This window comes from Ochotona princeps, chromosome 1 (assembly GCF_030435755.1).
Source record: "Ochotona princeps isolate mOchPri1 chromosome 1, mOchPri1.hap1, whole genome shotgun sequence".
Taxonomy (NCBI): domain Eukaryota; kingdom Metazoa; phylum Chordata; class Mammalia; order Lagomorpha; family Ochotonidae; genus Ochotona; species Ochotona princeps.
In genome coordinates, this window is record NC_080832.1 from 122,562,338 (window position 1) to 122,787,451 (window position 225,114).

Consider the following 225,114-nt stretch of genomic DNA (forward strand, 5'->3'; position numbering starts at 1 on the left):
ACCTCTGACCAAGTGGGCGCACTCTGGTTAAGTCAGCACAAACTTTCTTTAGGAACTTGGAGTTGTAGTTGGTCAAGGTGATCCTCCTTCAGGGAATGGCCACAGCTGGTTCCATGGAGCCTCTTTCTGGGGTCTTACACAGCCCTAGCTGCAGCAAGGTTTCCCCATTGACTGGTTACTCCATGAGAGCCAGGAACAAAGGTGATTCAGGCTCAGGGGCTGGCAAGAGAACACTAACTATGGAGCCTTCCTTGGCTGGCCTGGGTCTGTTCTTTTCCATTGTCCTTTAATAAACAGCATGGAAGACGTTCCTTGAGTGCAGCTTCAGCTGCCATGTCTTTAGCCTTCCTAGAAACAGATTCCCTTCGATACATGACAGTCTGCAGACTATGACTAAGGAAAGAGAGACTATGGTTACAGCTTTAAAAGACAGGGTCACAGTTTTGGGCATGGGCAGGCTGGCTGAAGAGTAGGACCAGAGACAATCTCAAGCAATTATACCAAAGCACTCTCCTCTTAGGGCACAAAGTGATCCATGGAGAGAGAAATGACTCACATGTGATCAAAGAGCTGAGTTAGGAATCTCACTTCTCTGGTTTTGCACCATCAAGAACATTTACAATTTTACTATAAAGCATCACATCATTGTTTGTCCACATATTCTCTATGGGAACCTTCAACAACACACATTGTAGAGCATGAATCAGCCCAAACGACTTCTAATAACAAGATGCACAGACTAAATATGAGGCCTCAAGTATAGCAGGATTGCAAAACACAGACAGCGTTGGAACTGGGGGGGAAACGGAGCTCTGGTCAAACCAGCTGCATGACTGAGCGAATCTCTTAATTCTCTATGACTCTTAAGCTGCAAAATGACTAGCAGTGGAAGGATCCGTTATGTTATAGTCCTTTCCACTTCTTTTTTTTTTTTTAAGATTTATTATTATTGGAAAGCCGGATATACAGAGGAGGAGAGACAGAGAGGAAGATCTTCCATCCGATGTTTCACTCCCCAAGTGAGCCGCAACGGGCCGGTGCACGCCAATTCAAAGCTGGGAACCAGGAACCTCTTCCGGGTCTCCCACATGCTTGCAGGGTCCCATGGCTTTGGGCCGTCCTCGACTGCTTTCCCAGGCCACAAGCAGGGAGCTGGATGGGAAGTGGAGCTGCCGGGATTAGAACCAGCACCCATATGGGATCCCGGGGCTTTCAAGGCGAGGACTTAAGCCGCTAGGCCACGCTGCCGGGCCCCCTTTCCACTTCTAAGATGATGCTTTAATTCCTGCTAGACAAACGATCATACAATAATGATCTGTTAGTCTTCTACATAAAAGGGAAAAAACTGAAAATGCTACCATATTTTCTCACTATGAGTATGTCTAAGGGTTATTCAAGTAATGCTGAATTTCTTGGTAAAGATTAAAAAATGAAGACTTAACAAATCACTACTCTATAGCTTCTCACTGTGGCCAAGCATACCCTGCCTGTACGCATCATACAAACAAAAGCACAGTGAATTCATACTTTGATTCAGAAAGCTTTTCATAAAGATTTATTTAGATTTTATTTTTATTGGAAAGGCAGATACACAGAGAGAAGGAGAGACAAAGATCTTCTGCCCACTGGTTCACTCCCCAGCTTCAACTGCTGGAGCTGAGCCGATCCAAAGCCAGGAGTCAAGAGCTTCTTCTGGGTCTCCCACGCGGGTGCAGGGTCCCAAGGCTTTGGACTGTCCTCGACTGCTTTCCCAGGCCACAGGCAGGGAGCCGGATGAGAACCAGCACCCAAATGGTATCCCAACACATGCAAGGTGAGGACTTCAGCCACTAGGCTACTGCGCCAGGCTCCAGATTTATTTTACCTAAACAAAAATGGAAACACGATCTGTAACAATGCTGAGTAACAATTTGATATTTTCACACTTTAAACTGAAAGTTAGTGGTTTATGATGGGAATTTTGGATTAAAATATCTCATCACCGTTCTTCCAGCTTCCAGTTCATTCAACAGATATGCTGCTAACATCATTTCTGAGCCAGGCACCACACAATGGTGGGTCAAACTGAGATAGTATTTGTTTCAGTGGATGTTAGAGTCTGTTCTCTGATCTAGAGGAAGCTAAACGAGGACTTCTTTAGGGCTGTGTGTGTACATAATAAAACCACACAATCCTCCCAATTTTAAAAATCAATCTAAAAAATAAGGCAGCTCTACAAAAAGGAGACCTTAATCCATGTGTAACTTTCAACCTGTACACATGACAGAGGCAAAAGTTGGTACAATGGGTACAATGGTTGTAAAGACAGAATCCTTGAACTACAGCAATGTGTGTACTCCATGAGTCACAAACAGGGCTCCAGGAGGAAGGCAAGCCCTATCATTATTCTTAGCAACCAGACGGAAGATAGAGAAATAAAAAGGAGGAGTACTATATTCAAACTCTGACTTCTAGCCCTCTGCGACTAACATTTTGTATGAGACACTAGTAAAAAAAAAAAAAAGTTAATCTATCTATTTGAAAGAGTTAGAGAGAAAAAGAGAGGTCTTCCATCTCCTGGCTTCTTCCAGGTCTCTCATTGGGATGCAGGGGCACAAGGATTTGGGCAATCCTCTGTTGCTTTTCCAGGTACACCAGCAAGGGGCTGGATCCAAAGTGGAGCCACCGGGGTTCAAACTGGCACCCATATGGGAAGTCAGCACCAAAAAGGCAGCTTTATCTGCTAAACCACAGCGCTGGACTCACAACTTTTTATACTTTCATGTATTGGCTACAAAATCTTTTTGGCTTTCATCACTTTATAAAGCATGGTTCTGAGATTCTCTACAGGACTAATTCTAGACATCACTCCTGTCAGTTACCAAGGTCTTGGTTGCTGTTGCTGTTGTTGTTGTTGCTGTTGCTGGGTACAACGTGAAAAGCAAAATTCTACAGGCTATTTTCCTTGTAAGGGAGTAAAGGAGATTTCTTTAAAGTTAGACTCCACTTATCTTTCCACCAAAAATACAATGAAATGAAAGTTCTCAATAGTCATCTTTGAAAAATAGCGTTGTCAATCCTCACTCTTTATTTAACAAGTCTATCAACGTATCTTTATGTATTTCAAAGGCAGAGTGAAGGAAATGGACAGAGAGGGAGGATGGAAGGGAGGGAGAAAGACAGAGAGAGAGAGAGAGAGAGAGAGAGAGAGAGAGAGAGAGAGGTAGAAACAGTACATGGGCAGCTTGACCCTTCAGGCGTCTCCACACCACAGGCAGATTAGATGGAGGCCAACTCCATCTGGGTCTCCCATGTGGGTGGTAGGGACCTATGTGCTTGACATGTAATCTGCCGTCTCCTCCTGCTGGAGTAGACCTTAGCAAGAAGCTGGATCAGAAGCAGAGGCCAAGCTTGGGGACAGTCCCATGCAGCAGCCTCATCCACTAGCATTTCTCATTCATGCAACTAGAAACCAAAGCCTAAGGGCTTGTGTGATATGAACTTCGATTATTACAGACTTAGGGGGAAAAAAAACACAAAAAAACAAAATATGGGCTTCTCTGTAGCAGAACCAGGAAAAACACATCAACCCATACTAGCAAGGAAGGAAAAATGATCATAAAGCCAGTGTCCTCCACTGTGTAACTATGAGTCTTTGGAGATTGTTGCCTATTTTGATAACAAGAGGAGCAGATGGAGTCTAAGATAAGAGAATCAAACACATTGGGAAAGAAAACAGGGAAAGGATCGCTTCTGTAAGGAACAGCCGAATGCCAATTTTTATGTACTGGCTTCTTTCAAAATATTCAATCACACCTAATAATTGGCAGAGAACACAAAAAGGCTCTCACTGGCAAGCTGCTGCATTCACTCCCCCCAGGTTTCACGGCCATTTGGAGCTGCTAGCAGCAACAAGGGAAAAAAACCCCAGGGAGACCAGAAATGTTCAATTACACCCCTACCCCTCCTGCGTCCACACCTCTCTGCTATTAATAGAGTTTTGCCATGTGGGTTAGGGAAAAGGATCCTTAAGAACATCAAAGGAACATTTTTCTAACATTTCTCTGTTAGAGTACTGAAGGATTTTTTTATTAAGAAAAAATACCAACTATCAAATCCATTTGATGTTTCCTGAATGCTTTTCATTTAATAAGCTTTTCAATGGTTTGTTAGAACTGAGAGCATGTCTCACAGAATAAGATAGATGCTTTATGAAATTCACACAAAAGAAGAATGTTCATTCTTGCTTTCCACTGACTTCAATTTTTAATTTTTTAAAAAACATTTGGCTTTTCATTTTTGTCTCAATATCATACTCATTTAAATACAAATGTGTAACTCGTCGCTTCTTATAGAAGTCACAGTGGTGGCAGTATGTGTACTTTTTCACAATAGTTCCATCTTTAAGTCACATGTAATAACTTCCAGGATAGATGAAATTGAGTTTCACTGTCTGTCCTGTCCATAGATAGTTCAGTCAAATTCCAAGTGATTTATTTTTTATGAATTACTAAAATGTATAGAATGGACCACCTCTGGCAGGCCTTTGTTCCACAAATGTTTAAGCACTTGGCACTTACCTAGGACTCTACCTGCTGCTGGGTGCACCAGATGAAAGCAGTACATGGATCTCCTGCCTTTTGGAGAGGTAATCAATCAGAGAGGATGGCAAGTCAACAACAGCCTTTTGATAAATGGTTTGCATGGTGAGTCTGGAGGACTCACATAAGAGGACGAGCTGGGACATAACCTGGGAATCAAGGGAGGCTTCCAGGGAAGTGTGATTACCAGGGAGGGTAAAAAGAAACAATACATGCTCTTCCAAAAAAAAAAAAAAGTCAGCTTCAAACTAAAAAAAGTCTGTGGCCACGTGTTGTCCCAACCCATTTAATTAGGACACATTTTCTGGAGGAGATAAACCTTGAGCATAATTCTCGGATAAGGCAGTTGCAGCCTTAGCATCAAAGACCAAGTCCTGTCTCCCCTCTGCTTTATTCTACACAGACAGAAAGCAAACTGTGTCTGTAGGACAATCATAGAAGAAACATTGCTAAACATACCTGAGCCAATTAAGGAAAATAAAAATAGAGATGATAGAGTGAGCACATACTTCCTTGAAAAAAGCATATCCGATGCCTCTTGACTGATGTGGGCTTCTGTGTAGGCCATGGGACTTCTGGTAGGTGATTCCTCAAATAACATTGTAGAAGGTTGATCCTTAATGTTATCGTCAAGAGCTCTGCCAGGTGAGTATTACCTTTAGCTTATGAACAAGCAAGCTTGAAGTTTCACAAAGTGTCCCCATCACACAGACGGTGGGTTTCTGGACTGCAATTTCATCGACCTGTGCTTGTTTGTTACTGTTGGCCTTGACTGCTTCCAACACCACGCACTAACATGAAAATTACAAGGTGAGTTTATTTTGAACCAGAAAAACTCAAATCCATACATCATTTTTTCATAAGATGCATTTTCCATGAAATTTTAGAAGACGCTTGGAGTGCCTAGATCTCCAAATAAGCTTGTTTTGCTTATTGTATCAACAGACTTATTATATCAAAATAAACAAGGAGGAGAATTGTTAGAAGGCAGTTTACATGCTAGAACATCTATTATGGGAAGGGAATAAGAAGAAGAGAGAAAGAAATTCTGACTGAAGACAACGCTTGGGAAACCTCCATCTATATCAAGTGCCTGGGTGTAGCTCCACTTCTGATCCAGCTTCCTGCTAAAGCACATTCTGGGAGGCAGCAGTGACCTCTCCAGTACCTGTGTCCCGCCATCCTCCTGGGAGATCCAGACAGCGTTGGTGGCTGTTGGATTGGTCCTGGCCCAAGTTAGGCTGCTGCTAGTATTTAGGGAACAAATCAGTGGATAAAACATTCTCCATCGCTCTGCCTTCTAAATAAATAAATGAATAAATGAATAAATAAATGAAGAAAGAATAGGCAAAAGGCTAATGTTAACAGTGTAAGAGTGGCTTCTAGAATGAACCACTTGGCACACTGTGAGTGATGTGCAGTTCTTTAAATAAGGATGCCAGGATTCTTCCCCACAATCAGTACCAGGAGGAAACTTTTGAGGTAAAGCTGCTCCATTTCTTTTATTTTCATAGGATAAACAAATTAATGCCTTAAAAGGAACAAAAATCATTATTCCATTTTGAGCCTTAAAATACATCGGTGCATTTGTGTCATCAAAAAGGGAATAAACCATTCCCAGCAATGAATTTTTGTGATCAAATAACACGCTCTTTCTCCTTTTTGTTTCCCATCTTTTTCCTGTTATATTACATTGAGCTCTAATATAGATACTATGTGTCTTCGCTATATTTACTATGCGTAAGCCACTTACAATAGGTAATAACACACACACTTTTTTAAAAAGTTTGTCAAAAAACAGAACTGAAATATTCTTATTTTTGCATAATACTCATTATAAATGGACTTTTTGAAGACCCCTTGATAAGATTACAAACTTCATTTTGATGCCAAAAAAATGATTACTTCCACGAATTTTTTCAAGTAGTCTTTTTATACTTCAGGTCTAAAACCCGCAGATCAAATCCAGCTTACTGCTTGTTTCTGTAACCTAAATTTGATTTATTAATATTCATTTCCCTTGAAAAGGAGATATGCAGCAAGCTCCCATCTGCCGCTTCACTCCCCAGATGGCCGCAACAGACAGGGCTGTGCTGGGCCAAAGTCAGGAACCTGCAGCTCTGTCCATAATTCCCACACGGATGGCAGGGATCCAACCACTTGAGCCATGTCAGGGTTCACATTAGCAAGAAGATGGAACGGGAAGCAGAGCGTGGCTCTGAACCCCAGCACCCTGATATGGGATGTGGGTGTCTAGAGAGGCAACGCAATCACTGCTCGTTGGAAAATGGCCACATTTACCATTTGCATGCTGTCAGTGACTGGTTTCCTAGTCATACCAGAGCAGCTGTAATGGGGATTTACACACCCTGCAAGGTTCTAATGTGTTCTCTACTTGATTCTGAGTGCCAGTGCCCACTCAGCCATTGATGTCTACAAGTAGAGGACCTCATCATTCGTTTCTAAAGTTTGTACTCCTTCATTCACTTTTATTTATTTGTTAATCAACCAAGGTGTGTGAAACAGTGTCTCTGTACCTGACCCCCCCAGGTGCAGAAGGTTTTAGAGGTTCCTGTGCAAACAAACTAACAGCACATTATACCAACGCTGTCCATCAGGGAGGGGACAAGTGTGGAGGAAGCTCTACAGGTGTCACCGACATGAGATCAGGTGAAGCCTCTGGGAGCTCTCATTCTGGGCGCTGACCTAAGGTGGCTGATGTGCTAACTGTTGAAAGACTGATGTTGACAAGCTCTAGGGATGGTTTCATGACTTCACCAAAGCAGTCTTGTTAGTGTTAGAACTGCAATATTATCAACGTGCTGGCAATGTTTTGGAAGAGCTGGCCCCTAAGTGTGAGAACAGGGGAGCTCATCATCTCCAAACCTCCAGGAGGAAGGTTCCCAGCTCCTCCCCCAAGTGAGAAGGCCTGGATAGTGTTCAGTATTAGCACAGTAACAAGCACTGTCACCCAACAGCTAACTGTGCTCTGGGTGCCTTTATCCAGTAAGAACCTCAAAAGCTCATTGGTCTGTGTTGGACCTCGTAATGGGAGAATCCAGTTACAAATGTGAACAGAAAGCAAACACTTGTACTTATCTAAAATAAACAAAGGAGGGCACATTAAGCAAGTGGGATCATCATCTTGCTTTTTCCATCAGTGGCAGTGGACAAATATGAATAATATTTATTATGTAAGTGAATAACTAGGAATTAGGCCTAACTACAGCTACATCAGCATAAATGGCACTTAAAAATTGGATTCTGATCCATTAAATACTTACCTCTCTAATTATGAATGAAAATGAAAACAACAAAAAATATATATTCTTAATGGGGGAGAATGGGGAGCGAGGAAGGGAAAGTGGATGAGAAAATCCCTATATCTTCAAATCTGCACCATGAAAAATAATAACAAATAAAAATATTTTTAAAAATTTAGCAACCTAACCAATGAAACACGACTTACGTCGAACAATTTCAATGTGATCAGTTTCTTTTTAATCGCAGCATAAACACTGGATTTACCAGCTGCGATTTACATGTAAATTATGCATCTGTCCATTAAAGAATGTTACTAAATTACGCTAACATTTTTCTTCACTTAAGTGATTTCAAATTAACTTTTTTTTGGTACAGCATTGCAATTAAATATTTAAATGATTGTACAGTGACCTAAATGAAATAAGCAGTCAAACATGTTCATTTCTAAAAAATTAAATTATTTCATTTTGGAAGGAGCAACAGACCAAGGTAATCTTTCATTTTAAAATTTTCCACTGATGTTTTATTTAATTAAGAAAGATTGCTAGTGAGGTTGGAGATCTTCACAATCGATGTGACTGGGGTGGGGGGAGACTCTCCCAGAAAACGTGATCTATCATTTACAACATCAGGAAATCCACTCTGCTTTCGCTTGATAAGCTGTATTTATACGCTGCAATGAAAACACGGCTGGATTAACAAAAAAGAAGATGATTGATGGATTTCTTGGCTCTGAAAGCATTAGAGGGATTTTTTGTTTGTTTGTTTTGTTTTGACTGTAGTCTTGGGTTGCAAGCAGAAAGCACTGCATGATAACATATGTATCTAAATAGCTCTAAATATTTTTTTAAATGGTAACTGCAAACATAAAACCCTCACACTTAAATTTTCTCTTGCTTTTTCCATGTGCCCAAGAAACCCACTGCCAGAAGTGTACAGCAGCCCACATTGTCTGTATCCCATGTAGGCAAGCTTCTTGTTTACTTAGAACCGCACAATGTGTTCTTGCAAAAGAAAATTAATTTCAAATCCAAAAGGCAGGATAATAACTACCATCAGCAGTCAATGGGAACAGAAGGAAACTGCAGTTTAAGCATAGCAAGTATATATTCAAGAACAAGAAAAATCAAAGCATTCTTGAATATACCTTGCTTTAAATTCTTCTCCTGGTGGATTTTCACATGATCATTAAAAAAAAAAATCTTTGCTGAAAAAAAATGTATTAAAGTCTACAGAGACTTGGAGATCCAGAAGAGGAGGGGTAGAATAGGTCATCTTATAAAATAGGTTGTGTGAGTTCTTTCCACGCCATGCATTACAACAGCATCAAGAAACATAACCACTAGATGAATTCTACAGATATATTTTCTTCTGGAGAAAAATCCATGGCTTCCCATACACAGCAAACAGAGAGAGCAGAGCAAAAAGGAGCAGGAAATTTCATCCACAAACATAAACCTCGTTTTTGAAAGGAGAGCCAAACCCAAAATAGCACTGAAATATATATATGTGTGTGTGTATATATAGAGTAATAAAAATGGTATATATATTTTTTCTGTCTAAATCTGGAATCCTGACTATCTTGCTTTAAACAAGCCAGGGATGGCGAGCTTCAATCTGTTTGGATAGAAAAGAATTTATATAAATGTTTTGTTCAAGCCCAAAAGGGAAAGAGTTTAAATATACAGTGTATGAAAGATGCATGCCCAGCTTCAAAACAGTTTTAGTGCACGCCTTCCCTGCGGTCTTCCAGCTGAAATCTCCTGCCATTTGCAACATCGTTTCAAGTATTCTTCCCCCAACCCTCCATCCTAAGAGATTAAGCAAAATTTCGAAACTGTCCTGTTCCCCTCCCTTTCATGATCTGGGCTGGGGGTGGGGCATGGGCGCGTGAAGGGGGAGGAGCAAGAAGGTGAAAGAACAAATGGAAACAAAATCTGTGTTTTGCACTCTTTCTCTGCAGTGGAGAAAGAAAAACGAGGCAGATCAATCTGTATAATACTAAACCAAATCTCTTTAATTCCAGTCGGCTTTTATCATTCAGTCACTGGGTCTGCGTGTGGAAAAATTCATGCTAATTCCCCCTAGCAACAGTCTCAGCCTATCAGGGGACTTTATGTACCATGCAGCTGCCAGCCAGAGAGAATAACTCTAAGTAGGTCAGGCCTGTATTTCTAAAAATGCTACGGTCTAGTGACCCCACTGTCCCGTCTGCCTGCCCTGCCCCATAATAACCTCAATTGCTTGGTGACACAATGACATACTATCCTGTTGGAGAGCAATCACATCATGCTACATTATTCTGCTGCGAGCCTGACTGCTGGGTGAAGGACCCTCGGAGAGGCAGCATTAATCAAGCAGCCATTCATGTCCAGCAGCACTTCACTCCCGAAATGGGGACTGCATTAATGACCAGCTGTTTGAACTAACACAAACAAAATAATGTCTTCCACCCTGTTGGGTGCTCAGAATACACTATTCTGATGTGGCAGGTTCCGTTTCTGGACTAAATCGAAGATGTAAATTAAACGGGCTCAGACAATGTCACTTTTGGCAACTCAAAGCGAGTATATTTAAATTATATTACACGCGATTCAAAAAGCAATTGATTATATATGCAGCTATCTCGGCCTACAATTTTCCCTAATCCACATTAAAAAAAAAAAAGCTAAACGTATACATGGGTAACACAGCACACGTACACATTTTACTCAGGAAGCCAAATGCACAGAGCTGAACTAAAGCTGACTTCTCTCCGGGCAGGGAAACAAAGCAGGTCAGAAGGCATTGTGCAGCGTGAACACAAATACAAATACAACATGAATGCCACGGAGCAGCAATGAAAACCAATAACAGTAAACAGGCCAAGCTTCCTGACCAATCAGCACCTCCCAGGAGCTTTTTGTGAGCCTGTGGCAGCCCCAACATCTCCCAGCACCAGAGACAGGGGACGGGAGGGGGGTGCCTGGGGAGGAGAGGATGAACACGGCCTTGGAATCCCAACATCTGCACTCACACTTCCCGCAGGACTGCTCTCAGAGACTGCTCCGAGGCTTCGAGACAATGAGAGCCCCACAAGGTTTAAACTAGGGCTGTCCACAAATATCAGAACCCCAGAGTCATTTCTGAATTGTAACATGGGTTCGCTGGAATTTAACAGACTGTATAAAATCTTCCAATTCTTTCTGTTGCAAGGCACGAGGGGAGGTGACAGTGCTGTGCGGGTGCGGACTCGGGAGCCTGGCGGTGCAATTTCTGGCTTTTTGGTAGAAATACCTCCTAGGGATACAGCTTGCGCGATGAAGCTGCATTTTTAAGGGCTTGCAGCTTGATTTAATGAACATGCTGTCCCCACACACAGACTCCATCCTGGACAAATTTGGCAGACTTCAGCAACACTTCCATACATGTAATCCATCAGTAGGAGATTTACAAACACAGAACACTCCTTGCTCTGTCTGCCCTGGTTTGAACTGGGCTGGATATCTTGGTTATGACTATCTCCCTCACTTTTGTGGCACACATCACAGTTATTCTTGGAGCAACGCAGTCACTGATGCAACCAGGAACCGCTAATTACAAGCTGCTGACATTCTGCTTGTCTCTGCAGCTTTGAAGTTCTGGTTTTCTCTTACGGGTTTGCAGTTTCGTTCTCTTTCCCTCACCACCACCACAGCCTCTTACTCCCTCTTGTTGGATTCTTTTCATGGTAGCTTCAGCCCTCCTGGACTTGCACGAGGACTAGCTGGAGGAAGGTGCCAGCACGCTCAGGTTCTTTCACTGGCTGCCTCTCTCACTTGCGAGGGCACACACACACACACACACACTCCACTATAGCTTGGAGTACAGTAACAAGATCCTCAGGCAGCCCCACCCATAGGAATGCATCAACAGCTGGCCAAACATAATCCAGCACACAGAGCTTCCTTTGTAGAAGGGGTAACAAACAGTGCAACGAGCAGACAGGCGGCCCAGGAGAGCTCCCCTTGACAACTGGGGAGGGAGGGTTAGAGCCAATTGCCCAGCATCCAAGCACAGCCCACTGAATCTCCGGCAAGCCTCAAGCACTCACACCCAGCTCACCAGAGGCTCTGGGGAGTTGCCCAGCTCTCCCCAGCAGCAAGTCAGAGGCCAGTTTTCTCCATGGTGACCACGGCCAGTCTCTGCTTAAGGCACACACCCCTCAAAATGCAACGCGGCCAACTCCCAGGTCGCATCAGTAGCATGTGTGCACCTGTGTGGAAACATTAGCTGACAGCCACTAGGACCACCTCTAATCCTCAGGAAAAGCTTCTCTTGTTTAAAACATAGACTACCCCTGACTTTCTAAAACATGTAAATAGATCACTGTATTCATCTCCACTGAGCAGTTAGCATCTGAAGCCTGTGGTAGCCAGCTGGTCTCAAAGTCATCTGGGATGCATTTATTTTGATTAAATTGATCAGATTTCTATTTACAGGACAGACTTTTTCACCATACTGAATACAGCTGTGTTTACAGGGATTTGCAGAAGAAGAAGAAAACAAAATCCCGCAATCATGGCTAGCAACGCACGGCACACTCGGCACTTCAAGGAGTTAATACTGAGGGGCTTGCTGTCATGTTTGGGAGCAAATTCTGCATGCAGCTGCCTTTGCCATGCTTTCTGGCTGGTCAGGAAGTGGGTGTTGAAGTGGAGCTGAAAACACAAGCTGCAATCAAGTCCAATCCAGCAAAGGGACAGACTTCCTGTGTAAAATGATGAGAAATCCGCCCTCCCCCCGTCCACCACGGCTCTACACACACGCACATGCATTTAAATCCATGTGGCAAGGTTGCTGTATCTCTGGGGACACTGTTGCAGCCACCTAGCTCATCAGTTTCGGCGTTGACAGCCCCGGGGACATCCAGACTGCAATTTACAGTTCCTCCATCCATGTACCGGGTTATAAATTATGCCATCCTCCCTAGGATGAGAACGTGCAGTGAGTAGCAGAAAAATCACCCCGCACTCGGCCTCTCTTGCTTTCCACGCGCACCCTCACTCTGCATTTCTCCAACTCTGCCTCGTCAGACAGACACATCCGATACCTGGTTTATCCGTCTTCAGCTCCATTCTCGGGTAAAATGCCACCATATCTCAGCCTGGGCTGTTTCCCCCGCACCCATCCCTGGGAGAGGCCGAACTGGGTGCACGCGTTGCTGGGTACTGCATGTGTAGTATTCCTAACTCTCCCTTCCCGGGTCCTTTGCGTTCTCCTAGCCGTCCCACCCTGGGTCTTCTGTAGCCTTGCCCTACCCTCCAGGTCTCCTCATCCAGCTGCGAGGAGACCCTGGCCGGAGCTTGGCCAGCAGGTCTTCCTCGTGCGCAGTGCGGCAGATGCACACGGTCCGGACTGGGGCGCAGGTTGGCGAAGCCCGGGTAGGAGATGACAGAAGCAGCTCAGGTAACCCACGAAAGCTCGGCGTACCCATGGCGATGCAGCCCTGGAACTGTGAAGAAAGACGGTCTGGTTTCAGAATATAAAAAAAGAAAAAAGAAAAAAAAACCATACATACACACAAAACAGCGCAGCTCGGCGCCTGCGGGAGTGGAAAAAAAAAAACAGACATAAACCATATTTTTAAAAAATGAGTGAAAATCAAATTTCAAAAAAACAAAAAGAAGACAGAGATCAGAGTACTTCGTGCGACTTTTATTTCTCGGTGTATTGGCCTCCCCGCCCCCTCCAAAATCTCTCCTGTCCCCGAGCCACTGTCTGTCCATGAGTGCCGAGTCACAAAGGCTGACGCGCCGAGGTGCCGCAGAGCCAGCATCACATGAGCAGGCACATGACGAAGCGGAGTCGGCTGCTGATGTGGTCAACTCTTCCGTGAGGCAGAGGGGTGGGGGGTAAGAGGGAGACCAACCTCCAGTGAGTCCTGCCCCTCGCTCTCGCTGCCAGGAGGAAATTTCCTTAAAAGAACAATGAGAAGAAATGCGTGGGGGATCCGCGCAGACTTTTACACATGCACACTTATCTAGACTAGGGAGACCAGGGATACTTGAAGCCATTCCAAGCATGCTGTACCGCACACACTAGCTGGATGGCAGCAGTATTATTCCTAGTTTGTGTTAGTCGAAGCTCATTCCACTTAAGTGGATTCCTGAAAAGCGCACACCATGTCTTCATAGCATGATCGGGCTTGGAAAACCAATTCTATTATCTTTCCCTGCAATCTGTATCTGAACCTGCATGCTGAATAATTTATTTTTAGACTAATCAGATGCTTACCAAGACCACTCCCTCTTGTCCGCGAGAGGCACAGGCAACATTATTCACCCAATGGGAAAACCTCGTCCCTTCTTAGTGGGAAGCAAGGAGACTGCTTTCACCATCTTTTTTTTTTTTTTAAACAAAGCAATTATGTATTTAAAGGTACACAAACACTCAGCAATCAAGTATTCTTACTAGTCGTCACTGAAAACCAGTGACAGCTTCTGCTTCATTGAACTGACATGTCACTTCTTTGCTGCGTGGCATCTCAGGCCGGCATACAGGGATGACATTTTTCTAATGCTGCTCATGGCTGCAGCTGGAGGCCTTAAGCCACATGGATGCTGCCACTTCCCTGCACGGGAGAGCTGGAGCTCAGGTACCTTTCTCCTGAGGTCCTGGAATGCTAGGAATACTGTACTCCATATGCTAAGACACGCAGGATGGACAGCCGGAGGAACGATAGATTCAATCAGCCATCGGAGAATTAAATAAGTTGCCTATTTGCTACATCTTTTCCAAGATATGAGAGGGATGTCTTTTTAGGGAAACAAAATGATGATGTCAGATAACTAGAGACAGCTGTTAACAGATGATGGTAACTGTACAATGGGTCTTATCTAACACGTAAATATTAAGGAGAGTGGCTGTGAGTCTGTTCAACTTGTACTGAGCCTTGCACTGTGGCTCTCCAGACCTGTTCCCAGACACTGAGGGGTGCATAGTTGAGGGGTCTGGCCATTTTGGAGCCCAAGGTCTAGCAACTGCACACATCATAGTTCCTTTTCAAAATAATTCTCTCCCAATTTGAATACTACAACAGCTAAACAAGGAAGAAATAGAGCAGTCACTTGTTCACCCATCTCTTTCCATTCCCTCATTTGCCACGTTTTTGGATACTTCCTTTACAAACTACCCTGAAGGACAAAAATTCCCTCACACTTGGGACCTTCTCGCTGGCCTCCTTCCTGCCAGCAGCCTATCATTGAACTGGTCCTCTTAAGCCACCATGTCCACGGTGGTCAAGACACACTTTGTCCAAAACCAGGGAGGGCTCTTTCATTCTCCACATTTGTATGCTACACTGCTCTCAGATTCGACTTTGAATCCTCTCTATACACTCTCCACCCAACTAGAAAAGAAAAGAAAAAAATATATATAGTTAGCTTATTTTTGCTACTAAGCAGACAGAGTACTCTAAGAAAAACAAAGACTCATGAAGAACTATTATGGCCTTGGAGAATGTATAATCCAGAGTGTCTGCTAGTTTTACAATTGACACCAACTCTTTATCATCTGCTGCTAGCCATTACTTGAAGTTCTTTTTCCCATAAAATTAATAAGTAGGCCTAATTCTACCTGCTAAATGGAGGTTGGATAAATAGTGTCAGCGATGGACAAAATGGGGAGCAATACATCTACCTAAATGTCTGGGAAAGCTCCTGGGGCCTACTAGGCTTTGCAGTGAGTTATGAAATGTGGGGGTACAGTTTGGATATTAACAGTATTAGCAATGGTGATGGCCAAAAACGCATACTTATCTGCTAAGATATTCAATGCACTTTAGATATATGGATCTGCTTAATCTTAACACATCTGGGAAGAGTTTTTTTTTTTTTTTTTAGTTATTTTCAGTTGTTTAGAAATAAGCAAAAAGAGAAATTAAAGAAGTCCAAAACCACACAGCAACTACGTGGTAAGGTATATCATGTCTCAAGCACAAGCTCTTAACCAACATGCTGTCTTGAACACAAACAGTGAGAGGAAAACCATAGAGTTGAGAACATACCTGAAGGTGTATGGAGGGATCACCGTGGATCAAGTATTATTTTAGTATCAGGGGACTAATTGAGGAGAGCCATATGATAAAGCTAAGCCTCACTTGCTCCTCAGCAGACATGGAAACATCCACCAGACCCAGGCCTATTGAGTGTGGTGTCTGTATCTGGGAGTCGTGGGGATGGCAGGAAGTTGAGGATCAGGAATGTCACAAAGAGGCTTGTAGACCAGCCTGATTACATGGGGATGCTGGCTTGAGTCTGCTACTGGCAGCAGACTTGGGATAAATGTGGAGGCTTAATGAAGAAAGACATGACATTACTGAGGAACTCTTGGGAAGGAGGGAACATGAAGATGGCAAAGTTTACTCCATGGTTTTTACAGACTGAGTAAACAAGAAAGTAAATACGAAAAATAGTTGCTTGAGCTCAGGAGATAGGTCATTAAGCTATTTTGCCAACAGCTTGTAGAATGCTTGTTTGACTTTTTAAAATAATGAAAGAATACACATGGAAGCAGTGGAGGTAGAAAAGATGCCACATATCAGTATGACCTCAACAGAGCACAAAGTATCCAGGCGGTACAGGTAGCTTGTTCTCCATCAGGACATCACACAGACAGCAGCAGACTTTGTCTCTACTTTAGCCTCATTTTTCTGGGGCACCTGCTTCCCCCCACCTGGTACCACAAGTGTTGCTCTTCAGATCATCCTTGGTCAGGCTGTCTGACACCACTGTGCTTCTGCACCTTGATCCATCCCCTCTGGTGGGCATGCCCATCCAGTCCAGGCCTGCTCCCTAATTGACATACGTCACTATCAAGGCAATAAAACAAATGTGCTAATGCACTCTGGCAGTCTTATTTTTTTTTCTTAATAGCAAAATAAGAACCCACTGAAGTTTATCAGCTTCCTCATGCAAACTTAGCCAAGCAGAATACTATATCAATGAACACACTATTTGCAAACTTAATGACGGTTAATACGATATACTGCTTCTGGCTCTGAAAGTAAAAAGGGGTGTTATTGCCTCATAATGGGGGAAAAGTGTTAATAATTTTTTTCATCAGTAGTAATGAATTAAGATTGATATATCTTAAAGAAGGCTAGGATATCATCTCTAAGTAAAGTTCAAGAGCAATATTAGATAACTTAGGTATTTTAAGAGTCAGCTTATATGTAGAGGACAAAACAAAAGGGGAGAGGGAACTAAAGAAGAATTTATATTGAAAATATTTTTATTTATATTTGTTTGGATTAACCATACTAATTAATCTCGAAATATTAAGAAGCAAAGGTAAAGCTCATTTCGAGTAACAAGATAAATATAGACAACATCACTGCTTAATGCAAGGACACTCACACAAATGGGTTACAAGGAGCGGCTAAGCAGGGTTAAAAGAATGAAATGCTATCTGGACCCTTAAAGAACTTTCCAGACACTGATCCAGGAAGCCACATCCCTTCCTTTGATAATGGAGAGCCACTGCATGTGGTGATAGTAAAAAAACCAGTAGAAGTTAGTGAAAAATGGATATGGCTTCTTAAAAGCAAGCCAATTCATCTAAGCCATGTTGAGACTTTATCGTAAAGGAGATAGTTTGCTTGACTGGAATATTCAATGAATGGGGGGCCAGCACCATGGCTCAACAATTTAATCCTCCCGTATTAGCTCTGGTTCATGCCCTGGCTGCTTCACTTCCAGTCCAGCTCCCTGCTTATGGCTTGGGAAAGCAGGAGTGGATGGCTAAAATCCTTGCCATCCTGTACCTCACATGGGAGACCACAGGAAGTAGCTCCCGGTTCCTGGCTTTGGAGCACCTCAGCTCTGGCGGCTGCAGCCATCTGGGGAGCGAACCAGCCAATGGGAAGACCTTTCTGTGTCTTTCCTTCTCTCTACAAATCTGTCAAATAATATTAGATAAATCTTCATTTTTTAAAAAAACAAATATTCAATGAGTGTGACTATCTTTCAGGTAGGTAAGAATGTCATGGCTTATGCTTTACCCCTGCAAGTCTAGCAAATATTAATAATGGAAATGACAGTATAGAGAAAAGAAGGGCACGCTGGTCTGGTTAGCAAGATGCTAGAGGACTTAAAATTACATGCCCTGTTTTCTAACCCCACCAAAATGGTTGCTGAATTAAGATTAGCTCTTCACAAAGCAGACTGGCAGAATGACTAATTGCTGGCTGCTGGGAGAGGGCTGATTTCCCCTTTCTATAACCAGGCATTACTACTGTGGTCCATTTCAAAGAGGCCAAGTGGCAAGTTCAAGGTGGAAGGACTGTGTTTGTACACCTGTGAGTGGTTTGACCTTAGGCTTTGCAGAGAACTGTCAGGAAGTCAGTTTTTCCATGCTCTTTACAGTAAACAAAGACAGTGTGGCCGGACTCCAAATGTTTCAGAAGGTCAGGGACCAAACTGCCTCAAAGACAAAGACTGCTTCCAGAAATTGAAACGCAAAATAGATGTGAGCGCCATCAACATTCCAAACTACGCTCCTGCTCATTCTCAGTGCTTGCTTCAAACAATGTGACACATACCCAGCATAGACACATAATAGAAATAGAAGCAAGGAAACCCCAGGTGCTGGAAAGCACCTCAAAGGTCATGAGGTCTGACGGCAAATCTAAATTGTGAATGCTGCCCTTTTAAATATCTCCTCCATTTAATCACACAGGCTCACAGAGAACACCTCCAGTGAGAGAAATCACAGTGTGTGGGGAGTGTGGGGAGAGGCAGGCCACTCCATCTGACCATTGCAACAGCCTGATTACTGCAAAGCCCTGGACCAGAAGGTTGGATCCCATGGCCGTGGAAGCCTCTCTCTATCTTCTGCTGATCGATCCTGAGTTTAGAAGTTTGGGAGCACAAGGGTCACATGTCTTCCACGTGATGGTCCACTGGATATTAGAAGGCATCTATCATTGGCCAGGTTGTCTTTCTCTGCACAGAATAGTTTCTGTTTCTTTCGCCATCACACTGTGACTTCAACTCTATTCCACACCCCATTGCACAGCCTACAGATGTATTCTGGCTTATCAGTACTGTTTCGAACACTGTGTCACACAAAACAGAAAGTAAGGACTCACAGTGTGTAGTAAAAATGCTACTTTCTTCATTCTAGAAGAGCATACCTCACTGTAGCCTGATATGCCACTGCTTGCTTTGCGGCACACTGTATCAAGGACGCCTGTACCTCTGTCAACATTTTGCACCTAACTCACACTGCTATTATCTTCAACATCTTTATGTATTTATTTGTTTTTGTTTTGCTCTCACTTGTGCTTATCACATACGAAAAGATTCTGCAGTATTCAAAACTTTTTTTTTTAAAGGGAAGGAAGTAAGGCCCAGTGTGGCAGCCTTGTAGCTAAATACTCGTATGTGCTAGAATCCCATATGGGTGCTGGTTTGTATCCTGACTGCTCCAACTTCCCATCCAGCTACCTGCTTATGGCATGGGAAAGCAGAACAAGACTTCCCAAAAGACTTAGGACCCTGCCACCCATGTGGGAGATCCAGAAGAAGTTCTTGGCTCCTGGCTTTGGACTGGCTCAGCTCTAGCCATTGTAGCCACTTGGGGAGTGAACCAGTGGCTGGAAGAGCTTTCTCTCTATATCTCCTTTTCTCTGTATATCTATCTTGCCAATAAAAAAAATAAAATAAATCTTTAAAAAAATAAGAAAGAAGGAAGTAGTGGGGGCTGGTGCTGTACTATAGTACATTAAGTCTCCACCAGCGGTGCTGGCATCCCGTACAGGACGTCCCGGCTGTTAGGATCCCTTCTACTCCACTTCTTATCCAACTCCCTGCTTATGGCCTGGGAAATCAGCCGAGGATGGTCCAGGTGCCACGTGAGAGACCCAAAAGATCCTGGCTCCTGCCTTCAGATCAGCTCAGTTCCAGAAATTGTGGCCATCTGGGGAGTGAACCAGAAGATAAATTTTTCTCTCCATTCTCTCTCTAAACCTGTGTTTGACATAAAAATAAATTTTTTAAAGGAAGGAAGCACTAAACTGTGAAGACCACACGGAAGCATTGATAAATGCTCATACCTCTTCCATGGGAGGGTATGAGGTATTAGTGTTGTTGGCAAGAAATATATGAATTTCCAATTCAGATTCTTGCTTCCTGCACATAGAGAGAAACACTAAATATAGACTAGTACCATGTACTAGTACTAGGAACAGAGTCTGTTTCACAGTGAAGCAATAAACTCACCCGTAGGTATATATGAGTATGTGCTGCCTTACACAGAGAATGGAAGGCCATTCAACTTGGATGGGCAGTTGGGACTTTTCAGTTAGCTGAATTCAACCAAAAACCTCGACCTTGGGTGAGAGGCCCATGAGGGTGCTCTGTTGGGTAGGGGGTGTTCTCCACAGTTGTCAAAAAATAAGAGTGGCCAGTGCCATACAATGTGGTGTGACGCTTGAGACGCAGTGAGTGTGAGCCAGAGAATTGGGCCAACAGGAGTGGGCCAAAGAGGAGTGGACCCCTAAATGACAGAGAGAGAGAGAGAGAGAAAGAGAGACAGAGAGACAGACCTAGGACACAATCTGTGAGAGGCAGAAAGCTCCATTCCAGAACTGTTCACAAGGGAAAGTGAACTCTCTCCTTTTAAAGAGCAGGGTTGTACCTCCACTGGATACAGAAGAGGAACCAGAGATGAGGTCTGCGCATGTGCACTGGACTTGAACATGTTAGGTGCATCCTGGCAAAGTGAGTGTGCCAAACCAATAGTAAAAGAAACAGCACTATTTTACAAGGTACAGAATTACAGCTTGCCTGAATTCTAACTGCCTAGTTATAGCATATCATTAGAAGGCGATGGATATACCTACTGTTTTTCATTCCCAACAACAATGCATAGAATGAAATAATTCTGGTTACCTGAAAGAGCCTGACTTAGTAGGAAGGACATGGAGCTGGAAGTCAAATGTTCCACATTGTGGAATCCACTTGGCCATGAAGTGCATTTGTTGATCTGCTATTCCCTAAGCCTGAGCTGCCTTAGTTGCAAAGACAGAACCTTGACAAAAGCACTCAGAACCACAAGCAAGCAGTTTTATGTTTCAGTGAAATTTTAATTAGATTGTTTTTTTAAAACATCTATTCTTTAACACAATAAAGTACTAAAATACTAATCCCTTACAGTTTCCCACACTGAAATGAAGTACATTTTGCATTCAATTGTGTCTCAGAATAAGTCATACAATGGCATCTTCACTCACCAGAATATTTTGAAGTTCAGAGCTATATACATAAAAATATGCCAACTAGTTAAGTGGGCTAATTCTGGCTGGGAACTCAGGAATTCTACCTTCTGATGAAATACCTGTTTCAAATACATGAACCAATTACCGAGAGCCACGGGATAAGGAATAAATGTCATCATGTGATATCATCACTTTCCTATAATCCAAATGTCTTCTTAACATGTCTTTAATTAACTGTACAGGGAGAACCCTTAGGTTGAAAAGATCTGGTTTCCTTCATTTTTTTAACCCAGAGCCATGACAACAGAGTGGTTTGATGGCACTCGGCAGGATTCACAAAGAGCTACTATTTGCACTCTGAGAGAAACGGGAAGAAATGATACGTGTAGTCATACCTAGGGAATACCAGCACTTCCTAGGATCTTGTGTTCGAGCACGATTAACTCCATGGTGAGATCTGAAGATGTAGCCAGCCCTCCTAACATCAATCGGGAAGAGAAGAATAGCTCTTCTCTGTTATGAATAGCTTTTCCTGTTAGGAGACCATGCAACACACTGGTCAAAGTACTAAAAAATAAAAATAGATAATGTAGGTTTTTCTGTTTTTCTATTTTGGGGCCTAGCCTTTGCCCCTCTGAAGCAAGAAGGTTTTCAAGAGTTCAGACTCACACAGTTTTTATATGTCAGAAAAGCAGCACCACTTTTTCTTTTTTGGCTTTTTAAGATATTCCAGTTTTGACCCATAAAACTATATACTCTAGGATCCCATAGGTGTGACATGAGACCACCCTGTACTCTCTCTCATTCTTAGATGTCTTACTGCACAGTTCCCAGGGCAATCATACTGCCTCTGTCAGGCAAGGAATATTCCCACTAGCATCTGGGCTGAAAAAGTATGGTCATGCAGCACTCCAAGCAGGTTTGAATAAAAGACACAGTCACATAACTGCACAGATGTAAGCACTGATGTGCACATGGACAGATGACTTTTGATATCTGCAAAATACAGCTGGGGTGGTAGTGATGGAGGTGCAACCCACTAATCCTCCACCCAATGGCACCGACATCCCATATGGGGCACCAGTTTGTACTCTGGATACTCCACTTCTGATCCATCTCTCTGCTTATGGTCTGAGAAGGCAGTAGAGGATGGCTCAGGTCCTTGGGCTCCTGTACCCATGTGAGAAACCTGGAACAGACTCCTGGCTCCCAATTTTGGAATGGCTCAGTTCTAGACATTGTGGCCACTGGGGGGAGCAAGCCAGCAGATGGAAGGCCCTCTCTCTATCTCCTCCTATCTCTGTTAAAATATATATTTTTAAATTTATATATATCTATTAAAATGTATCATTATATACACACACACACACATAGTGCACATACCTGGGTAGAAAACTGTCTATTAGCACTGAAGGTGACCAAAGTTGTCAACATTGGTTGACTGGCTATCAAGATACTTCAGATGTAATGAGCACAAATGACCCTGTCTCCATACAAACAGGAAGGCAAGACTTGTAGAAGACCCTTCAAAATAGTTAAAATGCCCATGTCCAGGATGCCAAAACCCCTTCAAACTATAGAGGAGGGTTACTATTGTTAGTGAGACGGTCCTTGTTGAAGCAAGGCCCTTTGTATCGAATGCCCCCTTCTCTAATTCACTCAAGATCAGTGTATGACATTATGGTGTCTGTGGAATGTAAAGACACATGGGGAATAAAGAAATGCTAAAACCAGAACGACACGAAAGAGATGCTAATATCTGTTACCATTTGCCTCAAAGCACAGTTTATATAAAATGAATCCCATGAGATCAAAAGCTTAAAAATTTTTTTGAAAAAGAAATTCTGTACAAGGATTTAAAAAATTTTTTTTTGTTATTATTGGAAAGCAGGTCAGCTTTACAGAGAGGACAGATAGAAAGGTCTTCCTGTTTACTGATTCTTTCCCCAAGTGGCCACAATGGCCCGAGCTGAGCTGATCCAAAGCCAGGAGCCAGGAGTTTCTTCCAGGTCTCCCACATGGATACAGGGTCCCAAGGCTTTGGCCTGTCCTTGACTGCTTTCCTAGGCCACAAGCAGGGAGCTGGATGAGAAGCCGAGCCGCTGGGACTTGAATGGATACCCATGCGGAATGCCACAAGGCGAGGATTTATTCCCTGAGCCATTGTAGTGTTCCTTGGACAATTTGCTATTACCTGCTATACAAGAGGCAACATTCTGCGTATTCCACATTTGCTGAGTTAGACACTATTTTTTATCTCCATTGTACAGATGAGGAAATTGTGGCCACAGAGAAGTAAAGTAACTTGAACAAGGTCATATAATCAAAAAGTGGGGAGACTGGTTGCAAACATAGGCTACGAGGTGCCCTGGAGTTGGCATCCTGTCTCCCTTCTTTCTCCCTTTTACCACCTGGAAACCAAACCAAAGGCAGATCCCATCCGGGTCTGCCCAAGTCTCTTCAGATAATTTGTAGGAAACAGACTGCCAAATGTTAAGAAAGAAAAAGAACATTTTTAATCACATGTTTCCAACAATGAGCCCTATTCTATTAGTAACCTAAAGATCGGCATCTTAAAAATTAAAGTGGCACACAAAGACTGAAAGATAACACAGATCATTGGCAACACTGACTAGAAAATCAGGCAAATATACAAATCAACCTGTGAGACTAAGCCGTGACTGGGAGCAGCAGAAATCAGGAATCGGTGAGATAATAAGATGAAGCCAACAAACCCATTAGCCATAACACTGATGAGAATATCTCATCGTACATGATACAGAACCAGCCTTTGTAAAGGAGGTTCAGAAACATTCTATCTATCTATATATCCATCCATCCATCTATCCATCCATCCATCCATCCATCCATCCATCCATCCATCCATCCATCCGTTTTACTACAGAGAGAAAGAGAGCTCCCATCTGCTGGTTTACTCCCCAAACGCCTGCAATGGCTGATGCTGAGGCAGGTCAAAACGAGAAGCCAGGAACTAAATCCGAGTGTACCATGTGGGTGGTGAAGGCCCAAAACCTTGAGGTGTTTCCTGCCACCTTCCAGGATCTATACTGGTAGGAGATGGGAATCAGGCTGAGCCAGGAACTGAATCCATTCATTTTGATATGGTATGTGGGAATCTCAATGGGGGATGTTAATCATTGAGTCAAATGCCCACCTCTACTTAATTTTATACCAGCTCTGCCAGGGGATCTTCACCAAGCAGGTCTTCACAGAAAACTACTGTGAAAAAACTCTGCATGGATTTCAAAATTTTTATCCCACTATAACCTTATTTTTAATTCCATTTTTCTAATCATTTTTAAGTACCTCTATATTATTATTCTTACTTTTCAAATGAGGAAATGGAGATCTGTAGAGAGTCAATAACCACCAGAAGACAGATTTGTTAACATGCAACTAAGGCAAGCTTATGATCTGATTTGGCTAGAAACCTTGTGTTCCTGAGATGAGAGTCATAATGCAGATCAAACCGAAACATTCTCTAAATCAGGAAAGACTGGTAAAGAGGTCTGGGCAAACAACAGATTCAAGCTCCAGGCATGTGAGTCATTAGAAATAGCACTGTTGGGCAGCACTAGGATCACGGGGTCACAGATCAAGGGCTGCCTGCTCTCTGGCTACGGGCATTAGCCTGGCGCCTGCTGAAAGTAACCGTCACCTTTGATTGGAATCAGAGTTGTTCGGTCAACGAATAAAATTAGCTCCTGCAAAGCCTCTGGGGAATTAATTCGAGCAAAAATATAAATGCACGGTCACACAGGGAGAGCCTTGACAAAGTCCGAACACAACTTAGAGCATCGAGAGTAAAGATTGGGAGGGGCCAAACAAGCTGGACAAAATGTAGGACCCTACACCTGCAAGGGACAAAGCATGATGAGCAGCTGAAGAAAAGATGGCAAAGTCTGGATGCAGAAAAATGACGATCAGATGAACCACCTGCTTTATGTAAAGCTCCAAATAACGAGATCACAGTGGACAGCCACTCAAACACTGCCCTCATAACACAGAGCATTACTGAGAATAACTCAATTCACAAGGGCTCAAGGCAGCCAATACTTGATAGCCTGTCAGAGAAAACAGAACAGTAATTACAGAAAAGAATCATATCCTCAGAAAAAAACAAAAATGAATCAGGCTAAGTTTGTAAAGTCTGTCTTACAGACACACTGTCTGGATGTAGGTCCTCAAAAATACTGGTTTTAATTTTATGCCAATTTATTTAGTGAACCTAATGATTCTGTTCTGTTACTTCTAAACTGGATATACCCTATGACTCATAGCATCTTACAACATTTCAACTTTCCTACACGATCTTAAGAAATCATAATCACAGAAGATAGTTATTTTTCAAAAATTAAATGGTGATGTAATGGTTCCAGTGCCTGCTGTAGAAAACAATCAACCTTATGACAATTGCATTAAAAAAAAAGACTTCTAACTCCAATCTACTTGAGGTCATTTTAAAGCAAAAACAAGTGGAATTTACGACAAAGCGAGTTTCAATAAATAAGAATGAGATTAAATTGAAAAACAATCACAGAATGAAAATTTCAATGTTTAAAAAATGTGGACATTTTTCAGATGTACCAGAAAATGGCTAAGATACTATAGATTCCCAGTTTCTTCTATCATTAATATGTTTATCATATTTTTAACATTAACAAATCAATGGAGTATTATTAGCTAAAGCTCATATTGTTTTATTGAGTTTTTGACCTAAATTTTTTTGTTCCAGGATATCACATTTATTTGTCATGCTCTCTTAGGTTATTTCTTAGACTTTCCTTTTTCTTTTTTTTTTCCTTCCTCTTGTTTTTTTCTATGATTTTAGCAGTTTGAGCTACAAGGATTCGATAGAATGTTCTCCAGCTGGAGACTGTCCACTTGTTTTTCTTGGGGTGACTGAGCTTTGGGTTCAGGGGAGGAATTCTGACAAAGCATTGTTCTGATAATGTCATTGCCGCATCAGGGTGTAGCTCACCCACAAGCCCTCCTTTGCTGCCATGAACCTGAACCTTCTGACTGGGGCAGTGGTGGACACATTTCTCCCCAGCAAAGGCGCTCTTCCTCTCGTCTGGTTCCTTTGGAAGGAAGTCACTGTTTGCACACCCCACCCATACAGAGCAGAACTCTGTTCTACCCACTTATGGGCACACATAAATAATTTGAAATTCTGCAGAGGAAAACTGTCTCTTTTCTTCCATGTATTTATTTATTGAAAAATTTCATATAAGCACAGACTTATGGGTATTTATTTTACACTTTGGGATATAACCTAATAATACCACAACAGAAGAATTTTTAATGAAGATAAATTTAAATTAATTGCTAAAATGAGCCTGGCCACTTTCAACTCCTGCCCAAGAAGAGAATGTGGGTGTGGAGGGTGGATCAAAGTGCTTGGATGCATGAGGGCCTCAACAGTTATGAAACTAAGGATCAGCAGGAGGACATTTCACTATTCAATTTTACAGAGAAAATGGGGATAGGTACACTAATTCCAGGGAACTTTCTTTCCCTATTGAAAACATACAAGATAAAACTCAATGCATGGGAGGCTAAAATAACTGTATTTACAGACTACACATTTCTACACATATAAGAACCAAAAGATTCAATAAAGAGACTATAAGAACACATAGGAGATTTTGGCAAGGTAGTAGGATACAAAATCGATGAATATAAACTGATGGCCTTGGTATATACAAACAACTCCATGGCTGAGAAAGAATTTGTAAGAACACTCCTACATAAAACAGCAGAGAAGAAGTTTAAGTACAATGGAATAAGTCTAACCAAGATAAAGGATCAGTAACAAAAATGACAAAGCATTAAAAAAGGAAATAAATGAAGATGTTATTAAAAGATAGGAAAAAATATCATGTTCCTGGATTTGGTAGAATCAATCTTATCAAAATGTCAGTGATACTGAAAGTCATGCAGATTCAATGTGATATCAGTGAAAATCCTAACAACACATCTTCTCAGAGTTTCTCAGGTGATTAAAAAAAAGTTCATCTGGAAATGCCAGAAACCACTAATAGCCAAAGCTGTCTTGAAGAAAAAAATAAAGCTGGAGGAATCATAATTCCAGACCTTAAGACATACTACAGGGCAGTGGTCATCAAAACAGTCTGGTACTGGCACAAAAATAGAGAAGATCAATGGAACAGAGGAAAAGTCCCAGAAGTGAGCCCTAACATGCACAGTGAACTAACTTCAACAAAAAATAACCCAGGGAATAAGGTTGGTCTCTTCAACAAATGCTATTGGGATAACTGGATAGCAGACTGCAGAAGTAAGAAGCAAGATCCCCACCTGTCACCTTATATAAAAGTCAGCTCTAAAAAGATCAAGGACCTAACTCTGCACCCAGAAACCATCAAACTACTAGAGGAAAACATAGGAAGCACTCAACAAGATATATGCATTGGTAAAGACTTCTTAGGAAAGACACCCAAAACACAGGTAATCAAAGCCAAAATAAACAAATGGGACTATATCAAGCTAAAAAGCTTCTGTACAACAAAGGAAATGATCAACAAAGTGAAGAGATTACCAACAGAATGGGAGAAAATCTTTGCATACTACTAACTGATAGTGTTCTAACATCCAGGATTTACAAACAGCTTCAGAAACTCAATGGTAGAAAACAAAGAACCCTGTGAAGAAATGGATGAAGAAAATGAGTACGAATTTTTCCAAAGAACTATTTCAAATGGCTAACAGACATATGAAAAAAATGCTCAGGTTATCTAGGTATTAGGGAAATGCAAATAAAAACCACATTGAGGTTCCACTTACTTCCAGTGAGAATGGCCTACACTCAGAAATCTAACAACACCTGCTGTTGAGGATGTAGTGAAAAAGCTACCCTACTCCTTTGTTGGTGGGAGTGTAGGCTAGTGCAGTCACTACATAAGTCAGTATGGAAAAGTGCTAAGATAACTGAAAATTGAGCTCCTGAATGACCCAACTATCCCTTTTCTGGGAATATATTCAAAGGAAGTGAAATCTGCATACAACAAAGCAAACTGTATCCCTGTAATTACTGCAGCAAAACACACAACAGCAAAGACTTGCGAACAACCTAGATATTTGTTGAAAGAGAAATAGATAAATCAACTGTGGTACATGTATTCCATGGACTACTACACAGCCATTAAAAAGAATGAAATTCCATTATTTGCAATGAAGTGGTCCCAATTGGTGACCATTATGCTTAGCAAAATAAGCCAGCCCCAGAGGACAAATATCATATGATCTCTCAATGTAGAGAAACCTTCATACAAAACACAAAATAAATAGATATGGTAAACAAATATATACACATGTTTTCATAAATGAACTATATATCAGAGACTAGGATACCTGGAAGTGAAGAACAAGGCATTATACATCTCTTCTCCTGAATAAAAGGGAGGACTCCCAACAAAACCGTTAAATAGACCTTGATAATTTGCTAGATTATCTCCTATTACCTATATTTACTCTGCTGTCTATGATAGCCTTAGAGAGCAGAATGTAGGACTTCTGACTGCTACTGAAAGACTACACTATCGTAACAACATGATGGAAAATGGTAGGAGGAGAGAATGAGGAGGGAGGAAGGAGAGTGGGAGGTAGGAATCTAGATACTTATAAAACTTTATTACAGAAAATAATAACATTAAAATAAGAGATCATTAGAATGCACATTGAAAATTTATACTATGAGCTCCACACAGATTTCAAATGCATTGATACAATTTAATGCATTATATCAAAATGTATTAAAACATGCTTTTTAATTCTATTTTTTTTTCATGAACTTTCAAATATTCCTTTGTGTAGTCGGTGGTTTCAGGTTCACTTTGTCATGATTACTGCATTTTATAAGTCAGATTCTGGGTCAATACCTCCTCCTCTTAGAAATAACTATGATGGTGTCAAGAGATACCATCTAACATGCTATACAACTGCACCTATTCTACATATAATTGTAAAAAATACATGCTGTTTTACAATTTAAAATACAGGTAGTGTAAAACTTTTCCGCATAGGAATACAATTGGGAAATGAATTTGATATTTTTGACTCTGACTATATATCATTCATCAGCACCAGTTAAAAATAAAAAATGCATACTGAGATATCATAATGAAAAACTAAGAAAGCAGTAGGGCAGAAATATAACCTGGAAAGAGACAGATACTGAAAAATTTATTTTGCATGTCCTTTCTACGAATATTTACAAAAATACTTTGTTAGTTACCATGCTAAGATTGAGTTTATGAGAGTACTTTAAACATTTATGAAAAATGAGCTTTAAAATATGCTTAATTTGGTATAAAGATTGGAAGCCCATGCACAGAGAAGTCTTGAAAAAGGATTATATTATATATACTGAAAAGACTATGTAGATATTTCAAGAATTCTTTGCTTCACCATAAACCTATCTTTAATTCCATTCCCACAAATTTCTGAAGTCCCCTTGCATTACACTAATACCACAGAGAATCATAAGAGAAAGGGTTAATTCGGCACGACTATATTGCTCAAACCCTGCATATCCCAAGGTCTCCAGGACTGGTTTCAGCTGTGCCATCGCTGAGTCTGTGGCTGAGGTAAGAGTATCTTTGTACACCTGTAGGTTTAGGCCACATCAGACAGTTTATGGAAACAATGCAATTTGTACTGACTGGTTTTTCACACCTGAGTCCTTGGCCTCTGCTTTGTCACTTTGACCTCTGGGAACCTTGGGACTGGGTAGTTAAGGTGCTGCAAGGCTACTCAATGGAGTACCAACAAATATCCTGAACACAAGGTTCAGGTGAGGTGGGCTTCCTGGGCTCACAAACTTCACACATGGTGTTGCACATTGTGACTGAAAGAACTAAGTATTGTTCCCATGATTCCACTGCGAGCGGACATCTAGTGTCTTAGGGTTGTATCTTCCTCAACTCCACCATATCCACCTTCCTTCTATTGATTGCAATCTGGATCCTTTCATAGTACTCAACTGTAGTCAATACCCTCATCAAAAATGAGGATATTGCTGGAAAGTCTCCTCAACAATTACATTAAAATTTGAGACACATATTCTGAAGAAGAATAAAGTGTGGGAGGCTATATTGCAGTGATATAAAATAGATTACAGGGTTAGAGAACCATCCTGAAAAAAAGTGATGTCTAATTTGAGATCTAATGGATACCAGTAGTTGGGACAGTGGAGAGCACTTGGCTCAGTGAACTGAACAAATCAGCCCTTATTTGTCAGGCAGAGTAGGATGTGTGAAAGTCACAGAAAGCACACAGGTGTGCAAGATGAAGGAAGAGAGATGGGAGATGCTGAGCAGGGCTCCACGTGAGTGGTCATTACCCTTAGAGTCATGGGAAGGCAGGGGGCAAATGCCGGCAACATGGGGCATAACTCATGGGGGTGGTGATAACTAAAGAAAAAAACATGGACACCTTAGTTTTCATAAAACTCAACATGCATGATGATGATCTTTAGCTAGTTTGGTTACACTGGACACGCTAAAAAACTGAAGGAGGGAAAAGATGAAAAGGTCTGGTGGCAAAATGAAAACAACACAAACAAAAGCGATGCTGGGGGTGGTGTCCACCTTGACGGCCTGAGCAAATGACAAGATGGTCAGGATACACATCGAGTCAAGAAATACTAGAAGAGACCACTTTTATTTGGAGGGGGAGGAGTAGCTACTGGGCAAGAAGTACCAAAATACTAAGCACTAAGTCTTGGGTCCTTTGAGTTTGATAGACTTTGAGATCTGAGAGGGGAGATGTATACAAGCTGCTGAACACGTGCGCATGTAGCTGATACAAATTCATGCTTCATCCACAACTACAGCCATGTGGTCAAGGAGCATCTCCTGCTTGCCAAACATGCCTTTAAACACTGTGGGAAGTCTCCTTATCTTCACAATAACCAGACAGGAAGGTCTCACACTGGGATCATTCTTCCTTAGCTTACAAGGGAACCTTGAGAATTTACTTCGCCCAGCCGAATAGCTAGGACAAACCCAAAGCATTCAATCCCTGTGCTGTCACTTTCCACGTTACATCAGTCCTCGCAGTAAGCCAGGGAAGGAGGACATCCAATTTGGAAACAGTGGGGAGTAAGCGAACAGGTATTTTGAGGATAACTGAGTGATTGAGGAGAGAATTGAGTATATACCGCTAGCATTACTGGTAGGACGAGACAGCGGCATATTGCAGAAGCCGAGACAAGCTCAGAAGCACGATGATCTTTAGTGAGTCTGCTGTGAAGCTGGCTAAGGAATTCCCAACATCACAACACTTTGAACTTACAAAAAGCTGTTGATGGAGTGATAGAAATGGGAGTTAAGTTAGAGAGGGTGAATGGGGAATCAGGAGGTAAAGACATGGAACGTGTTCAACAACCATGCCCACAAAGGAAAGGAGACACAGCTGAACCTGCGGAGGGCAAGGGAGGCAACCAGAGGTCGTTTGAGAGTGAGTCGGCAGAGTTGTAATCAAGTTGTAAAGTTAGTGGAAAGGATCCATTAGCGAGGGACTTGTTGAGCAGACAGGAGAGAAAAGGTTACGTGCATAGTGCGAGTTCCCTCGGCAGTCAGAGTGGGACAGATGGGAACAGACTTTCGCGTATGCACGCAGAGCCAGCAAGGCAAACGATGCTCTGTGTGATGCGCGCTGTGGAAACCGGGACTAGATCCAGCCCCGCCCACTTGCCTGCTTTGCTCTCTTACCATTCTCACGTGGGTGCCCTTTCGCTTTGGCTCTCCCTGCCTGCTTTCTAACTCCACCTGCCACTTCCCAATCACGTCAGACACTTGGCACATGCTATCCTTTCTGTTCAGACTATGCCACACTTTTCTCAAGGTCCCAACTTAGATCCAGTTTCTAGTCCAATGAAGGTGTCCAATAAACGGCTCTCAGTAAATTGTGTGCCAAACAGTTATAAAAATAAAAATTTGAGCCCAACGTGGTAGCCCAGTGGCTAAAGTCCTCACATTGCACACAACAGGATCCCATATGGGTGCCGGTTCTAATCCCAGCAGCCCCGCTTCCCATCCAGCTCCCTACTTGTGGCCTGGGAAAGCAGTTGAGGACGGCCCAAATCCTTGGGACCCTGCACCCACATGAGAGACCTTAAAGAAGCTCTTGGTTCCTGGCTTTGGATCAGCACAGCTCTGGCCGTTGCAGCTCCTTTGGGAGTGAATCATCGGAAGGAAGATCATCCTCTCTGTCTCTCCTCCTCTCTGTATATCTTTGTAATAAAAATAAATAAATCTCAAAAAAAATTCTCTGAAACTTAGTATGATTTTGGATACTTTAATGTGCTTCTGCTTTTGATCACCAACATTATATTTTTATCAATATGAATTTGAATTATATTTAATGATACTATAGTGCAATATTCAGTTCTAATGTTAGTTATAATTTCATATCTACGTTCATATTGATACAAGACTATATGTCCATGCTTTTATTCCTTTATAAAACATATTTTCAAAAACATATTTTCAGGCAAACACCTGTACTTAGTATCTTAATTTTCTCCAGCCCAAAAGGCAACATGAAAAGACACATTAAAATCAGATTGTCCATCTACTTCAGTAAGATATGCAGCTGTCAAATCAACCAGACATTTTTTGTCAGTGGGATAAATGCATATTTTTACACAAGACAAGCTACATCTACAGATGGGTGAATCCTACAGTTTTTTTTTTTTAAATGTAGATGGCAATAAAAGCCAGAGCAGTGATTCCCAGAGCTTGGGAGTAGAATAAAGGGACTTGCTCAATATGTCAGGAAGACACTGGGCAGAGAAGGGAAGAAAGTCATCCACAATCTGACTGGCTGTAGGACTCTGTGTTAGTGGGTAGCTAGAAGAGCTTGCGAAAGTAGTCTTAGTGAAGGACACACACCATAGTTGGTGAGGCTGATGTTTGGACACACTGAACCTGGGTTCAAATTTCAGCTCTCTAGTTGAATTCTTCAGCACTAAACAACTGACTAGAACTAATCCCTCAACCTCTCTAAATTTCATTTCCTGTATTAATAAAATGGAGATACTGTAAAATGCATGAGTAGCTCAAAATTCCTTTTCAGGGTTTGTGAGAACTGTGCAGATAAATCTTTTCGCACATGACTTGTTCACAATAGTTGCTCAATTTATCAGTAACTTTACTGACAACGTCCAAGTCTTTTATTCCAGACTTCCTCTCCACCAGACTGCATACATTGGCATCAATAACACTTGCCATTGTAATTTTCCTTTCTGTATTTTCTTAAGTCAGTAACCTGGTTATATTTATAGAGCCTTTCTCAAAACAGGACACAATACTTTGATTATTCTTCTGATTAGCAAATTCTAACTGCTTTACAGTCCTGCCTCTTGGGTTTTTCCCAGAGAGCACTATGATTAGCATCTAGGAGTTTTGCAATCTCTTTAGTTGTACATTTATAGAAAATTTCTGGCCAACAATTATTCATAATAAATCATATTTGTTAGCTGGTAAATGTATTCTATTTAACTCTTAAAAAGCTATCTAATATCCAAGTTATTGGGATTTACCTCTTCAGCATGCCACAAAATTGGCAACAATGTTTAAATATCATCAATAATTAAAATGGGACCAGGTGGCGGATTCTTTGGACTCATATATAACAAGATTCACAAGAAAAAGCTCTGGAAAAAAATGGTTAGAGCTGTAAGCTTCTGCTTGCATTGTCATTGCTGAATCAATGACAGTTGATTTAACAGAGGAAGAAAAATAACCAACTGATATGTACAAGGCCCATTCTGAAGATATCTGAAGTGCAGATAGCCAGTTCCACCTGCAAATCTAGCTGGCAGCAGCATGGAACAGACAAGAGATTCAAGGCCTGTAGGACAGCTGTGAGCAGAAACCCAAAATGTATCCGCTGCGGTGGGCAAGAATTAGACTAAGACAGGGACCAGTGCATTTGCATCTAAAGGACATGCCTAATTATCTAGGCCTTATCCATCTGTCCTTGTAATAAAACAATCTTCAAAGGAGTGTTTCCATCAGTGCACACTGCACAACCTCCTCAATGGGCCAATCAATCCTTGAAAAGGAGAGAATTAATGAATATAGTGCACATATAAAACAGGGCGCATTTTCTACCATGGTACATGATGCTAAATAGTCACAGATATGCAGGAATTTCATTCATGGACAGAGCTGACAGGCTTGGACACCTGGAGACATCTTTATACAATAACACCAAGGAAACAACAGTTGAGGTTTCAAAAAATCCTTCTGGGGATAATAAGAAATCCAAATTCTAGCATTACAATCATTTGTTAAACTAGCATTTTTCTTTTACAAAACAACACACAAATGGGTGTCCATGACTAAGGTAAATCTAATCAAGCTTAGAGATTAAGGCACAAATACCTGAAAAGGGCAGATTATTACTGATGAGGTGAAAAGTCAGAAATTTGATGTGCACGCTTCACAACACAACTCTTCACAAGACAGAAGTTTGAGCAACGCCCCCAGTTCCTAGAATGGTTCAATCTTTAATATGCAAACTCAGATATTAAAATATTATATAATGGAAAACGAACCCAAGAGGACTGATAATCAGATTTGTTGTGAATTTTCTGTATATTGAATGAATGAAGATAGAAATTAAAGATTAATATGTACATTTACATGATTTCATTTTTGTAAACGGCAAAAGTGCATTTAAAAAATAAATAAATAAATGTCAAAAAAAGAAAAAGAAGTCCTCGATTATTCCAAAAAGGTAACAAATACAATGCCTGTCAAGAATTTTCTCCTTTCATAATTTACGAGCCGTTAGTGCAGAATTTGGGGATGCAGAGTGTGGGCGGTTTGAGGCCTTTAGCCTTGCAGTTTAAGGCACAGCACAGCATATCAGAGAGACTGGGTTCAACAGCAGTATCTTCCTTTGACTCCAACTTTCTGCTAAGGCAGACTTGGGGAGGGAGTAATGATGACCCAAGTACTTGGGTTCCTGTCACCCATGTGAGAGACCTAGATGAAGTCCCAGGCTTCTGGCTTCTGCCTGGCCTAGACACAGCTGTTACAGGGTACTTCAGGAGTGATCTTCTGGGTAGAAGACCCCTCTCTCCCAAACCTTTCCAATCAATCGATCAATCAATCAAGTTAATTATAGTGGAAAGAGACATTGGCCACAGTTATTCACCGGTCTACGAATTTGCTGGTGTTGAAGACAAGGAATCAGGAAGAAAAAAATCATAATCTATGCAGACACACTTTCAAGAACCTAGTAACTGTGAGTAAATAAGTGGGATGAAGGCGAAACTCAAGTGTGCTTATTGGCTGAAGAGAGGAGCAGAAGAATGAAAAAGACTGGAAAGACTGAGACCAAGGAGAGAAGAATTCAGTAACAGAATCAGAGTAACAAGTGACAATTTCTATGAGATAAGACAGAAAGAAAATGCTTTACAAATATGCATAATATTGCAAGTGGAGGACACAAAACATGAGGGAGATACTACTTCAGGGAATTTCATCTTCTCAATTACAAAGCAAAGCCACAGTGGCTGGGAAGATCATGTCGTGTGTTACCAGTGGAGGTGGGCCTGGCAGGTTTCTCTGAAGAGACACCAGAGCACATTACGCAGTACAGTGCATTAAACGACAAAGCTCAGTCACTACACACTGAATGAATGGATTCAGTGTGCAGAATGGAAGCACACGGAACAACACGGAACAAACGGCGACCAGTCAAAGTCAAAATCACTTTAAAGATATATGAGAGGGATTGGGGTAGCACATTGGTTTCTATTCATGACCTGGCTACCCTCCTTCTGACCCAGTTCCCTGGGAATGCACCTGGGAAAGCAACAGAAAATGGCTCAAGTATCTGAGCATCTGCTAAGCATGTGGAAGACTTGGAGAAAGGTCCTGGCTCCTGGCTTTGGTTTGATTCCGTTCCAACCATTGTGGCTACTTTGGGAAGTGAACTAGTGGAAAGAAGATTTCTGTCTCTCCCTCTGTATAATTCTGTTTTTCAACTAAATAAATTAATTAATTTTAGAAAAAGGTATCTGAGAAAAAGAAAGCCCAAATGTTGTAATTTATTTATTTACGTGCCCTAATGGATGATCTTAGATGACCGGCAGTGACCCCCTCAGGAGCTGTTCCACTCAGCAGCCCTTTGGAAACAAGTATCTATTCAATGAATAAGTAATTACTGACAGCTGGCAGATATGACATGCAACTTTCTTAACCAACATCCAATACTCCTACCAGAAAAATTAGTTAATGACATTGTCAGCTGGTCACCTGGACTCTGTGGGCCACACAAAAGAGAAAGGAATGACAACTGGGACCAGCGACCCACTTCATGACATGAGTCATTCCAGATAAGCTAGAGGGCCAGCTAATCTGTGCTTTGTGTCTACTTTCTCACATTCAAAAGCATTTAAACCTGGGAACAAAAATCCCTTTCAATTCAAAATAATGGCCAGTTAAAAACAATGGGAAAAGGAAGGCGTACTGTTAAATTTCTCCTAAGACAGGAGCTGGATTCCCAGCAACGTGGGTGACATGATGGGTTACAGATGCTGTGTTCAGGTGTCTTCTGAATTCGCATTATATCTAATAAATCACAGTTTGTTCACTTGTCCTGTTAAGACTGTATTCCACCTTGCCAGGTCTGAATAATTTGTATAAAATTGATTGCTACAGTTTTCACTAGAAGCCCTAATTGCATTCCTGGTATAACTTAAAATGATAACCTTATCTTAATTAGTAGCATCATGCAGAAATGCTTTTGAAAGCCTCTGAGAATTAACCTGCATTTTTAAACAGAAGCCCTGGGGCTTAGGAAAAAAAAAAAGATTCCTGTTGAATACATGAGCCAACGTCAATTCATCAAAACTACAAAAGAAAATAATCACATTGCGAGAGAGACTAGGCAAGACAGCTAGCCGGCTAACCCCTCCTCTGACCAAACAGTCTGCATTTCTCATCGTGGAATCACGCACAATATAATTCTGATGCTGAAACCCCTGTGACAGTCGCTGATTGCTGAGACCTAGAGAAGAGCTGCTCTCAAGTTATTCCAATGACACTCATACTCAGTAATGAGTGGAACCCTACAATGGTGGGAACGAGTAGACAAACAGATGGAGAGAAGGGACTGTCTTCACAACGGGCCTCATTACCACACAGATCCCCTCCACACCTGCAATGGGCTCCTCCCCCAATCAATGTTGCTTCAATCAATCCTGGATCTCATTAGCCATTCCAAGAATGCAAGTACCCCTTATCTGACATGTCCATACTTAAGAATGTCTGAGAGAAACTCCCCAAAGAAAAGTTTTCTATGGAAGAGGCTATGATCTGTATGCTTTCCCAATAATTGCTTTCAGCAAGTGAGGTACTATAGCTCCCCCCTGATAATCACTGGCTAATAATAATACAGCACATCCGGACATAAGAAAATTAACATTTCAAACAATTATGTTTAACCATGCTATGGCAAAATCAAAGATTTGCAGTAAGTCATTACTGTAAACACTCAAAGTAAATGTTATAGATTTTCAATTTGATGCTTGCAAATTGAGCAGCCTCTAAATAAACATTATACAGCTTGGACCTGGCTCCTGAAATTAACATCCAACAGAAAAATTGGGCAGATTTCTTTATTATTCCAAGCCATAATGACTGCCCCCCTCAGAAATGTTAACTGTAACACTTCAAAAAGTCAAAGGAAAAATAAATTAACAAAACATATATTTTGGTGTAAGAAATGTTGAAATCTATACATAGTTTTCTTAAGCTATGTGTTCTCTATGATTTTTTGTAGATCTTTTATATGTACAGTTTTCAAAAAATACTTGTACCAGAATAAGCCTACCTTATCACTCCATATCGCATGAACTTGATGAAGTACTCCTACTGATGCTATTTCAAGACAGTTACTCTCTCGAGCTTGGCCTCAGAAGCCAATCACTTCTTATAAACCAGTACCACTTGGGGAGTAATTGCCTTCCTATAATATAATTTGGCACTTCCATATTTGGAAATGCGCATGACTCAAAAATTTAAAAAAAGGAATCTTCTCCTGATTAGAAATTTTAAAACAGCTTTATCTAAATGTAAAGATTTAGTGTTCACAGAAAATACATTACTTCATTATTAATATAAATGGATATAAAATTAGTAGAAAGCAATACATATAAACACTTCTAACATTTTATTGAGGAGGATTAAAATTCCTTCTAGCTTCACTGGTAATCATGAAGGCAGTAAAATTAAACAGGGAAAAACAGGTGCATGTTGGGTATTAGTCCCAAAAGATGCCGTTTTTAGATTGTCAGTGCTCTTTCCAAAAGCATTAAAACAATTTTTAAAAACTGCCTACTAAGTGGAAGATTTTGTTTTTTGTTATTATAGGTGAAAGCCAGCTTCAAGACAGAAAAACAGTTCAGATTGAGCTCTTTAGCAATAAGACAGTTCTACAGAGAAATATTACTGTGTATGCCACATATGGCTTAAATTTACATAAGTAAATTATCCATACTCTGAAATGTGCATATTCCTGGGCACATTTCCTGTTATTTAAAACTATCTCCAGGCTCCAGTAAGGAGATTAAAAACTAAACATATATTAACACTGTGAAGATCCAGGCTGAAAAAAAAAGTGTAAGAGATATTTTAATCAGCAGCTATTTCAAATTGAGTGACCCCAAATCTGTTTAACGAGATTGTTCTAAAGAAAGTCTTCATATAATTTAACCTGCTTTTAGCTTCATTGATGTGACAGCCATATACTGATAGCATCTTCAGGTTGCAAATCCTGTCTTTTTACAATTGCAGCTATGGTCTCATTTACAACATTAACGTGCTTCATTGGGACTGCATGAAAATCTTCAATTATTTTCACACAATCTATGGAACACTGCTGCTAATTCTAATACCCAGGACACACAGTCATCATAACCTCTGCTGTGATCCTAACCAGGATTCTTCAAACTCCTTTTAAATGCATTAATCACTCCTCTGAAAGTCACGCTGCTTGCTTTTAACAAAGACAATGTATGTTACTGGGATGATACCACTGCACATGGAATCATTAAGGGAAGACAGACCAGAATTTATGATTAACCCTTAGACGGCAGGGCACTATTTTAAACATCAAATTCACAATCTACAGGGACAGTGGCCAAAGCAGAGGCACCATGAAAGACTTGTAATTAGCATCCATCAAGGTGACACTGCTGTTGACACCTTTATTACTTTAAATACACCAATCAAAGAGTTCTGCATTGAGATGGAAAGCTTGATAGGCAACTGCACACAGAAAACATCCTGAAGAGGGGACAACTTCAAATGATCAGTTGTAAAGGTTAAAAAAAAAAAGTACTGGCATTAGACAAGAGTAGGGGAGGGGGAACTCATACGTAGATTGTAAACAAAAGAACTCACCCAAGAGACTCAGGTGGCCTTTGGGTGCATGCCTCATTGCCAGGCGCTGCTCCAAATAAACATACAACCACACGCGCCTTCTGTGTAACCCACAGGACATGCTTAATTGGGATGAAAAAAATGATAATGACTCACAGAACCACTGGTTTCAGGCTACTCGGCCCTGCAAATAAAGAGCCCACTACTCTGGCTTGACATTGACTCATGATCCAGCCCTCTCCATATTGATGCCTGTGAATACGGAAGATGAAGGGAGAGCTACACCTGACGGTATTTACACAATCACAATCGGGGCTGTCAATACCACCTAATTCCATCAGTGTTCACTTTCACAACACACAGACTCCAAAATATGTGGTTATTATTACTGCTCATATAAATATTTCCTTCTTAATGAACAAGAAGCTGCTCAGTGTCTTGGCCACCCCTAGAGCCCATATGGCACTATACCTTGATTACTGCGACTCTTTAAAAGGTGCTCTTCTCTTCTCCAGAGTTTCTGGCTGATTCAGTGTTCACAAAAAGAATTCTTGAGGTAAAGGGCACAGACCTTGAAGAAAGAATGGGAAATCATTTTCAGATAACAAAGTCTAACTTGGAATCAATTCAGAATTATGGATGCAGACTTGGCAAGGCTTGTCCCACGGGTACAACTTCATCTTTGCCAAATGAGATTATAATAGCAAAGGCTTTCATTAGGAAGATGATGAGCCCCCACAATCATTTTGGCTCCAAAGTTCAACTTTATTGATAAGTTCCTTAATTGGTGTGCCCATCACTAGGTTAAAAAAATACATTACATTTTCTCTGAATTAGACATCTGCCTCTTAAAAAAAAAACACCTTGTGTGTATCCATCAAAAAATGGGCAGAATTGAAGGGAATCAGCTATGCCTCTCTCCAAGGAATAATAATAATTTTTAAAAAGGACAGGAGAATTAGGAGAGAGTGACAGAGCTGGAACAACTGGAAGGGGCAAGTATCTCAAGGTACAGTGCCTACGATTCTCTGAAAAGAGAAGTAACTGAACATCAACACATCTTCCATTTTCATTTCATGGACAAGGAAAAACCTTTCCAGTGTAGCACAGTTACCTTAGACAGGAAAACCAGTTAGAAAAATGATATGCCTTGGCTACTGAAAATCCCTCTAGTTTAAGACAATATTGATCAGATCACTCCTAAGTCACTACAATGCTGCAAGTTTTCCAATGTGCCAGTACTCTGAACTCTTGCAAATGACGACAGTCAATTGTTGTAGCTCTTCTAGAACCATAGGCCAGTTCAACTGGTCGGGACTAACACTGTATCAAGCTGCTGTACACACACTACATTTTGCATCAACCTATGAGTTAGGCGCCATGATTTCCATTTTACAGAAAAAGTAATAGGCTAAGAAAAGGTAATAACCCTTCCAGGCGGCATGTAGATGATTGGCTTCTCTGCTGATTCAGTACCAATTCCAGTATGCTACACTGGCCCTAACTTGCTTCCAAATGCTCCACTAGGCTTGTTTTAATTAATTAACAAGCGAAACCAGCATTTATGGATGATTATCTACAGAAAACACAAAGTTTTTTTAACCCCATTCTGTCCTATTTGCATGCATCTCTAGTTATTTTGAAAGATCTTTTGATCTCCAAACATGTCCAGTAACTCAAATACTGACCATCGCAATTTGATACTTTATAGACATATACTACCAAATCTTTTATCTTTCTATTGGTATAAGCACTTTTAAAATAATAGGAGGGAACATGTGCAGATACACACATGAATAATACATAGACATTATACACACACATATGTTCATTCATATGCATCGCATACCTACATACACATAAATATTTAGAAAACAAAAACCTGGGCTGGGTGCAATAGCCTAGAGGCTAAAGTCCTTGCCTGGAACGCACCGGGATCCCATTCGGGCACCTGTTCTAATCACGCAGCCTCACTTCCCATTTAGCTCCCTGCTTGTGGCCTGGGAGGGCAGTTGACGACAGCCCAAAGCCTTGGGACCCTGCATCCATGTGAGAGACACAGAAGCAGCTCCTGGCTCCTGGCTTCGGATTGGCTCAGCTCTGGTCATCGTGGTCACTTGGGGAGCGAATCAACGGAGAGAAGATCATCCTCTTTGTCTCTCCTCTTCTCTGTATATCTGACTTTTCAATAAACATAAAGTAAATCTTTTAAAAAAAACATAAGCCTTAGAGAATACTTCTACCAAGAAAAGATGTTGCACAAAGTACCAGTAAAACGTGTAGTCAATATGAAAGATGTTTTTTACTTTGACTCCATTTTGCCTTGTTTAGGAACAGGTCACTCCTAATCCAAGATTTTGGTTTTCACTGCTAGAGCCATTTGGTTCTTACTGATGCACAAGAAACATTGAAGGTTTAAAATACTTTAGGAGGCTGACCTTATCACAGAGGGAAGAATGGACAGACACAAAACGCCAGCTAGTCATGAGTCAACGACAGCCTCTGCACTATCAAAGACCTTTATGTTGAGTCTTCAACAAAGGAACGTGGTAGGAACGAGGTTCCAGGACAGGGAAATGACACAGAACCTGAGGGTCATTTCCTCATCAGAGGACACAACCTTGCTAAAACTTGCTGGATATGTACACAAAACTTCCAAATACACACAAACTGGACAATTCCTAACATTCTAGATCAAATTCCTACATTCTAGATCAAAAGGTGGAAAACAAGCCTGGCAAATCCTTTCCTGTTTACTTGGACAGTTCAAAGCTTATTGGCCAGAAGGTATTGTTAGTATCATTTTTGCGTGAAAAAAAGGAGAAGAAAAAAGGGTAACACTGGAGAACAGTGGGAAAGAAACAGAAAACAGTAGCTGCATGCTAAATACATAAAATGTGTTATATAAAAAAAAAGCCACTCTCACACACACACATACAAAAACACATTAGAAAGATAATGAAACTGTACATCTACCAATAATGGGAGGAAGGGGCTCCAAGAATTCCAACATCTCAACAACTGCACTCCCCTTACAATGTTGCAATGCGTCACCGCTTCTATGGCCCCCAGAAACAACAAGTTTCCAAACCCTAGCCTGAAGTTAACCACCTGACATAGTCCATGTGACCTTGTGGAGGTTTTTCCGCGGGTTTTTTAGTGTTTTTTTTTATACAGGAAGGAATATTTCACATCATATTTACATATTGAGCAAAAGGAGTCTTATCAGCAAGTAAAATGGGCTATGGTTATCAAGAACACCGAGTTAATTACCAAATCATACAGAAAAATCTGATCAATCAAATGGGCTTTTTTTTAATCAACAGAAATGTGATCCCGTTCTGGCAACACACATCCTAACAAGTCATTTTGAATTGTATATGCACGTTGTGCTGTCATTTTTCTGAGGTGATGGGGAAGGTGATTTAATTGCTTTAACTTGAGCATGCCTTACAGTTGTCTTAACTGCATCAGATAATGACCAGTTAACTGTATGCAGGCAACTTTTCACACCTGTCTCCCTGTCCTCTGTGGTGAGCAGTGTACACAGATCAGGAAAATTCTGCTTCGGGGAGAGGAATTTTAAAATGTAAATATTAGGTATGACGATAGTGTTTAATAAGATATAATTATACATTATAATATTTTATTATAATGTAATACACATTATATAATTAAAATACTTTAATAAGTTATCGCTTGCAAAGCCCACATTCCATATTGGAGTGTCAGTTCAGGTCCCAGATATTCACGTCCCTCTCTGTACCCCTCACCATCCGTTCCCCTCTGCTTCCTCCCCTCGGTGTAACTCGGTCTTGCAAATACATAAATACACTTTATAAAACAAACAAAGGCAAGTTTGCTTAGATAGTAATCATGGGACTGGTAGAGATACAACACTGCCTCTTGAACCCTAATGAAGAATACAAATCCCTCAGGAGGAAAAATCTGCTTTGATAAGTATCTCTCAGAGACACACACAAACCAGTTTACCCATAAACTGGGCTGGTTACAAAACACAGTGGCAATAAAAAAAAAAAAAAACAATCAAAACTAGCACCGAAGAAAACCCTCGAGATCTATTTCTACAATCACAACCAACAAATTCAACCACAGTGAATACAGTAAACAAAAGAGTTCATGCTGAAAAGTAACACCCCAACATATCCAGAGGCATAAATCCCCGAGCCTCAAGGTCCTAATGAGAAGAGCACTGATCTGGTACCTAAGATCTAGATTTCAGATCTTACCTGCTGGAGCAAGGCAAAGAAAAACACGCATCAGGGCTAGTGCTCAAGAATGCCAAGTCTAAGTTCACTGACTCTGGACGTGAGATGGTCTCTCTCCCTCTGGACTGAAGCTTCCCAGTGGTGTACGGTTGTCTGACAAAAACATACGTGCTCTTGGCCCTCCTTTGAATCCTCTTTTGTTTTTGTCCATTACATGGCCAAATTCACTCTGCCTCAAAATAAGAGTGGGTCACTTTTAATTTAATGGTGAAATAAACCCTCTGGAACTCATGCATTATTGACATTGCTACAGAATACCGATACTGCATTTATAAAATATTGATTCATTTTTAATTCTTTTTCGTGAGTTGCGAAAAGATCAGAATGAGTAGCTCTGTTGTTTTTGTTTTGCCTAGAGTAAATATCATGAACACAGACTGTCCTAGCAATGCTTGACCAAACAAATGAATCAGTTACAAGCTGGAGAACAAATAATATTTCCATTTTAAATACATCTTGATAACATATACATTAATGTTTCTTTAAAAACAAAAGACTCTGACGAATGGCCCTGCCCATTCTGTTACAAACATATCACACATGTGGTTCTCAGGGGCAAACAAAACAAGGCTCAATACAGCAGCACTTCCCTTCCCTGGGTAGGGAGAAAACCTGAGCTACATGTCGTCTCTTTCTCGCTCACCAGCTACCTCCTCTCACACAAGTCTTCAAGTTTTCTCACCTGAAACATGGCGTAAGACTATTGACATTACCTCACTGTGTTATGATAAGGAATAGATAAAAGGGTCTATGTGAAGACATGGTGTTGTTCCCCAGGAAACATTACAGACACATACATAACACACAGGAACAGTATACATGTGTAAGTTACAAACACCGAGGAAAGCAGATGAATGTGGTTGATGTGAAATGCACTCAGGATAACACAGATGTAGAGCAAGTAATTCTCCGAGTTATTTTTCCCATCACATAACTGACTTCGTGTTGCTCAAAAGCCTTCTCTCTCACTAGATGGTAAAAATACAAAAAGAAACAAACAAAAAAAATCTGAAGCTTGTTCATTTGGGATAACAGGTTCTTCGGGAAATTGCCCATTTGGGGTAGATTTGCAGTGCAATCTTTCTCATCGTTTCCTGCATTCCCTCTACTGAGGCATGCTGACACCTACTGCATGGCAAGTTCTTCTGCAGTGGTGGCCGGAGGAGCACCTGCTCTCATCCTTGCCCTCCCTGGGGGGCAGGGACAGGCTGGAGCACCACAGAGCGCACTGGCCTCTGTTATCATGGCACATTTCTGAAATGTTGAGGATGGTCTCTCAGATTGTTCTGTCATATCACCTGATTGGCTGAGACCCTTCTCTCAGTTCTCACTGACGCTGAGACTTGGCCATGTCCTTGTCAGGATCCAATTTGCAGAGGGGCACCCAATAGTCTCTGTTGAAGATGTCCAGTGCCTCATGTTACTGGGACACTCCTGGTAATTCCAGTCCATCATCTCCCATCCCATCAGAACATGTGGGTCGATTCTAAGAAAGGAGGTTTCTGGAGGATAGGTGAGAACACTAGTTTTTCTACTGACAGGTAACTCTCCCACCCTTGTATCCTGCAGGGTTGTCTAGAGAGTCCCAAGAGAGAAAGAGAAAGAGGAACACGAAATTGCTCTCATTTGTTGAGTCACTTCTAAATGCCCATGAGGGCTGGGACTGGGCGAGGCTGGGGCTGAGAACCAAGAACTCAGTCCAGGTTTAGAAGGAGTGGCAGGAAACAAATCACTTGGGCCATCACCACTGCTTCCCAGGGTCTGCATCAGCAGAAAGGTGGAATCAGGCTAGAATCAGGAGTGGGGTCAGGACATTCACTCGGACACTCTAATATGGAATGTCATCATCCCAAATGGATCTTTAACCTCTGTGCCAAGCACCCAGCCCTGTCTGCCTTTTATTGCTTTGCCATTGATCCCTGTCATTCATTTATTGTCAAGCAGCACTTAGCATGACCTAATTGGCCTTCCCTTCCCTTCCCTTGTAGTTGAATCTTGCCTTACATAACCTCCAATTTCAGGTCCTCAGGCCTACTTCTTAATAGGTAAATGGAAGCTTTATAGTTTGCAACAGGTTCTGGCTTTCCTAAGAACTTCTCTGATCACAGCACATTGACACATTTGTTCTAGAATTTGCATGGTATCCACTCTGTCCCTAAAGCAACAAAGGTTGTTGATGCCACCATTGGGTCTACAAACAACAAAGTGAAAAGAAATTTTTTTTTTAAACATCATGAAATGGTTCAAACTTTTGTTCTCACATCATCAACTAGGCAGTTTAGGGTTGTGAGAGATTTCAGGAGCTTGTTGAATCAAAGGAAGAAAGATAACTGTGAAATAATAATGTTTTGGATTCAATGCTTCTAACATACTATATAATATAGAAATATTTAGTAAGGAAAATAAAAAGCCACAGCTATTTTTCCTCTTAGTTGGGGGGGGAGTGTTTACATATCCCATTATGGAATTATACATATGCTAATTAAATGCTAATGAAAATATAAAAATTATATGAAAATTCCAAATTTAAAAATTTACCAAATATTCACAAAAGACAAAAGAAAATTCCACTTAAAAGCAGTTTGTACCATCTTCTTGTTCATGTGCAAACGTCCAACATGCTTAAACTTCTCATATCTGTTGTTGTGTAGTCTAAATCAGCTGTAAATATATTACCTTAAATTGTGTTAGTAGTTTGTCAAAAATTCTCTTACGGATGACAGTAACTTCATATGACCGCAAGTATTTTCATGGTCTCCCACTTGAAGCAATAAATTCCTCGAAAAACTGAGTGGCCCTCCATAAACACTATCTATAGGGTAATTAGCTCCTGCTCAATCATTAGTACCTAAGAGCTGTATTTCCCATGGTAGAGATGCTGTTTCCTATCTTACCTTTTTTTTTTTTTTTTTGCAACTGTGTTCCCAAAAGTGCTTGACAAAGGCATTCTACCCAACCCTGCACCTGAAGGAACACAAAGAACACAAAGGAACACACTCCACTGCCACTAACCAACCTTTTCCGGCACAGGCTCAACAGAGACACCCAATGGGTTAATCAGCACAAGTTCCAATTCTTTCCTCCAGGTTTCTGTGCCCTCCAGCAACACACTGGCTTTAGCATCTGGCAGACATATGTGGAAAACGAGGGCAAATATGGTCCATAAAGTTAGCTTAGTTTTTTTTTTTCCTGCGACCCACTGTGGACAGCCAATGCAAATTCCCAATGGCAATTCAATTTCCACATGAAACCTTTAATTTTTTAGTAACATGTGTTAGCACTTAAGATATAGGAATGGGCTTTAAAAAAAATGACAAATGCATTGCACTTGTTTCAATGGAGGGAGTGAATACTTACAACAACGTGGTCATTAAGGCAATAGACCCAGCACATAACTCCTCACTTGCAGTCAAGGATTAAGAAAAACCTAAGGATGATGATGAACCAGGCACAGGCAAAGGACCTTGTGCATGGAGCAGAGTAACTAGCCATTATGATCAAATCTCTCATGTTATGGAGACCCCATGGCTTTAGTTGAAATTCCAGGAATTCTAGACACTTTATAGGAGTTTCATCCAATGTGCATATTGATAATAAACTTAAATGTTTACTTTTTTCCCATGCTGTTGAGATTTTGAGGCATCTACTATTCTAGGAAACGGTAATAGAGACATGAAAGTTTAGACAGTAGACAACTTAAAAGCTATCACTGTTATCTAATATATCTAGGAGAAATCCTAAAAGCCTGCTGTCTTGATTTTCAGCCTGGCTTTCAAAGCTTTCTTTCACACAGTATCTCTGCAATGTCAAGTATGATGGAATGATTGAGTTACTGTGGATGTTACATGTTTCTGTATTAGAGTGACAGTTGTTCATTGCAGTGTTACCAAAAAGCTGGATTCTGACAGTATGTAACTGAACATACACCCACTTAAAAAAAATCACACAGGAAGATGGATCTAGGATAGATAGGGCTTTAAACTCATATAAAAGGGCATATTGAAACTGAGCAAATTGTTTCTGAGAGCAGCCAATAAATTATAAGGGTCTGCTGCAAAGGCTCAGTGGCTACACTCTCATCTTGTATGTGACAGGACCCCATATGGGCGCCAGTTCATGTCCCAGTTACTCCACTTCCCTTTCAGCTCCCTCTGCTTGTGGCCTGGAAAAGCAGTGGAGGATGACACAAAGCCCTGCGACCCTGCACACGCATTGGAGATCTGGAAGAAGCTCCTGGCTCCTGGCTTCGCATTGGCTCATCTCTGACTGTTGCAGCCACTTGAGCAGTGATCCAGTAGACAAAAGATCTTTCTCTCTGTCTTTCCTTCTCTCTGCAAATTTGCCTTTCCAATAAAAATAAATAAATCTTTTTTTGAAAAAACAAAACATACTCCAGATATATCATAAATCATCTTATACCACCTTAGCTTGGCTTTATTTAAAAAAAAAAAACATATTTGAAAGGCAGAGAAAGCTTCCAGCCCCTGGTTCACTCCACAAATGCTTGGGAAACATGAACAAAATGCAGGGCGCTCAAGCAGGGACTCAGCCAAGGGAGCTTCTGCCCGCTACAGCCCAGGGTGCACAGCAGGAAGAAGCTTTAATCAAGAAACCTGCTCTCAAACCCAGGCACCCTGAAAGGGGAAACAGGTGTTTCAAGTAACATTTCAACTGCTACATCAAATACCTACCCTTCATTCTCTCTCATAGCATCACATTTCCACATAATAGTGGCACTTTCACTTTTTCATATAAATATGCTAAAATTGCTTTTGTCTCGAGAATCACCACTGTTCCAGGTTACCCACACACCAGTCTTTCTGTTGTCTATACCTCGGGAACAGGCAGAGTATTTTTACTGATCCATCTCTTCACTTTATATCAGTTTGGGTGTCCTATGAGTTATGATTCCAATTGCTGTAATTCTGGTGAAACTGTTTATCGCTAGAGTAATAGATGATTTTTCAAAGTGTGAAAAACAATGCACACTTGCCATTCTTCCATGGTTCAACAGTTCTGCTAAGTGTAGCTTTGGGAATTTTGCACCTTCTTTCTTAAAATCACCCTCTCCCTTGGGCACTTGTGTCAATTCCAGGATGACCCACTTTTCTGATCTTCATGCTTTCTCAGCATGCCTTCGTTCTAGCCTGTGTACTGCACAGTGGTTATGAGTGCTTTAGTGCCAAACTATCAGGGCTGACAAGTCAGTTTAACCTGTTTCCTGGTTCTGAGACTTTGGGCAGCAGAGTGATCCTCTATGCCCTTAGAACGTGATGTACACATTAGGGATCGTAGCTTTACCACCTGTCAGCTGTCAGGATGTTGGAGGCTAGTGGCCATGTGTCTGCTGGTCTGATTAATTGGACTGATACTGAACCCCAGGTTTTTGAAAGAGAGAAGGTCCATCTCCACCTGCAGGACTGGGGCCAAGAAGTCTCCCTACCACATAATCCAGGATTGGAAGGATTTTTCTGTGCCTCGATTCAAGTGCAATAAATTTCCACTGTAGTGTTAGTGACAAGATTTATTGCTTGACCCCATGAAGCTTAAAACTTTTATTCCATAGCACATAGACATGAAGACAACATGAGTGGGACTTAATGTTTTTCTCTCCCTGGATACTCCACTCTCAAGCATACACATGGACCCATCTTCCCATGATTCTTGCCCTGGCTTTTTAACACATCACTTGGACATCTGCGATAAAAACCCAGGAATGATCATAAATCCTCCTGATGTCTGCTCTTCACAGGAATGTTATTTTCTCTTATAAGCCTTTTATCATGTTTTTAGCTAAGTTCTTCCTACCAGTGTCTTATGCCATCAGTTCCAAATAAGCAAAGGATGGCCCCTCACTGTTTCTTACATGGATTTGAATAGTTGCCTTAACGCATCAGTGCACTCATGGGTTCATAACCATTCAACTTTTTTTTTGCAAATTTTCAACCATTTTGCTATTGTAAGAATACCAACGGTGCTCTTTTACAGCTTTCTACATCCTAAGTAGATACCAAAGATGTCGATCTTTCAACCAAAGCTCTGACACACTTCAACAAAGGAGTGTCCATGAGTAATGCTAGAACAACTGGTTACTTATTTGGGGACAATAACGAACCTTTTTCCAGACCTCACATCTTACACAAAGAAAAGCATCCTGGGCTCTCATGATCTGAACTTGGGTCTATGCTTATGACTGTAAAACATGAAATGCCCTAGAGAATACAATCAACACTGATAATGTCAGAAAAAAAAAACACAACAAATGAGCCTCAGTAAAATTAGAATATCTGTTCTTTGAAAGACACCATTAAAAACATGAATAGCTAAACTACAGGCTGGAAGAAAATATTTGCAATGCACATAAATGACAAAGAACTTCTCTCTAACTCCTACAACTCAATAATAAAAGACAAACAACTCAATTCAAAATAAGAACAAAAAAGTTGAATAGGCATTTTACAAAGGAATATATATGAATAGCCAAAAAGCACATGAAATAGCATTTACCATCATTAGTCATTATAGAAATGCAAAACAAAACCACATGAAATACCACTGCACACCCACTCCAATGGCTACAATTTAGTAGACAGATGACACACATTTTGATGAGGATATGAAAAAAACAGAGTACTCCTACACTCCTCGTGGGTGGGAGAAAATGGCAACATCTCTTTGGGAAGTAGCAAAGAAATCTCTGATGAACCCTTCGGTACTGACCCAAGAGAAATGTAAGCATATGTAAGTGAAAATTCTAGTACAAACGTTTCCATTTCTAATGGCCTAACTGGAAACAGTCCAAACACCATCAACCGACACACAATACACAAATGGTATTACGTCCAGAAAACAGAACGTAACATAGAGGAATCATCACAACAGAGCAACCTCGTGGATAAACACCAAAAGCCCTGGGAGGAACAAAGCAAACCACCCACTAGAGTACATGGTGTGTGATTGCTCACAGTTTCAGAACACACAAAACCAATTCATGGTGATGAAACCAGAACAGTGATGGTCCCAGGGTACAAGCATGACAGAAGTGAGCGGGGGAAGGCAGGAGCCATCTTTCTTTGGAGACACAAAAGTTCCATAAATGACAGTGGTGCAGGTTATCTCAGTACACACATTCATCAAAACTCATCAAAGTGTCTGGGCAGGATTGATTCAATTTAAAATCCATAAATGTGGAAATTGTAACTCGGTTAAAAAGCTAAATGTGAATATGTAAATATATAGACGCAAGGTTTCCTTGACGACTCTAGAGGAAATGGCACCTCCACCTCCTTTTCTTTCTGCCTGATGAAGCCACAGTTAGTATTCATCACAACACACATAAATATTTCACATCCTGGTTTGTGCCTATCTATATACTGACCCTTTGTCTATTAGAGTATAAGCTTCTTGGGAGGTGTCTGGTACAATGGTTAAGACTCCATCTGGGACACTCATGGTCCATGCTGCAGAGCGTGACTTGGACTCCCAGCTCTGATCCCTGCTATGTGCACCATGGGAGACAGTGGTAACAGTTCAAATCACTGGGTTCCTGACTCTGATGTGGGAGACCCTAACTGTGAGTACATGGAGAGTGAAGCAGTAGACAAAAGATTTTCTCTCTCTCACCATTTCAAATATAATATTTCAAGAATCTATACTTAAAACATAAATAAGAAAAATTAATTTTTTGCAAGCTGAAAAGGGTGCAAGTTTCCTGAAAGCAATTTTGAGAGTGTGCTATTCAACATCCAATGATAATGACTATATAAAAGGCAATGAACTAAGCCAGTTGAGGGGTGAGCTTTGGTTTGTTCTCTTGGTTTTGACTTCTTCTTCACTTGACTAATAGGCAGGCTGAAAATTCCTAAGAGATAAGGCAGCGCACTTTTAATACAAATGGACTATACCGAACAGTAATTAAGTGTAAGCAGTAAGCTTCAGGGAGATGAACAGTGTAAGATAGCATAAAACTCACGGTGGGTGGAAACTTTATTTTGAGACCTACTTCCAAACACAGCAACAAGAGGAGGAGGCAGATCACACATGGACCAAACACATTCTCTTAACTGGCTCAGTCACAGGGATTGCCTAATTTCCTCAAGCTCAAGATTTGGCCTTAATTCCACGGCTAGTGGGAATTCATTATAAGCCTACTTTCTAGGATTAAAGTGCTATAACAGTTTCAGATAGATGGAGAATTTTGAGCTAGCTCCTGTACAAGAATTTACAGATTTCTAAATACTTAGATCCTGTCTATACCTCATCCAAAATCATGTTAGCAAGATCCACGCTCAAATACAGTGATAGCTCGCAGGAGCATCACACAATCCTTTAGGCCATCATGGGCAGCACTAATAATATTTCTTCTACTTCAAGATTCCTTTAAAAGTAAGGAATAAATGAGTTGTCTTCAAAGAAGTGATAGAGTGCCAAGCTTTCAAAACAAAGGTGCCCAGGACTCCTGTCAAACATATAAACGATTGGATATTTTTAACCAGGAATAGAATAATACAAACACACTCCACTCCATTCCACTCTCCCTTCTGAGAATATATGTATTGTTCCTAAACATTCTTAAATGAATTTAAGTGGTAACTTAAATGGAATTAAAAGAAAATGAAAATTCCCCCCCAAAATTGTGAAGTCTTATAAAAGAAGAAAATGGAAGGGAAGGATAAAAAGTTTTCTGATGGGATTTTGGGAGAAGACACATATATACTTTATAATGTAGGGATTATCCAAGGGTCAGGAAAATGAATGCTCAGTAGTCTATTATAATGTAGACTTTTAAAATGCCTATGACCATCACAACCACTATTTAAATTAGATTAAATGGATTTCTTGAGCTAATGCAAATATAATTTCTTTGAGTATAACAATCCAATATCACTAATATAATTTGAGACATAATTCATTAGACATTTGTAGAAGCAACATCTGACCCCAAGAACATAAGAAAATATTCCAATATGAACAATTCATATTAACAAATAATGCTGTAGTAATGATCATGCATCTAGTTCATGGGCAGAAAGATTCAGAACGTTTTAGGCTGATTCACAGCACTAGGAAAAAATGCGTCATTCTAAACGTCTCCTTTAATATCAGTTGTAAATTACTGATGTCCATGCTGGAGAGGGTGTAACACGTTTCTATCACTATGGTAGGTTTTAGAGATTTGTGGACATATATCCCTTACTCCCCTGTATTACTGATCAAAATTTTTTCAGTTGAGAAAATAGCACAGTATTATCTCTCCGAAGCTCCAGCTCTAAGGAAACTAACTAAATAAGAAAAACTGCAAAGTTCAGTATCTAATCGGACTCATTACTGCCTTTTATTCATGGTCACTGCCAAGGCTTACCCTCCATTAGGAGGATTTGCCCAGCCTCATCTGTTTACTCCAATCTGGCTTCTATCTGAAATGAAAAGGGTCACTTGTAAAGCAGAAAATGCATGCGCACACAGAAAAAAAAAAAGAGTGTGTTGATAGTTCAGAATATTTTTTTTTGAAAAGAAGTCTTTCTTCTTGCTCTTTGAAAAGACCAGCAATCCCCCAAACTGTCTTTTAATGCCACAGCAGAGGCAGAATTGCTGTGTTCCAAATGTTCTCTTTCACCCAGGTTTTAATCATGCTGTGCCCTTACAAATTCCACAGGATGATAAATTTCCAATAGCATACACCAAGACACATGCCTTGTCTGTCTCTACTTCTCACTTACTTCCTTATTAATGAGTTATATTTTAAAATGCATAAATAGACACATGAGGACATATTTTTGTAATTAATCAGCTTCAACCTTGAGATTGAACTGACTCAGACCCAGACGCCTAGCAGGCACTGCATTAGAAAGGACACTGTCAATTAGGTGATTACACAGACTGGTTACTGTCCTCACTCTTACTGGGAGTCAGTAACATTAACTAGTCAGAGTGACCAATAGCTGGTCCAGCTTTGCATTCATTCAGAACTCTGGTTGAAATGCCAGACACAGTCCCAGAGCCCACAAGCTGAGCCGACAAACTGACAGTCTCTAAGGGTTCCTGCCTGGGCCAAGATCTGAACCAGGAAGCAGGCAGAACTCCCATCTGCTGTCCATCTGCCATCCTGCCCCTATCAGGAAAGGTTATACCATGAGCTGCAGACAGATGGGCACTGCAAAGATCTATTAGTGGGAGGAAAAGAGAATCTGAGACGATTAGAATAATGACCTTTGATTCAACATGGAAATCCCAGTAGTAATGAAAACCATGCATAATTTCAAGGTTCTTAAATTGTATAAAACAGAGGCTGTGTCTTTGTCAACAATAAACATATTTGTACTCCACACACCAATTTGAGCACCATGTAACCTAGAAGAAAAGGTAAGAGTGCAGTGCATCTTCCTTTCAAACTGTTTTTCTCAATGACACATCAGTGAATTTTTAATAATGTCATTAACTAATAAAACAGAAACCCTCTATATGTTTTCTGGTGTGTATGTTCATCAAAAGCTTATTCCATATAAACAGGAAACCAGCCTAAGCCAGCTCATGTATTAAACAAAAAGCTTTAAGACATAAAGGGAATTGTAAAGTCCTGAGCTGAAGTTAAGTGTGTGTTATGTTTCCATAGCAAAAACAGATTTTGCAAGACAAATATACACCCTAGACAAAGGCAGTTATTCAGCCCATTCTGCATAGAATGTGCACCTATCACGCACCAGGCAAAGTCTAGGTGCCAGGGACAAACAGATGAGGAAGACTCAAAAGGGCTTAGTATCCAAGAAGTGTACAGCGTCACGGGGAGACTAACAACTCACTGTTTACCCCAGTGTAATGCAAAAACACTCGAGAAGGATACAGAAGCACATGTCTGAGCCTTGAGACAGGGTCACCTAAATCATTCAGAAATAATGGGAGATTTGTATTGCAGTCCATTTTAGTTTTCAAATATTTTTTACTAAATTTACAAAGTAACTTTCTTGGAGTTCATACAGTTGAATCAAATATATTTTGAGGAGTGGAAAAGAATCTTTCAAAAATTAAAACTTTTAGTGTAATTTTTACATTTTGAGAGCATTTAGTAGCAAATTAACTTCTAAAAGTTGACATGCAACAGAATTCCAATGAGCAAGTTACAATATGAGTTTTCTCTATGATAAAACCATGAGTTGTGTCTATGTACAGTGAGTTTGTTTGTGATAACAAATGAGAACTATCTGCAGAGAAGACTATGTAAGAAGGTTTTAAAGATCTTTATTCATAACAGCTCATACATGGAGGCAAGCCAAATGGTCAGCAAGAGAAAACTGGGTGGTCCAATCGGGGCATACAGATACAATTAAATAACTCTCAATGGTGGAAATGAAAGAACACACAACACATGGATGAGTCTCAAACACACGTAACAACACATACCATGAATCCAGCATGTGGACTCAAAAGACAGGCAATGAACCTGCACTGGGAGGATAATTAGCCCTTTCAGAAGGATGGAGGGTTGTAAAAGGAAAGGGATATGAAAGAGGATTCAAAGATATCAGCAATGTTTATCATCTTCTGAGGTTACATATTTGAAATGTGCATACCTACCTGAAAAGCCACTTCACACTGATCTTTTGTGTGTACTTGACTGAATGCGAACTATATCTCAATGGCTAAAATGTAAGCAATCGAGGTTTTATTTTGGCATATATATGTGTATATATATATATATGTCAAAAAATTTAATCATGTAAGTATGTTTTTTTAAATTCCTGTAGCCATGTAAAAACACATCCAGTTATATTCTATATCACTTTACAAATAATAATATAAACTCAGATTTTGGCATTCGTGTACTATAATCTTTCAAAGCACAAACAAGAATAACAAATGTTTGGAAAGCACCCATTCAGAAACGCTCCCATCTCAATTACACTGCTCTCCTTATCTGAGCTCTGTTAAAATAACTTCATCCAAACCTAGGTCAGAAGGGTATCTGAAACATACGGACCATGCTTCACTTTATCACGGTCCACACATCCTTTTATTTTTTTAAAGAACAATTTAATTTCACTGTTACATAAAATGGTCTTGTAGCCCTTATTTTCCATTTCCTGAAATGAAAAAAAGTAAAATCCCTAATACAATTCAATCAGTCTCTAATTATTCTATGGAAAAAATACTGTATTATTTCCCAAACTCACCTTTTTCAAACACAAGAATACATCCTCTGATTTTTATATTTTATCCTTTACACAAACTCAACTTAAAGGAATTTATAAATGCCTTACTTTTTGTACTTAACAAGAAGAAACATTCACGAACATTAATTTGAAATCGTTTTTGTAAGTAAAACTTACATTAGAATCACCAAACAGTATCCGTAAGAAGGAACTTCAATAATACTTAAGGATTACTTATACATTAATTGAACAATTTCATTCTAAGTTAATATACAGCTTGACTAAGATGGTTCCAAGCACTTCACATATGTAATCAATTTCATCTTTAACAATCCAGGGAAAGAAAACATAGCATTGCCATCCTCGCCTCTGGAATAATAAGTATATGGAATAGCTGGAATGAGGAATCAAGGGGAAGAACACACAGCAGCTATTTCTTCAAATGTGTGAATGTGTGTGTGCACATAGGGCACAGCTCAACAACTACTTCTGCTCTTCTCTGTGTAAGTTTCCCATGAAGAGAGAACTTGTTTGCGCATAATCGTTAGGCTAATTTTAAAAAGGCAGGTTCTATGCACTGACCTATAAGTAAATTATATTCTGGGAAAAACATTCAGTGTGCTTATCATTCATCCAAGGTCGGGTGAGCCCACCATAGCTCACTGCTCATGCTGATTACAATCGGCAACTCTAAGTGTGTAAGTGTGTACAGAGGCACACACCAATAAAAGCTCAGAAGAGAGGCAAAAACTTAGGAAAACGTCCTGTATATGAATGAATTTCTCATTTTACTTGCAAATGATTCCTGGGTAAAACACAAAATACTGCGGAGGACAGAGAATATTCTGAACTGTATGTGATCAAAAACAACTTCTGAAAGTTGTATGAAGAAGCTAAAGAGGGCTGAGAGATACACATTTTACTATAAATGCTTGTCTTAAAAAGAAATCAATGAATGATCTAAGATTCAGCCATAAAATGGAACAAATTAAATCCAAAGTAGATGAACAAAAAAGAATAAAAAACATAAATCAAGAGAAGAGAAAATAGATAAAATCCAATACCTGATTATTTGAAAAGATTTTGAAAAGTTGACCAAACCCTGGTAGAAGATTCTGAAAAGCAGAGATGACAGAAGGATAAGTTTCAGTATAAATTTCAGGAATGAAAGAGAGTCTACCTCCAAGTTCTAACACAAGTTAAAAGAACAGGATGGTACAACAATGCTACTTCATTATATGCGATAAATCCATTGAATTGCAAAAATCTGGAAAAATACACCTATAAAAATTGACAAAATAAAAGTATAAAATACAAAATAAATAAAAAATAAGACACATGAAAAGATGTTCATATATATATATATATATGTGTGTGTGTGTGTGTGTGTGTGTGTATATATATGAAATTTGAAAAACTCCAGGTCAAAATGTTCCTATGTTGATAAAGAGCAACTGGGAAAAAACCAACAACCAGTGTCACACTTAAGGTTAAAAACTGAAGACTTTAAATGATGGAGAAATACATCAAGCTCCTGGGAGGGCAGGATCAACAGCATCCAAATGTCCACATGACCGAAAGTATTACACGTATTCAATGTGATACCAATCAAAATCCCAGCAACCATTCTTCACAAATCTGGAAAAGAAAATTCATCTGGAAACACAAGAAACCACTAATAGCCAAAACTATCCTGGAGAATATGAATCTAGGTGAATGAATCACAAATTCAGATCTTAAGCTATAGTACAGGGCAGTGATAATCAGAAAAGCCTGGTGATTGTACCAAAACAGAAAGGAAGATAAATGGGGCAGAACAGAAACACACAAGACAGCCTACAGATGTACAGAACACTAATTGTTAATAAGAGAATAGAAGCGCCCAGCACGGTAGCCTAGCAGCTAAAATCCTTGCCTTATATATGCCTGGATTCCTTATGGGCACCGGTTCTAATCCCAGCAGCCCCAGTTCCTATCCAGCTCCCTGCTTGTGGCCTGGGAAAGCAGTCAAGGACGGCCCAAAGCCTTGGGACCCTGCAGTGGCTTGGGAGAAATGAAGGCGGCTCTTGGCTCCTGGTTTCATACCAGCTCAGCTCTGGCCATTGTAGCTGCTTCGGGTTTGAATCAGCAGGCAGAAGATCTTCCTTTCTCTCTTCCCCTCCTATCTGTATATCTGACTTTCCAATAAAATTAAAGAGAGAGAACAGAAAACAAACCAGAGACGAATGGTGGTCTTATCAGCAAATGTTGCTGGAACAATTGCCTGCAGAAGTAAGAAGCGAAACCCCCCACCTGTCACCATACACAATAATCAAATCTGAATGGATAAAGACCTACATCTACACCCAGAAACCAGTAAAGTGTTGGAGGAAAACATAGGAAGCACTCTACAAGAGACAGGCATTGTCAAAGACTTCTTAGAAAAGCCACCAAAAGCACAGGCAATCAAATCCAAAATAAACAAACCAAGAAGCTTCTGATCAGCAAAGGAAATGATCAACAAGGTGAAAAAGCCAGACTGGGAGAAAACCTTTCCACACTACACAACTGATAGGGGACTAATATCCAGGATATACAAAGAGCTCCAGAAACACAACAGCGACACAACAAATAACCCTGTGAAGAAAAGTGTGAGGGAAATGAGCATTTGTCAAGGAAACAACATCAAACGGCTAATAGACACATGAAAAGGTGTTCAAGACCCCCTAGCAATAAATGAAATACAAATAAGAACAACACTGAGGTTCTACTTAATTCCAGTGAGAATGGCATACTACAGAAACCTACTAACAATGGCTGATGAGGATTTGGGGACAGAGGTACCCTGAACTATTGCTGCTGGAATTGTAGACTTCAACCACTAGGAAGTCAGTATGGAGAGTGCTCAGGCAACTGAAGAGTCATCTATCATTTCACCCAGCAATCCTACCCCTGGGAATATATCCAGAAGAAGTGATAAATACATTTGAGAAGATAAACTGCATCACTATATTCATTGCAGCACAACTGACAATAACAAAGACATGGAAGCCACCTAGATACCAAATGAAAGCGGACTGGATAAGAAAACTGTGGTATAGCTACTCCATGGAATACTACTCAGTCATGAAAAAGGATAAATTAACTGGAGACCATTGCACTCAGTGAAATAAGCCATTCCCCAAAGGGCAAATATCATACACTCTATGATATAAGATAACTTTCATCCAAAATAAAGATAAAGTAAATAAGCATACACATACAATTTTACAAATAAAGGATGTAATGGAAATGAGAGTGCCAAAGAAGATTGACAGTACACAACTCTACTCCTGAATAAAACGGGCTCCCAATAAAACTGCTGAATATGCGATTGATAGTATACAACTCTACTCCTGAATAAAACGGGCTCCCAATAAAACTGCTAAATACACCTACTTAACTAAATACTGGACTCTCTCCCTTGCTTATACCTACAATGTCATGACACACGCAAAAAGCAGAATGCTGGAGTAAAGACTGTGACTTAAGGACTGTTCCATTGTAAGACAAGGACGACAATGGGGAGGGAGAAGATAGAGGGAAACGAGAAAGCCCCACACCTACAAAACTGCAAAATGGAAAATAAGAACTTAGAGAAATAAGCGCCACTTAAAACATATTTAGACATATGATGACAGAAAACTTTCCCTAACTAAAGATAGACATAAATCAGAAAGCACAGTGTATTTCAAGGAAAATCAACACAGAATATTCTACCTCAATAAATTATAACGCATTCATCACAATTCATAGATTAAAACCAATCATGTGGAGAACCAGGGATAAGAAGCAAAAGAGAAGCAAGTGAAAGGCAACAAGTAAGAAATGATTCGAATATAGTAATAGGTCTGCTATATTAATATCATAATTGCTAAACTCATAGATGATGCATTTCTAGCTCATGGATTTTATTAAAATTCTCTTCCAAATTACGAAAATTTTAGTGTTCATTTGTAAAATCAAGTGTGTAAACATAGGAAACATTTGAAAAGAAAGTAAAACTTCACATATCAGATGTTATAAAATGGCAACAGACAGAATAGTGAGATACTAGCGCTAGGCAAGGCAAAAAATGGAATTCTGGTTAAAAGAGAAATGCTTATTCTACTCCACTATTACAAACTTAACAGAGCCTCTTCATGTTCAAGTTTCAGATCAGAGGTCACCTTCTCTGTAAAGTCAGCAACTTCCCCTATTGTTTTTGTTATACCTGATTATATCCTTGTGTACTTGCTTGACTAATCTGTGTAAGCTAGAAATACAGTAATGAAATAAAATGCATTGTAACTTATATTACTTATTACTTCAATGACTGACATGCTATAGAGACCCAATCTTTTTTTAAGATTTATTTATTTATTTATTTATTTATTTATTTATTTATTTATTTGAAAGTAGGATATTCAAAGATGCAGAGAGACAGAGGAAGATCCGTCCACTGATTTACTCCCCAAGTGGCCACACCAGCCCGCGTGGGTGCAGGGGCCCAAGGCTTTGGGCCGTCCTCAACTGCTTTCCCAGGCCACAAGCAGGGAGCTGGATGGGAAGCAGGACTACCAGGACACGAACCAGCATCCATATGGGATCCTGGTGCATTCAAAACGAGGACTTTAGCCACTAGGCTACCATGCCAGGCCTGTCCCAATCTTTTTTGAGTAAATTAAAACAGGTTGATGGAAGAGAATAAACTTGAATCATAGACGTGTACTCAAACCATTAAGAGTGGGACTGATAACTTTAAAACTCCAACTAAACAAGACCTTTTACAATAGGTGACAGTTCCTGGAAGAAAAATAGCAAATAATAAAAAAATAATATCAACCAGTAAGTATTTGCATGTCCCATGCTCTATGTTCATATGCACAGAGAATCCCCAGGAACCCATAAAAACTAGGAAAAGTAATGAAATAATGTGACCATGTACAGGATAAAGGTGAATATTTCCAAAGTATTCCACAAAGATACAAAAGCAGTATTGTTTTAAAAATCCCTTTTACAGTAGTGATCAATAATGCATATGTCCACCAAAAGACTTGCACACAAGCGATCATGGCAGCTCTGTTCCAATCCATCCACTGAAATGTCTAACAAACAGGAGAATCGAGTAAGCCAAGTACAGCAAATTCCTTCACACCATGGAGTACTGTTGGGCAGAAGGAAAAAGAGAAGGAAGAAAAAAGCTGATACATTCACCAACATAAATGTATTACAAAAACCACCTGGAGAGAGGCTTTGGGCACTACAGAAATCTTATATTTTTTTCCATTTTTTAATTTTCTTTTGACAATCTTTACATAGTTAATTTGGGTAAAAAGGTTCAAGCGCTATAGGATAGTGGGTAAGACTATTATTTCCATATTGCTTCCATCATGTATCTGAGGTAAAGTGGGATATTGAGGGAGAAGCCCCACCCAGTTTCCCACCCACCCCAAGTCCCAGATGTGGGGCATGTTCTGAGATACTTGTTCAAGTGGTTTTGATAGTTCACCAGTTCTGAATTGCTGCCAATCTCGCCACTCCAAACACGATGAGGTTGTTGAAGAATCCACTGATTGACACAGTCCATCATAGAGTCTCCATTTGCCCGGTATTTCGCTTCCAACATATAGCTGAGGTGGTTGATTGACTTGTTCTGTCTTCTGTCGTTTCTTGGTTAGGGTTCTGAGTCTGGCAGTTCGATTGGGGAGATCCCCAAAGAAACTTTGTCTGAGGTGTTCCCAAACCATATTCTTGTGTGTACTAGCAAGTACAGGGCCCAGCACAGTCCATCACCCCGATCAGCTGGTGGATGCAATTGCTGGGTTGGTTCTGTTTCCATCCCTGTCTTCCACTGGAACCAATGGGTGTTGCAGTCTAGCCTGGTTCTGCCCAGCACATGCTCGGTCCTCACGTAAACCAGTGGGAGCTGCAGCCTAGTTGGAGCGACCCACAATAACCCCCACCAGGCCTGCCCCATACCCTGGTTTGCCAGTATGTGTAGCAGACTAGTCCAGTCTGTCTCACATCCCATTTGGCTCTCGTACATGTTGATGGGTATTGAAGCTTAGATCCATCTAACCAGCTCAACCATCAAGCCCTCACGGGTGTTGTTGGGTGCCTCTCTGTCTAGCCACCCCAGCCCCTGCCCTAGTTTTCGTGCCCTCTCATGGTATTGGTAACCTAAGAGGGAGGAACACACTATTTCCCTCCCAGGTCTCTCACTCCCGGATTATGCACTCTCCAGGTGGTCCTGTGGTTTGACTTGACAGATTTAGCTCCAAGTGCCCACGTCTCATTTCCAGCTGTGGCTCCTCAGTCCAGCTGCCTGCTAACACTCTCCCTGGGCAACAGCAGGGATAGTTGAAGCATCTGGATTCCTGGCATACACATGTGAGATCTGGATTGAGTTCCCATCACTTAGCTTTGGGCACAGATCAGTTGCCATTATCCCAGGCTTTTGTGACAGAAGGAGCAGAGGGGAGCTCTCTCTCCCTCATCCTCCTCCTCCTCATCATCATATGTCAAAGAACATATCTGACAAGATGACACTTAGGGACGCTGCTTCAAAAGGCCTCTCTGGTAGTGTGCTGCAGTGAGCTAACCAGCCTTGTGTAATGCCAGTGTTCTCAACTGGAGTGTCCGAGTTGCAGCTGCTTCACTTTGAATCCTGCTTCCTGGTACTGAACCTGGGAAAGCAGCAGGCAATAACCCATAGGTCCCTGGCACCTATGTAGGCATCCAGGACGAAGTTCCTGGCTCCTGATGTCCAACCTGGCCCAGCCTGGCTGTTGTATTCCTCTGGGAAGTGAACCAGCAGATAGAATCTCCCTCTAGCTGTCTTTCCATCTTGTCTCTCTACCTTCCAAATAAATTTTTTAAATCCTATTTTGACAAAATGCGATACTGCATATGGTTTACATACTTTCATTTAGTTAGCCCCCACAGAACATCTACAATTGAGATGCTAACTATTTCTAACTTAGATCATACCATTGAATATCAGTTAAGGAGGATCTATAAAACTCTTCAGCAGTGTTCAGGAGATTGACAAAGGTGAAGACTTTCAGGGGCCAGTGATGTGGTATTTCAGGTTAAGTGGCCACCTGCGATGCCTGCACCCCATGAGTGCCAGTTGGACTCTCAGCTGCTTCAATTCCGACCTAATTCCCTATGAATGAAATAGGAAAACAACCAATTTACTAGGGTCCAGAAACCATATAGGAGAGCCACATGGCATTCTAGGCTCCTGGCTTTAGCTTGGCTCCAGCTGTTGTGGTCATCCAGGGAGCGAACCAGTGGATGGAAGGCCTCTTTCTGTCTTCCCCTCACTCTCTGCAACACTGATATTCAAATAAGTGAATCATTTTTTAAAATGTGATGACATTTATGAAAGGGGACACTTTAGCACACAACTACAATCTTATGTGTGCATGTTATAATCCAAAAGATCTAAGCCTAAGTACCTTCTCTAAGTAAAACTAGACATACCATATTTCTTAATGTCCTAATAGGGAAACAGCACTAACACTTTGTATTACCATCCGACACTTATTCCTGAAGTGCTTCCATAGCTATTGAATGGAGGTAATTATGATGAGGCAATTTCCTAACTGGCTCATGTCTGTAAAACACTGTTATATGGCAAGACTTTGCTACTATCTAGCTCTGTGACCTTGAGCTTGGCTCTGGGCTTCCATTTCCTCACCAATAAAAGAAAATGAGCAGGTTGGGGTTATCTCTTAACTCTTTCAACTTGGACATTTGCTTTATTATGTTCCTCTAATAAGGAAAGCAGGATCAAAGCAAGACACGGAGGGAAGTTCAGGGAATTGAACAAGTCAAAAGACTTGGGATCAGAGTTTCAGGCGCTGCCCACCTGGCCCCCAACTCCTTCCACTGCTGCAGGCTGCTCTCTAAGAGAAGGGTGTATGGACAGGATACGTGCCCACCATCTACAAGATTGTGTTGAATTTCTGCTTTTAGAGGGGAACAGAAAAACCACACAAAGTCATGGGCTTAAGATGCTAAGACACTTAGCCTTTCGTTTTTGCACCTAAAACTCCCAGGGCATGAGCTGAGAGAGAAAAATAATTCTTTGAGAAACTCAGCATTTTACTATGGTATTTATCTTTTATAGATATGCAATAAATGTGTGATCACTAACCTGACTACGGGCACTTCTCCTCTCAAGAAACAAGTGTTTACGGAAAGGTCAGCTTACTAAAGAATTAAAGAGTCCTCACAGAGCCCAAATCAAAGCCAGAGTCTCACACTCTCGTCCTATTTGGTTTATTTCTGTTGATTTGACAGATGCACAGAACTTGTGCACCTGTTCATTCAGCCCCCAAATGCTAGCAATGGTCAGGTCAGGTCCCCCATATTAGCAACCCTGGGATCCAATAACTTGAGAAATCTGCTGCCTCCCAGGGTGCCCATCAATAGGAATCTGAAATCCAGAGCAGAGTGAGGACTTGAACCCAGGTACTTGGAAACAAGTTGCAAGCATCTTAAGCAGCATAACTGTCTGGAGAGAAGCTTGTCCCTAACCTTTTTTTCCCTTGGCTTAGAGGTATTTGCATTTGAAAAGGAACAGGGAACGTAGCCTCAGGAGAAGATGTGGAACTGCCACCTGAATGCTAGTATTAGCTCAGTTACTTCATAACCTTGCATGTCAAAGAACTGGGATTTCAATGACTTCACCTGCAAAGGCAAGATCATGAAAAAATTTCATACAGACAGAAAAATTGAAAGAATTGCCCAGTGAAAAACAAAATTTGCCTCTACTTACACAGCTTAATGAACATTTGGTTAAGTTTGCTTTCTATCAAATATCTATTCATTAAAAATCCCTCTATCCTTTCCTCAATCTATTTTTTCAAACATTTCATTTCAAAGTTGGTTTGATATTCACTTTACCTATAAAACATTATTTGTAAACTGCTTTGTAATGTTTGACATGAAAAAGTTGTAGAGTGTAGTACACAAATTTGAACCGTGCCATAAAACAGGTTCTGACAAGCGGAAAGGTGTGCACCGTACAAGACTCCAGCAGGAGGGGGACATCACTCTTACCCTCCTGCCACTTCTTAGTCAGTCCCTGTCCCATCCCTCCTGTACTATTTTCATGAAAATAAATTTTGCCTTTTTACTAACTTCATATGAATGGAATCACACCGCAGGTACATCTTCTATAAGGGTACTTGCACGACAAAAACTGGGGGGGGGGGAGAGGGAGGTGAATTTACCTATGTTACTGTATACATTTGAAATGACTCAAGAAGGGTTCCCACCCCTTTTTATGACTGACAAAAATCCCTTATATGAATCCCACAGTTTACTCAACTTTCATCTTGATGAATACCAGGACTATTTCTCCTTCTGGCACTTCTAAATTAAGCTGTCACAAATCTTGAGGTATAAGTCCTTTTGTTTTTCTTTGGGAAAGACCTAGAAGTGAAATTACACGTACCAGGGAAAGTACATGATGACATCAAAAGGAATTTCCAGACTTCTGCCCATTGGGGTTGCACATTGACTGCGTACTCTGTAACATTTAAGAGTTTCAGTTGCTCCGCATGTTCACCAACAACTGCCTTTAGTCTTTTATAAATTAAAAATTTAACTTTGGAAGTCATTTTAAAATTGATTTAAATATTTTTTGTGAAAGTTACAGAGAAAGAGAGAGGAACAGAGAGAGAGAGAGAGACTCTTCTATCCACTGGTTCACTCCCCAAATGATTGCAATGGCCAATGAATGGCCAGGCCAAACCCAGGGTCCAGCTTCTTGCAGGTGTCTCACATGGGAGGTCAGGGTAAAGATACTGAGCATCCTTCTGTGCTTTTCCAGGTACATTAGCAGGGAGCTAGATTGGAAGTACAGCAGCCGGGATATGAACCGGTGTCTAAGGGGATGCCCACATCGTGTGCAGTGCCTTTCCCCATAATACAAAAATACTCATTTTTAAATTTAGGCACCTATTGCAGTGAATGTCTCACTGTGATTTCATTTGTATGTCCTGAATGAGAACTATTTTTCATGTTTACTTTCCATCTTTATATTCACATAACAAATACTTTCCCTTAGTGAACTCTGATCAAGGCTTCTGCTTCTTTTTCGTTTATTTTCAAAATATTTACTGAGTCATTTTTTGACTGCCTGAAAGAATGACAGAAAGACAGAAAGAATCTTCCACTGACAGCTGTTCTACTCCCCAAAACAGCCATGATGGTTGGGGTTCCTTCTGGACAACATTAGGAACCCAGAAATCTGGGTCTCCCACATGGGTGATGGGGGCCCAAGCACTTGGGTCATGAAATGTCTTTATTATGCAACTGTAAACATATTTTATATATTTTGGATATCAATCATCTGCCACATATGCATTTTGCCAATTTCTTACAATACCTGCTGACTAGTTCAAATTTTCAATTTTGAATTAAGTTTAATCACAGTGTTTATGGTGTTTGCTTTCTGTGGCTAATGAAAGTTTTGCTCACTCTATCATTGCAGGCATTCTATTTTTTTCTTGTAAAAGTTTTACTATTTTGCCTTCATTTTTATGTCTTTGAACTATCTCAAATGGTGTGAATGATGTAAGGTAATGTGAGTGGTGTGAGGTAAGGGTTTGTGTGCCAGTTTTAACAGTCCTAATTTCTAAAATACTTTCCTCTCTGCTAAGATTTGAATGTGTTGACAACTTCTACGGAAATATCAGTTGATTACACAAGGCTGAGTGCATTGGTGGGCTCACAACTCTGTTCCATAGGTTTGTTCCACTCTTTTGATCAGAACTTGCAAAATTTTTAATATTGAGGCATTGTAATGTGATTACATCATGCATTAGACTTCTTCCATTCTAGGTTCTCAGTCTAGTTGCTTTCTCTACTGCAGCTCTAAGGCAAACTTATATAAAATTCAGGAACACCTTGTGTTTCTACAGAATAAGACAAATGGGGACTCATTTAATTTAATATGAAGATCAATCTGTAAGTAACATCTCTTGCGTATTTTGGTTCCCTTTCATTACTCTCAGCACTATTTTGTACTGTTTATAAGCTTTGCAAATATTTTGAAAAAGTTCCCTGAAGTACTCTGTTTTTACCAACCCAAGTGTGTAATCTCAAAATTATTTTCCATTTCTTCACTCTAGCATGGGAAAACACATTTGATTTTTAGCACAATGTATTCTGTAAACTTACTAATTTCATTTTGTTATAATTGTTTTATAATTTTTTTATAGAAAATTTATTTATTTTTCATTTTTCATGGTACTGTTCCTTAGGCTCAGGGATTTCCCCTTCCACCCATGTCATCTGGGAACCAAGAAAGTTTGACTATGTTGTCCCCAATTTGTATTTTTTTATTTCACTTTAATTATACTAACAATGGTTTCCAATACACTAACAGCTAAAAGAAACAACAGTAGGTATCCTTGTTTACTACCAACCTTAGGGTTGAAAACATTCGGGCATTCTCATTCAGTATAATGCCAGCTGTGCAGTTTGCGCTGATCGACTTCAACAGATTAAAGTTCTCCGTGTCATTCTTTGGTTCAAGTGCTGCTTATAAATCAACATTTTATTCTGTCAAATATTACTTAAATCATCCTATATTTTTCACCTTTTTCGTCTGTTTTTTCTGAGCTACAACATTTTTGTCATAGTTAACTGCCTACCATACACAAATACAACTTGTTTATAAAGTATTATCATTTTTATGAATGGCTCCACCTTATTTCCTGTCATTTTGTTAAGATATGTACTTTTTAAATTTCTAGCTTTAATTTTGGAATCACAGAGTTAACATATCTACATAGAATGCTGTCTCCCCACATCATCTAATTTCAGGGAGACTTTGCCGAAGCTTGGGGTTATCTCTTTCTTAATGTTTAACGGTAGCGTTAGCATCTGACTACAACGACCTTTAAATAAACACTGTAACCTCTTACTGTGCTGTCATAGTTCATTTTCATCACATCTCCTTTTTTATAATAACTCTTCAATAATTACAAAGCCCCATTTTATACATGTAAAACTTTATACTTGGGAGAAACAAAGTAACTTGTACAAGGAAATGCAGCTAATTACCCAGTTACAAATATTCAGGTATGTTTGTGAAGCTTGCACCATATCACTGAAATGCATGGTGGCTTGGAAGGCGGTGAGATAGGAGTTAAGAAACTGTTCCAATTATCCAGCACTTGGGCCCAGCAGTGTGGCCTAGCGGCTAAAGTCCTCACCTTGAATGCCCCGGGATCCCATATGGGCGCCAGTTCTAATCCTAGCAGCTCCACTTCCCATCCAGCTCCCTGTTTGTGGCCTGGGAAGGCAGTCAAGGATGGCCCAGAGCCTTGGGACCCTACCCTGCACCTGTGTGGGAGACCCGGAAGAGCTCCAGGGATCCTGGCTTCGGATCGGCACAGCACCAGCCGTTGCGTTTACATGGGGAGTGAATCCCTGGACAGAAGATCTTCCTCTCTGTATATCAGACTTTGTAATGAAAATAAAATGAATCTTTAAAAAAAAATTATGCAGCACCTGTGGAAGGAACAAGTGTCTGCTCATCATCACTTCCTGTTTCAAGACAAGAAAGAAGTTTTCCTCTAAAACGCATCGCTTTCAATGTCCACTAATCTAATTCTTCAAAGGGAGAAAGCAAGGGGACAAAAAAGTCCTTTATGGTAACTCACAACCACCAATCACATCATGTTTGCTGCAACCCATTTTTATCTCAATATTTTCTGTATGCAACTGTGTTACCTACAGTCTCTAATTATGTGAAATAAGTTACTAGCTCTGTTCATTCCTTCAGTACTAGTTCTCTATCATATACAGCGCAAGAGACACTTATTTACATTACATTATACAGTGGTGTGCCAATAAAGAAACAAGAAAACCTATAAAGAAAATCATCTTTGTGCAGCATGAATTGCCAAAAAATGTTCAAAACAAATATATCTCCCTACTTGATCCAATGCTAAAAACAAACAGGACAGATCTTCAGTTTCGGTAACCCCAAAGAGGCAGATCATATTTGTTTTTCAAGATGAGATATTTCATTGTGTAATGGATTTAGATCATGAGTCAAAATGAAAGAGAATAAAAACAAACATCATTGGATCAGGCGCACAGGCAAATGGATTGTGCATTGACATAGCTAAGTCTGAGCACTGTGTGAGAAAAAGAAGGAGGCGTGTGGTCCCAGCACAGGTTCTCTGATATCATTTCCTTTCTTCGTTTAAACATATCAAATGAACAAAAAGCAATGAGTGAACGATTCAGTTTTTCTTTTTAGGAAATAAACTCTATCCAGCCATGTTTCTCAGTCACCTTAAACATATGACTTAAAATCACTCCAAGTTTCTCAGGAAACAGGGCTAGGGGGAAAAAAATTGTTGATAGCATTGTTTTGATAGTGTATCCAGCTGTTTATGGCTTTTCATTTTTTCCATAAACCTAACTGCTATCAGTATATGTAAAGTTCCTAACACTTTCTTCTGGGGAATACTTCACAGAAGAAAAATGCTTTCTTTGGAATTTACAGATGCCATTTAGTCTAATTTTTCAGCAAGGGTTTGTCTGGTTAGATTATGAGACTTTTTTTTTATCCTGGAGAGCCAACAGCAAGAGACTGTCTCCCATGCTGTCAGAAAGCTGCAGTTATAGTTTCATTGCTTGGGAGAAACACATAATGTAACAGGCAAAATGTCAAGTGGGTGGAGGAGCCACTAGCCCACCCACCCCTCTAGGGGGATCCCTATAAAAAGGCATTCTAGAGGATAAGACACTACATCGCACGTTGGGTTTCAAAAAATAGTGCAAGAAGACAGATGGGGGCTGGAGTTTACGGAATGGGATTCACACGCATAGTGCCCACCCAGCCAGCATGGGCTCCCAGCACCTGAGAGGCCCAGAGATGATTTCGGCAGGAGTTATTTGGGGAAAACAGAGGAGGCACAGGCACTGGGAGGACTGTCTGCAAAAAGGCATGACAATTAGGAGCTGGTTTAGAGAGAAGGAAACAGGGACAAAGAAAAGAAAATGGGGACTTCCACAAGTCTTTCTGCACTGAGTTTTTGTCTCTCAGATTAGTGCATCTATTGCTAAAGCAAGACGTGTCGCCACCGCCCAGTAGCAGTGACACTGAAACAACGCAGCAAACTCTTGAGGGTCCGGGAAAAGCCCGCAACCGGACCCCTAAAGCGGCTGCGTTTAAAACCTTCTCTCCGCTGCACCTGTATCCATTGGTCTAAGCTTTCCTACCCGCTTCTTCCGCCATCCTTCCTCCCGTTTTCCACCACCCTTCTTCCCACATTCTTCCCTTACTCTCTGCTTCATTCCCCAGTCTCCTCATCGCCCCCCCCCCCCCGTCTTTCTTCGTCGTCGTCTATTCCATCCGTCCGTCCTCTGTCTTTGTCCGTCTGCCCTCCCACTAGCTTTTTCCTGCTACTTTTATATAGTTCTCCACCAATCACTTCTCCCTGTGGGTCCACTTGGCGCTACGTGATAGGCCAATAATCACCTTGGGGGAACTAGTCTATCCTGTTTACCTGCTGGCGAGACCAACTCCACCTCCTGGCCCTGGGCCAGCCACCATCTTGCAACGGCCCCTCCCAGTCCCAGGAGCGGCTTTAGCACCCTGCTCCCCACAAAGATGCTGGTCAGGATTCAATTTTTGTGATGGGTATTTGGTGTAGCCGTTGAGATATGCCCCCATCCCACATCGGAGGGCTTGGGCTTGTGTCCCAACTGCTCTCTGATTGCAGCTTCCTGCTTGCACACATCCCAGGAAACAGTGACAGGAGCTCCAGTACTTGGGTCCCTGCCACCTACATGAGAAACTAGGCTTAAGTTCCAGAAGCCTGGTCCAGCCTGGCTGTTGTAGACATTTGGAGATTGAACCAGAAGATGAAAGCTCTTTCTGTCTCAGTCTAAGAAATACAATTAATCTTTTTTTAAATAGTACTTAATTATTAATGATAAATGCTGCATTTGCGCCACGTATCCTTCAATACAATATCCTATTCCTTTATTGGTTTATTCAGAACACATTTTTTAATAGCTCAAGAGTTTATTTTTTTCCTACAAATGGCCTTAAATTTAGGTGAATCTGTATTTGTAAAAGTTCACATTTTTAGCTACCAATGTCCCAAAGGATATAACTTATATAAGGATTCACTGGAGGACTGAACTATGTCTCGAATTCATGTAGTACTTAATATGAATTCATTAAGAAAATATTTTTCAGCTGTCTGTTCCACAGGAAAGTGTAGTGAAATAACAGTAGGCAAATTATGACTCCTTTTGGGAGGCTGTTTCTTCCATTACGCAATTACATAAAATATCTACTTCACATGGCTGTGAGAAACATGAGAGCTACATGAAGCTTTTGAGTAGTGACTAAGAAGAGGCAGCATCTATGAGTTATCTGTTGCTGTTACACTAGTGACTACAAACAGTAGTATTTTTTCCTTTTCTTAGATTTAAAATTTTTATTTAAAAGGCAAAGTTACAGTGATACACGCACACACACACACACACACACACACACACAGTGAGTGAGAATGAGAAATAGAGAGAGAGAATCTTCATTCCACTGGTTCTCTCCCCGATGGCTGCAATGGCCAGAGCTGAGCCAATCCAAAGAGATTGGATCCCAGCGTTCAAAAATGGTCTATTCCTACTATCTCTTAGATTAAAAATAATTGCTAGATATTTAGTGTTTCTGTTGCTTTCACGGAACGATGTTCAGCAGCTGGGAGTGGTGGGGGTGGGCAAACACTTGACTTTACCCAATCCTACAGAACCCTGTTAAGAGTCACACGGTAGCTACAGAGTATGCACTTTGTGGTTAGTTTAACATGGAAAATATATCTACACAACAGGATAACGGAGTACAAGATAAAAAAAAACCATAAACTATCTCAATAACATTTACATTGGTTATACATAAAATAGTGTGCTGGATATATAAGACACTAAAATGAGTTGTTTTACATTTTTGTTGTGGTTTACATTTGAAGTCTGTAATCTGTTCTGGGCTAAGCCAGTGAGAGAAGATCACAAAGAAGGAGGGCATTAGATCAATGCAGGGCCAGAACAATGACAAGCGACACCTTCCTTGTCCCCGGACAGCCCACATCCCAGAATGATGCCAACACTGGCAAGGAGAACCAATAGACTGCCAATCGTTTCATAGAAAAGGGTTTGTTCAATATCAATAAGCATTTATAATGTCACATCTATGAGTGGATGTGAGTGGATGATGCTGAGCTGTGCAGATGATAAGCTTTCAATTGGTAAACAGCTGGTAGCGAGTATTGGACATTTCGCAGCTAAATGATACAGACACAATAACCACTACCTCAGTAGCCACAACCGAAAACCACAGGCAAATGGTCCATTTACATGATTGGCAAACCATGGCCCCTGTGCCAAATCCAGCATGTAAACTTTTTTTTTTTAAGACTGATTTACTATTTTATTGGAAAAGCAGATATACAGAGAGGAAGAGAGACAGAGAGAGGAAGATACTCTGTCCAATGATTCACTCCCCAAGTGGACACAATGGCCAGAGATGAGCCAATCTGAAGCCAGGAGCCTGGAACCTCCTCCAGGTCTCCCACGCAGGTGCAGGGTCCCAAGGCTTTGGGCCGTCCTTGACTTCTTTCCCAGGCCACAAGCAGGGAGCTGAATGGGAAGTGGAGCTGCTGGGATTAGAACCGGTGCCCATATGGGATCCCGGGGCATTCAAGGTGAAGACTTTAGCCAATAGGCTACCTCGCTGGGCCCTGTTTTGTGCTTTTAAGATTTATTTATTTTCATGGGGAAGTGAGACTTACAGAGAGAAGGAGAGACAGAGACAAATATCTTCCATCTACTGGTTTACTCCCTAAGTGGCCGCAACGAGTGTAGGTGAACCCATCCAAAGCCAGGAGCCAGGAGCTTCTTCCAGGTCTCCCACGCATGTGCAGGGTCCCAAAGTCTTCTTTTTAAAGTTTTATTGGAACATAGCTCTAGTCATTCATGGCTATTATCCCCTATGGCTGTTTTTACATCAAACAGCAGAGTTTAAAAGTTGTGTGAAGGGACAGCATGGGTGGGAAGAGTGTAATATCTACTATAGGGAAATTCACAGAAGTCTCTGCCCAACAGACAATACTACCAAAGGTGCTATCCTTATAAATCATTTTACATTTTTCCTATTTGAAATTCTCAATGGCTTTCTAAATACCTCAGGAAAGTGACAATAAAAGAGTTCTCCCTGCTGCCTGATCTTACACCCTCCAGCTCCTTCATACTTCTCACTGTGCCCCTAAAGGTCTCCTCGCTGGGTCTCTAATCGGCTAAATGAGGTCTTGCTTCAAGGCCTCCATACTTACTGCTCCTTTAGCCTGGAAGGTTCTTCCCCTAGAGACCTACCAGGTTCCTGTGTTAAGTGCCACGGACCACACAACATTAGGAACCAAACACCCGGCCCTCCCCCCAGTTCCCTGCTTTATGTTTCCCCATAGTACCTATCAATTAAGTCTTTGGTTGTCAACTTTCCAATGAGAAACTAACTCCTTGAAGGTGCGTATTTTTGTCTGTTTTGAGGATGCTGAAAATGAAGCACCTAGAATACTTCTAGTACCCAAAACACATAAAGCCATGACTTCACAAGGCATTGTTTTTCTCTAATTGTACAGGGTAAGGTGGACAAGATGTAGTTCCTGTTCCGAAAGGTAAGAAATCTAGTCACCAATTAATTGGAAAATAAATACCACGAGAAGGAGGAAGAACCTAAGTATTTGTTGTTCATCCTGCCAGCCTGCTATTCTTCGTCCTGTACTATGTTAACGACTGCATCCAACCATGAATTTAACTATGCCTCTGCCCAGTAATAGAAATGTTGGTAATCTAGGGCAAAGTACTCCTGTCTGAAGAAAGCGGCTGTCTCCAACTCTAATCAAGGATGAAATGCCACCTTGCGAAGGAGTTGTAAAGGATGGAAGCAGAGAACCTGCTCCAGCTGGGAAACTAAGAATGAAGATGTTTCAGAATTTCTGATGGTTTGGGCCATAAAGGAATTCTTCTCAAGGAAATCTTGAAGAACCGTAAGCTAGATAAAGTCTCCTCTTTCTGAAATGTGCAGAGACAAGTCCCCATTTCTGCCACTTACCTCCATTTTTCCAGGCAACAGGATCAACTTTTCATTTTTTTTAAAGACTTATTTATTTATTTGAAAGGCAAAGTTAGCGAGGCAGAGAGAGACAAATACAATGAAAGATATCCCGTCCACCCTCCAGTTCACCCCCCAAACAGATATAACAGCTAGGGCTGGGCTAGGCTGAAGCCAGCAACCTGGATCTCCATTCAGGTTTCAGAGATCTAAGCACTTGCACCAACTTCTGCTGCTTTCCCAGGTGTGCCGGCAGGGAGCTGGATGAGAAGCGGAGCAGCTGTGGCTCATATGGGATGCTACTGCTTCGGTCAGCTTAATCCATTCATCCCAACACCATGTCCCCTTTCTCCCTGTAGATAAGTTTTCTTAGAACACAACTAGAAGACTTCCAGAAATGGGGCTTCAGTTTTCTCTCTTCTTACAAATCCAAAACTATGACCAAAAGTTAGAAAAAAATGAGGAATAGAAAAATTGGGAATTTGGCTTGATCAAATTACATTCGCCGAATCATGCATAATGAGGGGAAGTGGAAGACTTGTGAGTAACAGAGGAAACGTGGCAGACTCACACAAACAGTAATGAGACATCCATCCTCACCTGGACTCCTGGCTGCGTCTTAGTCATTTGAGGCATTTATTTATTATTATTAAAGAGTGGCCAAGGTAAATAAAAACACAGACAGCACCAAAAGTAAACTGATCAAGATGCTAATCTACAGACAGAGTGGATACACAGCCAGGCAGGGCCAGGAATTTTACAGCTCTGACTCAAAGGCATGTATCCATAGTAGTCTTCCATCCTTCCCTTCCTGGCTAACATCCCATTAATAATTATTGGACATAGGCCTCTGGAAGACATGCAATGTCTATTTGTCTTTGGACTTGGTTTGGATGCTCATTATCTGAGATTACCTCAAAAGTTAAGTGATAAATCAATATCATTTATGAGCATGAAACAGAAGGAAAACAATGCAATGGATTTAAATCATCCTAAAGTACTGACACTGTCTTGTAATACAGAAAGTTATTTACGTAACATGTGGGCATTCTAAGTTGCATGTAATGGTTTAATCAAAAAAATTCAAAATTGGGCCCAGCGGCATGGCCTAGGGCTAAAGTCCTCGCCTTGAACGTGCTAGGATCCCTGATGGGCGTCGGTTCTAATCCTGGCAGCCCCATTTCCCATCCAGCTCCCTGCTTATGGCCTGGGAAAGCAGTTGAGAACAGCCCAAAGCCTTTGGACACTGCACCTGTTGGGAGACCTGGAAGAAGTTCCTGGATCCTGGCTTCAGATCGGCATAGCACCAGCCATTGCGGTCACTTGGGGAGTGAATCATCAGACGGAAGATCTTCCTCTCTGTCTCTCCTCCTCTCTGTATATCTGACTTTGCAATAAAAATAAAATAAATCTTTAAAAAAATTCAAAATTGTTATGTACATACGTAATTCACACACATATTTCACATTCAGTGTGTACCCGAGCAACTAAGTTGTTTTTCAAAGTGTCACACTGAATTAGCTTGTCTCCACTGCTTCTACTATTTGCACCGTATGAGACCTTCTAGACAATCACTTAAGAAACAGCATTCAACCTCAGAGAAGAACTTCACCTTGGGTTTTGACTACCAGCAAGATGGTTAATGGTTAATTTTTCTGGAATCTCAAGGTAATTTCATTGTGTTCAATAGAGAAGCTATTTTTAATCTCTTACACACAAAACAAGAATGATAAGGTAAATACTATAGCACAACATGCAACTATCAGTGTTCACTAACATGGGTGTACATGTCCAACCATTCTGTTATAGAGTTTCTAATCCTGGAAACTAATTACCTGTACTCCAAAAACCAAATTGTATGTATTTATGTTTGTAGGATTGATATGCACAACAACAAAACTGTTTCATTCATGAGAAACTTAACACAGAGTGCCTAGTTCTATATGGTTCAATTCTTGAGCCAAAATCTTTTGATAGACACATTTGAAAGGGGATACATTTTAGGATGGAAATTTATAAGCTGTCTATTTTTAATAATCAGCATTTGTTTCTACAATGAAATACAGGTGACTTAGGCAGAAAAGAGTTACACTTTTATTTTCAGCCCCAGAGGTTCACAGTCTGGGACTGGACAGTCCAACTGGCTTCTCTGATGATGGTGTTCTTATTGGCACAGTCCCAAGACAGCAGAGAATTGCATAGCCAGAGGGAACCTGACTCTGTCCAGGCCTACATGGTCTCTTAGAAAGCCACAGGATTTAATTAAGTGAACTCCACTCTAACAATTCAATCAAATCCAATCATCTCTCTAAGGCCCCACCTTCAAACACCTGAAATGGATTAGGGTTCAACTCTCTGAGTACCATTAACACAAGATTTTGGAGAGTAAATCTTTAACATGTGGGCCTTTGGGAGGTATTTAACATCTCCACTAATAACGCAAGAAGAGCAGAAATTTGGATATAGTAAGGAGGCTAAATATTGTTCTTCTTGAATAAAATTGTCAAATTGTATATTTTTGCTGACAGAATTCAAAATAGAAGTCATGCCATAATAAGCTGATTCAATTAAGCAATGCTCTGTTGCCAAGATAACCTCCCGGTCTACATCAAAACAGCTTCTAAACAAATCATAGAAATTAGTGTTTAGGAAAAAAAAGAAGATAAACAAATGCCAACAAAAGTCACATTTACATTCCCTACCATCTGAGAACAGGCGACCTTGATTAATTTATCGATTAAATAAAACCAGTGCTACCTTGCCTCTAATCAATAGCATGTGCAGAAAATCCCTCCATGTGGATGGCTTGATGAGGGTTCTTGTTGTTTTGTTTTTACTGTACATATTGGTGTCGAGGTGATGTATACTCTGGGAACTGCACTGGGATATTAAATGTGGACCTCTCTTGTGCTATGGCTATCTGATCCCTTAGTGATGCTGGGTAGTGGGAGGGAACACAGCTCCTAATAGACCCCTCAAGTACAAAGGGAAACTACAGAGAATCTACATTTCACTGTGTTGCTGAGATGGGAGACTCACTAAATCAGGTGTGTTAAATGCATTTCAACTTAAAATGTTTTTAACATACAATGAGTTTATTGGAACACAACTCAATTATAAGTTAAGGAATATCTACATAATATTCATCCAACTACACTCTAGGAAATGATCTTATGTGGTCATGATACTAAGCAGAAGATGTGTAGAACTATTCAGACACAAATTCAACTGGGTATTGTCATATGCCTGTGCTATCAGAGACTAAGATGAAAGCAGTTGGAGAAAGAAAAGGGAGAAGAGATGAGGGAAACATTTTGTGCACAAGGGATGCTGTGATTTACACATAAATTTCGATGAATTATTTAAAAAGAATGATATAAAATAATCCAAGCTAAATAGCAGAATGCCAAACATTCCACTTGTAATTAAGTCTTAAAATAACTGTATCTTGCTAGTTAAATTTTGGTAAATTTGATCTTGTTAAATTTGCTAAATTTGATGATGGTTTGCCATAAATATCAGCAGCAACAAACATTATCCAACAGCTTGATTCTCTCATATATCAATAAAAAATACAAAATTTAGAAAACAACATTACACAAAAGAATTCATCTTCATTTAAAGCAAAAAAAACAGTAAAAGTCTCTGGCTTAAAACTGCACTCTGTAAAGTTTGGCATGTTTTATGATCTTAAAATGTTTGTGCTTTCTTTCAGTGGAAAGCACCGACAAAAATATTAGAAGATAAAGTCAAAATGTCCCTGAATGTAAGTTTAAAGTGGAATCCTAGAGTGCACAAACTATGTGCTTTTATCTCACAGCAACAGTGTATTGGCACTGTTAAATATCAGTTATCAGTGGCATGAAAAACAAAGTAAATGCCAGTGAGAAAAGAAGATGATTTTCTTAAGAGTTGTATTATGAAACTGGAGGGTAAAGACCCTTGACATGCCTGTAGGTGAGTGTTATTTTTATGCACAATCTTTGTAGGACATGAATAATTCAACAAAGTGCTGGTGTTTTATATCACTGTTTGAATGCATGTTTCACCATACATACTCAAATTAATAAGAATCAAGGACAAACATTAAGAAACAAAATTCTTACAGCAAAAAAAAATTAAACAAAAGTATTACAAGATAAAGACAAAATGTCCTGAATGTAGGTTTAAAGACTGGGAGATGAAAAATACAAAGGAAAGAAGAGGCACAGAGGCTCATTCATGCCAGAGAGCCCAACATCTGACCACTCAACGTGCTGTTAAGAAACAGCGATCTAGGAGAAACAGGCCCACATAACAGAAAAAGTCCCTGGGGCCAAAGAGAGATGTAGTTTCCAGATTACTCCAAGTGCCACTCAGGATCAATAAGGCCTAACATCATTAAGAAATTGGAGAAGACCAAGATTAAAACAGGTTCCACAAGTCAAGTGAGAGAAAACAAAAAGTGTACCTAAAAAAAAATTGTTTTTTACATGCTTGTATTTCTTCTTCCAGTAAGAAAAATACAAAGATCAAAAACTTCAGAGTTAACAAGTTATACCACAAGGTTACAGGTCAAGTTTAAAGCACTGCGGCTATTGTGTGGTTTCAATCAGTGATAAAATTAAATAGGGAGCTTTCATTTGACCTCTATGCATTTCACAGAAAGATAGAGCGGACATGAAAATGGAAAAGAACATGATCCCACAATCTTAATTGGTCCTGCAGTAAATACCATTTATGTAGATACAGCATAAACACTAGTTACTGGCCTTCAATTTTTACTATCAACCCTGAATACCTCACAAAGGAGATTTCATAACACTTAAAAGAATAGACTTGATAATAATCTCTGCCAAAGAACAAAAATGCATATTTTATATAGATTGGAAAATGAAAAGGCAAAGAGAGAAAGAAAAGGGTGCACATATCTCATGAGGCAGATGTTTCAAAACACTATGCCGAGTTACCTTATCAAATTAGAAACAGAGCTCTTAAAATCATGCAATCATTACGAGCCTGTACTGAGGGAACATAAAGACACTTCTATCCTTTGAGATAGGTATTGAGATAGTGTCCTGAATTAGTGACTGGCAATTAAAAATTAAGAGCAAATTACATGCTGTAGCTGAGTCTGGTGTACAGAAGGTATTTTTAGAAACATGTGACACATCACTTTGGAAGGCATGCTGCAAGAGACAGATAGGACACCAGATCATTTCATTCTGATGGTGTGCCACATAATTGACTTCCGAGACTCATGCAAGCCCACTCATGACCAAGCGCATCTTCAGAAGTCTCTGTGCTCCCCAGGTGCTTTCAGTGTAAGAAGAAATTTGCTGACACCATGACTTTTCCAGAGAGGGTTCTCCTCACATTGCTGGCTTGGGTAGAAAGCAAATCATCTTCAAACACTGAGTATTTGTATGGTCAACTGAAGAACTTGGAAACTCCAATTATTTTCAAACCTCAATATAAAAGTCCTTCCTGTGTTTTCTTTTTTTTTTTAATTTAATTTTTTTATTGTATTTTTGTTGACAATATTTACATAGTTAATTACGGTAAAAAAAAAAGGTTCAGGGGGTATAGGGAAGTGGGTAATAGTATTATGTCCATATTGTTTCCATCATGTATCTGAGGTAAAAGGGGGGTATTGACGGAGAAGCCCCACCCAGTTTCCCACCCACCCCAAGTCCCGGATGTGGGGTATGCTCTGAGATCCTTGTTCAAATGGTTTTAATAGTTCTCCAGTTATGAATCGCCGCCAGTTTCACTCGGTGAGGTCGTCCACTGATTGACACAGTCCATCATAGAGTCTTAATTTGCCCAGTATTTCGCTGCCAACATATAGCTGAGATGGTTGATTGACTTGCTCTGTCCTCTGTCTTTTCTTGGCTAGGGTTCTGAGTCTGGCAGTTCGATTGGGGAGATCTCCAAAGAAACTTTGAGGTATTCCCAGACCAGATTCTTGTATGTTCTAGCAAGCACAGGGCCCGGCACAGTCCATCACCCCGATCAGCTGGTCCTTCCTGTATTTTCATCTGTGTTTACTTTTACAGATATAAGGACTTTAAGGTGGCCACTTCCACAGATATGTCCAACTTTACATACAATATTTTGACTGTGCTTGTGTAAAGAAATCAATTTGTTAGCCACACACAAAGTAAAAATGCAAGCACATCAATCTCATTTCTATAGTGGACAAGTAGATACAGATGTTAAATGGTAAAACTATCACAATGAATGAACTAGAATCAAAACTCTCATAATTTTCAGGGGATTTTTGAGCATCAATAAAATGGATCTTATGAAAATTCACATTTCATGGATGCTTAAGATGTCATAAGGAAAGTCATATAGGAATGTCATACAGGAATGGCTGGATTCAAGTCCCAGCTCGGATTTGAGCTCCAGCTTCCTGCTAGTGTGCAGGCAATGGCTCAGGCACGTGAGTTACAGCTGACCACGTAGGAGGTCCATGCTGAGTTCCAGAATCCCAGCCTTGACCTGGCCCAACAAGCACGTGAATGACAGCTGCCCACGTAGGAGGCCCATACTGAGTTCCAGAATCCCAGCCTTGACCTGGCCCAATCCTAGCTGCTGCAGATATTCAGAGCAAATCAGCACATGGGAAAATCTCTTTCTATTTCTGCTTCTCTGCCTTTAAAATAAGTAATTATAAAAGTCATGCTTTTAGAAATTGATTTATTTCAAAGACACGGTCAAAGAGAGTGAGCAATGGACAGGTAGAGATATTTTCAATTCACTGGTTTACTCCTTCAATGAGAACAATGGCAGAGCCTGGGCCAGACTGAAGCAGGAGCAAGGAACGGATGGACGGCTGGGGCACAAGCACTCAAGTCATCTTCCATTATTTTCCCTGGAGTAGCAGCTAGTAGCTGGATGGGAAGTAGAGAAAACATTTAAACTGGTGTTTATATGGGATGCTGGTATTGCTGGCAGCAGCTTAACTCACTGTGTCACAATGCTGGCCCCTAAAAGTCTTGTTATTTTAATGTCGTTAGCATAGGGGCACACATATTCCAAGCATTATGCGTATATACAAACTGCAGCGCTTGGCCACCTTGGCTTTCCAGTCCTCTGTTGAATTAACTCAATCTACTTGAAATGGCAGCTCCAGAACTAAATCTGTGTCTCCATCTATCTCCCTAAGGAATATAGATCTCTAGGAGATATTTCAAGAAGCTCATGGAAAATGAAATCTCAAACACATTACATTCGTTCTGGCGCAAAAATTTTTGGAACTCATACACAATTTTTCATATTAAATTTCCATCAACTTTTACATAATCCTCAACATATACAATGTCCAATTGCTTTTCATTAAATAAATGTATCTTTTAATTCCATTTCCATGAAATTTTTGAAATCTCTCCAAAAGTTTCTTCTAAGCTTCTTTTCTTAAAAAAAAAAATAAATAAAAACCAGCTTTGTAAAAAACTGACATCAGAATGAGATGATAAAATCCACTGATTCTGAAAAGACTAAATTAGCAGAAACGTGAAGAGAAGAAGGAAGAACAGTGGATAGGAAATGCTCTCCCACATATTTTTGCAGTACTGGATTAAGCATCTTGCAGTACAATCATATTTCCTAAACTTTTTAAATAAACTTCTACAGCATTCACAAACTCATAGTCATAGTATGGGAAAGTAAACTAATATAAGACATAAAAACAAATTTAGGTGAGATGTTATTAATGAAAGCAAAAATAATGGAACATAACTGCCATGCCATAAATTTTAGGACTTACTGAATGTTCGCCTTTGCAAATCTTTGAAGGATTGCAAAAATCTCGTTTAAGGGGGGAAAAAAACCCAAATGAATACTGAGTTTCTGCTCTGGGGCCTTGAGTTTACTCTAAATGGAATTCTAATGGAAGCAAAAGTAAGAGGGGTTGAACCCAGGGCATGCAAGGACGCTCTTGCTCTGAGCAAAACAGGAGGTCACCAGCAGATTGGTGCCCTGCTGGTCCTGTGCCTCCCGCACCAGGAATGCCCTGGAGCAGGACCTACCTGTCTGAGCAAAAGGGAAAGCCATGGATGCGCCCTGGCCCCAGCAGTCTCAGTTTAGCTTCTGTTTCCTACCAGCAGACAGAGGGGAAGCAAACTTCTCATGACCAGGGGGCCAGCAAAGGCCAAGGCTAAAAGCAGACTGCATTTCTGGAGGTTCTAGCATTCAAAGAACGGAAACCATATGGGAATTATTTTATGATTCAACAAAAGCCTTCAGGTGGCTTTAAATGAAAAAGGAATATTGTCAACCAACATCCCTGGGCCTTTTCTTTGCCCTATTTTTCCAACCCATTCCATCTTTTCTTTTTTCAGTTTTATAATTCCTGTGATTTAGTCATGGAAATTCCCTAAATATAAATTAAGTGTTAGGTCCATCCAGGAAATTCTTCCTGGCACTCAACCAGAACTTTGAGTATTAAAACATGTCATGTAACTCTTGGGAAAATAACTTCGTGTGTGTGTTGGTGTGAGTTTGTGTGCATTTATGCATGTACATTTTATTTTTCCTTCTTTAGAATTATTCTCCTCTTAGTAAAGACATTTGCTGACAAATAGACATATAATGACAGAAGTGAAATCTCCCTGAAAAAAATCATCAAACATACAAAATTGCAGCTCACACCTCTAACAGATGATTTCCAGTTTTTTTGTTGTTGTGTTACTGTAGTAACTCCCATGTGTCCAGATTTTCCACTACCATCACAACTGTGTCACTACTACGGATCAAATACCTGGCCCTTAACTCCTGCAACTGAAATGACACAACGATACTGACCGTTTGTCTTGGAATGGGTCAGATAAGGCAACACCTCACTTGTTCATACTAGGTTGGCAGCGGTTTCTAACACAGTCCCTTGAGAGCAGACTGTCTCAATGGTAGTTTCAACCAAGGTAGCCAGAGGAAAAAAAAGCAATGACACTGTGGGTCTTCAATCCTCACCTGGACAAGATGCATTTAACTTGTGTTTACATTTCAGGAGCCCAAGCTGGTCCCACAGTCATGATTCATTTCCAAGGAGGCAAAGAAACATAATTATATGATTATGTCAAAAAATTTCATGGAAGATGAAATTGAGTAAGTTTACCTTAATGCCAAAAAAAGTTTGAAAAATGTTTTAAACCCAAGTAAAATTCTTTCCATCTATCTATCATCTATCTATACTTAATGCATTAATCAATGAGGGAACACCAAGTTGTTACAAACTTGTCAAAGTGTAACTCAAGGAAGCACACACATCTAGACAAAAGGAAATGCTGAACTGAAAGTTTTACATTTTTCACCTCCACACTTTCCTTCAATATTTTTAGGACTTATTTTTATGTATTTGAAAGGCAGAGTTATGGTGAAAAGCGAGAGAGAGAAAAAAAACAAAGAGAGAGTGAAGAAAAAAGAGAAAACCTTTCATTTGCTGCTTAACTCTCCAAGGTTAGGCCAGGATTAGGCCAGACTGGAGCCAGCCACCCAGAGCTTCTTCCTGGTCTCCCTTGTAGGTATATGGGCCCAAACTCCTGAACCATTCTCTGCTGCTTTTCCAGGTCCTTTAACAGGGAGCTGAATTCAAAGCAGAATCTTGAATCCGTGCTTATGTGTAATGTCAGCACAGCGGGTGGCAGTTTAACTAGGACACAACAGCAGTCACTGAATTGACTCTTAAAAGCAGAGGCAAATATGTCTATCCATCCTGAATGCAATGATCGATTTTGTATGCATTTTCTCTCTAAGGAAATCATGACTGTTCATTTTCGAAAGATTCAGAGTTGTAAATTAGCTCGGCATTCATAAAGAGACATGGATAACCCTGCAAAGTACACCTACAGAAATATTCTTTTTTTCCATTTCAAAGTTTTTACATTAACACTGTTTTCAGAAAATATTTGTCAAGAGCAAATCCGAAAACCAAAGCACAAGCCAGAGAAAAACATTTGTAAAAGAAACATTTGACAAAGAATTAGTGTAGAAAATAAAGAACTCTTTAAATAATTTCATTGAAGAATGGGTCAAACATCTGGATAGCTCATCAAAGATTATATAGAAATATATGTGGTAAATAAGCATGTGAAAATATGCCCCATGTGTCATCAAAGAAATGCAAATTAATATAAGAAGAAGATACAAACCTACATCTATTGCAATGTCTGAAACCCAGACATCACCAAATGTTGACAAGGATGTGGAGTAGTACTCCTTGCCATTCATAGTTGGCAAGAATGCAAACTGGCAGATTGACGCTGGAAGATAACTGGCCTTGCCTGCAAAGTCAAACACTGTTACGATACAATCTTACAGTACAGTCATGCTCTTTCCTATGAACTCAAAGGAACTGAAACTTTCTCCACACAAAACCTTACTCACCATGTGCACAGCAGTGTTAGCCCTAACTACCTAACCTGGGGAGGAACTAGGAAGTCATTCAGTAAGTGTCCAGATCAAGGGTTGAATATGCAGAGTACACAGGAAGGAGCTAGACATGATCAAAACCCTAAATAGAAACCTTACAAGAACACTACAAAGCAAAGGACACTACTTAGAAAAAGTACAAATGATGCATAATCCCCTTTATGTGACATTCTGGAAAAGGCAAAATTATTCAGACAGTAAAACTACAAGTAGTTTGCAGGAGTTAAGATAAAGAGAGATTAAGATGAACAGAATATAGGATGATGGTGGATACATGACATATTTGTCCAAATCCACAAATCTACATACCAAGAATAAACCTTCCGCAGTGTGGACTTGGGGCAATGATTCAGTGTGGGTTAATGAAGTGGTACAAGCATCCCATTTTGGCAGAGGCTGCTGATCATGGGAGAAGCCAGGCATGGGCAGGGGACAGAAGGAACAGAGGCACTCTCGATATGCTTCTGCTGTGTCTTACAATGATCTGGGTGTGGAAGGAGAAACACTGTGTAGTTCCACCCTTAGTTCTGATGTGTGCATGTGAGCACCTGGACTGGTCCTAGGAATCAAATTAACATAAGGCAGATGAACAAAATAAAATTTATATGTGCTGATCTCCATGGCATACTGAAGTCCAAAGAAATAACCAAATCAAGATGCTTTTACACCATTCTGACAAACAATAATTTTGGGGAAAAAATGACAGGGCAAAGGAATCTCTGGACTAAATTCTGGGGAAATCATTAAGACACAGAAGGAACGTGAACATGGTACGAAGAAAAGTAACCTTCACTGAATGTATTCATTCAGTTTCAGAATTGTCCCAATTACCAGTCTCAGGTTATAAATACTATTTTCTCACCATTGCATAGGGAAGACACAGCTTTCTGAGAAACTTTCTGAGGAATATTTATGGCACACTTTTCAAAGGAAAAGACAGGTCAAATGGACATTTCCATTTTAAGTTTGAATCAATACAGAATGATACATCCTTAACTCTTTGAACCTAGAGCTTCTCCAGACAAAGTCAAAGATTGAAAACCACACCTGCTAGGCATTAAGCCTAATGGTTGAGACACCAGCTGAGATGCCCTCATCCCACACGGGGGTATCTGGGTTTGGTTCCAGCTCTAGTACTCAGTTCCAGCTCGCTGCCAATGCAGAATCTTGGAAGCAACAGTGATGGCTCAAGTAGTTGGGTTCTTGCCACCCATCTGGGAGATCTGGATCAGGTCCCCAGCTCCTGGCCTCAGCCCGGACTAGTCTTGCTCATGTGGGCATATGGCGAGTCAGCAGATGGGAGGAGGAACCTGCTTATTTTTTCTCTCTCTTGAATAAATGATTTTAAATGTGTTTAAATGGATTAAAAATCTAAACATTCAGAGTCAAGTATGAAAAGGCTCTATTTTAAAAGGTGTATTAAAAAGTGAAGAAACTGAATAAACAGAAGGACAGAAAAACGTTGCAACAGGGAAACAACTTCGTCAGATGGTCTAGCAGAAGAGAACCTTTAGAAAGATGATCCTAGAACCTAGAAATAACTGGAGGCAAGGATATGAGATGAATGCATGACCTAATTGAAGCTGTTGATCAGTGAACGGTTTTCCCTGAGGAAGTTAACTCTCAGAAATTAATAAGGATTTGGAGTGGAGTCGGCAGTAAGGGTCTGGGGTATGGGAGAAGTCCCATATTCCAATGGTGGGCTTGGATGAAAGAGAGACCACTGAACAAAGTTTGATCAAGTGAAGTTAGTAGACATTTTCCTTAATTTAGTCCAGAGAGACACAGGCAGAATGTATCCACACTGTGTATTTTCCATGAGTGTTTCTTAGCTCTATTGTATGAGTATCCCTAGATTGGGCGATCAATGCATTTGTGAGCAGTCTCAAGAACATATGAGTCTTACCAAGACTTGAAAAACCAAAAAAGCTTCCCAGAGCAGGCAAAAATGATAAGTTGGCTACTGACGTACACAGAGCCCATCAGATTCTTGCTTCGGTGCTCAGTGAGCTGGATAGGGAACTCACCGTCTGCCTGACAAAAAGGAAGAAGCCCATGGGGACAGGTCACCCACGGTACTGGCCTTCCGGAGAATGCCATGGTTAACACAGCAGGTTAAGCAAGAACAAATGACTCAGTCACACATCTTTGGTTGTCTATTAGGATGTTCAGTCTCCAATAAGCTTGCTAAAGCAGAAACTCAGAGATATGCAGGAAAGCCTGTGGTGTGGTGTAGTGGATTAACCCCAGGCCTGCAAATCCAGCATCCTCTATGAGCACTGGTTCTAATCCAGCTGCCGTAATTCCCATCCAGCTCTCCAAGAATGTGTGTAGGAAAGTACTGAGGCCCCTGACACAGATGCGGGAGTCCTAGCTGGAGTTCCAGTCTCCTGGCCAAGCTACAGCCATCACTCCCATACGGGGAGTGAGCAAACAGATGAAGAATCTTTCTCTGTCTCTCCACCTCTTTGTGTAATTCTGCCTTTCATATAAATTTTCAAAAAGAGATATAGGGGAAGAACTTTCTACCTATCCTAATGCAAATGCAAATTTTCTCCTCGTTAAGCACTCAAGGCCAGGATATGCATTGCAATAAGAATAAATGTCTTTGTTTAGTATATACAGAACAGCAAAAGAATGTCTCTGTAAATCCTGCTTTCCCAAGCAACAGTCCAAAAAAATGTGTTATCTTGAGAGAAGTTGAAGGTCAAATGGGATAGGAGACAAGAAGAGGAACCTTATTTTCTCTGGCTCAGAAAGACTTTTCTAGCATCCCTTCTCTGGTACATTAACCCTGCCCGACACTCTGAACTTTTAAATGGGGGGAGAGAAGAAAATTTATTGGAAGGGGACTTGGGAGGCTTTTAGTAATGCTAGAATCCTGCTTACTGTTTACTAGATACATGGAGAGACTTAAATAACAAATCCATGCCAACAGTATGTGGACAAGAGGCCAGCTGTTCTTATTTATTCCAACAGACTAGGTTACAACAGGACTCTGAGCTGTTATCCAGGCTCGGGGAGCGACTCTGGCAGCAGCTGCAGCAGCTTGAAGCATTTCAGATCCCAGAACAAGGCCCTTGTTCTGCAGAGACATGCTGAAGACATGAGAACTCTAACTTGTAGCTAAAAGCTATCAAAGTGGATGAAGAAAATAACCTAGGCCTCCAGCACAGTGCAGACTCAGCTCCTAACTGCCTTCCCCCTCGCCCTCATGTCCAAGATAGACAGAACTTAACTCTTGACTCTGTCTTCAGTGACTGAGTCCTCGACATGAGACAGGAGTGGAGGCTGGAGAGCCCAGCTTCACCGGATGCATCCATCCATGTGTCCTCGCTAGAACCAAGTCTCAACAAGAAACTCCTGGGAAAGGAGAGTTTCATTTCAGCTTACAGAGTGGAGGTGACAGTTGGGGATCAGGTGCAGAGGAATTCACATGCTGAGCCAGGAAGCAGAAGGCAGAGAGAGTAGTGAGGCCCCAACCGACTGCAAACTATAATCCATCCTCTTGGGTGAACCACCACCCCAGGGCACACCCCCACCAGGCCCACCTCTCAGATGCCACAATTAATCACAGCACCACGTTATCCCATCAACCATTAGCATTAAGACATCAGAGTTAAAATATCTTCCTGAGTTTTGGAAAGACCAGTCTTAGGGTGTCTGTAACACAGGTCTTTCAGCAATGTGCTTAGGGAATTTATCACACTTCATCCTAGAAGGCCTTTCTCAATAGGCATCTTATTGGAAATGTTCGTGAGCATTGTCTTGTTTATTTTAAAGAAAAATCTTTTTGGTAAACACTGATGAATGACTAAGAATTGGAATACGGAAGCTGCACTAAAAAGAAATGGTCATTATGGATTAAAATAACCAGAACATAAGCATTAAGTGCAGTAACAACTGATATCAAGGAGCACAAGATTTTGTGCCAAGAGTTCTTAGTATCTCATTTAAACCCTAAGCCAACCCTATGCGGTGTACTTGTAACTTCCTGCCAAAAAGTATCATATGGAAAGTGAGCTGGAGGGGAAGAGTTGCTTTATAATGTAATGGAGGAACCTGGCAAACAGTCCTTCAACCCACAGAACAAGACCAGAATAAACAAGAAAAGTTTCTGGTGATGGGCTGTTATTCCCTTGTTGGGATGTGTCTTTGCCTCTGTGGTCTACCTCTGAAAACCCAACAGCCAATGTCACTGATATGGCATAGCTGGCAAGGCTGCTGCTTGCACTGCTGGCATCCCATATGGGTACCAGTTCGTGTCTCAGCTGCTCCATTTCTGATCCAGCTTCCTGAAAATGATCTGGGAACAGCACTATGAAAGATAGCCCAAATTTGGGGCATCAGGAGCCCGATACTCACATGGAAGATGAAACAAAGTTCCTGGTTCCTGGCTTTGGTCTGGCCCACACATAAAACTATGTGGAGAACAAACCAGCAGATGAAAAGATACCTCTCTTGCTATCTCTCCCTCTTTGTAACTCTCTCAAAATAATTAAATATGTAAATAGATCTTTTTTAAACAAACCTACTGCCTAGTGTAGTTATGAGACAAACATCAGACTTTTCCCAAGTGAAGAACTTAAACTTTCCGCTTAATGTCTGACTACCAGTACTCTTCAAAAATGTCAAGGTCACCACAAATAGGCTAAGAAGTATTCACAGGTCAGAGCAGTCTACAGAGATAAGACTACTAAATGTAACAGCATGCCCAGAGGAGACCTGGTGGGAAAAGAGGCCCCGAGGCCAACATACATTTTTTCTATCTTTGCCACTTTTCTCTAAACCTCTTCTAGGGTAATTATTAAAAACCTGAGAGTAGGTACTCATCTCCATTCTAGAGATGACAAATGATAGCTTGTCATACACCACAACATAATAAGCAAATGAACAGGCAAAAACAGCCACTTCGTATTTAAGCAACCAAGAGAATTGGGCTGTAAGATAATACCCTACTTAAGATTTGTAAAAATTGGGCCCAACGGCGTGGCCTAGCGGCTAAAGTGCTCACCTTGAATGTGCTGGGATCCCATAAGGGCGCCGGTTCTAATCTCGGCGGCCCCACTTCCCATCCAGCTCCCTGCTTGTGGCCTGGGAAAGCAGTCAAGGATGGTCCAATGCATTGGGACCCTGCACCCACGTGGGAGACCCAGAAGAAGTTCCTGGCTCCTGGCTTCGGATTGACACAGCACTGACCGTTGCGCTCACTTGAGGAGTGAATCCTTGGACGGAAGATCTTCCTCTCTGTCTCTCGTCCTCTCTGTATATCTGACTTTGTAATAAAAATAGATGAAACTTTAAAAAAAAAGATTTGTAAAAATTATTTCAAATGCTGCATAAACTTAATGAATTCATTTCATTTACATTCCTTGTTCTGATGCAATTACTCTCACATACATGTTTGAAGGTTCACATCATTGCCGTATCATTGTTTTCCAAACATTTTATCATTATAACCATGACAAATTTCAATTACACAACTTCTATGTGATGATCACATGTAAACAAAATTAGCTTAGTAATTTAGCAACATGTTGATGCTGTGACTTTTTGCGAATAAAGGACGTATTAGCCAGTTGATGTTTCACTCCACCACACCCCATCAGGGAACTTCTTCCACTTGTCATGCTCACATTTTGTCTTCTGACATGGTGGATATTTTGCACACAGAGAACTCAACCCAATGCTGGAACAAGCTCAGAGAGCTACAGGTTGGCTGCCCTTAAAGGGAAATGATCGTATCCAAATGTAAGGGAAGGCTAGCACACACTGGTTTTCTTCAGCTCAGGAGATATGTAAGATCAGCTGAAGCTGCTCCAGAAACCCAGAGAAAGTGAAATGCCTTTTGCAATGTGAATTCTAACGGTGTTATCTGCTAGGCCAGAGTTTCCCACAGTGTGCAGGCCAGCCTCTCTGGGAAAACTCTTAATATCCTCCCAGGAAGACTCAAGCAGTCCAAAACATGGTCTTTTTTTTTTTTTTTTCCTTGAGACTTGCCAAAATCAGACAGTAGGATTCAACAAATATTTCTAAATACTGTACGGAATATATTGTTCCCTGTGAGAATATAAAGTGGAAGCCATCCAGCAAGCAGGGAAAGAAGCTGCCTTCTGTGTGTGATTAGATTAGCCTGCCACAAGACAGGCCCCCGCCCCCGTCTTTTCCATTTACAAGCTTTTCTTTTCTTTCTTACTTTTTTTTCTTTTTGGAAGGGCAAGTGATTTCTTGAATTAGTGATTTTACCACTGTGGAATTGTCTCTGACAGAGCTGAAACTCGGTTTCCCAATTTTATCCTGAGCAAGTGGTTAATGGCACCATATCTGTTGTATCAGGAGCGGGGGAAAGGAGAAGTGCAAATGACCAATTTTCCCATAAATCATAGCCAAAGAGCGGCAGAGCAACAGATGGGCGAACACTCCTGACACATTGGATCATGGAAATAGAATCTAATTCAAAGTTTAATCTCTCCTCTTCACCAAAAGGAAAGAAACAAAGTTCAAGAAGTCATAACCATTCCCCAGATGCATATCAATTTCTCTCTCTCTCTCTCTCTGACACACACACACACACACACTACACACACACACTACACACACACGAGAGAGGCAACTTGGTACAAATCCAAAATAAACCCTTCCTCCCAAGAAACTGCTATTTTTATAGCTGAACTCATGAAAATCCACTTGGAGCCTTGGGTAGCTTAAACTGGGATTTTTTTTTCTTTTCTTTTTTTACTCTTCATCTCATAAGAGAACGCAAGGCGCGAGTGTTCAGAGGTCACTTGGATGGCACATTTTTAAAATCATCTTGGGGGAGACCAAGGCTAGACATTGATGTCCTTCAGGTGGATTCTTGGGAGCTCTGAAAACTGCTACCCAAACTTGTCCACATCAGCCTTAATCCTTCGCTTCTGCCTTCAGACATCCCTAATCCAAGCCTCCTGTTTATATCTCCAGTCTCGACACTGCAGTTGAGCAAACACAGGATTCACCATACCGCTCTCCAGCTCTCCAGCCTTCAATCCTCTCCTAACCTCGCCAAAGCACACCTGCTGAACATTAAACCAAGGTTTTGTTTCAAAGTCAAACACGCCCAAAGTAAGAAGAAGTCAGATGTCTCAAAGCCCTTGAAGATAAGCTACTCAGCATTCCTTATGCATTCATTAGTGGTGTCCGGTTTTCCCAATGATTCCCATACTTCTTTCAGCTTTCCAGACAACTGATATTGTCAGCTACACACGTGGTAGAAACAAGTTAATCACATGAGACAGTGCATAGCATACAAGACGCAATGAGAAGTGCTCATATTAACATATGTTTCCAATAGTATTATTAGCTCTCTGAAAGTAAACCCTCACTAACACACTGTGTTACATAGGACTTACTCAACCTTGGTCATTGGAAACACACAGAATTTGTACAGTGCCTGGGACATATAGGCACACGATGTTTGTAGAATTAAATAACCACCACATAGTTTTTGGCATCTGTTGTATAGCAATAAAAAAAAAATCAAAGTTTTCTCTGTTCTCAAAATATTTCTAGTATCCTCTTTTTAAAAAAAACTGTGCTTATTTATTTATTTGAAAGCCAGAGCTGCTAAAGGGAGGAGGGGAGGGAGGGAGAGAGGGACAGAGGGACAGAGGGACAGAGGGAAAGAGGGCAGAGGAAGAGAGGGACAGAGGGAGAGAGGGAGAGAGAAGCTGACTTTCATTGGCCGGTCTCACTTCCCTGGCGGCTGCAACCACCACCAGGATTGGGCCAGATCATATGTCTTGCTGCCACAATGCCACCCCTATGCCACTCTTTAAATGGTATGTCCACGTTTGCCCTTTTCTGTATTTATTATGCTAATAATACATATCCAGTAGTATAAACTAAAGAATAGCAGGCAAACTAAAGAAAACATTTTCAAATCACCCACTAATAAGCTTATATATTACCTTCCAACTAATTTCCACTCTCAACACATACACAAAAATAGATAACAACAGGTTTGTTGGTTTCAAAAAAAGGATCAAAGGCAAATTTGCAGTACATGTTTAATGCCTCATTTGATGTTTTAGTGTGTATTTCTAACTATAATGTATTTGTTCATTGCAACAGTGTTTAGACACTTGGAACAAAATACAACAGAAACAACTACGCTTGTGGCAGCAGGTATGCGACACAGTCAATCCAGCTGTTGCTTGGACCAGCTGCATCCCTTACAAGGTGCTGGCTTGAGCCTCAGCCACTCCACGTCCTTTCCAGCTTTCTGCTAATGCACCCTGGAAGGTAGCAAACGATGGCTCAAGTGCTTGGGCCTGTGTCACCCACATGGGAGACAGGGATGGACTTGCGGGCTCCTGCCAGTCTATGAGAAGTGAACCAGCAGACAAACATCTCTGTCCTTCCTCCTCCTCTCCCTGGTTCTGCATTTGCATTTCAAAAAGATAAAAATAAACACTTCCAAAGATTGTTTGTGCTAAAATATTCTCGTAGCTAATTTTTTTTATACATGTGGCCGCAATGTTGATAGTCTAAATGTAAATTGTCTTTGACATTACTTAAAGAAAAGATAATTGGACTTTTTGAAATATAAATAATAATGTGCATGATATTTAAAGCTTCAGCTGAAACTGGATATTCACCATAAAGTAACATATCCTAGAAGGCCTGGAGAGGGAATAACTTTGTAAAATACCATTTATGAGCACGATGAAGTCCTAGAGTTAACTGTTTCCATCTCTCCTTTTTTTTTATAAAGAAGGTTCAAAGCATCCACAGATCTTGATATCCATAGGTAGGTACTGAAGGCAACTGCACATTGTGTGCAAATATTTAACACATCCATATATGCACAGACAGGCACACACACAGATTTTTGTCTTTGCATTTCTCCTGAGCAAATCAGCCAATGCTGTTGTTCTCTCCTGTTTAGTGCCATAAAGGAATAATCCAAGGCATCTTCTCACTGCAAAGCATCGCAGAGAACAAAATACCCAGGTTCTTCTTCATATCACATGTGAGAAAACGACCAACATGACAACGTCAGGACGCTGCAACCTGCCTACTCCACTGAGCCTCGCCCTGCTGCCCTGACTCTGTTCTGAAGATACAAGAAGCTTGGTGCAGCTCTGCCCACAATGCCGCGGTCCCCACCATCTGTGGTCGAGGCAGAGGTGGGCGCCTGGGTTGGTGTGCCTGCCCGAGAACACTCGTGCATACACCTGCTCCAACCGTGGGATCCCAGCCTGTGGGTTTCCCTTCACTGATGTCGGTGTAACTGCTGCACGCTCTGTGCGGGTGAAGGGAAGTGGGCTCCACTCAAAGCGCTTTGTGGTGCTCTGCGCTTCCACTTGCCATGCGGCGGGGACCGGCACGTTACAGAGGAGGGTCCACGCCTACATGCTCCCTGCGTCCCCACTAGACCTTAAAATAAAACAACAACCCCAAAATATGAGGCTTTGGAAACCAGGAGACAAGCAAGCAAAGGAAGCATCTGTGCCCAGAGAGTGTGTCTCTCCCTCACACGCCCCATGACCACCACAACCACAGGCACATGGTTTTCGCTGGCTCAGGCCTCCTCCGAGGCTTTCCGTTTGCCCTGACCATGCAGATTTTCCCCTTGCCCAAACTATAACAATATTCATGAAATCATTCTGACCCAGGAAAAAAAAGTGGGAAACTGCCTATCCGAGCACATTCCACAACTTTCAACAAGGTTTGTTCTACCCTAAGAGCAGGTTGCAGTAAATCATGCCTACATGCGTATCTTTTCAGCCTTTTTATGTACATTTCTTATTTTCAAAACAAATGTTTATGTCAGTGAAGGTTTAAAAACCCTATACTAGCACTTTGGCATATGAGACATCTGGGTTTGGGCACAACTTGAAGGTCAAGAGGCAGACCTGTGTCCCCGTTCACAAAATTCTAAAAAGCCCTGGCTCTAAAACCAAAGTTCTCCTTTCCCACCTGCTCTTCTGGGGTCCCCTACCCTCAAGTCGGCGGTCGTTTCCTCAAAGTGAGAATAGCACAACACTTGAAATGATCACTCGTTACCTGACAACTAAACTCATCACAAATCACGTTTCACCTTTTCTAACCCTTTCTTCCCCACACTGGTCACAGAACCAGTACTTTGTCTTCTTTCGAAGTCCATTTATTTCACTGGAACCCCTAAGAAGTTCAGCCACAGTCCAAAGTATAAGCAAAAAGACCACGCTATTGCCTTTGACCATTTTGAGACAAGCATATGCATTTACGTGAAATATTCACCTCTAGACAAAACTCATCATTGCAGGAAGTAGAAAAACAGGTGGGAAAGAACTGTATTTCTAATCATGTTTATAGCAGCCAGGAGGCATCCCCACATAGTGTGGCATCCCAAAGTGTACTGCAATATTCCGATATATACCAAAGAGATGTCCATTCACCATAATCATGTAGGAAAACTCCTTTGAGACTTTTAAGGAATTTGTGAGTGCATAGTAGAAACAAACCTTCAAGGTAGCACCACATGCCTAAGGAAGAGGAAGCTTCACCCGCACCTTTGAGAAGTATGCAAATGCATACCATCAGCTCATTTCTGTAGCTTTGTCCCTGTAACGACCCTGAAGACAACTTCACTTCAAGTGAGACTGGAAGGAGGAAAGCAAAAATTGTCTAAGTTCAAAATCACAAAACCCTGACCCAAAAGAAAACCAAGAATCCACTTAATATGAACTAAATCAATAAGGAGGTTTTGCCTATTCAAATAGTGCTACCTTTAAAACATAGGTTTCTATGAGATTATTATTTGGAGATATCATATATGGTATTTTGCAAGACAAAAATGAGACCAAGGGAGTCCAGGCACAAATATCTTCAATTACCTTGGGAAATAACAGTGATCAAATTGTAAATCATTCACCAATGTGACCAAGGGTGGTTATGCATTCGCTCATGCTAGACAGCAATGAGTGTGTACACAGCTCTATTCTGCAATTGTTGAATAAACTATCCCACTTAATACTTTTCCAGCAGCCACATGAGAGGAAGAAGTGTATTCCTATTTCTCACCAGCCTTAGAAAGGCATGTAACTTGTCCAAATTAATAGCGCTAGGAGTGAACCTAAGGTTCAATTCCAGTTCTCCTTTAGCACAAAGGCGGGACCTGTTGTTCTCTGAGCGTCCGCAGGGGCCAAGATGGTGGAGGAACATGAGGAAACAGATGACAGCTCTAGACTGGCAAAGCCTCCCTCCTGATCAGTCCCACCCCCCTGCAACCCTCTCCAAGGCCTGGGGCAGCTGTCACTCAACCTGAGCTGATACTGACGTGGAAGACCACAGTTTCAGGAAAGCCTGATCACCTGGCATGTTAAGTAACCAGATTTCCATACAAAGATTTTTTTTTAAAATACTGCCAATCAAGTTGTTTCAATCCACATCTGCACGTGTGTGTGTGCACGCATACCCCATAGACAACATATCTAAAGGATGAATTTGGACACCTGAGTTGCCAGTTTACAATACACACCCTAATTTCCCTGTTTCCATCTATTATGTAGTGAGTCACACTAGCATTTAGAAGCACCAATGGTGCCATTCCTAAATTTACATTGTTAGGGTTACACACAGCGTGCACATCATAACTCTCCTTGAAGTTACACATACTTTCAAAGGATTACAGGAAGCCCCAAGTTTTCACAATAAAGCATCCAACTGATGATGTGCTCAGCACCTTCAAATGCACACTAAAAGACCAGCACAGCTCCTGGGCAGTCTAGTCTGTAGCAATGGCAGCAGTTCCTGAGTTCAATTAGACTGTGCTTTGCCAGATCCACAAGTCAGTGAAATTTTCACAAAGGCAGATCACAAAGGCAAAAAGCACCTGCAGGAACCACTATCCCTATAACCTTTCCTGTCCCCCTTTCCCCCTTCGAGTTTGATGATTTGGCATTTCTGGAACTCTTCCGAGAGAAGTCAAGACTCACTCTGCCAGCCCCAGCTGTTCAAAGCTCAACCCAATCTGTTCCATACTGTTGGCTGTATTAGAACAATAATGTGGCTACAGTTCACCTTCATTTGCTGCAAAGATCATTAGCTATCCCTCAGAGAGATACAGCATTAAAGAGTGTGCCTGAAGCATAATAAATGGAAGTCCCTAGGTAATGCAGTTCAAAAAGGAAAAGAGGATGCCAGCAAGGCCACCTGACAGCTTCCAAAGCCAGAGAAACAAGGGCAGAAGGGATACAAAATCAGACAAAAAAAAAAAAAGCCAGAATGTGCCTGGCAAGCTTGTATGCTCATGCGAGGAGAACATGGGGTAGAAGCAAATAAAAAAGAAAATGTAAAATGAAGACAACAGAACATCTAATGCTAAATCATGGTGGGGCATGACTCCACGTGTCCTGCAGTTCAAACATCCTACCACAGAGGCACATGTAAATTTTGAAAGGTGAATGGAAACAGAATGAATTACAGTACTAAACAAGAAGCACATAGTATTCTAGACAACGATTAGCGCTGTTAGATTCAGTGAATTCAATGAAACCTGTACTTAAATCCCGCATCTGACCTCCCATTCATAAAACTGCCGGATTACACTGTAGAATGGTGGGTGTGTTTCTTCGTTCAACTCAGGCATTATGTTGTTAAAGTCTTACTGGAGTCTTCTTCTCCAGCCACTCCTTTCCCCTCCAATAAAACAGCACTGCAAAGCTTCCAGAAGCAGTGTCCCCTTCATTACTTAAACACCTGAGAACTCTTCAATTGATCAGAATACCAAAATCAATGCTTGGTCTGAATGAGTTAACATTGTTTTCTTAATGTAAACAAAACAGCCAGACAATAACAGAGAATTGGCAGGTAAATGGATATTCTACTGGCAGACCCCATTTTCCTTAGGATTTACTTTCTTTGAGAGTATAACCTGTTAATTTAATATTTTGAAGGATTTATTTATTCATTTGAAAGGCATAGTTACAGAGGGAGACAGAAAGAGGTCTTCCAACTGCTATTTTACTCCGCAAATGGCTGCAATTGCCAGAGTTTGGGCCTGTTGAAAGCCAACAGCCAGGCACTTTCTCTAGCTCTCCCACTGGAGTGCAGGGCCCAGGTACTAGGGCTATCCTCCACTGCTTTCCTAGGCCATTAGCGTGAGGCTGCATTAGAAGTGGAGCAGCTGTGGGGACTGGCCTGAGAGCTAAGTCCTTCCCTTGCACACACTGGGATCCCACAAGGGTGCCAGCTCATGTCCCAGCTGCTCCACTTCCAGCTCCCTGCTTGTGGCCTGGGAAAGCAGCAGAGGATGGCCCAAAGATTTAGGACCCTGTACCCACATGGGAGATCAAGAAGAAGTGCGTGGCTCCTGATTTCAGATCGGCTCAGCTTCACCTGCTGTGGCCTCTTTGAAAGAAAGAAGATCTTTGTCTCTCCTTCTCTCTGTAAATCTGACTTTCCAATAAAATGAACAAATAAATAAACCTTAAAAGGAGGGGGTGCTGGAGTGGTAGCCTAGCAGCTAAAGTCCTCACCTTGCACACGTCAGGATCCCATATGGGCACCAGTTCTCATCCTGGCGGCCCTGCTTCCCATTCAGCTACCTGCTTGTGGTCTGGGAAAGCAATAGAGGATGGTTCAAAGACACTCCCAGCTTCAGATCTGCTAGGCTCTGGGGTTGCAGCCACTTGGGCAGCGAACCAGCAGACTAAGATCTTTCTCTCTGCCTCTCCTTCTCTTTGTAAATCTGTCTTTCCAACAAAAATAAAAAAAAAATTTTAAACAAAAGAAGCAATGGTAGCTTTGTAATCCACATCTTCATTATTTCCATTTTCTTCTACTGCGTTAAATGCGTCTTGGGGTACTGGTTCTCAACTGGGGGCAACGTTATCCACCATGACAAATTTGTTGTCACAACTTGGGGCTAAGGGTATACTGCTGTCATTTAGTGGGATGGAGGCCAGGGTGATGCTGTACCTATTATAACGCACTGGATAGCTCTACCTCCCCCCACCCCCCGCAATACAGAATTACCAGCCCCAACTGTAACAGCACAGAGGCTGAAAAATCCTGCCAAGAGATGCTTTCCAGACTAACTTCCTGGTTTTATTTTGTTTTTTTTTTTTCTTTTCCCATATTCTATAAGTTTTGGGGGATCAGTAGGGCAGAAAGGGTTTTAAATGACATCTTGCTACCTTTAAAATACTTTCTCTCCGCACAATAATACCACTTAACATAAGTGCAAAAGAAGGCAAGAGGCAGAAATTTAAAACTCATTTCGAATCACAATGGAAACTTGACAAATCCTATTACAGCACACAACTTCGTATAAGGCTCCAAGCAGTGATTTAATTACCAAAATATTCCCCCCCTCAAAACAATTACAGCAGTCTGATTCAGTTTACTAGATTTTTCTGGATATATGTACTCAAAGATCATGACAATTCTATGCTTAAAGAAGACAAAGAGCCTTGGCCACCTTTAAGGCAGAACACCCCACGCACCCATACCTGAACACACTAGGCAAACTGACTTTAAGTAAAAAGTCTTATGTAAACCTTACATTGGCTTGAAAGGAAAGACATGGGGGAGAGGGACTGGGAATTAACCCTTTCCTAAGACAAAAGACAACTCCCTTGCCTCCATCACACCTGGAGACAAAGGAGCACCCTTTGATGTGGATATCTGTCCTCAGCCTCGGAGCTCTTCTGGAGTCATCCCAACACTTGCAGTGCCTGGTAAGAGAAAATTTGCTGCAAGGCAATTTAGTGTGAGCTCAGGTCATGCCCAAATCTTGCCAAATACCCAGGACTGCCACGGCGCCCTTCCTGTTACATCAGTTTCAGACTAACATGGTTGCTCACCTGGCTGGCTCCTTCTGCCTCTTGATCCTAACTTCCTTTGGGTTTTCAGTGTGTGTGTGGCAGCTGCAGGCAGGGCTGCATGCTGGGGTTCTGGCTTCTCTGGATTTTTTTTTCTTGGCAGTCACACCTGGACTTCACAGCTCCTGGGAAAGAGAAAAGGAGAAAAGGAGGTGTGTAGTCTTGAACACGGAGAGAACCAGGACTTTGTAGCCCGAGGAGAACATGTCCTGCCCTGTCAAGCTGAGGAAACAGCTTTTGAAGTCTGGTCCAGGCCTCCCTGGTAAGAGCAGCCACAGCTCCCGGTGCAGCTGCATGCTCACAGTCTACACGACAGGGCCGCAATTCACTGACTGTTTATTCAGGGCTCACCACACTCAATGTACAGGGGACAGGAAAAAAGGTGCCGGGAGAAGGCTCAGATAAGAGGGAAACTTCAAAGGGAATTCATACTTGAAAAGACTATCGTTTGGGCTACATATTCATTTTCTAGGAACAGAATACAGAATATGAACTTGCTACCCTCAGTTATGAGATTTTCCATGTGTAATTTCAAAGAAAAAGTGAAGATCTGGTGCTATCCTTCCAGCCACTCTCTAGATCTGATCCCAAAGCTACTTTCATTAACCCCTGCTGGCAGGATTTCTCACCAGAAGGATGGAGGAAGATCGGGTGGTTATTCATCTCTAGTTTTAAAAAGGAGACAAATTAGGGGTGAGCGGACTGATAATTTTTATTGTAATGAGGTCAATCAAAGAAACCTCTACTAGCCAATATACTAATGCCCACTGGAATGTATTTAAAAGCCCAAATCCTGCCCAGGTCAGTCCCATAAGAAAAACATGCAGAGAACGGTAATATTCAGCAGCGAGCCATGGAAGTGTTTTCAAGTCTGGGCAGAATTCTAGAAAGGATTGAATTAGTAATGTTGAACAGCATCTCATCTTGACTGTAACACATCTCTGTGTTGGATCAAAAGAGGTTACGGTAAGATGTTATGTAAAACATGTTATTTTATGTATATTATGTTATATGTTGTGTATAAACTAAAACTGAATTGACAACGTGGTGATCACAGAAGATGGTTAAGAAATTGCAATTGTTTTTAACATATTGGTTACTCAATACTATAACTATTAGTTACACAACGAAGTTAACTGTTGCTGAGGGTATGTTGGAGCCTTTAATTGATCGGGTTGATAATCTGATGGTTCTGCCCTCGGACCGGACTATAAGATGTTGGACTCTATGTTTAGTTTATGCTTGCAAAGAAGGAATCTCAACTGTACTTGATCAGTGGATATGCAACAAGGTGGAATATTCCACATGGGGGGAGGGCCGGGGGAGGGGTGGGGTGATTCCCAGTTCCAACGAAACTGTATCACATAATACAATGTAATCAATGAATAAAAAAAAAAGAAGGCAGGATATGTGGATGGGCACGCAGGGAGACAAGAATGTGGAGGAACAGGACTGCAAAAGCCACATAGCTACAATGCCATACAGCGATAGTTCCACAATGTGCTTTTTTCTTTTTCTTAAACTCCTGAAACTATAGATTAATTCACTAAACATTATCTGTTGGTTAGGTTTATTGAATAAGTTACAGAACTGAATCACAGAATGAATTATACAACACAATTTGTGTTCTTACTATGTGCCAAGAATAACGTGTTCTTGTCTCCTTAAGTGAGTTTCTTGGCAGTACATAGGACGTGGATCACAACATCTCCACATCAGCTTCCAGTCTCCCTGAAGCAGACCCAGAGAACAGTGTCTTCAGCTACACCTGTGTGTGTGTGTGTGTGTGTGTGTATGTGATTTTTTTGGCGGTGAATTTAGGTGTGTAGTAGGTCCAATTCGTGTACCTAGCAGGATTAGCAATCAAAATTGAGTAGCTTCACTACTGTAACCAGTGTCAGCAAAATCTTTACTTGAAAGCACACGTTGCAGGGTAAATACGGTGTGCAGTGCATTTCTGTCAGTCCTGCTGGACACTGTCAAATAAACCCTGTGAGTCAGTAGCCGTCAAATCAGTGCCCAGGTTGTCTGTGACACCTGTCAATTACAGTAGGGGAATCGCTCATCTCTCTAATGAGAATGGACTAGTCTGCTTGAGTTTGTACAGTGCAATTGAAGGCACAGCCAAAGCATATAAAACAACTTTCACGTTTATCTTAGCCACCTGCAATGTCTCATATGCAAAAACTTCTCAGTATCATGTAGGGCAGCCTTAGAAGTTTCCCAAGGAAGGCAATTTAAACACGAGTGTTTTTCTATCCCAATGCAAGATTCCAGACTAGCAAATTCAAGGTACCTAAACCAGGAAACCTCACAATAATGTACCCTGCTTATCCAGGAGGATCACAAATTAGCTGTGAGGAGCAGCGATGGGGTGGCCACTTAGCTAGTATTCAGAGAGACATCATAACAGGAGAGCGGGGCAGAATCATAAATATGAAAAGGCAGAGGAGCTGGTTTCCACTCCCTCAGGATGAGCAAGGCCTGATGTGGAAAATGTCCACCCGGAACCCAGATCTATCAAGCTAACGAGAGAACCCTGGAAGGGGAGGAGTTAAAAAAGGAGGAGGAGGAGGAGGAGTGGGGGAGAGGCAGAAGGCAGCAGCCACTGGCAGTCCATCTTACTCCGTATGAACTGGACACCGGCCAGGGGATGCTGAGCGTTGGCCGCATTTCCTGTGCAGGTGAACGAGGCCGGCTGCAGTGCTGCGGTTCTGGACTGTGAGAAGGTGAGAATCACTCCTGTCCTGGCGACTTCAGAGCCCAAGGTGCCCAGGGCCCTCCCTCCCCAGTCCTAGCAGCCCTCCCTGAAAAGATGAGCTCAGATGTCTGCTGCTACGTATAGGAGGGGTGTGTTCCTTCTGGCTTTGTGGCCTTGCACAGGGCGGCACTGTATTGAGGTGGCACTTCTCACACTAACTGGGGACAGGGCTCTTCCTCCTCCAGCATCCTGGAGGGTGGATTGAGCCGCTTGTCTTGTTTATATCCCCAGGGTCCAGGACTCCGTAGGTGTTCAATGAACATCTCTTGAGAAGGTGTGTGAGTGCACAAAAAAACATTCAAATGATCTCAAAGGCTAAAATTAAAAGTACCTGGTCTGTATGACTTTATCCCTCCAATCATTAGATTAAAAGAATTTCGAAGAATATTTTCAATATAAAAAAAATATATTCCTCAGCAAAAAAAAAAAAAAAGAAACAATTCCATGTAAATGATCATGGAGCATCATAAATGACAGTCACCAAACTCTGGTCCTTTGTAATCTACGAGGAGTTTCCTTCAGTTCTACTCTGTGCTTTTTTCCCAGGCTTTTTCCTCCCAACCTCCCCCCATCATGAGTGGTTCAAACTGAAGATCAAGAAGGCACAGGAACATATGCATACATGGACACAGAATCTTCCACTTTCTCTAAACATCCAGGCCCACTGAGCTCAGCTAAAGCTGCATTCCTGGGAGGCTGCCCAGAGAGCATCTTCAAACCATTCCAAGTGACTAAAATCTTCCCCCGTTGTCCAACTATGCCTTAAGTTAGATTTAGATTTTTGCAAATACTATCCTAAAAAAACTGGGAACTACTTACAATTTAATGAAAGCATACAATAGGCCTGGAATTCCATATACACCCACAAAAATATTTCCTGAGTTAACTGAGGCCAAGTGAAGCTCCTCAGGGAGCCAGTCACTAACTCCTGAGGCTCAGAGGCCAGCCTGCAGCCTGGCTGGGCAGCTGGAGAGCCTACACTGCAACCCGCACCAGCTTGGGACCCGGGGAAGTCATGAGTTCTCACGTGCCTCAGCTTCTGCACCAACAGTGCTGAGCCCGCAGGATACTGTGAAGCATACAAACGCCACAGAGGGTCAGGCCAGTGGAAGCGTGTGTGGAACACTCTAGTTATTTCATCATGGGTAAAGTTCTGCTTATAGCATCACCTTAACATAGGCTTCTATTTTACATGATTAGTTTAGTAGGACATTGCAGAAAACGACACAAGTCTCTTCCTGAGCAAACCACTGTAAAACATTCACCATCATCTGGAGCATCTGGCACACTGGGTAGTGGTCCAAAATTAATATTATGTTCTCATGGGACGCGAAATCATCGAAAAAGTCTAACAAGTCATAGTTACAATTAACAAACTCAAACTGGTTTTACTCAAACCCATATGGCCACACGAACAATCTCTTTTGAGTCGCATGCGTTAGGGTAGCCAGAGACTATGGCATGTTTGTGGCCAGTGTACCTGCTACTCTGAGCTAGTTTCCTTAACTTTCTTAACTGTCCAAGAATACTCACTGTCATAGTCATCTTCAACACAGCTAATGTTTTTGGTAAAAATTAAATAAGTGAAAGCACCTAACATCCACATAATCCATGTTATCTTTAAATGTTCATGGCTCCCAATTTCCAGATGTCCTTTTGCTCTAATTCACTTTAGTGGTCTAGGAGTCTTTGGCTATTTTTTTTCCCTTCTATAATAGATCTTTTAAAAATTGCTAATGAAAGCAGAAACGAGGTTTGGTTTTTAAAACACATATAAACAACAACAACAATCAACCATTTGTGATGGAAAGTTCCATATTTTGGGAAATCAAAAGTATGTGGTGGTAAATGAATAACTTAAGCGAGCAATCAACAGGAAGGGCAGGGGAAAAAGGATACAAAGAAGTAGAATGTGGCATATGTAATGTTAGTATTACATTATTTGTAAAGAGAATAGTCACCTCTTTCTCCTGAATTTGAATTTAGCATTAAAGGTGTCTGTATAAATGAGAGTATTTATTACAATCACTTCTCACTTTGGAAACAGATGGCAAACAGTAACTAAGACCACTGAACTTGATGTCCTCCTTGATATTTCTATGGGATGAATAGCCAAAAAATAAGTAATTGAGCAAATAATTAAGCCAATAAAAATCAGATTTTCTGTTCTCTCCATTTTCCTAAATGACCAACATATAAAGAGTGGATATAAATTTTGAATATGGGCCTTTTGTTTACTAACACACATGAGCATATTTGATAGGTGGAATGACAGAGAAAGGAAAAGACACATCTTTCATCTGTTGGTTCACTCCCCAGATACCTATGCCAACTCGGGCTGAGCCAGATCAAAGCAGAAGGACAGCAAATATACTCATGTCTCCCATGAGTGTGGCAGGGACCAAGTACTTGAGTCATTGCCCGCTACCTACCAAGGTGAGAATTAGCAAAGAACTGATTTGGAGGTGGAAGTTGGATGTTATCCTGGGGTACTTAAATAGGGAATGCGGTGCCCCAAGTGGCAGCCTAACAGGCTACACCATAATGCCAGCCTCAATAGAGTATTTTAAAATAACCTGATTATTTATATCTTAAATCTACCATTAAAAGTGTCCTTGTCAAAGTCTTCTGATATTAGATGATAAAAAAAAGAATTTCCTACCTACACAGATGACAAGCTAAAGGAGTGCTACTCACAGTAAGAAGTACCTATGTGAAGACTCTGAAGTCCAAGTCAGGCATGAAACAAATCTCAAGGAACAGCTTGAAATGTCTGACTTAAACAATACTTACTCACATGGTACCACAGACAAAAACCAATGCCAATATGCATATTACATTTATGTACCCTTTAGGAGACCATGTTAAATCACATCACCCCTCTCAAGTACACACTGAATAAACAAAATGCAGGGATTCCAACACAGTGTTCTAAATTCAGCTTCTCCCCTTCCTACCACATGATGCAGCCTCTTGGACAAGGTCCACAGGGACAACCTGGGGAGGCCATCGCTGGAACAGCAGACTGGAGTCACCCAGAGCAGTCACTGAATACTGGCAGCAGCTCAGGAGGAAAAAAGACATGTCAAGGTGAGCAGGACTTGGAGAGATCTTCAAAAAGTGCATGGAAATGTTTACTATGGAAAAGTGATACATGAATTTCTAGAATGTATTGCGCCAAAATAAAATGGTCATTTTAATCCCATTGTTTTCTGTGAGCCTTTTGAATTGCTCTCACATCATTATTTTAGGAAAGAACTGAAACCTATTATGGATATTTGTCCTAGAAATTCTGTCACCACTTGGGATGCCTACTCCCCATAACAGTAAGCCTGGATTTGAGTACCAGCTCCATTTCCAATTACAGCTCCCCGCTAATGTGTACCCAGGAGGCACCAGGTGATGGCTGCAGTATCTGGATCCAAGATAGACACACGAGAGACCCCAAGAGCAGCTTTTGTGGGATCTAGTAAATGCACACAAAAAGAAGTGAAATATAATCAAGCTAATATTTACAACTTCAATCTCCTTTTTTTTTATTAAAGATTTTATTATTATTGGAAAGCCAGATATACAGCGAGGAGGAGAGACAGAGAGGAAGATCTTCCATCCGATGTTTCACTCCCCAAGTGAGCCGCAACGGGCCGGTGTGCGCCGATCCGAAGCCGCGAACCAGGAACCTCTTCCGGGTCTCCCATGCGGGTGCAGGGTCCCAAGGCTTTGGGCCATCCTCAACTGCTTTCCCAGGCCACAAGCAGGGAGCTGGATGGGAAGTGGAGCTGCTGGGATTAGAACCGGTGCCCATATCGGATCCCAGCGCGTTCAAGGCGAGGACTTTTAGCCACTAGGCCATGCCGCTGGGCCCTACAACTTCAATCTCAAAAAAAAATACATAGCACTCCTCTCAGCCTAGATACAGTAACACAAACCACTATTGTGGATGTTGAAACTCTATTGGATCCTCTACAGAAGTGGCCTCTTTCAAGTGGAAGACAACGAGGGTTAAAGATAAAACTACAGCCAGTAACAAACAATTGTTGCCCCCTGGATGCAAGAATTCTTTCAAAGGGTATATTGTATGCAGATGTAGACAGGCTAAAGAGCTATCTAAAAATCCAATGAGTCTGGACACTGAGAGAGTAATAAGCGCTCTCCCTTGACAAGTGTAAACCACTTGTAACGCTGGTTTATGCCAGCTTGGAACGTGAAGGGATAACCCGAACATTACCAGGAGGAAAGAGGAATGTCTCACTGGCAATCTCATCAGATGAAATGTAGAAGAGTGAGTTCCCATGTGATGTTACACATAAACTAGCATAAAAATGATTGACTCCAGAAATGGGGTTGGTGTTGGAAAGGTATACGAGGTTATAAACAGCTTTTATTCTGTTGGTTCCATACCAATGCAAAGTTCGTGCCTTAAATGGTTCCATGAATGATTCATCAAGAGCCAATCGCAAGTCGACCAAAATGTTCGTTTTAAAACATGAACAAGGATGGTGTGGTGCACTGGGTGTTCAGTTTCTTGAGTATCGGGTTTGCTCATAAAAATTTGTGAAGGGAACACTTCTGCTTTCCAACTTTGGTTCTCTGGGTTTCATAAATGCCTGGATAGTTTTTTCTACATTCATCCTGAAAAAACAAAATTCCTGGAAAATCAACTGAGGCTTACATGACAGAGAAATATCTAGGGTTAGCCAGTGTGGTGGTACAGTGGGATAAACAGTGACTGGCAACACTGATGCCTCCCCCATACGTACCCTGGTTTGAGACCCAGTTGCTGTTTCTGATCTGGTTCCCTGTAAATGCACAAGGGAAGGCAAAGGAGGATGCCCAAAGTACTTTGGTCCCTGCCATCCATGTGGGAGACTCAGATGGAGATCTGGGCCTCTAGCCCTTGCTGCTGACAGCCACTGGGAAGCTAACAAGCAATTAAAGAGATCTGTGTCCCTCTGCTTATGAAATAATTAAAAAAAATTTTTAAGAGAAGCAGCTAAGCATTGCTAAGTTTGAAAGATAGATGTCAAAAAGGCAATTAGGAGATTCCTGCCTTCACAGAAAAGACAAATACATTTTGATCTGATGATCCCATGTTTAAACTCTCCAAAAGAAACAATTCCATAGCAGCCTCTAGTCTTGAACTGAGCTTAGTAGCTTTTCAAATGACACAGACTGTTCTCCCCCCAAATCCACTAAAAGACATGACACTGGGCCTGGTGGAATGTCTCAAGGGCTAAATTCTTGCCTTACACGCACTGGTTTCCCATCTGGGCGCCAGTCCATGTCCCAGCTGCTCCACTTCCTGTCCACCTCCCTGCTTATGCCATGGGGGACAGCAGAGGATGGCCCAAAGTCTTTGGACTCTGCACCCATGTGGGAGACCCAGAGCAGTCTCCTGGCTCCCGGCATCAGATCAGCTTAGCTCCAGCCATTGCGGCCACTTGGGGAATGAACCAGCAGACACAGGACCTGTCTGTCTCTTCTTCTTTCTGTAAATCTGTCTTTCCAAAAATAAATAAATCTTAAAAAAAAAAAAAAGATGTGACACCAAGTCCTCTGTACTTTGGTTTCTTCCATTCGTTCTATGAAGAAACTGTCCTTGTCATTTCGTTCTTGCGATGAGGCACACCAGTTAGAATGGGCAGAACACTAGACAGCAGGAACATCCCACATGTGACTATAAATGACTAACTCTGAATAACACGTGCTTTTCTTTGGGTTATATCAAGATCCCAATATTGTAATCCCACAAAAACAACGGAATTAGAGACAGACTATTGGATTTAAAGGCACAGAATCAGAAGGCTGAGCACTCCTAATGATGATTCAGTCTAAATTCTTATTACATAAGTAATGGCATGAACTCCATCAAAATCAAGTTTCTCCAACATCTAAAATTATAATTAATAGCAAGAACAAGGACACATCTTCCATCTTGACTCCTGGTTAACTTTACTCTGTCACTGGAATAAATGTTTAGACCACAAGTACCATTTAAAAACATTTTTTTTAAGACTTATTTATTTTTATTGGAAAGGCAGATATACAGATAGGAGGAGAGACAGAGAAGAAGATCTTCCATGTGATGGTTCACTCCCCAAGTGACTGCAACGGCTGGTGCTGTGCTGATACGAAGCAGGGATCCAGGAGCTCTCCTGAATCTCCCATGAGGGTGCAGGGTCCCAAGGCTTTGGGCCGTCCTCAACTGCTTTCCCAGACCACAAGCAGGGAGCTGGATGGGAAGCAGAGCCGCTGGGATTAGAACCGGCACCCATGTGGGATCCTGGCGTGTTCAAGGCAAGGACTAACCACTATGCTATCGTGCCAGTCCCCTCCAGATTTTCTAATCTTATTTCCCAGCATGTCATTGTAAAAGAAGCACTGGGGGAAAGGACATGCCCCGCTCCCACAGTTTGTAATGACCAATGCTGGTGAATCACAACTCCTAGGAAAGACACAAATAAAATGCACTCGGTCATTATTTCAGGTCAAAATTAGGTTAATATCCCCCAACAGACAACTCTGATTGGAGAAGGCTGAGCAAAAAGGGTATGAATAAGTCTTTTGCCTTTACTACATTTTCTTTTACAAACAGCAACTTACGGACCTCTCAGCAATTATAGTTGATGGAGGTTGGACAATGAAAACTGTTCTTGACAATTTAGAAATGAACAACATCAGGCAACTGGTGGCAAGGCTTCCTCTGCCCCCTTCACATTACCCATGAAGTAAGATCGTCACATTGAAGCGTCTGATACATACAAATCATCACGTGCATCATCTAAAACAGTAGCTGCAAGAAACAAGCATTGCTTCTGCACTGGACAAATGATGGAAAGAAAACACGCAGCTAGAAAAAGAAAATCCTCCAGGACCCAGTGTGATGGCTCAATGGCTACATCTTTGCCTTACACGTGTCGCCAGGATCGCATGTGGGAGCCAGTTCAGGTCCCAGCTGCCCCAATTGCCATGCAGCTCCCTGCTTGTGGCCTGGGAAGGCAGTGAAGGATGATCCAGAACCTTGGCAGCTTGCTCTCCTGTGGGAAACCCAGCAGAAGTTCCTGATCTAGGCTTTGGATCAGCTCAGCGCTGGCCATTGCAGCCATTTGGGGAATGAGCCAGCAGATGGAAGATCTTTCTCTCTTTGTCTCTTTTTCTCTCTGTAAATCTGATCTGTCTTTCCAATGATTATAAACAAATCTTCTATAAAAATAAAATAAAAAGGAAAAGAGGAGAAAATATTCCAGTTTTCCCTAGAAAATGGGAAGATCTAGATTGGCATGCAGGGCTCTTGAGGCCAGGTGCCTCCAGCTATAAACACCCTTTAAGCTGATTCTATATCTGCTTTCTCATATGTTGTTTGCTCACATTTAAAGAGCTAAGGAAAGAAAAAAAAAATAAAGAGCTAAGGAAAATTTTTAAATGGAGTTTAGAATAATCCACAGATTCCTATTCTCTATGCTCTTTTTACTCACAAATTATTATTGTTAGTCACCTTCATATTATTTACTGGGTCTCTGCAAGGGCAAAGTGTTCCTAACTTATAAGAGTAAAGAATATAGATATAGATATAGGTATATAGATATAGATTTAGATTTAGATATAGTTAGGTAGGTAGATAGATAGAGCCTTAAACATTGTGGAGGATGCTAATAGTTTTATCTGTCTTTATTCTAGAATCAAGAATGCAAATTTCTATCAAAAATGTCTGCTATATTGGGCCTGGCGCAATGGCTCAGTGGTTAAATCCATACCTTGCAAGTGCCAGGATCCGATATGGACACCAATTCTTCTTCAGGCTATTCTACTTTCCATCCAACTCCCTTCATGGCCTGGGAAAGCAGTAGAGGATGGCTCAAAGCCTTGGGACCCTGCACCCACAAAGGAAGAAGCTGGAAGAAGCTCCAGACTCCTGGTTTTAGATTAGCTCAGCTTTTGGTTTTTGTGGCCATGTGATGAGTGAACTAGCAGATCTTCCAGTCTCCTTTTCTCCCTGAGTCTCATCTCCCTTTCTAACAATAAATAAATCTTTTTTTAAAAAAAGCCTATCCTATCTTTCAAATAAAGTCCTTCTCATTAATCCCTCTACAAGACACGAGAAAATATTTAAGAAATACCAGAAAATATTTACCAAGATCACTTTACAGATGTCAAGAAAAGACAGCATCTGTTTATTGCATGTTGTTTTTTGCTGAGACCTAGGTTTCAGGGAAATGAATATAAATCTTTTTGAACGGATTTTTTTTAAAAATCCAAAGTTGCAAATATTCTTTCTCCTCCCTAGAAGAAAATACTTTGCAGATAATTAGGATATGAGAAGAAGGTGGAGCTTTCTAAATCTTGCACCCTTGTGAGCTTGTGGCAAGGAACACTGGGACTGTTCGGCCTATGAAACAACTCCTTTGCTGGGTGATTCAGAAGCCTCAGCTCCCTATTTTCAGATTAAAATGAGGACTGAGAGACGCATTTCAGCCATGTCTGCATGTCTGTGGGTTAGCTTTCCCACAACCAACAACCTTACTTCAACCCCCAACTTTGAAACTGCTAAAAGCATGGAAACATTAATAATGACCCTCCTTCATTAAACCTCAACTTCCCCTCCCATTTGTACTTTTGACCAATTTACTCACTTCAAAGCAAGCAATGGCATCCTGTTCAGTTACTCAGTAGGACTTCTGTATCTTTATCCAACACCTTCACAACAGAGAGCACCAAAACCCGCAAAAATAAAAAAAAAGAAAGAAAAAAAGAAAATCCTCATGTTTCTAGTGCCACTCCTATTCCACTGACAGCAGTTACATAACCTCAGTTTTTCTGCCTTTTTTTTTTAAGTTGACATAGCAGAGACTGTATTTGGGCAGTCTCCTCTCCATGGGGTTAGTACTGCCATCCCAGGACACATGGGGACAGAGAGAGACAGACTCCAAACACACACACACACACACACACACACACACACACACTCCACAAGGCTGCACAGAAAAAGCACACAGAAAGACTTCTGTAACAAAGGCTATACAAGTATCATTCAACCTACTGCTCTGCTACAACACAGCTGAAGTAACAGTGATCACCATTCCAACTTTCTCAGAACTTAGAATCTGTCACTATGACCATCTGATGATTAGCTCCACAAGAACACACTTCTGGAGACATGAACACAAATGGGGTCAAGAGATGCTGAGTAACTTGCACCAAGATTGCCAGAATTCGAACTCAGAGCCTACCATCTTGCTAACCTGCAAGTCAACTCTGGTGCCTGGCTGACCACAGCCTGCAGCTCACTTCTGCTCTGGGTTGTTGATCTGCTGAAGGAGTGCAATCACTCGACCAACCCAGCCAAACTTAAGCAAATGTGACATATTGGGAATGCTGAAATGCATGTAATTATAAAGCGCAGCAGTCACAATGATCTCCATTCGTTATCTCTAGAGCAAGAATGTGCAGGATGTCCAGCACATAGATGGCTGTTGCCATTTTCTCAATTTGTTTCCATTTTCTGGCAATAACTCCTAGTTCAATATATTTTTTTTTGTCAATAAAGATGCTACCTATTATGGTACAGAGAGCTAAGCTACTTCCTGCAACGCTGGCATCCCACATCAGAGTACAGACTGGAGTTCTGGTTGTTCTGCTTCTGACTCAGCTCCCTGCTACTGCACCTGGGAAAGCACCAGGAAATGGCCCATGTGTTTGTTTCCCTGCCCCTAAAATGAAGGACCCAGATGGAACTTCTGGCTCCTGGCTTTCACCTGAGCCAGCCCTAACCTTCGTGGCGACTTGGGAGTAAAGTAGCATCTCACACAGCTTTCTACCAGATTACTAGCAGGGAGCCGAATCCAAAGTGGAGCAGCCAGAACTTCAACTGGTACCTATGTGGGATTCCAACACTGCAGGCAACAGCCTACCTTGCTATTCCACAACACTAGCCCCCAGCATTCATTTATTTTTGTTCCAAGGAAAATAAATATTTTTACTTTGGCTTCTTCCTCAACATAGGTAATTATTGGTTTTTTCACAACCTGTACCTCCCAAACCTTTTTAAAAATAATATGCATTTATTTTCATTTTTATTTGAAAGGCAGGAAGACATACCATCCAAGGAAGATTTTACAACTGCTAGTTTACACTCCAGATGTTCACAACAGCTAGATCTGGTCAAGGCCAAAACAAGATACTCAGAACTCAATGTGAGTCTGTCATGCGGGTGGCAGTTAGTTGAGCCATGGCCTGCTGAGTCTGAGGACACAGGTTAGCAGGAAGCCTGCTCAGAAGCACATGAGTCAGGACTTTGACAAGGCACTGTGAGATGGGAGGCGGGTGTCCCAAGCCTTCTCCTTGCCCCGGTTGGTGCTGACCAGGCAAAGTTTAAAAATCGTTTTAAAAGAGATCGGGTGATGTGAGAACAAGTCCAGTCACACCAATTCCATGTTCACTGAACATGCCTTGTTATATTAGCAGAATTGTCAGAAGGGCAGGGCTGTCTGTTCCTCCTACACACTGCCCCCTACTTGTCTTGACCCTCACCCCACCCATCTGCCATCAACAGAGAAATCCACCCAGAGAGGCCCCTAGGCCTCCCCCCCATCAGCTTAGCCGGCTCCGCAGTTATAACACTGCCTGTAAGAGTTTAGCAAGAGTCTGCTCCGCCCACTTGGCCTCATCTGACCCAGTCTTTCTGCTGTATCATTCATCTCCTGGAAAGGAACATGTTTCCAAATTTCTTCCACATCAACAGCAGGAAAGGAATCTGCAGGCTCTGCATGTGAAGTGACATGGGTAGAGAAAACGTCCTAGGAGGAAGGTGAGACTCAGGGGAGTGGAAGGACAACGAGACACTTTTCACTTTGCCAAACTGCCGTATATTTCTGGGCCCCTGGCAAGGCCAGAAGAGAAAGCAAAATGGAGGTGGGTGGGAAAGTGGAAACACTCCTCCTCTTGCCTCAGGCTTTCTGGCTAGGTGTCTGTAAACAGCTCGCCACCACCCTTCCCCACACAGGGAGTTGTGGGAGATGTGCAGACTTGCCCAACCACCAGGGAGACACAGCATCCACATTAGGTACCTGCATAATTTCCTGAGTGTTGGGGCAAGCGTGGTAGCCTTGCAAGCCCATCCAAAGACTCTGCCATCAACTACCCAAGCTCTTGATGCCACATCCCAGAGGCAAAAGGGCAAAAGAGAACATGGCAATCTGCTCCTTGCCTAACTCACCTCCGACCCCTGGAGCTACAACAGAGAGGAGAGCAAGCTCTGGGAGGCCAGATGAACAGGTCTGACCATGACAGTGAACCCAGAACCTACAGACCTGTGGCCACAGAGGCTATAATTAAGTGTGAATTTGCCAGCGGTACTCTTAACACAGTCGACCAAAACTCAAAACCTTCCATACTCCCATACTCGGGCCCATGTCAGACCCCAGCTCTGTGACCTTAGCAGAGAACTTCAGACAAATGAAATGTAGTGGCAGTGGGTGAGGGCTCCTATTTTGCAGCTTGAACATCCTTCAGTCCAGACGCACCAGCTCTGCCATGCAATACAGTGGCCGTTGGCAACATATGAGCCCTGAATGTGAAACACGGTCCCTTCAAAGTAAGATTCACCACAGGTTAAAAACAGACAACAGATTTCAAAGGTATAGCTTGAAAAGTACAAATTCTCATTAATTTTAGTATTCATTAAATGTTGAAATAGTTCAAATAGAAAAAAAATATTAAAATGTATTTTGCTGTGTTTTCTTTTTGCTAAAAGCATGGCTACTAGAAAAGTTTGGGTCAGGCAGTACTGTTCTGGGTGTTCCACAAACCCTGCTGACTAAATAAGTGAACAAAACGAGAGAGTGTCGATTTCTGCTCATCATCACTGTTCTTAAATCAATGTAGAAATAGTCAGTACTAATGTTGTTAACAAGTGAAACACAGTAGTTTTCTGAAGCAATTTTGCATCTGGAGCTACACTTCATGCATGACTCATTGCTGTGAGAAAATGCTTAGTAATCACCCAGGACTCCTAAAGGATGAGACAGCGACAGGCAGCCCAGGCTTCCCACCCAGGCCAAACTCGGCCGTTAGTCCTGTGATGGCCAGAAAAGCAGGGTACAAGAACCAAGCGCACATGCTGCAAGGGACTGTGGGATGCAGACAACATAACCAATCCGGAACCTCTCAGTTTTCCAAGCTTTTCTTCATCCTAAATAATTTCCTAAACCAAATGACTTCTATTTCTATATATTTATTTTACATTTTGAAATAATTCTAAGAGGCCAATGTTATTCTGATATCAAAGCAAGACAAAATCACTCTAAGAAAAGAGAATAATGGGCCAAGATCCACCATCAACGTTAATACAAAAATCCTCAATAAAGTTCTAGCAAACTTAACAAACTGAGTTTAGCAGCAAATTATAAGGATAGAACCAAATGGGATTTATTCCTGTAATGTAAGAATGGTGCAAGATACAGAAATCTATCAGCGTAAAGCACAACATTAACTGAGTGAAAGACCGAACCTGTATGATTATGTCAACTAATGCAAAAAAAAAAAAAAAAAAAAAAAAAAAAAAAGGGAAAAGCACTTGACAAAATTCAACAGTTTGTCATGATGGAAACATTCACAAAAACTAGGCAAAGAAGGAAACTACCTCAACAAAATAAAAGCTTTCTAGAAAAGCCCTGAGTGAATTCATCATTCATGAACAAATACTAAAAACAATTACAGCTACAATAGCATCAAAAAGTGTGAAGTAAGAATCAATCCAGGAATTGGAAGACTTGTATAATGAACCACTGGAAAAAATCCTGAAAATAATTAAAGACACAGTTTCTGATTTCAAAACTTATCGCAATGTTACAGTAATTGGAACAGTGCACCACGAATATTAAGACAGATGTAAAGATCAAGAGAATAAAACAGCCCCCAAATAAACTCTCAGATAAATGGTCAAATTATTATCAACAAGGGAGCCAAGTCCTTTCAATGGGAGAAAGGGCACTCTTTCCAACAAAGGATGATGGGACACTGGCTATCCATATGATAAGAATATACTTGGACCCTTATCTAATACCATATACATAAGCCAACTCAAAACAGATCAAAGACCTAAATGTAAGACTAAAAGGGCAAAACACTTAGAACACAGGGGGAAATCTTCCTAGCACAGAATTTGGCAATGATTTCATGGCTATTACACCAAAGGTATAAATAACAACAACAACAATAATAAAAAATACAATATTTAGCTTCACAGAATAAAATGACTTCAGATCTAAAGATAGCAGCAGAATAAAAACTACAGTAAAAAGAAGAAAATATTGTTAAATTTGATGTCTGAGAAGAGATTACTATTTGGAATAAATAACACCCAAATTCTAACAGCAACAAAATCACTGACCTAAAACAATAAACAAAGGCCTTGAATAGATATTTATTCAAAAATACACAAATCAAAAGGATCTGTAACATTTGTAATCATTATGGAAATGCAAAATTTGAAATAGAGTAAGATATCATTCATACCCATTATAAATAAAAATAAAAAGAAAACGTATGTTGGTCAGACAATCAAAAACTAGAACCCTTGGACACTGTTGGTAGTGAGATGAAAAGATATAGCCACAACAATAAAAAAAAGGAAAATTTTCAAAAATGTAAAAACAGAGTTGTCCTATGATGTAGCAGTTCCATTCTCAATAAACGTAAAAAAAATTTAAAAGGCTTGAAGAGATACTTGTACACTCAACTCCACAGGCGCTTAAACACAGAAGCCAACTACGTGTTCATCAAGTAATTCATGAATAAGCAAAATGTCATGTACAAGCAGTTGACTATTATTCCACAACTATCTGGAAATGCTGAAAGAGCAACACTGCCCGGGAGGGCAGACTGACTTTAGGAGGTCACTGTCTTCCAACATCTCTACAACATCCTCATTGGGCTACCTGGAGTGTGATTCACAAAATTATCCAACTGTGCATACAAAGATGAGTATATGTGTACATTGTATTTTTAAAGAATTTCATATTTTTTTCTTTCCACTATCCACAATCTTACCTCTTGACTATTCTTAACAATATCAACATTGAGAACAGTACCAAAAATTAGCAATAATGAAGAAGCTAAGAATACTCTCATAGATACTATTAATAGCAATTCTAACTACTCTATCAAGATAAAAATAGTTATCACAGAGTAGGTGCTGTGCATGTTAGAAGTTACCATAGTTTGGGGTCAGTGTTGTGGCACACTGCACTGAGATAGTCCGTCACCTGTAATACCATCATATCACATCAGAGTACTGGTTTGAGCTCCAGCTGCTAAGTTTCCAGTCCAACTTCCTGCTAAAGCAACCAGAAAGGTAGCAGATGATGTCCCATTGGAACCCTTGTTCCTGGCTGCTGGGTTCAACATGGAAATGAGAACTACGGTTGGGGTCATTGTGGAGAGGGAACTAACAGAGGTAAGATCTCATTCTCTGTCTCTCTCCATCTTCAGGCTTTTCAAATCAGTCAGGAAACAAAACTTTGAATAGAAACAGTAACCATATTTTTGTAACAACCTTATATTGGGAATACCATTTCACAGAGAAGGGAAATGTGGTTAATAAAATTGGTTAATAAAATAATTGAGAGCACCAAGAAGGTCAGTTTTTTTTTAAGATTTTTAAATTTTTTAAAAAAAATTTACTTTCGTTAGGTTTCACAGAGAAATCGGATTGATTTTTTTTTATTATTGCAAAGTCAGATACAGAGAGGAGGAGAGACAGAGAGGATGAGCTTCCATCCGCTGAATCACTCTCCAAGTGACTGCAACAGCCGGAGCTGCGCTGATCTGAAGCCAGGAGCCAGGGGCTCTTCCGGGTCTCCCCACTGATTAAGGCTCTGGGTGCTCAAAGTCTTCTGTTAATAACTCTTCTTTTTTTTAAATCTATCCCTTTTTATTGGAAAGTCAAATTTACAGAGAGAAGCAGATACAGAGAGGAATAGCTTCCATCCACTGGTTCAGTCCCCAAGTGGCCACAATGGCCAGAGTCTAGTTGCTCAGAAGCCATGAGCCAGGAGTTCTTCTGGGTCTCCCATGCAGGTACAGGGTTCCAAAGCTTTGGGCCATCTTTCTCTGCTTTCCCAGGCCACCAGCAAAGAGCTGGATGGGAAGTGCAGCAGCTGGGACATGCACCGGCACCCACATGGGATCTTGGTACATGCAACTTCAGCCAACAGGCTGCTGCACCAGGCCCTGTTGGAGGGTAGATTACCAATCTGATTATAATGTTTAAAGACGGGACCTCTGAAAGGTAATTAAATTATCAGGTTGTTAGGATAGGGCCCTGCAACCCTATGATTGAATCTTTGCTTCTCTATCAGATACTTTATATCACTGGAATTTGACAAGTTTGTGGAGAATACAATTTAATTTTAGTACAAAACAATTTAGAAATTCATGCATACAATGTATCTTCAAGAATGTTCATCGAAAATATGCATTATGAAAAATAGGTGTGGATTTAACAATTCTTTCGCACTGACATCCATCTCCCATGGACTTTCTGCAGTAACCTCATCTGTAGCTGTAAACACATGAGAAAAAGGTGTTCATTTCTAAGCATGTAGCTCATTCATTGAATCACGTGCTCTGCAGTCCTACAGTGTATGCCATGGGGCTTGGGTTAATAGCCAAGTCACAGCAATGGCATAGAAAACCCACCAAGGCGCTACACGCTGCTGAATCTGTGGCACTCATTTCCAGTCTCACCCAGGGAATTCAGGAAATCACACTGCAACTCAACAGAGGATCACAATTGTGGCCTCCCAATGTGGAGCTAAAAATGCCCCAGCTTCTCTTCTGGCTTTGCCCTGCCCTGCCCTGCCCTGCCCTTTAGAGTTCCTGCATTGTTGTTTTCCAAAACTAGAAAACTTCTCCCCTTGACAACAAAGCTTCCTCACACACAACACGGCCCACCTGCTCCTCTCTCTGCAACCATTTTGAAGTGCCTGAGAAACACAAGACAGGGAAAACAAAGGGCAAATGCCAGTCTGTGACCTCTGTCTAGACTTAGCCAAGCGTAGTGTGTGAATCAGGTGTATGGAATGGAGGTTTCCATGGCAACGAGACAGCCAGCAGGCAAAGACTTCACATACTCTTTCTACCAAGGGAGCAGAAACAATGAGGCCACCTGAGGGACCTCTGCAGAGGGGGTGGGGGGCAGCCAAGTGCAGCGTGTCCGGGGACTGTGAAGACCTAGGCCTGCGAGTGCCTGATCCTACCCTCAGCATTTGAACCCCTTCTGCCAGCTCTGTGAGATCATCTATCATCTCTCATTGAGGGGAAAAGGGCATTGTCTTAAGGGAGTTGTTTAGGAGAAAAAAATGCAGGGAAGACTATGAAAGTGTTCACTTTCGAGCAGGGAAAGGCAGCTCCATCTGTCAACATGCTCGTCTACAGTGACCCACCTGTGTCCACCTATGGCAGCCACATGGCCTGCATGTGTTTCTTCACTTTTCCTCCCACCTTACTGGTTGAACTCAGTCAATAAAGAAAGGATCTTGAGAAACATGTTGCGTTTTGTGGATTTGTAAATATACTTGCTTCAATGTAGTTTAAAATTATTCTAAACTCTTAGAGGAATATTTTTTTAAGCTTATTTTAGTTTCAGCACTTGGAGATTCAGAAAAAAAAAAGTACACAATTTTAATGAAATCAAAGTTGGTTGTGGCTATTTCAGCTGGAAAAAGTTAATTGGAATACAAGGCCCAATTTCTCGTCTTCAGCGTCACGGATGTTATGAAGAACCAGATTGAGGCTCATACATTAGGAGCCAGATAATCAAAGAGAGGAAATTCCTCCCTCACCCATGTCCATGCTCTTTGTTCTAGACAGGGTCTTTCAATTTCTTCACACCAATATGCCAGGGACTGAAGGCACTATCACTGTCAATGGCTTCACTTGAGCAGAACACGACCACCACAGCAGGGGTCCATCCACCCACCTGACTGCGAGAGGGATCGATGCTGTGGATCCCATCATGGCAATCCTAGGCTCCCACGCCTTTCCAAGGGTTCTTCACTATGCTCTGAAAAGCGCAGAGCTCTCACTACAGTTTCCAAAGCAACAGAGGATCCAGCCTCTACCTACCTTGTTGACCATTAGCTCTCAGAATGCTTCCAATTGGCACTTTACCTTTTGAATTTCCCAAATGTAATACGGCTTCAGAAAATTCACAGAGAAACAGAATCAAAAGATGCTTTATTTGGCATCCCACCAGCAAAAAATCCACTTAAAATGCATGCATAATTGCTTTCAGAAGACCGCCTTCATGTACCATCACTCTGTCTCTTCTGGCATCTCATGTTAAAGAACAGTTCACTCTTTCTGAGTAACTCAGATACCACTTTCTATGGGAAGACCACCAAGAATACAATTAGCAAAGCTTAAAACCCACAGGGATATGGTAGCTTGTGATATGTTCACACCAAGAATTATAAAATATTTGAATATTATATTACATATTACATGTTTCTTTTCTGGCCATAGGAATTTAAAATGTGCATACCATATTGATGCCACTTAGCAAAAAATACATTTAAGCACAAATAAACACTAAAAGGATATAGATCCAAATCCTCTCTAGATTATAGAATTAAAAGTTGTTTTGAATTTCTTCTGGAGGTCATTTTGTATTTTTCAAATTCTGAAGAACAAGCATGGACTGTTTTACACAGTTAAAAATTTTATTTGGGAGGCTGGTACTACAGCATAGTAGTTTAAACTGTCACCGACAACCAAGACATTCCATAGAGGCGTACTGTTTCAAGTCCTGGCTACTCCACTTTTAATTCAGCTTCCTATCAACATCCCTTGGATAAAGATGGTTCAAATATCTGAGGCCCTGCCATTCATGTTGAAGACCCTGATGGAGTTCCCGACTCCTGGCTTTGGCCTGGGGCAGCATGACTTTCCAGGCAATGTGTGGAATGAGCCAACTGATGGAAGCTATCTGCTTCTTCCTCCAAGCCTCTCAAATAAATATAAGAAATCTTAAACAACTGAAAATTACATTTGGTTATAGCTAAAAGAAATAACTACTGTGATGAAAAATCATATTGAGAGACAAATGTTCACAGAAACAACGATTCCCAGTCTTAGCATCCAGCAAAGAGAGTGTACCTTTGAAAGCCATGATTATAGATAGGACTACTCCCTCCATATTTCATTGTCTACAATAACTGACTTTTAGAAGATCTTTCAGCATTACTCTGCCCCTAAGGAAGTAGCTAAAGAAGCAAGAATTTAAACTTCCCTTTGGGTCTAAATTTTTCCTGAAAAGCCTAAACTGTGCATAACATATAACCTCCTCCCTCCCTGTCTCCATCCTCTCCTACACTATTCTTGGTCTCTGCATATTTCTCTGTCCCCAGCTGTGTGTGTCCCTCTTTTATAATGCATCAATCTCTTCCTTAAAGGCTGCCTTCAGACCAAGATGGTAGCATTTTCTTTGATTTCTTCTGTGCTTTACACAATGTTCATAACAGAACCCTCTGTTCAAAGAAGACAACTTAAAAGTTTCTCAAACATAACTCAATTTTAGTTGCACTTTTAAGATATTTACAAGCCCCACAGGAAACAACTGCATGTGTGGTATTGAAAAAAAAGAGTGAGTAAACCAGTCTGTCGGAAGTCAGTATGATATTCATTTCAGATGACATGCGATGAACTGCTTTTTTCAGAGCCGATGGTCCATGCTGGGACCCAGGCAGGAAGTGGGGCTGGCAGCAGCCCACCACTGCAGAGGGAGAAGTTAGAAGTGGAAATTCTAAAAGAAACAGAGAAGCTTGAAATTTTTCTATTGCCAAACCAGGCAATTAAAACATTAAATGTGAAATCTGAGGCACTGTAAATTTCCTAATATGGTATAAGTGCTGAGTTTCCAAATGATGTTTTCCCATCTTTCAACATATCAAAGAGCATGCCAAAATCCCGAAGTAACATTTCAGTTTTGAAAACAAAAATAAACCACACACATCCATATTCTATTAATAGTGTTGTCTTGCCTTACAGATCTTGTATCCTTAGTCCAAACCTCATTGCAGTTCAAACAAATTTCAGCGTTACTGAAAACTCCCACCCAAGATAAACTAATCATGTGTAGGTGAGTGAGCTGGGATTGGGACAGAAGTAATCAAATCTCTGCTGTATTTTGTTGCTGAAGATCAAATGTTAGGTTTCTCATTATCACACCTAAGGATGCTGTAAATAGGTCCTACATCTCCAGCAGGATTTCTTAAGAGCAAAGTTGGCATCCAAGACTGGTTCTGGTCAACTCCACAGCACTTGCTGGGACAAGACAGGAAAACCACTTGGAACAGAACATCCCAGTAGAAACTTCCAGAGGAAGCCAAGTGAATGGCAAGACTCTGACCTTGCTACTCTGAAAAGGAAAAAAAAAAAAGGAGGGGAGGGAGAGGCCTTTCCCACCGCACATAGTTTAGAGGCCAGGAAGAAAACATTCACGCAGAGGCTCTCCTTGTTCAGGTCAAATACTGATGGGTGGCTACCCAGACAGGCAGTGGGGAATCCATCCATCACGTGCGGAGAGTGCACACACAGGAGGCATAGAACTCAGACTGTACTCAAAGATGCTTCTGCTTTTGAGGGAGGAAAAGAAACAGCACACAGAATACTTGTACGAAAGAACAGACTGTCAACCATCCATCCCTCAAAGACTGGCCATGCCACTGAAAGGAGAGGTTCAATTCCAAAACATTTTGGGGAGAGGGATCGTTACCTCCTGCCTGCACAGACAGCCTCAAATTTTTAAGACGGGAGCAACGCACAAGCAGAGAGGAAAACCAGCGAACACCATGCCCCCTTTCATCAGGCAAGGTGTGAAAAAAACGAGAGCACTGACTCAAGATGCAACCAAGGGGAAAAGAGTAGGTGGAGTGGTCAAATGAAAGGTCGACTTCAGCTCCACACTCAGCCCTGGCCCAGCTACCTGGGAGTTCAATGGGGGTGACGTAATTCACGGATGCTTCTTTCTCCTCCTACTGAGCACGTGCTTGCCTGACACTGCACGGCAGACCCTCTTCGGAGTCCTTTGGTAGGTCCTGTTACTACCCCCACTGTACAAATGGTGACATGAAGGCACTCAGAGCACCAAGAGATCCGCTGCTTTGAAAGTGACCACATTACGCCCCCAAGTCTGTTCTCTGGAGCTGGACACAACACCCAGCACAGGAGCTGACACTCAAGCAGGCGAACAACGGATCTCCCTTCTCCCAGTGCACTGTGGGAGGCTGCAGGCGAGATTCCATACACACACACACACACACAGAAAGGCTGCTGCATCCATCGGCTAACGGGCAAGGGCTCCGGGGCAACCAGAAAACAATGTCCTCTCTTTATCCTTCGAGGCCTGGAGCGAGCGCTGGAACTCCAGCAGACATTCAGGCTTCCCTGGTAGACATTGCCTCTCTTTATTACAATGACAAGCCTCAGGGAAATCAAGCAGTTTGTGATTTTTTTTCACTAGGAACTACATATGTGGAACACAAACACACATGCATGCACACAGACACATGTGTGCACATATGCTCCCACACACACTGAGACTAACAAGGCTCCCACCTTTCCCACAAGGGGAGCAAGATCTACTTCTCAACACTGTTCTACCACTTACAAATGGGTTGGGCTTCCACCCCAGGCTGCAGTTGCCTTAGACATTGCAGTGGAGCTAAAGGACAGAGTCCCTTTTGAAAACTATTAAGAACAAATTAGGTTTAGAGCCCCAGGGGTATTGTATTGTAAAACACGAGAAAATGCTGTTTTCCGGCTCTTGCCATATTTTCATGAACTAATGACATTAAAACAGAGGACAGGAACTACTACTTCTCATCTTGCTAGTCATGTAAAACACCTCGGAGAAAGGTGCAAATGTTATCAAAGTAATATTTATTTAGTTGGAACAAGGGTGGCCAGCACAAAACAAGGGATTTAATATTCCTGGAATTTTTCAAGTGTATAATAAAGATGTCTTACTAATTGCAAGAGGTCTAAACATACTGCCAGATCTATATGTCCTGGTACTCTTTCCTTAAAAATGAAAGCGTCCTAGTTTTACTCTAACCCAACCTAAGACTGTTATGAGAAAACAATAAAAATTGCCAGTGAGTGCAGAAACCCTGGCTCTGACGGGGCATTCGCGGAAGCACTTGCAAAGCCACCAGAAGAGAAAGTGGATGACATCCTGTTTTCCATGTTGGTGCAATGTCTGCCAAATCTTGGAACATGACACCACTCCTAACCATGCAGCCCTTGAAACTCCAAGCTTCTCTTGTGAAGAAGCTGGATTCTGTGCTTCAGAAACCCATCACCTGCTGGTCAGCTCTCAAGGCATGTTGTTAGAAAGGCCTGCACGCAGAGCCCAGGCGACTGCACCATGAATCCCAACTCTCCAGACACTTCACAGCTGAGTGCAAGTGAGAGCTGTAAGTGAAGAAGTCCTGCTTCAGAAAATCTTCGCTGGAAATGGTGATTTTCCCCCCGGGAAATGAGAACGGCATCCTTCCCTATGCTCATCTCAACAAGCAGCCCCCCTGCCCCCCGACACACTCCCACCCCCAGGGAATGACGCTGCTTGCAGTCATGTGCAAGCCACATTGAGGCTTGTGGCTCAGCTCTGAACGTTTGAAGAGGAGACCCAGGCAGGAGGAAGGAAACAGAATTGGGAGGCAAAGAGGAAGATGCAGTTGTCAGATGCTCTGGACCTGTACCAAGTTATTCTTTCTGCTCATAAGGAAAGCCATTACCCCCAGAAGGGGAAAGTTCTGTTATCTCCCCTGCCATCTCAAAGGCCATTAAAATGGAGAGGGAACAAGCCAGTGAGGGAAGTCTTTCTGCCTGTGTGTGCGCCTGCTCATGTGTGTGGGGGGCGGGGAGGGGGTGGTGTGAGTCAGTAGAAGCCGGAAGCCCCACAGAACAACTTCAAACACCAAGCTGGGAAGGCAGACAATAGCTTCCACCTCCAAACAGTGAGAAAATGCATCATCCTAAGGGATGGAGGCCACCCATGCTCAGTGCAGATAAGTGAGAACACTCAGGCTCTGACCAATGGGAGCCCTGCAGGCGCAGCTGCTCACACACAAGCACTGGGTGGCCTCCATCCCTGCGGCTGCAAATGGTTTCAAGGCAAAAACACACTGCTGCCGGGTGGCGTTCCCAAGTGCAGGGGGTGGCGGGGAGAGGCTGACAAAGTGGAGCCCACCCCCCCACCGCAGCTGCAGCCCCCACCAGGTGTTCTAAATCCCCTTGCGGGCTTAGGGAAATCACAAAGAGGTCTCCAGGCGGATCCCATTAAGGCTGTGGGTGTTGCAGCCTGCCCCGCCAACCCACAGCAATAAATTCAAAACCGGGCCTGGGACACTCCAGGCAGGAGCTTTGGGGAGATTTCCCTACCAGTCTCCACGCTTGTAGCTCTCGGGGCAAGAGCGTAATGAATGCCACTTGGTGAAAGAGTGGGGCATTCCAGATGCAGTCACAGACAAGAGAAACCCTTCCACCCACCGCACTCGGGCACACGGCCCCTCCAGAGACTGCGAATCTGAACAAGAACTTCCATCTGTGGCAGAATGTAACACAAAGTACTGACTTGTGAGTGAAAAAGCATTCTCTAACATTTGAGGAGAAAAGCATGAACATTTTAGGCTGAGCTCACTTCAGGGATCTCATCATTTGTAAAGACGTACTGTGCTAAACAAAAGCATTTATTTCACTTACTCATGCTACAGGATGTCCAATTTGGCCCTATTTCTTACTTGCTTATGTTTTCCATGGATATAGATTATAGTTTTAGATCTTTGTTTACACCTAATATGTATGTGATGTGTTTACCTAACAGGAAAAAAAAATACAAGGCATCAAATATGCCCATAAATGTGGACATCTCAAATATTTGTTCCCTATCTTCAGACCAAGTAGCCCCAAATGAAGAAAACAATACTGTATAGAAATTCCTATGAAAGTACATACGCTTAATCATACCCATGCATACACAAACACTCCGTGTGCGTGTGTGTGTAAGAATGTGTACCAAACAGGAGTGAATAAAAGGAAGATACAGCAGATAAAAAGACATATGCTAAACTGGGGCACCGGTTACCACACATGTGTTGACAATAAAATCGCAGGCAAAACTAAAATGCATATAGGTGTTCAAAACTGAAATGCAGTCTTCTGCCGTCGAGATCACGGAAACGGAAGTTGAAAGAGTGGGGAGACGCTTTGCACTGAGCCCCTGATTTGCAGTGGGGCCTTTGGCAAGCTGCGCAGTGCTTCTGTGAGGGCATCTGCAAGATGGAGATAACGCTTCTTGTTCCCCACCTCAGAGAGCTGTCAGAAGATTAGATCCCCAGAGAAGCACCCTCAAAGCCCTCTGAGCTGCTCATACATAGGAGACACACAATGTCATAAGACACCAGCGAGTGCTGCAGACAGAAGCCTTGGGAGAGCCCTGACCCCAGAAATAGGAAAGAGGTGCCTGCCACGCACCACAGCCAGTCCGGCACTGGGCATGGACTCCACCAGCGGGGAGGCCAGGAGCAGCTCCCCTCCCAGCTGCCACTGCCCCGGTGGGATAAAACACTATGAAACCCACATGTCCCCAGAACTCCTAGAGAAAAAGAGTGTGAAGGGAGTCCTATTTCAACAGACAGTAAATAAGTCAAAACAAGCAATTCTCAAAGATAGCATCCTTAACTCGCACGTAAAAATGTGGATCAAGAACATGAACTACAGACAGATTTCGAAGTGTCTCTTATTAAAGAAAATGGGTTCCCTAGAGGGCTACTGGTGACAGTCCCCACACACCGAGCAAAACACAGAATACAAGACCTTCAGATCCATAAGGAATTGGGAGGCGAGTATTCAATATTTGTAAATTGTAAGGTAGTCTAAATGACGGAAAATTTGAAATATCTGTTGACCAAATTTACTCAACACGTATTGTGTTTTATTACTCTAAAAAGCACTCGTCATAGACCATGTGTTAGGTTAAAATACAAAGATGAAGAAGATCCTAGTCCCAGTTATCATAAGCTTCAGAAATTAGCAAGTGCAGAGATAGACAAAATAAGGTAAAATGCAATGTGGTGAGCCTTGGACTCAAGCATAAAGTGCTAAGAAAGAACAGAGGGGAAGACATAATTGATTCTGCATGGAAAGAGAGATAAAGGCGACATTGAGAAAACTGAGGAAATGTTTGCTATTTAAATGAAACCTTTTAAAATGAACGTTTCACCTGGTAGAGACCATGGGGAGGGAGCATTCCAGACCAGCCAAGGGCAACGCCTGTCTGAGGGCATGTCTAAGTATGCCCAAGTTAACGTGATATGTAACGGGAACATCTGGGAGGACCTGAATTGCAAGGTGTCTGTGGGGAGGGGAGTAACACAGAACGGGATTTTTAAAAAGAAACTTGGTGTTTTCTATATCTTCAACAAAACAGACAGATGTCTGGGGACAGGCCTGACAGATACAGGGAGGTGGGACTGGACCTGGCTGGAGGCAGACTTTGTAGCCACGGGAGAGGTGAATGAGGAGACAGAGAAGCAAAAGTCTATAGCTAGCTTACTAACAGTTAGGAAATGGGTTATGACGAAGGCTTCCAGGAGAAGGACTCACTCGGATGGGAAAAACATTGCAGCAAGCCAGGTGATGGCTCCAAAGATAGCAGACCCTACTCCTTAGAAACTATAAATGCTACCTTTTACGGGAAAGATTTTATTGAAGTAATAAGGGACTTGGCATGGGGAAATCATTGTGGATTATCCTAATCCAGGCATAAATGCAATCACAAGGGAGTTTCTAAGATGGATGATCCGATTAGAGAAAGAAAAGAAAAAGGCAGTATGAGCTCAGATGAGCCAGATGCGGGAGTGCCGCAGCCACGAGCCAAGGGATGTCAGCAGCCAGCAGAAACTGGAAGAGGAAAGCAGCAAGTCCCCCTTCACAGCCTCTGACAGGAGCTCAGCCCCATCAACGTGCAAACCTCTGCTGCTTTAAGCCACCAAATTCATGGTAATTTGCTACAGCAGTCAAAGGAAATTAAAACACACACTGAACATAGTCGCTCTCTACAACCACCCACAACCTATGTGTGCCACAATCACCAATCTTGAGAACAAGAATTTGGACAGACTAGGAAAACCCAAGTGTCAAGAAGTTGAAGAGAGAGGCATCTGACACAGTAGTTAAGATGCTACTTATGACACCAGAATCCCATATCAGAATTTCTGGATTCAAACCCCAATTCCTGCTCTTTACCCCAGTTTCCTGTTAACGTTCATCCTAGGAGAGACAAATTGTGCTAGCTCATGTAGCTGGGTCCTTGCCACCCGTGGATGGAATTCCAGACTCTTGGCTTTGACCATCCCAGTCCTAGTTGCTACAGGCATTTAGGTAGTAAACCAGTGGGTAGAAGATTGTTTTTGTCTGTTTGCCTTTCAAATAAATAAAAACTAAAAACAAAAAAGTTGAAATCTAAGATGCCACTTTAGTGGAAGACCAGATTATTGAGCCTGAGCAATAAACTAGTAAAATTCAGGAACGGAAGCCCAAGGGAAAGCCTAGACCAAGACATACTCACATAAGGTGGTTGGCAGAAGTGCCAAGCACAACTAACTAGCAAAGGAGAACACATGAGTATAGGAAGTGAGTCATCCAGTTAGAGACATCCAGTGACATATGTGTGGGAAGATGATGGAAGTGAGACAGATGGGACACGGAATGCTGCGTGAGCCAATGGCGCCTCTTAAGGGCACGGAATGCTGACATGTATGAAGTGTGCCCCAGTTAGTAATGAAACTAACAGCATGAGACAATAGCAGAAGGTGGGAGCAGGATGTGGTGTCCACTATTAGACTGGAGAGCCCCCAAGCAAGGTGGCTGAACCAGTCAGAGTCAGATAGGAGAGGGGATGGATGAAGAATTAGGAAAACAGGATGGAGCAGAGAAGTAATTGGAGGATATACAGAAAATTACTTGAACAGGAATGAGGAGTTGGCTGGTGGTATGCTTGTGTATGCTCAGACAGAGTCCTGGTCCAATAACACAGGTCATGGCAATGCAGGTGACAGGAAAATAGCACCCCTGTCTTCGTTTTTACACATAGAAAAAAAGAAGCTGTAGTAAGTGAATACCAGGGCTAGAAAAATACATATAAATAAACAATCAAATGTGGGTACAAACAGAATCTTATTTTAAGATCTATTATGGGGCCCGGCAGCGTGGCCTAGTGGCTAAAGTCCTCGCCTTGAACATGCCCCGGGATCCCATATGGGTGCTGGTTCAAATCCTGGCAGCTCCACTTCCCATCCACCTCCCTGCTTGTGGCCTGGGAAAGCAGTCGAGGACAACCCAGTGCCTTGGGACCCTGCACCCACGTGGGAGACCCAGAAGAAGTTCCTGGTTCCCGGCTTCAGATTGGCGCAGCACCGGCCGTTGCGGCTCACTTGGGGAGTGACTCATCAGACGGAAGATCTTCCTCTCTGTCTCTCCTCCTCTGTATATCTGACTTTGTATTAAAAATAAATAAATCTTTAAAAGAAAAAAAAAAGATCTATTATGGAAACACACCTCGATGTCTATAATTAAACGGTGCAGCTCGCAACCAGCTCTTCCTCACACAGGATCTCAGCAGACTCCAAGTGAGCTGGTGCATATGTTGACTTTCTCATGTTTTAGGCATGGATTCACTCCACATTCTTGTATAAATCATCTTCAGGGGACACAGGAATGTGAATAACATCACCTGCCTGTTGGGAATATCAAAAATGGACAATGAAGTCCTGAACGGGTAACAGTTAAGCATTCACACAAGACAAGGAAAGAGGCATAGAACATGCAAATAAAAATAAAGGACAATGGAAAGAATTGAGGCAAATCTTGGCAAAAGGGTAAAAGATCTCTGATTTCAACATGGATGAAGAAAGTTCAAAGAAAATGGAGAAAAGTAAGAAGTCTGCTATAGTCCAAGTTATAACATTAGCATAAAAAAAGTTCTAGCTGAAGAATAGGACATTCCAAGGACAAGTGACAGTGCAGACGGGTGAAGAAAAACTGATGGGATAATATGAGCCTTCCTCAGGACCACAGTAAGCTGTGGAACAGGAGTGACAAATGAACTACAAGTTTTGAAAGACTCACCAGGAAGCTATTGAGAGAAGATAAGAATGAATTACCATGTCTTAGAGATTTGTTAGGTAGATGTTATTTCTGAAGGCATGAGTTTTGGATCAGGAAAGAGGCAATTAAAAAGTTGAAAGAGGAATGGCTGGAAGAAAGTAACTAAAGCAGAACTGAAAGATTTTGTTGGCTACCTATATAAGAAAGGTAAAGAATAGCAATTCAAAGTGGCCAGGAACTGTATCTCAGTAAGCCAACGAATGGGGTGTAACCCAAAAACCACCAGGAAGAAGAAAGGAGGAGCTGGGTTAAGAAATAATTTTCTTGTAAAGGTGCTTCAGTTTGAGACAAGGATAGCACAACCAGAGGAGGTATGTTGTGGAGGGGTCAGACAGAAGACAGATTAGCAGTCTTCCTTCTGGAAGGAAGCCAAAAGAGCAAGACCATGTAGAAGTCAGGCTGAAAAGGAATTCAAGGCCCATGTATGGAAAAAAGTTTGGTATTTCTCAAATACACATCACAGCTTTGAATTTTAGTGGCAGACTATCAGGAAAATTTCTCAACCAAAGAACTTGGACACAATTCAGAGATAAGATTGGACTTAAACCACGACCATAGTTCTCAATATGATTCAAAGACAAACACGTAACAAGGATGAGCCATTCCAAGATATCAAATTCTCAATTTCATGGTTAGTAATGGCATTAAGCAAACAGAGTTCTGTGGAATCTATGAAAATAAATTATGGTTAACTAATAACAATTTTAGTCACATAACACTATCGCCAGAAACAGCAATGAGTGACCCTAATAAGTATATAGGATTTGGTATTTTTAGGTTTCCCATTGACCACCATAATAACAGCCATTAACATGCATAGTAGTGGTATCCGTGGATGCTAAACATGGTGGTTGTCAGGCTTCTGGTAGAGAAGGCTACATTAAACAGAGGTATCCACCAGGCCAAAAGGACATAGCTTCTGCACAGACACAAAATCATAAAACAATCAAATTTCATCTTCCCCTTAAAGATCTTTCAGGGACCATATTAGAAAGAAAAACTATACTGTCCTCCTGCCTCATCTAGTAATCAAACATAGGAGGAAAACCACTGTTTCAAGAAACAAAAATACTGGCTAACATTTATGTTACTAATTCATTTAGTAATAATGGTTAACCTTTAATATTTATTATATACACAGCATTGTTGTAAGTTCTGAAATATTCACCAAAAATATGTGTGACTAGCACAGTTCCATTTTACATAAAGAGAAATCAAAGTATGGTAAAGTTAAGGAGGTAAACCAATATTACACTCTCAATAAGGACTATGGCCAAGATTTAAACCCAAACAATGGGACTTCAATGCCTCATTCTACATCACCCTGCTATCTATACCATTTCTTAAACACATATTCCAACACAGTCCTTGGTAAAAAAATGAAAAAGTAAACTACTGTTTAAAGACAGTAAACACTGTCTATGACATAAGTGTTTTCTGATTATTTCAAAAAATCTCCAAGAGTACCAGAGACAAACAAGGGAAAAAGAAAGCATCACACACACATTCACACAGACAAGGATCTGAGAATAGTTTAAATAAGAAAAATTACCCTTGGATATAGAAAAACTTCTGACCATTTAGGGAGACAAATATTAAAACATGGAATAAGTGGGGTGCAGGGTAGAACTGACTGGTAGCTTGCATCTACTGGATGCGTGTTCGCTGATACAGGTGCCAGACCGAACCCAATCCTGCACTGCCTGGTGAACTCAACAGTCAAGCCTGAGGTGACCCCAGCTCAGGTTTCCTGGGGGACTCCCCATGTAGATGGCTGGACTTAAACCCTGGTTGCAGGGAAAAAAACACACAATTTATGGTATGAACTTAAGCTACTGATGCTTATATAGTGGAAAGCATGCCCAGATGCACATGAGGGGCATGACAACCAGCTCCTCTGGGACAGCAGAGGATATTAATTGCCTCATTGGAGGCTGGAAAGCAAAACAGGTTGGACCACTCTCCTGCCCAAGCTTTACAACATGTTCCTGGGCCTGAGAATGCGCTAGGGAGGACCCAATCAGCCAACAGACCTTCAAAACATTTTCTCAACCCTGGTACAGTGATGCCAACAACATCTCAGAACTATCAAAATCACTCAAATAATACCCTCAGAAGACTCTTCCCCACATTGGGATATCTAATGCATCATCAAAAGACCATCTCCTATCCCCGGACGCCAACTTAGTTTGACAAGGAGTGATGCCCTCCCAATCTCCTACTTGGACACAGAAGGGAAAAAAAAATCAAAACACTTGTCCCACCCACCTTCTTCCATACTTTGACCTTACCCTCCCTACCCTAATCAGAGACCCACATGATGCGTATCCCTCTCAACTATGTAAATGATATTAAAAATAAAATAAAAAATAAATTGAGTGAGCATACTAAAAGTTGGATGCACTCACTGCTGAGCTTTATTTTGTACAGCATTTTTTCTAAAAGATTCTTGGGAATTAGAGTTTGGTGTAAATATAGGATAACTTTTCTTTCTTTTTTTTTCTTTTTTTAGTGCTTATTTTCATTTTCTTCAAAAGGCAGAGATGGAAAAAGAGAGAGAGATCTCCCTTTCGCTAGTTGACTTCTCCTGCAACAGCTGGAACTGGGAGAGGTAGGCCTAAGCCAGGAATCAGCAGGCTCATCTGGGTCTCTCAAGTTGGGAGTGAGGACCCAACTCCTTGAAGTAGCACCTGCCACCTCCTAGCATGCACGCTAGCAGGAAACCGGAAACTGGAAAGAGCAGCAGAGCCAGGAATGGAAACAGGTGCTCTGACATAGGAAATAGGCATTAAAATGGATGTCTTAACTGCCCTGATGAATGTCTACCACCAGAATGGCTTTTATAGTAACTCCAGGCTTTATTTTGCAGTTTACTATCCTATTTTTACTCATATTTTCCCTAATGTCAGTATAAATCTGAGCTTAAAGGAATCATACAGAAATCTGGCCCAAAAGTCTTTGTAAGCTTGACAACTTTTTCCCACATTAATGTGTTTCAACCCATATTTATGAAGAATAGATTCTAATCAAGGGCCTTCACAACTAACAATCAAGTTAATTGTATTATTGATTTCCTAACATTTCTCTGAACCCAATGTTCTTCTTCAGCTGATTTATGTAAGATGTGTATTAACCACTTTATTTCAAAACTTAGAGGAAAAGGAAGCATTCCCAGACAGAGCTATCCAAACAGCAAAAAGAACATAGGGAGCAGACCCATTGAAGTATTTCCCTCATGATTCTATGGAAAGAGCAAAAGCTAATTTTTGGATTAATTCTCCATGAGTCTTGATGATCAAGACACTGGCACCATAGTACACAAGAACTGCGGATGTCATACATCTAAACCAGGCCTCATGGCCAAGACGGTGTTTTAAAAGCTGAGTGTAGAAATAGCATTTGTCAATGCTGCTAGGGAGACTAGAACCAGCCTTAACCCACTGTGTTCTTACATGCTTCCTATGGTCAAGTACATCCTTTAACAGTGTAGTGATGAAGAAACCGTTACAGGACGTATGGAGGTCAGAGGATCAAACTGCTCTTCCTCTGATCACACCTCTCTGACAACAATGCCCAGAGGACAGACCATCACAATGGGCAGTATACAAACACAGTTGTTGACTAAACAGGAACACCAGAAATGAAAGACTCAAACTTCGCATCAATGCCAAAAGCAAAAGGTAAGAAGGCAGCATTATAAGCAGCAACTTTGAAATTGTTTCCTAGTAATGACTTTCAGATGGCACGAAATTTGAGGACTTCTCTGTATTTTTAAACTCTTAAGTTTTTCAGATCTATGGCTGCAGGAATAAGGAAAAAGAAAAAAAACTTCATGATAAAACTTTCCTTAACTCACATTTTCTTATAATTGCACATCCTGTATAGAACTGTGTGAGCCAGTGGTTTGAAAAGAACATTATAGAGAAAACTATCATTCAGGGTAGCTGTTCATGGATATTTAGAAAACAAATATTCTGTACTTAAAGTGTGAGAGAACAAGGCATGCTGATTCTCAATGATTTTGCTACCCTTGGGAATACACAACACGTTAGCAGATTCAAGACTTTGTGAAGCTCACAAAAACGCTGCTAAATCATGATGATGCCCAGATTTATTTGACTATGGAATGTCACGTCACAAATTACTTCATGAGCTACTTGGCCCACACAGAGTACACTTAGGTGAAATGTTGCTGGACACCCGTGAGCTCATTTTTCAAGATATAACTGACCCCAGCTTGACCTTAATTATGTTCAGCATCAGACATGCACAATGGACAACAGACTCTACATTTAATTTACCGTACAGAAAACCTTTCCACTGGTCAAGCTCATCTCTCGATGACCTAGACAGACATTCATGCCACTGTTTCATTCACATAGTCCCCACTCTGTAATTTCTGCACTCAATCATTCTATGTCATTTAATCCCTCAACTCCTTCAACAAAATTTCACCACTTATGGCATTCTTTCACATAATGTTCTATTTTTGTCCCCATAAATAGGCTATCCCTAAATAAACTGGTACCTCCCACGACTCAACTATTGCCTGTATCCTAAGTCCATATTTGTTGGGTATATGTCTGGTCCCCCAAATGCCCCAGCATAGAGTCTCAGCTCTTATATTTTCTACAGCCTTCAATACACACTATTTTTATCCCAACACAGTAGATACTTCTACACATAAATGTTGATGATCAGTAAACTCACCCCAGTAATCACCCAAATGACATTTCAATGTTATTCATGGTTTTCATCATTAAATAATCCACTGACACTAGAGAAACCCAGAACACTTAAGATTTGAGCATGTTTTTACACCCTGGAAAATTTGACCAACATCCTGAGTACCTACAGAAGCAGATCAACTTGGGTATCCAAATCTAAATCTCAAAGAAATCCCTTAAGAATGAGTTAATGTATACAGATGTAGCAGGTAGCTGACTGAAACCTTTAAAAAGAAGACTAATATTGGAATTTTCCTTCCAGGCTTTCTGTAAGCACAGGGTTCATTCTTTACTGGCTGTTCCCTTTGTCAAGAACTCTAACTTCAGATATGAGAATGTGAGACAGATACCAAATCTAATTTTATTTCCTCTCTGTGATATTCATGAGACTCCCTCTCAGGCACAGTTTATAACACCTGTCTTTGAAGGCAGCACAGCAACTGCACAGTTCATCTATCCCAGTGGAGGAAATAAGTTTCGCATAACAACCTTGATATTGGTGAAATCAAACCAAGAGGAATACAGACTCCAGGAGACCCTGGATTTCTGAGAAGATACCATATCTGGTTAGAACACAATACATATTTCCCAGAACAAAATCTGAACAGCTGCTCAACTAAAAAAAGGCTGACACAATGATTATGTGTTGAATTTTCCAGATGAAAAGGACCAATAAGTGGTTGACATGGAATGACTGACACATTACAAAAGCAACTGGTTTGATAAATCCACTATTAGAAGTACCCTTCTGTGGAGTAGATCTAGAAGCACCTGCATTGTGCTACTGATGACCCAGTAAACTGGAGCAAGTTACTGTCATTCCAACACTGGCTCCATTTCTTGTCAGGTATGTGATTGGGGGTCAAGTTCATTTACAAATGAGACTAAAATTGTTTCTTCCCCATTGTGGCGTTGTGAGACAGCTCTTTCAACATTGCGGCACATGGAAAACACTGAGTACATATTAGTGGGATCACATTAATGCTCCTTAATGATAGAGCTGCAAATACTAAATTAGCACAACCTCCATCCCCCTCCTTTTAATGCTGTCATATGTCTGCATGGCATAGATTTCTCACTGCAAGAAGCACAAAAAAGCCATGTTATGGGAACTCATTAGTAACAAATACAAATATGAGTAGCTGCTAAGTTCTGACTAGTTCCTGCAGAGAAAGTGAAATTGCAACTTTATACAATCTATAACCATTCCTGAGAAATCCAGTAAGTAATCCTAATCACCATTCTGATATGGGCATATCCGTGAAAGTTAGTACAGGGGTTACATTATTATTCTTTGGCCTGCATATGCTTATCTGCATTTGTGGTTAGCGCTGTCTACAATATGAATAGGTCATTTCATTTAGACTCACTTTCAACACACAAATTATCAACATTTTCCTCTTTCATGAACCAAAGAGAAAAGCTGCAGAAAAATCTAGTTTTAATTGTTCTTCCATTTCATTCAACATGTTAATGAGTGCCTTGTGGGAAGAGGAGGGAACATCCATTTTTACCTTATTATAACAGAAAAATACCCTTGAAATAATAACATATTCAGAAGTTCTTTCATTATCAAATAAATGCAAATCAGCTTAACAAAGACCTAAAAGGTGTCACTTAAGGAAAAATCCGAAACTCAAACCTACTTGCTAATATTTCTCCAATTATTTCTTCTTTCTTTCTGTGTCAGCTTCTTGGTACCTTTTTTTTTCCTTTTTAAATTTTTACCATAAAGTTTAACGATACTTCACAAAAAAACTGAGTATATAACTCTGAAAAACATACTTTGGCTCTGTAGAGACAACAGCTACGAAGGTGGGGCTTGCAAATGAAATCATCCTATTTTATATTCTGAAAATAACAAGTTCTATTTGTAGTCGGTTCATGAAAATATATGTGCTCAAATGGCTGACAATAAATACAACAAGGAAAGCAAAGATTGCAAAGCTAAGGGCATGCCACAGCTCCAAGACAAAATCTCAGAAACACCCAGCAACAAGAGCATTTGGTTGAAATGTGACATTTCTCTTAGACTTGTTTTTTGCAGCATGTTTAAGGACGTGTGTGAACTCAATGTAACAGAAATCCTCTTTCTGTCAATTGGTCCTTCTCCAAACAGCTTGTCCACTTCCTCAGCTGTAAACCAATCCCCAATTGCTGTCAGCAGCACTTGCAGGTAGTCCTGAAAGGTGCCAGTGCCTTCTGCATCAAAGCGAGCATAAGCACTTCTGATGGCATCTTCTGGCTCTTTGGTAAGACACGTGGTGAAAGTGATGTGGTGTGGTGCCTCAGTCATGATAGTGCCTAGGTACTCACCAGCTGGAATTGTCCCAAGCAGGGCAAGCATGTTACGTATTTCCTTCTTGCCAATGAAACTATCTCTGTTTGGATCATGTTGAAGGTTAGTCTGTGATGGGTCAAACATGGAAAACACCTTGGAAGATGGTTGTGCACTAAGCAGGATTCTTGGTGGGTTTATTCATCATGGTGATGATCCAATCCTGGCACAGACGTGAGAATCCGAGTGCGTGAGTGAAACCTTCCAAGTAGGTACCAGCTCTTAGTATTTTCTTAAACCTCTCTCCATCTCTTTTTTTCTCATAATTCTTTCAAGTCTTCAAAAGTATTTCTTCTTACCTCTACCTTAACTGACTTAATTTTAAACTATAATTTTTTATTATAATTTAAAACTATACATTTAATTTTAAACTATAAATTTCAACTATAAATTTTCAATTTGAAGATGGTTAATTTAAACTATAAGTTTTCAATACAGTTACTTTCTAGATGTCAAGTCTCACTCTCCTCCACACTTGGCTCTTGGCCTCCAAGAAGAGGAGGCTTTTGGTATTTCACAACGACATAAAGTAGAAATGACAGCGAAAGAGGACAAGCTAAATCTAGCTTCACATCACTTGCTGAAGTCAACACTGAAGAGCCTGATCTCCTTTCTCTTGAACAATGCCAAGATGCAATTCCCTCATATTCTGTTCTTCCCATTGTGGGGAACAGGAATAAAATGGATGAAATGGCAAATGTGCAGCATCAAAACATTTATGCATTATAGAATATAGACAAAATAGATAATTCTTCACTGTATACTCAATATGTAAACATATTTTTATGATACATGTAATAAAATATGAATCTATAATACACACATAGAAATGTAACAAATTTTACCTCCTCTAACAAAACCTACCGACAATGCTATTAAAAAGATGAAGTTTTGAAATTATATTTTGCTTTCATTATCACATGTATTATAAATAAAAAACCTGAATTTTGTAGGATAGTTATTTGCCTACTATAGTAACACATTTTCATAAAATCACATGCTTTATTTCATTCTGTCATTGTTATTTCCACGCAGTACTATTTCATAACTGTAGCACCAATATTAATTTTCCAATTTTTGCTTATTTTTAAAAGTCTTGGGCATTTTTATCTCCCATTGAATTAAAATATATTTTTAGGTCAGCTGGCTTAAATTTATTTTTTATGAGTAAACAGATGAGGAAGAAACAAGCAGTTGAACTCCCTTTCTCTGAGTTGGATATAAAACTAGTACATCTCTGGACACAAAATTACTGTGGTGCTACCTCAACAACCTGATGCACATGACTTTGTCATTAGAGTGAAGTTTCACTAAATATATGGGGAATGAGGGTCAGCCCTGCCACTTTCGTTTGTGTTGCTCACTTAAGTTGCTGGCTCAGACCCCACAACTGGCCTGCAGACACACCAGGGGCTAAATGAAAAGTGAGTGACACCACTTCACCTTGTTTGGGGGAGGTTGTTAACCTCAATTTTCATAATGAATCACTTTAAAAATGCATTTGCTTTTTAAAGTAATCCAGAAAAAAAATGTTAGCTATTTCTGAGATACCACTTCGATCATGTTATAAGAGACAGCCAACTGCAGGCCAACTGGTGAAACTGACCAAGTTTTAGAGAAAAGGGGGAAAGATCCTCTGAAATACCTTTCTCCTTTATGCATCCCAGGCCCTGGCAAAATAACTCCTTCTTCAGTCACAAGGAACCAACATTCTTACCCTGGCCTTTCATCTTTCTTCTTGGATGTTCCAATTTCAGTATTCACCCCGAGGCCAATGTGGTGGCATAAAAAGCTAATATTCCACCTGTTCGCACTGGCATCCCTTATGAGTGCTAGTTTGTGTCTCAGCTGTTCCAGTTCTGATAAATATCTCTGCTTATGGCCTGGAAAAGTGGTAGAGTATGGCCCCAAAACTTGGGTTCCTGCACCGACATGGGAGCATAGAAAGAAGCTCTTAACTCCTGGCTTGGATTACCTTAGGTCTGGTTGTTGTGGCCATTTGGGGAGAGAACCATTAGTAGAAGACCTCTCTCTGTCTCTCCTCTCTTTCTGTAAAATTTGCCTTTCAAATAAAAATAAATAAAAAGAATAATACAAAAATAGTGTTCATCCAGACCTGAAATCCTCTTGTACACACCAAATCATCAGTTCTCTTTTTGTTAAGATTTATTTATTTTTATTGCAAAGTCAAATATATAGAGAAAGAAGGAGAGACAGAGAGGAAGTTCTGTCCAATGATTCACTCCCCAAGCTGCCATAACGGCCAGAGCTGAGCCAATCTGAAGCCAAGAGTCAGGAGCCTCTTCCTGGTCTCCCATGCAGGTGCAGGGTCCCAAGGCTTTGGGCTGTCCTTGAATGTTTTCCCAGGCCACAAGCAGGGAGCTGGATGGGAAGCGGGGCTGCTGGGATTAGAACCGGTGCCCACAGGGGATACCTGCACGTTCAAGGTGAGGACTTTGGTTGCTAGGCCATGGCGCCGGGCCCCAAATCATCATTTCTTAAACTAAATAATCAACAGTCTGTTCTTAGTGATGGTCTAGATGTTTGTGTGTTTGGAAGTTTGGTCCTCAGCATAATGGTGTCATGACATGGTGGGGTAGTTAAGTAGGGCTGAGTGAGAGCCACAAGACTCTCTTGTTGGAGTAACAGAAAAAAGATTAGTAAAACACTAGTAAACTTAAACTCCTAGTAAAAGGTTAAAATGTACTCATCCCAAGATATCCTCCTGTGTTTGGCTTCAGGATGCTTCCCCCTCCCAAATACTAAAATCTATGCGTGTTCAAGTCCCTTACATACATACATAGTGTTTGCATGTAAACTTTAAATCATTTCTACACTATTTATAATATGGAATACAAAGTAAATGCTTTGTACGTAACTGTAACACTGTATTGTTTAGGGAAAAATAATTGGGGCAGCTGTTATAGTACTGTGAGTTAAACCACCACTTGCAATGTGACAGCCATATGAACATCTGTTGGGGTCTTACCTCCTTAGCTTCTGATCCACATCCCTACTAATATAGCTAAGAAGGCACTAGAAGATGGCCCAAGTATTTGGGTCTTCACCACCCACATGGAAGATCCAGATGGAGTTCTAGGCTTCTTACTTCCACCTGGCCAAGCTTCAAATGTTGTAACCATTTGGGAAAAGAACAAAAAGAGAAAATCTCTCCTTTCTCTCTCTCTCTCACACTTGCAGGGGTATGTGTTTGTGTGTGTGCGCATGTGCATACACGCGCACATGTCTCCCTATCTCGCTTTATCTGTTTCTCAAATTTAAAAAAAACTCTTAAAAGCATTTGAATCTATCCAGTGCAAATGCATTATTGTTATTTTCACATTTTGAGGGTTGAATTCATGGATGTGAAATTTGCAGATACGCAGGGTTGAACATGCAAGGTGTCTTCACAAATTTCATGGAAAATGGAATCTAAGGATAAAACACATTCTGTACGAATGTTTTACAGATCTCTTTTTTAACATTTTAAAAATTGTGCACAAACATGAGAATTGAACACTAAAGATTTGTAACTGCAACAGATTACAAAATCAGAAAAATATAAGACAAATACAACAGTATAACCGATTGTAACAGATGAAGTTTTATGATAAGGAATTTGTCTCTTCCAGTGTGCTGAAAGTAAGTGATACTACAGCCACAACCCTATTGTAGTGGGAGTGCCAGGTGAGTCTGGGCATCAGGTTAAGTCAGCTCTCCCACCATTTTTCCTATTAGAAGTGTATCAGAGAATGATGTCATCTAGACTGACCTGGCAGTCACCTTTTCTTTACAATTCAATCATCAGGGAGAAACAGAGATCACTATGTAGGGCAGGAACAAATAAAAATCTAGAGGCGGGGGCCTGGCAGCGTGGCCTAGCGGCTAAAGTCCTCGCCTTGAAAGCCCCGGGATCCCATATGTGCGCCAGTTCTAGTCCCGCCAGCTCCACTTCCCATCCAGCTCCCTGCTTGTGGCCTGGGAAAGCAGTCGAGGACGGCCCAATGCATTGGGACACTGCACCTGCATGGGAGACCCGGAAGAAGTTCCTGGTTCCAGACTTCGGATCCCCAAGCACTGGCCTGTTGCGGCTCACTTGGGGAGTGAATCATCGGACGGAAGATCTTCCTCTCTGTCTCTCCTCCTCTGTGTATATCTGACTTTGTAATAAAAATAAATAAATCTTAAAAAAAAAATCTAGAGGCTGAAGGGTTCATTGACTGGTTGACCTTGTCATAAAGCAAGGCCAACCAGTCAGTGCAATTTCGGGTGATCCAGAAGGTATTGAGACCCATTTGTGTTTTTTACATATAAAACTGAAGGCATGAAGTTATGATGCTCTGGTGGAGAAGGGATGATGCTCCCCAACATGGATTCCAGGAGTCCCAGTAATAGACACCTCTCCAAACTGACAACCTCTCCTCCACCCTCAGGCCAACTGCCATTTGCAAAACAGCAATCTCTCTCATGAACCATCGTCATTTAAAAAATAAATTCTTGGGAGGGAACGACAGTGAACTACAACCCCAAAAGTGGATCCTTAATTCTACAGTTGTAAGTAACATGGTACACTGGAAGGCAAGAGGGAGAGATTGGAGGGAGAAGTTAGCCAAGAAGGGAGGAACAAGTCAAGGAAGAAAAGTCAGAGCTAGCTCTGTTTAGACAGAAACTACTTAGTTCCCATCATTTGGTAGCTAACAGAGCACTCCACATAGGCTTCTCAGCTCTCACTAAGTAACAATCCACTAATGCCATTCCCACAGCAAATAGCAACATGTGGTTAAGGCTACTCTACACACACACAGCCTGTGTACCACTGAGGCTCATCTAGTTGATTCTAAGTAACTAAGAAATACTAGTCACTTCCTGTTTTTTTCTTTCCAAACATTCTACTGAAAAGTCACTGATGTGGTACTTTCAGCAGAAGTTGCATAGAATGACAATCATGTCTCTGATTATCAGTGGCCACTGCCACATGGTCCTAAAAGTATTCCAGCCGGAGGAAGAGCAGAGATGTGCCCGTTGCTGGGAGGATGATCACAGGTGCACTCAACAAGGGCTTTACCTCAGGCCAGCAGCAAAGAGAGATGTTCGCAGCAAAGTTCACCCTTATCCCGGTGAGGGATGCATTTTGGAGCGAATACTATTCCAGAAAAGTAAACCCCAATGAAATCATCTTAATAAACCATTAGTATAAGTGATAAAAGCAGCTAGCATGCATTGTAGTGGGCACATGTGAGGAAGGATTAACCTTGCTTTTTCTTGCTTTGCCTCACAACTCCTGAGGTGAGTGCTGCTACTGCACATAGCAGTACTGTCCATCACATCTTAAATATTTATATCAGCCACCCCATGCACTGAAACACTAAGACAGGATTCCTGAAAATGTTGTTAACACACTCTGGAACACGTGACAAAACTGAGCTCAGTATGACATGATCCAATTATTCATTTACAAGTGATTTAGAAAATGCCCAAAAGGCACAATAATGTTTATTGATGACATGTGTGAGAATAAAGAACTTCTTTTAAAACAAGGATACTGTATTAGTCTGCTGGGACTGACACAAGATATCACAGCTTGGGGGAACTTAAAAAATACAGTTTATTTCTGGAGGCCGAATGATGAGACCAACAAGGTGTCAGGGGGATTGGTTTCTCTCAAGACTGCTCTCTCTTGATCGAGTAGATACCTCTCACATGGCCATCCCCAGATCCCCTGGTATCTTCTCCTGCTCTTTAAGTCTATATAGATCTGAAAGGCAGAGTGACAGAGGTATTTTCCAACTGCTGGCTCCCCTAAAAGTGAACACAAGGAATTCCATCTGGGTTACCACATGAGTGGTGGGGGCACAGGTGCATGGGCCACCTTGTGTTGATGTCCCAGGCACATTAGCAATGACCTGGATCAGAAGTGGAACAGCCAGATTTCAAAACTGTCCTTACATGGTATGTTGGCCTCTCAGGCAGCAGCTTAACCTATAGCAAGCTCTCCTCTTTACCTCTTCTTACAAGATCATCAGTCAATTGGATTTGGGCCCATCCCCAAAGGCCATGCTAACGTAATCATCTTTCTATAGGACGTAGGGCTAATCATTCTCAATGTGTAGATCCCAGGAATTGAAACTTCCAAACACGAATGTTGGGAAATACATAATTCAGCCAGTAATAAACACCAACGAAGCACAGTGGTTACAGAAGTTGAACAGCCACAGCCCCTGCTGCAATCCTGCAGATCACGTCCATTCTGCTCTCTATGATTGTTTGCTGAGTTTCTTGATCATTTCATGGGCATGTTTTAAAATCTGAATTATGGTCTCAAATCATAAATACATGAAGCAATACATTTCCCGCTGATGCCAAATGGGCTCACTCTCTGGCAGTTTCTGATATATGGGGTATGCATTACTACCATTGCTAAATGTGTTTTGATTTCCCTTTTGGTGTCTTCTTTGACCTGTGGGTTATTTGAAAGTGTGTTGCTAAGTTTCTAAATGGGGAGGGATTTCTTGATGGCTTTCTGTCATTAAATTCTAATTTCATTTTGCTATTATCACAAAAAAAATACTTTGAAAGATTTCAACTCCCTTTAAATTGTAGAAATTTGTATCCCAACTCAGCTATGGTCTTACATTTGGAATTAAAATAATTAAGTTAACAGTGGCATAATTTAATGCAGCTACATTCACTATGGCTAACTGGATTTCAATTATCAGTTACTCATAAGATTGCTTAAGTTAGTAAGAAGCAAGTTGAAAAAAATTTTTTTAATTAAGTGAAAGTTTGGTCACTATTCATGGGAAAATGGACAAAAATATATTTTTAGGAAAACATGTTTCTTTTTTTATCCAAACTGTTGACTTAGGCAGTCTGGAAACACTACAGTCATATCTCAGAATTACATCATTTTTTAAATACATCCCATCTCACAATTTCTAAACTAAATGGCCAACTCATGCACTTTTCCTCTGAGAATCGAGCATTGAGAGATTACAATAACAGAAAAAAAGAGTTTAAAACTTACTCTGTAGGTGTTTCCATTATGGCTTAGCTGGTTCAGCTGCACATGTGACACCAGCATTCCAAAGTTGGGTGTTACTTCAAGTCTTGCCTGTTCCATTTTCAATCCAACTCCCTGTTAATGCACCTGTGAAAGCTATGAATCATGTCCAGAGAAAATACTTGGGCCAATACCTTCCATGTGGGAGACATAGCTGGGATACTGGGCTCAGAGTTATCGCCTGTCCCAGTCCTAGCAACTGTGACCACTTGGGAGTGAACCATTAGGTGGAAGATCTATGTTTCTCTCTCCCCCCCTAAACAAATTAAGTCTTGCCCATGATAATCTGAACTGGACATGTGTGCATTATGTCTTTAAGAAATATGAAGGTTCAGTCTTCAGGGTTATTTTTTAAAGACTTATTTATCTTTTTTATTTGAAAGGCAGAGAGAGAGAGAGAGACCTTGCATCTGCTGATTCACTCCCTGGGTAACCATAATGATTGGACTGAGTCAATATGAAACTGAATGCCAGGAGCTTCTTCCAGATTTATATATATATATATATATATATATATATATATATATATATATATATATTCATATATATATATATATATACATATATTCAGGGTCCTAAGGACTTGGGCTATCCTCTTCTGCTTTCCCAGGCCACAAGCAGGGAGCTGTATGGGAAGTGGAGCAAGTGGGACTCAAACCAACACCCATAGGGGATGCCGGCAATGCAAAGTGGATGATAAGCCTGAAGCTACAGCCAGATTTATATTATAAAAATCTATAGAGAATAAAATTATAAATATTGTTTCAAAAGTTTTCCAAATACATATCAGAACAAAAAAGCAGGGCAAACACTTTTATATTTCTAAAAATGAGGGTAATTTAAAACTACCAAAAAAAAAAAAAAGAAAGAAAATGACCAGGCCTGGTAAGATGGCTTAGTGGCTAAATCCTCACCTTGCACATACCAGGATCCCATATGGGTACCCATTCACGTTCCAGCTGATCCACGTTCCATCCAGCCCCCTGCTTATGGCCTGGGAAAACAGTAGAGGATGGCCCAAAGCCTTGTGGCCATGTACCTGCCAGGGAGACTTAGAAGAGGCTTCTGACTAATGTTTTTTGATTGGCTCAACTTGGGCCATTGAAGCCTTGGGGAGCAAACCAGTGGATGAAAGATCTTCCTCTCTGTTTCTCCTTCTCTCTGTAAATTTGTCTTTCCAATGAAAAGTAATAAATCCTTTTTTAAAAATGCTCGATGCAGACTATCTTAGTTCAGTAAAAATCAGTTAAGCACAGTTTCTTCAAAGTTGTTTAAACACAAATATCCAGGCATAAACTGTTTAGATGACTTTCTACTCAAGAAATTCACCTGCATATTATAAGTTACATATATTAAAAATTCAGCCAACCACATGCCATCAGCAGTACTGTGCATGTGGAACTACTGATGGGATTACGTTCTTGCTGGTTTAAGCATTCTTCAGATGAGCCTATGCTAATGAAAATTCTCCTCTCCGAAGATTCTTCTGGACCATTCTTAGAGAAATCCTGATTCAGAGCCAGCAGCAGATCTGCAACTGGACATTTTTGAGGCATTACACTAGATTTCCTTATACAGTTCCTTATTAAAAATGGTTCAAATTCCAAACCGAGCCTTGGGAAACCTAGCATAACTGCCATGACTCTTTCTATGGTATTACTAAATGAACATCAGAAGCTTCTTGCTTCTATGGCATCCGGCAATGGGACACGGAAAGACAGAGGCAGTTTTTGGTTTTGACTGTGACATTGGAAAGGCAAATAAATCCTCATCACACAAGTGAGGGGCAGAGCCTTTTGCTCTCAATGCTGATAAAATATTCTTATGGCAATCTTTCTCATACCAAATTAGCCTGCAGGTACTACCCTGCTGTATTCTGGATTAGTCTACCTTTATAGCAAAATCTTGTCAAAATGACAAAGTAGAATGGTTTTCTAGTGGTGAGGTACCCTTCTCTATGGAAACTTCTCTGTGTTGATTGATAGAGCATTAGAGGAAAGGACCATTAATTGATTTGTAATAAATAAAGCAAAGAGTTCATTTATGACCAGCAATAGATAAAGACAACTCCTTTTTCACTGGTAAATTCCTTTAATTAAAATGTATAAAAGAGCCCAATAATAATTAATTAACTTTCTAACAAAAACACAACCTTGTTAAATCAATTTCCACTGGCATGGCCCAAGTTAAAGGTCACACAGTGTAATTATCATAATAAGAAACAACTAAAAAATGCTAAAGTCAAATGGAAAACACCACCAAATGTCACACAGTGGTAGAATGGGAAACTTTGAGCCTTACAATCAGTTGACCTAAAATAAAATTCCAGCTTGAAAATTTCACTTTTTAAACATTTCAACAAAGACCTCTGGGTCTCAGTTTTCCTATCTCCAAAATTTGCAAACCTCTGCCTTTCAGCAATGACATAACAAGTACAAAATGTCCGTACACCCGAAAAAAGACAAAAGTTCTTTACTACACAGCCATTCTTATGAATATTGTTTAGAACAAACCCCTAAGAGCAAATGATTTTTTTTTCTCCATGACCACAGCAAACCTACAGGGCAAAGCAAAAAATTTATATGATGTACTTTCTTCGGATCTTTAGCACTTCAAAATACCCAGATATGTTTTTAAAGAATAAAATTGTATCATAATGTCCATAATTACATACTGGCTTCTTCTGTTGTCTTTACCTCATAAAGGAACTAAAAGCAAATGGAATTTCAAAATGCATTTACAACAGATTGAGACACAAACCGAAGGCCTTCCCATTACCTTGATTTCTTTTGCTGCTATGTATTACAATAGTAAGCACAACACTGGTGCTAGGGATTAAGCACAACTTCAGCCAAAACCAAGATGAGCCATTAAAGTGGCAATGTGAATGCAACCTGGACTCCAACAGTTAATTGCTCTTGAATTTCCCTTCTTGCAAAGACAGAATTGGTGCCAGGAGACTGCAGATGTAGGAAATAAAAGTTTCCACTTTCAAAAAGACAAGAAAGAAAAACAAAGAGAGAATCCCAATCCTACACACATGCTTCTACCGTGGATCCTGTCCGTCCAAGAATCTGGACAAAGTGTTCGAAGACCACCCAGAAAAACAAAAATAATGACCAACTGTGTAGCTTGGGCAGGGACAGGTAATGCCCATTTCCCTCTCCGACGAGGCGCATCAGGGCAATGAGAGGGAAATGTGTGGCTGGACTTGAGCAAGCAGTGTGACAAGCAATCACTGCAACTCAAAGGATAAGGTGTGAAAGTGGAAAAGAACAAGTGAACCCAAATGGTGTCAATATGTCATTGATTCCACTCAGTGGAAGGTCCAAAGAGGCAGGGTTTTGCTCTAGGTCCTTCTGTTTCACTAATTTTTTTTAATTATTTATTATTTAACTTCATTAATTACATTGTATTATGTGACAGAGTTACATAGATACTTGGGTTCTCCCACCCCTCCCCAAACCCTCCCACCATGGTGGATTCCTCCACCTTGTTGCATAACCACAGCTCAAGTTCAGTTGAGATTCCCCCATTGCAAGCGTATACCAAACATAGAGTCCAGCATCTTATTGTCCAGTCAAGTTCAACGGCTTCTTTTAAATGATTGATTGAAAGGCAAAGGGAAGAGACAGAGACAAACTCTATCTACAGGTTCACTTCCTAACTGGCTTCCACAGCCGGAGTTGGGTCAGGCTGAAGCCAGGAACCTTGCACTCCACCCTAGTCTCCCACTAAGGTGGCAGGAGCTCCAGTACTTAGGCTATGCTTTGCTGCTTTCCCAGGCACAGGAACAGAAAGCTGGTGAGCAAGTGCAGCAGGCAGAACTTGAACCAGCATTTTCATCAGGAATGCAGGCATCCCAGGCAACCAACAGCTTAACCTGAAACACCACAAGAGCCATCCTTTCATCACTGACTTTTAAGCAGCCACCTTAAGTAAGATAAAGGAGGAATATTTATTATATTTTCAGATAACTTAATAAAAACTGGTACTGATATACAGCTTCATTTCTTTTCCTCCAAACACACAAGTACCATACTCTTTACTTGCACAACTATGCAAGAAGGGTATTGGAACATTTTATTTTCTATTTTACAAATGAGGAAACGGAGACTTACTGCAGTTAAATCATTCATTTGATATAACAGAGCCAGTGCACAGCAGAGCTGAAATTTAACCTCAAGTCTCTAATCTTCTATCTTTACACTTTGCTGAGAAACTGGGAGAGTGACAGGCATTTAAAAGATCTTGCTAAGGAAATAGAAGACAATACTTGAGAAATAACTCCACATGAGACCCAGTGTGCCTGTCTGGTTATCACTTTGTCTACATGAGTGTCTTGAAACATGCAGCCTGAAGAGATTTGTGAGATGGCAAATTTTTCCAACCACGTTGCTTTATAAACCTAGGACAAAATGGATAATGTTCGTCCTTTCTCTCCAGTGCTCACAACCTCCTGGAGTAAATGCAGTGCCATCAGATGTCAGATTTACAGTCTTTTCCCACAGTGATGTGCCATTATCCAGCACAAAGCAAGCAACGGTTAAATATATTTTCTTAGACATGCAACCACTAAAGCACTCCACAAGAAAACACTACAGAAGCTGAAATCCCAAATCTATTCAGTAGTCATCTGTCTACATAAATGTTGGGGCAGGTGTTTGGTGTAGTGATTAAGTTGCTGCTTGGGACATGTGCATTTCTCTTCAGAATACCTGGTTCAAGTTCTATTTCTTTTTCTTCCAATGAAGCTTCCTGCTGATGTGTGTCTGGGGAAACAGCACATACTAACTTAAACACCTGGCCCCTTGCCACCCACATGGTAGACTTGAGATCCAGGCGCTTTTCTTTGGCCTGGTCCAACCCTGGCTGTTACAGTCATTTGGGGAGTGAACCAGCAAATGGAAGATTTGTATAATTCAAATGAAATAAAAATATAAAGAATCATACAAGAATGTAATTTTTCCCTAGTGTTGTGTTACTGCAGATTCCTCAACCACAGAAGACATACCCAAGAAAAGTGTATCAGTGCTTAGAAACAATATGGACAATCCAAGGATGTTTTGGATTCCAGGGTGTACAAATCATGCAAGTATCTCCCCTCACTTTGAACTTGTCAGGGCTAAAGCTCTCTCCTCCTTCTTTTACGTTCTCCCAAACAAGGCTCTGCCAGGCAGCCTCTTTGCTCATTCTCCCATTCTCTTCCTAAGTTAGAGGAAATTACTGAGGCGACTTGCATCTAGAACTTGTAGTTCTGCTCAAAGGTCCAGCTCCTCGTTCCTCTCCTAAGCAAGTTGTCAATACAGCTTGAATTTCCAAGATCCAAGGTAAGAGATACCGCAGCCAATCCCACCAAATGGTAGGTAATGGCAGGCTCACAGAAAAAAATACATATATGAAAAGTTTTTCAAATAGCAAAGGAAATCCACATTTAAGCATATGCTCAACTTCCTATGCCAATAACTTCTAGACTTACAAAACTGTACTTGCCCCTTGGCATCTAAATATCACATTCTTCGTTCAACTCTTACATTGAAGTTTCTTCCTTCCAACTAGATTCACAGCTGCTGAAATTTTCACCTAAAACTAGCTTATTTTCAGAACTTCTAAAAAGCCATGTACCATGTCACAGGCCATCTTCTGACTTTCTCATTTGAAAAATGTATCTTTTTCTGATCATTTCCACTAGTTTTCTTTTTTCCCCACACCACACCAAAGGTAAAAACCCAGAAGGTAAATAGGCTGACCCAGAAGGCAAACTGGGAAGGAACTAACTCCAATCAACACTACTAAAGTCTGGTAGTCAGGGATGTGCAGGATTTTTCCATGAGATATAGCCTAACAGCTTACACTGGAACAGTTCAAATACCTCCTGCTAGCAGCATTGCAGCAGCTCACGCCATATGTACTGAAGCCACCAGCCAATGCATCTGATGGCAGTGAGAATCTGCACATTAATGAAATTCCCTCCCAGTGCTGCAGACATGCCCACAGCTTTATTTCTTTTAACATTCTATTAATGCTTTTCAGGCCCAGAGTTTATGGCCTGTGCTGATTTTTTGGATGGTTGAATTACGCCCACCAAGACAACATAACATCCAGACAGCAACCCCAAGGGTAATGTGAGGAGGATTTTTCTGATTATGTCATCAAACAGGAAACCTCATGGAGACTCTGGGATTAATGTATTTTCCACTGGAGCTGAAAGCAGGCAGGATGTAGTCACGGGAAGGGAGAGTGGGAGGGAAAATTCTGCTAGAGGTGGAGGTCGTGTCTTTCATATGGCATTTTAAAGAAATCATTCCTATTTACTTACATGCTTATACCTCCAAGCAAATCGAGATAGTAAAGCTTCAGTCTTAAAATGTAGAGCAATAAGTGACATAGTACTGGATCTGAATGTACCCCACAAAGAGTTTTTCAAAGCCATGGCATCATTCTTGCTCCAGATGGCATGGAAAATAATTTATAAATGACAAAAGTTCAATGAGTGTATGGCAGCTGTTCAGTTCCAGCTCTTTGGCCACCCACTTCAGTAGAACTGAGAGCTTTCCATCAACTCTTGTCTCTCAGAGGGCCTTCAAACAGCATCAGAACATGTGTACAATATGTTCTCAGAAAGGAGCTGGCCAAATATGAAAGATTAGAGAATCAAGTGAAATAGAAAATAGAAATACATACTGTCTTTCCTGAAATCCCTACACCAAGTGGGGACTAAGAACAAAGACTTTTGCAGTTTTGAAACTAAACACCATATAACCCCCTTTGGTTCTTTCTTCCTATCCACCCACAGTTTCCTCTTCCATACTAAGACATAGCTGAAACTTAGACAACGGTACTTTAATACCATAGAGTCTGTATTTTACTTAATCCTCTGTCCTCACCTACTCTTACAAATCCATTTCACCTTAACCATGGACCAACTGTTATCTATCTTGAAAGCTAGTGCTATTCACTTCACATTTTTAAAAATTTTATTTATTTTAAAATTTATTTTGAAAGCCAGAGAGACAACATGAGAGACACACAGAAATATCCCCACATTCGCCAAGCGCCCTCAACAATCACAGCTGAACCAGGACAAAGCCAGGAGCCTTGAACTCCAACAAGGTCTCCCATTTTGCTGACTGGGAACCAAGTTCTTGAGCCATCAGCGCTTCCCAGGGTTACTGATGCTACTTTGGAAGTGGAGGTGTGTGTCTTAGCAGGAAGCTCTCTATGAAACTCGGATTTGAATGTAGGCACTCTGATGGAGTATGTGGGCATCGAGGTGTTAATTACTTCAACCCTCCAGTTTACATTTCTTTTCTGAGCTTCCAAGCAAAACAACCCAGACTACACATGGCAAAAGGAACCCGATTCTCTTACACAGGAAAAGCTGCTGAGTTGCTATTCATGTTTTGGTAAATCATTCACAAAAAGAGACAGAGGTGACCTGAGATGAGTATATTAACTAAATTATTCAGATGATTTAAAATCAAAATGGCCTATACAACAAATGCAGTCTAAACAACTTGCCACTGTCAAAAGAGGCAATTCCAGCCATGGCAGCAAGCACAGTAGGTTAAGTTTACATTTAAACAGAGATAACTTTAGGGATTGTAAATGTTGTCAAGCCCACACATGGGACAGACTCCTTGGCACATACACTTCATTGACAACTGAAGCTTTCTAAGGTTCAGCCCAGCCAGGTTTGCACTGGAATAGAATATGGAAGAAGAAAAGCCCTTTGTCAGCTACTAAGCACAGGAAGCTAAGATTGTATCGATGGAGGTAGCCACTCACCCCGACTCCGGACACAGATCCCTTGAAGGGGCTCTTGGGTCCATGAGGTGAAAGACGGCTCCTTCATGCTGATAATGGGCAACCAGTCTGGAATAAAACAAAATGAAACAGGACATAATCAGAACGGCATCTTGACTAGGGCAATACTAAAATTTTACATGTAGCATGTGAAGATAAATGAAGATTTTATAACCATGGACAACTTTTCCAGAAAAACCAGTGCCAGCTGAAAACCAATTGGTATTTCAAATTCAAATTCAACGGGTGGAAGGCCTTGTCCACTCATTATTGCTACTAAAGTCCTTAATTACATCACTTCTAAGCTGTAGTTTAATCAACACTCTCCCATTTGTCAACAACTGAGAACCAAGAAGTATGAAGGAAACCTGATCAAATATTGGAAGGTTGGAGAGGGCTGACCTAACCTTCCACATCCTTTTTTAGGCATATGTCTTCTCTATTTCCTAGCTGTTACTAGGGATGACAGATCAGCAATGCTGAGTGGAGTTTTTTCCAACAAGTACAGGCATTTGGACACTAACCCAGAGCTGGGTAGTCGATACAGAGATTTGGCAAGTGTTAAAATTATTCTGAAGATAGTATAAAGATTATATTTCATAGCAAAGAAATTTTATTCACTGTGCAAAGTATCTCTAGTTAAACAAATTATTCATAACTTGGGACTGAATCCCTTCAATAAAACTGTCAGAAACACAAGGACCCATTGTCTCTTTTCTTCTTCGCCTTAAGGAACTTGGACACCCTGCCACCAGACAGCCTGCCGAACCTCCCACTGCCTTCAAGGGCGAAAGTCTGCAGGACACTCTCCTGACTACTAAATGAACTTAACCATGGATTCTGTAATTTAAGACTCCCTGCACAAGGAATTCATACAAATTAGTTTGAGTCTGAGACTGCTGCAGGCCTGGTTCACTCGCCGAAAGTACAAGGGATCAAACTCAGCAGGGCCAACGGTGTGTTTAATGAAAAGAGAATTATTTAGAATAGAGATTCTGTATATACCACAGCAAGCTTGATCTGCTCCTGTCCCACAGATGCTAAAGTACTCCACAAACACCAGAACTTCTTCTAGCAGTGAGATCTTTGATGGCAACAATCCACTTCATAATGGTTTAGCCCCCCAAAAAAGTTTATAAAAAGCAGATTTTGCAGGGAAAGAAATGTTCCTTACCAAAAGATGTCTAGCTTAGCCTTCTTAGAGACACAGGGCTACAAAACATTTGAAATATGGCTACTCTGGCTGGAAAAAAAAAATCTGATTTTTCAGCTTTATCCACTATGAATCCACTACATATGTTTTTAAAGATCTATTTTATTTTTATTGGAAAGTCAGATATACAGAGAGGAGGAGAGACAGAGAGGAAGATCTTCCATCTGATGATTCACTACCCAAGCAGCTGCAATGACTGGAGCTGAGCCAATCTGAAGTCAGGAGCCCGAAGCTTCTTCCATGTCTCTCACACAGGTGCAGGGTCCCAAGGTTTTGGGCCGTCCTCGACTGTTTTCCCAGGCCACAAGCAGGGAGCTGGATGGGAAGCGGGGCTGCTGGGACACAAACCAGCACCCATATGGGATCCAGGCGCATGTAAGGCGAGTACTTTAGCCACTAGGCTACTGTGCCAGGCCCTGAATCCACTATATTTTAGGTTTAAATAATCACATACCATTAATGACTACCATAGAGGACAACATACTTTTAAAAAGTGGGATTGGAGGACAATAAAAATCAATACTTGAAATTCAAGGTCATAATCAGTTCAAAATCCACAATGGAAGTTGGAATTAAATTTAATAAAAACAGACAAGGTGGGTAATGGGCTGTCAACATTTCTGAGATAACAATGTTAGGAACCAAAGTTTAACACAGACACAGACACACACAGACACGCATACACACAAGAGGGGCATCAATTTGAAGACCTCTGTATTATAAAAGGGCACGTCATTTGATTTTTCAAAAATCGAAATACTTTTCATACAAAAGTAAGATTTTTTTAAAGAACATATATTTTTTCAAAATGGAAATCAGGCCGATCAGTGCATATTTAAGGAGAGGAAAGTATAATCTGAACAATGTACTCTTTACTCTAGTGGTATTGTACGCTCTTCATTTAAGAATGAGAAGATTTAAAAAAGGCCCTTGTCTAGCACTTTTACAATTTGCATACCTGTGCCTTGACAGACAGAACACTGAGTTGATTTTGTCAGGTGTAAACAGTGTCTTCGCACTTCCTGGAGAAGTGTGCCTTCGTTATTATTCAACATTTAATTAAGTTGTAACACCCGACAAGATCTGGCGGGGACTTTTAGAACACACTGTATACAATCACCGTGACAGACAGAGCGATCAGGGCTTGCTCCTGTAAGCAACATCGCAGGCAGGAACGTTGGTACCAACAGAAACAAGAACAGCCCAGCAGGATGAGTGTTCTGTGACATGGGCGGATCATGCCCCACAACGCAGAATGACTATGAGGAAATCCCCTCTTGTCAAGCCTCAGTTTTCCAATTAGAAAAATGGGGTAGTAATACTTAGTGTGGTCTGTGCTGAATGGAATGTCTTGCATTTGGAGAGCATTTGGATGTGTATGAATGCTGCCAATCCTGCTGCGTCTGGGATCCATCCTCCTTCTCTACTGATATTCAAGATGCTGTCACCTCCAACACAGATCCAAAGAAATAACCACTTCCCAAGAGCCTTTCCAAGGCTTACAAACAGCTGTTTCTCTTTTCTAAAATGTTGTCAGATGTTAGGTTTTCTTTTGTGGGAGAGACTAGTGAGGCAAGAAGTAGGCCCAAAGTCTTAGATGCAAGATATATATGTATTTAAGCTTGCAGGGAACTCAGATCATGCAATCTAATTCTTTAACTCTCTTCCTTGGGACATATGCCCTGGAAGGGGGAAACTGTTAGTCCCAATTTCTCAAAAGTTTTTTGTTGTTGTTGTTTGTTGTTTTTTTCTGTGCTTGCCCTGTAATACAAGGTTGCAGCAAAATTGACATCAGCATTTTCTTGGGGTTCAGGCATGTGTTCTAGCAGTTTAAGACCCCATTTACAATACTCGCATCCCATGACAAAGGTGCCTGGATTCTAACACTAACCCCGTTTCTGAGTACAACTCGCTGATCATGCACATCTAAAGATACAACGCGTGATGACTGGAGCAGCTGGGTGCCTCCCACCCACACGGCAGCTGGGACTGAGCTCCATGCCACAGAGTCCAGCATGGTCCTGCTCTTTCAAGTGTTTAGGAAGAGAAGCTTGAGATGGAAGATCTCCGTCTCTGTCTCCCGTGATACGTCTCTTTATCTTACAAATCAATTTTTTCAAATTTTAAACGCTTATTCAGTGATCCTCTGATCTTTGGGACTATCAAGAATTCAGATGTACTAAAGGCAATACTTAAATTAGTAAATTATGTTACCCACAAAAAACTTATGCTGAACACTGCTAATATGAAGATTAGATGGCTTTTTGTTTCTTTTTTTAAAGATTTATTTTTATTACAAAGTCAGATATACAGAGAGGAGGAGAGACAGAGAGGAAGATCCTCCATCCGATGATTCACTCCCCAAGTGAGCCGCGCGCCAATCCGAAGCTGGGAACTAGGAACTTCTTCCTGGTCTCCCACGCGGGTGCAGTGTCCCAATGCATTGGGCCGTCCTCGACTGCTTTCCCAGGCCACAAGCAGGGAGCTGGATGGGAAGTGGAGCCGCCGGGATTAGAACCGGCGCCCATATGGGATCCCGGGGCTTTCAAGGCGAGGACTTTAGCCGCTAGGCCACGCCGCCGGGCCCCGATTAGATGCCTTTTTTACTTGTTATAAGTGAACAACTCAGATCACTAATTTGGTTGAACACATGGAAGAACGTAATCCTTTGTAAAAAGTGCACACACACATGCAAATTGGGATGTTGACAAAGTTCATGAAAAAAAAATAGTATTAAAAGGTAAAACATCATTTTCCAAGAATGTCCTAGAGTACCTTCATATACTCTTTTAGGTGTTAAAATGCAATTCAAAGGTTGAAATCAGCTGTGTTAAAGACAATAATAAACAACTTTCAACACAATGTAGAAAGAGGAAGACCCTATGTGGATAATAAAGAGTGCCTTGCCAGTCCACGGGAGCTGGGCCTCCCGCTCATATTAGGAGCCCACTGACCCAGCAAGATGGGTGCAAGCTTTCCCTCCTGCCCGGGCGGGCTACCCACACTTCACACTCAACCACAGCGTGAGGATGACTGTGTGCAAGTACCACTGTATTCATTTTGTGAAGTCACAGCTAGAATGTAGAAACATGGTTGGTGAAAATAAGCCAATGCAGCTAACTTTCACCATCAGAAAACAATAAGCTGCTCCAAAGACTCTTCTCCTTTCCGCCTTACTGCTCTGGCAGGCACATCATTCTTACAGAGATCCAGCGGGAAAAGAGCTGGACTTCCCGAGAAACATAAGTAAACCTTCCCCTAAGAAGGAGAAAAAAAAAACCACCACTAAATAACAATATATTAGGGCCTGGCATGGTGGCCTGGCAGCTAAAGTCCTTGCCTTGAATGCACCAGGATCCCATATGGGCGCCGGTTCTAGTCCCAGCAACTCCACTTCCCAGCCAGCTCCCTGCTTTTGGCCTGGGAAAGCAGTCGAGGAAGGCCCAAAGCCTGGGGACCCTGCACCTGCGTGGGAGACACAGAAGAGCTCCTCGCTCCTGGCTTCAGATCAGTGCAGCACCAGCCATTGTGGTCACTTGAGGAGTGAATCATCAGATGGAAGATCTTCCTCTCTGTCTCTCCTCCTCTATGTGTATCTGACTTTGCAATAAAAATAAAATAAATCTTAAAAAATAACAATATCAGAGATCTACTCAGTTATTGTGGGCATGGCTTGATGGTGAAGTAATGGATTAAGTTAGAAAGTCTGATTGCAATCCAAGGTTCTCTCAGTGTCTGACTCTGTAATCTCAAATGAGCCACTAAATCTCACAGGGGGTTCCTTTCTCACTGATGGTTGGGTTGGGATATCTGATACGATCATCTTCTAGCACATTCTAGAAGGACAAGGCTTTCTTAACAACTGCTGATTCTTCCCTTTCTATCATTTAGAACTGTTTTATGGATCAGGGTATTGTGTCACAATCTTCGGCAGGTTTCAAGTATTAACAATAATTGTGTTTCTCTATGCAGAATCATTAGAACTCCAAAAGGCACATAGTAGATGATGAGCAAAATGGACAGGGAAAGTTCACAGTTGGAATAACTTAGGAAAATCATGTTAGTTCTCTCTCCATTTCTCTGGAAGGCAAACAGAAGCGAGAGCTGCCATCTGCTTGTTCTTCCTCACAAATCACACAGCCTGGAGCCAGAAACTCATTCTAGGCCTCTCCTGTGGGTGGCAGGATCCCAACTACTTGAGTTATTGCTGTTGCCCCCCTAGAGTCTGCAGCAGCAAGAAACTGGAATTGAAGGCCACGCCAGCCATTTAACCTGAGTGCTTTCTGGGACGTTTATATCATGGCTGCTGTCTTAGTTGCTTGGTCAAACATCACTCCTTGCTTTATAAGTTTAGTATCAACCAAGTAAAAATTTAGTTACACTTTGAGGAATCTGATTTCCAAGCAATCCCACTGGGTTTCCACCAGAGTTTGCAGGTGCACTCACTGCTTCCCAAGACACCTGAACTTCTCTGGAAGCCCTAAGGGGTGTATTGAGTTCCATCAGTTTCTAAGGGTTTCCACACTTGCAGTAGTTGCTTCACGTCTGTCAAAAAGATATAACTGACTTTCACTAGGATCCTTTCAGGTTAATTTTCTTACAAGGTTAGTAGCTGGGATTTACTGACTCTTGCTTTCAGTATCTTTTTTTTTTTTAAGATTTATTTAATTTTGCCGGAAAAACAGATTTACAGAATCAGAGACAAAGAAAGATCTTTCAACCACTGGTGTACTCCCCAGATGGCCACAATGACTGGAGCTTAGCTAATCTTACACCAGGAGCCTCCTTCAGGTCTCCAACCTGGGTGCAGAGTTCCAAGGCTTTGGACCATATTCCATTGCTTCCCAGGTGCCACAGGCAGGGGCCTAGATCAGAAGTGGAGCAGGTAGGACATGAACCAGTGCCAATATGGGATGCTGGCGCTTGCAGGTGGAGAACTGGCCAGTTGAGCCATTGTGCTGGCCCTATCAGTATCTTCCAATTGCTTATGCATTTCATCCCTCTTATCTCCATTCTGCATGGCAGTCCTCCCCATTACATTATTTAACAAAGTCATGCACTTTTTATGCTCATCTCCTGTGGCCTATTCTCCAAATCTCAGTTCTTGTACATACCAATAAATGCTAGCCCTGTTTGAACCCAGAAAAAAAAGAGAGATACTTATAATTTTTCCCCAAAATCAACCTGGAAAGAAAGTTTACAAATATTCATATCCATCTTGAAAAAGATGGATAATTAAACAGGATTTTACAGATAGGACAATTCACTATTGATCTATAGAAAAAAAATCATGAACGTTGTACGACAAAAAGACCAATGAAACAAACTGGAGAGCTGAGAGTTGGCACTCTTAAAGAAACAGAAGCAGCAAGTAAATACATGAAACTGGACTTCCATCTCATAACCATATCCACATATGGACTTCACACAGATTACAGAACTAGTGTAAAAGATAAACCCATGAAGGTGAATGACAAATGCTATAATTTTATAACAAACGGATAGGGAATGATTTCCTTTGCAAAGCCTCCCAAATAAAATACTTACTATATCACATCAAAATGAAAGATTTTGTTCAGAATGCTACAATGGACAAAGTAAGGCAAATAAGATATATGCAATATTTAAAACCAGCTAGTGCTTACCTAAATTAAACAAAGCAGTGCTTTTAAACCCATACAAAAAAAATATATACATAAAGACCTCCAGTAGGGAAATGTGAAATGAATTCAAAGAGGGATTTATAGAAGAAGTTAATAATCAAGCAGAAAAAGAGATTCTTACGTGTCCACCAATCAGATAAAGCCCAAGTAAGTCAGCAGATGAAAACAGGGAAACAGAAAGCTTGACAAAGCTGGGTGCTCTCACCCATAGCCCAAGCCCGACTACACATTGTGGTGTGTACAGAAAAAGCTTGACAAAGCTAGGCGCCCAACTACACATCATAGTGTGTATCACATGACTCATCAGGCAGGCTTTGATGTGTCTCATTGCCATGAAAAGAAGGCTGGAGCACACAGAGCAAAATATTGTCAGATAGACACTTTTGCTAAACTTTTAATAGAGTATATTGTATAAATGTTCTATTACTTGTCTTATTGTTCATCTATTTTGCCTAATTTTATAAATTGAACTTGACCAGTTATATATGTCTGGGAAAAAACAAAGTAGAGGGCCCTGCACAGTTAGCCTAGAAGCTCAATTCCTCACCTTGTGTGCACCGGGTAGGGGCGCCAGTTCTAATCCCAGCAGCCCCCCTTCCCATCCAGCTCCCTGCTAGTGGCCTGGGAAAGCAGTCAAGGGCGGCCCAAAGCCTGGGGACCCTGCACCCATGTGGGAGACACAGAAAAAGCTCCAGGCTCCTGGCTTCAGACTGACACAGCTCTAGCCATTGTGGCTTCTTGGAGAGCAAATCAGCAGATGGAAGATCTTCCTCTCTGTTTCTCCTCCTCTCTGTATCTCTGACTTTCCAATACAAATAAAATAAGTCTTAATTTTAAAAAGTAAAAATTAAGTTTAGGACTAATCCATAGCTTCAATTATCCACTGAAGTGTCAGAATATGTGCCCCACAAATAAGCAGGAACCACTGTATTTTAAAAGAACACATCCATTGAAAAGTAAATATATTTTGAATGACTGGGCTCTTAATAAACAGGAAAGAAGATTCAGGTGATTCTCAATGGGCCGGCTGGCAGAAATACACAAATAGGAACAGTGCAAATGAATGTCAACATACGTCACCAAGAAAAGTTTTACAGAATGGTATATATTCTTTTTACATATACTGTGTTGTATATATTCTCTACTTCCTTTTTTATTACTTAATGCTATTCACTAAATAACTGCAACCAATGGGTTATAACTTTCAAAAAAACTGACATGAACATTAACAACAGGATTCTGCCGAGTTCCTGGTACCATATACCCATTGAAAACTAAGGGTCTAAAACCGAGAACTCCGGCACAGATGGCAGAGTTAAGAACAGGTCCCTCTTGTGCGCCTGGGCTTCCTCCCAAATACTCCCACGCACAGGGAATGACCGCAGGGCTGGGGCTGCTCCTGGCCACACAACTCTGACCTAAACAGCACTTCCGGAGAGTGAACTTTTCACCCTGACTTCAGCCCTGGTTTGTAGGACAAAGGCCAATACTAAAGCAGGAAATGATACGCCACTTGCTAAGGCATAAAGAGATATTTTAAAACAAAACAAAAAGAATATTTTTAAGCATTCCTTAAACAGTCAATAAGACATAGAAGCATAAAAACATCATTGCTCTCTGAGAAAGGGAAGGTTGGAAAATATTAAATAGGCAGAAGTTCTAAGATGCCAAAAAAAAAAAAAGGAAAGGAAAAACTAGAAAACATGAGTAGGTCACGCAGACGTCAAGCGTGCAGGAAGCTAATGAGAGTGGGAGGAGAGGCTGGATGGCAGATTACAGGAGAAAATGGACTGCTCCCAATTTTCATTTCAAGAAACAAAAATTAATGTAAATAAAGATGTCTATTCCCAATTAATTATTGCTTTTGGAGGGCAGCTTCAGGCCCTCCTTAGACCTGAAGGTCTTATCAGAAAACATTCATTGAAGTCAGTTCTGAAAGTAGTGTTTTCTGGGTATTTAAATTGGATGAAGCACTTGTGGGTTAAACGAGGTCCAATAAAGAGCAGGACAGGCTTTCGGCTTCTCCCTTTGCAGCTGTGCCACGTGGCAGGCTGAAGAGGAGTGCAGTTTGCACACAGATCCTGCTAACTTCTCTGCAGCCACTGGGTTTGCAGTGTTGGCAGCCCCATCACTGTTCCTGGGGGGCAACTTTTGTTGAGGGATTCCCAAGAACAGGCTAAAGGAGCTTGGGTTTGAAGCGGGCATTGTTTATGGCTATAGTCAATTACTTGCAAACAAGCTAAGTCAGCAGAGATGTTGTTCAAAACAAACAACAACATAGAATCCATGGAATAAAAAGCATCTGGGAAAGACCTGTCATTTAGACACGGAGAGGAATAGCTCTAAATCTACCAGAGCTGGCTGAGCAGGTGAGGTGGCAGAGAGAGAGAAGCACGTGACTGGAACAGGTGTACAAAGGGAAAAGGGACAAGAGGAAGCATCGTGCTATCTGAGCACTGTTTCCGCAGCCTGGTTCTTACATGACAAGTGTCCACAAAGCACTTATGCCATGTTAAACATAATGGCCAGCTGTTTTCAATTTTGATGAAAATACAGCTAGAATGGTATTACGCATAGTAATGCTAAAAGCTATCATATATTGAATATTGGGCTACGCAATACACTTGTGTAATCCATAACAACTTTGCAAGATAAATTGTATCACTTTGGGCAGATGAAAGAACAGATCACCATAGCCACCAAGTGCTCAAGACCATGGAAGAACAAGAAGCAGGATCAAAATCCTACCCAAAGTTTTCTGGCCTCAAAATGTCTTTTCCTTAAACATACTTATGTTCAGAAAGTATCTGAGTCAAAATCAATGAACTCACACATAAAGAAGAATTTCCTTCATTGAAAAACACTAAACCAGGTTAAGCAACAGAATCATAAAACCACCAATGTCAATCTCTCAATGTTCGTTATTATATGCGGGGTTGTCAAAGATGTTAAGATTCAGGAAGCTGGCAGAAGGGCACAAGCAAAACCTATCCGACCATGGCACCTCTTTGCAATCTAAAGTTCTTTAAAGGAAGTTTTGCTGGTAACTGCAGTATTGGGACCGGGGCTGTGGTACACCTATAACCGAGCACCCATTTCAGTTTTTAGCTGTTTCACTTCTGATCCACCTTCCTGATACTGTGTAGCAGAAGACGGCCCAAATATTTAAGGCCCAGCCCCTGCCATCTATATAGGAGACCTGGATGGAATTTCACACCCTTGCCTTTGACCTGACCCAGTCCTAGCCACTATAGCTATTTGGAGAATAAAGCAGTAGGTGAAAATATTTCTCTCTCTCTCTCTCTCTCTCTCTTTCTCTCTCTCTCTTAATGTCTCGGCCTCTGTCTTTCAAATACATTAATAAATATTTTAAACAATAATAACTGGAATACATTTCTGAAAAGTCATGCAGCATTTTCTCTTTCCTTCTTTTTCTTTCTTCCTCTCTCTTTCTCTCCTCTCTATTTCTTTTTACTTCAAGTATTCAGTTGTCTGCAGTAACTGAAATACCACAAGCAATAAAATAATACTGAATTGTTTGCCCTCAAATCCATTTCCAGTCGACTTTTGTTAAGCATACATTGCCATGACTATACAATTCCATTGGCTGAATTTATGTGCTCAGATGTTCATGAGCATTAAACGTCCACCAGACATTCAAAGAATAATTGATTAGAAAATTTGCTTTTGTCACAAAATTATTGAACTATTGCTTTCCAGTAAAACTGCATCATTTTGAAACAGTTAAGGCCTACTGGATACATTTTGTCATTAAATTCTCTTAGCGCCACAACAATAGATTATAGTAAAAACTAATATTCTGATTCTACATGGAAGGTAAATTAGACTCAAAGATAATCTGTTGAAGTTGTGCAATGACTAAGAAGCTACATGAGTACTCAAACTCAGATCTCTCAGGGTAAAACACGGTTCTCTACCTGCTGCTTCACATTCTCGCTTCTGTGCTTAAAAGATATCCAGACACGCTTCACCCACCAAACCTTCAAGGCAAAATATCCATTCTAAGCACATTCACATGTTTAAAAAAAGATTCTCAATATTCATTCCTGGCTTCTATTTAGGTTAAAGTTTGTTTCTGAAGCTGAAGAAAAAACCTTAGAAGAATGAAAGAAATGCAAGTGGCATTCCAGGCAACAATACGTGCATGCTCAAATGGGAAACATGAGCAGAGCAGCTGCCAAGTTCATTCTGGCCTCCTCTGACACTATCTTACTGATCTGGGTCCAACTTACATTTGTTTCTCTCCATCTTTCCCTCCCCCATTTCCACTTCGCTTCAGAGGCATATGAAAATCATAGCAAAGAAACAACAAAGCTGGATAGAGTTTCCAAGAATACACTGGAAATACGGTCAAATAAGGAAACAGTTACACAGTCCAAGCATAACCTTACAATTAAGTTAAATTCTAAAATGCTCAAACCTGTATGAGAGGATAAATCATACCAGGAAACAAATTATCTCAATGTTGATGATAAAAACAAATACTTGAGGGGCAGCATTTTCGAAAGAGCTCATCAAATATCTCTTTTATCTGCACTTTTGGACAGGGTGTTATAATTTAGTATGAGTCCTCCTTCAAGTTTTCAATGTACTTTTTAATTCAAACATATATTTGAAGTCTTTAATTATGTTTAATACTGTTTTAGCTTTTATGTCCCAGTGCTGATCCTTATCTGTTCACCCCTGGAGTCGAAGTATCCACAGCAGCCAATACTAACATTATAACTGAATACCATCAGAATTGAGCATTGCTCACAAGTTCACAGATTTCATGACACTGTTCTTGACTTTTATCAAAGTAAAAATGGCTAATCAATTTGTGTTTTAAAAGTCACCCGGCGGACCCGGCGCCATGGCCTAGCGGCTAAAGTCCTTGCCTTGAATGCGCGAGGATCCCACATGGGCGCCGGTTCTAATACCAGCAGCTCCACTTCCCATCCAGCTCCCTGCTTGTGGCCTGGGAAAGCAGTTGAGGACAGCCCAAAGCTTTGGGACACTGCACCCGCGTGGGAGATCCGGAGGAGGTTCCTGGTTCCCGGCTTCGGATCGGCACGCACCGGCCCATTGTGGCTCACTTGGGGAGTGAAACAGCGGATGGAGGATCTTCCTCTCTGTCTCTCCTCCTCTCTGTATATCTGGCTTTCCAATAATAATAAAATCTTAAAAAAAAAAAAAAAAAGTCACCCGGCACAGTAGCCTAGCGGCTAAAGTCCTCATCTTGAACGCAACCGTATTCCGTATGGACACCGGTTCTAATCCCAGCAGTTCTGCTTCCCATCCACCTCCCTGCTTGTGGCCTGGGAAAGCAGTCCAGGATGGCCCAAAGCCTTGGGACATTGCACTTGCGTGGGAGACCTGGAAGAAGCTCCTGGCTTTGGATTGGCTCAGCTCCAGCCGTTGTGGCCACTTGGGGAGTGAACCATTGAACAGAAAATCTTCCTCTCTGTCTCTCCTCCTATCTGTATATCTGCGTTTCCAATAAAAATAATCTTTTTTTTAAAAAAGTCACCTGGGTAATTATATGATATCCCTGATTTCTTCTTTCTAACTTCTTGGTAAGTTAGTAGACACTATTAAATATGCATAATAGTAAAGTTAAAACAACTTGCTAAAAAGTGATATATACAAGTTTTTTTATTTATCTATTTCTTTTTATTTGAAAGACAGATTTACAAAGAGAAGAGAGACAGAGAGATCTTCCATCTGGTTCACTTCCCAAAAGGTTTCAACGGCTAGAGCTGAGCTGATCTGAAGCCAGGCATCAGGCACTTTCTCCAGGTTTCTCATGTGGGTGCAGGCTCCCAAGGACATTAGCCATCTTTCACTGCTTTCCCAGGGCACAATCACAGCCTAGATGGAAAGTGGAGCTGTAGGGCCCGGCGGCGTGGCCTAGCGGCTAAAAGTCCTCGCCTTGAACGTCCCGGGATCCCATATGGGCGCCGGTTCTAATCCCGGCAGCTCCACTTCCCATCCAGCTCCCTGCTTGTGGCCTGGGAAAGCAGTTGAGGACGACCCAAAGCTTTGGGACACTGCACCCGTGTGGGAGACCCGGAAGAGGTTCCTGGTTCCCGGCATCGGATCGGCGCGCACCGGCTCGTTGCGGCTCACTTGGGGAGTGAAACATCAGATGGAAGATCTTCCTCTCTGTCTCTCCTCCTCTCTGTATATCCGGCTTTCCAATAATAATAAATCTTTTTAAAAAAAAAAAAAAAGAAATGGAGCTGTCAGGACAGGACATGAACTGGCCCCATATGGGATCTCGGCACTTGCAAGCAGAGGATTAGCTAACTGAACAATTGCACAGGCTTGAACATCCAAGCTTTTAAAATAACACACCTAACAATTGCTTTCAGTTAACAATACTTCCAAATATTTGCATTCTTCAGTTCAAGGGCTTAGATAATAATGCTATGCTGCTGTAAGTCTACCATCTCCAAAAAGTGATAATAAAAAGAGCTTATGGAACTGGCTCAGAAGGGGTTGGTGCTGTGGTATAGCGCATAAAGCCATTTCTCACTTGCCAACATCCCTTATGAGCACCAGCTGCTGTCCTTGTTGCTCCCCGATCATGGACTTGGAAAAGCAGTGAGTCATCCCCCTACCACTCCTAAGAAAGACCGGGAGGATGTTCCCAGCTCAACCTCCCTTGAAATGGTCATTGCAGCCACCTAGGAAGTGAAGCACTGGGTGGGAGATCTCTCTCTCCACACACACACCCCACCTGACCTTGCCCTGAAGCTCAGACTTTTCAATAAGTAGATAAATCCTTCTGGAAACAAAAAAAAAAAAAAAAGGACTGTGTCAAGCATTGTTCCATTCTAAATCATAACAGAAGAAATATTTTAGTGTCCTAACAGGTTTATACTTCAATGGAAAAGACAGAGCTCTTGGTTAATAATTCAGTGTGTTGGAGGATATTACAAGAATAAGTACTGGGTGCAAGGGAGGATATGGGGTGGGACTTGTAACATAAGCTTAAAGAGAAGTTCCTCAGAGGAAGTGACATCCAAAGAAGTCTAAGAAGTAATCATTTTGTATCCAAAGACAATTATAGTAATAATAATAATAATAATAATAATAATAAGGTTGATAGTAATGAGTTTTGTGGGAAAATGTAGAAAAACTGGAACACTTATCTACTGACGGTGGGGATGTAAATGGGAACCCCTTCTTCACTCTTTCAGTCCCTACAGACGTGAAGCACAGACTCATCCAAAACCCACCAAACTCCACCTCTTGATTTGCAAGGGACTTCAGAGAGATCATGAAAACCAGAATGAAAAGTTTCTTTTTTTGTATAAAAAATTCAAATCTATGTGTAGTTTACATATTTTGCATAAATTTTTGGACAATCCATCATATTAACCCAAGATGACTGAAAATGTTATGTCAACTCAAAATCCCATATGTGAATATTCACAGGGCATTATTCAAAAGAGCCAAACTATGGAAACAGCCTAACCATCCCTCAATGGTACAAATAGGGAGAATGGGGAAACAATCAATGAACAGGCAAACAAATTATGGTACATTCCAAAATGGAGTATCATTCTGTCATAGGAAAAAATAGCAATATATGCTCAACATGAATGAACCTTAAAAAATTTATGCCAAATAAAAATGTCAGATATAAGGGGTTACAAATTGTATGATTCTGCTTATACAAAATGTCTAGAAGAGTTAAATCTTAGAAAGTATCTTAGTGGTTTCCAAAAGCTGGAGGAAAAGGAGAAATGGAGGGTGACTATTCATAGGTACAGGGTTCTTCCTCAGGGTGATGAAAACATTCTAGAATTAAATCATGATGATAATAGTGCAATTTTGTGAATTTGTGTTAAAAACCACTAATGCTAAACGATGAATTGAGACACAAATGAATTATCTCTCGTTAAAAAGAAGGGGATAAAAGAATCAGGATAAAAGAAAGTTAACAGAAAACATGGCAAGAATGACAAATGATAAAGGGAAAGGTAAGTGGGTATCAAAAAGGGAGGAGCTTGGGAAGAAAGCCAGTTAATGGGCACACGCATCATCCAGTGTTGAGTGCAAGTTCACTGTGTGGGTGTGCGGTAACTTGGAAGAACACCCTCTAGGAAGAGTAACAGACAGCCATCTTGATAGGAAACCAATGATCAGAGGTTTCTCACACTAATCCTCTAAAAAGAATTTCTGTACTGAACACTATAAAGGAATTTACTGAGGCAGAACACGAACAGGGACATCTCTGGAAAGAGGAGTCTACTCCAGGATTCTTGAGTCACAGCATGAGTGGCTCCAGGCTTCATTTCATTGCCTTTTCCTGCAATGTTTGCATCTTGTCCGAGACATCCCTGCTTCATTTACCAGTTGCCTCAGTTGCGCAGTGGGCTGCTTTGTATTTCATTTGTTTTCCCCAAATTTTATGACATTGTTTTCAGGTCTAGATGCTGGAGAGATGAAAAATCAGTTCTAAGATACCTCTCATGTACCATTTTATAATCTTGCAGGAAACCACACCTGTCTCCTTATCCCATGTGTTTGATTGTTTCCTGTTGGTATTCCACTCTTCTTCAACACTAGGAACCGGGATTTTTTTTATGTGTTCTACATTTTAAAACATGTTAGCATTTTCTCCATGTCTCAGCAACTATTAACTTATATTTAAGTGAATAAAATTACCTTTTTACCTCGAGATGGTAGAGTTGGCATCAAAAAAAATTTTATCAGGAACTTCCAAGTCAGTATCTAGGCCTCCAGAGAGAACGCAGTAACTCCACGAGATGACTGTATCTGTAAGCAAAAGCCAACGACTCGTTAGAAAGTTATGTGAAAGAAGGCTGTTGCACAGTCATTAGCGAATCAGGTAGATACGGTCACACCCCTCAGCCACAGTTTTGTTTTGACGCATCATCGAGTGAAAGCCAGACATGTCGTGGAAAACTCTTCAAGTAATTCATAAGTCTTCTACAACTTGTAGTTTGCTATATTGTTGTACTTTCATTACTAGTCATTGTAAATCTTCCTTGCCCAATTCATAAATAAAGCATTATCATGGATAAAAACACAGTATATATATATATATATTATATTTTTATATATATTTTTAAAATATATATATATATCAGGCATCTGTTAGGCATTTTGGAAACATATTCCATGGACAAGGGGAGACATGTACACTGGGACTTGAAGAAAGAACTGCAGTTTTTTAATTTACATTCATTAGGCAAATACGTACTAGTTAACATTTTTTTAAAAGCCTCCTATATTGCACAGACTTTTTCACGTATGTCCTCATTTGTTTCTTATTCCAATGCCACTTTACAGATGAAGAAAACAGCTGATAGATGGCAAAGTCAGGATTTGAACCCTGGGCTCCTGGTTCTAGATGCCGAGTTCTTACTGCATGCACCATCTTAACAAGCGTCCACATATATAATTCTATGAGGAAAGTAAGATGGTATAAAAGAGACCTAAGTGGTTTATTCCTATCTTACTGCCAGTGCTTTGCAAAATATGTAAATGTGGTCCAAAATTCAAGATACTATAGCCTGGGAGGTCTGTCAGAGGCTGAATCAAGGAGAAGCAATTTGACCTGTAGATAAAGGGTCCAAAAGACAGCTACGTGCCGGAATCTAACCAAAGATCTCTGTGCCTGAATTACTCAACAACGTAGTCCCAAATGTGCTGGTAGCTCTCAACTTCTGCAAAACTTAAAAAAGGAAACCCACACTCTGCAATCCAGCACCTCCCACTCCCACTGCCAACATAACCTCGGAAGACTCATTCATTTTGTCCATTCTTTTGGTAAAGTCTCTTTCTTTCCTCCTATACTGCTGATTGGTGTCTTCTTTCATTTTATCTTTTATTAATTCACATATTTCCCTGGACAATTTAGTATTTATCAGGAGTGCAGAAAACTCAATATGTTTCTTCAATTCTTTCCAGAAAGGAACATAGCACAAATAAATAAAAATGTAAAAAGCTTAACACAATGCATTAATGTTCAACACATGAAATACATACACCATGAGCTTGACTGGGAGCCCTGCGGGGACAGGCAGCAGGCAGGAAATCCCGAAGCAGGTGGCAGGGTGCTGGGTGACAGCACCGATCAGAGGGCGGTTCCCTGCTTCAAGGACACCGTGCTTCTTAACTCTTTTCCATGTACACATTTACTTGTACTTGAAGATACAGAAATATGTGGAGGTTTAACACAGTGCGACTATTGCAAATAATGGTATTACTGCCTATTATTGCAGTAAGGGTGGGAGGGCGAAACTGCTAAAAAGCAACTCAAAATAACTGCTCTTCAGATTGCCTAGCCTCTGCAGAAGTTATACATATTAAAGCAGCGGCAGCAATAATAACAACATAACCATAATAACAGTATTTACTTTGTGTTCATTTGGTATCCTTCTGAGCAACTTGCTGGTATTAATCCTGCAGTCAGCACAACACTTCAAGAGATATGTACTCTTACCACCTACATGTTGTAGACAAGAAGCAAAAGCACTAATTCATTGGCTCAAAGTCACACCGAGGTGAGTGGCAGAAGCAGGATGGGAGCCCGAGCAGTCTGATTCCACACAACAACTCATTACTCTGCTAACCTATAACACCTCATTACCACGACAATACTCATAAAGCTGGCCCTGAGACACTGCCAACTTCTGATTTTTCTCTCAGTTTCAGTGGATTTCTATAGATACACAAACCATACACAATGTCCAGAAAGGTCTCAGTCTCATTAAACTTTCTCCTCGTTCATTCAATAGTTTCATAGAAATCCAAAACTGAAAGTCTAATTTTGTGATTATACCCTGTAAGAATTGCTAAAAAAAAAAAAAAACTTCCAAAATAAGATGGAATTCAGAAACTACTCTTATTACAACTTTGTGTCATAAAACAAACACTAAAAGCTAAGCACTCCTGCTAATAACTTTTTTCGTATTTCATGAACTGTACTTTCCTGAATGTTTTTACTTTTTAAAATTTATTTTTAAATTGATTTATTTTATTTTACTTTATTTGTATTGTTCCATGGTATAATTCCACAGGCTCCAGGATTTCCCTTTTCCCCTCCACAAATCCCTGTCCCATCCCCCAACACTGATTTACTCCTATTATTACAATAGCATAGTCCTTCACAATCCGTTGTAACTCCATCATTCTGCTATTTAAGTGTATCCTGACATTGTAGGCATAGACAATGGCAGAGAGTCCAGCATCCCATTGTCAACATACACTCAGCAGTTTCACTGGGAGTTCACCTTTGATTTTTAAGTAAAGATGCACACTGCATTGTAGCTTCCCATCTATATGTGATAGTCTCTACCTTAAATGAAAAGCCATAAAACAAAATCAACAACAGAGAGAAAAAGAGAAAATTTACAACATGGAATTAAACATACTCCTGAATGTGTCGCTGAAGAAATGAAAAAGAGTGTTACAGACTCTTGAAACAAATGATGCTATTGTGGAACCTATGAGTCAGTGAGGAAATTAATAAGAAAAATGAAAACTTCTTTTTGAATGCAAGAAAATAAAAACAAAAACATCAAAGCCCCTGAGAAGTAGAAAAAACAATACTGAAAGAGCTATTGATCTTGTATTTTGCATGAATGTTGTCTTATATCAGAAAAAATATGACATTTGTCCTTTTGAAATTGACTTGATTCACTGAGCATAATGGTCTCTATTTGGGATCATTTGGTTACAAGTGCTAGAATTTTTTTCTTTTTACTGGCTAAGTAGTATTTGATGGAGTAGATATACCACAGTTTCTTTAACCACTCCTTTTTTGACAAGCAACTAGGTTGTTTTCATCTTTGCTATTGTAGATTGTGCTGCTGTAAATCTGACATTACAAATCCCTTTCTCATATGCAGACTTATGCTGTTATGAATATATTCCCAGAAGTGGGATAGCTGAATCCTATAACAGGTCAATTTTTCAATTCTCTTAGCACTGTCCATACTGACTTTCACAGTTGTACTAGCCTAAACTCCCACTAACAATGAAGGAGGGTACGTTTCTCCCCACATCCTCGCCAGCACGGGCTGTTAGTAGAGTTCTGAATGTAGGCCAGTCTCACTGGAGTTAGGTGGAACCTCAGTGTGGTTTTCATTTGTATTTCCCTAACAGCTAGGGAGCCTGAGCGTTTTTACATATCTACTAGCTAGCTGATTTTGTTCTTTTGAAAAATGTCTGTTCATTTCCTTCACTCATTTCTTCACAGGGTTTTTGGTATGCTGCCATTGAGTTTCTGAAGCTCTTTATAAATCCTGGATATTAGTTGCCTATCAGTTCTGCAGTATGCAGAGATTTTCTCCCATTGGTTGCTTCTTTGCTTTGTTGATCATCTCCTTTGCTGTACAGAAGGTTTTTGATGCAGTCCTCTTTGTGCTAATAACTTTGCACTTTTCATTTTAAAGGAAGTCTAAACTTGCAAAAATGTTCAAACTGCTTAAAACATACACACATATCCTCCATTCAGAAATACCATCGATGTTCAACCAGTCACCCCAGGCATGTTCTTTTTTGTCAAAGAATTCCACCCAGGATCATCATTTTTGCACTTAGTTGTCATTTTTCTTCAGTCTCTGTCGATTTGGAATGTCCTTCACAATCTTTATATTATGAAAAGCTACAGGTTAATCATTTAGTAAAAATGACTCCTAATGGGGCTCACTGAAGTGTTTTCAAGAGAAAATCAAAGGATCGCATTTTCTAAACATGAAGGTGTATTCTCATTGCGTCCCGCCACCGACACTTGATGTCAGTTTTCCTATCACAATGTCTGAACATTTGATCATTTCATTAAGGTCTTATCTGACAAGTTATACCAGTAAAGGTACCATTTTCCTCAATAATGAAAATAAGTGGTGGAAGGGTACTTTCTAGTTATAGAAATATCCTGATCTTTCATCCAGACTTTCTTACTAGTTTTAGCATCCACTAAGATATTCACTTGAATACATCATGACTATGATGACTGCCAAACAGCCATCTTTCAATTTCAGCCTTCTTTCTATATGGCATACCATCTTAGGGAAGAACTTTGTTTCCTCATTTATTCATGTTTTTTGTATTTACATCAGTGTGGATTCAGTGGAACATAATGCATAGTGATTATTATTTGGGGGTGTTGAGTTTTGTCAGTTTAGATGTGGGATTTAGATGTGGTATAAATCCCGTGTGGTTATTGCTCAGTCTTTGTTCTATCCTAGTCTTCAATATGTGGCGCAGGGACTCAAGTTACTTCAACCATCCTCCACTGCTCTCCCAGTTCTCTTTGCCAGGAACTGGATTGAAAGTAGAGCAGATGGGATGTGAACTAGCATCCCGCTATGGGATGCTGGAATTGCAGGTGGCAGTTTAACACACTGGGACACATTGCTGGTCCTAATGTTATGTATGTCATTTCTACATGTATGAAATTTCCACAATTCAACATGCACATTTCACACTGACACCTCCAATTCCAACTCACAGCATGAGGTTCCATCGGCTCTCCTGTTTATATCTGCAATGCTCTTCTCTGCAGGAGAGAAGTCTGACTCCAGGACCTCCAACATATTTATTCATTGGCCTCCTTGGGCTGTCCTTGCACGGATAATGCTAATGGCTTTTTGGCGAAATTATTGTGGAAGAAGAGAAGGAAGGAAGTGGGGAAGAAAGGCAAGCAGCTACACTGCCTTCCTGAGATTTAGTAATCTACTTAGGATAAAACATAATCCAGGATGTAAGACTAAATCTATCAACACAGCACCTCATTCCCTGGCCGTAGCCGTTAACAGAGTTTTAAGCTGTCTTCCAGGGGCTTATCATCTGCCTTTCAATACATGTGACTCACACAACTGTCCACAGGCATGCTACAAAGAGTTTTTGGTGAACATAAGGCTATTTCTGAGTAATAAAAATGTCTAAATGTTTCAAAATAGATAAAAAAGAAATATTCTAGCACATCCTGACAGCAAGGACACTGGACTCCTTTACAGGAAAGATGAGGAAAGTGAAATAATAACAAAGCACAAGTGCCACCCATGGGTGCCTGACTTTCCAGGTCATTATGTCATGTTATCTTTGAAACTCCGACCACCATGGTAGAGTGTGTGTGTGTGTGTGTGTGTGTGTGTGTGTGTGTGTGAGGGAACCACAATGCTGCCAAGCCCTCAAGGAAAGTGGAGGAGCCCAAGTGCAGCAAGACTACAGTCAATTCTTGCATGACAACAATCTTGTCCACACAACAAAAACTTCCTGAAACTTTGAACTCTCAAAAGCAGCTGTGTACCCAGAAGCTGTTCTTGACTTCAGCATCCCGTAATTCTCCAAATTGTCATGATTTGGTATGATTCAAACAAGGCACTACAGAAATATAGAAGGACCTGCCATATGGGAATAAGATCCCCGCGCACACCTGAGAGCATTCTGGGAAGATCACATATGGAAAATAACATGACTATTCTGTGCTGCTGCAAATAGTTCTTTCCTTGTAAGTCTATAGAAAGCTCCTGTTAGAAAATTGATTAGTTTCTTGCAACTTTTTGTAGCACAAGCATCAGCTCTGACACCAAGCTTCCCTTCAGCTCACACAAAGCAGGCCACTCAAACTTAAGTCTCCTTGTCTTCTCAAAAAGGGAAAAGCAATGCCTGTTCGCTCCACCTGTAAACAAAACAAGTACAGCTGGAGCCCGGATGAGGAGATTGGATTTGGCACCAAACTGTATTGGTGTTCTACGATTCACTTCCTGGGTGATTTACCCCCTTATCTGTAAATTGGAGATGATGGTGCCTACTTCTCGGGCCAGGAGTGCAAATTCTCTGAGCAAAGCATGTGTAAAATACTCACCACATATCCAAACACCTCACTGAATCAATGAAGCTACCCTATTCCCATCACCTGCACCATAATCAAAGATGTCACAAGCTCCTTTATTAGATTGATCATTATTACTCTCAGTCCTAAATTGTCTCCACTACAAATGAGAAGGCTTCCAGAAAGTCATTGGGGGCGGGGGGAGGAATTAAGCGATAACACACATTTTCTGGTAACTTTTGGAAGCCTCCTTGTATTTCCAGTGCGGACACAAGCTGCTTGATACCTGCTATGGTGGAGATCTGAGTCCTTCCAAAATTCCTGTGTTGAAATCCTCATCCCAATGTGACAGACTTTGGAGGTGGAAGCTTTGGGCTTTGGTTAGGATTGTGGGTCAAATCCTAATATGGTGTGAACAGGATGAACAGGATCTGATTCCCCAAATCACTTAGGACTATAAACTCCAAAGTCAAAAGGTAATGACGGGCTCAGCAGCGTGGCCTAGTGGCTAAGGTCCTCGCCTTGATCCCATATGGCCGCTGGTTCTAATCCCAGCAGCTCCACTTCCTCTCTATCTCTCCTCCTCTCAGCATATCTGACTTTGTAATAAAAATAAAATAAATCTTAAAAAAAAAATTTTTAAAAAAAGGTAATGACATCAGGAAGTAACAGTTTCATTCAACTACAGTGTCTATGATACAGGGCCTATCGGGTAGCTCCGAGGGTAGTTCTCATGAGAAAGCTGTCAGAACAGCCTGGATTTGTGTCTCATCCTTTTCCTGACCCAGCATTCCCAAGAATGTCCCAACACTACTACCCTATTTTGAACTTGAACCTCCACAACTTTGACCCTAAATAAATCTTTCATTTTTACAAAGTTGATTTCCTTGGGTATTTTTTTAAAGATTTATATATTTTTATTACAAAGTCAGATATACAGAGAGGAGGAGGACAGAGAGGAAGATCTTCCGTCCAGTGATTCACTCCCCAAGTGAACACAATGGCCGGTGCTGCGCCAATCCGATGCCGGGAACCTGGAACCTCTTCCAGGTCTCCCACGCAGGTGCGGGGTCCCAAAGCTTTGGGCTGTCCTCGACTGCTTTCCCAGGCCACAAGCAGGGAGCTGGATGGGAAGTGAAGCTGCCGGGATTAGAACTGGAGCCCATATGGTATACTGGCGTGTTCAAGGTGAGGACTTTAGCTGCTAGGCCACGCCGGGCCCTCCCTGGGTATTTTTTAACAGAGTGATACAGTCGTTGGGATTAGAATCCATGCTCTTAAACATAAAGATCCAGAGAGTTCCCTTGCTTGATCCCTGAGCTGTAAGAATCAAAACTGATAGTCTAGTCTATAACTCTGAAGAATTGGACCAAGCTGTCCCTTGGATCTCGGACTGTCAGCCTCCAGCCCTATGTGAAACAAAGCTACATTTGCTACGGTTCTGTTACAGTCCTGCATGCTAAGGTAACCATAAAGAAACTAGAGATCATCTCATATTTGCAGGAGGACACTTGTAAGCACCTGCTAAACTCCTTTGCTCTTTTTCTGGATTGGACCTCACACACTCCTCAAGGATGATGTTAATTTCTAGCTCCCCCATCACCCATGCTATTGGATATGAGAGACAAAATTTATCATCCTAGAGAGGGTACCCTGCTAATTTTTGCCACACAGAGGTTAATATAAATGAAATTTCAGACTAGAATTTAAACAGAAATGGCTTAATTTTGTGGAAAGGAGAAAATGGTGAAACTCTTGACAGACTCAAAATAGAATGTGGACAGAAATAGTCTTCACTAGATCAAACAAGGTGGGTTTCTTGTCTTTAAAGCAGGAATCCTGACAAAGCAACTGTTTTTTATTATTCTTCTAAAACCTACATCTGAGCATTTAACTTGTTTTTTACCCTTTCGGAAAACGTGTGTGTGCGTGTGTGTGTGTGTGGCATTCAACAAAATGCCAGGTGCAATGTGGTTTTCAGTCTTTTTTTTTTAAGTTAAAGAAAACATTTTTTAAAAAACCTAGTGTCACTCACAGGCTCCAGCCCAGCCTGTCAAGCAGGAATTAAAATCTCTTTAACAAGCAGATTTGTATGGTTCGTGTGTCATGCCTATATGAGCTGGATCAGCTTACAGAAGGGGCCAGAGATAAGGCATCCAAAAACCAGTTAAAAGAAAGTAGCTCCCTGAAAATTCTGATTTCTTGATTCTATGTCACCACCCTCCTTTTCTCTCTCCCCTTTAAAAGAACTGATTTAATGTACACCAGAGAGTAAGCAATTATTTCTTTTCCTGTATCAGTGACGGGTGGCATTGGATCGTGAAGTTAACTCATTGGGAACAGACACATTACCTCCGAAATCTAACAATCTCTTTTTAAAAAAAATCATGAAACAAAAATGACATTATTTTACCCCAATATTAGGCCTGGGCTTTTATTAAGTCCAAAGGTAAAGTGCCTTCAGAGTGAGGATCGCTTGGTTTATTTATTTTTAATGCATCAAGTATTAGCAAAACTGGGGTCCTTAAGCATCCATAGAAAAGAACTGAAGTGATTTGGAATTAAAATTTTAGGAAGCCCATAAGAAAACTAAGAATAAGGAAAGGATGACTGTTCTTATTATCATTAGAAATACCCCAAAGACATAGAAGCTTTGGAGGAAAAGATTACAAGTAATCTTGATTTCCAAAACAGATTAGGAATCAGCTCGGTGTAGATCCCTGAAGGGGTGAAAACAGAACAGGCAGAATTCTTCACTTCCAAATGAGTGATGGAGACGCTCTCGGTAAGTAGTTTTGATTTCCTTTAAACATGAAGTGCTGTAAGCTACCTATATCTCCAAGAACAACCATCTTGCAGCCCCTGTCAAGTGTTCCATGTTCAGTAGTTGTGGAATGAGACTCAGAAAACATTCTAAAGGATTTTGTAATCTTGGGACACAGAAGACTGCAAATTGAAATTGAACCCTGCCAACTACGTCCTGTTTGTCCCAACCCTGTGTTGTACACAGAACAGGAGGCCTTGAGCCAATAGGAGGATCCAACCCAAGTTTTCTGAGATTCCACCAAAATGAGAGCTAGGAGCAGATTCAGAACCCTGAAATCTTCAACTTCCCGGGAGAAGGGTTCATTAACACACATGGCTTTAGACCAATGATTCTTACACTGGTTGATTTCAGGATGACTTGCTTAATCCAGAAAACTTCTGAGAACTCAAAAGAATTTTTGATTATGTGAATTCTATATGTATTATATAATATATATGTATTTATCATGTTACATGCTAACACCAAGAAATGTTTAATATTAATTCTTTAAAAAATAATTTATAGTCTACTATACTTTAACATAAATAGTACATTTTTATAAACATTAACTAGACTTTTTCCAAAGCATTTATTGTGAGAAGAGTAAAACATCTTATATTGCTGTAAATATTGTTAACATCTGGCTATTTAAGACAGCTGGAGTCTCCTAGCCCTTGACTTCTGTCTCACGTGATGCACGTTCGCGTTGAAGTGGGCATTAGTCCATTCTGTCTCATTATAACAAGTTCCCAAGGCTTACTAACTTAGACAGTAAAGGGGTTTACTTGACTCATGATGATCGGGGCTGAGAAGTCCAAAGAGCATGGTATCAGTGTCTGCTAGGCTCCCTGGCCAGGTCACAACATGGCAGACGAGCGGAAACAGAGGGGATGACATGTGCCAGCAAAGGGGTGTACTTGCTCCTCCACAATCATTATTTGCTAGTAAACCAAGAGCTACAAGAATTTAGGTTTAGAATTTAAACAACTGTTAACTGACATCTTCAAATGTCAGCTCCTACGAAGGGGGGCTCACCTGTCTTCCTTCATGCAGTATCTCTAGCATCAGCACCCAAAACCAGGGACTGTCCCCCAGCTGAAGATCAAAAACACTGGGGGAACAAATGAATGATTTGGTTTGCAGTTTAACATCATGTAGGAGTTGACAGGCAATGTGAGGAGTGTATGTCACATTGAACCCAGCATCACTGTAACACACCAGGAGGAGACAAACAGGCAAACTGCGAATCTGTCAGTCAAGGCAGCCTTAATCAAAAAGATTCTACAATCACATTTTCAGTGATGCTCTCATGTCCTACAAAATCTGATTTTATAAATTCAAATCCTACTCTCTTCCATCAAAGAGACACATAAGTAGCAGAAGATGTGTGCATTCCCTATAAGCATGGCTGAGCACACTACTTAGAATAAAACTTTCACTTATAAAAGCGTATGTGTACATATGAACAGGTCAGTAAAGTTCTGGTACCAATTTTGTTATTTTTACAAATACAGTTCCACTGTGCTTCCTTTGATAATAGGAGAGAAAGGCCAGGAATAAAGAGGAGGCACAGAACGCTAGTTTTGCAGGTACCTCTAATATTCCAGAAGATGTTGATTACTTGGATTATGCTAGTTTTAAATGTATAGTCCTGCTTAGGAAGAGAAAGTAGGCCTTCTTGGCGAACACAAGTGACTGTAGGTACAACAGAATTGATTGCCTGTTCAGAGCGGCTTATGCTGCTGGACTTTGAAAAAATTGCAGGTGGCTTTGGTTGTAAGGGAGCTATCAGTCTTTCTGAACTATTGACACATTTTTATGTACTATAGTCTCAAATCACTCACTAAGGCTACTTATTCACCCATGAAATCTAAAATTCAGAGTTCTACCTAGGGAGAAAGGAGGGGTTTAAATTGCAAAGCCTATTCTCTCTAGACTTATACAAACATCACGTTGTAAAGCCTGTTAGAAAGGAAAGGCCAAACTCTCTTCAGCTCACCTCCATGTATCACTGGTGGCCAGGCACCACCTTTGTCCAAAGGATACCTGATCAGGCCTGAAATCCCAGGGGCTCGGGCAAGCTGCTTCATTGGTTTAGGAAGGGTTACAAACAAACAAAAAAGTCATATTGAATATCTATTTTTTTCTTCAATAATATACTTGTCACCAAACAAACTGAATATAAACATTAATTTCAGTCTGGTCTTGAGACCTTAAAAATAAGGAAACAGGGCCCATCACAGTAGCCTAGTGGCTAAAGCCCTCAGCCTTTAAGCACCAGGATCCCATATCGGTGCCGGTTCTAATCCCAGCGGCCCACTTCCCATCCAGTTCCTTGCTTGTGGCCTAGGAAAGCAGTCAAGCAAGGCTGGCTCCTGGCTTCGGATTGGCACAGCTCTGGCCGTTGCAGTCACTTGGGGAGTGAATCATCAGACAGGAAGATCTTCCTCTCTGTGTCTGCTCCTCTCTGTGTATCTGACTTTGCAATAAAAGTAAAATAAATCTTTTTTAAAAAATGAAACACATGCTAACTGCCCTGCATTACAACAAATAATCACACATGCGGTCCAGAACGCAAACCTCCCTCTAGAAAGGTGTCAAATGCTACCACTGTAGTTATGTAGTATTTCTAACACAAGCTGAACTTCTAGAAAACATGGACCTTCCAGTTAAAGCCCATGGGCCATTGTTTTTTCACATGATAAATACCGAATTTGAGAAGAGGCAGCAAGTTGTTTTATCAGTCTTCTTTCCTAATACAAAAGTCCTCAATTCACATCTAAATTAATGAATTTTGTTGCACCTTCATTCCACAGTACCTCCTCTCCAACTCCAAGTTCTAGGTAATCTCACTTTCTGTCAGCTTCCCAAACCAGGAGCCATTCCCTAGGGCCCTGTGACACACAACCCTAGGCGGCAAGTGAGTCACTCTAAAGCGGTTCCTCTCCCTCACATTACAGTGCAATATTTAGTCATTTTATAGTTCACCAGATTGTTTATTAAGCAAAAGTCTTATGAAATAGAAATTGGGATAAGAAAGGTAATATAAATTCCAAAGAAAATTGTCACCCATAAATAGTATGATATTACAGGAGTTTTGGTTGGTTTTCTCTGTCTTTTTTTTTTTTTCTCTTTTTGGATGAAGTGATGAACTTGACTATTATTCTAGAATCAAGAAAAAAAATTTAGAAAAGGTTGAGGAAGAATACCATTTGATAAAAAATCCATTGATTTTTGTTGAGTTGTTTTGGACACAGCTTCTTTAAACTTATTCCTGACACTAGCCCAAGATTTCGCATAATTCTCACTCCTTTATTTACCATGTCATACTGGGGAAAACTAAAAGATCACATTCTGTGATGCTGACAACCTGAATGTCACACAAAATATATGTTCAAAAACTTGAGAGAGAGAAGGAGGGAGAAGCAGAAAAGGGATGCGATCCATGATTTTAAAAAAGAGAAAGGGAGAAGAGTACAATCACAACGCGGCACGGAGAGTACACATCCAGCCGGCTGCCGACTCAGAAGGAACAGAGAGGCACACGGAAGGCGGGAGGAGGAGGTGAGAGGAGCAGCGCAGGCTGCGAGCGGAGCTGACTTCCGAGGGTGCACGTGCAAGAAACACAGGAGCAGAAAAGAAGAGCCGGAAATTTCTGTTCCCCAGACTTCAAATGTCCTTCTGCACATTTTTCTCCTTTGTTTCACATCTTCAGTTACCAGTTCTGGAACTTTCTACATTTGGATCCCACATCCACCTAACTTTTCTTTCTGCCGTCTCTACCACAGTATAGGACTTTATTATGTGCCATGCATCACTGAAGAGACTGTCAATCATATTTCTATACTCCCAACCAGAGCCCATTCACTAACACTCTATACTGCACACACAGCTTTCCAAAATCACACACAGCTTTCCAAAATCACACTCAGCCATTTGTCTTCAGGATAATATTGTCAAGCATCACTCTGATCAGTTCTTAGAACTCTGTCATTTGCATCAACCTCATAATCAATTTTATAGTTTGACACTTTACTTCGTTTAAGTTACTGCCCTCAATGTCAGATGGAGAAGACTACCACGCAGGACCACTGGAATACCTATACTACAGGGTTAAAAAGTAAGTACAGGGTTTGGCTTTGGGTCTAGGGGATCCAATGCCAGCTAGGACACCTGCATCCCATATGGGACTGTGTGAGTTCAAGTTCCAGCTGAGCTCCCGACTTTGCTTCCTGCTGATGTACACCCTGGGTGGCATCACTGAAAATGACTCAAGTGGTTGGGCACTTGCCACACACATGCACAACTCAGAATGAGTTCCTGTCTCTCAGTTTTGGCTTGTCCCAGTCTCAGCTGTTGCAGGCATTTGAAGATCAAGCAGCAGATTAGGAATGCAATTGTTGTTACACAGTTTCTGTTTCTGCCTCTCAGATGGACAAAACCATTTTTAAATTTACTAAGAATGTAAGTATAAACATAGCACGATGACTGGCATTTGGTAACGTCACATGGGAGGAGGAGAGAGAAACAGAGGGGACGGGGCAGCAGGTGGTAGTGGCAACGCAGTTGTGCCTGCTTTTCAATACTCCTTCAAGATTGCACTGTCTCCTCCTGCTTTCTTTTCCCCTCCTTAAAATGACCAAGGACACAACTCTGTCACATAGCCCTTGTAAGTCCACAGTAACTACCTCTGGACGGACAATTGAATCCTACTACTCCATATTTACTATTAACTGTGGTAATTAAAATTTAATTCCCCTAATAGTACAGTGCATCTCCTCAAAGAGACAGTCAGCATCACTCCAGCCTACCCAAGCAAAGTGGTCACTCCTTCACTGTTCTACAACCAGCTGGCCACCAAAGTCCTTTGATATAAATTCTAATATTTCATCTTTCCCATTCCCATTTTCCAAAACAGTCACTTTGATAATAAGAGATAAATTAACACATATATAATGTATTCACTAATTAAATCTGCGCATATGTCTCCATGGGGAACTTAACTGTAAATGTCTAATATTGTATAGTTGTGTGATGATTAGATGTAACTAGTACAGTTGGCAAACATCATGTTGACATGTAAATATTTGACACAATATGGAAGTGTGTGAGTATAGAAAAAACATTACAAAGCTTACCTGAATTAAAAAAAAATATTTAACACTTATTTGAGGGAGAGGAGCGAGTGAACATGTTTATGCTTCTATCTGCTGGGCCACTCCCCAAATAGTTCTATCAGCCAATTTTGACCAAGGTCAGTCAGAAACCAGAAACTCTATCCAGCTTTTCCACCTGAATGGCAGGTACCTGAGGATTTGAGTATCTTCCTCTGCCCTCCCAGACCCATTAGTAGAAATGCTGGGTTAGAAGCAAAACAGCCAGGACTCTTAACTGACATTCTGACAGAGGGAGGCTGGTGTCACAAGGGAACTGTAAGGCACTGCACAACAACGCTGCTCCCTGCCCCCCATCAAAAATTTCTGATAAGCCAAGTTCCAGGTAGCACCCACAGAAATAGAGTCACATTTGTAATTAAGGAAGCCCAGGGTCAAGGGATTAAAACATGTAGAATTGAACTGCCTTAAAGAAATACTTTGGGCGCATCATGATATCCTAATGGCTAAAGCCTTGCCCTGAATGTGCCAAGATCTGATATAGGATCTGGTTTGTATCACTACTGCTCCATTTGCCATCCAGTTCTCTGCTTGTGGCTCAAAACATGGGTACCCTGCACCTGTGTGGGAGACCTGGAAAAAGCTCCTGGATGCTGGCTTCTGATCAGTTCAGCTCTGGCCATTGTGGCCACTTGGAGGCTGAACTAGCAGACAGAAGCTCTTTCTTTGTCTCTTCTCTCTGTATGTCTGCCTTTACAATAAAAATAAATAAATATTTAAAAGCAACAATAGAACAAAACGCAGTTCAAATTCACCTTTAATACAACGAACTAGATTAAATCAGAACAGCTCGATTAATAAAAGTCTCAAATAACCAGGAAACCGATTGTTAAAACTTTGGCTGGCATTAAGAGGACTGTTGAAGCATGATGCTTTGAAGAGCCATGCCAGTGGGGAGAAGATGGCAGGCATCTTACTCTCTTGACACCATTTGCTGATTCTGTCTGAAGCAGTAGGAAAACAATGAAACTGAATATAGCTTATTTCAGTCTCACCAGCCCAGACAGACAAACATTAGAGTTCCCAGTCTGCTCGGAGAAAGGAAATGACCTCACAATTTAGACAGGTGACTCGGATTCCCAAGAGCTAAACCAAAGGAATGAACACAAACCAGAAATTTAGCAACTCTCTCCAAGACTGCAGAGTACCACAAACACGGTTATCACCCCTTCCCTGCCTGCCTGCCTCCCAAAAGAAAACTGCAAAGGAAAATAACTCCGACAAGTTTAACACACAATGGTCAGCATTCATCAGAAATAACCATGTTCACCGAGAATTAATGAAACATCATCAGAAAAATAAGAAAGAGAACCACAGGGAATTGAGATGTTGTCGTTAACAGAGAGGACTTTAGGGTAACTATGACTAATATATAAGGAATCCAGCATAAAATGAATCAAAGGTATATTCCATAATTTAAAATATAACCGCTAATAGGAAAATATTCACAGATGGGCCCAAGACACAGCTGAAGAGATCAAAAGTGAACTGGAAGCTGTATCAAAAGAAAATGACCAAAAATGAAAGCCTGGGAAGAAAAAGGAAGAACAACATAGGAAACACGTTTACATGCATGCAAGCAGAATCCAGGAGGAAGAGAGATGTGAATAGAATGAAGGCAGTGTAAGACGAGATAATGGCTGGCTACACATATTGACTGAGGAAATCAAAGTAAATCCACACCTAGACCACTATAATAAAGTTGTTCAAAAGCAAGGACAAACATAATATTCAAATTGCTTGAAATTGAAGAGAACGTTTTTTTGTTTCAACCGACCAACAGTGAGTCTTATGAGGCCATAGAGAACACTCTCCAATAACAAACACGACACTCACAGACTCTCAGCAGAACTACGGAATCCAGGAAGAAGGCTAGAAACCAGGAATGAAACATATAACGCACCAAAAGACAATGATGCCCAGCAAATCTATGCTCAGCAAAAATTTCCTTCAAATATACAGGCAAAATAAATTCTTTAAGCAGAAATCTGAGGGATCTTACCACCAGAATCCCTGAACAGCAGAAATCCCAATGGAAACTCTCTGGCAGAAAAAAAAAAAAAAAAAACAATCCACATGAAAGCTTGGAAAAAGTTTCCAAGGATTATTTTTAAAGTAGACGTGGAAATATCAAATTGAAGATCCGAAAACTGAAAAATAAAATTAGGTCCTTGTTTGACCTATCCTGTTCAATATTTATTGATTTGTATGACATCCACAAAACACACCAAAAAATATGAAACTATAAAAATGGGGTCTTTATTGCGACATAGTGAAGAAATCTGCTACCCGTGGTGTTGGCATCCTGCATGGGCACCACTTCAAGTCCCAGCTGTTCCACTTATGATCCAGCTAAATGTGAATGTGCCAGGGAAAGCAGTGGAGGATTTCCAAAGTGTCTGGGCTCCCGCACTCATGTACACGACAAAGAAGGAATTTTTTTGGCTCTTGGCTCTGCCCTGGACTGGCCCCGGCAGTGGCAGCCATTTGGAGAGTAAACCGGCAGACGGAACACCACTCTCTTTTGTCTCTCCTTCTCTCTCTCTAACTCTGCCTTTCAAATAAATCAGTATTTTTCAAAAAGTTAAATAGTATTTAAGATTCAAAACCATGTCCCATAGATCACAAAAATGAAAGGACTAACACGGAAAAGTCCCTTACAATCTGGAGTTATATACTTACCTACAGTTATGCTTAAATCTAGTGTTCTCACTCCACCATTGGTGAAACATCAAAATGTCGACCCTTTCTTCAAGATACCTTGTGGGTTCCTCTAACATTTACTGTTCGCCTATTTTGTGTCTATATCCATCTATTGTGTGCCAGGCACTGTTGGTTCTAGATCAGACAGTCCAACCGTATGCATCATCTTCCCAGGGTAAAAGCTGCCTTATAATCTTCCCCAATTTCACGAAATTGAACGTTCTCAACCCCTCCTTTTCAACAGGAACAACTTTGACAACGCCCATACTATCTGTTTTGCTTGTGGGTTTACCATTCCTCATCACTATACCACAACCTCCCTGAGACATGGTCATCCATCCATGTCACTTGGCACAATGCTGCACACACCAAAGTCTTTATATAAACATCCTCTGAATTAAGTCTTGACAAAGGGGAACAATGGGCCCCCACTCACAGGATGGAGGTTTAATAAAGACAAATAGGAAAATCCTTCACCTCCATTACATGAGAAACTGCTGGCTTCTGATGGAAAAAAGAAACAGGCTGATAAAATTTTGAAGTCTTTCAAATGTAATTTTCAGGCTAGGCCAGAAGAAGCAGACAGGAAGCCAACCTCTCAGCCAAATGCCCAAAGAAACTCACTTTAGCCATAAAGTTTGAACATGGACTCCAAAGGGGTCCCAAGAGCCCCCTTTGTGAGAAGTAGCACTCACGAAGCGGGCGTATGTAGTAGATTAAATCTACCAAGTCTTCTTCCCTTTCATTCTGCTCTTTCGAATGCTGCTACTTTTGCCTGGATTTCTGCCACTCCCAAACTAATTTTGAATTTTCTTTATTTATTAAAGTTAAATTTGAGTTCTCATTCCTTATTTGTTGACTTAACAGTCTAGGGATAAAATTCTTTGAAATTTAAGTCTACATTTTACCACATGTTGTTTTTAACAGAGAGAGAGAAAGAGAGAAGGAGATTGGGCAATTTTCTGCAGTGGTCTGGACATTTCAAGTCTCACCTCCCCAGTCTCATTTTACTACGTTAACGTTAACGTTGTAACTGGAGCTTGGAGAAACAGCAGCGTAATCTCCTCTATCTTACTTGACATTCTGGTGTATAACCAAATCCTTGCCTTGCCTTTTTATTCTTCCCCAAGTATTGCTCTCAAGGCTTTCTCCCTTCGACAGTTTTTTTTAACTTGTTTTGCATTATTTTGTGTTTTTTTTTTAATGCAGGTGTCCCGTAAATATGAATTGATACAGTAGAGCAATCTCAGGTATAAAACCAGGCAACCCCAGGTCTCATCCCAACTTTTACTGCTTAATGCCGGCATGATGTAAAACACATCGACTAGGTACTTGACTGTTTTTGTCTGTCTGTGAAGTGGGGATAATAATATTGAATTATTGGATGATTAGGGTTTCTGTCAGGATAGAACTCACTCATTCACTCAAGGGAAGCTCTGATCGTAGCAGCTGATATGGAACATGATACACACATTCACACATATGTACCAGGAGAGCTACCTGCGGATTCCCTTCCCTTTGAAGGGCTGTCTTTCCATTACCATATCCAGCCAGAGTGACTTCCTGCTTCAGTGCTACTTAAGCCAGTGAGCTTCCTTTGCTACCTTAGTCTCCAATTCTTTTATTCTAAAAGCCATCTCTGGCATTGGGCTTAGAAGATCAAGCTATTTGGTCCTCACCTCTTTGCCTTGACACATCTAGGGATTTGGCCCTGTCCTCGGCTATGACAGTTCCTCACAGATCCTTCGTGTTCCTGTTCCCTTTACAGCATCCACCCCGCAACCCAGGGCCAGCTTCTGCCCTGAGAGGTGTCTCACCAACACGCCAATTCAACTGCCACTCTTCCTGTTTGTTCCTGACCCACATCCCATCCAAACCCACGATTTTACATACAAAGCCCTGCTCCAGAAAAACCACACCCTCTGCTTGCCATTATTGGCAGAGCCAGTTGCTGGCCTTGTGTGTTTCTTGTCAAGGTGACCTTGCAGCAGGGTCAAACATACACAGCTCAGACAACTGAGATGTCGCCCGCAGCACCTCTCACCACTGGGGACACCAAACAGTCCTTCACACACATGCACAGCCCAGCACGTGACCATCACCACAAGAGGGTTGACAGCGTCTAGAGTTTACAACCTGCAGGGCAAATGTGGTCAAGCTGTGATTGTGTGAGGGGAAAAAAAAATACTGAGTCCAACCACTACAATTCAGAAATTGGTAAACAGAGAAATATTTCTAAATGTTTTCTCCAATTTCAGTACGTCAATAATTGCAAGATTTTTTTTAAAAATAAGAATCTGTTCTTCAGAATGCTAAAACTTTCTAAGACTCTGGTAAAAATCCTTCTATCTCATCTACTAATTTCTATGTATCAGATCCAGGCAGAGTTCACTTTAAATTATCCCGCCTGGACAATCACACATTGTCTAACTTGCTGCATATGTTATATTGGAATCACATTTTGTGAAAATTACATCAACTTAAGCCTTAAAAGTCATATGCCAAGGGCCCAGAGCAATAGTCTAGTAGCTAAATCCTTGTCTCACATGTGCCAGGATCCCATATGGGCACTGGTTCATGTCCCAGCTGCTCCTCTGCCCATTGAGCTCTCTGTTTGTGGCCTGGGAGAGCAGTAGAGGACGGCCCAAAGCCCTCGGAATCTGTACCCATGTGGGAGAGCTGGAAGAGGCTCCTGGCTCCTGGCTTCAGATCAACACAGCTCCAGCTATTGCAGACACTGGAGTGAGCCTGCGGGAGGAAAATCTTTCTCTCTCTCCCTTTTCTCTGTAAATCTGCCTTTACAATAAATATTTTTTTAAAAAAACCATATTCCAAAAAAGTTTATCTTCTTAGTACTTCATCTTTGACTTAAACTTTGATACTCACACAAGTAATCTAATAAGAAGTAGATCTTTCAAATATCTCTGAATATGGAAAAATAGGAACTGAGTCAGCACATATAAGCCTCAGTCTAGAAATTTCTTAAACAATCTTATGCCTCCCGGCCACTAACACATCCCAAGATGCGATACACCAAGCCACCTGTCACACCTTGAACTCACTGCATGCTCTCACACCTGGAACGACCTGCATCTCATTCATTCTACAAACGTTCGTTTAGTCAAGAAACGAAGCTGAGCAGAAGTGGCAGGCTCTGCGTGTATCATTCAGATAATCACGCAAATGGTGGAAAAGTTCGACTGTGATAACTGCTCTCCAGGAGAGGTGCTTGACAAATGAACATTAATAATAGAAGGGATGGATTGAGCCAAGTCAGATTTCCCCATGGAAGAGGTAACCTGGTCTCCAGTTTCTGAAAAGTTGAAGCAGTGGGTGGTGAGAGGCAGAAAGGTTTCCAAGAAGGGGTCACCGAACTGACCAGAAGCCCACAACTCAGAGGACCCAAAAGGGAATCTGAGCATGCAAAGGCCCTGGGGCATGAAGAGGCTGGTGAAAAAAAATACAGCATCTGTCTCAGCTTTCAAAATCCCTCTTTCTCTTCCACATACTGTTCACACATCACTTCCGCAATGAAGCTGTTTTCCCCTCTCCTTTCATACTGTAAATTGATCATCCTCGTGCCATTATGGCATTTGTTCTTTCCTCCTGTTAACACTTAGCTCACGGTTTTGCAATTCTCCGTTTATACCTCTGTCTGCCTCACTCGACTGAAAATCCACGAAGGACAAGGGGCCATAAAGTATTATCTTTGTATCTTTCTGAAGACAGGGACAAGCAGATTTCAAATGTTCCCTAAGTGTTTTATGAATGAGATAGGACAACTTAACCATGGCCGTGTACACCCAGACACAAACACGGTACCTTGAAAGTGCATTACTTACTTTGTGAGTTGTCAAACTGTTGGCAAAGATTTTGCTCTAAAGTAAGAACTTCAAAAAGAAAAAGCCCTTTCTCCCTCTAACCTTAGTGAATCATTAGGTGTTGTTTACTTCAGCATCAGAACCATCTGCCCAGACTTTGTTAGCACCACGTAATTCATTTTATAAATATCACACAATTATCTAATTTCTCAAACTCTCTGCAGGCTTTGAAAGGTGTTATTTTGGAAACAAGTCCTGGCCCATCCTAGGGAAATTCCCAACCCAGCGCAGTCCTTGCTAAGTATATCCATGGCGTAGGCAGGGAAAGGCCGCAGGATGTATAAATCCCCTGAGCTGTCCCACGGAAGCAGGACACTAAGAGCGGGGAGGGGGGGTCTCTACCTGCCCCTCCAGGCCTGCATGCACTTACAGGTGATCCTTCTGGAGCTCAGCGCCTGGAGGCTGAGCTCTGGCAGTCGCCCAGCAGTCCCTCCAAGCAGTGCAGGATTGCAGAAGCAGAAGGAAGATTCTGCACCCCCAGCAGAAACGGGTTTACTTGCCATCTTCCCTGCTGAGCCCTCTGAATGGGCAAAGCAGCCTCCCAGGTTTTCCTTACTTGGTGTAGGCCACTGAGCTAGGGAAGATTCCCCTCCCATCTCCAAATCCAATCCCACCCTTTTAGGGAGAGGAAAAACAATGCAATCAAGATTAGGGTATTCCTGTTGCAACCCAACCCCAGGGCTCTCGGGCTATTTGATACGGGGACTGTCAGATAGGGTGCTGCCCCTCCAGAGGCCGATCTGTATCTGACACTTTATGGGATTACAGGGAAGGTTTAGCAGGGTGGAGCTGGTGGTGGGGGAGTAGAAGGGGAAGCACACGGAGGCAGGTAATTTTAAACCTGGCCTACCCAGGGTTGTTTATGAAAAGCAGCAGATGGGCACTTATCATTCCCATACTCCCAGGCACACTCCCGGAGCCCTTGTCCTAAGCCCACATCCCTGAGAACCACGGCTGAGTCCCTGCACCACTCACCACTTCCTCCTCTGCCTGGCTCAGCTATGCCGGGGCAGGATGTGGGCTGCCTGGGAAAGCAGCCTTGTGCCGGCCCAGTCCCAGGGCCGCCCTTTGATCTCATCCTACTAGACTGTGTCCCTGCAGGGGCGCTCTGTGTGTGTGTGTGTGTGTGTGTGTGTGTGTGTGTTGTGTTACAATCTGGCATACAACTAAGTTAGTACTTTCTTACAGATTTCCTGCCTTTATTTATCTTTATTGATTCTAAACGCTCCTGGGAAGAAGGGCCGGATTCTGCGACATGCCAGGGATGAAGCAGTGGTCACCCCCCAAAGCTGGGCCGGGCTCTGTGGAAGGCTGGCCCAGTGCCGGTCAGCTGCTGATGTGGCTGCCTTTAGGTATGTTTCACCAGCCCATGTGATTTGATCGGCCTGGCTTTTAGCATGGGAGCTGTGTGTCTTGCACAGCCCAGGTTTGTTTCCTTTCTAGCAAGATGGTGTTTAGGGAAAGCTGTGCAGTACATGACATTAGACGGTAGTGGGTAAGGGTCTTGCCAGCAACTCTTGCCTGAGTTCTGTCCCCAAGGCTTACCCTGAGAGGCTGGAACAAACCCTTCTGGCACATTGCTCTTCTGAGGGGGAAAAAAAAAAAGCTACCCTCTGTGCCTTAGCCCATGCTGCTGCTGTAACAAAGCACCGCGCCCGGATCCTTCAGAAACAAGGCACAGTGACTGCTCGCAGCTTGGGAAGGCCAAGACAAAGGAGGCCACAGCTTCAGCACCTGGCAGAGGTTCACCCTTCACTTCTCAGGAGGCACCTTCTCACAGAGTATGCCAGGCAGTGCCCTTCCACCTCCACTATACTCAATTCCACGATCACTTCCCAGAGTTCCAACCTCTTAACACTGTCACCTACGGTGTCAGGTTCCACCTGATGGCTTTTGGAGGAAAGCAGACAAGAAGATCACAGTGTCTCGGTAATCAGGCCAGAACAAGGCATTCTCCTCCAGGAAGCCTTTAGCGATAGTTTTGTTCCTCCTCATCAGCGTAGGAAAGTGTCTATTAACCCCAATAGCTCTGAGCCCCCTGACAGCAGGAATTGTACCTTGTTCATGCCTAGGTCCCTGGCCTCAGCACAGTGTCTGGTATATGGTGGACATTCAGGAAATGTGGATGAACGAAACAGAACTTCCAACAGCTTGGTTTCTTTTTTATTATTAACCTTTGTTTATATGAAAGGCAGAGTGCACAATCTCTAATCTGCTGGTTCATTCCCTAAAAGGCCACTGCAGCAGCCAGAGCTGGGCCAGACCAAAGGCAGGAGGTCCAAGCTTCATTCAGATCTCCCATGTAGGTGGCAGGGACCAAAGAACTTGAGTCATGGATATTGCCTCTCAAAATGAACATTAGTTAGAACGGTGGATCTGAAAGGAAATAGACGGACTCAAACCAGGTACTGTGAGATGGGATGGGGGCTTAACTTCTTTACCATAGCACCCACACTTGGCTTTAAACATGAAGCCTCAAGTCAAAGGAACAGATTTTTTTCCAATTCCTAAGAGCTTACATATAACATAAAGATTTACTCAGAAATGGTTATGTGCTAGAACTGGTTTAGACAAAAATGAACCTATAAAAGTATCCACATTCACTACCAAGACTCCTGTATTTCCCTCTTAATTTAATGTATTACACTGAAGTAGACCCTTAGTGAACAGTAGTACTGCTCATTTTTAAACCCTTTGCACTGACACTGAGCCTCCAATCCAAGCTCATGCTGATCCCTGAAAATGTTGAATGAGAAACCCCTTGTCATGCACCTGCTATAGCCTGCCTTCTGCTTTGGGAGTCACTGTATGGATGCTACACATAATTCTATACATGAAGCCATGTGTACATGAGCCACATAACCTTGAATTTGAGAGTAGGGGACTTTCAGTTAATCCCACAATCCAGTTGTTGGGAGCCAAATGGTAATCATTTGGTGCCTTTGTGGGTCACAGAGTCTCTGTTGAACTACTCAATTACAACTCTTAACAATCCAAGGAGGAGCAGGCATGGTAGCATTATCAGCCTAAACCTTTGCCTGCAGTGCCGGCATCTCTTATGGATACTGGTTCCACCTGAGCTACCCTATTTCTGATCCAGCTCCCTGCTCATTGCCTAAGAAGTAAATGGCTCAAGCCGTTGGGCCCCTGCACCCACATGGGAGACCCAGAAGTGGCCCCTGGCTCCTGGCTTTGAATTGCTCAGCTCTAGCCATTGTGGCCACTGGAGGAATGAACCAGCAGATGGAAGATCTTTCTCTGGCTCTCCTCTGTAAATCCACATTTCAAATAAAAGTAACATTAAAAAATAATAAAGGCCCAAGGCAATAGTCTAGGCATAGAGCTAGCTGTATTCAGTCACACTTTATTTATGAGAATAGATACCGTAAGTAGGAGTTGAGTTCATCATTACTACAAATAGCATTACATTGCAGAACAGTCAGGTTTAAATCACTCCACCTCAAGCATACTTTTGTCAGGTTGTGCTGAAGTTAAGCTGAAACAACTCAATAGCCCTGGGCTAACGACTCAGAAAAAGCAGCAAGTACCTTTGTATGTGAAGACCCACTTCAGAACTCTCTGAAATATTTCCAGCAGCAGTGGAAACCATGCATTTAAATGCAAACAGACTGGGGCATACACTCTGGAAAGGTGACTAGCCCTGATGTAAGTCAAGGCAGTGATTCTGACCGGCACCCCTGCAGCCAAGCTGATCCACACAGGTCCATCATATGCAGGCATTCAGGAGAGCAGCATGCTAGGTCACAAAGTCAAAAACATTTAGGAACAGAAGTTTAAATCCAGAAAATACACCACTGGGAAGACTCCTCTGGGAAAACCCTCTAATTTATACTCAGAAACTAAAGCACAAGAGGGGCTGTCTCTTGCCCAAGATCACACAGCTTGAATGGAGTCAACAACCACAGTGTGTGAAACTCTGAGCTCTAAGAAGTAGGGATGGCATTTTTTTTTTCGGAGCCTTAACCATGGCTCCTAGCATCTAGCAGACTTTAACATTTGTAGAATAAGAGTAAAGAGTGGATGAATACCAGCTCCCTGCTTGTGGCCTGGGAGAGCAGTCTATGACTGCTCAAGGCCTTGGGACCCTGCACCCACATGGGAGACCCCAAGGGAGATCCGGGCTCCTGGCTTCGGATTGTCTTGGCTCCAGCCATTGCGGTCACTTGGGGAGTGAATCAGTGGACAGAAGAGCCTCCTCTCTGTCTCACCTCCTTTCTATGTATCTGATGTTGCAATAAAAAATAAAATTTAATTTAAAAAGAAATCTTAAAAAGAAAAGAGTGGATGAATAATGAACAAGTGAGCCAGATTTTTGTACTTTCCCACCAGAAGTTGCACAGAGTAATACATTCTTCACTGAGTATGAATATTCTCTGTGTAACTTTTTTCCCCCAGTGTTGAATTGTACATTTAATTTTTCAGACACCACAATAAACTGCTGATCTAATGCACGTGGCCTGAGGATGGGAAGCACCACCCAAGGCAACTGATTCCATCCTCAGGAATTATTTATGCATGATGAGGCTCTGTCTGCAACATCAATGATGTCTTTATCTTCGGCGACTACTCACAGAGGACTCAGCCTAAGTGTACTACACCGTCTGTCTGGGGTTTCCCAGTGCATGCAAAATGTAAACCTGGCTGCTGAGAGGGGCTGCGGCTTGCTTCACATTAACTGCACCCACTCATCCATCACTGCAGAACGTCATGGTTTCGAAAGCAAGGTGCAGACGCATTCTCTGAACACTTCCAACTGCTGCCATATTTGCCTTCCTGAAAACAGGCCAGGCACAGGTGCTGTACCTGGAACTCGTGCCCAACAGAGAGGTTCCTACCCAAACACCACCAGGTCTGAGCTCTGTACTTGAGAGTCAAGTGGAAACAACCTGCATTCCTTCCACAGGTGTTGGCTTCCTAAAAGGAATGCAGACTTTGAGCTCATTCGCATTTTTTCAAATGCTGCCTTTGCTTTGAACTCACGTGGAATGTGTAACCACACAGACAGGGTCCTTTCGCAGCCACCCACTTGCCATAATGTGACTCTTCAACATCACAACTATTAAGGAAACCTCATTATAGGATCCCACTAGTGTGTGTTTATATCTGTGAATTTTTTTTTTAAGAATGACATACTTCATTAAAAGGATCAGATTATTGAAAAGCTACTTCCGGTCCTTTTGAGATCAAAGAGGCCAACTCAGCCATAAACTACTGAAGTACAAAAAAATATTTTAAGGCTACGTAAAAGTTATGTTCTTAAAATGTTTCATCTTTTAAAGAAAAAACACTATCAAAATGGTTTGGCTGATTTTCAAAAACCCTTCAAGTTTCACTAACTTTTGCCAAGCAATAAAAAAAATGGATATTTTATTAATCAATTTCTGAATCATAAATAGGTTTACAGAATATGAGCTTTGAAATATATATTTTCTAGATAATACTTTCTCGGTTATGCTTTTCTGATATAAAAACTCTTCTGGAAATACTAGTAATAAATTAACAACAAATTTAAAGCGCTAGAAAAAAGACACAAGCATTAAGTACTTTTCATTACATAGTACACACATACTTTTCCAGGGTGAAATATGAATGTGAACACACACACACACCTTTGTAAAATGACAGATTCAAAATAAATTCAAAATATTTACAGGATAAATTCAGACATCTGAAGGGTTTTTCCCACAATTAAATTTGTAGTGGTATCAACAAAATCCGTTTATTTTAAGATTGCCAGTCCAATATATAAATTTCCCTTTGTGTTTGAAATACTTTTATCAGATAAGATAGCTTTTGTTTAAACTGCTATTTTCAGAATTTGCTTTGGGGGTTTTGAATGCACACAGTAGAGTAACTTGAGATTTCCTACCCTGCTTTAAAATGTGTTTCTTCTGCCTGTTTGTATTTAGTAATTTCCTGTCAAATAACTTCACGTAATTAACTTTCCTTGCTCCAACCTACTTCTTTTTGCCCCCTATTCCTACTTCCTCCGGACGGTAATGAAACGCTGATTACATTAGACTCTTATCTGCCTTTTTTCCTCCTCTCCACCCGCCCCCCTCCGGCCCTCACTCCCTTTGTCAAAGCCCACACTCAGGTTTCAACAGTTCATGGCCAGCCAAAGACCTGGCCCAGGAAGGCAGCCAATCAGATTGTAGGAGTCTTCGTCAGCCGCATGTGCTGGGGAGCCCAACTGCAGGGCAGTGGGCAGCAGGCGAGGGGCTGTGCCCCGCCGCCTTCCATAATGCCTTCAAGTCCTCAGACCAGACCTCTGCCGGCGCACGTGCCGCCCTTCTCACTCTTCCTCAAGGCTTGACATGGCTAGCAGAAGAGCTATCCTTAGAGGATAGGGCAGGAAGAATGCTCACCAATATTTATACAACTCCATTCAGAGACGTAAGCAGAAATTCTATCTGTTATAACCAGGCATATCAGCAAAGACTGCTTCTTGATAACTGATCTCGCATTTTCCATGGTTTTCTTCATTCCTAATAAACCAAAGATGGGTTGTAAAAATCTAGCTGCTTCATTCCATGAAAAATTCAACTTGAAAACCAGAGTCACCCTGTGGACCACCAACAGCTGAAGAAACATGATAGCAGTACCATAGGAAACAGCCTCGAGTCCACACAATGAATTAACCACAGGTAACTACTGAATAGAACCAAAAACATCTAGCCAGAAAATATTTTTTTTTTCTTTCAGAGACATACTAGTTACTAAAAGTGACTCTATACTTCATCATAAATGACATCTCAATAAAAATTCAAATAATTTGTATCATACAGAATTTCTCTTAACATTTATTGCTGAAATAGAAAAATGACACTTAAATGTGTATTGGAAAAAAAGAATGAAAGGTAATGAACTAAAATTAAGTAGAGAGTAAATAATAAATATGAAGCAAAAAATTCTAAAACCATAAAAGATAACCAATTAGTTCAAAGTTTGCTTCTAACACTATGGAATGTGACCTTTTGACAAAGATGATGACAGAAAATAAAAGATACAAGTACATAGTATCATGAATTAACAAGACACGTAACAGACATAGAAGATATTTAAAAAGAGACAGGATGCCTCTCAGCTGACAATGTACACAAGAATGTTGGGGTTCATGTGCGTGAATATGTATATGTATATGTGGAACATATCTGATGGAATATCATTCAGCCTTTAAAAAGGAAAATCCTGACATCTGCCGTAATTTGGAGGTACGTGGAAGATACTACATTAAGGGAAATTAGCCAGGAACAGAAACAAAGGTACTCTACATGACTTTGATACAGTATCTTTGAATAAATAATCCAAGTCCTACAAAGGCAGAGAGCAGAGCTGCTAAGCAGAGCTCTGAGTGGGACTACAGCTAACAACAGGCATTACACACTAAACACTCGCTAAGAGAGCATCAGGTACTTTGCCCATACACCGGAATGAGAATTCTGAGACAATGGATATGCAAACTTTCTCAGCTATAATGATCATTTCACTCTGTGCCTCAGAACATGTTGCATAGTGGAAACATGAAAATTTTATGTTTACAGTAGGAAAAGTGTTAAGAATAAAGCATAAAAAGAAGGGGGACGAGAGCTCCCAAATCATAAAAATACCAAAAAAAAAAAAAAAAAAGAAAGAAAGAAAGAAAGAAAGAAAGAAAACAGAGGAAGAAAAGAAAAACACCAGGAATATCTGAGTCTACTTTATACCACTAAAATTGAAAATCACAACATCTTGTGGTGTCTTTTCACTGGAGTAATCACAGCTAATAACTGATGAACTAGACTGTCACTAGCTTGGAAGCCACAACCAATGAATCTGTATAACTCTAATCATGAAAGGAAAAACAGTAAGACATTATAAAAACTGCTGACGGAAGAGCACATCAGTCATAAATAATTATTACACCAAAAAAAAAAAAAAAAAAGAACCTTAAATCAAGCAAGCTTCTAGACTGGTCATGTCCAAAAACAGAATTTTCAGTGATACAGGACGTCCGATCTGGAAAGCACTGGCCACTCGCGACTATGATGCTCTCATTGCTAGCCTAACTGAAACAGGTTCTAATTCGATTGAACTGTTATTAGCTTCAAACAGTCACATGGGAATAGTGGCTGTCTAATTTGACAATGTCCCTGCACATGCAACTGCCAATTTATAGGACGTACAGAGAAGAATATGAAGCAATTAGCAGACCCAAACAATGAGAAATTCTATCACACATTTTCTTTCACAAATGAATTGAAGCGCAAGGTGAAAAAACACAGGGAGAATTTGCAGACTCACACTGACCTAAAAGGCTTATTAGTCAGCTTACAAAGACGATTCTAAGAAACACTGGGGAAAAGAAAGAAAATGAAAATTAGAGAAATGGGAACATTAAAAGGATTATCCTCATGCTCAGGGATTTACTGTTAATTCCTTCCATATCATACCTGCACTGCATGTGGTTTTCCAAAGTTAAACTTTGCATCTTTGAGATAGATATTAAAATATTTAAGGATGACTGATAAATTATTTCAGATTTGCATCTAAATATTCCAGGTGCATGAGGGAAGTGGGTGCAAATATGAAGGCAAGTAGAGGGATTGCTTTTGATTGCAGGTGGTGGTACGTCAAGGAAGGTTCCCTATGGTATTCTCTGTTTAGGGTATGCTTTCCCTAAATGATTATCCTCTTCCAGGACCCTTTGCTTTTACAAGTATTTCCTTAAGACACAAACCATGGAACTGTGGAGAGTTATTGGCACTGAATTTAATTTACACATTAATTCAATTCTGTGACTGTCATTTACCTTGGCATTTGTTTTGTTAGCAAACAGAAATAATAACAATCAAATAAATGTAGTAATAAGGAAATTACTGGATATGTTACGCACCCATATGATGTACATTACTTAGCTTCTACAAAAATGAAGTAAGTTTAGTTAACCTTATTGTTTTTTCTTTAAAGATTTTATTTATCTTCATTGCAAAGGCAGATTTACAGAGAGAGGGGGAGACAGAAAGATCTGTCTGGGTTCACTCCACAAATTATCGCAATAGCTAGAACTGAGCCAATCTGAAGCCAGGAGCCAGGAGCTTCCTCTGGGTCTCTCATGCATGTGCAGGGTCCCAAGGCTTTGGGCCATCCTGGACTTCTTTCCCAGGCTTCAGGCAGGGAGCTGGATGGGAAGTGGAGCAGCTGCGATGTGAGTCATGGGCAGAGGACTAACCAACTCAGCTAATGGGATGGGCCAAGTTATCTCTATTGTTAAGTAGGAATAAAAACATGTAAAAATCAACACTGTCTCTAATAGTATTATATAAAGACACTGTTCATTTTGTAATGTGTGTGTGGGAATGTTCACACACAGGCATAGATACTGCTGCTTCTTTGATAAAAGGAACAAAAGAAAATCACACCCTTAATGGTGTCTACTATTAAAAGATGAAAATTTTATAAGACAGATGGTAAGTTCAGAGTTGATATGGAGTTTTCTTATGTCTTTCAGTATATTTCAAAGTTTTCAATTTACATATAAAAATTACAGTAAATACCATAACTAATATATTATTAAAAATCAGGAAAACCAGGAATGTCTTATATAATTGCTTTAATTCAGCCCTGTACTAAAGCCAAGGTACTAAAAGCCAATGAAGTTAAATGACACACAATAGTAATAGGTGAACAGCTTGAAATGAGAAATTTTAAGCTGCCCATATGGTTATAAAATATCTACTTAGAAAATCCAATGAAATCTAAGAGCTAATGGAATTAATGAGAATTTAACAGTTTCTGGATACAAACAGAACAGGAAAATGTCAGAAGTGTCTATAAAGCATTAACATTATTAAACATGTAACAGAAAAATGAACTGATTTCAAACACAAAGACAAGGTACAACGTTCTTAGCAATACAATACAAAACACGTAAGATCACTACGTTAACAATAAAGCAAAATGACAATTAATGGAAACAGACACTGGGCTCACGAATGCATGGATTCAAAGCTTAAAAACCACTTCAATTCTCCTCGAATTAATCTGCAGATGAAATGTCACACCAATAAAAACCACGACATGCTATTTTGTGGAATAGGATAAGCCAATTCCAAACTGTATGTGGCGACCCAAAATGCCAAGACTAATTAAGAATACTTCTGAATCCAAATAATTGAGAGACTTATCCAGCAAAGAAACAAGGACTCTTATTTTTTTTAAAAAAAATGCCACAGTCACTGGAACAGGAGAATGCAATGCAAGCTCCAACAGCCACACAAGAGAATCAACGTCCCCAACAGAGTATGGTAACACAGAGGTAGCCACTGCACAAGCCTGAGCCGGGGGGAGAGAAGCCAAACACACATGGGCACATGCATTAAAGACTGCAGAGACCACAGGAGAATTCTATGTGGAAATGTTCCGCAAGAACAATGAATTTTGTGACAATCTGAAAGACAAGAGTGTCATAGGGACTGTATCAGAAGTGCCCTTCAAGATGGATTGGGACGGGTAGAGCAGGTGCAAAAGGAAGTACTGCAGACTACACAGACGTGGTAAGGTAGGGTTGGGGACCCGTTAACATGGAAACAAAGAGAGAAAATGGAACCAATGAGAAAATGGAACCACATTTGAATTCAGGTCAATTCAAGGCACTGTTTCACTCCTACTGGCAGGGCAGGAATGTGGAGATTCGGAACCCCTGAGTGAACTCTTGCGATCCATATTCATCACTGGGAGCTCAATTTTCCTCCAGCATTACTGAAAGCAGAGTCTTGAACTTGGAGTCAGAACCTGGACCGAAGCCCAGGGTCAGGACAACTGAGTGACAGGGCCTGGGCTCTGGGTGCAGCTGGGCTGTGCACTTACTCAAATCTCAAACATGCTACTTAAGATTCTTTGTGCCTCAGCATCCCCATGGGTACAAGGGGGATAATAATAGCACCTCCCTCACAGGACTAATGTGAGGATTTAAAAATTTAATATGTGTAAGGCACTTAGAAAAGTTCTCGGAAAATGCTAAGCACTCAATAAACTGTAGCTATTATCACGGCCAGCTTTCTAGCAGGATGCCTGTGGGCCCAAGTCCTTGAAATCCCTGATCCTTTGATTCCTTTAAAAAAAGAAAAAAGTAGTATTACTGTCTTTGCAGCAATGCTGAATGTTTGTGCAAGAAAACTAAAGGAAAAGCAGCTTCACAAATTCCAAGTGTTATACCTACAGTAGTTGTAGAACTGAGTCCCACCACATCTCAAAGGATTAAGAGCTCCTTTCTTATTTTCTCCTTCTAAAAACTGCTATTTGTTAACTCCCTGGGTTGCCAAGAACTTTGCACAGCAATTTTCTTTAGCAAAATTAGCCACTTTCAGTTCATAGTAAGTAATTAAAGAAATTTTCTCCAGAAATGTAGGGCATGGATCAGCTGGGTATAACAGAAGGATGTCCAGTTATTAGAGATATCTAAGTAATTTAATATTCAGCAAAAACCTGTGTGCACACCAGCTGACTTGTGCACAATAAAAAGATGTATCCTTCCTTCTTGTCATTGTTTCTAATTTTCTAAAAAATATTTATCCTTTTTCCTACTTGAAAAGCAGAGCAAAAAAGATCTCCCACCTGCTGGTACACTCCTCAAATGCCTTCAACACCAAGGACTGGAAGAGCCCAAAGCCAGGAGCCCAGAATTCCATCCAGGTCTCCCAGGAGGATGACCCAGGCCCAAGCAGAGTGACAGCAGATGCTGGATCAGAAGCCGAGGAACCAGGACTTGAATGCACACTCAGAGATGGAACACTGGCATCCCAAGTAGGGGCTTAACCTGCTGTACTCTTATGTCTGTCTCCATGAATTATTCTTTCAGTGTACAGGGTATCAGAATAATATTTTGCTGAAACTTTCCTTTCTGCAGTTTCATCCCAGGATCTTACCTGCGGGAGAGGCTACCTGAGTTTTCCCTAAAACAAAATGAGCGGACACAAATATACAAAAGGGAAAGAGGTGATGGTTAAGGCCAGTTTCCTAAAATCACCCCCTCTCTGGTGCTCCTAATCCATACCGGAAGCTGCCTCCTAAGGATTGAAGAGGAGGTTAGTGACTGTGTGCAAAGTCAAATCTGCTCCTCTTATTTCTCTTAACTGTTCCCATTTCTTCCACTTTTTAATAATTTTATTCATTATGAATCCCCTTAGATGTACAAATTATGAAAATAGAAAATGGGAAGGCAAAGTTGTGTTAAATGCGTCCATCCTTCTATCTTCAGGAAGCCCCGACGACAATAGAGGTGGGGAGAACAAATAACTGACAGCCAGAAGTGAGGGCTTGAGCTGATTTTCAGACCAATGTCTACATAATGAAATTGAAAAGGCAGCTCACAGACAGCACAGATGCTCCTCAGAAACACTAACCAAGAGTTGCTGTGTGGCACACCAGGTTAAAACTTGGGACACCCGCACTCCTTATCACAGAAACCATTCGAGGCCCCACTGCTCCTGAGTGCAGCTCCTTATGTATGTGCCTGGGAAGCAGCCAAGGATGATTCAAGGACTTGGGACCAAGCCACTCACGTGGCAGAGCTGGATGGAATTTCTGGCTCCTGGGTTTAGTGTACTCCTTCCCTGGTTATTCTACGCATCTGGGAGACTGAACCAGCAGATGAAACATCTCTCTCTCCCCTCTCTGTCACTCTGCTTTCCAAACATACATACATGTTACCAAGAAAGCCCCCCGAGACATGCATGGAGACATGACCAAATACACACACACACACACACACACACACACACACACACACACACACACAAGAAAACCACAACAAAAGTGCTGATATTATTTAGGAGGAAGAGCTCAAGAAATTGTCTGGAAAATGGCATTGAAACATAAGTTGCACTAAAGATTTTTAAATCTATACAATTTTCTCATAATATGGATTTTTTTCCCCATGAACTTTCTTACCTGGAATTTTTTCAATTAAAAGGTACCTTCCAGTTTTCCAGATAAAATCTTGCAATATGCAAAGACAGTGCAGAGGGCCCAACGAGAAGGACAGAATCACCATGAGAATCATCAATTTAGGGCCCAGCACAGTGGCTCAATGGCTAAATCCTCACGCAGTAAGCACCAGCATCCTATGTGTACACCGGTTCATGTCGCAGCTCCTCCACTTCCAATACAACCCCCTGCTGTGGCCTGGGAAAACAATGAGGATAGCCCAAAGACTTGGGACCCTGCACTCGTGTGGAAGACCCAGAAGAAGCTCTTGGTTCCTGCCTTCAGTTCAGCTCAGTTCTGGCCTTTGCAGCCATTTGAGGAATGAAACAACAGACTGAAGACCTTTCTTCTGTCTCTCCTTCTCTTTGTAAAATTTGCCTAATAAAAATCAATAAATCTTAAAAAAAAAAAGAAAGAAAAGAAAATCATAACTTAAAGAGAAGTCAGTGAATAACACGGATCTACCTATGGTCGACCATGACATGGCAAAGGGGGGCCTGGGCACATTGGAACTTGATTCAGGATGTGCAAAGCAATTAGGAAGATCGTCTGTAGGAGCCCCCCGTGTAACAGAATGTATAAACACTCAAATGATTCACTGACTTGATTATAGTCGTTGTGCACCTGGCACTTTACCACACATACTAGTCAAAAAGGAATGTTAAATAAATGGACAAACACAACTAGTTTGTGAAATGTTACACAATAATACAGTAATGTAGATTCAATAATCTATATAAAATGACCCATTAAAAAAAAAGAAAAATGACAGAAAACAGGCCAGAGAGAAAAATACTCAGACTTCTACAGCTTGTAATTAGTAACTGGATCTTATGTGACTTTTTTTTTTTGTTTGGAAGCTGTCTTCATTGTTAAACTTTGACCAGTAAAAGTAAGCATTGATTATTATTATTATTACTATTATTATGGAATGCTTTGATCTTTTGTTTTTAACTACATCCGGGAACGCAAATGACTCCAAAATTTCCCATTTCACTAAATGCACCACATAGTAAACACACCACAAAGTACAGAACTGTTAACTCCCTTTTCTGTACATCCTTGTGCCTTTGAAGTTCTCATCTTTTACAAGACCCAATCCTATTCTTAAAAGCAGAAAAATGTGGTCTTCTGATGTCTAACTCAGGAAGGAATCCTACGGAATATACTCTCGAATTCCTCTGGCTTTGCCTCCACATTCCTTACTGGATGGCTCTGAAATTAACAAGATGCAAATGAGATCACCATTTGCTTAGAAGGAGTGATAGGCATTTTGGTGACAGCTACACCAAAGGAATACTAAGCAATAGGCAAGTACATGATTGTGTGCCATGCTTTGTAAGGTTAAAAACAATGAAATAGCTGCCCTATATTCAAGCAGCTTAAAATCATATTCAGAAAAAATACATCATTTCATAAAAACCAAAAAGGAAGTCAAATGGTGGTGGTGCAGTGGATTAAATCATAACTTTGGATGCCCACATCAGAGTCCCTAGTTCAAGTCTAATCTATTCAGTGTTTCCTATGCAGTTCTCTGCTATCCAGCCTGAGAGGTGCCCATGACAGCCTAATTATTTGTGTTCCTCCCACCCATGTGGGAGAAACGTGTGAAATTCCTGTTTCCCTGGCTGTGGCTTTGTCTGGTCCAGACCCATTGGTTACAGGTATTTGTGATCCAGCAGATGGAAGATTTCTCTCTCTCTCTCTCTGTATGTCACTATTGGCTTTTAAGTAAATTAATTATTTCAAGCAAAAACAAAAATACTATCAAACATTTGTGTTGCCCGATCACTGTTTTTTTTTTCTTTTCAAAAAATTTTGCTTATTTAATGTAAGAAAGTATTATAAAGAAAGTGACAGAAAAAGAGAGATCTTTCATCTGCTGGTTCACTCACCAAATGGCCACAATGGGCAGGCCTGGGACTGGCTGATGGTGTTGGGAGCCTAGAATGCCATCTGATTCTGCCCAGTAGAAGGCAGGGACCCAAGCACTTCAGCGATCCCACACTTTTTTCCATGTGCATCAGCAGGGAACTGGATTAGAAGCAGAGCAGCCGGGACACGAACCAGCACCCATAAGGAAGGCCGGCATCTCAGGAGGCAGCTTACTCCATCGTGCCAAAATGCCAGCCTTCAAGTCCACCTCTTCTATATTCTGATAACATCACAGGGCCACTGCTGCCTGATGAGGGTGGCAGACAGGAAACAGGTACAAAGAAGACCCACCTGGAAAATCAGGAAGCAAGAAGAGAAGAGCTGGTCCCGGCACAGGTCGATACCATCAACATTCTCACCAGAACCACCTTTGAAAACCAAGCCCACAGTGACCTAAAGACCTTCCCCTACCCACACCTCCCACACGCCCTAACTGGATCAAGAATGTAAGGCAATTATTCTGTGAAAAGGTATTTCCATATTATAAACATTTAAATCACACACCATGAAGTCTTGAAATAAATGTTACAATTAAGATAGCAAAGAAACAAAATACATATATAAGAACAAAAGTCTTGGAATTGAATATGCTAATCATCAACACTGAAAATTCAAAAATGAATACAACAATAGAATGGAGCTGTCCGAGGAGGAGAGCCACTAAACTTGAACATATATCGATACATATTATCCAATCAGAGTAACAGAGAAAAACTGATTGAAAAATAAATGAGTAGTTTTATTTTTTTTTAAGATTTATTTATTTATTTTTATTGGAAAGGCAGATACACAGAGAGGAAAAGAGACAGAGAGGAAGATCATCCGTCCAACAGTTCACTCTCCATGTGGCCATAATGGCTGTAACTGAGCCAATCCGAAGCCAGGAACTTCTTCGAGGTCTCCCAGCGGGTACAGGGTCCCATGGCTTTGGGACATCCTGGAATGCTTTCCCACAGGCAGGGAGCTGGATGGAAAGCAGAGCCATCGGGATTAGAACCGGTGCCCATATGGGACCCCAGCGCATTCAAGGCAAGGACTTTAACAGCTACACTATTGCGCCAGGCCCAATAAGTAGCAGTTTTAAAGATATATGATTCAATAACAAGTTCAGACATTCATGTCATTGAAATTTCTCAAGGAGACATAAAAAAATGTGTGCTAAAGGTATATTTTTTAAAAAGTATAATGGAAAATTTGCCGAGTTTGGCAAATGACATGAACCTATAGTTCCAACAATCTGAGCCCATCTTAAACAGGGTAAATCCAAAACCACCAAAAACCCAACCAAACTAAGATAAATCACAAAGGACATTCCACTGGGATTAGAGTAGGAATGATTTCACAAACTTGTGAATATAAGCAACATAACTGAATATACATTTGAAAAAAGCAAGGATAGCAAAGTTTATGTTATATATTTTTATCACAATTTCTAAAAAAAAAAATCAACTAAAGACAAAGCTCAGAATAGCCATAATAAAACGATACAGTGCATATAATCATGGTCAGAATGACTGTGCATCTCCTATAAAAACCACGGATACCACAAAGAAGTAGTGAATGCAATTTAAAATGAAATCACTATGTATTAGGTAGGAATACAGGTGAACAACTTTCCTAGCTGCAGGGAAACTTTCAAGATTGATGGGCAGCCAACTTCTCTAACAGGATCACTAAAAGAAACCGTTCAGACAAACGAAAGATTATGCCAGAAGGAAATAAAGGAAGAACTACAGAAGTGATTTCAGTCTCTCAATATACTGGAGATTCTTCTTACCTCTTTAAAATGTATTTAATATTAGTCAGCTCTTTGTTATTCTAAATGTTAGAGTGAAACTACTCAGAAAAAAAGACAAGGGTACAAAAAAGGGAGTGTAAGGTGATCTCTCAATTATAAGGTTTCTTGTTCCAAATTAAGTAATAGAATGTTAATCCTAAGTAACAATTAAAATTTATGTATAGTACAACCCAAGGAACATCCACTTAAAAACAAACAAAAAAGGGCCTGGTGCGATAGCAGAATGGTTAAGGTCCTCACCTTGAACGCGCCAGGATCCCATATGGGCGCCAGTTCTAATCCTAGCAGCTCCACTTCCCATCCAGCTCCCTGCTTGTGGCCTGGGAAAGCAGTCGAGGACAGCTCAAAGTCTTGGGCTCCCACCCATGTGGGAGATCTGGAGGAAATTCCTGGCTACCGGCTTCGGATTGGCGCAGCAATGGTTGTTGTGCTCACTTGGGGAGTGGGTCATCGGACAGAAGATCTTCCTTTCTGTCTCTCCTCCTCTCTGTACATCTGCCTTTCCAATAAAATAAGTAAATCTTTAAAATACAAACAAAAAAACTACACTGCTATAGCCTAGCAGCTAAAGTCCTCACCTTGAATGCATTGGTATCCCGTATGGGCGCCGGTTCTAATCCTGGAAGCTCTACTTCCCATCCAGCTCCCTGCTTGTGGTCTGAGAAAGCAGTCGAGGATGGCCCAAAACCTTGGGACCCTGCATCCATGTGGGAGACCCAGAGAGGCTCCGGGCTCCTGGCTTTAGATTGGCTCAGCTCTGGCCATTGTGGCCACTTGGGGAGTGAATGAGCTGATGGAAAATCTTGCTCTCTGTCCCTTCTCTCTATCTGACTCTCCGATAGAAAATCAAAAATGAACCAATCAAAAAAACAAACTACACAAAGAGCTATTGCTGAATTTGCTCAAAATAATAAACAATGGAACATCAAATAGCTTCAGATAGGACAGAGAAAGTAAAAAAATAAAAACAAAGAGATATTGAAAAAGAAAAATGAAACAGTAAACAAATTCAAATGATGTGTCAATAATTATGTTAAACGTAGATGTTTAAAATATATACAAAAAGCTAGACTGCCAACTGGATGTTTTAAAAACTCACTTATATTCTATATATATGAAACTCATTTCAATATATTTATGTTAATAGGCTAGAAATGAAGAAAAATGTAAACATAAACAGAGCTGGAAAATAAGCAAAATACACAAAAGTACATTTCACCAAAGATACTAAACAAATAGCAAATAAGTACCAGAAAAGATCATCCAGGTCGTTAGCCACGAGGGAAATCTACCACTACAATAACATCACCATGCAACTACCAGAAGCATTAAAATGAAACATAGTGATAACACCAAATGGTGGCTGGAACGAAGAGAAACTGGGTCATTTATCCACAGCTGGTGGAACAGAAAATGCCACAGTCCCTCTGGAAAAGAGTTCAATACCATTCTGTAATAAATCTGAATAAGCTCTGGATATGCACCTTTAACAGATTTCCAGAAATTTGTGCTGAGTAGTTAAACAAAACATACCAATCCCTTAAAGTTACATGCCGCATCACTCCATAGGACAACATTTCTTCAGACAACTAAATTATAGAATTGGAGAACAGAACAGCCATTACCAGCAGTCATGAATACAGTAAATGAGGAGGGCAAGGGAACTGAGTTACAAAGTAATCCTTGCAGCAATACAACTTGCACCTACCCTACATATTTTAGCCTATAAGGATACTATCACAACTTAGAGAAAAATATGCATTGGTTTTGACTTCATTTTTTTTCAGCAACATTTTTTGAGTTCTTTCATAATTAAGAACGGACATGTATAATACAATTGCATTTAGCATACACATGCATGTACCAGTACATGTAAAATTAGGTGGTAAAGCTGATCAAAATCAGTGGATTGTATCAAAGTCAACATCCTAGCAATGACCCTACGTGATATCTTCTAAAATATTGCCAGCAAGGGAAATCAGATGCATATGGGATCTCTCTGCTTTATTCCTACAAACACATGTGAAAACCACAATTATTATCTCAAAGTAAAAAGGCTACTTTTTTTTTTTAAGAATTGGCTTATTTATTTGAAAGGCAGCTTTATAAAGGGGACAGTCAGGGAGAGAGAAGGGGAATAGAGAGGAAGATCTTCCATCCACTAGTTTACCTCCTGAGATGGGCCAGGTTGAAGTCAGTAAAAAGGAAATTGATCAGAGTTTCCCACATGGGTGGGAGAGGTCCAAACACTGGGACCATCCTTGGCTGTTTATTCCGGGACACGGGTGGGGGATTGGGTCAGAAGTACAACAGAGAAACCACAGTCTTTCAAATAAACAAATAGACCTGTAAGAGAAAAGGTAGTTAAGTTGCCATTGCTCCTAAACATGTGCTTCAGCAGCAGGTACCTCCACTGAGTTAAAAGGTGGTGGATGTCACCATTATTATGAGTAAAGCATAAAGAAGGCTGAAACTGCTGAAATGGGTGGGACCCCTCTGAGACAGACAAACCCTAGTAACCCCTGAGGCCTCTGAGAGCTCAAATGGCCATGGCTGAATTACTCTCCCACCTTATATAATGCTATGTTAACACCGCCTCCCAAGTGTGTATTCTGACACTGAAGTTTCATTCGGTCTTCTTGATAATTTCATTCAATATTTTCAATGCTTTTTTTTATTTTGTTTTAGAGCAGTGTGGGTCACTTGGAAAGCCACACTGATATTTTAGTTATTTTTAGATATTTTAGTTATTTTTATTTGTTCTGGAAAGGGAGAGGGTGGAGAGAAAAAAGGGGAGAGAGAAAGAGACAGACAGAGAGGGATTGTCTTCTTATGTGTCTTCAGATCCCTCCAGCAGCCACAGGGAGACTCTTTTTCTCCCGCCCTGCGTCCGTGTGGTGTGTGTGTGTGTGTGTGTGTGTGTGTGTACACGCACACACACACGTGACATAACCTTTCAAAAGAAAATTCTTTCTTGCTTTAATCTTTAATCAAAATTGTATTTTTAACAATTCGTTGATGCCATCACGTTTGAGGCTTTAGAAAGCCATCCCTGCCGAATTTTAGACAAATGAACAGACAAGATGATACCAAAGAGTTAAACAAAGGAAGTAACATCAATCGAAAAGTTGAAGGTTCAGTTCCACATGGCTAGAATGGAACAGTCACAGGTGCTTTTCTCCAAATGTAATTCCAATGTGATTTACAAAGGTTCAAAAAAGTTTTAAAATCTTTTTTAAGATTTATTTATTTTTTATTGCAAAGTCAGATATACAGAGAGGAGAAGGGACAGAGAGGAAGATCTTCTGTCCCATGATTCACTCCCCAAGTGACCACAACAGCCGGTGCTCTGCCGATGTGGAAGCCAAGAGCCAGGAACTTCCTCCAGGTCTCCCATGCAGGTGCAGAGTCCCAAGGCTTTGGGCCATCCTCAGTTGCTTTCCCAGGCCACAAGCAGGGAGCTGGATGGGAAGTGGGGCTTCCAGGATAAGAATCAACTTCCATATGGGACCCCTGCACATTCAAGATGGGGACTTTAGCTGCTAGGCCACCACGTTGGGCCCAAGTTTTTAAAGTTTTTAAAGAAATAATTGTGTGCACTTAAACTTTCATTGATACAGGACATAATAGTTACAAAATCTTAAATTATATACAATTAATTCAGCATGTGGCACATGAAAAATATCAAGAAAGGCTAAAGTCCCTGGAATTACTCTTTCATTTGAAAATCACAAGGGAGACCGAGTCTGCCCTCTGGGATGCTCCCAGGATAGATACAGAAGCATTGAAGAATCATTTGAGGCACATTCTGCACCTGAAAGTGATCTGAAGTAACTGATGACTTCTTAACAAGTTCCCATAAGTTACTAAAAACCTACTAACATTTTAGAGCTCCTTTCCTTTTAGTTTTCTGTTAATCTTCTTGCAATTTGCTATTAAGAGCGACATTTAAAGGTTTCAGTGCTGGAGACAAAATTAAATTAGTGCTGAGTTTCTATATCCCAGCCTCTTCTCACCCTTAGCTAAGGTAAACATTCTGTAATTGAAAGGTTCTTGGTTCCTGAAATGTGAATGATTTCTAGACACTGGAGACAGAAAGGAGACGTTCTAATCTAGAGGAAATAAGGTTTGACTTAATAAGGGCAAAGGTCAGGGTTGAGGAATTCTGTTAAACATGTCAAATGAGAATGAAGTTGGTCAAGATATATGATAGCATTTTAGGCATGTTTAATGCCAGTAATGCTACAGTTTCTAATGTCACCTCCATTTGCAACAAGTGGAAAGGTAGCTATTTTGAAGGTAGAGAGAAAATACAGCAAAAAGTATGTACTGGGCCCGGCAGCGTGGCCTAGCGGCTAAAGTCCTCTCCTTGAATGCCCCGGGATCCCATATGGGCGCCGGTTCTAATCCCGGCAGCTCCACTTCCCATCCAGCTCCCTGCTTGTGGCCTGGGAAAGCAGTCGAGGACGGCCCAAAGCTTTGGGACCCTGCACCTGCGTGGGAGACCAGGAAGAGGTTCCAGGTTCCCGGCATCGGATTGGTGCACCGGCCGTTGCGGCTCACTTGGGGAGTGAATCATCGGACGAAAGATCTTCCTCTCTGTCTCTCCTCCTCTCTGTATATCTGACTTTGTAATAAAATAAAATAAATCTTAAAAAAAAAGTATGTACTATGAACTAACAGATATACTGAACGCATTTTCACTGTGATACACACATAAACAGAGAGAGAGAGATTCTGTATCAACCATAGACTCAATCCTCCACTGACATTCATTCAACAAATATTTATTGACTGTCTATTGGGTGCCAGACATTACACAGTCATCGCTCTTGAGAAATACCCAGCTCACAGTGGGAGACAGACATATAAACAAACAATCACAACCTGGGATGATATTTGCTATCACGAAGAGGACAGCGTGAAAAGTCTATTGACAGAGACCTCCCAGAGAAGACCTTTGGGCTAGGCCTTCTGTGGGTAGGTCAGTGCCCAGGAGGAAATGAAAAGACAGGGATGAGTCCATTTACAGAGTAGAAGACGGAACGATGCTAAGTAACAGCAGAGCTTAGGGTACCTTAAGCCTAAAGTGAGGATGGTGGGGGCGGTAAGGCAGGGAAAAAAGAAAGAAAAGAAAATCAGTTTGCAAAGTGTTCTAGACAGTTTAGAGTTTGGGACAAGGAGGTGAACTGATGAGAAACCTCCTGAAAAAATCCTAACTTGGCAGGCAAGCAACATCTATTGTAGCCAAACAGGATGAAAGGATAAATCAGGCATTAAAACAAAAGGCACAAAAATCAAGAGGAGAGAACACACTTCAGGGTTATTTAGCAGATACAAAGGAAATGACTGAGTGATCCATCTGACTGTAAGGTAGGATCAGGGTAGACAATATCTTCTCACCTGGGCAACAGTCTAAAGACGGAGAAGATAAAGGAAGACTGGGTGAAGAAGCCAATACTAGAGCTGTGAATGTATTCAAGTTTGATGTGATGTACCACTGGACAGATAGACAGGGACTTACACAGTAGTGGGAAACAGGGTTCTGGATACATCAGGAGAGCGAAGAGATCTAAAGATACTGTTAAACACCCTGGAGGATAGGAGAACTCAAACATGGAAAATGTGCTTTTATGAGAAATGCTTGCTTGTACGTAGATTCTGTTTCAAAACTTTGCACAGCATTCTCTCAGAGTGATCATGAGAAAACCCAATAATTAGGCAATGTTCTCTCATCAACATTGAACTTCCACTCTGGAAGCAGAAATGAGGAACAGTTTCTCCTCCTGCCCACTCCAGCTTGAGTAGGATTCCAGTGCTAGACAAAAGAAGGCACTTCGATGGTAGGCATCCCACAAAGGAAGCTCTCATCAAAGCCCCAGGATTTCCAGCCTTTATTTCCTATCTACCCTTTTTTCTCCAGCCCTCCATTTAGTTTGCTTGTCTGTCTTTGAAAATTTTATTTATTTGAAAGGCAGAGCAACAGAGAAGGGGAAACAAAAAACATTTTCTACCAACTGGTTTACTTCCCAAATAGGGAAGTCAAGAACACCATCTCCACCTCCCACGTGGATTACAGGGGACCAAGCACTTGGGTCACTTTCTGTAACTCTCCCAGGTGCTTTAGTAGGAATCTGGATTTAAAACAGAGCAGCAAGAAGTTGAGTCAGTGCCCTGATACAGAATGTGGGCACCGTTGGTGGTAGTTTAAATCACTGTGCCACAAACTGGCTCTAGCTTTTCACTATTTCTGTGAACATATCAGCATGTCATAATAAAGCAAATTCTTTTTTTAAAACAAAAAGATTTATGCATTTATTTGAAAGGCAGAGTGAAAGGGCAGGGTAGTGTGGTGGAGAGAAATGGAGGGTGAAAGAAAGAGAGAAAGAGAGAGAGAGAAATCTCTTTCACCTGCTGGTTTATTCCCCAAGTGACAGAAACAGCCAGAGCAGAGCCAGTCTGAAGCCATTAGTCAGGTACTTCTTTTGGGTCTTTCAAGTGTATGCAGGTGCCCAAAAACTTGGTGCATTAGCAGGGAGCTAAAAGACCGTGGAATAACTAGGCCTCAAGCTGGGGCCTTATGGGCTTCCAAAGACGAAGGTGGCAGCTTTACCTACCATGCTACATCCTAGGCCCCGTGAACTCTTCTTAAAGTAAGTGGCATAAGGATAAAAATATTGTACATTAGCTAACAAACAAATATGATAATGAATTATATTGATCTTTGACATCTGGGGGAAGGCAACTAAAGAATCTGAACTAAAGAAAGCAGCAAGAAATAGAAGAGTCAACCAAAACTAGCTCCCTCATGATCCTAATTTTTGGATATCCAAGTCCAGCAAGTCTCTTCCTAAGGTGTATAAAAATCCCTCGCAGGAGGATGGGGCAGGGGACACACCAGCACTCCTCTAATTTTAGCTACTCAATGCAAGGTGGAAAGGTACTCAGCCAAGGCTCCAGAAAAGTGATCAACCTCCCCTAGATGCAAGCTGTCGGCAACACCCACGAGCCCAGCAGAGGGACTAGGGTTACAAACAGACAACACATAAGACAACACAAGACAACATGCAGTGGGTCACTCTTGTAAACAGAATGCCATTTATTTGGGGTAAGCAGGCCTCTTTTATAGTCTTCCTAGTTCCTCCCAGTATTATTCCAATGCTCAATCAACTCCTAAACTCCCCTGGTGTCATCTTAACAAAGAGGAAGCAGGGAAGAGTAACTTGCAGTCAAGCCAGGGGCTAAAATGCATTAGGCCAAGATTGCCCATTCTGTTACCCCTTAGAAACAAGCTAAGCTGTGGAGTTAACCCTTGGGAGACCAGGGCCTGCAGCAAGCCAATGATAGCACCTTCTTAGTGGAAATCTTTGATAACAGAATGTTATTTAGAAAAAAAAAAATCCTGACGGGTCAGGAAATGCAACAGAACAGAGTTTGGGAGCCCTAAACCCTTCAGGCTGACTTAAACTAGGCCACTTTGTTTAAGCACTAAGAGACGCAGTCCTGCAGGTAACCTTGGTGGTGGGAAGGTTGATGGACTCCTACAGCAAACACCTGGAGACATTTTTGCTCACATCATCGAATGTGTAATTCAAAATAAATGCTCTATTCTGCTGTGAGGTCTCTCATTATCCCTGGAGAAATGTCTAAGAACACAGAACTAGGAACTGCCGGTGTCTGCTGAGGCCTGCCTTAGCGGGGCTCGGAAGGTGCTCTAGACGAAGGCAGGTTTGTTAGCCTGCTCTGGAACAAAGAGGAATAAAATGCCCATCCTGTCAACAAACATTTCCCTGGGAGGAGGCAAGCGGGAGGATAAGACCTCACTGATCAGACACAGCCAGGCGTACCTACAGGGTGTGTGAAGCAAGCCAAAGTTTCTTTCGTTTTGTGTTTTGAAAAGGAAAAATAATTTAGCCCAGATCCACCGAGAAGAGGAGATGGTGCCAGCAACACCCACAATGATGTCATATCAGCTGCTGGTTTCAGGTCAACTGCAGTACAACAGGAAGCTGGAGACTGGAGACAAGCAGGACCCTGCCCACAGCACCCTCCCCTAAACCAATCCAGAGACTTGCAAATGAACCACAAAAATAACATTTTCCACTTTGGATAGTGAGATGGTCATTTGGGTATCTATGCTGGCATTTCAAAAGCAATGCTCTCTACACGGAAACAACCCATCTGCAAAGTATTCCATCACTCAGACAGTGTTACAGTACATCATTTAATCACTTTCAGAGTAAAATAAAAATACAAATACAAATAAAAAACTCTTCCTAAACACTCCACTTCAATTACCACAATCTGTAATCCCACCAGGTTATGTGGGCACCAGCAATGGTACTGGCAGCCCTGCTGGGACCCTGAGCAGCTAAGAAAAACCATCAGCTAAGAAAACATTATAAAGTTGGGGAATGGGAGTTGTTACTCATTTTTATTGACAAAGTTCTTCCACAGTTATAGGAAGGCCACCATATAAAAGGTAGATACTTCTACCCTCTCGATGGTCATGGAATCTTTCCTTGGGAAATTATGGACTGTATGGATATCCTTCGAAAACTTCATGGACAACGGAAATTTATGCATTTTTTTCATAATGTGCACATTTAGGCAACATTTTGAGGATCCTACATATGTGTGGATTACAAAACTAAACTCATTCTTTAATCCCAATTTCCATGAATCTTTTGCAGCATTGGTTTTTTTGTTTGTTTTTGCTATTTTTCCTCATCTTCCCTGCCTAAAATCATTACCACATTATAAGCATCCTTTCAATAAGAGGTGAACTGCAGGTTAAGACAGTTCAAGACTTCTGAAGGCCCTGGTGAAAGAATACAGAGCAAACACATGGCTCTGGTCAAGTGTTTTTATCTTTCTATGGGAGAAAGATACTTGTGACTACAAGAGATACTAGAAAGAATGCAGGCTCTCTAACTCTTTATCATTTGTAAATTCCCCCACTGATTTGATAACAAATATCACTTTTCCTGCAGTGCCATGAGAAGAAAAAAAAAATCACCATGATAACAAAGGTGCCATTATTTGTAGTAGTGTCTTCCTGAGTCCTGTTAATAATCACTCTTGTAGTCAACTAATGCCCTAGATTCTCACATCACTAAATAAATATTACCTAGCAGCAAATATTAGCATCCCTAACTCTGCATTCCACAGAAGTCAGGAAACCTATCAGAAAGGTCAAAGCTGGGCAAATAAGGCCAACATCACCACCACCTCAACACCCACCCCCATCACCACCAACTCTCCTGTTTCCGTCATTTCCTGTACCTCTGTGGCTCTCACTGGAATTCCTTACCAGGGATCCTTCATATGCCATGCAATCTCATCCTAGGTTGACAAAATTTGATTAGGAGAGATTCATAAAAACAGAGTCTGCCAAAAGACTTGCATCGGGAACACTTTCAATCTAAGGTTTGTTACATGCTGGAGGTGCCTGAATACCTTTAAGTCATTGCTTCTAAACCTTCAGGAACTCACACTGTTCTCTCAATGTTAGAACCCTGACAGCAAAATGGTGGTCCTGTATTCTTGCATCAGAAGAAATCTCTGGGGGACTTTAAAGAAATGCATGCCCCAAGGGAGTGTCTACATCAGAATATAGATAACCAGGTCCACGGGCATGTGAATCTTAAAGCGAGGAGTAAGGTCTCTTGAGTGATGGTCAACTGCCATACACAGTCAGGGTGAAGACATACAAAGACAGTTCACCGGATTAGTGTCTGGATTTTATTTCATCATGGAGCTTTAAAACTGAAGAACAAGATATCAGAAAACCAGCAAATCAAGCTAGTTAAATCATACAGTCCAGGGGGCCAGGGCCATGGCACAGAAGCCTGAGGTGCCAGTATCTCACCTGGTGACCAGTTTGAGTTCCTGGAGCTCTATGCCTCACCGTTTCGTGCTAACGGCCTGGGAGAGCAGCAGAGGAGGGCCCACATCTTGGGTCTCTGTATCCACAGGGGAGACCCAAAAGAAGCTCCTTGTTTCAGACCAGCCCAGCTCTGGCTGTTCTGGCTCTTTGGAGAGTGAACCAATGGATGGAAGACTGCTCTCTCTCTTTCTCTCTCTCTTTCCCTGCCTTTCAGATTAAAAAAACAGGAGAATGAAGGAGGAAGAGGAAAAGAAAAAGAGGAGGAGGATCCCAAAATATGCTATTGTCAATTTTAAATTAAAAAATACTGCATTTTTATTTTTCTAAAAAATTAAAGCATCAGGTTTCCCAATCTTGTTTGTACTCAGTTCCAACAACTAGCTCCTACATTTATCTTTTTTAACAAAGTTCATCATCCTTTGTAGCTCATGGGCAAAAATTAACCCTAATCTGCATAAAAATTATAGTGAATCTAACAGCAAAACCGTATTTACAGTGGGTAAAACACAGTGAACAGCAGATTATAATGTAAGCAAGACATCATCTGCCCGTTTAGCAACAAGGTGAGAACCTCCTGGTTACCAAAATTAGGGTCTACTATAATTTGTTATCCTTTCTTTTCTAGCTGTTTTATTTATCAAAAGGAAGAACTGGCTCATAATTGCCACTCCCAAGAAGGTGTAAACAACCCAGGCATGTCATTTGCTTCAGCGAATTATTTACATGCTCCAAACCAGGAAGGCTAGGCCCTTTAATGGCAGATCAAATAACATATATTTATCCTAACTGAAAGACTTTTCAAATGCAATGGGTTTTCAAGAGAAGAAAGGAAAGAAGGAGGTGACTTTTTCTTTGTTCACTTTCACAATCCATTTTACATCCAGATCCAGCAGGTGTTTCTTCAGTGGCTTCTCCGTAGCTGGGATAATTATACTACCTGCCCTCTTGATGTATGAGGCTCTATTGAGAGAAGTCAGCTGCATCCCAAAGACAGCATTCCAGGGCAGAGAAAAGAATTCTGTCAGTACACACCCACTGGAGGATTCAGTTCAGGCAACCTTTCTCCCTGCCCCATCAGAGAAGACAACACAGAGAAAAAGGGAAACAGAATAATACAAACTGCTAATGGGGACCCTGACAGACATGCAGCAAAGACAGTTATCATGCAAGAGTAAGCAATATGCCAAGAACTGCACGGAAGTGTTCACACATACTGTATTACCTCCCACAGACTGTTAATTCTTATCTAGGGGCTGACGCAGTGAAATAGTATATGGGCACCGGTTCATGCCCTGGGGACTCCTCTTCTGATCCAGTTCCTTGCCTAGCAGTTGGGAAAGCTGCAGAGGATGGCTCAAGTTCTGGGGTGTCTGCACCCACATGGAAGATACAGAAAGAAGCCCCTGGCTCCTAGCTTCAGAATGACCTATCACTGGCAGTTGTGGCCCTTCGGGAATGGAACCAGAGGATAAGATCTCTTTCTGTAATTCTGACCTTCAAGCAAAAAATAAATTAAAAAACAATTCTTGTCTAACTGCTCATGAAGTGCAGGACAGTGCCTTATCAACAGCAGAGACTGAACGATCAGCTGACAAACCACAAGGAAAAAGAACAAACTCCAGAACACCGGAAGTGAAAGGTATTTCCTGCACACAGATGCCAGGTGACACCATCCTGTTTCCCTGGCCCCACTTCACTGTCACAAAACCAGTCCCTGCCATGGATGCCTGAGAACGAAGCTGTTGGTCAAACGAAGGGCTGGAGATGCAGCCAACTTTGAGGAAACCGAGTATGTCACAAATTGACTCTCCCCCTACCCTTTTTATTTTCTCTGACAAAAAAGGGTTAGTTCCATAGTTAGTTCACTCTCTCTCTGCTTCTTGGTGGTAACAATGCGCCTAAGAAAATGCTCAGGAAAGAAAAGGGAGACAGCACATACTTATTGAATTTGTGTGATAGGACAAATAAATTAACTGCTAATTAAAAATAAAGTACTGTGCCAAGCCTGCAGATACAAGAACAGGCATCATTTTTCTGGGGTGGGGAAAAAAAGCTCTTACTTCCAGCACTGCAGAGTGTGTAAGCAATGAAGGCTGAGGCTTTTCCACGTGTGTGACATTAGTCATGTGTACTGTACAGTGAACATTCCACCACATCAATGGCATCACCCTGTGTCCCAACAAAAGGGCACCATAACCTGGTATACTCCAGCAGTCGGGGTCAAGATTCCAGGGGGCCAAAGGCACAGGCCCAGCCAAAAGCCCCAAATCCCCTCCTAAATCATGTGCTAGGTCCTAAGGCCCTGGAGTCCCCTGTCTATAAAGGCAGGTTCACTGTTCCGGTCTTCGGGCAAGAACTTCCTGCAGGTGCTTTAGATGTCCCTGCTTCAACATGCTGTGGTTGTGTGTGCTTGGGGGGAAGAGGGCGGAGTTCATGCACAGATGTTCACACTCAGCTGTCCAACAGGCAGCACCTCCAGGTGCGGGGCAGCCAGGGAACTGTGTTAGGTATAAAATCTCAAAGTTCACACGCAGTCTTGAACATCCTTAGGAAGGCATATTTGTCAGAACAAGAGAATTCCTAAACCATTTCTTATTTGACAGTTTTTCAGGTTGGTAGATCACATATACATAGTAGGCAGTCTTCCAGGGGTGGGACTGCCAGACAGGGAAGACGAGGCTTGGAGCAGTGAATCCACATGTCTGAAGGCACAGGGCCAGTAACTACAAGAGCCTGAACCCAGATTCAGTTCTTCACAGCGTACACAGTCAACTACAAGTTGTCCCTTGTGCAATCTCATAGCCGTCAACGTGGCAGCCCCAGAGGCTCGGGAGAGGTGAGGCCAGGTCCAGGCATTCACAAGCTGCTCTCCCTTCCAGCTTCCCCGGCTTTCTCCTGCGCATGACAGCAGCCAAACGTAGGCACTAAGAAGTCCAAAGGGGTGATTTGTATGTGCACACTTGCAGAGGCCTGCAGTGTAGACACAATCTGTGTGAGAGGTCGACAAGCCAGAGCACATGTCTCTCAGGAACCTCACAAGACGAAGCCTGAGGCTCTCGAATACACATCTTCTTACAGCCCTAAACCCAGAGGTGCATTAGCGCACCTGCCAAACAGGCTGTGCGGCAGCTCCGACGGCCCACGGAGGATACCTCCCTAAGACCTGTATTTACAGAGCCCCTTTCATCCAAGAAATTCAAAGTGCTTTCCAAGCCCACAGCCATTCATCCAAACACTTCCGGGAGGTATGCGGGTGGCCAGGGTTCCACTCACTGACCAAAAAACTGAAGCAGGTTGACAACCTTAAATACCTTTCTTTTAAAAACAGTCTTTGCTTTTTGAAAATGGATAGTTTTACACATATACCCTACCCTCCCCAAAATGCCACCGATACCTGAAGAAAATGGAATCTGCCTTATGTTCATTTAAGTTAATTTGAATGTGACAAAATCTAGTATTGTGTCCCTGCAATCTATGCTTCCCCATAGTTCTTTCGATTACACAGTATGTGAAAAATGGATGCTCACTCCATAGCCAAGGGCTTGCGGCTAAATTTGAGTCACTATTGCCTTTCAAAATGCAAATTCTATAGGTGCAAATTTTAAGACAGAAATTTCATTTTTTCCCCCTCTAACTGTAATAGGCTTTTACACCTTTGGCCAGAAAGCACTTAGCAAAAGTGATTAGCATATCCTCCATGGACTAGATGGAATAGATATCAAGGCAAAAAGATTGCGTTCGTTTCCTCTGAGTGAAAGTAAATGGCCCTAGACACGTGCATCTGAGGACTTGAGGAAGAATTCTTTTCATAGCTAAAGGAGATTCAGCCTTCAAGAAGAATGAATCCGTGGAGTATTTGGAGTTATTATAACAAAGACAATGATAGTATACTGCATGCAAATATCTGCCAGCTATTATCTTACCAGCAAACAACACTCAGTGAGTGGTGGTATACTAACCCCTGTTTTCCCTGCTTAAATTTTACAGACAATATTTTATATATACTGAGACTCAGAAAAATGGGTAATAGACAATAGATTGAAAGTCTCAAAGAGCTTACAGTGAACTTAGAAAAATACACATTTAATAGGCTAAACCGTATAGAATATGAAACTGTGTGTGTATAATGTGTTCGTTTGAAATATTTACTTTATTTCTACTTGAAGGGCAGAATTATAGCAAGGAGAGAGAAAGAGAGAGAGAGAGAGAGAGAGAGAGAGAGAGAGAGAGAGAGAGAGACAGAAAGATCTTCCATCTTCCGGTTTACTCCCCAAATGGCCAAAATGGCCAGAGCTAAGCCATCCAAAGGTAGGAGCTTCCAGTTCCACCATGTGGGAATAGGAGCCCAAGGCCTTGGGCCACCCTCTGCTGCTCTTCCAGAACACAAGCAGGGAGCTGACTCGGAAGCGGAGCAGCATCCCAATGCCTGTAAGGAATGTTGGCACTGCAGGCAGAGGCTTAGCCTGCCACACCCTGGTGCCAGTCACTGTATATTTCTATAGGGTTTTCCAGGGGAGTTCATAACCTAAGGGAGAAACACAGAGTTTTCACACAGAGACGTGCGTGTCACATGAGCACAGCAAAAGCAGTTAAACTGAGTGTAGGGGGCAGTGCAGAGGAAAACTTCGCAAGAGGGGATGTCAATCCAACGTATAAAAGCAGAAAAAATCCTCAACTTCTTTATTTCCTATTTGAAAGGCAGAAAGCAGGAGAGCGAGACATGAAGAGATTATCCTACATTCTCAATGCTTCACTCTTCAAACACCCACGATAGCCAGGGCTGAGCCCAGGCCAAAGTCAGGATCCATAAACTCCATGAGGACTTGCACGTGGCTTGCAGGCAGGCAGTACCTGAGCCATCGCTTACTGCCTCTCCAGGACACACTTGCAGGAAGCTGGAGTTGAAAGCAGAGCTCGGACTAGAACCTAGGCACTCCAACACGTACCACACGTGTGCCAAGTGGCGTCTTACCCACTGTACTAAACAACTACCCAGACAGAACTTGAAACTGATGAGAATAGATTATGTAAATGATTAAAAACTTAAGGACTTAATCAAGAGGTTAGGGTGCCTGGCATGCTTATAGGAAGGAGGAGGCACTGAGAACTGGCTGGGAAAAGACTATCCTGGGCTGGATGGGTGTGAATAGATAAGAACTGGATACTAAGGATTAATTACTTAGGCAATTGTGTGTATCTTTTCTCTCCCAACAAGACGTACTTGTCCTTGAAGGGAAGAAAACAAGTCCCTTGGATTCTAGTCCAATGGTGTGTGCCTGAGATTGCTTAAATCACTGATTGCTATTACTTCTACATCACTATCATCAACCCTTCATTTAAATTAAACTGTTTAACTCCTAAGAAAGCACAATGAGGTAAATGTCATTTTCTGACACCATTTCACAAGGAGACGTTATGCCCAGAACACCCATCCGTTAAATTACAACATTCCACAAAAACACATTCCAAACTGAAGCACAAAACTATGTTCCTGAAAATTTCCTGCCTGTGTGATTGTCAGTGCCCTTGTCACCCCACGCACTCCCACCATCAAGCAGTAGACACCACCAACTCCCTAGGAGACTACCAAGCCACCCACAAACATGGCTTCTCCACCATCTGATACGCCTCTGCCACTTCTTGCCTCTACTGCTCAGTCCCATCAAATGACACATCCCAGTCAAAGTCGCTGGTGCTCAAGGTTTTCATTCAGCTGTTGATCCAACAAAGATGTCACCTCTTGTGGCTACCCCACATTTTCCAGTTGCTGCTAAGCCAACTTCTCCCCACATCCCATGCACACTTAGATTTTTGATGAATCCATTCTCCTGAATCTTGGTTTTTCCCTTTAACACAGGCCAGTCTTCCTAGGTTTCCAGCTTGATTCCAGGAGATACTACTTGGGATATAATCCAAGAGGGTGTCACTTTGTTCTCTGGGATTCCCCTCCCCTCTATCAACACATCCTGATGTTTGGTTAATGTAGAGATTCCTTCGACTAGGCCCTTGGATTGCCTAATGAGCGAAGTGTTAGCTTTCTAGCTCCACTGTAAGCGTTTTGCTAATATATATGTCACTTCCTTGTCTGTAAAGTGGATTGGAAACAACGAAACTCTACTGAGTTTCAGGGATGATATGGTTCAGTGTTGGAGTGGTATCTAGGGCAGAGAAGTACTGCCATGTTGGTTGCTGTCATGAAGGTTATTCCCATGTACACACATATGGAGAGACTAAAAACAGCTTCCAGGAACTGGATTAAAAGCTAACTTTAGTGAAATAGAAATTTGAAGGAGAAGTATAGGAGAAGCCTTCAGAAAAATCCATGGAGAGATCAGTGGTGTAGCAGAGCAGGTAAAGCTGCCACCATGTAGGAGGTCCAGAAGAGGCTCCTGGTTCCTGGCTCCTGGCTTCGGATCGGTGCAGCTCTGGCTGTTGCAGTCATTTGGGGAATGAATCAGCAGACAGAAGATCTTCCTCTCTGTCTCTCCTCCTCCTGTCTGTATATCTGACTTTCCAATAAAAATTTAAAAATCAAATAAATCTTTTAAAAAAAGAAGAAGAAAAAGAAAATTGGGTGATTAATTTAAAAAATATTCAGGGTAAAAATGTACGTTATGAAAAAATTATGCATGAGTTCCAGAGCTGCTATACATCAAAATAAAATTAATCTTTTATTCCAGTTTACAGGAACTATTTGAACTCCTTAACAGTATACCTAGCAGACATATGCTTTGATCATTGGAAGCAAAGACAGGTCTCAGTTCTCTGACTATCTCTTGTCCAGTGCAATTATATCTTTCCAGAAAGGAAGCTTTTCCCAGAGTTCGTCAGACAATTAGGAAAATATCTCCTTCACACCAACATTTCCAACCTCCAGATCCTGAGGCAGCTCCCATCTCTGAGTGTGAGTGCACAGGGATAAAATCAAAGTCTTAACACCAGTTATAACTCATAGTCACATTTCCTAGCCTACATAAATTTAAAACTATTATTTGAAATAAAAGAGGGGGAAAAAAACCCAAACAGCTGTGCATCTGCCCATGGAAGAGCTGTGCTTCTGAACAGGAACAGAAAGCACACAGCCGAGCAGGAGCCACTGCAGCACCATGACAAACGGCCACGAAGCAAGAGTGGCAGCACGCCTTGCATTTGGTCACTACACCAACATAAATGCAGCTGACAGCACACTGCGTGACCTCACTCCGGGATGGGAGCCAGAGGTTCCATATGGGATCTCTGCAGTTATTAGATCTGGAAGGTTTCGCTTGCCTTCTCTTTTAGGCCATTTTTAAGCAAAACAAAAAGGTAGCGCCACCAAAGGAGGTTAAGAAGGTAAAATCAGAAAATGTCCATCTTCCATTACCTTAAGTTACCTGATGAGGAATAAATATCCATTGTTGCATGGTTTCAAAGCAGAGTAAACAGCATGAAAAGCTATCAGATCTTTGTCAAGTTTTAATCTCTTCCTTTTCTCTTGTATTAGAAAAAACGTATTCATGCTTCCTGACCAAAGGATATTCCCTTTAATACAACCTCAAACAAAACCTGCCCTAGCCCTAATTCTTCAGACTTTTTCTCTTTGACTCCTCCATCAGACCACTTCAATCCATGAACACAGTGCGGTCCAGCACTCTGCACTTTGCAGCGCGCCTTAGCGACAAAGCTCAAACAGCACTGACAGCACCTGCCACTCAGACAGCAACCGGCTGAATGATCCTGGGCAAGTGTTTGCATTCCTGATCTCCGTTCCACATCTGTACAATGAAGGTTACGTCTACAGCCTCCTCGCCACCTAAATTCACGCTAGGTCATGACCTCACGGCTCTTCAGGTGTGCAAGGAAACAGAATCCTGCCAAGTCATACCCCACTTCCGGGCGTAGGGGTTAAAAAGCTCTAAGCAAGCACATGTGTTTGGAGGCAGGAACTGCCTTGGTTAAAACGGAAGGCAGGTGAATATGGAATAAAAGCACTTCTCCTTTCTCCAGTTAGAAATCAAAGATGTGAGTATCTGGAAGGATAAAGGTGAAGCAATGGAGTTGGCATGGCACAGCAAGTCAAACTGCCACCTGCCACACACACCATCCCATATGAACCCCAGCTCGAGCCCCAAAGCTCCACTTTTGATTCAGCTCCCTACTAATGTCCCCTGGGAAGGCAGCAGCACCTGATTCAAGTACGTGCATCCGTGCCAGCCACATAGAAGAACTGGATGAAGTTCAGGACTCCACGTGCTAGTTTAGCACAGTGCAAGCCCCTGTAGCTATTTGGGGAGTGAGCCAGCAGAGTGAAGATCTCTCCATATTTATCTCTCTGTAACTCAGTCTTTCAAGTAAATAAAAATAAATCTTAAAAAAATAATAATACAAATTGGCAGAGAACACAGTAGTAAGAAAATGACCTGAACTGCTCTTTCCATCAGCACAGATTATTTCTATGCCCACCACAACTAGCAAAGAAAAATTAAGTGTATGGGCTGTTTTTAATGAACTAAACAAGTGATTAGGTACCACAAAGCGCCAACAATTAGTAACATCTCAGTTGAATGCAACCTATTTCTACTGATTCCCTCTGGGAAAAATCAAACTGCTGTCAAAATGTGCCACTCTGCTCTCGGCTCCACATTTAGAGAATACTCCATGTGTCAACACCAACACTTAGGAGTTCAGAAGAGCGGAGGCCGCCGTCACGAACCGCCTGGTCTTGAAGAATTTAATCAGTTAATGTTTCAGAGCTTTCTCATCAAACACTGACAACTCCCAATCAATAGAAGAGGTTACTTTGTAAAATGGATTTTTCTGCCTCTTGAATCAGAGACCTAGAAGCCAGTATTGCTAGACTTGCTGGAAAACTTCCAGATGGGCATTTGAGTTTCAACTTTGTGGACTGGGCTTTGTTTCTAAAAGACAATAACGAATGGTTTTGCTGCTGGCTGTGAAGTCCACTTTGAGAAACAGTTTAGGGGCTGGCACAGTAGCCTAGCAGCTAAAGTCCTTGCCTTCACACTCACTGGGATCTCATCTGGGCACCGTTTCATATCCTGGCGGGCCCAGTTCCCATCCAGCTCCCTGCTCGTGGCCTGGGAAAACAGTTGTGGATGGCTCAAAGTCTTGGGACACTATACCCGCGTGGGAGAGCCAGAAGAGGCTCTGGGCTCCTGGCTTTGGATTGGCTCAGCTCCGGCCATTGCTGACACTTGGGGAGTGAATAAGCAAATGGAAGATCTTCCTCATTGTCTCTCCTCTGTACATCTGACTTTCTAATAAAAAATAAAATAAAACAGTTTAAGTATTCCTTACAACGAGGTTTCTGTTATTTCTATCATACTCGTTTATTTTCAATTTTACCTTTATTTATCCCCTTCATCTTACCCTCCCCCAACTCCCAGGGGTGTGCCTCAGTGCTCAGAGAATAAATATACAAATGCTCCAACATGCAGAGGGGTAAGAACCATCCCAGGGTGTCCACACCTTTTCAAGAAAACAGTGCCCCAAACAGCAAAGTAACCCCATGCCATCAAGCACTGCAATAATCCCTACGGGGGGCAATTCTGCAACTACAAGTGCCCATGGATATATAACTAAGGGTGACTGATAACACTTGGCAAGGCAATAAAGTACGTATTCTAATGTTTCCCTTTGCAATAATACACATTACATAAAACCAGAGGAATTATTTTTCCCTAAATGAGAAACAAAATACAATTTGTTAAGCCATTTTATGAAATAGGTTATCTTTTTTTTTTTCTTTTTCTGCAATATATGGTATTCTTCCAAAAGTTTTGGATCTGCTCCAGAGAGTTGACTCTCCCAAAGAAGCTGCAGGTCTCATCAGCTCTCTGCACACTAGTCTCTGAGGACACGGGACACCTAAACATTTATTAACAGATAACATTTAAGAAATCTTTACTGAAGTGTTTTCACAATTAGGTCTCATTTATTTCTTTAAGAAAATAAAAGATAAGTATAATTATTATTCCAAATGAATCACTTTGAAACCTGAAGCTCAAAGAGTTTAAAGTCAAACTACAAGTGGAAGAATCTTGGATTTGAACCCAGAAGGGGGGTGGGGGTGTTCCCAAGCTATTATCTTCTCCGCAGGAATACTGCGGTCCTCCACTTTAAAGGTATAGTGGCAAGAGGAACTTACATACTGTATTCCTGCAAAATATCACAAGGTCAGCCTAACATGAAGAACCCAACCTGATGAAATCTGTCCACAGAAACCCCTAGAGGACCTGGATGTGTAAGTTTCTTTGTCCATGAGACATTTCCCCTGCACAAAATCTAGAAGCAGAGTTATGGACAGAATTCCAAAACAGGTCATAAAAGCTCATGCTTGTCTACCCACTCATGCACCTGCTTTTAGTTATCCGGAGAAATTGTGCTTCCTGAACTATGCACACCCCCCCAAAAAAAAGTCAAGGCCATTGATATTTACATCTCATGAACCTGAAGGTCGGTTCAAAAGGGTAGCGGTTATTTATGGGAATGTTTTAGTCACCTAGGGCAGATGGGAGGGAAGGAAGAGCTTGGAACGGTTCCCATTTCATCATAATGATTTCTAATACAAGACATCTACTGCCAACCACTAAGGCATTCCACAGTGACCAGTGAGATTAATGTTTTCAATGTAAAATTGTCACTTATGATACTCATTTTTTGTGAATCTAAGGTTACCAACAAGAAGTCAGAAGACCCACCATGTGATAATGCCATGGAACAAAATCAAGCTGATGATATGCTTTCATTCTTATGCAAGAGTTTTATTCTTTTTTTTTACTATATCTAGCATTTTCTAAAGTGTGAAAATAACCAAAGCATAGAAATCTGTACCAAAATCACTTGGTAATGAAACAAAGCATTTGAATGCTATCAAACGCCCTTGTTCAACTGCCCTTCCTTTGCTTACAACATGAAAAAAAATCCATCTCTGAGGA

General features: G+C 41.3%; 2 long non-coding RNA genes across 3 annotated transcripts; both read right to left on the reverse strand.

Annotated features, from left to right (window-relative positions):
* Positions 1-12,609: 12,609 nt before the first annotated feature.
* On the reverse strand, positions 12,610-166,893 carry LOC131480963 (uncharacterized). Of its 2 annotated transcripts, XR_009245921.1 has the most exons (7): positions 166,863-166,893; positions 151,290-151,376; positions 128,768-128,946; positions 99,370-99,512; positions 40,002-40,101; positions 21,480-21,616; positions 12,610-13,317 (listed from the first exon to the last, which is right to left on the reverse strand). It is a non-coding gene; the product is annotated as an uncharacterized LOC131480963 (long non-coding RNA). The 2 variants fall into 2 exon arrangements; XR_009245920.1 differs by lacking the exon at positions 21,480-21,616.
* Positions 13,506-16,006, reverse strand: LOC131480965 (uncharacterized). The gene is made up of 2 exons (XR_009245922.1): positions 15,871-16,006; positions 13,506-13,780 (listed from the first exon to the last, which is right to left on the reverse strand). It is a non-coding gene; the product is annotated as an uncharacterized LOC131480965 (long non-coding RNA).
* Positions 166,894-225,114: the final 58,221 nt, after the last annotated feature.